Source organism: Periplaneta americana, chromosome 1 (assembly GCF_040183065.1).
Source record: "Periplaneta americana isolate PAMFEO1 chromosome 1, P.americana_PAMFEO1_priV1, whole genome shotgun sequence".
Classification (NCBI taxonomy): Eukaryota; Metazoa; Arthropoda; class Insecta; order Blattodea; family Blattidae; genus Periplaneta; species Periplaneta americana.
The window spans coordinates 9,029,133-9,317,490 of record NC_091117.1 but is presented as its reverse complement, the minus strand read 5'-3'; the positions used below and the strand labels follow the sequence as shown (position 1 = coordinate 9,317,490).

General features: G+C 34.1%; 5 protein-coding genes, 2 long non-coding RNA genes and 1 other non-coding gene across 11 annotated transcripts in view; 3 read left to right on the top strand and 5 right to left on the bottom strand.

The window, feature by feature from the left end:
• Positions 1 to 4,390, bottom strand: part of LOC138704248 (uncharacterized) — a 17,433-nt gene extending 13,043 nt beyond the window's left edge. The window contains exons 1-3 of the mRNA XM_069832150.1: positions 4,158 to 4,390; positions 3,797 to 4,032; positions 2,252 to 2,462 (exon numbers count right to left, since the gene is read on the bottom strand). Of these exons, the coding sequence (XP_069688251.1) occupies positions 2,252 to 2,462; positions 3,797 to 4,032; positions 4,158 to 4,230 (520 nt within the window). The 5' untranslated portion in view covers positions 4,231 to 4,390. The remainder of the gene's footprint in view (positions 1 to 2,251; positions 2,463 to 3,796; positions 4,033 to 4,157) is intronic.
• Positions 4,391 to 6,715: 2,325 nt separating this feature from the next.
• TRNAM-CAU (transfer RNA methionine (anticodon CAU)) lies at positions 6,716 to 6,788 on the bottom strand. The gene has a single exon. It is a non-coding gene; the product is annotated as a tRNA-Met (tRNA).
• Positions 6,789 to 49,492: 42,704 nt separating this feature from the next.
• LOC138703598 (uncharacterized) lies at positions 49,493 to 221,034 on the bottom strand. Its single transcript, XR_011333216.1, has 3 exons — positions 220,552 to 221,034; positions 144,750 to 144,828; positions 49,493 to 52,207 (listed from the first exon to the last, which is right to left on the bottom strand). It is a non-coding gene; the product is annotated as an uncharacterized lncRNA (long non-coding RNA).
• Positions 56,124 to 80,877, top strand: LOC138703410 (23 kDa integral membrane protein-like). The gene is made up of 5 exons (XM_069831283.1): positions 56,124 to 56,282; positions 64,910 to 65,098; positions 65,892 to 66,062; positions 68,233 to 68,433; positions 77,318 to 80,877. The coding sequence occupies exons 1-5, from the start codon at positions 56,223 to 56,225 to the stop codon at positions 77,432 to 77,434; spliced, it is 738 nt and encodes a 245-aa protein (XP_069687384.1). The 5' UTR covers positions 56,124 to 56,222; the 3' UTR covers positions 77,435 to 80,877.
• LOC138708926 (CD151 antigen-like) lies at positions 97,637 to 108,523 on the top strand. Of its 2 annotated transcripts, none has more exons than XM_069839300.1 (5): positions 97,637 to 97,794; positions 100,263 to 100,457; positions 101,825 to 101,980; positions 105,554 to 105,754; positions 108,338 to 108,523. In XM_069839300.1, the coding sequence occupies exons 1-5, from the start codon at positions 97,735 to 97,737 to the stop codon at positions 108,443 to 108,445; spliced, it is 720 nt and encodes a 239-aa protein (XP_069695401.1). In that variant the 5' UTR covers positions 97,637 to 97,734; the 3' UTR covers positions 108,446 to 108,523. The 2 variants fall into 2 exon arrangements, with proteins under 2 accessions (XP_069695401.1, XP_069695391.1); XM_069839290.1 differs by having other exon boundaries at positions 101,825 to 102,001.
• On the top strand, positions 142,816 to 248,527 carry LOC138703474 (CD63 antigen-like). 2 transcript variants are annotated; one of them, XR_011333201.1, is made up of 7 exons: positions 142,816 to 142,976; positions 211,627 to 211,818; positions 215,584 to 215,754; positions 222,138 to 222,347; positions 226,659 to 226,719; positions 241,043 to 241,100; positions 246,783 to 248,527. XR_011333201.1 is itself a non-coding variant. In XM_069831396.1 (5 exons), the coding sequence occupies exons 1-5, from the start codon at positions 142,917 to 142,919 to the stop codon at positions 226,728 to 226,730; spliced, it is 705 nt and encodes a 234-aa protein (XP_069687497.1). In that variant the 5' UTR covers positions 142,816 to 142,916; the 3' UTR covers positions 226,731 to 226,929. The 2 variants fall into 2 exon arrangements, 1 of the variants encoding a protein (XP_069687497.1); XM_069831396.1 differs by lacking the exons at positions 241,043 to 241,100; positions 246,783 to 248,527 and having other exon boundaries at positions 226,659 to 226,929.
• Positions 226,809 to 227,400, bottom strand: LOC138703561 (uncharacterized). Its single transcript, XR_011333206.1, has 2 exons — positions 227,070 to 227,400; positions 226,809 to 226,868 (listed from the first exon to the last, which is right to left on the bottom strand). It is a non-coding gene; the product is annotated as an uncharacterized lncRNA (long non-coding RNA).
• An 11,717-nt stretch (positions 248,528 to 260,244) lies between the features above and the next one.
• LOC138703851 (serine-rich adhesin for platelets-like) overlaps positions 260,245 to 288,358 on the bottom strand; it is a 1,430,840-nt gene continuing 1,402,726 nt past the window's right edge. For both annotated transcript variants that reach the window (XM_069832070.1, XM_069832076.1), the window contains 4 exons: positions 286,904 to 287,441; positions 279,533 to 282,753; positions 266,022 to 266,172; positions 260,245 to 262,611 (listed from right to left, as the gene is read on the bottom strand). In XM_069832070.1, the coding sequence (XP_069688171.1) occupies positions 262,175 to 262,611; positions 266,022 to 266,172; positions 279,533 to 282,753; positions 286,904 to 287,441 (4,347 nt within the window). In that variant the 3' untranslated portion in view covers positions 260,245 to 262,174. The remainder of the gene's footprint in view (positions 262,612 to 266,021; positions 266,173 to 279,532; positions 282,754 to 286,903; positions 287,442 to 288,358) is intronic.

Sequence of the window (288,358 nt, the reverse complement as noted above, 5' to 3'; positions counted from 1 at the left end):
AATAGCTCAATTTGCTTCTGGAGTCAGACCAAACATCGCTTTAAAGTCTTGATGAAAGCAAACTTATTAGGATTGGAGTTACTTCCAATAGATGGTGTAGATTACTAGATAACAGAATATGTAATCTGTTTTTGAGGGAAATTAATGTGGGCAAAAATTGGCCATAATAGCACATCTTCTCATTTTGCATTAAATCAAGGGCTACAGCAATGGGTTTCAGAACTGCACAATATTCTTCAAGGACTGAAACTCAACCCCTTTGAAGGTTGGCAATCCCAGTTTTTCACATATACTGTTTATATCATGTTTAAATTGCAATATTTGAGAGGTTGAGTCATAAAGAGAATTCCATCGAGTTGGGCAAGGAAACTTTAATGAATATTTCAAGACTCCTGATATAATTTCTGAGGATTTGGGTCTCCTAGATGCATTGCATAATGGTGAACATTTAGCAAGTATTGGGAGATGGTGTTGGATGCTGTTGGAGATTTCTTTATGGCATTAAGGAATTCAGTTGTGGCAAGAAAACTAAGTGTATGGCTAGCACAACTGAAATGGATAGGCAAATAAGACAAAAGTTCATTCTTTAAAGCCAAATCCAAAACTTAAAAGACAAGAATAAGAACAAGAAGAAGAAGAAGAACAAGAAATTATTTTGAGTATTTGAAATACAAAATACATCAATTTTATGTATTTAAATACAAAATACAAAATACTTTCGAAAATCCTTACAAATTACAAAATACAAATGTATTTCAAATACTGCTCAGCCCTGTTCATTGTAAACACTCGTGAAAATTGGTGTGTTTTCGCTGAACATTCACTCATGCCATAATTACCAACATTGCACACTAGTTACATAAATAATTTATTATTACTATTTTGTGGTATGAGAAAATAACTTTCACGGTTCACGATGTGTAGAATGCAAAATGAACCCTAAAAAATTATTTTATATTTTGATAATAGTTATGTAATTAAACTGACGGTGTTCAGCATGGCACAGCACAGACTTTAAAGATTGTAGGAGTGTGAAACCTAGTAGATATGCTAATTAACCAATGCGCTCGCGAATTATACCAAAAAAATAATTAGTTCCAAGTCTCGCCACCAGGTGAAAATATGGCGCTGTAAGCAGTCAAAACGTGCAATTGTGTGCATCTGTGACATCAGTATGTTCTTCTGGTTGCATTGCATTGTGTCAGTTTTCTGTTGCTTGGTGACGTGTGCTGATTCTGTTAGTGAAGTGAATGTTCGTTGAAAATTTAGAATGATGAACTTTTCTTTGTGAAACGCAACGGCTATTGAGAAGATAGACCGTGCACTGCTAGTGAAGTTGTTTTAGCAGAATGACAGCAATAGCAACGCTGCATTGCGGAAACATTGTCGCAGCAGTGGTTGAACAACTCTCTTGATGTTCAATACGTCACATAACGTTTCAACAACTAGTCAGTCTGAGATTGAAATATGTAGAAAGGAGTTGTGTTGTGTTGTGCCGCTCATTTAGTTACCACGTGGAGATTGCGTAATGGTGAGATATTCTGTACTTGAACGTACATATGTTGTGAAAACTTATTATACGAAAAAAGATCGTGTGGCAAAACAAGACAAAAATTATGAAGTTGTCTATACTTCAAATTTTTTCCTTTTCGTTTTTGCGAATTTTTTGTGTTTTGAAATTACTTGCGAAAATTGGAAGTTTTTAGATTTTTTATCAACTTATTCGAAATTTTAACGTTTTCCGCTCATTTTTTCTTAGTATTTTCATTTTTGGGGCAAAAATCCAGGGTTTTTGGAATATATTTTTCTCGAAAGGACAGAAGCAGTTGTTCTGGATATTTACCGTAAACATTCTTAGGCGAATATAGGTACCCATATATCGCGATAACACAGCTCAGAGCGTGCTGTCATAATCGCCGAGCCAGTCAGTATTGTTCATAAAAGACATGGCTCTCATATAACAATTCGTAGGACAATAAACGTAAACTTCTGTTGGCTCGTGATGAGAAACATTCACAATTTCCAAGAATCATCCAAACACAAAAATCACACTGCGACAAAATCGCTATTATCTGTCACAGTGATTTTTCTGGAGCTGTCACAGTTCGGAACTGTAATAGCAAAATGCTGTCTCACACACTACCTCTAGGCTCAACACATTCTGAAAGTTGTACCTTACATCTTTATAAAGATTTTACTGTAAATTTCAGGAGGGCTAAACAGAAGTATAATAATATGTAATTATTCTTACCTCTGTAAGATGTATACACAATTTCCAGATCCAGTCTTTCATTGTGATTTAGTTTTCTTTTAGCAACGTATATATAAGTGTCTATTTCTCCTTCAGCATCAACATAAGAAATATTCTCTATTCTTCTACCCGACACATCTCCATTCAATGGCTTAAGAGCACTGATTTGGCCACAAAATGCCATGCTTTCTCTTCCATCTTTCCGTTTAAACTGAAAATATAAAAATGATACATACAATATGCACAAAACTAAAAGAATAGGGCGAAGGTAGAATTTCCACCGGCCACTGAACGAATATTGCACACTTTTACCACAGCCACAACATATTTCAATTCCCATTGTGGTATTATATGGAATTATCACTACATTAACACATTAATAATTTACAAAACATACACTGAACGAACTAAATGTAATTATTATGAAAGTCACAATATTTTCTTCCCTCCGTCACGATCCACTTCCACTAGATGGCACCCGACACGAATAGCAGGGATGGCAATATATGCAAACGAAATTATACTAAACATGAGGAATGTTACTACAGGTGTATAGTATTATGTGACAGGTTAGGTTGGGTTAGGTATTATGTGACAGGTTTGGTTAGGTGTATAGTATTATGTGAGCGGTTAGGTTAGATTAGGTGTATAGTATTATTACTATGTTGGCGACACTGAAACCCACTCCAGTCCCTGATTCAAATTACGTCACATTAACTACATAATTGGCCGTATTCTCATTCACGCACGACGATTTTAATATATAAGGTAGGCCTATGTATTTTGGGCACGTTGGGTGGGCATACAGTTCTCCCAGTGATTACATCAATTTCTACTAATCAATATTATAAATCCAAGGCATTTTCAAGGTATTTTAGCAATTTCCTATATAGTGCTAGGGACATAAGTAATCTTCACCCAAAAATATTCTCAGATATCCATGGAATACTAATTTTTCATTGTAATGCAAATCTTAAAAATAAATACATATCAACGGTTGTGAAAATGAGAGGAATGCGAAATAAAATCGTTGTAAATTATATCGACCTCAAATTCCTGTAACTTTCGCAATTCGTCTGATTTGACAGCTATCATAACTCTGCATGATTTTGAAAATTCTCCTAATGCACCCCACTAATAATAAAAAGCAAACTACGGATATGTTCTGCACGTCAATATGAAATAACTGATAACATCACTAGCTTCAGAAGGTCGTCCCACGTAACTTAAGCAACAAAATTCACAATTACAATTAGCCTACTTGCAATTCCAAACAACTTAATCTGTGTTTGAAATAGATTCATAAACGCAAAACACGAAAAAAAAAAAAAAAAAAAAAATTACGGCTAAACTAGCACTTCGTATTCCGCTTATATACATTGCATATACGAATTTGTGACAGGTCAAGTTTGGTTAGTTTAGGCTTTTATTGTGCCTTGCATATACGATCAACTGCAACTCTACAAAAATAATCCCTTATAAATTCAACGATTTTCACTTCCGAAATTACCAGAACTACCTCAGCGCTAGTTTCACCAAATTTACCTTTACGTAGTCTAAACAACCATGTTCATTAGATCTCAATGACAGATTCTGTATCACAGCTATTACACCATCTCCCGAAGTAGTTTTGACTTGAAATCTGCACTTGTACTCAACAACGCCTTGCCAATCCTCGAAAGATCTGCTTTCCAGAATTAATGCAGGTTCATCGTCGCGTCTTATTTCAAGTTTCCGCTTTTTATAAACGTGGGAGCACACCTTATCACTCGAGATATCACCTGTGAACAAAAGAATGCGCAATTAATTATAACACACGTAACATAATGAAGTTTCAGGTCAAATTTCGCTTTCCTCCACTTTAATTATAAAAATTCCATCGATGTTATCAATAAACAATACTCACAGACTTTGTATGAAAAACACACGTTGAGAAAACATAGTACTACCGCATTTTTGACAATTGTAAAAGGAGACATGTTGATATATCACGCAACCATTGCCTCTTAGATTGTTAATATGCTGGCACGTGCCATTACAGATGTGATAAAAACAGTTATGTGAATGATGAATCAAGGAGCAGTGCTGATGACGGAATTCGGAAAGCACAGATCTTGCAAGCTGCAACCAGCGTGCTCATTGGCAAGATGTTTATGTGCCAGAAGACACAAGGTCGCAGGATTGCCAACAGCGATTAATTGGAAATTAAAACAAGGAAACAAACCGCAGAAGGAAATGATATTGTACAAGAATTTAGTTCGCGATGACTCAAAACTAAGTGCGTGTACATTATTATCTATCTTTAAATAACAGTGAATAAATCCTTAGGTATGAGCAATGTTTGTAGATATTAGAAGCAAACTTGGTAAGAAAGGGTGCTTACCTCAAAGTCACGCCACTGGTAGCACACGGAAAAGTTAAGAATAATTCTTAGAATCCATTATAATTATATTCAGCTATTTCAGATGTAATGCAAAAGGACTACTTCGAGGAAAATGATTAAAAATCGAAGTTTCCATTTTTTTTCTCGCGATCCTTATCAGGTTTGAAAAATAATCATGGAACCTTACAGTCACATTCGTTACATCCTCGTATACATGTAAAATATAATAGAATATCCAGTGGCGTTCGAATCTGTAAATTTCCCTTCCCCCACTCAGTCCCCTCCCCCAAATGATGGTACTTTGCGTCATTTGACCAATCGTTCCCATCTACGGGCGACACGATGAATCTGTAGCTCTTTTTGCCGCCGTAGGCGTTCCTTCGGAACACCATTGAAGGCGAACAACATAGTATTATTATGATTACTATTATCCTCCCATATACGTCTCGGCCTCCCAACCAACACTCTATATGCAGTTCTGGATTTGCCCATACGTATTACATGCCCTTTCCATCTCAAACGTCTGGATTTAATGTTCCTAATTATGTCAGGTGAAGAATACAATGCATGCAGTTCTGTGTTATGTAACTTTCTCCATTCTCCTGTAACTTCAGCCCTCTTAGCCCCAAATATTTTCCTAAGCACCTTATTCTCAAACACCCTTAACCTCTGTTTCTCTCTCAAAGTGAGAGTTCAAGTTTCACAACCATACAGAATAACCGGTAATATAATTGTTTTATAAATTCTAACTTTCAGATATTTGAGAGCAGACTGGATGATAAAAGCTTCTCAACCGAATAATAACAGGCATTTCCCATATTTATTCTGCGTTTAATTTCCTCCCGAGCATCATTTATATTTGTTACTGTTGCTCTAAGATATTTGAATTTTTCCACCTCTTCAAAGCATAAATTTCCAATTTTTATATTTCCATTTCGTACAATATTCTGGTCACGAGACATAATCATATACTTTGTCTTTTCGAGATTTACTTCCAAACCTGTCTCTTCACTTGCTTCAAGTAAAATTCCCGTGTTTTTCCCCTAATCGTTTGTGGATTTTCTCCTAACATATTCACGTCATCCGCATAAACAAGGAGCTGATGTAACCTGTTCTATTCCAAACTCTCTCTGTCATCCTGGATTTTCCTAATGGATATTCTAGAGCGAAGTTAAAAAGTAAAGGTAATAGTGAATCTCCTTGCTTTAGCCCGCAGTGAATTGGAAAAGCATCTGGCGGAAAGTGGCCTCTACGGACTCTGCTGTTTTACCGAGACACATTTTAATTAATCGAACTAGTTTCTTGGGAATACCAAATTCAATAAGAACATTATATAAAACTTCTCTCTTAACCGAGTCATACGCCTTTTTGAAATCTATGAATAACTGATGTACTGTACTCTTATACTCCCATTTTTTCTCCAATATCTGTCGAATACATAAAATCTTATCAATAGTCGATCTACTACGCCTAAAACGACACTGATGATCCCCAATAATTTCACCTATATATATGGAGTTAATCTTCTCAAAAGAATATTGAACAAAATTTTGTACGACGTCAACAAAAGTGATATTCCTCGAAAGTTACTATAGTTAGTCTTGTCCCCCATCTTAAAAATAGGTACTGTACAATTAAGGACTCCTTCCATTGTTCTGGTACAATTTCCTTTTCCCAAATTATAAGTATAAGCTTATAAATTTCGCTAGATAATGCGCTTCCACCCTCTTGTATAAATTCTATTTATCTAATTCTATCTTATGTATCTGTAATGTTTTCCTATTCTGTATTTTAGTGTCTATGTTATGTTTTATAAAGCCTAAAGGAGGTACTGAAGGAGCTTATTTTAGGCACCTAAAACAGATTTTTAGGATTTAAAGGTCCGCGGCCTGGTTAATAGGAAAGAGAACCGGTTACAAGAAAATTAGAATGACACCACTGAAGATAAATAATGACATTCATTTTCTTGAAGACATATTCAGCATGGATGTGTGATTGTTTGAAATATTAGAACATGAATTGTGGTAAAAAATACACAACTAATTGTTGGTAGATATTAAAGTGCAAGGCAATAAAAATTATGCCCCGGGTGAGGATCGAACTCACGACCTTAAGATTATGAGACTTACGCGCTGCCTACTGCGCTACCGAGGCCACGAGATATGTTGAGTAAATGAGACAAGATATAGAACATTATTGAGTTCTTTTTTTTCTTCCTCTGTTGGTAAAAGCTAATCATATGAAAAACAGTTGTGCCTAGCTTTTAATTACATTGATGTGAAGGTTATTATCATTATCACCATATTCTTTACTTTAATTAAAGTCTGTATACCTAAGAAATTTTGAGAGATACCGCCATACAACACTGCAAGCCCAAACTACTGCGAGAGAAAATGGCCGCCTTCGATGGATCAATCGGTAGCATGGATCACTGAGAATACAAAATTAATTTTCTTGATTCGATTTCTTTTACATTAATATAATATCTATTAATGAGACACAATATAACGCTTTGTGTAACGTTTTGGTGGTAACGTGTAAATAATGGCTGTTCCTAAAGAACGCATATTTACTGTCGTAAAAAAAAACTTAAAATTATTATTGAAAAATTCAAGACAAGAACAATTACAATAAAACATTACGTAACCATCTATAGTCTAGTAAAAAGTAAGATATCAGACATTTCCCCAATCTTCATTTATGTTCTTATTTCACAATATATACGTGACTGTTCTCGAATCCGGGGACTTCCCATCCCGTGACTCAACTCTATGTCAATGATCCAAGCGTTGCAGTAGATGAGCAGTTTAAAATAATGGTTGTAAAAAAATGTGTTTCCATATACGTTATTGTGTATTTCAAACTATAGTACATAGGGAATTAACATTGCCATGAAATCCATGTATAAAAATTGAAAGTTGGCCAGGTGTATTAAATTAGTAGGCTTTGTAGGAAAAAAAAAAAAAAAAAAAAAACAATCTACTGATTATTGCCAACTAAAATTCTGTTTGGTGGCATTAATCTTGAAGCAATAGATTATTATACTACAGAAGAAAAGATTTTATTTATTGAACTGTATGGAAACAATTCTTTGAAAAAGGAAAGAAACCTATTTGCTGGACTCTTTCCTGGTAGAATTCCATCCCAAAATACGATCAGACTTGTATAAACTTAATAATATGGCTAACATTGTTGTTTGCGTCTTTGTTAAAAAAGTAACCTAATAACAAAAAAAAAAAAAAAAAAAAATCTTCAAAATTACATACACAACAGAAATTATAATGGCAATACCATGATATATTATTTTGAATAACCTAACCTAAAACTGATAATATGTTGTCAAAGGATCATGTATGATAAGTTGGCAATAAGATAGTCTTCTTTTCTACAAGGCCTACTAATTTATTACACAAGGCCAGCTACATGAAATTCCACTTCCAATTTTTTATACATGGATTTCTTATGGCAATGTTAATTCACTATGTACTGTATTACAGTTTGAAATACATAGGGTATATAAATAAAAAATCACTACATGATTCTATCTTTTTAAGTAATATATATATAACATTCAACACAGGTTTGACAGAATCTTAAAAAATGAATAAGGAATTTTTGGAATAATTTTATAGAAATTAGCAAAAAAAAATGCATTTTGCAATATTTTTTATATTCCAGGACAAACATAATTCAATCCAGGACACACCATTAAAATCCAGAACAATTCTGGAAAATCCAGGACATCTCGCAACCATAAAACAGAGGGAAGTAGAGTTGGTAACATCTAAAATCAACACCAGAAATCTCTAGATTTCCTTTTTCCCTCCAAAATGTAAATTTTCCCTCCCAACACACCCTTAAAACCTCCAGATTTAGCGGGAAACCTAAGATGTTGGAAATCCTGCGAAATCGGAAGGTGACCTAAATTGACTGGCTGAAAGATTCGGAGAATCTGTGAATTATAATCACAGGCCAACTATGAGTCACGACACATGCGTTTAATAGCTCGAACTCCGAGGCAAGAAACAAAGGTTATCTCTTATCTGACGCCCACAGCTATTCCTCAGAGGAAAATGAGGAAAAGCGACTGTCAAACTGCGTCTATAAGAAATAACCGGGGAACAATAGTGACCCACTGATATTAATGAGAGGCGATTCGATTCGGAGAATTATTTTATCGTTGGCTCATATCATATGACATACCTTAAATAAATACTTATAAAACTGAAACCAGGTATATTTTGGCTCCTGACTTATGTACATCTACAAAAAAGGGGGTGGGAGCGGAACAATGGTTTAAAAAGTGACAGAGGATTTGACGAAATTTCCATGATTGCGTGATTGCATGTTACGTCTATACAGGAATCAGGGTAGGTAATGGAATTAGGATAAATAAATACTATCTGCTGAAGATTTATGTGTGTATTATGAACGGAATCAAATAAGCTATGAATAACAGTCAATCCTATAATAATAATAATAATAATAATAATAATAATAATAATAATAATAATAATACAGTGGCGTACGCAGAATTTATCAAGGGTGGTCATCATTACCTTTGTTTACTATTTACATTATTGGTATTTTAAATTTTGTATATTATTATTATTATTATTATTATTATTATTATTATTATTATTATTATTATTAGTATGTTACGATATATTTATTATTATAATACTATGTTCTATCTAATAGAATATATCCAAGAATATGCTTAAAATATCTTGAAACGTATTTTTTTCACAGCCATCCAATATTTAACAAACAAGTTAAATTTCATATTGTGTCGGCTTCATTTTATTACAAGGTCGGTACTAGACGGTAATGAAGATAACATTGTTATAATTCGAACGTGCGGCAGCACCAAGCACGGGAATTAGAGCCTATATTGGAGGAGGGATAGAAGAACTATTCCTTATGTCGATGTAGATTTTGTTACTCTGACAGTGAAAAATTAGAGAGGGGAAAATGATTACGGATGAAAAAAATACTCAAATCTAAATATGTCATTTTTTAAGTAAACGGGGAGGTTCAGATCCTGAAACCCCCCATCCTTGCGTACGCCCCTATAATAATAATAATAATAATAATAATAATAATAATAATAATAATAATAATAATAATAATGTACTGTAAGTACTAATTACTATTAGTAATAACATGAGCTGCTGCCACGAAGTGAAGAGAAGCGACTAGAAGCATTTGAAATGTGGATATGAAGAAGAATGGAGCGTGTGAAGTGGACAGACAGAATAAGAAATGAAGCTGTGTTGGAAAGAGGGATGAAGAAAGAATGACGCTGAATCTGATCAGGAAGAGGAAAAGGAATTGGCTGGGTCACTGGCTGAGAAGAAACTGCCTACTGAAGGATGCACTGGAAGGAATGGTGAACGGGAGAAGAGTTCGGGGCAGAAGAAGATATCAGATGACAGACGACATTAAGATAATATTATATGGATCATATGCGGGGACTAAGAGGAAGGCAAAAAATAGAAAAGGAAACTGGGTTTGCAGTGAAAGACCTGCCCTTGGGCAAAACACTGAATGAATGAATGAATGAAATTAGTTACAGAATGTTGTGCTTAGGTTATTTGTAATGCAATGGACATACTAGCGTTAATATGAACCTTGTAGTAGGTAGTGTTAGCATACAGCTGTAATTTATTCGTTCTCGCAGGAAATCAATTTAAACTTGAATATCCATTGTTTGAGACGGTTCCTCGTATAGGATGAGGAGATTTTCATTAGATTAGCATTTCGTGTTAATATTCTTATATGCATAGGATGCGCGGACGTGTAAGTTAGTTTCAAAATCTGAGACGGAAGTAACAGGTGGACAAGAAGGCCGAAAGGAAGCTAGGCGGACAGGAAACATGTGTCCAGGCGTGGAGTTGACTGATGAGGGAATGTATGGACTTTGCCTGCGGGTGGTCAGTAAGATGACGCCAAGCCAGGTTCCAAAAGAGATGATCTGGTATATGTCAGAGAATTGTCAGGACGCCGGAAGTAGGAGATGTTCTAGTTAACGAACAATTTTTGAAGAACGCATCTTAAGTGACGTAAGTGTAATCGTGGCCAATCAGGATTCTTAATAGAGACACGTGATATATAGATAGGAGGGCGAAATTCTAAGTTTGGTGGTTGAAAGTAGAGGGTAGATTTCGCAGATAGAGAGAAGGCAGATATACAGCGTTCGGAGAGGTCGAACTCCACATATTCTCGGCAAACCTAACTCGGAAGTATAACAATTTACGGACTTAGAATTTTTTAGTGGGTGTAGTAAGAAGTCGTGTGTTGCAATATTATTATAAGTCTGAATTCTTTCCTCTCATCACGTTATCAACTGTCCGTTATATTACTGGTGTTTTATAGTACAAAATATATAATTACGTGAACTCAGAAATTAGTATACCAACTTGTGGGAAGTGAGAGCGAGATATTATACACTTGGACGCGCATTTCTGCTAATCTGAAACGAACACTTAATAATAATAATAATAATAATAAACGTTTTCATAGTTCTTACCAACAACTTCTGGTGTGCGCCTACATCATTTCAACTTACGAGCACGTCTCCCAAACCCCATGTCCCGACCGTTTTGCAGTTGACCTGGGAATCTCATACCTCTACCGGAGTAATCTCGAGGAGGCTGGCGCCCAAATTAATCAGTGTATATAATTAATTATTGACATCGACGTGCCATCCTCGAGATACTTTCCATATATGACGGAGCTGGCAGCCGAGGGCGTCGACAACCGCTTCATGTTGAACTCCTGTTTAACAGCGCACAATAGCTTGACAGATGTTACATTATAATGACGAATTGCCAACCTTGTGGCTTTTTGAGGTAGTGCAAAACCAGTTTAGCAAAAGTTATCGGGTCAAATACAATGACGTAGAAGTAAAGTAGCTATACACACTATACTCTTGTTGTTGGTTAGGTTAGATTACATTACATTGAAGCAGAGGGTCGTTGAATTACAGAAACACAGACTGTTTCAAAATAAATTATTGCAGAATTCCCCTCTTCAAAAAAAAAAATAAATAAATAAAATCAAAGAAAATTGCATAGATAAAAAATGGGTAGCCTACATTAGTAATTTTATTGTTGTTGGTGCATTGTTGTTATGTCGGTGTACCGTTATTGTTTCAGTTGCCGGAGCCCACTCAATAATTTGTCGTGTTATCATTATTATATATTGCATTTATTTATTTTAACTTATAACTCAAATTTTTGAGTCCACCCAATGTTTTCCAAAAGTTGGCGCCACTGATTGTTATTGTTGAGTTCGCTTCACTGGCAGTATTGCCAACTGGACGGAAATTCCGTAAAAAACTGACGGAATTTTAACGTAACGGACGGGAAAAGAATGACTGACGGGTGGCAGATTTTATTACGGAAATTACGATTTGCATCGTCTTTCGACTTTTTCAGCTGCTGTCATTTTTAATTGCTTAATTTTTGGGGGAAAGCAACCGTGCACATCAACTACAGAAACAGAGGCAGATGACGTGGATGAATTATTATTTCAATCAAGATTGGTAAGTAAGTTGTATTAAAATTTGCTTTTTTATTTGTATATAGAAATGAGTGGGTATTTTTTTATTTTGACGGATTTTCGGGTGTTAGACTGACGGGGATACAATTTATTTTGTTGGCAACACTATCACTCGATCGTCATTCTGTGACTTGAAATGACAGACTCAAGTTAGTTTTCTGTTGAAGAGAGATTGATCACAGTGTATGGATACATGAACGTTCTCAATTCTCATACAAGAAACAGAATTATCATCATAATGAGAACACTTTAGGGAACGGACTTGCGTCTGCCATTTCATCTCACAGAATAATGATCGAGTGAGGCGAACTTAACAATAATAATACCGACATAACAACAATGTACCAACAACAATTACTAAAAATGTTGTGAATATTAATGCTAATAAATAATTACAATCTATTACTTACTGGCTTTTAAGGAACCCGGACGTTCATTGCCGCCCTCACATAAGCCTGCCATTGGTCCCTATCCTGAGCAAGATTAATCCAGTCTCTACCATCATATCCGACCTCCCTCAAATCCATTTTAATATTATCTTCCCACCTACGTCTCGGCCTCCCCAAAGGTCTTTTGCCCTCCGGCCTCCCAACTAACACTCTACAATGCGTGAAGCTCTCCGTTGTGTAACTTTCTCCATTCTCCTGTAACTTCATCCCTTTTAGCCCCAAATATTTTCCTAAGAACCTTATTCTCAAACACCCTTAATCTCTGTTCCTCTCTCAAAGTGAGAGTCCAAGTTTCACAACCATACAGAACAGCCGGTAATATAACTGTTCTATAAATTCTAACTTTCAGATTTTTTGACAGAAGACTAGATGACAAAAGCTTCTCAACCGAATAATAACAGGCATTTCCCATATTTATTCTGCGTTTAATTTCTTCCCGAGTGTCATTTATATTTGTTACTGTTGCTCCAAGAGATTTGAATTTTTCCACCTCTTCGAAAGATAAATCTCCAATTTTTATAGTTCCATTTCGTTACAATCCATTACAATCTATACTAATAAAAAATCTGTAATATAATAATATATTATGGTACAGTCATAATTAGGGAAAGTTTCCAACTGAGTACAGAGAACTGAAAATGGCGCACATTTGTTGTCTGTCACAAGGTAAAAGAAATAAGGAAAAACGAAAGAAGTGATTATAAATATGAAAAGAAACGATCCGCTACCTAAGCGAGATTTACATTAATTGTTGTGATATTAATATCATCTTGGTAGCCTATTTCTTTACTCAAAATTTGGGCCCCAAAATGTTTTTCTGAAACTAATCTAGAATGTAAGTTGTTGTAGCAATGATTTTTGTAGGCCTACATAAAACAAATGAAAACTATGTACCAATTAGGAAAAATTGTCAAATTTCACCATCTTCTCCCTTTAAAACCAAGCATTTCTGAATTCAATTCTATTTGCCAGAATGCCGTAATATAACTATAGTCGCGACGCTGTTATTCCCGGCGTGACTCCTCCTCTTTGCTTACGTCTTAGGAAGTGAAGGCTCTATAAAGTCTAGGTAGGTAGTATCGTTCGCAGTTTTTGTTCTTTCGTTGCCGAGCTATCAGACGAGAAATCTATTTGCCACACCGTTAAACATTATGTCGTAGCTCCTATGATAATAAATCAAACGCACTGTAGTTCAGCAAATAATTGAGCGGCAAATAACGTCTTCGTGTGCTTTCTGTGAACGCCAACGAAAGAGCCAAAATGGCGGGCGATTATATTAAGTATTTATCGAGCCTTAAGAAATGCATAACGTCTTCATAAGCGAATCACAAGACGCACAGTTTAAATATAGCCGACCTGCAACGCGATTGGCTGCCGGAAATTAGAGCGACGGGACTATAGTAGTTAAAGATCTGAATTAATTCTTAAGATCAAGATTGTATTTTTTGGCTTGATCGGAAAATGCAAAGTAAGGCCTTAAAAATCCTATTAAATGCGGAAGTCGAAGAGTGGGCACGAGAAATGTAGTTGGAAATGTTTAGATTTATTATCTTTTTTTCTTATTTGCAGCATTGTTGTTTTCATTTATTACCGGTACTTGTAATTTATTAAGTTCACGTTGCTGTAATACCTATAATTGTGATGTGTACGAACTCTTAAATGTATGTTTATGTTGTAATAGTTATTAAAAGAAGTTTGTGCGAGATCGTGCGTATTTGCTTCTTTTCCGCACAGAACCAATACGCGGTAAGTGTGAAATACCACATTCAGTATTCCCAACGTAACACACATAACAATTTCCCTCTTCTTTCCGCTTAAGCGCGACATTCATTTTACTGCTTTAGGCTTTTAACATATTATTTTTAGAGACGTTTAACATAGTAATAATTATAAATTGGAAACTTACCACTGCAATTTCACCTAAATTGCAATGTTAATTATTGTTTTTAAATATTTGCAAAAATTAAGTAAAGTCTACTACTCCACGAAACTTATTGCATTCCTGATACATGTAACATTAAGGAAGCCGTGAAAAAATCAACAAGATTCCAGATGCCGATGTTATTACTGCAATATGTTATATAAATAATATTGTTAAAATATTAAAATGAAAAATAAATCATTACATAACCTTACCGTTTGTTTTAAGTTCGCATTTATAGACTGGGAGGGGGGGAGACAGACGTATATCACGGCCTGCTGGAGTATAGTAAACACAGAAAACATTTTACAGCAACAATGTTGAAGAAAGATATTTTGGTGTTCCGAAGTTGGCGTCATTAAACAGAAACCAACATGGAGATTTCATTGCAACTAATTAGAAATTCGTCTTTCAGGTATGTAATAAACGATCTTCGCACAAAATAATGTACGATACACGAGCGGTATGTTTGTTTTCATGTTCTCGGAAATTAAAAAAGCTCAACTACGTTTCGCTTTTTCAATCTTTTCCTCGAACATGAAAACGTCAACATACCGCTCTTATAACGTATATTACTATTTTGTACATTTGAGAAGAAACTGTCTACTGGAAGGAATGGTGGACGGGGGAAGAGTTCGGGGCAGAAGAAAATATCATGCGATATACGACAGGATCATATGCGGAGACTAAGAGAAAGGCAGAAAATAGGAAGATTGGAGGAAGCTGGGTTTGCAGTGAAAAACCTGTCCTTGGGCAGAACACTGAATGAATGGCGTTGACAGTAATGTTCTAAAATGCATGAAGATCCTTTCGAAGTTTTTGTCCTTCAGATTAAAAAATATGTTTTATTTTAAATATTCCTATCCCAAGCGTGCTGAAAAAGAATAACAATGGCGGCAGATTACTACATTCACGGACTCTAAAAATACAGAGACCTCTTTCGTATGAAGAAATTATTCGTATCGTATTTTTCTTCCTGCGGACAATGTCGTCACCTTCACTGATTGTGTCACCTAGGAAGCGATCGGGTTACACCCGTTTGCTGTATGTATACCTACCATATCATGAGTAGAGCGTCGGAGATTGCTGGCTGATCACGTCATGGCTAGCGATAAGGCAGCCGAAAGCAGAACATTCACCACCCATCATTGGCTTTCCTCTGTATTCTGAATGAGTCATCAATCTAATTATTTTAACTCTTCAGCTTCGTGGGTTGTGTTGTCAACTTCGCCATTACTTGATTGTATCACTATCTAGCTAAATTAAAGCAGACTCTTGTACAGACTTTATTATGACTCATTTCGATTATTGTGACGCTTTATTCAGTGATCTCAGGGTGGATTTATCCCAGAAACTGCAACGTGTTCATAATGTGTGTGTTCGTTTCATTTGTAATGTCCGCTACTACGATCACATTTCGCCTTCTTTCGATAAATTATTGTGGCTCATGTTAAATGAGGGGAGAAAGTTACATTCCCTTTCTCTGTTATACCGAATTTTGCACACTACTCCCTCTTACTAATCTGTCCGATTCCACAGTCTTTCTTGCTAACTCGGTCACAATATGATAACACGCTAGAAATACCACTCCACACATCATCTCTTTATTCTTCATCTTTCACTGTTGCTACTTCACGTCACTGGAATTCTCTGCCGCCTGAAGTCAAGGGCTGACGTAATTTAATTTCCTTAATTTCCTTAAATTAGAAAAATATCTTACGAGTTGCCAGACCTAACGCGTTGCAAATATTTAATGGAATGTATTCCACTATTTATTTTTATTTTTTTGTTTCTTATTTTTATTGTATAATCATGTAAATCGTGTTTATTTATCACTTAACGCCAATATATATTCCACTGTGTTGTTTTTTTATTATTAATCTATTTTTTTGTATACATTTTATTCAATTGTCGGTTTCTGGTTTAATTATGTGAATCCTACTTACTTGTAATGTAATACATGTATACTGATGTGTTTATTTTTATTTTTACTGTGTACATTTTTTTTTTTATTGAATTATCGGCTTCTGTTTTTATGTGATTCGTATTTGATTCCAACAACATTAATATGTATTTAACTATGTTTATTTTTATTTTATGAGGTAAATTTTTATGCAACTACCTCTTTTGATCTCATTATGTATCTAAATTGTATCAGTATGTAATTACTTAATTCCGATCCAGTTTTATGTTCAACTATGTAAGCAAGTTTTAATCCTGGTTGAGTGTAAGAGAAGGCCTTACGGCCTTAACTCTGCCAGGTTAAATAAAGCCATTATTATTATTATTATTATTATTAACTTGGCTAATTGTAGCATAGAAATTCAAGAGACGCTTACAGCCTGAAATATTGCGTATAACTTTGCCTTGCCAGAGTATCTTTAAAAAAAAAAAACATTTTTATTTCTAAATAAATTTACTATCATTTGATAGTCCAAGTTAAAGTCCAAAATTATGTAAATTCTCTGTCTTAATACTGTATTACAGTATACATCGATGATTAAGAAGTGAAACCTCGTACCTACAAAAATGATTTAGTTTATTATTACATTATTATGTTCAGGAATTTTGACATTTTGTCCTCGAGTAGAAGATATTGCAAAACAATCGTGTATAAAACGTCTATTTCAAGAAAAATTAATTTTAAAGCAGTTTTTTTATTTACCTGCAAATTTACAGATGCATAGAGTTCTGCCCAAGGGCAGGCCTTTCCCTGCAAACCTGGCATTCTCCAATCTTGCCTATTTTCTGCCTTCCTCTCAAAACCTGGTTGAGACAAGTTACCTGGTTGACTTTATTCCAGGATTTTCCCTAAATCCATTAAGAGCAAATGTTGGGTAGCTTTCGGAACGCTGGACTCATTTTGCTGGCATTAGCACTTTCATATTCAGACACTAGATAACAATCAGTTGATTAAGCGTCGTAATTAAACCATAATATGGTATATTACATACTCTTACATATTATATAATTCTACCACTAAATTTTAGTTCCAATTAAGAATACTACTAATTATTGTTCACATCCACAATTATATTCAGCATTGAAACAAACCACCAACCATTTTTTCCATCAATGTCATCGCCGTAAAGCGTACACGATGACACTGTTGATGACACTGTTAAAAACAGTGAAAGTTCCTTATGTAAGCCCGCTTACAATAAAGTTAGAAACATTATTTTTTTTTATTCAGTCTTCCTCAACTTGAAGTTGCCAAAGACAAAAAATGTTAAACAGTAACATTTAAGATGACATTAAAAATGTCTTACAAGGAATTTGTTTACAATAAACTAAAATTTACAGTAGATATTTCACATAATGAAAATTTGCAGTAAAATAAAAAATACAGATAAAAAATAGAATGAGAAAATGCAATTTGAATTGAAATACAAGTGTCGCCGTGAAATCTGCAGAAAACCCTTCAAAGCTATCAGAAATTTCCTTAATTGTTGAACTTCGGCTGGAGTGGGGGCAAATATAATCACAGTATCAAATGCTACTATGATAAGAGACTTCCTTTGTCATTCACAAGGAAATTAAACACATTACACTTTTACTACGTCATACTACATTTGACCAATAAAACTGTACGAAAGGACGTCTTTCAACCAATAATGGCTGCTTATCTCACAATTTTATCACTTCCTTAGCATTTGTTTCTTCGTTTGCAAACATTTAGAACTGAAAATTCTTTAAGATACTATAAAACATGCTTTGCGATCGTCACTTCTTTACAGTCAACTAAAAATGGCGGCTCCGTTCAAACGTTTTGGTGAAGCCAAAATTAGTGAAATAGAATTTCAGTAAGTCAGTTAATATTTTATTGTATTTGAGTACTTTATTTCTTCTAATCTTCAATTACTTTCTTCTAATAGTGTAATAGTCAATTAAATCCCACTCGAGTTTTGATTTTCTCTAAATAAATCAAGAGCTCTAGTGAGATTACTGTTGATAAAACTGTACCATATACGTGAAACCTAGAACTCACGATGACAAATGGCTTGCATGGTTTAGCTGTCAATAGCAAAGCGGCAAATTAGTTAAACTTACTTATACGGGAAAAGTTGAGGTAGGGAAATCACAAGTATTAATATATCATCGTCGTTCCTGCAATAACTCCTATGTAAAAGGTAAAGGTATCCCCGTAACATGCCATGAAGGCACTTGGGGGGCATGGAGGTAGAGCCCCATGCTTTCCATGACCTCGGCACTAGAATGAGGTGGTGTGGTCGGCACCACGCTCTGACCGCCTTTTACCCCCGGGAAAGACCCGGTACTCAATTTTATAGGAGGCTGAGTGAACCTCGGAGCCGTTCTGAAAGTTTGGCAACGAGAAAAAATCCTGTCACCACCTGGGATCGAACCCCGGACCTTCCAGTCCGTAGTCAGCTGCTCTACCAACTGAGCTACCCGGCCGCAATAACTCCTATGTACAAGATAAAATTTTGCAGCCGTACATAGGAAACTGAATTCTTACATTTTCGAAACAAAGAAATATAATTACAAATAGATTTTATTATTTTCTGTATCACTAAGTTATTTAACAGAGCAAAAATATGAAAATCGATAAATGTGTCGCATAGTTATTGTAGGAACCACGATATGTGGCTGAAGAGGAAAGATTGGAGAATGCTGGATTTGCAGTGGAGAACCTCCCCAGGGTAGAAAACTATGAATGAAATTAACAGAAAATTACTTCAGAAGTTTAATATTTTATTGGCAAAACTTTCTTAAAATAAACAAAATCACAACAAAAACCTGAATGACTTATTTTCATGATATATCAATGCAACTGCAAGAATATGTTCAGAAGTAATCATGCGTGCGTAACCAACGTTTAGTTCTTACATTGTTAATCCACTAAACTGTTTCACCTTCAAGATTTGGAGGCCTTGACAACATGATCAATTTCAAGTGGCACATCCTTAAAGCATTAGTCTTACGTACCAACATTCTATTTTGTGGAGATCATTTCGTTACTCCAGGATACAGTTGATGCAAGTGACTTTTATATTTTACTGTTATAAATGTCAAATGGCTTTTTTTTTTTTTAACAAAAGTGAACATTTCCCTCATATTTCCAAACAAAACCCGACATTTGCAAAATATGTTTGTCTACAAAATACACAGAAAATAACTAAAATCATGTTTGACACCATTAGAACAATGGACGCAACAAGCACGAATCATCGTTCTCTTTGGGGTAAAGTGAAGGCTCGATACAGTTTTTCCTACTTCCTAAAAAAGTACTATTTTGGAAATAACCGGTTTGGTTCACAATCTCCACAATAGACATTTCATTTCATTAACCTCCGCGATCAAATACAGAAAAAACAGTGAATTCTCAGCAGACTAGTGGGATAAATTCTCCAGTGGGCGGGCAAAAGGGCTCAACTCATTTTTGTGATTCAAGATTTCCTTCATTAAACCAGTTTCCTAAAAGATCCTAAAACCAGTGACGTCAAAAATGAAGAAAATTATGAAACAACCGAAACGTGTCAATTTTCGGATTTCCAGCAGTTTTTTTGTCTTTGAAAATACCTTTTATAAATTTTGAAAATGTAAATTTAAGCCCTTTTGCAAGTCTACCAGAGGATTCATCTCATCTTTTGTGACAAATACATTTTTATTTAAAAAATTCACCTTTTTAGCTGTAGTCTAAGCATGTATGAACTCTAATTCTAAATCACCACCTGCAACATACACAATAACTGAACATTCTTTGTTGGTTTAGACTCTTATTAGTGGAGGAGATCTGAGTTATGCATTTTTTTCAGAACAGGCAATACATTTCAAAATACTGAAAATATTTAATTACAGAATGGAAGTAATATAACTGCGGATTTTAACATTCTTTGAATAGAGTAAAAAATTTCCAACACTATATCATCACAGTCTACTATATATAGTCGCGAAGCTCAATATGTAGTAAAAATGCAAACATGGGTAGTTTCCCACCACTAGGATCGCTACTATCGCCTCATCATCGCAGATCTCTCTCCTAGCAGACGACAAAATATGTTACACTTTCGTTGTCGTGTTCTTTTGGAAAAATTAACACCTTCCTTCCATTATTGAAATATTAAATGCATAAAGTTAATTTACTATTTTAATGAAGTATATTAAATTCCACCATAAACTCGAAGATACCTGCAAGAAATAGGTTAATATAATTTTTGTTTGTTCAAAACTAACTGAAATTTGCTATAATCGCTTCACTCATTCAAACATTATAGCGATAATTAACTATGAAACCAATAAATATTCATTTGCATTTCCCTTTACAACAATAATAATGGAAATATGAATTAATGGAGTAACTTACGTGTACCGGTACTTGTAGTGTAGGCTTACGTAGTTAACAAAGTGGGATGAGGTTAAGCAATAATAATCACACCAGAATTGGAAATAAAACCTGATCAATAAATTTTATTGTAACAGACTTTTTCTACGTCTCTAGTAAAGCAACAAATAAAAATAACAAAATTAACAACTAAAATTAAAAACATATCCTTTGAAGAAAAAAGTAGGCCTGCCCTAAGCAATAATAATCCCACCAGAATTGAAAATAAAACGTGATCAATAAATTTCATTAAAACAAACTTAATTTTTCTACGTCTTTAGTAAAATAACAAAAATAATAACAAAATTAATAGCTGCAATTAAAAATATATCCTCTGAAAAAAAAGTAGACCTAACCTTTATTTCTCTGGAAATTTAGCAGCCTAAGTGACAGAACTTTAACCGGTATCTAATGTCCTTTCGGTTAGACTGAAACATTTCATTGTGAAATTTAAGGATATAATGTATTCTAACAGTCACAAATAATTTCAAATTAACAGTTTTGTTTCTGCACAGCATTCTTGTGGAAACCCAGGAACATTTCTGAATCTTTCGGAAATCGGAAAAAGGATAACTCTGGCCTCTTTCTCTTACTGTTGCTACAATTCATAGCACTACAAACGTCTCCTCCTTGTCCCATATTATTATTCCAATTATTATATTTTAGCCATTAACATTTTCATTATAACCAATAACGAACATTTCACAAGCATCAATGTGAAATACGCAACGAGCTAGCACTCGATAGAAATACGACACACTCCAAAGTCGACCGTGGACAGTCTATTGTTTCTAGTTGCTAACCGCTTGGAGCGCTTTATCACGAGATTTGCAAAAAAATACCTCAAGCTTCGCGACTGTATATAGTAGACTGTGATATTTCGAAATGAATACTTCTCATAAAATATCCCACAAAAGTTAACACCGTTTTACTCTGTAAAGTCGTAAAGAATTAATGACTTATCCCTCTGCAATTTTTAAATTAATATTTTTGCAAATTAAATACCGTACAAATTTCAACATGTAACGTAAATTGGATGCTATTATTTTTTGTAATGTGTTAGTATTCTGGTCTAACTTCTTATTAAATTTCAATGCTTGTATACTTTGTGATCTAGTAGAGCAAGAGAAGGCCCTATGCTTTTAACTTTGCCAGTATAAATTAGAGTAAATGATTATTTCCTGCCAAAAAGTCTGGCAACTCTACTGGAATGAATAAGGGACGGAATGCTATTACTCTGACCTTAGTTCGTGAACCGGTGATGCGCTGTTGCCAAAGTATGCAGAATTGCAACTAATTTTCTAATTCACGATACATTTAAAACTAAATGTATAGTGTGAACCGTAAGTAGTCAATTTCAACGGGCTATTTTTTTTTTAAGATATTTCAAACATTTAGATACAAATTTGCTCGTTTTTGCTTCCTTTTCTAGAAAAGGATATGAAACCTTTCATAGCGCGTTTTTGGGAAGCCACTAATCTAATTCCCAACATGCTCAGTCACTTTAACAGAGGAATGTATTACGATAATGAATTATTAAAAGAAATTTTGTTTTGTCCTTCAAGGGGGTACTATGGTGAAATATGGCCATATTTGTTAAAGAAATGGATTTTTTTACATTGGAATATTCTTCGTGCTTTTTTTTTTTAAAGAAGTATGGTACGTCTGGTGACCTTGCCGCAACTAGAACATAGTTATTACAGCCATTTTTAAATGTTTGCATTTCTCAAGGGTCACACCCTTGTCATTTTAATTTTTTTTTTTAGTACAGGGATTCATTTTATTCTTTATAGCCTTCGACTAGACCCATAAAATTTTGCACTTAAGTTCAATATTTTTTTTTATTGTGTTATTTTACGACGCTGTATCAACATCTAGGTTATTTAGCGTCTGAATGATATGAAGGTGATAATGCCGGTGAAATGAGTCCGGGTCCAGCACCGAAAGTTACCCAGCATTTGCTCATATTGAGTTGAGGGATAACCTCGGAAAAAAACCTCAACCAGGTAACATGCCCTGACCGGGATTCGAACCCGGGCCACCTAGTTTCGCAGCCAGACGCGCTGACAGTTACTCCACAGGTGTGGACTAAGTTCAATATTACATCATGCGAGATCTAGCAGCAGATCAGAGATAAGATTAGGCTATTTTAGTATTGCATGTAATTTTTAATTTTATATTTTTGTTTTAGAAAGAAAGGAAAAAGACCTTTAGGGAGGCCGAGACGTAGATGGGAAGATATTAAAATGGATTTGAGGGAGGTGGGATATGATAGAAAATGAATTAATTTTGCTCAGGATAGGGACCAATGGCGGGCTTATGTGAGAGCGGCAATGAACCTTCGGGTTCCTTAAAAGCCAGTAAGTAATATTTGTATTTCAATTAAAGAACTTTATTTTCTGGCTAAGAAACTGATGTTAACCAACAATATTCAAGGAGTAATAAACCCATGTGTCTATTTTGAGCACAAACATCACAATTTCAAATAAGCTTCCAAAATGATTCGCAATACTTTATACAATTTATATGAAAATATTATTTAACGGCAAAATTCTTAATCACTCTAAAAATTTCAACGCAAGAAAGTATGAGAGTCGTTTGTGATAAAAAATGAAACAGATGCATAGGTTTCTGAGATCAATTGTATCCCTTAAATTTGATCCGAAGAAATGTAACTTTGTCAAATTCCTTTGCAGAACGAAAAATTAAATTTGTTCTGTTCGAAACTACACACAATTGAAAATTATTTCGATTATATTATCTATACACTGATCGCTTAAATTAACTGAGCATATCGGAAACTCAATGACTTTCCCAAAACATGCTATGAAAGGTTTCATACAAAACATTTTATCTTGAAAAGGAAAAAAATAAAATTAGCCTATATTAAAGTACACTTACAGTTAATTCTGTATACTTTATTTTAACGTAATCTATTGCCTGTTGAATCTGTACAATTACACGACTTTCACCCTGTATACTTAAACAAATGCAATCTATAGTACTGTACACAAGACATTAAAAAATATGCAGAATACAGAACTTCTTAGTCATTCGCCGACATTTGTTTTTCTCTTAGCTACCTATATACAGGGTGATCCGTTTGGGTATGGATAAAATAAAAACACCGTAAAACATTTACTACTGAACTTTATTTGTTGAAACTTTGTGCATACAACACTGAAAGATGGGAGATTCCTCAGAGCTCAACATGACCCCCATTGCACACCCTGCACATCTCATAACGGTGATGCAATTCAGCCCATGTCCATTGTAACATAAGAGGGGTGATTTGTTGAAAAGCATGAGTAATTTTTACTCTCAGATCAATGTTCCTGGGTTTCTGTGAATGGACAATGTCTTTAACAAAACCCCACACGAAGAAGTCAGGAGGGGTTAGATCTGGGGAGTTTGGGGACCAAGCCAAGAGATAGCCGCTTCTTGTACTGGGTTTCGCCTGCGACCTCCTGCATGTTTCTTTTTTTTTAAACAGAACCCGTTTCTAAAAATGTTCGATACCACAAATACCACAATATTATGGAATCGTATTTAGGTACATTACGCACACCATACTCACATCGAAATTCCCTTTGAACTGTTTTAACACTCACATTTAGCATATTTGTAGCCATTTTAATCTACGATTTTCATTTGTCCTTTCAGATTATGCATTGTTGATTGTCATATATGGAAACTCCCATCTTTTTATCATAATATAACCAGCAAGAGATTTGTCCTACCATCGTAATAACTTTATAATAAATTAATATCATCCATACTCAAACGAATCAGACTATATAGGAATAGAATAATGTAATTATACGAAATCCTGATTGTTTTGATCAAATTAAGCGAGTGAATGTTAATTCAATTGGACTATTTAACATGAAACAGTAATAAAATATTAATCAATACAAGCCCTAATCTTAAATTTCCATTGTATTCTTTCAGTGAATTTCAGTTAAGAATGACTCCGTTATGAAGTTAATTTGGGATCCGAATACAGATTTTAATGAACTGGTATAATTAACAAACTACATTTGCTTAGGCATATTGATCAACAGAAACTGAAGTAACAATAGTCTGTTTAATAATTAAAATTTTTGTACCGGTGCACCGTTGTGAAAGTAGCTGCATCTGATGTGTGTACCAGCATGCCTTGCGAGTACGCTCTACGTGTACTGGAACGACAGGAATAAAACTGCAACAAAAAACACGACAAATTTAATACTGAAGTCACTGTTTGACAAAAGTAAACAAATGTTTTGAGAAATGGATTTAGCCTGGTGTGCTTTTAAAGATCCTTAGCACACGCCACTTAAACTCAACCAGCTACATTTAAAAATGTCTGAACATAAATAACCCATACACAGAGTCCTACAATTAGTATCGCTCGAGACAAATACTTTTTCATCAACATAGCAGATAATTGGACCGATATTTATTAGACATTTTTCTTGTTTTGATTATTTAAAAATAGCATGTAAGAGGGTCTTAGACTAGAAATGTTTAGCTTAAATGTAGTTCTGTTTATAAGTATGCATAAGGGTGTAATTATTTGACTTATTTGAACTGTTGTATCAGTGAAGCGAGATGAGTCAGTGGAGTTATGGTTTTACAGTGCAGTGAACAGTTCCGATCAGTGATAATTTATAGCGTCAATGAAATGTGTTCTATAGTGTCAGTGAAATGCGTCATAGTGCCAGCACAGTGAGTGAGATGAGAGTAAAGTGAAAGACTATTGAAACTTAGGTAGGGCCTATACATATGTAGGTTGTATTGTAAAATTAGGTATTTTATGTTTTATTATTAATTTTAATTATTGTGTTAAATTGTATTGTATATTATTATTGTATTATGTATTGTATAATTGTATTGCATATTATATATTTGTATTGTATATTGTAATTTTATTGTGTATTGTTTATATTGTGTATACCACTGCCACTGGATGCTTGCCCACTTGCAGTGTAAATAAATACATTACCATCTGAAAATATTGAATGTCATTTCTAACACACTGTATATAGGAGTTCAGAATTTAATTATAAAATTATATTACGAAAATTTTCTTTATACTTTAACGATGCTGTATCAACTACTGGTTTATTTAGCGACAATGCAATTCGTGATGGCCCTGATCACATAACAGATCAACCTAATGGACTTTCAAGGCATCCACTTAATTTCACTACGCTGCCATCTAGCGACTTCAAAATTCACGTTATAACTCTTACGGAGTTGATGCTTTCATCATGCGGACGTTACCAAAATGCCTTTTCGACTGTGGAGAGACTGGTATTGGCCCTCATTTTAAGTTTCCATTCCATCACATTGAAATGACCAATCTGATGTGATTAGGGTTTATAGTCAACTGGTATTTGGCGAAATGAGACCGAAGATTCGCCATTGACTACCTGACATTCACCTTACGGTTTGAGAAATCCTCTGACAGGTAATCAGACCAAACGGGAATCGAACCCACGGTCAAGCACAGCTCCGGATCAGCAGACAAACGCGCTATCGTCTGGACAAAGTCGGTAGCCCGGAAAATCTGAAACATTTTTGGTTAATTTAAACATACGAGTAACAATTTCACATTTTCCACTTCCTACAATTTTCTAATCAAATATAGAAATTTCAACATTGTATTTTATCCTTCGAAGAGGTGGAAAAATTCAAATATCTTGGAGCAACAGCAACAAATATAAATGACACTCGGGAGGAAATTAAACGCAGAATAAATATGGGAAATGCGTGTTATTATTCGGTTGAGAAGCTTTTATCATCCAGTCTGCTGTCAAAAAATCTGAAAGTTAGAATTTATAAAACAGTTATATTACCGGTTGTTCTGTATGGTTGTGAAACTTGGACTCTCACTTTGAGAGAGGAACAGAGATTGAGGGTTTTTGAGAATAAGGTTCTTAGGAAAATATTTGGGGCTAAGAGGGATGAAGTTACAGAAGAATGGAGAAAGTTACACAACGCAGAACTGCACGCATTGTATCCTTCACCCGACATAATTAGGAACATTAAATCCAGACGTTTGAGATGGGCAGGGCATGTAGCACGTATGGGCGAATCCAGAAATGCATATAGAGTGTTAGTTGGGAAGCCAGAGGGGAAAAGACCTTTAGGGAGGCCGAGACGTAGATGGGAAGATAATATAAAAATGGATTTGAAGGAGGTGGGATATGATGATAGAGACTGGATTAATCTTGCTCAGGATAGGGACAGATGGCGGGCTTATATGAGGGCGGGAATGAACCTCCGGGTTCCTTAAAAGCCAGCAAGTATTGGTTTCGCTACAGTCCTATGGAGAATTTACACGATACAAAGCACTGAAATTATTTGTCCCGTTTAGCCAAGGAAGGATGCAATTGCTATCATTTTTCATTTCCGTTAGGACAAGAGCTTTGCACCCTTCCTTGTTACACCCGCCCGCCACGATGAGGCACGGGACAATGGGCGGGACCTGAAACAAAAGAGAGATACATCAACATCAAGGATTAAAATATAAAACCTGTAAAAAATTGACAGTGTTAACATGCCGAAACAAATCTAACTTTTTCTCAAGCTCTTAAGAGTTTCTACTACATCAAGAAAAATTTAACAGATCGAAAAGTCAGTGTCAAAGTTACTTTTGCTGGTAGATATTTAGCATTTCCTCGAGACAATTTTTTGTAACGGAAACTTAAAACAAGCAATTATGAATTCATTTGCCACTTTGATTTAGAAGTTAAGTATAGCTTAAAATATGGCGTGGCATATGCTATGAACAAGAACATTAACAGAGCTTGAAATTATTGTACTCTCTAAGTTTACAATAACACTAGAATTTAAGTCTTAACAAGTTGTGAGAAACATCAAATCTAGCTACTACAAATTTTGAAAAGTTATGGTTAATGAATCTGAAAAATGTTTGCTCACAGAGTTACCCGTTTTGCCTAGCAAGGGCTCAGTTACTTAGCTATGACTCATAACTGGTCTTTGAAATATATTTTTGTTAATTATCAGTTATGTACTTCTGTCATTACTTGATTTAAAAGTATTATAAATGCCATGTTTAAATGGACATTTAGTGAACACTTGCCTAGTTGAAAATCTTCAAGTCTGTCCTCTTCATTTGTTAAAATCGATGAAATCGATGGAAAAAAAGCTTCCTCATAGACGTTACATATTATATTGTCTATTAAAGGCTCAATTACTCTGTGCATTATAAAAAATATTGTATTATTGCACCTTCAAATATTCATTTTAAATTATCAGTTATTTCTGTCATCACTTCAATTACAATCGTTACATATGCCATGTTTAAATACATGCATATTCAGTTTAATTTACATCATTACATTTACTAAGTAAGGTATATGAGGAAACCAATAGAAAATATTCGTCCTCTTGATCTGTACAAAATCGGCGAGATCGATGAAATCGATGAATTTCCTCATAGACGTTACATGCATTGTCTACTAAGGGCTCAATTATTCTGTGCATTATAAAAATATTACTGCCCTTTCAAATAGATATTCAGTTTAAATTATCAATTACTTTGTCATTACTTCATTTGCAATATGTATATTCAGTTTGTAATTATTTACTTAATTACATTTACATTAAGCATATTAAGTTTGCAATTACTTCATTACATTTAACATTTACTGAGTAAGGTATATGAGGAAACCAATATAAAATGTTCAAATTCGTCCTCTTGATTTGCATGAAATCGGCGAGCTCTATGAAATCGATGAAATCGGTGATATCGATGAATTTCCTCATAGACGTTACATTTTTATTGTATACTAAGGGCTCAATTACTCTGCATTATGAAAAATATTACTGCCCTTTCAAATAGATATTCAATACGAGTTATCAATTACTTTATCATTACTTCATTTGCAATATGTATATTCAGTTTGTAATTATTTACTTCATTACATTTACTGAGTAAGGTATACGAGGAAACCAATAGAAAATATTCAGATTCGTCCTCTTGATTTGCGTCAAATCGGCGAAATCGATGAAATCTGCGAGATCGATGAAATCGATGAATTTCCTCATAGACGTTACATTTTTATTGTATACTAAGGGCTCAAATTACTTTGCATTAAGAAAAATATTACTGCCCTTTCAAATAGATATTCAGTTTAAGTTATTAATTACTTTGCCATTACTTCATTTGCAATGTGTATATTCATTTCGTAATTATTTACTTCGTTACATTTACATTATGCATATTCATTTTGTAATTATTTCATTACATTTGTCTTTACTGAGTAAGGTATATGAGGAAACCAAGTTGAAAATGTTCTTCAAATTCGTCTTTTGCATTTCACGAGTATAAAAAAACAAGATCTCTATGTTCCTGAAACCTTAATAAAAAGTTCTCTCTATACAGGGTGTGTGTATCAGTGTTTCAAAACAATCCAAATGTTTTAACAGAATTTCTAAGTATTGATTCTCATTCTATCTGCTAGCTATATTTTTTTTTACGCTGGTACCCCCCGTCCCTAGAACCCTGAGTGGCAGGGCTCGTCCTGCGCCATCACTGGAGTCCTGCGGCAACCCGCCGAAATAGAATTGTGTATGTGTGAGGGCTGTCGCCTAACCAGACTAACGAAAAAAAAGTTACTATGCGTGCAAGCGTCCGATCGCCAAGGTTTCCCCCTGTGATGAAAAAAAAGCATCTTACAGGCTAAACACTCCTGATTGAACGTCCATGTTATGCCAGCAGAAGGCTAAGGACAATCCATATTCTGCCGACAGAGGGCTAATGGATGCAAAGCTAAACCCCAATCAATCAATCAATCATACGACGTACGTAGAATCACCAATTGCAAGACAACGTTGAGTGCCTAACGTGGAGGAAGCGGAGGACTTAGAAACTAAAAGACTTATGAAGTAGCAAAAAAATAACCATCACAGGGTTCCGCCGTGACTCTTAGCCCTAGGCCCTGATAATCAACCGGCGCCCGCATCGACGTCGTGCTACCTGCGGCCACAGTAATCGCTCATCGTATCTAGGGACGGATACGATGCTCACACTTGTAAACCTAGCAATGGCGTGCATACCCCGATACGGCGCCGTGGTACAACCCTCAAACGCTACTCGAGACGCTGCACTTGGAGGTAACTCACTGTTTGTAGAGGCCATCCTGGGGGAGGGGGCTCCAACCTGAAACAAATTCAAATTCCTTTTCAGACATCGGGTAATATCACATGCTTTCTTTCCTAAGCTTTAGTACCAAAGTAATTAAGGGGTATATAGAATGGACCGTTAAGTAATGTGATTAATTTCAGGATATTATTCTTAGAGGCTTAATGACTTTACTAATGAATCGATTATTGTTGAAAGGGACTAAGTCTACTTTTTAAAGTTTTGAGGTAATCGAAAAAAAAAAAAAAAGCTGATTTGTGAATAATCTATCGAAGATTAAACCAAAATATATTGTAGACATGAAATATATGTGTACAATATATTTTGGTTTAATCTTCAATAGATCGTCCACAAAGCAGTTTTTTTCGATTATCTCAAAACTTCAAAAAGTGGACTTAGTTCCTTTCAACAATAACCGATTCTAATAGACGGTAGTATATTATAAACACTACTTAAAGGGTGTAATTGATATCTTATTTGAAGTGTTCTATCAGTGAGGAAGTGTGTAGTGTCAGTGAAGTCTATTGTGTAAGTGAAGTGTGTTGGTGTCAGTGAAGTGGCTGTGCAAAGTACTTGAACAGTGAAATGGTTAGAAGTGTTAGTGAAATCAGGTAGAATCAGTGCAGTGAGTGAGTTGTCAGCGAAATAAGTGTAGTGCAGATATGAACCTGTCACACTCGTCGGTCTTAGTTCGAACTTAGAGTTAAGATACAAATTAGATTTACTTTAAATGTTATTTTAATTGACCACGCTTCATTTAATTTAGGATGCTCATTTTTTATTATCATTATTACTATTATCATTATGATTATGTTTTTATTAGTTGTATTTATTATTGCCATTATTGAGTGTAATTAGTTACCACTGCCACCGGGTATATACCTATTTGCAGTGTGAATAAATACATAGAGATATTTCAAACAAAAGTTTAAATGCAATTTCTGCTCTTTTTTGCTTCCTTCTCTAGATAAAAAAGGTTTATATTAAACATTTCTTAACGTGTTTTTGGAAAATTTAACAACATTGAACATTTAATTTCTACATATCCTGATTTAATTTCGGGCCCAGATTTGCTTTAATCATTAGACAATACATTAATGAACAAATTTTACAATCTTGGGGGGAAAAACAAACTTTTAAGGGTAATTATGTTTTAATTGTGTGCAATTCGTGCAGGGTAAATTTATTTTTCTAATATATTCTATAATAAGTGAATAATTTTAGACGTTTCATTTTATTCATAATGAATTTGTTAATAGAGCCTTATCAGATGAATACATATATTTTGTAATTTTTTTCATAAATTATTTAATTTAATATACAAGTTAATGAAAAATAACTTGAAATAATAATATACTAGTGATCGAAACATATTTTTACTGCCTTATGAAATAATTACGTACGAAAATTTGCATAAATTTATCTAAAAATGTCGAAGTTCTGAGTGAAAATGTTGGAAAAATTCATATTTACATGACCGAGTCAATTGTCAGAATCACATTTTAGGTCATAACAAGGGTATAGTATTAGAGGCATTTACATTTTTTTCCTACATACGCACAACCAGAGAAAATATATACTAATGCTAATGAGGAAAGACCATTCAACAAAAAGATTTTTTCCCCCCTACATCTCGAGGCGCATACGCCCCTTAAGATTACGAGAAAATTAAGTTCTGCTACTCACCGTTTACAGATGGCTCCATCTCTTAGCGGTGGACATCTTTGGGATCCTGGATGAGCTTTTGAGCTTAGACAACTGTATTTCATGGAACATAAAGTCATGTTAGGTTAATTGTCCCTTAGTGCTATTTTATAACGACATCAATAATAATTATTATTTCATAATTATAACAAATTATTCTGGCGGACATAAGCCCTTGAATTTATTCCATTCAGCCAGAAACAAAATCCTTAACAATATAGTATGTTGTGGGTGTCACTAGAAACCCGAATATAATGGTTGCAGCCTTCCATTTCAGAGCTACAATTTAAAACTAAGGTAAATTATTTCATAAATTATTCTGGCGGACATAAGCCTTTGAGTTTATTCCACTCAGCCAGAAACAAAATCCTTAACAATATAGTATGTTGCGGGTGTCACTAGAGACGCAATTATAATGGTTGCAGCCTTCCATTTCAGAGCTACAATTTAAAACTAAGATAAATTATTTCATAAATTATTCTGGCGGACATAAGCCCTCGAGTTTATTCCACTCAGCCAGAAACAAAATCTGTAACAATACAGAATGTTTCGGGTGTCACTAGAGACCCGATTATAATGGTTGCAGCCTTCCATTTCAGAGCTACAATTTAAAACTAAGCTAAATTATTTCATAAATTATTCTGGCGGACATAAGCCCTCGAGTTTATTCCACTCTGCCAGAAACAAAATCCTTAACAATATAGTATGTTGCGGGTGTCACTAGAAACCCGAATATAATGGTTGCAGCCTTCCATTTCAGAGCTACAATTTAAATCTAAGGTAAATTATTTCATAAATTATTCTGGCGGACATAAACCCTCGAGTTTATTCCACTCAGCCAGAAACAAAATCCTTAACAATATAGTATGTTGTGGGTGTCACTAGAGGCCCGATTATAATGGTTGCAGCCTTCCATTTCAGAGCTACAATTTAAAACTAAGCTAAATTATTTCATAAATTATTCTGACGGACATAAGCCCTCGAGTTTATTCCACTCAGCCAGAAACAAAATCCTTAACAATATAGTATGTTGCGAGTGTCACTAGAAACCCGAATATAATGGTTGCAGCCTTCCATTTCAGAGCTACAATTTAAAGGTAAGATAAATTATTTCATAAATTATTCTGGCGGACATAAGCCTTTGAGTTTATTCCACTCAGCCAGAAACAAAATCCTTAACAATATAGTATGTTGCGGGTGTCACTAGAGACCCGAATATAATGGTTGCAGCCTTCCATTTCAGAGCTACAATTTAAAATTAAGCTAAATTATTTCATAAATTATTCTGGCGGACATAAGCCCTCGAGTTTGTTCCACTCAGCCAGAAACAAAATCCTTAACAATATAGTATGTTGCGGGTGTCACTAGAAACCCGAATATAATGGTTGCAGCCTTCCATTTCAGAGCTACAATTTAAAACTAAGCTAAATTATTTCATAAATTATTCTGGCGGACATAAGCCCTCGAGTTTGTTCCACTCAGCCAGAAACAAAATCCTTAACAATATAGTATGTTGCGGGTGTCACTAGTGACCCGATTATAATGGTTGCAGCCTTCCATTTTAGAGCTACAATTTAAAACTAAGGTAAATTATTTCATAAATTATTCTGGCGGACATAAGCCCTCGAGTTTGTTCCACTCAGCCAGAAACAAAATCCTTAACAATATAGTATGTTGCGAGTGTCACTAGAAACCCGAATATAATGGTTGCAGCCTTCCATTTCAGAGCTACAATTTAAAGCTAAGATAAATTATTTCATAAATTATTCTGGCGGACATAAGCCCTCGAGTTTATTCCACTCAGCCAGAAACAAAATCTGTAACAATACAGAATGTTTCGGGTGTCACTAGAGACCCGATTATAATGGTTGCAGCCTTCTATTTCAGAGCTACAATTTAAAACTAAGGTAAATTAATTCACAAATTATTCTGGCGGGCATAAGCCCTCGAGTTTATTCCACTCAGCCAGAAACAAAATCCTTAACAATATAGTATGTTGCGGGTGTCACTAGAGACCCGATTATAATGGTTGCAGCCTTCTATTTCAGAGCTACAATTTAAAACTAAGATAAATTATTTCATAAATTATTCTGGCGGACATAAGCCCTCGAGTTTATTCCACTCAGCCAGAAACAAAATCCTTAAGAATACAATATGTTGCGGCTGTGAAAGACCCAATTATAATTGTTGTGGCCTCCCGCTTAAGAACTACAATTTAAAACTATGAAAATAATTTTGTAATAATTAGTGCTTTAATCATTCTTTGCTAGCCCTATAGATTTTTGTACCAAATTAACCTCACGACCACTCAGCAGTTGAGATGTGATTCCATCCTCTTTTGGATCAAGTAGCGACATCCGCCATCTTTTTCACTTTAACAGGAAAATGTTTCAGTAGCTGAAACAATTACGGAACATTTTAATCCTGTGTTACGTTTAACTTGCTCAGTGCGGCATTTCTTTAGTATTAGAATTACTATGGCAACGGATTTCCAGAGCCATCTAATATATTCTTACTCGCCTAATGTATAGAACTCAGAGGAGACTATTTATTTAGTTCTGTAGATAGGTTATACCAAAAAAGATTTTTAACAGCAGAAATTTTGGACTCAAAATATATAATGCATTAATTAGAGCTTACCCTGAGCCAAGTACACTTAACACACACAGATTTAAGGAAAATCAGATTAATTATTTAATTCTTTAAGTTAACCGAGTTAAAAATTGACACTAATATTTATGTACTTTTGTATTTTCTATTTGTATATAGACCCTATTATTACATGCTGTATGTATTTTACCATTGATTAATGTTATTGTGCTCAATGAACTCTTAATTTTGTGATATATTTTGTATAACTGATCTGAACTGCGCCCGAGCACGAGCTTCTGCTCTTTCGGGCTGCAATGCCTAACGTAGCTCAAGTGTAAAGTATTAAATAAATTAATTAATTTAATTAACTGGAGAGGTTTGGACTCAATTATGAAAGACGGAGATATTTGTATCTACAGGATCTAGGAAAGCAATATTAAGTTGCTAAGTTCGAAGCCAACAATCGCGATTATTGCGATTATTATTATTATTATTATTATTATTAGTATTATTATTATTATTATTATTATTATATCCCCTCTTCTTTTTCCGAGGAACAAATTTATGCATTATTTCGGAAAATGTATCTCATGGCAAGAATTTCGTAGTGAAACAACCTTAATATAAATTATGCAATAATAGGTCATAAGATCCCAAAATTATGAAGTGGTTGCGTCATTCCCAAATGGTCACGTCATTGTTTGATGATAGAAATATTGCGTCACAAACTTCATTCTGTATCCTGTTTTAAGAAATTTAGTATAAAATGGAAGCGAGAACATTTTTAACCGTAACAGTTTTTACTGCTCTTCAATATACTGAAAGTACTTTTATACACTATGAAAGTAAACTATAGCATCCTATCCTATGACGCAAATTAAAACCTAGATTAATTTCCTGCGTAACCAAATCAGTTTTATACAATCTGCAATACAGAATTCAAAATCCGCTATTTTCATTATCTGGTAGTCGATGTATGAATATTTTAGTATAGAATTTGAACGTATTCCGATATACATTGTTTTTTTTTTCTAACTTGTTTCGGAAAATTTGGAGCCTGCAAGATCTATACAGCAGTAACTATCGTAGCATGGCTGTAAATTCGTAGATTGCAACTTTTAATAAATTTCATGATCGCTACGGACGCAGAGAGGAAGTCAATTTGAAGTTTAATACATCGTTTAATTCCGGACATAAATCTCTACAAAAGTCGACCTAGTCATAGAACTTTCTACAATAACAATGGTTAATTGTTCTCTAAGCAGTTGATTTGTAGACAAAAATAAGACTTGGAAGACCACGGCATTCAGGATAAGTCCGTAACTGCTGGACCAGATAATTCCGAGTTTTTCTCTGCGCTAAAAACTAACCAGATGTAGAGGCACTTCAAACATGAAACTGTGGTTCAAAGTTTAGGGTCTTTCATACAAAATGGCTTTTAGATAAGCCGGAGGTTCATTACCGCTCTCACATAAGCCCGCCATCTGTCCCTATCCTGAGCAAGATTAATCCAGTCCCTACCATCAATCCCACCTCAAATCCATTTTAATATTATCCTCCCATTTATGTCTTTGCCTCCCAAAAGGTCTTGCCCCCCCCCTCAGGTCTTCCAACTAACACTATATGCATTTTTGGATTTACCCATACGTTCTACATGCCCTGCCCATCTCAAACGTCTGGATTTAATGTTCCTAATTATGTCAGGATTAAGAATACAATGCGTGCAGTTCTGTGTTGTGCAACTTTCTCCATTCTCCTGTAACTTCAGCCTTCTTAGCCCCAAATATTTTTCTAAGCATATTATTCTCGAACACCCTTAACCTCTGTTCCTCTCTCAAAGTGAGAGTGAAAGTGATATTCCTCGAAATTTACTACAGTTAATCTTTCCCCATTCTGAAATATAGGTACAATTATGAACTCCTTCCATTGTTCTGGTACAAATTCTTTTTTTCTCCCGTTAGCAAGTACAAACTTATGCCACTAAATGAGTTTCCATAGTCTTATTAATTCTGCTGGAATCTGATCGATACCTGGAGACTTTCAGATTTTCTATCTCAATTTCAACTTCGAAAAGTCTTGGTTCGGGTATAAATGGCTCAGCAGTTTGTATTTGAATTTCGTCTCTATTATTTCTACTTGACCTATGCACATTTAGTAGTTGCCCAAAATATTTTTTCCGTCTGTTCAGGATAGAAAGAGTCTTGTACAGAGTGTTCCGCTTATAAGTATAACAAAAGAAATAGCTATAACTTCTGAATTAATACAAGTATATAGTTGAAACCAACTGCTACAAAGAATGAAAACTGGGAATTTTTGTTACCTTATGTTCCATAAACCTCAACATGGCTTCCATTGGTGGCACGGGAAATATCCAACCGGTATTCAACCTCGACCCAAGTGTTATGAAGCATCTGTGGTGTAACATTGTTGACAGCAGCATAAATTCTTTCTTGTAAGTCTGCCAAATCACGTACTGGCGTCCTGTAGACCTGGTCCTTAACAAACCCCCACAGGAAAAAATCAGGTGGTGTTAGATCTGGTGATCTGGCAGGCCATGTGATGTACGGTGATCTTCTTCCGATCCATCTTGCAGGGAATTGTTCGTCTAAGAATGTGCGAACCATGTTGGTAAAGTGTGGTGGAGTCCCATCTTGCTGGAAAATTGCTCCATCTGGGAGTTGTGGCACAGCATACAGTTGCAACATATCCAGGTACGTGTTTGCAGTGACTGTCTTTTCAGCAAAGAAATAGGGACCAATGATTCTGTCACGCATGATCCCACACCAAACATTCCATTTAGGGGAATCCCGTTGGTGTTCAATTACGACACTTGGATTTTCCGACCCCCAGATGCGACAATTGTGTCGGTTTACTTCCTGTTTCTCTGAGCTGCCTATCCCATTTCATTATTGAGACGTACGTCGGTACAGCTTCCCTCGGTCTAAGATTGTACTGACGGCGAAACAAGCGCTGTACACGAATTATGGATCTATGTTCTGCTAATGACAGCACACAAAAGGCTTTCTGCTGTGGCGTCCACATGCTGACTGACTAAAGATACGATACGAATTCTCTTATTTAATGATCTGCGCATGCGTGAGTCTTCTAAAAATAAGTAACAACAATGGATTAAAACTTCCCAATTTCCTCTTTACAATGGTACCAATCTTAACCCATTTGCATGCATTGTTATGAAATTATAACTATTTCTTTTATTATACTTATAAGCGGAACACGGTGTATATAGTCTATCAAATCAATTTATGTATGAAGTATCCATCTTTAAAATATTACGGACAATAATTTTATGTAGAAATAAGGAGTTTTTCGTATGAATTTTGGTTATTCAAATATGTCCATTAGTAAATGCAGTGTTCACAAACAACTGAAAATACACATGCATTACGCCTATATTTTGATAATTTCATTACCAAATTCTACACATTAAAATTATTTTGCCAGTTTTACTTGAATAGAAATTTGCTACTTGCATACGAAGTCTTAATACTGCATTTAAATTACGTAAGAATGTCACGAAAGAACGGGAATTATGTATTTTTGAACACTAAATATCAGAAAATGTGAAGAAAATGCTGCAAGAAAAATTCTTCCACAATGAACATAATGACCTCAACCGTAACGCAAATTCCTGGAAATTCGGGCCACAATATCCCTGAATATCACCAAAATCATTCATAAGAAATCATTCTATAGACGACATCTAGTTCACAACAATAGAACCAGTCTCAACAATACACAGGCCTTCGGATTTCACCCAAAAGATTAACTCGCGATATGACCAGAGATGTTAAAGCGACTATAAATAACAGCAAAAAAAAAAAAAAAAAAATCAGTTTTCAAGCAACTAAAAAACTATATAGGCTATGTAAACAGTGACAATAGAAGCCATGAAAACGCCGTTAAATATAAAAATACAACTTAATGTTGGTTTGAGAGTATTTATTGTTAAATGGCGGACAAGCAATAAAAGTAGGAACGTTTTAGTAAGATTTTATTTTACCAGTTTTGTGGTGGGTGTGATTTGTGCAACGATTGTCAATGGATGATTCTGCTTCTTCTCGGTCTATTTTTCGATGTCCAATTGGTCAATGGGTACCAATTTAGCGCCAGGTTTGTAAATACTCTTATGTAATTAATAAAGAACAATTATTGGAGTTTTCAAAAGGGCCATTGTCGAATATTTCAAGAACTTCATTTTGTGTCAAGACACGGAATTTTGTCCGATAAATGTGTGTGCAAATTGTAAAATTTTGGAATAAGGGAGTTTTTCTTAGATCGAGGATCAGTGACAGGTTATGTTCGTTCAGGTTTTTGGTGTGCCTTGCATATACATTTTTTCGCAGATATATAGATGCAGTAGATAGAAAATTGTTGTAAACTCGAGGATCAGCAACGGTTAAGTTAGGTTTGTTTTTTTCAGATGTTAAGTAAACTGCCTTGTCTGACTTTTTGGTAGACAGGTACACAGACAGGTCTAAACTGTTCTACGTTCGTGAAAATTAATTTTGTTTTTTTCTTAGGAATTTTCCATTTTTAGCGATTTTATAAATTGAATGTTGTAATATTTCATGAGATTTTACAAATTTAAATAGTTTCCATCTTTTTTCAATATTAGTTTCTGAGAAAATATTGAATATGACCTTTAAGAAAAGAAAAAAATAAAAAAGGGGGCAGTTATGATGAGCTACAATTTTACCAAAACTGTATACTTTATGCTATGAAAACGAAATTGAATATTATTATTATTATTATTATTATTATTATTATTATTATTATTGTCTTATTTTTTATACTTTGTATGTCTCATTTATTTTGACCTGCTGTTCACACATTTTATTATGCTTTTTTCTTTCTTTCTGTATGTTATATATTATGTCTGATTTCTACTTGTTTACATTTTATTATTATCTTATTCAGTTTTGTATGTAAAATTGTAGTGTACTTTGTAAATTTGTAGTGTTTTTGTAACGCAGTTTTCACTCCTGGTTGAGTGTTAGAGAAGGCCGTATGGCCTTAACTCTGCCAGGTTAAATAAATCATTATTATTATTATTATTATTATTATTATTATTATTATTCATGAAAGTGTTGAGAAACTAATTTTGTTTTATTATTGTAATAAAAAGTGAATAATTAAGATTACTTTTTATAATTATCAATTAAGGTCGTTTCAAACTTATCTTTAAACAAGTTAACTTAGTAATGGAAAAGCTACGTATGGAATTATACGTTGATATTTACAGAGATTAGACTTTAAAGTAACACTTATCTAATTTTGTTGACATAGCGTTAACAGCAGGAAACCGTAAAAAATATTATGAACAAATGAAGCAAATGTGGCTCATTAGCCCATGCGAACGAAGAATGGATTTTCTGTATTTCGAGTAAAGAATTTTAATACTGAATTACCAAAATCCTTCGTAGTGAATAATATGTTTCACGTAAGATTTCACACATTAACTTCGAACAATTTCCCTCTTTAAAATTGAATCTACTCAATTAACTTTATGCATCAATAGGTTTACTTCCACAAAGAATGTGTTTGCATTCTCTCAAATGAATTGTATGGCATGTGTTAGTAATATTACAAAGCAGTTGCCGGCCATGCAAGAGATACAGAAGGCGCGCATGTGCAAAGAAGTTAGCATCTTAGTATGTTAGTATGAAGCACCATAAATTCACTTGAGAGTTGCAGAATATAGAGATTTCAATCTCTTGAAATAGCCTACAATTTTTTTTTAATTTAAAACCTATTTATTCAAATTCCAAGTAATTTTCCTGCCAATAGGCTGTATTTACACTATTTTTATTATATTTTTATCGTGTACATTTTATTCAATTGTGGGTTTCTGGTTTAAGTGAATCATACTTGCCTGCAATTTAATACAAAAATGTATTTTAACGTATTTTTATTTTTATTGTGCGAGTTACCTATATTTTATTGAATTTTCGGTTTCTGATTTTATGTGATCCGTATTTGATTCTAACTATGTATTGCACTGTTTATTTTTATTTTATTAGGGAATTTTTTTACCCCTTTTCAATCTCATTATGTAAATCTTATCTGTATGTAATAAATCCGATCAACTATGTAAGCAAGTTTTAATCCTGGTTGAGTAAGGAAGCCCTAAGGTCTTAACTGCCAGGTTAAATAAAATCATTTTCATCATGGTACAGCATTGAATTTCGTTCTAGTAAATGGGGGACAAAATTTACTATGCAATATTCGCTACCGCGAGGCATTTATTTCCTATTAACGTACTTTAATGCAATACCAGTCTATTTTGAACTTTTGTTTCAATCTTAACTCTATGAATTTACATTCGACTTGATTCGAACTGCTAGACGGTTGGAAAATTCTCATTTGAAAATTCAGATGCGTAAGGAAATGCCTAACTAACACTTGACAGTGGTTAGGATTGGGGAAAAGGGAAGAGTTTACATTAAATTCTAAATATACCTACTGACGCCATATTCAATGTCTGTTAAGTAGGTAAATAAATGAAGTAATTAAGTAAAAATAAAATAAACTTTCAATAACCTACGAGTTTGTTCTCCGCAGCATATTTTAACAGCCCCGCTAATCACAGGAGTGCCGCCGGTCCCTATTCTGTGCAAGATTAATCCAGTCCATCATATCTCACCTCCCTCAAATCTATTTTAATATTATCCTCCCATCTACGTCTCGGCCTCCCTAAAGGTCTTTTTCCCTCCGGTGTCCCAACTAACATTCTATATTTCCGGATTCGCCCATGCGCGCTACATGCCCTGCCCATCTCAAACATCTGTATTTAATGTTCCTAATTAAAGTCAGGTGAAGAATACAATGCGTACAGTTCTGTGTTGTGTAACTTTCTCCATCGAAGGCACTATCTAGATTTTTTAATTTGAGACTAAATGAAATCACAGATCTCCTCTACAGAAAACCACAGCTTAAAATCGCTATCGAGAGTTTACAACAGATTAAAAATTCTATGTAAAACTGATGGTTTCAGCAAATATTTATAGATAAACCTTTCAGATTCTTGACTAAGTGATTAATTTACGTTATGAATTTTAGCGCACTTTTTGTTCCCTTGTATACACTATAGATATTCATCTGCGATAGCTTAACACGAACTTTATAATTCGGAACACATTTCATAAACGGTGACGTAGGCAGACATCACGACTTAATTGATTGCACAAAAGTTAATTGTACGTAACGTACAGCAATGACTGCCTAAACTACTTATCTCATTTTTATTTGCCACTTCTAATACGGAAACTATTTGAAAAGTTCGTCAATTTTCCCCCCTCAATCATGTTTAGTTTCATCTCTACACTGAATTGTATACTGCAGATAGTCTCTGGTAACAGTCAAATAGGATAAGTGTTGCGTAGCGAGAAATTTTAATATTTGGGAAAACGCTGTACATATGCCTACTAATGTATAATCTAGACTTTCTTATTTGCGAGATCTTAAATAACGTCGCATATAACATCTACAGAAAACAACAGCTTCAGGTTTCTATAGAGAGTTTACAACAGATTAAAAATTCTACGTAAAAAGAATGGTTTCAGTAAATATTTGTGTATAATCTTTTCAGACTTTTGATCAAGTGATTAATTTAAGTTATCAATTTTAACGCACTATATTTTTTCCCTCTTAGATATTCATCTGCGATTGCTTAACACTGACTTTATAATTAATTCGAAGCACATTTCATAAACTAATGTAGGCAGACATTACAACGCAATAAATTTTATTACACAACAGTCAATTGTAGGTAACAGCAATGACAGCCTAAACTTTTCTTAATTTGCCACTTCCAATAAGAAAATCATTTGAAGAGTTCCAGTCAATTTTCCCCTGAATCAAGTTTCGTTTCACTTCTACGCTGGATTCTATACTGCAGATAGTCGCTAGTAAGTCAAATAGGGTTACAGACCCAATTATGTGAAATGTTTAGAGCACGCGAAATGAACGCTAATAGTACATTATGCAACGAGCCTATAATGATAGTAATTAAGAAGCGAGTATGGATGTTTATGAAACGAGCGCAAGCGAGTTTCATAATTTTCATACGAGCTTCTTAATTACCATTATAGGCGAGTTTCATACGACTTTTTATGCTCTACCATATTTCTAACTTTAAATTATTCAGATGTATACATTTTATTTGTATCTGACAAGATCGGAAGTGACCTTGTTCTAGGTCGTGAATTGTGAGATGTGCGCAGACGCGGAAGTATTGATTTTTTCCGAGGAACAATAATGTCATTGACCTTGATGTAATCCCGTTAAACTTTATATAACCTTGATTATTGAATTCGACATTGAAAAACGAGATGACAAATTGAATTTATTTGAATATTATTTACAATTAACGCTAATTATTATAGTAACAGAACATAACCTTCTGCGACAGTATTGGATTTTCAGCCTCCGTGACTTTTCGCTAATTCTCTTTCGATTGCATATCCGAGAATAATCGATACTTGCGGTTTTATAACGGTACAAAGCTGACTTGTCATTGGCTGAACATCTTTAAGCCGAGTTGTGATTGGCTGAACACCTGTACTTTAATGAGTAGGTGTACTTTAATGACGTGCATTAAAGGACTGCTACCAGGTGTATAATTACATTTCGGCATGGTCGAGCATAAACTCATTAAAACTTCAATAAAACTGAATTATCTGCAGCTTTGTGTCTAATGGGATATTGCTTTTCACATTTTTGTAACTAATATTTGAAATTAAGTCTCATTTTATATTTGAGTACGCTAATTTTGATATTTGAACGTAATTTCATTTAAAAACATAGATTTTATAATAAATACGTGCAGAGTCAGTGTAATTAGATAAATACGCAAGTCAGGCATTATAAACTACATCTAGTATTTGCTACTTGCAATGCAAGTAAGATTTGTAAAGTTCCAATCAACTATCACCCAATCAAGTTTGCTTTCATCTCTACTGGGTGTTCAGTTCAAAATGTGTCTTGGCTCGCTGTATGCCGTCATGTGGCTAGCTGATGAGCCTAGAGAATTCAATCTTCCTACACTTCCGCAGCTCATGTGTATAACCTAAGAGGCAGAGAAGTTGCCTAGCAAGTACGGCGTTCATTCTGAAGAGTACGTACAGATACGTACGATAACGCCGGTAGTGGCAGGAATGTGAACTGTTTGGAAATACGTACTGTCGTGATATGGGGAGAGGGTTAAGACGATTACTTACGTATTTGTTGACATTAACTTCGACGGTCAACATGGACACGGAGCATTTGATTTGTGTTGTGGAATGTTACCGTACGCAACCGATAACAAATACCCTGCGTACGACTTGCCGGCGCAAAACACAGTTCGAAAGAGGTTATGGTAGCACACAGACCGTACAGACCGCCATCTGTTGCTACGACGTTCAAGTTATACCGTACACGTTCTCAAGTTCAGATTGAAGAACGCCTTAAATAATAGGCAACTTTAACATATCAGCTGAAACTCGCTTCAAATCGGTGACTCAACAACAGTGACGTCATGACACTTTGAAATGAACACCCAGTATATTCGATCCTACACTACGGAGTCGAAAAGTCAAGAGGGTCGAACGCGGTAATTTGCACGGAGTTTACGTTCTAGTATTGGGCGAAATGTTGTACAGAGATCAACTAATGTAAAGTGAACACTAAGAATGTATTCGAAATGGACAGACTCTAATCGCATTGAAACTATTAAAAACCACGGAATTTATCTGCAGATTTGTATCTAATGGAATATTGCTCTTAATTTTTCTAACCAATATTCGAAACTGGAAGTCTTTCACATTTTGAGTACGCTGATTTATATTCGAACGTAATTCCGTTGGAAAACAAATTTATAGTAAAAGCGTCCAGCTAGAGTTATAGTCCCGTCGCTCTAATTTCCGGCAGCCAATCACGTTGCAGGTCGGCTACATTTAAACATGTGCGACTTGTGATTCGCTGATGAAGATGTAAAGCATTTCCTAAGGCTTGATAAATACTCAATATATAATCGCCCGCCATTTTGGCTCTTTCGTTGGCGTTCACAGAAAGCACACGAGGACGTTATTTGCCGCTCAATTATTTGCTGAATTGCAGTGCGTTTGATTTATCATAGCAGCTACGACATGATAATGTTTAACGGTGTGGCAAATAGATCCCTCGTCTGGTAGATCGGCAACGAAAGAACAAAAATGGCGAACGATACTACCTACCTAGACTTTATAGAGCCTTGACTTCCTAAGACGTAAGCAAAGAGGAGTCACGCCGGGAATAACAGCGTTGCGACTATAGATTGGAGAAAAAATACGCAATAATGTCAAAGTTTATTATAATGGCTATGTTAATATTTGGGAAGTAAAAGTTCAATAATTCGCTCAATCATATTTCATATTACAGTACCTCGATACTGGATTCCACATTGTGGAGTCGGGAAGTGCAGTCGAGTAGGGTAACTTTTAGAGTTTAGTAAAGTGAAGTAAAGTTTTTATGTTCTGGAGAAACGCTCTAAATAGATTAATTTAATCGGGACACGAAGTATACGAAAGTAACACGAATGCATTCAAACTATCTGTGAAAATCTTAAGATTTCGATTTATTAATCTATGAACTTCAAATTTTTATTACATTATGAACATTTAACGTTAATACAATACACCAAATTGTAGCCTATTGCTGTATAATTTACCATTCCCGAAATATTCAACTTTAATTCAACTTTTAATCGCTAAACTTAAATTTAATCGATATGCACGATGGATGAACGGTTTGAAATTCAATCTATAAATTTAATATTTACCTCAAGTTTTTAAGAAACGGTTATTCTATTTAAAAATGTTTAGTGGATTTGATTTTTCTTTTCGTATTTCATATCTGCCAAAGATTTTTTTTTAATTATATGATTATTAGTACAATGAAAAAAGCCCAAATCAGATTTTTAGGTCAGTATTTACACAAAAATTCCTGAAAATTAAAAGACAACTGCTTGAAAAGATTATGAACACAAATTGCTGAAAAAAGAAATATTAGACAAAAATTAAGTTTAAAATATAAATGTGAACTGTACAGGATCCTGTTACCATAGAACTTTCCAGAGGAAAGAGCCGTTAAAATATTTGAGTTTATTCATCATAAAAATTGAAAAACTAAACTTATTTTTCTATTTTTGACCTAAATTTCACAGATGCATCACTTTAAAAATGCATGAAATTTATCTAATAAAAGCTTATAGTTTTTTTTATAACGAAACAAATATTTGAAACTTCTGTAAATGTTACTGTCGCTTGTATCAGAGTAATTAAATTTTGATGCTTCTAAAAAGCTTGACAAGTTAATATACTGTTCGTTTGGAATGAAATCTCAGCCTTACGAATACAACCAGACATCAGGCCGTGCAGATAACGGACTTCTTCCTCTCTCGACGCCAGAGCAACTAGCAATGAGGAGACGTCGTAAGACACAGGTAGTCGAACCCCTACCCTACGCAACGCTGTTCTTCTAGATGACATTCCACCCCCTCTATGCATCTACATGCCACGCTTCAGTAATCACTGATACAATAAAGTTAATAATAATATATTTTATTATAAAGAGAATTTCACTATTCAATTATAAATTAAATCTATCATTGGTGTAATTGATTCAATGATTGTTTTTCAAATCAAGTTAATCTTCATTGCTATTCTTTGTACAATTCCACGAATTGCCCAACCCCCTACGCTGTTCTTGTAGAAGACGTTCCAATTGGCGGTGTTACCCCCTCTATGTATCTACATGACAAAACAGGAATCGCTGATACAATTGTAGTGTATTGTATTTATTAACATTCCACGGTATTCATACATGCTTACAGCTAGAATATGGAACAAGTCAAAAAATTTAATACTATTATAAAGTCTTAATTTATAGTCACAGTCTAGGTGAAATATATATAGACGAGGTTTACAATATAGTCTACTAGTACAACACAAAGTTTTAGTATCAATTTCATGAAGTGTTACTGAATGTCATGAATTTACCTACAGAATATAAGGCGTGAGAAATTGGGTACCGGTACTTCTTTAATTTGGCCCTAAATAATTTTATGTTTTGAGTTTGATTTTTTATATCGATAGGGAAGCTATTAAAAATTTTTACTGCCATATAACGCACTCCTTTTTGATAGCACGATAGACTTGCCGATGGAGTATGAAAGTCATTTTTTTGACGTGTATTTATGCTATGAACTGTTGAATTAGTTACAAAGTTTTCACGATTACATACGAGGAAGATTATTAATGAAAAAATATACTGACAAGCCATGGGCATTATTTGTAGTTTTTTTAAATAGTCCTACACGATTCCCTAGATTTGGCACCTACTATTATTGTAGTTACTCTTTTTGATAATTTTATTATAAAGTTAATAATGATACATTTTGTTATAAAGAGAATTTTATTAGGTGCTTAATTATAAATTAAATTCATTATTAGTGGTAATTGGTTTAATGATTAATTTTGAAATTCAGTAAATCTTCAATGCTATTCTTTGTCTAATACCACGAATCCTCGAACTAAAAGTCCAGAATCGAGTTTTACTGTTTACTAAGTAAATAAGTCACCCAATTGGGAAATGCAAAATAACTTTAATTTATATTAAATAAAATAATAATAGAGAACCATAAGCGCTTGCACAATTTCTTAAGTTATCCTTCTTTAAAGTTTTAGACATTCTCTTCCGCCATTTGTGTAACGGAATATTTAAATATGGCGTCTACACTAATATGCTATAAATTTTGAATCGTATATCGTTGTTCCGGGAAAACAATGACGCAGCTGCAAAATTGGGGTCAATATTAAAAACACCCCTGCCTGGCTGTTACTATTTAAAAGTAACAAGAAATTATAATATTTTGCTTTATTTCGATTGCCATAATTTTTTTATTATTCATTTATACATATTATATATTTAATAGAAATAAGATTGGACTCTCACTTTGATAGAGGAACAGAGATTGAGGGGTTTTTGAGAATAAGGTTCTTAGGAAAATATTTGGGGCTAAAAGGGATGAAGTTACAGGAGAATGGAGAAAGTTACACAACACAGGATTGCACGCTTTGTATTCTTCACCTGACATAATTAGGAACATTAAATCCAGACGTTTGAGATGGGCAGGGCATGTAGCACGTATGGGCGAATCCAGAAATGCATATAGAGTGTTAGTTGGGAGGCCAGAGGGGAAAAGACCTTTAGGGAGGCCGAGACGTAGATGGGAAGATAATATTAAAATGGATTTGAGGTAGGTGGGATGTGATGGTAGAGACTGGATTAATCTTGCTTAGGATAGGGACCAATGGCGGGCTTATGTGAGGGCGGCAATGAACCTCCGGGTTCCTTAAAAGCCAGTAAGTAAGTAAGTAAGTAAGATTGTTTTTTTTTATTGTCCTGAAAAACATTCTATGTTGTTGAGCGATATCTATAGGCCTATTCATTTTTTTCCCTTTCTATTTCGTCAAATTCTGCATTTTTCTTTTACTTCTCTTACAGTCTTCAGTTTTTCATCAGTAGCTGTGATTGTAGCGGAACATTTAAACATGGCGTGTGCACTAATATGCTATCAATCTTGAATCATACATCGCTGTTTCAGAAAAACAATGACGCAACTGAAAAATTGGGGTGAATATTAAAAACACCCAAGTCTGACTAGTACTATTTAAGAGTAACCAAAAGTAATAATATTTTGCTTTATTTTGATTGTCATTTTTTTCAAATATTTATTATTCATTTAATATATTTATATATTCTCCTGAAGAACATTCTATATTGCACTTGCGTCATTGTTCCTCCTGGACAGCGATATCTGTATTCATTTTTTCCCTTTATATATTCGTGAAATTCTACGTTTTTCTTTCTCCTTTCTCTTTTACCTCCTGTTCTTCTCTTCTCTTATATTCTTCAGTTTTCCATCAGTAGCTGTGACTTATTTTGCTGTAAACATATTATAAATACATGAACCGTTCTCATTTCATTATCATAGGAAGAAAAGTAAAGAATGTAAACTTGAGAATTTTTAAACTTGAGGCAGTAGAGCAAGTGGACAGCTTCAGATACTTGGGGTGTACTATAAGTAGTAACATGAGCTGCTGCCAAGAAGTCAAAAGGAGGATAGCAATGGCAAAGGAAGCTTTTAATAGAGAAAGGATCATCTTCTGCGGACCTCTGGAAAAAAGAAGGAAGAGACTAGTGAAGTGCTTTGTGTGGAGTGTAGCACTCTATGGGGCAGAAACATGGACATTACGACTAAGTGAAGAGAAACGACTAGAAGCATTTGAAATGTGGATATGGAGAAGAATGGAGCGTGCGAAGTGGACAGACAGAATAAGAAATGAAGCTGTGTTGGAAAGAGTGGGTGAAGAAAGAATGATGCTTAAACTGATCAGGAAGAGGAAAAGGAATAATTGGTTGAGTCACTGGTTGAGAAGAAACTGCCTACAGAAGGATGCACTGGAAGGAATGGTGAACGGGAGAAGAGTTCGGGGCAGAAGAAGATATCAGATGATAGACGACATTAAGATATATGGATCATATGAGGAGACAAAGAGGAGGGCAGAAAGTAGGAAAGACTAGAGAATACTGGGTTTGCAGTGAAAAACCTGCCCTTGGGCAGAACACTAAGATTTAATACTTTACCGTGTGTTTTTCTGGGTATAGATCATAAGAAATCGATGTACTGTATAGAAACTATAAAGAAATAACTTAATCAGTGGGCTATGTACAGAAATTAGCAGGCTTTGACAATTTGTAGAACAAGAGAACATCAGACGTTGACTTAGCAACTATAAAATGATGTTCTCTTGTTTTACAAAATAGCTCGTACAGCGGCGTTAAAATGGACTGGATAGTTTCGAGTCCCATTCATCCGCTCGCTCAAAGAGCCAATGGGACGGTGAGTTGGTTCTACATCCAGTTACTAAGGTACACAGCAAAGATCACAACACGGTGTTTTGCCATTCAGCGTATCAACTTTTGTGTAGCTTTTTTTGTTATTTCGTGAGATATTATGAATGAAAGTTGTAGGAGTGTAGAAAATAAAATCAGAGAACAAATTTCTTTTTAATATTTCCGTCTTTACTTAGCATTAGATGAATACATCGATGTTATACCTAATTATTATTTATAATTTATTTATTTATTTTGCTAATAACTGTAACATAAAATATAATATAAACAGAAAAATTTTAGCTCGCCCCTGAAAGAGTAGAACTCATGCTCAGGGACGGATTCCTGAATTTAAATTAAGACGTATATAATACAATATGTCTTATGTCTACTACGCAATAAGAATTATATAAATTTAAATTTACAATTCTTCAATTTTTATAAAATCCATACATAACTTTTTAAATTTAATACTGGAACTATTAGAATTGACAAGATTCGGATATTTAAATATAAATTTGTTATATATTCTTGGGCCTAAATTACTGCTATGATTAAATACTGTAACAGTGTTGCATTTTGGTTCAAACAATCTCAAAGAATTCATACCTTTTGTTTCGTAACTATGAGAATACAATTCAAAATTATTTCGACTTTTATGTATGAATTATATTAATACAATATAATAAATCTGTCTTATTTTAAGAACATTAAAGTCTAAAAACAATTTTTGAGATGGAAAATCAATAGGTTTATGAAGACATATTTTAATTATTTTCTTCTGTAATAAATAAAGTGGAATAAAATTGACACATACTTAATAGATTTATTTATTTTATTGGGTTATTTTACGACGCTGTATCAACATCTAGGTTATTTAGCGTCTGAATGAGATGAAGGTGATAATGCCGGTGAAATGAGTGCGGAGTCCAACACCGAAAGTTACCCAGCATTTGCTCGTATTGGTTTGAGGGAAAACCCCGGAAAAAACCTCAACCAAGTAACTTGCCCCGACCGGGATTCGAACCCGGGCCACCTGACTTAATAGATAATGATGTGTTTTGTTACGTATTATATTAAAGGTATGTTTCTGCACTTTTTCGTAGATATTTATACTTGGCCTAACTGCATTTGTCCGAAGCCCTAGTAAGTCCATTCGCAGTAGCGTCAGGGAATTGAACACGTCGCGTTCGACTGTCCACAAAGTCCTTCACAAGAATCTGAGGCTCTACGCGTAGAAAAGCTCTCCAGCCAGATGATCGTCCACACCGCACAGCATTTGCTGTCGACATGCTGGCTAGAATTGACGCCGAGGAAGGATTTCTTCGGGGACAAATGCACTTTGTACACGTTCAATGTCCTCCATGCCCACACCTGTGCAGTAACGGTCAGCGCGTTTGGACGCGAAACCAGGTGGCCCGGGTTCGAATCCCGGTCGGGACAAGTTACCTGGTTGAGGTTTTTTCCGGGGTTTTCCCTCAACCCAATACGAGCAAATGCTGGGTAATTTTCGGTGCTGGACCCCGGACTCATTTCACCGGCATTATCACCTTCATTTCATTCAGACGCTAAATAACCTAGATGTTGATACAGCGTCGTTTATTTTTTTTAATTTTATTGGGTTATTTTACGACGCTGTATCAACATATAGGTTATTTAGCGTCTGAATGAAATGAAGGTGATAATGCCGGTGAAATGAGTCCGGGGTCCAGCACCGAAAGTTGCCCAGCATTTGCTCGTATTGGTTTGAGGGAAAACCCCGGAAAAAACCTCAACCAGGTAACTTGCCCCGACAGGGATTCGAACCCGGGCCACCTGGTTTCGCGGCCAGACGCGCTGACCGTTGCTCCACAGGTGTGGACTGCAGCGTCGTAAAATAACCAAATAAAAAAAAGTCCTCCACACTTGTGTTTTCGTTGCCCACTGCCCTTTTGCAGCAGAACACTCCCATTATCCATAACTTTTTGATAATAATTGATAATTTATTTATTTAATCTGGCACAGCTAAGGCCAGTAGGCCTTCTCTTCCGCCCAGCCAGACTCTAATTCTAATTAAATACATTTGCTTACACAGTTATTACATTAATATCTAGATCATAAAACAACATGAAAGTAAATAGTGAAAACTGGATAACTAATGTTAGTGTGACAATAATAAACATTGGTAAGAAATAGTTATAATAGTAATAATAATAGTAGTAATAATAATAATAGTAATAATAATAATAATGAGATGATTTAGATATTTATCTGTGATATATATAACCATTGAACATTGAGAAACCTGAAACAGCTATTATTAACAAGAATTATTATAAAAATATCTCGTTGGCCTATTCTTAAATTTGTTTGGTGTCTGACAGTCCCTGACATTACTCGGTAGGGAATTCCAAAGTCGAGGAACAGCCACAGTGAAAGAAGATGAATATGAGGATGTTCGGTGGGAGGGAATGGATAATATTGAGGAGTGTTGTGATCGTGTGTCTAGGTTATGATGGGTGGATAAATTTTGAAAACGAGACGCAAGATAGACAGGAGTGGAGAAATGCAATATGTGAAAGAGAAGGGAAAGACAGTGGATTTTCCTACGATCTTCTAGACGGAGCCAGGACAACATTTCGAGGGATGGTGTCACGTGATCAGCCCGGCGAATATTGCAGACGAAACGGACGCACATGTTATGAACACGTTGCAGTCTCTGCGCCGAAGTAACGCTTAGGTCAGTAAGCAGAGTGGAGCCACTCTCGGATTATTGGCCGTGATGGCGGTTCTCTTCCATATTCGATCCCTATGTGACGTTGCACCTGTGTATCTGATCGTGCCTCCATAAACCAGGATACACATTGCGTCATCTCCTGAGGTGTCCATATCTCCTTCAGCGTCAGATTTCACCAAAATTCACACCTGCAATCAAAAAACGCATTTCAACAATCTAACAAAATTCCCATAAAAACTTTGACAGTTTCTGATTAACATGCTGAAACCCGCACCCAGATATCATAATATCTCAATAATTTGTTATTTACATCTGAAGTTGTAAAGGTTTCATGTGGACACCCTGTCTATTAAGCTAGTGTATGCTTAATTCCCCCCCCTTCCCCCGAATGCTATTTTTACTCATAAAGGGGTTAGAATTATATTAAATAGAACATACTTTTATTTAAAAGCCGTTTCTTTAATATTAATCCTTTTATTTTAAGACAGGTTTTCCCCTCATTTCCCTCACCATTCCGAGGCTGTATTTTCAACAGCAGTAGCCATCAACATAAAATAGACCTAGACCTGTGGTAAACATGGAACTCTTCTTAATAGGTTTTAATACGGTACTAGTATGGCGAAGCTCTTCATTTTCACTTTTATTTGTAGGTACAGGGACAGTATTCTTAAAATGTAGCTAAAACAGCGCAAGACACAAAGATTTGGAATCCTCTGCAATAGGTGTAGGCTATTTCATGTACAGCATTCTCTGATAAATTGACTCGTAGATACTGAATATAAACAAAATCCGTCCAATAGTTTAGTAGAAATCGCTGTACACATACAGACTAGTACTAAAATTATTATATTTCATGTACATCATTCCCTGATAAATTGACTCGTAGATACTGAATATGAACAAAATCCGTCCAATAGTTTAGTAGAAATCGCTGTACACAGACAGACTAGTACTAAAATTATTATATTTCATGTACATCATTCCCTGATAAATTGACTCGTAGATACTGAATAGGAACAAAATCCGTCCAATAGTTTAGTAGAAATCGCTGTACACAGACAGACTAGTACTAAAATTATTATATTTCATGTACATCATTCCCTGATAAATTGACTCGTAGATACTGAATATGAACAAAATCCGTCCAATAGTTTAGTAGAAATCGCTGTACACAGACAGACTAGTACTAAAATTATTATATTTCATGTACATTTCCCTGATAAATTGACTCGTAGATACTGAATATGAACAAAATCCGTCCAATAGTTTAGTAGAAATCGCTGTACACATACAGACTAGTACTAAAATTATTATATTTCATGTACATCATTCCCTGATAAATTGACTCGTAGATACTGAATATGAACAAAATCCGTCCAATAGTTTAGTAGAAATCGCTGTACACAGACAGACTAGTACTAAAATTATTATATTTCATGTACATCATTCCCTGATAAATTGACTCGTAGATACTGAATATGAACAAAATCCGTCCAATAGTTTAGTAGAAATCGCTGTACACAGACAGACTAGTACTAAAATTATTATATTTCATGTACATCATTCCCTGATAAATTGACTCGTAGATACTTAATATGAACAAAATCCGTCCAATAGTTTAGTAGAAATCGCTGCACACATACAGACTAGTACTAAAATTATTATATTTCATGTACATTTCCCTGATAAATTGACTCGTAGATACTGAATATGAACAAAATCCGTCCAATAGTAGAAATTAGCTAACATAATTAGGAACATTAAATCCAGACATTTGAGATGGGCGGGGCATATATGGGCCAATACAGAAATGCATATAGAGTGTTATTTGGAAGACCTGAGTGAAAAAGATATTTGAGGAGACCGAGACGTAGATGGGAGGATAATATTAAAATTGATTTGAGGCAGTGGCGGCTCGTGGGTATTGAATTAAGGGGTGCTGCATACAGAAGTAAACCAAGCAACTTACTTTATTTAAAGATTCGTTCCATGCGCCTTGTCTTGTAGGTTGCAAACTTTTGAATTAGCATCTTCTTATTAAAATCCGATATGTCGTTTAACATAATCTTTACAATGGAAAACATAGCTAATGCGGTCACTTCTCTCATCGTACTTCTAAGATAGGATTTTACTCTCTTCAAACACGAAAAGCAACGTTCTGGTTCGTAAGTTGTCATTGGTATGGTGATAGATATGCATAGTAGTTTCACAACTTCTGAAAATGAGGCCTGCAACTTCTCAGATAGAAGAAACTGCAAGAGCTTGACTGCGTCACTGATATTTCTGAATTCTTGTCTCTGATACAACACAGTGAGTTCCGTTTTTAGTTTGTCTTCATCGAACATTGGAAAAAGCTTCACACATACATTTAGGTCATTTTCAGGAAATGAGCTTTTGTAGCATTCAAATTTTTCTTGACACAGAAGAGAAGATAATATCAGATATTAGCTTGTGTGATAATGAGGTTACACACTTCCTTAGCTGCCGCAACCCTTGTCTAAATCCCTTCGACCTTACGACGCTTTTTAGGGTTTTCATTTTCACAGATCTCGCTGCTCAACTGTGCACTGTTCCGTGCTTGCCTCATTTATTGTGATGTTGTTAGATGTTTCAGATTCCATTATGGTTTGAAAACATTCTAACAATGGCTCCTTCTTCTCATGAACAACATTTACTGTTCTTATTTTAAATCCATCTTGTTGCCTCAGCTGATGGAATTGTCTTTCGAACACATTAATCTAATATGGACTGTGTGGAGATCGAGAGAAGAAAGCAGCGATACTGGATAAATCACCAAAAAATATGCGAGCCTTTGTATTTTGTTTAGTGGCTCTTTCCATTATGATATTCAACTGATGGGCACTTAATTTCACATTTCTCCTGAATTGTTAAGGTACTGAACTGAATAGACCGTAAATATTGTCCAGAATTAAACATTGTTGCACTTGTTATACTCACAACATTAAAGAAAATTTATTTAAAACTGCGCGCTACTGACAAACCGCTGCAAATTTTGCAGCGCCTGGAAACACTGGATTCAGGGCCAGGGGCAGCAGGGGGAGGGGTAAAACTAACGCGCAAAGCTTCCGAGACGAGACTGGCAGCTCCAGGGGAGGAAGTGGTTTCACCCTATAGTCCTTGTCTCTGGTTTCGCTCTGGCAGCACCAGGGGAGGAAGTGACTTCACTAACGATTGCGTGCATGTCAATGAGAGCGAAATTTTATAAAAAAAAAATTCGAGCCGCTAAATAGAGACTGTATAAAAATGTATTTCACAACATAAAAACGAGACAAGAGCCACAAATGTCTGGGGTGCTGCAGCTCCGCAGCCCCCCTTCGAAAGCCGCCCCTGATTTGAGGGAAGTGAGATATGATGGTAGAGACTGAATTAATCTTGCTCAGGATAGAGACTGATGGCGGGCTTATGTGAGGGCGGCAATGAACCTGCGGGTTCCTTAAAAGCCATTCGTAAGTAACTAAAAATCACTATACAGTCACTGCTTGCCCGATAGGCCTACTTACCAAATTTTCGTTACCATAAATGCAAAAAACGTCAACATTTGAAAATTCATCTTTGTTACAGCATCAGAAGACTTTCTTTTTATATTCTGTATGACGACAAATATCTAATTTGAGTTTTGTAGACCGTAGAAACCAAGAAATTTCTGACAATGCACAATACTTAACTCTGTAATTTTTGCGTTTATAATGGCTTGTAGTCGTACAATTTCTATACAGAGACATATTACTATTAATACATTAAAAGAGAATGGAACAGTTGTATAAAATTGATGTTACGCATACAATACGTTGTTGACATACTATGACAGACACTCGTTCACTGATGATGAAAGAACGTTGCCAGTAATTTTATTATCGTTCTGAGAGATAACAAAACATTTTATTTCGTGTTATAAGGTGACTAAACGCATAATAAACCATTTTATTTGTAGCTCTCTTTGCAATTTATTGTTGCCACACAAACAATTGAAGAACGGAAAACAACTGACGGTAAAAAAAAAACTGAAAATCTGTAGTAGTAGTAGTATCCAGGAAGCAGTTTTTTTAACACGTCACGCATTCGCTCCGAAGAAAACTCCAGGCAAACGTAACGATACCTGAGTGATGAGTCACCTTGTAGTCTTGAAGCGTTTATCATCATGTACTACTTCTTGTCACTTCGGCGGGAAGTCAGTGGAATAAAATGGCGCATTCCGCACGTTGTTTGAAGTTCGTTGTCCTTGCGTTCAGTGTATTATTTGCGGTAAGTAGTCTTGAAACTTATGTTATGTGAATTTATTTGACGCTGCATTCGTCCAAGTTTGTGAGTGAACGATACCTTAGAATTTTAGTGCTCTTTTTATGACTACGTGCCATTGTGACATCACGCCCCTCAGTCGACATAGACCATTCGTGTAACGTGTTGTGAAGTCGCTGTACAACGTAACTCAAAACCTTTTCCAAGACATATCACCAGGCAACAGTGCTCGATAATTCTTCTATACCGGTACAGTGAGTGTAAAAAGTATTCCAACATAATCTTTTTTATGAAATGGTTTATATAACTAATGTGCTCGTATAACAAAAACATTACTTAACAAAATATGCGTAAAACAGTGTTCCGACCACTATAGGAACTTGTTAAATACCTTGAATTTATAGTACTGATTAGTAGAAATTGATGTGATCACTGGGAGAGCTGTAAGTTCACCCAACTCGCCCTAAATACGTACATTACTTATATACGAAAATCGTCGTGCGTGAATTAATAATTCGGCCATATTTCCTTAATGTGACAGTGAGTTTCAGTGTCGCCAACATAGTAATAATACTACACACCAAATCAAACCTAACCTAACCTTTCACATAATACTACACAAGTAATCAAACCTAGCCTAATCTTTCAAATAATACACACCTAATCTAACCTGTCACATAATACTACACACCTGTAGTAAAATTGCTCACGTTTAGGGCCGAATTCATAGTCAACACTTATCTAAGGAAACACTTAAGCAGTTGCTTATAATAATTTCCAATTCATAAATCCCACTGAAGTGAACACTTATTCAAATAAGGTAGCTTGTCAGCTTACTCAAGGGTTTCCTTATATGCATTGTAATCAGCTGATTCGGTATACAATAGATGATGATTATGTTTCAATGTAATTTATTGAGTTCTGTAATTAAAATGAAAATGAGTTTCGGCAACCAAAAGATATATCAGAGATATGGAAAACCCTTTAGAGATGTATAATGATCAACAATTTAAGAGGAGATACCGTTTCGACAAGAACACCGTTGTGGATATTCTGGTGTCTCTCATTTCAATTCACAATATAACCATGAGGCTTACCGATTTCGCCACTGCTGAAAGTACTGGTTGCTTTGAGATTTTATGATACAGCGGCATTTCAAGTAGATTTAAGTGGCATTTTTTTTCGAAAACTATTCACGTCCCAACAAAGTGTTATTTGCATTTTTGTTTGTATTCTACCCAAGGAATAAGCTGTTAAAATTTGCGTAATAATATCAGTCTAGGGAGCGGATTTTTATGTGCTAAAAAATTTAAATATATTTATTTTTATGTGCTAAAAAGTACGAAAATATTTGCTAAAAACAAAAAAATATTTGTTTTAAATATGACAAAAATACCTTACTTAGCTTGGAAAAAAAAATGTTACTAGGTACTCACCAACCACACTTGAGTGCTAGTAGTTGGCCGAGAATTGCAGTGAACAACAAAGGTCATCTCCAAATTCTCCATCACAAATGCATGCCGATTATCTCTGAACAACGACTTATATTGTGAAAACGATTTTTCCGCATCACAGGACGTCAGACGTGCATATTTAAAGAGAGGAATGTCGCAAACACAAACACCGTCAATTTCACCTACAGGCACACCCTCCAATACTTGAACAACTTTACACATTTTTTATATCCACTGTTTTTTCCAAACACATTCTGGAATTTGTCCCTTAGTACTTGTACTTCTGAACCTGGTAGCGAGTCTAGTTTAATTTCCACGGCACGCACCTCCCTGTTTCAGACAACAGGTTTTTGGATGTTTCGAGTTTTTTATGGTGTCACACAAAAAGCTTAGATTTGCTAATAGGAAAGCCAAATCGTTTTTTAAATAACCATCTTTCACTATATCTTGAAGGATATCGATTGACCAAGCCCGATAACAGGGAATCACAACAAGACACAGGTCTACAGACGTGGACAAATTATTAGCAAAATTGGAGATTTTTATTATATATTTTTACGAAATATGATTCTTCAATGTAGACTACAGTTCACATCTTTGCGTATTACCAAATTATTAGAAAAATTGAAGATTTGTATTGTATATTTTTACAAAATTTGACTCTTCAATTTAGACTACAATTGATATTTTTGCATATTTACAAATTATTAGCAAAAGGGAAGATTTTTTTTGTATATTTTTTACAAAATTCGACTCTTCAATTTGGACTACAGGTGACATTTTGGATATTTCCAAATTATTAGCAAAACTGAATATTTTTATTATATATTTTTACAACATTTGACTCTCCACTTTAAACTGCAGTTGACATTTTTGCATATTTACAAATTATTAGCAAAATTGAAGATTTTATTATATATCGTTTACAAAATTTGACTCTTCAATTTAGAATAGTCTATATTTTTGCATATTTATATCTACTGTAATTATAGAAATATGCAAAATTGTCAGCTGTAGTCTAAATTGAAAAGTCAAATTTTGTAAATGGATTTATCATAAAAATCGTCAATTTTGTTAATAATTTGTCCACGTCTGTACTTACTTCATGGACATGAGCGAGAGGCGAGAGATTGGTTTAAATTAAATAATATTCATACCCGAGCTCTTATCTGTTGTGTTTCACAAACAAAGCGTGGAATGAAATCATCTTCAGCAACAATAAACATTCCTAATTATGTGTTGCAAGATCTCTCCTCCTTGTCCATGTTAATTTATTCTCTAATAATAACACTGATATGCTGCCTAGCAGTTCTCAGAACTTGATGCGATACTATTACGAAAATGGATCACGGATACACCACACAGCGCTTAGAAACACGAAGCAACCAAGAATTCTTAAAAAGATAACGTACTTCTGAGTGATATAATTGATTTAGTTTTAAAATATTTAAAAGTTCTTGTAAAATATTATTTAAGTAAAAAAACTCAAGATTTATGTGTTTATAATAGATTTCCTGAAAATATGTATTTACATAATTTTTTTGTGAAAATATGTGTTTTTATGTGAAATAAAATTCGGGTTTTAAACTTGAAACTTCATGTTCGGAATTTTTAACTTTGTTAATTGTGTTTTATCATACGCAAAAATAATATTTAATTACATAGGAATCCGCTCCTTAAATATCACTTCCACTTTGTTTAGAATAAAAATAACTGAAAAATAAATTAAAATGATTTACTTACTGGAATATTTCCGGAGTTTCCATTAAACTCAACTGCAATTTTATTCCATGTCAACTTCTTCTTTTGGAGAGAACAATAATTATATATATATTTTACTTTCGACGATATCTTCATATTTCATAACTAGTTATCTTAGCTCAATTCTTTCTTTTCTGTAAAATGCTTTCTCGACATCTTGTATAATTTTTAGCTCTATAATATTTACTTCTGTATTTGTGTATGACAATAATGCCGATTTAACAATTAGAAGGCGCTGGAAAACAATTGAATGTAGGAAAGCGCTCACGTCTAGCCATGTTGCCATATTTCTTTCGATGTCAAGGGAATGCTCAGGGCATATGAATGAGTAGTGTCTCTGCAATACGATCTGAAATAAGTGCTAAGGAAATGCTCATTACTTAAGTGTTTCCTCATTTTATAAGTGACGACTATGAATTCGACCCTTAAGGCTGGTTCACAATAAACCGGGAACGGAAACGACAACGAGAACGAGAACGGAAGTATTGTTAAAATGAATGTATTTAAATGTGAGCATTCACAATTAACGAGAAGCTTACCGGAACCCGGGAACGGGAACGTGAAAATTTATTGTGAATGCTCGCATTTTAATACATTTATTTTAACTATATTTCCGTTCTCGTTCTCGTTCTCGTTTCCGTTCCCGGTTTATTGTGAACCAGCCCTTAGTATCATTTCGTTTGCATGGTGTTTCCAACCCTGCTACTCGTGCCGTGGGCCATCTAGTGGAAGTGGATTGTATTTCATCGTAATGGCAGGAAGAAAATATGGCGACTTTCATGATAACTACATTTAAATGTAGTGATAATTCCATATACAGTATACAGTACAATAAGCGTTGTGGCTGTGATAAAAGTGTTTAAAATTGGTTTATAGCGCCACATTGGCAATGATAAAAGTGTGCAGTATTGTGAGACATAACACCTATACAGGGTGAATAATAAGTGTGGAATATTGCTAACAACGTCTTAAATTTTAACTTCACAAAATAAAGTTTTACACAAAAGCTGTTGGATATAAACCATAGAATGTGATACCAGTATTCGAAAAAAGTTAGTTGTTAAGGAATATAGGGTGTGACAGTAAACTTTATTTTTTTATGCTCGACCATGCCGAAATGTAGTAATTATACACCTGGTAGCAGCCCTTTAATGGACCTCATTAAAATACACCTATTCATTAAAGTTCATGTTTTCCACCAATCAGAAAGAAATGTGAAAGTGCAAGTATCGATTATTCTCGCATATGCAATCGAAAGACAACTAGCAAAACGTCACGGAGGCTGGAAATCCAATACTGTCGCAGAAGGTTATGTTCTGTTACTGTAATAATTAGCGTTAATTGTAAATAATATTCAAATAAATTCAATTTGTCATCTCGTTTTTCAATGTCTAAGTCAATTTCCAGGTTATATCAAGATTAATGTTCATTTTACTCTCTACATTATATCAAGGTCAATGACATTTGTTCCTCGGAATAAATCAATACTTTCGCGTCTGCGCACATCTCACAATTTACGAGATATTGCACAAGGTCAGTTGTGGTCCCCAGTCAGATAAGAATAATATGAATTTTTTTTTTTTTTTTAATTTCGTTGGGTTCTTTTACGACGCTGTATCAACATATAGGTTATTTAGCGTCTGAATGAAATGAAGGTGATAATGCCGGTGAAATGAGTCCGGGGTCCAACACCGAAAGTTACCCAGCATTTGCTCATATTGGGTTGAGGGAAAACCCCGGAAAAAACCTCAACCAGGTAACTTGCCCCGACCGGGATTCGAACCCGGGCCACCTGGTTTAGCGGCCAGACGCGTTGACCGTTACTCCACAGGTGTGGACAGAATAATATGAATACTTATGAATAATTTCAAGTTAGAAATATGGTCGAGCATAAAAAGTCGTATGAAACTTGCTTATAATGGTAATTAAGGCGCTCGTAGGAAAATTATGAAACTGGCTTACGCTCGTTTCATAAACATACTCACGTCTTCATTACTACCATTATAGGCTCGTTGCATAATGTACTATTAATGTCACCCTGAATTAAAATTTGCATATTCCGAATTTCCATTAAATTTTATGTATGAATGTGTAGAAATTTTACCCGTTCACCCGATTTATATCTTTTAAATACTTATTAAACTTGTTTCTTGGATTTCAAACTTGGGAGACAAATAAGTAGTATGTAAAATCATGTTGAGTAGGCCATACAACTAAACAAAACACTGTGACCAACAAAATTTTACCACAGGTACTCAAAATGAGAACCATTCACAGCCAATGTCCGAATCTATTACGAAAACGATCTACCGTAGATATGAGATGGAGCAGATCAGTCATGTAACTGTGAAAGACGGACTGTTTTCGTGATAGACTGGGGCATTGTTTGGTTGTGAATGGTTCTCATTTTCAGCATAATATGTTGTAAGTCTTGGTTAGTGATAGTGTTTTGTTTAGTTTTATGGCCAACTCAACATGATTTTACATACTTGTCTCAAGTTTCAAGTCCACGAAGCAAGTTTAATAACTGGTTAAAAGACATGATTTTAAATTTCTACATATTCATACGTATAATTTAATGGAGATTCAGAAAAAAAAATCTATATATATATATATATATATATATATATATATATATATATATATAAAATTTGAACTGGTAATGGAAATTACGGGAAAACGACTGAACGGATTTTAATGAGTGACCCCTCATTTTCATGCCTGGCATCCAAAGTTTTTCGGAAAAGTAGTAGTTTTCAGTGAAATATCAATTTTCCTACATAATTTTCCTATTTTCCAAAATCCATCTGTTGTCAGTTTTGAGAATTATTTTATTCAATCACGGCCGACTTGATTGAATTTCAGAACAAAACACACACTGCAATAAACAATAGGCTATTACACGAAGGCCATGACCTGCAGGATTGCCGACATATTTAAAGCTCAATTCAATTTGTTATTAAAAACTGATTCTGCAGTGTATAATTTTCTGAGTACAGCTGTGTATTGGATATTCAAATCTACGAAACTTGAGGTGGTTTGATGACATTATTACCATTAGAAATTAAAATAGTATTATAGTTAATATCATGATGCGTCTATTTTTTCATTAATTGTACATAATATTGATGCTATATTGATGACATGAAAGTGAAACGTTTTGTGGTTATGTAAGTAAATGTAGAGAATATCTTAATTTAGATCTTCATTTCTATTACTGAGTGGCTGCTATATATAACTACAAAACTTAAATAAGATAATAATATTGTTATTAAAAATCAAGTATGTTTGTACTTATTAACCCAGTGGGGTTGGGTCATTTTCATATACTTAATGGCGGTGTAGTGTAGATATTGATATGTGTCATTGTCTTCAGTATTGGCTCGACAGAGCGCAAAAATTACAGTTCCTAAGGAAAGATCAAAAAGTATTACTTACTGATAAAATAAGAGGCCTAGAAAATTTTGTAGTCTCCAGATAATTTCAGCAGGATCTCTTAGTAGGATAAAATGATTTTACGCTCTACATTTCAAGTTCTACATGCAGCAGCTATACGAAAATGCTATTGTTCGAAAACTTAGCAAACCTGACATTTTTTTAACTTTTGCCTACAATCCACAATGACCTGAAATAGCTACTGCTATCGTCCTGACATTGATACTTGCGTTTTCGCGTTGAAACTCAAAAACTGAAGTTGGATAGGTTCAAGAAAAAGTATGTGGCCTAAAAAAATCCATTCAGAGGGAGTATGTTTCATTATTATGGAAGCAAATAACTATCAAAAAGACAAGTATTCTTCATTGAAAATAAATCTGAAACATTTTTATTTGAACGTCTAACGAACTTAGTTTGCAGCAGTATTTGCTGCACAAGCCCTAGTAATATATAATTTGAACTGGTAATGGAAATTACGGGAAAACAAACTGCTGCACCGATTTTAATAAATGACCCCTCATTTTGAAGCTTGGAACCCAAAGTTTTTCAGAAAAATAGTAGTTTTCAGTGAAATGTCAATTTTCCTACATAATTTTCCTATTTTCCAAAATTCATCTGTCGTCAGTTTTGAGAACTAATGGCTTTTCAGAATAAAACAAAACACACACACTACAATAAACAATATTACACGAAGGCCATGACCTGCAGGATTGCTGACATATTTAGAGCTCAGATTCTCTGACACCATAATTCCAATAGCTATGTCGGTCTTCATTTGTGTAATTTTTTTAGAACATCTCAAGACTTATTAAAGATAATTTACAGGTCTGATTCTCTGGTTCGTAATTTTCTGAATGCACAGCTCTGTGTATTGGATTTTAGAAACTACAAAACTTAAGGAGGTTTGATGACATTATTACATTAAAATTTGAATATTATCACAGTTTATGGCATGATGTATTTGTCACTAATGATATACATTAATGCTGTTGATATGTCGATGATATGAAAGTGAATCCCTTTGGGGTTATATAAGTAGGCGTAGAGAAGGTATTAAATTAGTTCTTAATATCTATAATTTAGAGTAACGGCTATAGTACATATAGAATTAGTGAAAACTACAAAACTTACGTAACATAACAATATTGCTATTAAAAATTAAATATTTTTACAGTTATTACTGAAGTGGTGTGGATCTTTCTGATATATTTAGTGGCTGGGAGGTGTAGATACTTATATGTGTGATTCTCTAATTTTTCTAGGTTGTAGTGCAGTAATATGGAAGAGGCATTAGTAAATTGAGTCATGCTTTCTATTTTAGCTGCTTCTTATCAAAATTAATTTCATGTTCCTTTGGTTTAATCGATTAAATCTGAGATCGCTGCCAAGCATATCATTTTGTTGTAGGGTGAACGCAAAGAACTGAAGACAGACGTGTTCAAGAAAAAGTATTTAGCATAAAGAACATTAAAGAGGAAGCTTTTTAAAAGAGATATTTTTGACAGGATTATTGAGTTATTATATTGCTTTAAATGTTACATCTTCATCATTATGGAAGCAAATACATTTCAAAATGTCTGGTAATCTTTCTGGAAAATAAATATGAAAAATTTTATTTGAACTTATAATTAACTAAGTTTTCAGCATTTGTTGCACAAGCCACTAGTTTAAATTTTAATATAGAGTGCCGTTAAAAAAAAAAAACAAAGTTTACTGTCACACCCTGTATACCTGAATAACTGTTTTTGGAACACTGGTATCATATTGTATGGTTTATCTTCAACAGCTTTTGTATAAAAGCTTTATTTGTAAAACTAAAATTTAAGAAGTTATTAGCAATACCTATTCCATATTTATTGTTCACTTTGTATATAAAACTGACAGTAGTTAACAATATGAGTATAAGAGCTTTAAGCTTAGTTCTATGTATGCATTATTGTATATTCCAACTGTCACGCATCCTAGGGTATGATTAATCCACAGGTGTCAAGCCTGGCTGTGACGGCGGTCGGTATTGCCAACCTCGTACACTTTTACATTTACGGGGACTTCGTGCCTGGTAGCGTGTCGTCCCCCTTGTTGCTGCTGTCCATATCCGGATTATTCGCGGCCCTGGGATCGGCACTGGGATGGAGCGGCGCCATGACGAGCAACACCTGCCGCCTGCATCTGGTGGGTGAACAATGACAACTAGCATCTGCCAGCTGGCAAGTGACAAGCCTCGGCGGTACCGAGTTACTGGTAGTCTGACTTAAAAGAAAACGATGTAACACCACCTGAATACTTTGAATCCTACACTCCGGCGTAATTTGTCTGGTAAAAAAGAGGAAATTTATTCGCAATTGACTCGTAGATACTGAATATGAACAAAATCCGTCGAATAGTTGAGTAGAAATCGCTGTACACAGACAGACTAGTACTAAAATTATTATATTTCATGTACATCATTCCCTGATAAACTGACTCGTAGATACTGAATATGAACAAAATCCATCCAATAGTTTAGTAGAAATCGCTGTACACAGACAGACTAGTACTAAAATTATTATATTTCATGTACATCATTCCCTGATAAATTGACTCGTAGATACTGAATATGAACAAAATCCGTCCAATAGTTTAGTAGAAATCGCTGTACACAGACAGACTAGTACTAAAATTATTATATTTCATGTACATCATTCCCTGATAAATTGACTCGTAGATACTGAATATGAACAAAATCCGTCCAATAGTTTAGTAGAAATCGCTGTACACAGACAGACTAGTACTAAAATTATTATATTTCATGTACATCATTCCCTGATAAATTGACTCGTAGATACTGAATATGAACAAAATCCGTCCAATAGTTTAGTAGAAATCGCTGTACACAGACAGACTAGTACTAAAATTATTATATTTCATGTACATCATTCCCTGATAATTTGACTCGTTTTAGCATAAGCTTTGTTCGTGTCTACAGTTCTCGCTGTTCCTGGTGACGATCGTTGTGACTGAATTCAGTAGCGGTGTTTGGGCCCTTACATCCCGCGCAGCCTTCGAGGATGAAATGATCGTTGCCATGGAAACGTCCTTTTCGACATATTTGGAGAAGGAATCAGTTCGCAACAAATGGAAATCTTTGCAACGTGAGGTAATTCATTATAGTCACCTTTTCATAATAATTTTCTTGATCCATGATCATCATCATAATCGTGGTCACCACTTCGCCTTTCCTCGATTCAAATCACTCAAAGGTTAACGTAGCGCTATACAAGTATAGTGAGGATCAGGTAAGAACAGTTCCTAAACAGCAAATATTGCCGTCTTGCCAGTGTTGCCAACTGATACCAGATATCACACGATCCTACGTACTGAATGACTTATTTACGTACCGTACTTTACCTTAATGTTTTTTATTTTTATTTTATTGGGTTATTTTACGACGCTGTATCAACATCAAGGTTATTTAGCATCTGAATGAAATGAAGGTGATAATGCCGGTGAAGTGAGTCCGGGGTCCAGCACCGAAAGTTACCCAGCATTTGCTCGTATTGGGTTGAGGGAAAACCCCGGAAAAAACCTCAACCAGGTAACTTGCCCCGACCGGGATTCGAACCCGGGCCACCTGGTTTCGCGCCCAGACGCGCTGACCGTTACTTAATGTTGAAAGGTTATTCTAAATAATTCAATAATTTGTAACATATTTCCGTAGGCAAACTATACAAGAAAGGGATCAACATGTGAAATATTTTGTCAGGCAATATGAAATTCATTGATTTGACTAAACAATTGAATTACGAGACTTAACCTAAAAATGTATTTTGTTTGACCACATAAAATTGTTAGTACTAACTCAGAAAACTTACCTGACTATAGTCTTGAATTATAACCACAACGTAACACGTAAAATAACTATTATGTATTAATATTAATTAATTATTTTATTAGTATGTTCAAATTTCACTAGCTTCAAGTAACCGGCTCAGAAATCTAGTACAATTTTAATTTCATGGAACTCCAGTACTGACAACATTTGTCTCATCTGCCAACATAACAGTTACAAAATCACTACCATTAGTAGTATTTATTATTATCGAAATTCTAAACGAAGTTGGTAAAAGAAAATTCAACCTGCAAACTAGAAAATCACCAAAATCCACTAGCATATGTAGTAATGGGGGAAAAAATGGTTAGATTTCACCCTTGGGGTATTAAATAAGCTGACCCGGACTATGAGCGTATTCCGAATCTCACCGGTGAGCAATCCGATGGCATCACGGTGTTCCGAATTCCACCGATGACGTCATTGATGCTCCACCGGTGCCATCAGTTTGCAGAGGTGGTGGCAGTCTCCATCAGCCGCCATCAGTGAATCTGATTGGTTCTTGTATAGGGCGGGAATTAACAGACGAATAACATCGTCAGCGTATTCCGAATCTCACCGGTCCGGTGGCATCAATGACGTCACGTTGCAGCGAAATAAGGAACAAAACTGCTGGAAGGACCGATGGCTGTCATGGCGACTGTACAAGTTGTTGTCTGTGCTACGCTAGCAAAATTTTACGAAATTTCCGTACTGCCATCTCGTTCAAAGAAAAGATAGCATAAACAATTTATTTTTTGAACCGGTAGTAATAACTGGTCCGTTGACATGTTCGCTCATAAGCCAGTAACATATTGTTTTTACGTTGTGCTCATTACAAACAATACAGCAGAACTAAAGCAGAATACATCGCCATGACACAACAGTGCACGATGTTATTCGTCTGCTAATTCCCGCCCTATACAAGAACCAATCAGATTCACTGATGGCGGCTGATGGAGACTGCCACCACCTCTGCAAGCTGATGGCACCGGTGCGACACCGGTGGAGCATCAATGACGTCATCGGTGGAATTCGGAACACCGTGATGCCATCGGATTGCTCACCGGTGAGATTCGGAATACGCATCGTGCACTGTTGTGTCATGGCGGTGTGTTCTGCTGTATTGTTTGTAATGAGCACAACGTAAAAACAATATGTTAATGGCTTATGAGCGAACATGTCAACGGACCAGTTATTACTACCGGTTCAAGAAATAAATTGTTTATGCTCTCTTTTCTTTGAACGAGATGGCATTACGAAAATTTCGCACAATTTTGCTAGCGTAGCACAGAAAACAACTTGTACAGTCGCCATGACAGCCATCGATCCTTCCAGCAGTTTTGTTCCTTATTTCGCTGCAACGTGACGTCATTGATGCCACCGGACCGGCGAGATTCGGAATACGCTGTATACTGCAGTTCCAGGTGGACGTTACTAACACTGAATTACCTTCCAGATGGAATGTTGCGGCGTGGACGGCCCCAACAACTACAACCAGCACAATAGGCTGGACTTGTCGTGTTGCGTGTCGGAGACATCACTGCACGGGAACTGCCAGATGATACGGCAGAGGGGCTGCGCCTTTTCGCTCTCAGAGGACATTCGGCAGAGGCTGTTGTGGGTCAGCCTGGTCGCCATCGGGGTGGCCATCCTACAAGTAAGCCCCACACAGTGAAGTCTATTCAACTTTCTCTAATGCAGTTATCAGAGGTCTGCATCGGACGTTTTTACTCGAGCGCCAAGTAGTTCATAGCATAATCCGATAGGTAGCGCACATGCATGATGGGTAAAATTGTCACGAGCGATAAATCCTCGAACAGTATAAGTCGAGCGTTAGACATTCGTTCTTGTTACAGTGATGAACTGTGTAGTAACATCATAGATGTTTATCATTTCAAAACTTTGCAGTGTTTAACTAACCTCTCCATAGTACAACTACAAAACTTGCTTTAAAATGAAATAAAATGTTGTAGGTAAATGTCCTCCACCCCACACAGGAGTGATTTTGTTTTTGCCACATCTGATAGATGTTATTGGATGTAAATGTAATTATTATAAACGGACAACACAATCACGACAATGCAAGAACTGTATCAAGTTTTCTAATAATAATAATAATAATAATAATAATAATAATAATAATAATAATAATAATAATAATCTCTAATAATTAGTGTATCAATCTTTGCATCTGTAACAGTTGTGCAGCATGGTTATTCGTTTTATTATATTTTCTGTGACGTTATCTCTGTACTAATATTGTTATTAATCTACTGCTATATCAATAATATTTTGTAAAACGTTTCTGCATTGTCGCAGTATATAGGCGGAACACTATGTATGGACCTCTCATATTATATATATGTGGTAAATCAAATATTGAATAATTATTAATGAGCAATAATAACTGTATATCGAAGTTTTTCATACTATTTTATTTATAACTCCATGTTCCTGTTTTGGTACGTTCCATTAAACGTTTGTCATAAACGCAGAAAATAAAGCCTTATTTTTACCGTGTGAGCAAAACATGTCGCCTTCCATACAAGATAAGACATGTCGGTGAGATGACCTTGTACTGTGCTTCTATTTATTACGAGCGTATCACGACCGATCTTATCTCACTCGAGGGTGCGACACTCGACCGAGTTCTCCATCGTTCTGGAGGGTCTTTCAATGTTGCTTCCATCTTTTGGTATACCTTCCCTCCCTCCACTACTGACAGTTGTCCTTCTCCTTCATTTGTTCGATTCCCACGGTGCGTGTTTCTTTGATATTAGATAGCATGCAGGATGTCTGATTGCTAGAAATCCTGCCCATTGCTTTGGTAACTAGCTTGCTGGATTTCCAGGTCAAGTTTCTCGCTATTTTTCGCGTTTGTTTACATGCTAGGTCAGTGGTTACCAAGTTAGCTCTTTCCCAACTAAATCTTTTTTTTTCCTCACCACATAAGAAAAATGAACATTTCGTTTCTGTATATTTAGTATTTCGTATCAGCCACGATAATATCTATGTTGAAAAATCACAAATTTTCAAGGAATAATAATAATTTTCTAAAATCTGTAATACTATGAATGGTGTCATCCCTAAATTTTCGTGGGGAATAATTTTACATTTCGTTCTGCAAAGGAATTTTACAATGTTAATTTTCTAAAATCTGTAATAGTACGAATGATATCATCCCAGAATTTTCGTGGGGAATAATTTAGCATTTCGTTCTGCAAAGGAATTTTACAACGTTAATTTTGTAAAATCTATAATAGTACGAATGTTATCACCCCAGAATTTTCGTGGAAAATAATTTAACATTTCGTCCTGCGAAGGAATTTTACAATGTTAATTTTCTAAAATCTGTAATAGTTCGAATGATATCATCCCAGAATTTTCGTGGGGAATAATTTAACATTTCGTTCTGCAAAGGAGTTTTACAATGTTAATTTTCTAAAATCTATAATAGTACGAATGATATCATCCCAGAATTTTCGTGGGGAATAATTTAACATTTCGTTCTGCAAAGGAATTTTACACTGTTAATTTTCTAAAATCTGTAATAGTACGAATGATATCATCCCAGAATTTTCGTGGGGAATAATTTAGCATTTCGTTCTGCAAAGGAATTTTACAATGTTAATTTTCTAAAATCTGTAATAGTACGAATGATATCATCCCAAAATTGTCGTGGAAAATAATTTAACATTTCGTTCTGCAAAGGAATTTTACAACGTTAATTTTCTAAAATCTGTAATAGTACGAATGATATCATCCCAGAATTTTCGTGGGGAATAATTTAACATTTCGTTCTGCAAAGGAGTTTTACAATGTTAATTTTCTAAAATCTATAATAGTACGAATGATATCATCCCAGAATTTTCGTGGGGAATAATTTAACATTTCGTTCTGCAAAGGAATTTTACACTGTTAATTTTCTAAAATCTGTAATAGTACGAATGATATCATCCCAAAATTGTCGTGGAAAATAATTTAACATTTCGTTCTGCAAAGGAATTTTACAATGTTAATTTTCTAAAATCTGTAATAGTACAATGTTAATTTTCTAAAATCTGTAATAGTACGAATGATATCATCCCAGAATTTTCGTGGAAAATAATTTAACATTTCGTTCTGCAAAGGAATTTTACAACGTTAATTTTGTAAAATCTATAATAGTACGAATGATATCATCCCAGAATTTTCGTGAGGAATAATTTAACATTTCGTTCTGCAAAGGAATTTTACAATGTTAATTTTCTAAAATCTGTAATAGTACGAATGATATCATCCCAGAATTTTCGTGAGGAATAATTTAACATTTCGTTCTGCAAAGGAATTTTACAATGTTAATTTTCTAAAATCTGTAATAGTACGAATGATATCATCCCAGAATTTTCGTGAGGAATAATTTAACATTTCGTTCTGCAAAGGAATTTTACAATGTTAATTTTCTAAAATCTATAATAGTACGAATGATATCATCCCAGAATTTTCGTGAGGAATAATTTAACATTTCGTTCTGCAAAGGAATTTTACAATGTTAATTTTCTAAAATCTGTAATAGTACGAATGATATCATCCCAGAATTTTCGTGGGGAATAATTTAGCATTTCGTTCTGCAAAGGAATTTTACAACGTTAATTTTGTAAAATCTATAATAGTACGAATGATATCATCCCAGAATTTTCGTGGAAAATAATTTAACATTTCGTTCTGCAAAGGAATTTTACAATGTTAATTTTCTAAAATCTATAATAGTACGAATGATATTATCCCAGAATTTTCGTGGAAAATAATTTAACATTTCGTTCTGCAAAGGAATTTTACAATGTTAATTTTCTAAAATCTGTAATAGTACGAATGATATCATCCCAGAATTTTCGTGAGGAATAATTTAACATTTCGTTCTGCAAAGGAATTTTACAATGTTAATTTTCTAAAATCTGTAATAGTACGAATGATATCATCCCAGAATTTTCGTGAGGAATAATTTAACATTTCGTTCTGCAAAGGAATTTTACAATGTTAATTTTCTAAAATCTGTAATAGTACGAATGATATCATCCCAGAATTTTCGTGGGGAATAATTTAGCATTTCGTTCTGCAAAGGAATTTTACAACGTTAATTTTGTAAAATCTATAATAGTACGAATGATATCATCCCAGAATTTTCGTGGAAAATAATTTAACATTTCGTTCTGCAAAGGAATTTTACAACGTTAATTTTGTAAAATCTATAATAGTACGAATGATATCATCCCAGAATTTTCGTGGAAAATAATTTAACATTTCGTTCTGCAAAGGAATTTTACAATGTTAATTTTCTAAAATCTATAATAGTACGAATGATATCATTCCAGAATTTTCGTGAGGAATAATTTAACATTTCGTTCTGCAAAGGAATTTTACAATGTTAATTTTCTAAAATCTGTAACAGTACGAATGATATCATTCCAGAATTTTCGTGAGGAATAATTTAACATTTCGTTCTGCAAAGGAATTTTACAATGTTAATTTTCTAAAATCTATAATAGTACGAATGATATCATTCCAGAATTTTCGTGAGGAATAATTTAACATTTCGTTCTGCAAAGGAATTTTACAATGTTAATTTTCTAAAATCTGTAATAGTACGAATGATATCATTCCAGAATTTTCGTGAGGAATAATTTAACATTTCGTTCTGCAAAGGAATTTTACAATGTTAATTTTCTAAAATCTATAATAGTACGAATGATATCATTCCAGAATTTTCGTGAGGAATAATTTAACATTTCGTTCTGCAAAGGAATTTTACAATGTTAATTTTCTAAAATCTATAATAGTACGAATGATATCATTCCAGAATTTTCGTGAGGAATAATTTAACATTTCGTTCTGCAAAGGAATTTTACAATGTTAATTTTCTAAAATCTGTAATAGTACGAATGATATCATTCCAGAATTTTCGTGAGGAATAATTTAACATTTCGTTCTGCAAAGGAATTTTACAATGTTAATTTTCTAAAATCTGTAATAGTACGAATGATATCATTCCAGAATTTTCGTGAGGAATAATTTAACATTTCGTTCTGCAAAGCAATTTTACAATGTTAATTTTCTAAAATCTGTAATAGTACGAATGATATCATTCCAGAATTTTCGTGAGGAATAATTTAACATTTCGTTCTGCAAAGGAATTTTACAATGTTAATTTTCTAAAATCTGTAATAGTACGAATGATATCATTCCAGAATTTTCGTGAGGAATAATTTAACATTTCGTTCTGCAAAGGAATTTTACAATGTTAATTTTCTAAAATCTGTAATAGTACGAATGATATCATTCCAGAATTTTCGTGAGGAATAATTTAACATTTCGTTCTGCAAAGGAATTTTACAATGTTAATTTTCTAAAATCTGTAATAGTACGAATGATATCATTCCAGAATTTTCGTGAGGAATAATTTAACATTTCGTTCTGCAAAGGAATTTTACAATGTTAATTTTCTAAAATCTATAATAGTACGAATGATATCATTCCAGAATTTTCGTGAGGAATAATTTAACATTTCGTTCTGCAAAGGAATTTTACAATGTTAATTTTCTAAAATCTGTAATAGTACGGATGATATCATTCCAGAATTTTCGTGAGGAATAATTTAACATTTCGTTCTGCAAAGGAATTTTACAATGTTACACTTGTTCAGATGAAATTTCTGTAGATTAAAAGGGCAAAACTAAAATTCTTTCTATCATTTATTACCATAATACATTGCTCTCTTAAATTGACTGAGCATATTGGGAATTAAATGAATGGCTTTCCTGAAACACGCTATGAAATGTTTATATACAAAACAATTTTTATCTCGAAAAGGAAGGAAAAACGAGCAAAGAAATATCTCAGAGAACAGCTCCTTGAAATACATGACATTACTTACGGTTCACAATATATTTAACTAGTGGCTTGCGCAGCAAATGCTGCAAACTAAGTTCATTAGACGTTCAAATAAACATTTTTCAGATTTATTTTCAATGAAGAATACCAGACATTCTGAAAGTTATTTGCTTCCATAATAATGAAAGATACTCTCTCTCGAGCCAATACTGAAGAGAACCACGCATATAAATATCTACACCACACCGCCATTAAATATATGAAAAAGACCCAACCCCACATGATTAATAACTATAAAAATATTTGATTTTTAATAATATTATCTTACGTAAGTTGTATAGCTTTCAGTAACATCTATATATATAATTTGAACTGGTAATGGAAATTACGGGAAAACGGCTGAACGGATTTTAATAAATGGCCCCTCATTTTGAAGCTTGGAACCTAAAGTTTTTCGGAAAAGTAGTAGTTTTCAGTGAAATGTCAATTTTCCTACATAATTTTCCTATTTTCCAAAATCCATCTGTTGTCAGTTTTGAGAACTAATTTTATTCAATAACGGCCGACTTGATTGAATTTCAGAACAAAACACACACTACAATAAACAATAGGCTATTACACGAAGGCCATGACCTGCAGATTGCCGACATATTTAGAGCTCAATTCAATTTGTTATTAAAAACTGATTCTGCAGTATATAATAATTTTCTGAGTACAACTGTGTATTGGATATTCAAATCTACGAAACTTGAGGTGGTTTGATGACATTATTACCATTAGAAATTAAATACTATTATAGTTAATATCATGATGCATCTATTTTTTTCATTAATTGTACATAATATTGATGCTATATTGATGACATGAAAGTGAAACGTTTTGAGGTTATGTAAGTAAATGTAGAGAATATCTTAATTTAGATCTTCATTTCTATAATTTACTGAGTGGCTGCTATATATAACTACAAAACTTAAGTAAGATAATAATATTGTTATTAAAAATCAAATATTTTTATACTTATTAACCCAGTGGGGTTGGGTCTTTTTCATATACTTAATGGTGGTGTAGTGTAGATATTGATATGTGTCATTGTCTTCAGTATTGGCTCGAGAGAGCGCAAAAATTACGGTTCCTAAGGAAAGATCAAAAGGTATTACTTACTGATAAAATAAGAGGCCTAGAAAATTTTGTAGTCTCAGATCATTTCAGTAAGATCTCTTAGTAGGATAAAATGATTTTACGCTCTACATTTCAAGTTCTACACGAAAATGCTATTGTTCGAAAGCTTAGCAAACCTGACATTTTTTTAACTTCTGCCTACAATCCACAATGACCTGAAATAGCTACTGCTATCGTCCTGACATTGATACTTGCGTTTTTGCGTTGAAACTAAAAAACTGAAGTTGGATAGGTTCAAGAAAAAGTATTTGGCCTAAAAAAATCCATTCAGAGGGAGCATGTTTCATTATTATGGAAGCAAATAACTATCAAAAAGACAAGTATTCTTCATTGAAAATAAATATGAAAAATTTTTATTTGAACGTCTAACGAACTTAGTTTGCCATTATTTGCTGCACAAGCCACTAGTATACTATATAGCCGCCACTCAGTAAAATATAGAAATCAAAATCTAATTTAAGTTATTCTCTACATCCACTTATATAACCCCAAAACGTTTCACTTTCATATCATCAATATAGCATTAATATGTATAATTAATGAAAAATAGTCACATCATGGCATTAACTACAATAATATTTCATTTCTAATGGTAATAATGTCATCAAACCACCTCAAGTTTTGTAGTTTTTAATATCCAATACACAGCTGTACCCAGAAAATTACACACCACAGAATCGAACCTGTAAATTATTTTTAGTAAGTTAAGTTTTTAATAACCAATTTAATTTGAGCTCTAAATATGTCAGCATTCTTGCATATCATGGCCTTCGTGTAATATTGTTTACTGTAGTGTGTGTTTTGTTTTATTCTGAAATGCAACACGGCCGACTTGATGCTCGCTTCGCTTCTCCTTTACAAAAAAGCGAAGGTAATATCAAGTCGGCCGTGAATGCAATTAGCTAGTTCTCAAAACTGACGACAGATGGATTTGGGAAAATAGGAAAATTATGTTTAAAATTGATATTTCACTGAAAACTACTATTTTTCCGAAAAACTTTGAATTCCAAGCTTCAAAATGAGGGGTCATTTATTAAAATCCGTCCAGCCGTTTTCCCGTAATTTCCATTACCAGTTCAAATTATATATATACTAGTGGCTTGTGCAGCAAATGCTGCTGCAAACTAAGTTCGTTAGACGTTCAAATAAACATTTTTCAGATTTATTTTCAATGAAGAATACTTGTCTTTTTGATAGTTATTTGCTTCCATAATAATGAAACATACTCCCTCTGAATGGATTTTTTAGGCCAAATACTTTTTCTTGAACCTATCCAACTTCAGTTTTTGAGTTTCAACGCGAAAACGCAAGTATCAATGTCAGGACGATAGCAGTAGCTATTTCAGGTCATTGTGGATTTTGGCAAAAGTTAAAAAAATGTCAGGTTTGCTAAGCTTTCGAACAATAGCATTTTCGTATAGCTGCTGCATGTAGAACTTGAAATGTAGAGCGTAAAATCATTTTATCCTACTAAGAGATCTTGCTGAAGTGATCGGGAGACTAAAAAATTTTCTAGTCCTCTTATTTTATCAGTAAGTAATACCTTTTGATCTTTCCTTAGGAACTGTAATTTTTGCGCTCTCTCTAGCAAATACTGAAGACAGTGACACATATCAATATCTACACTACACCGCCATTAAGTATATGAATAAGACCCAACCCCACTGGGTTAATAAGTATAAAAATATTTGATTTTTAATAACAATATTATTATCTTACTTAAGTTTTGTAGTTATATATAGCAGCCACTCAGTAAATTATAGAAATGAAGATCTAAATTAAGATATTCTCTACATTTACTTACATAACCACAAAAGTTTCACTTTCATGTCATCAATATAGCATCAATATTATGTACAATTAATGAAAAAAATAGATGCATCATGATATTAACTATAATAGTATTTAATTTCTAATGTTAATAATGTCATCAAACCATCTCAAGTTTCGTAGATTTGAATATCCAATACACAGTTGTACTCAGAAAATTATTATACACTGCAGAATCAGTTTTTAATAACAAATTGAATTGAGCTCTAAATATGTCGGCAATCTGCAGGTCATGGCCTTCGTGTAATAGCCTATTGTTTATTGTAGTGTGTGTTTTGTTCTGAAATTCAATCAAGTCGGCCGTGATTAAATGAAATTATTTTTCAAAACTGACAACAGATGGATTTTGGAAAATAGGAAAATTATGTAGAAAAATTGTCATTTCACTGAAAACTACTATTTTTCCGAAAAACTTTGGGTGGCAGGCATGAAAATGAGGGGTCACTCATTATAATCCGTTCATCCGTTTTCCCGTAATTTCCATTACCAGTTCAAATTATATATATATAGATATAGATGTTTATGTTAGAAATTGTGGAACATACTATTCCTTACTCATGAGTTGCCACTACAGAAGATACAGTCTATAACTAATACCAATATCACGGTTTGTTTGCTCTAACACTTATTGTATTTTGTACGAGCTGTTTTTTTTTCTGTTCTAGGCGTCCGGCGTGCTGTGTTCCTTCTGTCTGTCCAACTCACTCAAGAACGAGGCCAGGAAGAACAGACTCCGCAATAGGCATTCAACAGAGTTGAAGAGCTTAAAACCCTCTAATTAGCAAGTTATAGGCATACACGACAGTATTACAGAAGACTAGCGTATCCTGGTGATCTCATGTGAACTCGTTACAGCACCGTGGCACTGTATAAATTTAATGGCAGTCAGGAGTAAGTGTGAACAGTGATTCTTTCATTGGCGGATTCCCGAACAGAACCAGAGCTAGCGTGTGTTGCATCAGCTGGCTTGAAAATGTGCGAATACAAATGAATCTTCCAATATGGAAATTCCCCAAATCCTCAAATGTTTTCGATGTTCATTTTTTGCTGACCATCCGGCCCGGGTTCGTTTCCCGCGTAAAATTTCTACATAACAGAGTGGATCGGGGGAAGATGCCTGACTTTTTATTTGATTGAAAATTTAAGATATTGTTCATTTAGTATCTTTAATACAAAAAAAGGGAAAAATTGTTATAACCACAGCATACCTAAAAATAGAAGTATTTTATTTTTCTTTTATTTTAAAAAGTATTCATTTAATTATAAAGCCCATGCGCTATTTTGTTAACCACAATATATATAACATGCAGTAAATATTTAATGTTCCTAGCATCAAAATTGTAAGAGCCTTTACACTTCGAACCTGACGAAATGTGCTGAAAAAGAATGTGAGAAAACAGCTTGTAAAGTTTGCATGGAATTGAAGTTGCAGCCATTTATACAGGGTGCGGCATTTAACGTTTCCTATTTTCAAACCCCCGTAACTTATTTAGTTTACAAGTAAATTACAAGAAATTAATCAGTTTACAACCATTATAATCTTGGAATTACAGTACATCTTATGTTTGAAAATAATGTCTTTAAGATGTCCTCCATTGGCGTCAATGCATTGTTGCAATCTTCCCTGCACACCGGCCATTACTCGCCGCAATGTTTCAGGTGTAACATCAGCAATTTCTTCACGAATCGCGGTTTTAAGGTTCTCGATGTCATGAAGGATACGACCGTAGATCTTACTCTTAAGATACCCCCACAAAAAGAAGTCTGGTGCAGTGAGATCAGGGGAAGCAGAGGGCCACTGAATGTCACCTAATCTGGAGGTAAGTCGGCCAGGGAAAGCAGCACGAAGTGTGTTCATTGAAACACGTGCTGTATGGGATGTGGCTCCATCCTGTTGAAACCACAGGCGCTGAATGTTCAAGTTATGGCGTCTCAACTCAGGCAGGAAAAAAGTTGTCAACATTATGTTGCAACGCTCAGAGTTTACAGTCACCGCAGCACCATTATCGTCCTCGAAGAAGTAAGGACCAATGATACCCTGTGCTGCAACTGCACACCAGACTACGACCTTAGGACTGTGTAGTGGTCGTTCAAAGATTTCACGTGGATTTTGTGGAGCCCAATAACGAAAGTTCTGCTTGTTCACATAACCATTGAGACAGAAATTTGCTTCGTCACTCATTATCAGGCAGCTGTGAAAATCATTGTGAGTGTTAAACAATTGCAGCATTCTCTGACAACATTGGACGCGCAAGGCTTTGTTTACTACTGTTAATTTTTGTGCGACCTGGAGTTTATATGGATGGAAGAGCAAATCATTGTGTAATATTCTTCGCACACTTCTGTCCGACAAATTCATGATCCGGGAATGACGCCGCACGGGACGATACGGACTTCTCTGCAGAGCCGTTCTCACACGTTCGACGTTATCAGGAGTCCGCGCCGTTTTCTGGCGAACTCGAGCTTTGTTTTGAACCGATCCCGTTTCACGCCACTGACGCACCCACACACTGATTATTTTTCGTGATGGTGCAACTCCACGTTGATTATCACCAAAAATCCGCCTAAACTCGCGCTGGACAGCAACAATTGACTTGGTTGAAACAAACTGTTCAACACAGAAAATGCGCTGTTGCATCGGCCAACGTACCTTGGTTAACTAAAGGCTTTGCTACACCGAATCCCTGTGTTGGGATGTGGCTAACTAAATCCAAGGCTTTGCTACACCGAATTCCTGTGTTTGCAAACATGTTGTACCAACAATGTGAACAGAATCGCCAACTTAAAATGGGAAACGTTAAATGCCACACCCTGTATATTGCGTAATTTTTATGCTTTCGAGTGCCGCATAGCAGTGCAACTTGCTCTACATATACCGGTAAATAAGGGATTGCCGATTCATTTTTCACAAGAAAACGAAAATGGCCAAAATTTCACCCGTCTTCCCCTTTAAGGAGAAGATGGAAATTCTGGAATTTAGTGTAGATATATTAGCCTAATTGCGTCAATGAACGAAGTAACTTGACATTCCATATCATGTGAAATCAACTAAAACTATTTTTTGCAACTGCATGTGAAGTTAATATAAAATAATGATCTTTATGTTAGAACCCCTTACTAACTTAAGGAGGGACGGATGAGAAATAACATATCGAATTCACATTTTTGGACCTAGGACCTTGAAATTTGAAATATTAATTTAAAACAGGGTTTTGTTTACCGTCAATTTTTTTTCAGAATTTTATGAGTAATAAATAGTTTTTATTTTTCAAGTTTTTCATTAAAAAGAATTTATTAAAAAATTATGTACCTTTTTCTAAACATTTGCGAAACCAACAAACCTAAAACTTTGCACATGTGTTACCAATACCTAAAGTAACATTCCCCTGCAACAAAATATCTTACGTAGGCTTTATATTATTTAGAAAAAATATATTAAGTATGAAACACTTTTTTTCTAATTTTTTCTAAGTTTTGTTATGTATAAAACTCACAAATATTAACAAATCAAAATTTTGTTGTAGGAAATTGTAGATAATACAGTTTTAAGTTTGTGTGCAAAATTTCATATTTTTTACTCCTAATAGTTGCAGAGAAAAAGGTACATAAGCATTGAGAAATGTAAGTTATGGAAAAGATGTGTAAAGTAATAGTTCTGTTTACCTACTATCTGACCTCATGCACAGCACTCATGTGTTCCCCAAATCCATAAGGAAGTAATAAGCCACAGCCTTCCTAATACTGGTCTGATAGCTTGCCTGTCTAAATGCCAAGAAAATTTCTATAACACAGAAACTCCAAAATGGCCTGTGGCGTCGCGCTGTGGTATTTACATTTTAAAGACCACTTAGTTCCTTCAGACAAGCTAAATATTTCAGTATTTAATACGGAAAAGTATGTACTATTTATTAAAACAATAAAAAAGTTTCCATTTTTGTCACAATTTCGCGTCTGTTTACCTTAAGTGAGTTATGTTTGCGCATAGAAAAAAATAGCTGATGCATTGTTGTGTTCGTCGATTATTTCGCCATATAAAGAGTTCAGTAACACAAAATGGAAGAGACAAAGAAGTGTCGATCTACTGCAGATAAGCAATGGCACCCAGTACAGAAAAGTATGTTGAAGGTAACATGCTCACAGATGTTTTGTACTTTTATAATCAGTTCCTAATATTTGTATGTTATAGCAGCCATATTTATATGTTAAATAAATAATATCTTATTAATTAACTAATTTTATACATAATAAAGTATTCAGGAAACTAATGTATTTAGATTAATTTATTATAAGGATAAATTTTCCGTTATCTGAACATTCTAAACCAGCGTTTCTCAAACTATGGTCCGCGGACCACCCGTGGTCCTCGAGGTCTGCCTTTGTGGTCCTTCAAAAAAGACAGAAGAAAAAATAAAATTCAAACGAATTGCGTATCACACTATAGCTTAAAATCTCAGAGTTTGGAAATGACACATGGCAATCGAATTTCACTTTTTCTCCCAGTACTGCATTTTATGAAATTTATTACCCTACCCGTCTATAGACTTCCCAATCTACTCTCAGCAACAAAAGAGGGATTTAAAGCACTATATGGTGTTTCTCGACATCTTTTCCCTGCACATCTGGCGCCGCGCCTGTAACGCAGCCACGGACCACCCGAATTCATAACAGAGGACCAAAGTACCGAACCTTAATTCAATTTTAAAATATAAGTATACTGGCATTAAAATATGCTACGAAAATGATAAATTTGCTTTCGAAGGGAACAAGAGTAGAAGGTGGTCCGCGGAACTGTTCTGACTTTAAAAAGTGGTCCCCACTTCAGAAAAGTTTGAGAAACACTGTCCTAAACCATCATTTGTCCCACGCCGCACAGTATGCAATTTTCCCAACCTAGATAGACAAAAATCAAATTTCGACTTATTCAGTTAGGCATAGATGAATATGAATTCATGTTTTTTAGTATTTGTAGAATGTTGTGAGCAACAGCTTTCACTGTTTTATCAGCAGTAAGCTATTTTTTAGAAGGGTATAAACAATCAGTTCTTCCTAACACTTCTCGCTCCTGTTCAGTCGTAGACAGAGAGGCTTACTATGTGGGTGAAAAAGAGGCAATTGTTAGTGATTTATTGTGTTGTGAGACATGGAATCTGTTCAGATAGGTACGTTCTTACTAATGTAACTTCAATTACAAGTTTGTGAAGTATTTTTCTTCTTGCAGTACGGTTTATATATTACAATTAAAAAAAAATTTAAAGTTCACCAAATATAATGAGAGTTTTAATATAGCCGGTCACGCCCGGTTACAACAATTCTTTCACCATTTAATAAAACATCATTTAGAGTGTTGTATCCTTGCTTTAAACTTTGCGCGAAATCCTACTTCCACATCTACAGCTTCATCTTCTAATTCCATGTCCATTCTATCTAAAGAAAATGACACTCCTTCATTCAGATTTGATAACTGCGTTTTCAACAATTGCTCATTTAATTAATGTATTTAATCAGGTTATTTGTAACTAGCCGTACCCGTGCGCTCCGCTGCACCCGTTAGAAATAAATATAAAGTAATTACATAATTAAAATAGGACGTTTGATCCAGGGAACATTCGTGTTTGATAGAAGGATAAATCGTTTAATAAGTTACTTAATTTAAATTGCATCCAAATAATTAAAATGCGATCATTTTGGTCCAGAGACACTCATTTGGTGCAATTACAATTCCTTTAACATGTTTCTTAATTGTTATTACCAATTATTTTTTGGAAAAGCGAAAATTAACAGAAAAATTTTGATTACAGATTTATTATTATGTTTATATTATATTATATTATATTATGTAAAAAGTGTGTTGATAACGGATGTACTCGAATTAGAAAGTTTTTAATTTGTTGTGGGAGCTCTTGAATCTCAGGAGGAACAGCTTTTACAACAGCGCAACACAATCTGCTTGGCTCATTACCCAATTTTTTTGCATTTCATTTATTACATATATATTTTATGTATTTTAACACGATTCAATTGAGCATAGTTAAAATTTGAATTATAAAATAATGGATTGCTAAGCTAACGTACTATTACTGCATACTAAATCAATACACTCTCGTTGTTCGTTAATTCTCTGAGATAAAAATGAATATGTTCATAAACATTATTATAAGAAATACAGGAAATGAATATACAGAATAACCTATCAAGCTTTCTGTGCATAAGAAGCTATTTTAATCTTACCTATCCTCAATTCACTCACAAGTTACTGTAATAACATTATAGCATTATGTCCATCCAGAGAAACTACACTTTCCAATGATGAAATAATAATTATTTATACAAATCGGTTAATTTAGCTTCATACAAACACAGAAACATTATCTGTAGGCTACGTTTCATAGCTTTCGATTGTTGTGTCCAAGGCCCCTTATAGACAAAGTCATTTGTTTTTTAATTCATTACACGGCCTTAGATGGCAGTTATTTTAATTTTAAAGCTCATTTATCTCATTAAATATCAGTCCTATCAAAACTTTTCAGAGAACAAAACTTATGAGAAATCATTTTTAAAGAACCTTTTGTTATGTAACATTTTTCACAAAAATCAATAATAAGCGAGATATTTCGATTTATTTAATTCAGGCTCCCTTATAACCCCCCTTTTAAATAATGTATTTTGAATGCCATATAGCCTAAAATCTAAGTTACAACGAACTTAATTTATATTCCAATTTTCATCGATATCCGTTCAGCCATTATCGCGTGAAGAGGTAACAAACATACAGATAGACAGACAGACAGACATACAAACAAAAATTTCAAAAAAGCGATTTTCGGATTCAGGGTGGTTAATTATATATGTTAGGACCAATTATTTTTGGAAAATCGAAAATTACCAGAAAAATTTCGGCTACAGATTTATTATTAGCAGGGAACGGATTTATATGGACTAAAAATATATGAAATATGTAAATATATATGTAGTTATTTTTACCAAAATATGGAATTAAATATGGATTTTTACCAAAATATGGAATTAAATATGGACTTAAAATTATAAAAAAATGACTATGTACGTTAAATATTGGTACATTTTAATCAAACTAAACAAAAAATATAATGGACGTACCTTATCTTCCAATGTAGTTTCAACAAAACACAATTTTTATTGTCTGTTACCATAACAATAGGTTACAAACATTTCTTTCAAGTGCTGAAAAGTGAATCTTCTTCTATTGTCTCTGAGGATAGATTTATACTGACTAAAAGAGCGTTCGACGTCACAAGAAGTAACTGGTACATAATTCAATTTCACAATGTCTGCTGGGGATAAGTCCAAGTTAATCTTCACTGTTGATTCACCACTCATCACAGCAACAACCTTTTGTAGTTCTTCATATCCAGGGTTTTTTGAAAGTACAGTGTCCACCTTAGCTCTTACTGCATCTGCAACTTTACCTCTACCACGATTCAGTTGTTCCACAGTACTATTTATAATTTCAAAACTTTCAGATAGTGAAAGGTGCCTATTTTGGAGACTTTTGAGCGTTTTTATGATGCATGAAAATGTATGCTGAATGTGAGCTAAGTCATTCTTCACACTTATGTCACAGGTAACTGTTTTCGCAGTATCAATTGAGACTGCATCTTCAGAGTCCAATGCAAGGAGAACATTGTTAATAGAGTCTATATGTTCGGCATAATATTCAACTGCTTCTAGCCATGTACCCCATCTAGTTAAAATTGGCTTTGGTGGCAATGGAATTTCAGGGTACATTTCTTTCAACACGTTAACTCTACTGGGAGCTTTGAGAAATACTTTTTTCACTGATGAAATCAACAAATCTACTTTAGGGAAATTGTCTCTGACCACTTCTGCCACACGATGAAATGCATGCGCCACACAAGTAAAATGAGTCAATTTAGGATATACAACAGATAATGCTTGTCCAGCTTTGACCATATAAGGGGCAGCATCGCTAATAAAGAATAACACATTATCGTACATAATACCCTTTGGCCACAGGATACCCATAGCTTCGTTGAACAGTTTAACTATAGTTTTGTTATTGCACTTTTCTAGAACATCACAATGTAAAAGAATTCGTTCAGAATATTGTTCACTTAACAAACCGATAACTACATTACCAACAAGTCTACCTTCTTTGTCGGGAGTCTCATCAATGGAAACCCAAATTGAACTATCTTTAATTTCATCTCTTATCTTCTGTATTGTCTCATCGTAGATGGATGGAGCATACGTCTTCCTAAGTGTTGACTCATCCGGGATTGTATGTTGAGTATATTTTTCAAGGAATTCCCTGAAGACCTTATTCTTTAGTTTGTAGAGAGGAATATCAGCAGAGATGAGAGAACGGCACAGGTCGATGTTAAACTCAGATCTTACATTCGATGTTGTTGGTTGTGTTAAAAACAATTGTCTCTGCTTGGAATTTAGTTGTTTGTTGGCCTGATGTTTACTAGTTGTAATGTGTTGTTGCACCAGGAACTTTTGTGTAGATGATACTGCACACTGACACAAATTACAAAATAATATTTTATTGTCAGTTGATAAACCATCTTCTTTAAATTCTGAAATGTAACTTGTTAGTTTTGATTTTAAATTGACTGAATGACGTACTTTTGGCATATTTACCGTCTTTATAGTATGATTTACAAAACTGAACCTATGTGTACTCTGACTGGCATTTAACTGTTGAGCTGCACAACTGAAGTCTGTTAAAAATTTTAAATTAAATTAATACAGTTTTGTAACTTACTTTCCCATTGTTGATAGGACTGCTAATTTTCAAATAACTCTGATGTTAAAGGGATTACTGAACATGTGTTTAAATCTCTATTGTTGAAATGTATTTTTAAAAGTTAATGGAATTTTGTTTTGTTTTATTGTTAAACCTAATATAATATGGACTGTTTTATATGAAATATGGAAAATATATGGAAATTAACGAAAATATGTACTAAACTCTAAAATATGGAAAAATATGGAAAATAAAAGTAGGATTTTTCAACCCTACACATTGTGAAACATAAAGATAATGCAAAATATAAATTATATTAGCTTTATAAGTAAATATGTATTTACATATAAATCCTTTCCCTGATTATTAGTATAGATTATGATTTCAGCAGATAATGAAAACGTATTTCTGTTATAATAACAAGAAAAAGTGCACTACATGTAATAAACATTGTTAAACCTGTATTTCGCTTTTCTCAATTGGCATTACTGAGTAGCATCAAATTTCTTCATTGCAGTAATCGATATTCATCTATTTCAATTTCACAATGTCTGAATAGGTAAGTATTCATAAATATATAATTATTAACAATATGTGAGCGAATTTTAGGGATATAATATTTACATTTCTATTTTATAGTCCTAATAAATGTCATACGAATCTGACAAGCAAACATTCTGATGGGGGCAGAAAAAAAAGTTAAATTATTTTTTCCGCCATGTTAATAATGTCAAAAGTGCTTATACAAATTTTGGCCACTCGACCGCAATTAAGAGTCCGTCCAGAAAGTGATTTTCCCTGGGGCCGTTTACAGAAAAAAAACACAATTTCATGGAAAGATTTATTGGAACAGATACAGCAATTCTTGCCCTATTTTTCAAAATATTCTCCGCTGGAATTGAGACATTCGTCATACCGTAGGATCAACAGAGAGGTTCACAACACGACACAAGGATACAAATATTGATCCTATGGTATGACAAATGTCTCAATTCCAGTGGGGAATATGTTGAAAAATAGCACATGAATTTCTGTATGTGTTTCAATAAATCTTACCATGAAATTGTGTTTTTTTTTGTAAACGGCCCCAGGGAAAATCACTTTCTGGACGGCCTCGTAATTGCGGTCGAGTGGCCAAAATTTGTATAAGCACTTGTTTTGACATTATTAACATGATGGAATCATACCCACGTATTTGTATATAATATAACTATGATTTTTATTATGTCATACACATTTAATGTAAGATGTGTATTTTATGTATGAATGTATGTATGTATTTATTTATTCACACTGCAATGGGTATATACCCGGTGGCAGTGGTAACTAATTACACTCAATAAAGACAATAATAAACACAATTAATAAAAAATACAATTAATAATAATACTAATAAGTAATACTAACAATAATTAATAATAATAATAATAATAATAATAATAATAATAATAACAAGGAACATCCTAAATTAAGTGAAGCATGATCGGTTAAAATAATATTTAAAGTAAATCTAATTTGTACCTTAAACCTATGTTCGAACTAAAACCCACGAGTATGATATGTTCATATCTGCACAAGTACCTTTCAACATTACACTCATTCCGCTGTCAACTCACTCACTGCACTAGAACTACGACACATTTCACTGATTCTATCCTGATTTCACTAACACTTCAAAAACATTTCACTGTTCAAATGTTTTGCACTGCCACTATAAACTATAAAGCTTCACTGACAGGAACACGTTTCACTTACACAGCACACTTCACTGACACAACATAATTCTTCACTGATAGAACACTTCAATAACAAAATATCAATTACACCCTTTAAATACTGTGTATAATTATCGTCTATTAGTAAAGTCCTTAAGCCTATTTTTAAATACATTTTTGGTTGTTGGTAAAGCCTTTAGTAAGTCTGCCGGTAAAGCATTCCAGTCCCTGATAGTACGATTGAGAAAAGAAAACTTTCCAGTGTCCGTCCTCTGTCTTCTTTCCCTCAATTTATATGGGTGGTCGTTCCTTGAAGAGTAATTTGGCGGCTGCAACCTATTTTTTATTTCTCTCCAGGCAGGCTCACCTCTGTATGTTTTGAACAGTGCGCATAATCGAATTCACGTTCTCCTGTCCGTGAGTGTGTCCCATTTTAATGGTGAATTATTACGACAACACTTGAGAGCCCGTTTTTGAATCTTTTCCAGTGTCTTAATATGTTCTAGTCTGTAAGGATCCCAACATGCAGCACCATATTCCATTACTGGACGTACTAGTGATTTATATGCAATCTTTTTGGATTTATCAGAGCCTTTAATATGTATATATTTTATGTAAATATTTGTACAGGGATAAGCTATATATGATTTAACTACAGCCCTAATATACCTTCGGGTAAAATAGGGTTCTATAAATTTGGAAATCTATACTAATAATAAATCTGTACCCGAAATTTTTCTGGTAATTTTCGATTTTCAAAAAATAATTGGTCCTAACATATATAATTAACCACCCTGAAACCGAAAATCGTTTTTTTGACATTTTTGTTTGTATGTCTGTCTGTATGTTTGTTACCTTTCCACGCGATAATGGCTGAACCGATTTCGATGAAAATTGGAATATAAATTAAGTTCGTTGTAACTTAGATTATAGGCTATATGGCATTCAAAATACATTATTTAAAAGGGGGGTTATAAGGGGGCCTGAATTAAATAAATCGAAATATCTCGCTTATTATTGATTTTTGTGAAATATGTTACATAACAAAAGTTTCTTTAAAAATCATTTCCGATACGTTTTATTCTCTGAAAAGTTTTGATAGGACTGATATTTAATGAGATAAATGAGCTTTAAAATTAAAATAACTGCCATCTAAGGCGGTGTATTGAAATAAAAAACAAATGACTTCGTCTATAAGGGGCCTTGGACACAACAATCGAAAGCTATGAAACATAGCCTACAGACAATGTTTCTGTGTTTGTATGAAGCTAAATTAACCGATTTGTATAAATAATTATTATTTCATCATTGGAAAGTGTAGTTTCTCTGGATGGACATAATGCGGTTATTTACAAGAAGTCGTCGCTGAACGATTCACATTATTTCCAGGTTAGTTGAATCAACTCATCTAGTGAACGACATAAATCTTTAAAATACTAGATGTCTCTATCCCTTCTCCTCTTGTTACTTGTGAGCCGTCCCAAACCCCGACCTCCACACCTAAGAGCGCCAGTCCTTATATACCCGTCAGTCAAGGCCTTCTGACAAATAAAAGCAATTGACAATAGATACCTCAGTCGTGACAACCTCATAAAATATCCTATCAATTGAATAATCAATCTTGCTACGTACAACATAATTATATTATATTATATTATTACCCATTTCAGCGAGTACCGACGACCACTGCAAAATACGATAATTTGGTCCAGGGAGCATTCTCTTTTAGCACAAGGATGATTTATGTAACATGTTTCTAAATTATTAGTCTTTTAAATACCGATACATTCTTTAATAAATCACTGAAAAACAAATGTGAATATGGGAAGTGGAGTGAGTACGAAATTATTATTATTATTATTTGGCGCATCATTTTTACGTAAATAACGACAAATAAAAAGGGATTGTTAGCAAGTACGTACACTGGGTTTGTCAAATGCGCATCACCATGCTTTCCAAAAGGCCCTTTTAAGTGCCCGACACCCCGCTTTTTACATCATGTGCTACACGTCGGATCATCATCGGGGCTTGCAGCCCCGATACCCCGCTTTTTTCATCATGTGCTACGCGTCGGATCATCATCGGGGCTTGCAGCCCCGATACCCCGCTTTTTTCATCATGTGCTACACGTCGGATCATCATCGGGGCTTGCAGCCCCGATACCCCGCTTTTTACATCATGTGCTACACGTCGGATCATCATCGGGACTTGCAGCCCCGATACCCCGCTTTTTACATCATGTGCTACACGTCGGATCATCATCGGGGCTTGCAGCCCCGATACCCCGCTTTTTTCATCATGTGCTACACGTCGGATCATCATCGGGACTTGCAGCCCCGATACCCCGCTTTTTACATCATGTGCTACACGTCGGATCATCATCGGGGCTTGCAGCCCCGATACCCCGCTTTTTTCATCATGTGCTACACGTCGGATCATCATCGGGGCTTGCAGCCCCGATACCCCGCTTTTTTCATCATGTGCTACACGTCGGATCATCATCGGGGCTTGCAGCCCCGATACCCCGCTTTTTACATCATGTGCTACACGTCGGATCATCATCGGGACTTGCAGCTCCGATACCCCGCTTTTTTCATCATGTGCTACACGTCGGATCATCATCGGGGCTTGCAGCCCCGATACCCCGCTTTTTACATCATGTGCTACACGTCGGATCATGATCGGGGCTTGCAGCCCCGATACCCCGCTTTTTTCATCGTGTGCTACACGTCGGATCATCATCGGGGCTTGCAGCCCCGATACCCCGCTTTCTACGTCATGTGCTACACGTCGGATCATCATCGGGGCTTGTAGCCCCGATACCCCGCTTTTTACATCATGTGCTACACGTAGGATCATCATCAGGGCTTGCAGCCCCAATACCCCGCTTGCTACGTGCAAAACAATTATATTATATTATTACCCATTTCAGCGAGTACTGACGACCACTGCAAAATACGATAATTTGGTCCAGGGAGCATTCTCTTATGGCACAAGGATGATTTATGTAACATGTTTCTAAATGCTACGTACAACATTATTTTATTATATTATTATTACCCATTTCAGCGAGTACTGACGACCATTGCAAAATACGACAGTTTGGTCCAGGGAGCATTCTCTTTTGGCACAAGGATGATTTATGTAACATGTTTCTAAATTAGTCTTTTAAATACCGGTACATTCTTTAATAAATCACTGAAAAACAAATGTGAATACATAGGATGTGGAGTGAGTACGAAATTATTATTATTTTTTATTTTTTGGCGCATCATTTTTACGTAAATAACGACAAATAAAAACTAACATGCCACATAACATTATTTTAAGAAATACAAGAAACAAGCATGAACAATATTCACCATTAATGATAGGGGGATAGAAAAAAAACCGTATGGAATAGAAATTACATACAAATGTGCATGTAATAAACAATAAACAAACCATCTTCGATTAATAATTCCAAAACAACGTGAATATAGCGTGGATTGTGTAGGAAAATAATTTCTTATAAGTTGCTCCCAATGTGCATCATTGTTAACTTATGAAAACAAATGAAAATTAACATGGCATATAAACACTATTTGAAGAAAGATAGGAGATATTAAGTAATATTCATCGTTCTTAATGATCTTCGGATGGAAAATAACAATGAAATATGTATAAAATAGAAATTACATACAGGTGAGCATATAAAAAACAGTAAGTAGAATTATTTATTTGATTAATAAGCTTAAATTACTCCAGGTTTAGTGTATTGGAATCGTTCACAGAAGTGAACTATAAATGATGTGAATCGTTCAGTGCATCCATCTTGTTGTGTAACAATAGAAGTGAACTATAAACGATGTGAATCGTTCAGCGACGACTTCTTACAAATAACCCATAATGCTATAATGTTATTACAGTAACTTGTGAGTGAATTGAGGACAGGTAAGATTAAAATAGCTTCTTATGCACAGAAAACTTGATAGGTTATTCTGTATATTCATTTCCTTTTTTTCTTAAAATAATGTTTATGAACATATTCATTTTTATCTCTGAGAATTAACGAACAACGAGAGTGTATTGATTTAGTATGCAGTAATAGTGCGTTAGCTTAGCAATCCATTATTGTATAATTCAAATTTTAACTATGCTCAATTGAATCGTGTTAAAATACATAAAATACATATGCAATAAATGCAATGCAAAAAAATTGGGTAATGAGCCAAGCAGATTATGTTGCGCTGTTGTAAAAGTTGTTCCTCCTGAGATTCAAGAGCTCCCACAACAAATTAAAAACTTTCTAATTCGAGTACATCCGTTATCAACACACTTTTTCATAATATAATATAATATAAACATGATAATAAATCTGTAGCCAAAATGTTTCTGTTAATTTTCGCTTTTCCAAAATTTATTGGTAATAAGAATTAAGAAACATGTTAAAGGAATTGTCATTGCACCAAGTGAGTGTCTCTGGATCAAAGTGATCGCATTTTAATATTTTAAATACAATTTAAATTAAGTAACATATTAAACGATTTATCCTTCTATCGAACACGAATGTTCCCTGGATCAAACGTCCTATTTTAATTATGTAATTACTTTATATTTATTTCTAACGGGTGCAGCGGAGCGCACGGGTACGGCTAGTTCAATAATAATAACATGGTGGAAGAAAAAAAATAACTTTTTTATCTGCCTCCATGAGAATGTTTGGTTGTGAGATTACTATAGACAATTTTATAAATTCCAACGCAATATGGCAAGAGTAGCAAGGGCATTGTCAATTACTTATTAAGAAAGAAGTGCGCACAAACGTGCATTTAGTTTGGTATGAGTTACTTCTCTTTACTATATTCCACCAGTGACTTCGTTCTATTCACACATTTACTAAAATGATATTTTGGACACACTTCGTTGCACAGTTTGCACACGCATTCGGGGGAAGGTTCGTGGTACTCTGATCTTCTGCACAGTTTGTGGTGAAAACCGTGAACTGCTAGCCTTGTTATGGCGCTTCGTAATTTGTTGTTCGGCCCTGTCCAGTTGCGGTTGATCATCGCGTCCGTTCCATAGAATTCACTTTCTATTTCCGCCTTCTTCTCTTGCATGACCATGCGTAGTCGAAGTTCTGCTGCGGTAGATGGCAGCATGAGTCTGCTTCGTAGTTCCTCTACCAGGAAGGGTTCTCGCGCGAGTTCGTACGCCATTCTGGAGGGTGCATATTTTGAGATTCCCAGTGCTGCTTTTAAGAACCTTGCTTTGACGTTCTCCATGTCAATTACAAAAATGTGTTCTGAGTATACGTGACGAGAGCGTTGCATTTTCATACTAATAGCATACCTCAGTTAGGCCTATGCTAAAAGGTTTATTCGTCCGCATCTTTTCAAAAAGATTGGACAGTGTAAGATGAATAGTTCTGAACAAAAATTCGGTACATCTATAATAGTAATGTCATTGTAATCCCACTCGAGTCACGTGACATTTCCATTTTTAATATTCTATGCGTATTTTAGTCAGAGAAGATTAAAGTTAAGTTTTCAAATTGCATATTTTTAGACTGTATCAATTTCCGCTAAAAAAACTACCTTCAGGCAAAAATGAAACTCATGCACTCTTTTTTTTAAATTGGTTACTCAAGAATGGTGTATCAACTATTACTTATTTAGCGTTGGTGAAATTGGTAATAGAAATATCAGGCCGAGAACTGACATGTGATTACAGACCACTCGTCTTCCAGTCAGGAAAGACCGCGGAAGAAACTTAACCAGGTATTGTATTGTGTTGTATTTATTAACATTCCATAATATTCATACATTGCTTCACTGCTAGAATATGGAACAAGTCAAAAACCTTGATACTATTTTTTTATTATCCAATTTAATAAACCCTATTTCACCCTGAGGTATATTAGGGTTATAGTTGGTATCAAAATACATATTTTATAAGCAATAACCAATAATAAAATTATAATACAAAATTGTGGTCAAGGTTACAATTCACATGAATTATGTAGAAGCATGCACCTTAATTAAAGAATGGATCGTTTCATAAAGCCTCAAGGCATGTCTCTATATTTATATCTAATGGTTATAGGAAGAAAAAAAAATATATACAGTATATACTTCTGTCAAAAAGTCTGAAAGTTAGAATTTATAAAACAGTTATATTACCGGTTGTTCTGTATGGTTGTGAAACTTGGACTCTCACTTTGAGAGAGGAACAGAGATTTGAGAATAAGGTTCTTAGGAAAATATTTGGGGCTAAGAGGGATGAAGTTACAGGAGAATGGAGAAAGTTACACAACGCAGAGCTGCACGCATTGTATTCTTCACCTGACATAATTAGGAACATAAAATCCAGACGTCTGATATGGGCAGGACATGTAGCACGTATGGGCGAATCCAGAAATGCATATAGAGTGTTAGTTGGGAGGCCGGAGGGAAAAAGACCTTTAGGGAGGCCGAGACGTAGATGGGAAGATAATATTAAAATGGATTTGAGGGAGGTGGGATATGATGGTAGAGACTGGATTAATCTTGCTCAGGATAGGGACCAATGGCGGGCTTATGTGAGGGCGGCAATGAACCTACGGGTTCCTTAAAAGCCAGTAAGTATATAATAGCTATTAAACGTGTTATTTTGAAGCAATAAATAGCTATACTAAGAGATGGCTTAAAATTTGCGAATTAAATACATTATTTAGTAACAGCAATTGGCAATAATCAGGTATTACAAGAAATGGCTCAAAATTAGAAATCAAATGCCTAATTAAAATAAAAATTAAAACCAATAGTACAATATTATAGTATGCGAAATTGAAGACTTACAGTTTCATTATAGTTGATTAGAACTAATACGATTTTTTTCCCCGGAATAATTTAACATTTTACATTTTCACGAATATTCTATTCAAGAAGGATATGAAATACTTATATGATTTGGAGTTGGTAAGTATATTGGTTAACGGTTTGGTAAATGTATAATTTAAAGTGTTCAGTAACAACTCAAGCTCGTATCTTTCACGGCAAAAGACTGGACAATCATATAATACATGTTTGACATCTTGAGATTCCTCCCCACAAATGCAAGTTGCATCGTCTTTAATATGGAATCTATTTAAGTATTCCCCGAATTTTCCATGCCCAGCCAAAAACTGCGTCAGTACGAAATTTGGCGTTATTACTTTACATTTATTACGATCATAGACCGTTGGAAAATACAGCTCTTCTGTAAGAATTCCCTTATCCCTATTGACCCATCTTTCGGTCCATTCTTGCATATAATGTTCTTTGGCTACTTTTTTGATATATGATATCGGACATAAATTGTACGACAGTGGCACATCACTATTATAAAGTCTTAATTTATAGTCACAGTCTAGATGAAATATATACAGAAGAGATTTACAATATAGTCTACTAGTACAACACAAAGTTTTAGTATCAATTTCATGAAGCGTTGTTGAATGTCATGAATTCACCTACAGAATAGAAGACGTGAAAAATTAGGTACTTCTTTAATTTGGCCCTAAATCTTATGTTTTGAGTTTCATTTTTTACATCGATAGGGAGGCTTTTAAAAATTTTTACTGCCATATAGCATGATAAACTTGCCGATGGAGTATGAAAGTCATTTTTTACGTGTATTTATGCTATGAACTGTTGAATTAGTTAAAAAGTTTTCACGATTGTATAAGAGGAAGATTATTAATGAAAAGATATACTGACAAGCCATGGGCATTATTTGTAGTTTTTTGAAAATAGTCCTACAAGATTCCCTAGATTTGGCACCTACTATTATTCTAATTACTCTTTTTTTTTGTAATAGGAATATACTGTTACTATCTGTAGAATTTCCCCAGAATATTATTCCAAAACTCATTACCGAGTGGAAGTATGCAAAGTATATTGTTTTTAAGGTATTGATATTTACTATATTTTGCATAGATCTAATAGCAAAACAAGCTGAATTTAGTTTGGGGGTAATTTCTTTAATATGATTTTTCCAATTTAACACATTATCGATTTTTAAGCCAAGAAATTTGGTTGTTGTTGTTTCTAATAGCGATCTATTGTTAATTATTACGCTAGAAATTTGCGAGGTAGTCAGTCTAACCGGGATTCGAAACTACACCCTCGGATCACAATATTCCCAGTTGTTGCCTCGGAGCACCATGAAAGCAGCTCCGATTGTTGCATATTTCTCATTATGAAAAATATCTGCATAACTCATTAAAAATTATAGTACATCGAAGAAGAGAAATCTATTAATCTTAGCAGAAACGCTGCTTCCACTACTTCTCATTTCGTTGTGTGTTGTGTTATTCTATCGTCGTTTCACTAGCCTTGCATATGTATCAAGAAAGCAGTGAACATACAACAATGATAAATGAAAGCAATGCAACTGTCGGGAGCGCGTTCAAGAAGTCATTTGTTCTTTTGTCGTTACCAAGTGAACAATTGAAGAACATTGTGAGAATCGTGAGCGATAGAAACAAATGAGTTCGTTGATAGAAACCAGTCCGTTAAATTACTTCCGGTTGCTGCAATTGATGCATTTCTCTACGTAATAGGAATCGATTGTTATTTGTAAAGAAGTCACCACAAAGAGATGCTGTTCAGGTCATTTTCTTCTCGTTTTAATAAGACAAAAAAGGTATTTAATGTGATAAGTGTAATTTATTGCAATTATATAGATATCAACAGCTGAAAAACCCACGGACAAGGATCTATTTTCAAGTATACTTGCAACACTTCCATAATTACGTGTATTTCAATAGAAATATAGGATATTCAAACATTTTGTAATTAATAAAAGTATTATAGGCCTATGCAGTTGCTAATATCCCGTCTACAAAATGTCTAACGTATGAAGACATGTTATGAAGTGGTATGTAATATTTTTATTTACTACAAGAACATCTATCATAGGCCTATGTGAAGCTTAAAGCCGAAAGTGTGCCATCAGGAACAGAAAAGTATGTATATGTTATTTATCTTAAATTCTTAAACCTCGGAACAAGTAATGTATTTTTTAATTAGTGAGGAAGAATTTAGGTTCCTGTCGTTTTAACAATGTTGTAATAATTATCAGCTATTTCTAAATGAATTTGAGCAATGTGTATCGCTTAGGTCAGATTTTTTTACGTGAAAAATTGATTTTTTGACCTTATTGGTAACTAATTTATCTTCAAACATCTTTTATAATTATTCTTAAAAGTCATAGTTACATTACTATTAGAAATTCAAACGTTTATAACATGTTTTGTCAGCTTCGTTCCCGTATGGTTGTCAATCCGCATAGGTACTGAATTAATGTAATCTTTCGTATCTAGAGACGATTCTATAAGTTCAAAAATGTCCCTAGGTACGGTACTTAAAAAGAGTAATACTTTTATTATCCCTGCTTGGGATTTTATTTTTAAAACGATTTTAACAACATGCCCTTAAAAGATCTAAGTTGTGTTTTGTATGTGCTATAGAGTCACGTAGCATGTAGGTCTATACCATTCCGACTTTCGAAAATTTCTTAGTAATGTGAGAAAGAAAGTTCAATTACTTACTTACTTACTGGCTTTTAAGGAACCCGGAGGTTCATTGCCGCCCTCACATAAGCCCGCCATCGGTCCCTATCCTGAGCAACATTAATTCAGTCTCTACCATCATATCCCACCTCCCTCAAATCCATTTTAATATTATCTTCCCACCTACGTCTCGGCCTCCCTAAAGGTATTTTTCCCTCCGGCATTTCTGGATTCGCCCATACGTGCTACATGCCCTGCCCATCTCAAACGTCTGGATTTAATGTTCCTAATTAGATCAGGTGAAGAATACAATGCGTGCAGTTCTGTGTTGTGTAACTTTCTCCATTCTCCTGTAGCTTCATCCCGCTTAGCCCCAAATATTTTCCTAAGCACCTTATTCTCAAACATCCTTAACCTATGTTCCTCTCTCAAAGTGAGAGTCCAAGTTTCACAACCATACAGAACAACCGGTAATATAACTGTTTTATAAATTCTAACTTTCAGATTTTTTGACAGCAGATTGGATGATAAAAGCTTCTCAACTGAATAATAGCAAGCATTTCCCATATTCATTCTGCGTTTAATTTCCTCCCGAGTATCATTTATATTTGTTACTGTTGCTCCAAGATATTTTAACTTCTCCATCTCTGTGGTCGTGCCAGAGAATCAGTCCCATTCCGAGGCTTATTTGAAGGACTCGTAACAAGCTGTTTTTTACGGTGATGGGTTGTTTGCCCTTCGCCCAACCCCCAAGCTGGAGGACCACCCCTTATCGGCTGTCCGCGACTGCTTATTCAATATATTCACAGCTACCCTCCATATCTGGAGGCCGTCTCCTTGATCCGCAACCTGAGGACGCGCCATGCCGTGGTGATAGGGACCCACAATACATGGAAGAAAGTTCAATTACAAACCGAAAAGTAATAGCCTATAATATGATTATTAAGTTATGCATAATCGCCACTTTGGTGCCTAATAAAGGACCTGTCTTTTATTTACAGCAGCTGTCTAATCGACGAGATAGCTACAGCTTCTTATGCAATTGAAGAGTTATGTTAACTCGAGCCTTCATAGAGAATCTATCAGAGGAAACAGTTGAACAAAATGGCGTGCGGTCTTGCGACGGTTAAGTGTTCTGTAATGCTCCTCAACCTCGCGCTTGTGGTGAGTTAATTAATTATTCTGTAGTAGCGTATTCTATAATGAATCGTACACTGGGCTACAAAAGAAATGCCGACACGAAATTATATCGTCAAATGCTACAATTAGGTAAAGTTGTATTTTCATTATTTCAGTGATGTGATATAAGGTAATTCGGGGGAAGACGCCAGTTGGGGGAAGACGCAACTTTGTTTGCAGTTATTTTATGTGTCAGCAGTGGTCAGCGCGGACCTTCTAGTTTGAAGAGTGTTGACGGGGTGGACATGTAGCGTGTGCATTTGTCTTAGTTTATCCCTTTTCATCGCCGTTATTTTGAATATTGTGAGCATATAGTCCGATGACTACATACTTCATAACATTCCGTTGCTTATATTTAAGCTTCATAGACTGATATTTCATTTTAAATGGAATATCTCCTACATACGTGAGTTGTGCATTTTGTTACGCACACTAGGCATGCAGCTACGGCAACAACCTTACGGCAGTAGGCAAGTAAGTGCGAGTGGCGTCTTCCCCTTGTAACTGGGGGAAGACGCAACATGGTTAAAAATAGCCTACATTATTTAACCCGTAAATTATGTTGTGGAAATATTTTTGATAATATTTTACATTATATTATTTTACAGAATCTCTGATACTTTATAAAAGGTATCAAAGTTTAAAAATGTAATTCACATTTCATTTCTATATAGACGATGACTAGAGACTACAAAAGAAAAACAGATCGGACATCTTGGTCAGGATAAAATTTAATTCGAGCTGCTGAAGATGTAAAGTATGGACGAAAAACGTTATAGGCTGCAGTGAGGATGTATGGTATTCCATACAGAACTCTGAAGAGACGGATGGAATCTTCAAACCTTACTAAAGGTTCACCAGGTCCGTCCACTAGCGGAGCATGTGGCAGTAGACCTACATCAACAGTAGCTCCCATCATAACGGATAATGGAATTTCGACTCTGAAAACAGTCAGCCTATTCAAGTAAGAAAACCTAAACCTTGTGGACGTAACTACCTTGGGGAGGTCATAACTACAGCATAGACAAGGGAAACTATGTGGAAAAAGGCCAGAAATGAAAAGAAACCTTCCCAACCAAGGAAGAAAAAGAGATGTGGAAGTTCATCTTCTTCCTCTGGTGATTAGTCACGATGACAGTGACAATAGTTTTCATGAGGATGATGATGATGATTTTGCATTGTTTGTAATCGACACTTTTAAGTTAAGAAAAATCCCAAGTGTGACTGGATTCAGTGCATCGCATGCAAGAAATGGTTGCACGAAGATTGCAGTGGTGATAATTTGCACTACAGACGTGGACAAATTATTAGCAAAATTGGAGATTTTTATTATATATTTTTAAAAACTATGATTCTTCAATTTAGACTACAGTTGATATATTTGGATATTTCCAAATTATTAGAGAAACCGAAGATTTTTATTTTTTATATTTTTACAAAATTTCACTCTTCAATTTAGACTACAATTGATATTTTCGCATATTTACAAATTATTAGCAAAACAAAATTCGACTATTCAATTTAGACTACAGGTGACATTTTGGATATTACCAAGTTATTAGCAAAAATGAAAATTTTTACTATATATTTTTACAAAATTTTACTCTTCCCTTTAGACTGCAGTTGACATTTTTGCATAATATTTACAAATTACTAGCAAAATTGAAGATTTTATTATATATATTTCTTTTATAAAATTTGACTCTTCAATTTAGAATAGCCTACATTTGAAATTTTTGCATATTTCTATCTACTGTAATGATATAAATATGCAGAATTGTCAACTGTAGTGTAAATTGAAAAGTAAAATTTTGTAAATAGAATTAATCATAAAAATCGTCAATTTTGTTAATAATTTGTCCACGTCTGTATATGAAATGTGGTGCAGGTTCGTACCAACATTCAGAATTGTGTGCTAATTAATGAATTTTTGCAAAATAATCATGAAACAAATTTATAAATTAATTTCATAGATGTTTCTCCATAGTTGTAATAAAATATATATAATATTCCAATGTTTATTTTATGTATGCCATTTTACTGTGTTGTTGCATCTTACCCCACACCAAGTGGCATCTTCCCCGTATATATGGGAGAAGATGCCACCCTGGCACGAATTCTTTTAACATGAAAAATTGTTAATAATATACGTGCTCGGAAAGGAACCAATTATTACACAGAGCCAATTGTAATTGAAAAATACGATAAAATTGTTTTTATTGCCTTGTCGCTTCAGGTTTGAGTTCTATAGCCAAGAAATGCCGTAGGTGTGGCGTCTTCCCTCGAATTACCTTATTTTATATTCTTGTTTGTATGTTCTGTATTGGCCAAGGAAAAATAAGACTCCGTAGATTGTGATCTATAAACAGACAGATAAGCAAAATACGGGTATAGAGGCAATCTTATAGTGAGGTAGAAGAGCATGACATGTGACGTGTGCATCGTGCTTCCAGCTGATGAGCCTGGGCCTGATCCTGGTAGGTGCCACAACCCTGTCCTGCATTCTGTTCTACTACAGCAACCTCAGGAGCAAGAAGCTCCTGGCCTTGTCTGTGATCTCTATTTTGGTGTTTGGTTTGCTGGCGTTCATCCTTGCTTTCTACGGCTGCTACGGCGTCGTCAAGGAGAAGAGGTGCTCGCTGCTCACTGTGAGTAGGCTGTACTTCCATGTGAGAAGACGTCCAATGTGTAAATAACAGACTTAAGAGAGAAGTTTTATATAATATCCTTATTGAATTCGGTATTCCCAAGAAACTAGCTCGATTAATTAAAATGTGTCTTAGTGAAACTTACAGCAGAGTCCGTATAGGTCAGTTTCTATCTGATGCTCTTCCAATTCACTGCGGGCTAAAGCAAGGAGATGCACTATCACCTTTACTTTTTAACTTTGCTCTAGAATATGCCATTAGGAAAGTTCAGGATAACACAGAGGGCTTGGAATTGAACGGGTTACATCAGCTTCTTGTCTATGCGGATGACGTGAATATGTTAGGAGAAAATCCACAAACGATTAGGGAAAACACGGGAATTTTACTGGAAGAAAGTAAAGCGATAGGTTTGGAAGTAAATCCCGAAAAGACAAAGTATATGATTATGTCTCGTGACGAGAATATTGTACGAGATGGAAATATAAAAATTGGAAATTTATCCTTTGAAGAGGTGAAAAAATTCAAATATCTTGGAGCAACAGTAACAAATATAAATGACACTCGGGAGGAAATTAAACGCAGAATAAATATTGGGAAATGCGTGTTATTATTCGGTTGAGAAGCATTTATCATCCAGTCTGCTGTCAAAAAATCTGAAAGTTAGAATTTATAAAACAGTTACATTACCGGTTGTGAAACTTGGACTCTAACTTTGAGAGAGAAACAGAGTTTAAGGGTGTTTGAGAGTAAGGTGCTTAGGAAAATATTTGGGGCTGAGAGGGATGAAGTTACAGGAGAATGAAGAAAGTTACACAACACAGAACTGCACGCATTGTATTCTTCACCTGATGTAATTAGGAACATTAAATCCAGACGTTTGAGATGGGCAGGGCATGTAGCATGTATGGGCGAATCCAGAAATGCATATAGAGTGTTAGTTGGGAAACCTGAGGGAAAAAGACCTTTGGGGAGGCCGAGACGTAGACGGGAGGATAATATTAAAATGGATTTGAGGGAAGTGGGATATGATGATAGAGACTGGATTAATCTTGCACAGGATAGGGACCGATGGCGGGCTTATGTGAGGGCGGCAATGAACCTGCGGGTTCCTTAAAAGCCATCTGTAAGTAATTTATGTTCAATACATGCAGCGGAGCTTGCTCTAGAAGCATATTTATTGTCTATAAAATCTGACACTAGATTCCCTTGACTTCTGAATTCAGTACAACTCCAGTCTTCGACATGAGACAACACGGGACATTACACTGACAGCTCAAGACCATGGTTTTAGCGCAACGCGAAAATAGTCTTTTAACGGCTGATTGGCTAGACAATATATTGCCACTTAAATGTTTGTTTGGCTGCAGTACGTGGTCGTGTTGGTGCTGGTAGCGGTGCTACAGGCGGTGGCAGGTGTACTGGTGTTCGTGAAGGCAGAGTGTTGCTGTGAAAGCGTTGTCATCAAGGGCCTCACGCCAGTCTTCGAGGGATACGCCAAGGGCAACGGACGAGTTGACAAGAAGGTGGACTTTATTCAGAGTATGGTGAGTACATGCTGAGAGACGCCACTTTTATGGGTTAAGTATAATGTTAATCTGTCTCATAATGTTCTTTGCATTGTCTGCTATCTTCAGAATTGGAGTGTACTAGATGAGTTTCATTTAAGTCCTTGATTTATGTTACTTACTTACTGGCTTTTAAGGAACCCGAAGGTTCATTGCCGCTCTGACATAAGCCCGCCATCGGTCCCTATCCTGTGCAAGATTAATTCAGTCTCTATCATCATACCCCACCTCCCTCAAATCCATTTTAATATTATCCTCCCATCTACGTCTCGGCCTCCCTAAAGGTCTTTTTCCCTCCGGTCTCCCAACTAACTATGTTACTAAGTTAGTTGGGGTCGGTATGGGTATAATATTGTACTAAGTTTTACTGCACTACAGCTTGACAAGATAGTCCTGAGATTTCCGAAAGGCATGCACCAATATGACGTGTTTATCGGCCCAGCCAATCACAGCACTGTTCTACGCTTTGTCACACTGTAACTGGATCACTACAAACAAATGTAGAGGTTATGTCCGTTCCCAGATTTTGAGTACAACCCTACATCATATATAACAGATTGCTCAGCCTAATAGGCTTTGACGGCAAGAACTTTTATCAATTTCACCATGCTGCCATCTATAGTCGCGACGCTGTTATTCCCGGCGTGACTCCTCCTCTTTGCTTACGTCTTAGGAAGTGAAGGCTCTATAAAGTCTAGGTAGGTAGTATCGTTCGCCATATTTTGTTCTTTCGTTGCCGAAATACCAGAGGAGGGATCTATTTACCACACCGTTAAACATTATCATGTCGTAGCTGCTATGATAATAAATCAAACGCACTGTAATTCAGCAAATAATTGAGCGGCAAATAACGTCCTCGTGTGCTTTCTGCGAACCCAACGAAAGAGCCAAAATGGCGGGCGATTATATTAAGTATTTTCGAGCCTTAGGAAATGCATCAGCGAAACACAAGACGCAAACGTTTGAATGTAGCCGACCGGCAACGCGATTGGTTGTCGGAAATTAGAGCGACGGGACTATAGCATAAGAAATCTCATTTGAATTGCATGGAGCACAAACATTTTCAAGGACATCAACGTCTTCGAATTTGTGCGAAGAAGTGATTCTGTGAACTAACAATACAAGGAAGAACAACATAATAGTGCAGTTAGGGACCCATGAAGTCCGATATTGCATCAAAATCCAAGAAGAATTAAAAAAAAGAAAAAAATCAATTGTACTTTCATCTAGCGATTGTTCCCAATAGACGGTGGCGATCCTGGTGGTTGTTGTCACATATATTATAACCAACCCCATGTTAAAAACGGCAACATGGATGAATATATAATGGGATGCGAAACTTATTGAGTTTCCCGTAAGACATACTAGAGGCGCTGTTGTAGAAATTGATCTTGCTGCCACCTGTTAGGAGGAGAGGCGTTATTACATCTAGCAGCGCACCAAGTAGCGAAAAGAGTAACTAATTCCTCCATGCATTTAGCAGCGCACCTGGTGAAGAAAATGTTAAACTGTGCAGAAAGTATTCCACCCTCATCGATATTCAAAACTAACTCAATTTAAAATAAAACATTTAAATTTTTATTCCTCACAGAATCTTCTACTGAAAATTCTTACCGGAGCCAACAGGAAGATAAAAGAGACGATCTATTTTACACTACCCGATTAAAATATAACCAGACAGAGACAAAAAATAAAGCAAAAGGTTAGATAATTGGGATTGTATTCTTTGGGTATTTATTGTACAGCGCAATGGAAAAGTCTACAAGAGCTAATTAGATAGTTCAATTTATTATATTACTATTACTTTACAATACATTCAACAACACTATTTTTACAACGTCCATAAACATCACTGTTTAACATACACTGCTTATACACACACGTATCATTTTATGTTCACTTATTAGCAAGTTTCTGTCTGCCATCTTGTCTCTTCGAGCAATATCTCGAACGGATAAATAGAGAACTCTGGGAAATGTACCCAACACGTAGTTCTAATGTTCACCACCTACGACATTGGGCGCTGATCATCTTATTTCAGCCCCCCGCCGCCAGATGATGCTGACCGCAGTTTCGCATCCTATTATATATTTATCCATGACGGCAACATGTGAAAGAGAACCACCAGGATCGCCACCGTTGATTGGAAACGACCGCTAGATGGAAGTACAGTTGCTCCATGCATTTCAAATGAGAATTATAACATGACTTCTTATGCAGTAGCTAGATGGCAGCATAGTGAGATTCATAAAAGTTGTTGCCTGCAAAGCCTATAAGGCTGAACAATGTGTTATATGTGATCTGGGGTAAAAGTAAAAGTAAATCCATGGCGCTTTAGCCCTGAAGGGCCAAATGCGACCAGCCGGGTGCTGGCCTCACGTTCACATGCCGAAGCAGAGGTGGACGATCATCCAACCAGAATGGAGGTATCGTGTGGTTAGCACGATGATCCCCCCCAACCGTTATAGCTGGTTTGCTGAACCGGATTTTCGCTACCTATGGTAACTCCCCAAGTGCATCACGATGCTGGGTGGGCACCGGTCCCATATACTGGCCGAAATTTCATGAGAAAATTTCTTCCCCCATGAGGACTCGAACCAGCGCGCATTCCGTAACGTGAGTCCCAGGCAGGATGCCTTAGACCACGACACCACGGCGCAGGACACTACCATATGTCATTATTATTATTATTATTATTATTATTATTATTATTATTATTATTATTATTATTATTATTATTATTATTATTGGAAATTTATCTTTTGAAGAGGTGGAGAAGTTCAAATATCTGGGAGCAACAGTAACAAATATAAATGATACTCGGGAGGAAATTAAACGCAGAATAAATATGGGAAATGCCTGTTATTATTCGGTTGAGAAGCTTTTGTCATCCAGTCTGCTGTCAAAAAATCTTAAAGTTAGAATTTATAAAACAGTTATATTACCGGTTGTTCTTTATGGTTGTGAAACTTGGACTCTCACTCTGAGAGAGGAACAGAGACTACGGGTGTTTGAGAATAAGATTCGTAGGAAAATATTGGGGCTAAGAGGGATGAAGTTACAGGAGAATGGAGAAAGTTACACAACGCAGAACTGCACGCATTGTATTCTTCACCTGACATAATTAGGAACATTAAATCCAGACGTTTGAGATGGGCAGGGCATGTAGCACGTATGGGCGAATCCAGAAATGCATATAGAGTGTTAGTTGGGAGGCCGGAGGGAAAAAGACCTTTAGAGAGGCCGAGACGTAGATGGGAAGGTAATATTAAAATGGATTTGAGGGAGGTGGGATATGATGATAGAGACTGGATTAATCTTGCTCAGGATAGGGACCAATGGCGGGCTTATGTGAGGGAGGCAATGAACCTCCGGGTTCCTTAAAAGCCAGTAAGTAAGTAAGTAAGTTAGTAAGAAAGTAAGTAAGTAAGTAAGTAAGTAAGCAAGTATTATTATTATTATTATTATTATTATTATTATTATTATTATTATTATTATTATTATTATTATTATTCCAGGCCTTTTTTTCAGTTTGAATGTTGCGGCATAAACGGTTCGACATACTGGAAAGAAGCAATCCCGAAGTCTTGCTGCAGATCTGCTAAAGCCCCGTGTAAGCATGCCAACGACACAGGGGTGTACAAAGAAGGATGCGCGGCGAAAATGGCGGCCGCCATCAACCTAGTCGGACTAGTGATTGGAGGAATCAGCATAGCAATGGGCATCGTTGAAGTACGTACAGGGGCCTAGCAGTGTAGGACTCTTATTACGGTATTATTTAGCAGTGTGGCAACACTGCTGCATCATAAAAGATAAATATTATCGCCCCATTCATTAGGTTAACATTCGGCTTGTCAAACGTGAGTGTGTCTTCGTTATTGCTCACCAACAACAATCAACAAATCAATATCCCGAATTTAAAAGAAAACTTACAAATTAAACCAAACCCTTTAACTCTATTAAATCTATACTAATAATAAATCTGTAGCCGAAATTTTTCTGGTAATTTTCGATTTTCCAAAAATAATTGGTCCTAACATATATAATTAACCACCCTGAAACCGAAAATGGCTTTTTTGAAATTTTTGTTTGTATGTCTGTCTGTATGTTTGTTACCTTTTCACGCGATAATGGCTGAACGGATTTCGATGAAAATTGGAATATAAATTAAGTTTATTGTAACTTAGATTTTAGGCTATATGGTATTCAAAATACATTATTTAAAAGGGGGGTTATAAGGGGGCCTGAATTAAATAAATCGAAATATCTCGCTTATTATTGATTTTTGTGAAAAATATTACATAACAAAAGTTTCTTTAAAACTAATTTGCGATAAGTTTTATTCCATGAAAAATTTTGATAGGACTGATATTTAATGAGATAAATGAGTTTTAAAATTAAAATAACTGCCATCTAAGGCCGTGTAATGAATTAAAAAACAAATGACTTCGTCTATAAGGGGCCTTGGACAGCAACAATCGAAAGCTATGAAAGATAGCCTACAGAGAATGTTTCTGTGTTTGTATGAAGTAATATCGGAAGCTAAATTAACCGATTTGAATAATTAATCATTATTTCACCATTGGAAAGTGTAGTTTCTCTAGATGGACATAATGCTATAATGTTATTACAGTAACTTCTGATATAATATAATATAATATAATATAATATAATATAATATAATATAATATAATATAATATAATATGTCATGTAATATTATATAATATAATTTAAGTTATTTGAAGGGTTCAGAACCATAGTGGGCCAAGCGCCATTTACTGAATACGTAGAAAACATGGGTTAAATTAAGTTATTACCATAATTCAATGGAAACCTATAACAAGTAAAATAAAATATACACATTAAATCTAAATGATGTCAATGTTCATTAAACTATGGATGCATGTAATAAAATTAAGAAACATGTTAAAGGAATTGTCATTGCACCAAATGAGTGTCTCTGGACCAAAATGATCGCATTTTAATTATTTGGATGCAATTTAAATTAAGTAACATATTAAACGATTTATCCTTCTATCAAACATGAATGTTCCCTGGATCAAACGTCCTATTTTAATTATGTAATTACTTTATATTTATTTCTAACGGATGCAGCGGAGCGCACGGGTACGGCTAGTATAGAATATAATCTAAATTTAACAGAAGAAATACTGAAATCAGAAGTAAACACTGAAATGCTGAAACAACTGTCTTTAGAGACAATTAATATTAGGTACCCTCCACAAAACTGGCTTCATTTATACACCGACGGATCCTTGATCTCCAGAGAACAAGGTGCCGGTGCAGGTGTTACGTGCTGTCTCTTCTCACTTTGGAGATCTCATGGATATGGAACAACAAGTTTTGATGGAGAAATCATTGCAATAAGTGAAAGTCTCAGGAATCTTCTATGCCACATCAATAAATTTAGGAATGCAGTTATATTGTCAGACTCCAAAGCAGCTATTCTATCAATCGTCTCTAAACACACACCTTCATCTCAAACAGCAGAAATAACTAAAATGCTCTCTCAATTAATATCACTCAATAAAAGAATTGTATTCCAATGGATACCATCCCATTGTGGAATCCTGGGAAACGAGAATACGGATGCTTTAGCAAAGAAGGGCAGCACTGCTACTTACAGACCTGTTACTAAATCTACGTATTACTCTGTGAAGAGATTTATTTAATCTACATACTTAGACTTCAACAAACAAAATTCGATAACACAATCTCAAGGGAAAAAATGTAACTCTCTGCATCATAATCCACAGTTAATTCCCGATTTACCACGAAAATCGTCTGTAGCTGCATTTAGATTGGCAACAGGCCATGATTGTTTGGCTAAACACTGCATAGAATTGGGATATATCAGTCCCCTAACTGCCCATTGTGCTACTCAAACCAAGCAATGGATTCGGAACACCTCAAAATCTGTGCTTCAGTGGCTGGTCATGATAATATCTTTGAAAAATATTGGAGTGCAAGAGGTCAAATGACTTTATTGTCAAACGCCTGGCATTAGAAAACAACAACAACTTCTATGATGTGTAATATGACTTTCAATAACATACAATCGTATACTTCGCTTAGTGTACAAAACATATCGATGGAATAACGGTCTATGTTGTCCGACCGATAGTAAATTTATGAGCGGAATTACAATGTAACATTTTTGTTCCTTCTGCACTGTTAGCAGATTGTAACAGATCGTTATTCGGTCCAACTCTTCAATTGTTGAAATACGTTATCTGCCTAGTCGAATTAATTTTAGCTTGTAACATTTCTTGCTTATCGTTTGTATATTCCAGGTGGCTTGCGTCATTCTCACGATTTATCTGGCAAGAAAATTGAAAGTTCGGCGACGCCTGTTTTTAGACAACGAAAGGAAACTTACAGCAGAAATTCTTGCTGTGTAGCAGACGCAGTGCGACCCCAAACTTAATAAATGAACTGAGGAATTCTGTTGTTGTCTTTTTAATTTTATTGATGTATTAGCCTAGTTATTCAATTTATTCAAATAAAATTATTTAAACGTTGTATAAATTCATTCTAAAAACGAATCTCTGAAAAGAAATATATATATAACGACGTAAAATATCATCTTTCTCACCATCATCACACGTATATCTCTGACACGGAATATGGTCGATCTCCTGTAACGTGAAATTGTGTAAATGTCGTTCGGGTTAAGGGTATATGTACGTGAACGATCACAAGTATTATCAGAAAATGAAGGCTGTAAATTTCTAAAATTTTATAAGGAAATGAACTCGCAATGTACGTACGTGAACGATCTCAAGTATTATCAGAAAATGAAGGCTGCAAATTTTTAAAATTTTATAATGAAATGAACTCGCAATGTACGTACGTGAACGATCACAAGTATTATCAGAAAATGAAGGCTGTAAATTTCTAAAATTTTATAATGAAATGAACTCGCAATGTACGTACGTGAACGATCACAAGTATTATCAGAAAATGAAGGCTGCAAATTTCTAAAATTTTATAAGGAAATGAACTCGCAATGTACGTACGTGAACGATCACAAGTATTATCAGAAAATGAAGGCTGCAAATTTCTAAAATTTTATAAGGAAATGAACTCGCAATGTACGTACGTGAACGATCACAAGTATTATCAGAAAATGAAGGCTGTAAATTTCTAAAATTTTATAATGAAATGAACTCGCAATGTACGTACGTGAACGATCACAAGTATTATCAGAAAATGAAGGCTGCAAATTTCTAAAATTTTATAATGAAATGAACTCACAATGTACGTACGTGAACGATCACAAGTATTATCAGAAAATGAAGGCTGCAAATTTCTAAAATTTTATAAGGAAATGAACTCACAATTGGACAAAAATTACATGGTAGGCCTACCACAACAAGACTTATTAGAACTTAAATATCTAAAAAAAGTATAAAAAGGTTACTAATAATATTGTTTTAGAATTCACCTTTTACTTTAAATTAAATTTTCGAAAATTTGAACATTTTCACACATATTACTTCATAATTCCACAACCATTAAAGATAGAATTCTGAAATTTTGTACACTGATTTAACGTACATTTATACAAAATGTAGACTACAATAATGCCCATTTATTTGAAAATAGAAAAATTAGATCACAAAACATTATGTCAATTTTAATATATTTTATACAAGACAAATAAAAAATTAATTGTATTAAAATAAACAACTCTACATGTCTGAGAGTAGTTTACTTTTCAGAAATAAGTGTTTATTACATGCAGGAAAAATATTAAAGATGTCAGACAGACCACAACAATGTTATGGTTGCCAAATGATGTAACTGCAGAATTTGTTTGTTTGTTTTTTTTTTTTTTTTCATACTCTGATAAAACTGGTTTGAAAAATATTATTAGTAACCTTTTTCTATACTTTTATCTGATATTTAAGTTCTAGTAAGTCTTGTTGTAGTACCCTGTCATTTTGTCCAATTGCGAGTTCATTTTCTTAAAAAAATTTATAAATTTACAGGCTGCATTTTCTGATAATATTTGTGGTCGTTCACGTACATATACCCTTAAAACGAGATGCACGCGGGAAATATGAAACATCGAGGTTCGAAGATGAAATCAAGTTGTAGCAACGACGTACAGTGGAAGCTCTTAAGTTCGACAGAAATCAAGTTCGACATCCTATAGTTCGACTACTTACGTAGTAGAATTAGACACGTCCCTATACGGGCACTAAGAAATGGGTTTGCCATTTGAATGGGAAATGGTTCTGTGTCTTGTAGTGATACTTTTGTTAAAGGAAAACAGAATATTTTATTGATTAGGACATCCATATTGATCACTGATTTTAAATTAATGAACTCTTCTTTTTCTATTTGAGAATTGTGCCGTTTGTGAGACGGAACTGTCGAAACCCACTGTGGTACTAGAAGCGCATACACAAGTCTCGGGGCGGGCAGGAAATGCAAGTACAGAACAAATTATTCGATTCTTAATATTATTCGAGAACAAATTATTCGATTGTTAATATTATTCGAGAACAAATTATTCGATTATTAATATTATTCGAGAACAAATTATTCGATTCTTAATATAATTCGAGAACAAATTATTCGATTATTAATATTATTCGAGAACAAATTATTCGATTCTTAATATTATTCGAGAACAAATTATTCGATTGTTAATATTATTCGAGAACAAATTATTCGATTATTAATATTATTCGAGAACAAATTATTCGATTCTTAATATAATTCGAGAACAAATTATTCGATTATTAATATTATTCGAGAACAAATTATTCGATTCTTAATATTATTCGAGAACAAATTATTCGATTGTTAATATTATTCGAGAATAAATTATTCGATTATTAATATTATTCGAGAACAAATTATTCGATTCTTAATATAATTCGAGAACAAATTATTCGATTATTAATATTATTCGAGAACAAATTATTCGATTCTTAATATAATTCGAGAACAAATTATTCGATTATTAATATTATTCGAGAACAAATTATTCGATTCTTAATATTATTCGAGAACAAATTATTCGATTGTTAATATTATTCGAGAACAAATTATTCGATTATTAATATTATTCGAGAACAAATTATTCGATTCTTAATATAATTCGAGAACAAATTATTCGATTATTAATATTATTCGAGAACAAATTATTCGATTCTTAATATTATTCGAGAACAAATTATTCGATTGTTAATATTATTCGAGAACAAATTATTCGATTATTAATATTATTCGAGAACAAATTATTCGATTCTTAATATAATTCGAGAACAAATTATTCGATTCTTAATATTATTCGAGAACAAATTATTCGATTGTTAATATTATTCGAGAACAAATTATTCGATTATTAATATTATTCGAGAACAAATTATTCGATTCTTAATATAATTCGAGAACAAATTATTCGATTATTAATATTATTCGAGAACAAATTATTCGATTCTTAATATAATTCGAGAACAAATTATTCGATTATTAATATTATTCGAGAACAAATTATTCGATTCTTAATATAATTCGAGAACAAATTATTCGATTATTAATATTATTCGAGAACAAATTATTCGATTCTTAATATTATTCGAGAACAAATTATTCGATTGTTAATATTATTCGAGAACAAATTATTCGATTATTAATATTATTCGAGAACAAATTATTCGATTCTTAATATAATTCGAGAACAAATTATTCGATTATTAATATTATTCGAGAACAAATTATTCGATTCTTAATATTATTCGAGAACAAATTATTCGATTGTTAATATTATTCGAGAACAAATTATTCGATTATTAATATAATTCGAGAACAAATTATTCGATTATTAATATTATTCGAGAACAAATTATTCGATTATTAATATTATTCGAGAACAAATTATTCGATTCTTAATATAATTCGAGAACAAATTATTCGATTATTAATATTATTCGAGAACAAATTATTCGATTCTTAATATAATTCGAGAACAAATTATTCGATTATTAATATTATTCGAGAACAAATTATTCGATTCTTAATATAATTCGAGAACAAATTATTCGATTATTAATATTATTCGAGAACAAATTATTCGATTCTTAATATTATTCGAGAACAAATTATTCGATTGTTAATATTATTCGAGAACAAATTATTCGATTATTAATATTATTCGAGAACAAATTATTCGATTCTTAATATAATTCGAGAACAAATTATTCGATTATTAATATTATTCGAGAACAAATTATTCGATTCTTAATATTATTCGAGAACAAATTATTCGATTGTTAATATTATTCGAGAACAAATTATTCGATTATTAATATAATTCGAGAACAAATTATTCGATTATTAATATTATTCGAGAACAAATTATTCGATTATTAATATTATTCGAGAACAAATTATTCGATTCTTAATATTATTCGAGAACAAATTATTCGATTATTAATATTATTCGAGAACAAATTATTCGATTCTTAATATTATTCGAGAACAAATTATTCGATTCTGCTCATCACTGGTGAAAATATTGCAGTAGTTCTCGTTTTAATAATTACTCTAGCTCGAGAAGGAATGTTTACTTCGTCAAATAAATAAAAATAGATCTTGAGAATTTGTGCGTCAGTGAATGATTCGTAACTAGCGTAAGTTCGTCTTAATAATAGACAGCTATCAAATCATACTCTTTTTATCAAAACAATTTGTAAATTTCAAGATAGTTATCAGAAATGTACTTGTCTTCAACCATTAATTTTGCAGGGCAGATGAACGATTCGAGAGTGTTTGCAATCAATACCTGCGTGCTTTATTGCATAATGGACAGTTCGTGGAAATGTGCTCCAACTTGAAGAAACTGCGAGATAACGAACTAGCAACGAGTTTATAGATATGTAATCATTTAAACCGTTAGTACGCAAACACTGCGCGTGTGACGTGTTAACTTTAATCTCACGACGTAAGTGTTACCAACGTACCGACTTACAGCACTGTTAGATATTTCGGTTTTTCAAGCTACGGACCTGAGGTCACATCTTTGGGAGGAATCCCGAATTTAAAAGAAAACTTACAAATTAAACCAAACCATTCAACTCTATTAAATATAGAGTATAATCTAAATTTAACAGAAGAAATACTGAAATCAGAAGTAAACACTGAAATTATGAAACAATTGCCTTTAGAGACAATTAATATTAGGTACCCTCCACAAAACTGGCTTCATTTATACACCGACCGATCCTTGATCTCCAGAGAACAAGGTGCCGGTGCAGGTGTTACGTGCTGTCTCTTCTCACTTTGTAGATCTCTTGGGTATGGAACAACAAGTTTTGATGGAGAAATCATTGCAATAAGTGAAAGTCTCAGGAATCTTCTATGCCACATCAATAAATTTAGGAATGCAGTTATATTGTCAGACTCCAAAGCAGCTATTCTATCAATCGTCTCTAAACACACACCTTCATCTCAAACAGCAGAAATAACTAAAATGCTCTATCAATTAATAACACTCAATAAAAGAATTGTATTCCAATGGATACCATCCCATTGTGGAATCCTGGGAAACGAGAATGCGGATACTTTAGCAAAGAAGGGCAGCACTGCTACTTACAGACCTGTTACTAAATCTACGTATTACTCTGTGAAAAGATTTATTAAATCTACATACTTAGACTTCAATAAACAAAATTTAACAATACAATCTCAAGGGAAAAAAATGGAACTCTGCATCATAATCCACAGTTAATTCCCGATTCACCACGAAAATCGTCTGTAGCTGCATTTAGATTGGCAACAGGCCATGATTGTTTGGCCAAACACCTGCATAGAATTGGAATATATCAGTCCCCTAACTGCCCATTGTGCAACTCAAACCAAGAAATGGATTCGGAACACCTCAAAATCTGTGCTTCAGTGGCTGGTCATGATAATATCTTTGAAAAATATTGGAGTGCAAGAGGTCAAATGACTTTTGTGCGAGATCGTGCGTATTTGCTTGGTTTCCGCACAAAACCAATCCGCGGAAAGTCTAAAATTCCACATTCAGTATTCCCAACCTAACACACACAACAATTTCCCTCTTCTTACCGCTTAAGTAACATATTGATTTTACTGCTTTAGGCTTTTAACATATTATTTTTAGAGACGTTCAATATAGTAATAATTATAAATTGGAAACTTACCACTGCAATTTCACCTAAATTGCACTGTTAATTATTGTTTTTAAATATTTTCAAAAATTAAGTAAAGTCTACAACTCCACTAAAGTTACTGCATTCGTGATGCAAGTAACATTAAGGAAGCCGTGAAAAATTCAACAAGATTCCAGACTCGTCATAGACTGGGGGGAAAAAAAAAGACAGACGTATATCACGGCCTGCTGGAGTATAGTAAACACAGGAAACATTTTAAAGCAACAATGTTGAAGATAGATATTTTTGCAAATTTGCCGTCATTAAACAGAAACCAAGATGGAGATTTCATTGCAACTAATTAGAAATTCCTCTTTCAGGTATGTAATAAACGATTTTCGCACAAAATAATGTACGATACACGAGCGGTATGTTTTCTTTCAATTCTCGGAAATTAAAAAAGCTCAACTACGTTTCGCTTTTTCAAACTTTTCCTCGAACATGAAAACTTCAACATACCGCTCTTGTAACGCATATTACTATATTGTCAAACGCCTAGCATTAGAAAACAACAACAACAACATCAATAACAACATCTTTGGGAGAAAGAGCAATAATTTGTGGTGCTAAAGGATGGCTTGGGGCAGGTTTTCCTGAAGTATAACCGTTTCCCCTACCAAACATGTGAGAAATAGCAGGTCTTCTTCCAATACACAAATCTGGTAATATTAACAGAATAGAAAACTAATACTATATATGGAATAATAAAAATTTAAGAAAGAAAACCAAAACTAGAATATACAAATCAGCTGTAAGACCTGTAGGACAAATTACTTCTGGGCGTGAACTGAAAGCTATAACACAAAACACTGGGCGGATAAATGAAAAAAAAATGAAGGTTTCGAGAAGAATTACACCAAAATCACTAAAGAGATAAAATCAGAAGTGACTAATAGAGTTTTTTTCGGACGAGGAAAACTGTAAGAGACAGTTTCCATAGTACTTCATCTCGCCATCAGACAGGTGTCATAAATTGTGTTGCTCAGTGTTACTCTTTTGTTTGTCTTTTTCCGGGATTCATTATCAAGTCCAATTAACACAGCAGCTTTAAATCGTATACTAATATTGCCTGCACGTCGAGTGAAATATTGTGTTGACTTTTACATGCCGGAAGTGATTCGAGGTAGACTAGGTCAGAATATATACTTGGAGGAAAACAAAATAATCTTTGAAGAATAAATTGACTCGTAGAAATGAATATGAACAAAATCCGTCCAATAGTTTAGTAGAAATCGCTGTACACAGACAGACTAGTACTAAAATTATTATATTTCATGTACATCATTCCCTGATAAATTGACTCGTAGATACTGAATATGAACAAAATCCGTCCAATAGTTTAGTAGAAATCGCTGTACACAGACAGACTAGTACTAAAATTATTATATTTCATGTACATCATTCCCTGATAAATGGACTCGTAGATACTGAATATGAACAAAATCCGTCCAATAGTTTAGTAGAAATCGCTGTACACAGACAGACTAGTACTAAAATTATTATATTTCATGTACATCATTCCCTGATAAATTGACTCGTAGATACTGAATATGAACAAAATCCGTCCAATAGTTTAGTAGAAATCGCTGTACACAGACAGACTAGTACTAAAATTATTATATTTCATGTACATCATTCCCTGATAAATTGACTCGTAGATACTGAATATGAACAAAATCCGCCCAATAGTTTAGTAGAAATCGCTGTACACAGACAGACTAATACTAAAATTATTATATTTCATGTACATCATTCCCTGATAAATTGACTCGTAGATACTGAATATGAACAAAATCCGTCCAATAGTTTAGTAGAAATCGCTGTACACAGACAGACTAGTACTAAAATTATTATATTTCATGTACATCATTCCCTGATAAATTGACTCGTAGATACTGAATATGAACAAAATCCGTCCAATAGTTTAGTAGAAATCGCTGTACACAGACAGACTAGTACTAAAATTATTATATTTCATGTACATCATTCCCTGATAAATTGACTCGTAGATACTGAATATGAACAAAATCCGTCCAATAGTTTAGTAGAAATCGCTGTACACACAGACTAGTACCAAAATTATTATATTTCATGTACATCATTCCCTGATAAATTGACTCGTAGATACTGAATATGAACAAAATCCGTCCAATAGTTTAGTAGAAATCGCTGTACACAGACAGACTAGTACTAAAATTATTATATTTCATGTACATCATTCCCTGATAAATTGACTCGTAGATACTGAATATGAACAAAATCCGTCCAATAGTTTAGTAGAAATCGCTGTACACAGACAGACTAGTACTAAAATTATTATATTTCATGTACATCATTCCCTGATAAATTGACTCGTAGATACTGAATATGAACAAAATCCGTCCAATAGTTTAGTAGAAATCGCTGTACACAGACAGACTAGTACTAAAATTATTATATTTCATGTACAGCTGTCAAAAAAAAAGTGGCCGCACTCGTGAACAGCGAATATTTTCAAAGTCCACTTCGGGTCGCGGCGATGTTACACGATGCATGTGCTTGTACAAGCAGTTCCCGAACTATGAAAGTGTTCCATGTCTGCGCCTCGTAGACCAGCAGTAGAGTGCTTGTTTAATGATTCAAATGTTGTGGGTTCGGGCCTTCTTCAAGTTTTCATTTTATTTTTTAATCGTTCTTTAGCGATGTAAATGCTATTCAAATTATAATTTATATCCAGTTTTCGTTCTTTATGGATATCACGTTATTTATATTTTGTTATCGTTCTTTAGAGATATGAATAAAATTCAGGTCATCATTTGTATTCTGTTATCGTATTATAACGATATGAATAATAATTATTATTGTATCTCCAATGGGGGTTAGCCCTATTTTACATATGTATGTTAGGGCTATAGTTTCATACACAAAAAAGATAAGCATAAAGAGAAATAGAAAAGAAAATTAAATTAGCTTACGCGATGTAAACAAAACATAAACAAACCGTAAAATTAGGCATTGCGATTGCAAAATAAATATCAGGTATCAATTTGAAACATACAAAAACATTAACAACACACATACGTAACACTTCTATAACACAAATACGCAGCTTTCCGTACCATACATCATAAATTAATACACAATAGTCACACAAACACAATCAAACTATAATTACGACATTGCGACGACATCAAGCATCCCATAACTGACTCACATACATAACAAATCAAGCATCCGTTACAACACATACACTTCAACAAAGTAACCACACTTTTAAAAGTTACAAATTTGGCTCCAAGAAGAATAAATAGGACACTGTTGCTAATTACTATTCTTCTACAATTTCTTAAATACATCTGTAATAAATCTGTGAAATTCCGATATGAATAATATTCACGTTTTTTATATTGTTATCGTTCTTTAGCGATATATATAATATTCAAGTTATCATTTATATTCTGTTTTCCTTCATTAGCATTATAAAATAATATTCAAGTTATTTATATTCGAAATATAAATAATCTGTATTTTATGTAAGTAATTATTATAACACAAATAACCATCCTTCTTTGTAAAATAGGTTATTTTATTTAGATAATTAAATAAGTATTATATAATATCTTATATTAATTAAACAAACCGATATTTATCATTTATATTCTGTTATCGTTCTTTAGTGATACTGTATAAATAATATTCAAGTTATTTATATTGTAATCGTTCTTTAGCGATATAAATAACATAAATTTAATATTAGGTTTGGAAAAATCCAGTTGCATAATACTGCTATTAGTTTTTCTTTTTGTATTATTACATTATACTATCTTGAACCACAATAAAATGAAAAGGAGTGACGAGGAATTGAACCTGAGACGTTGACATCTAAATTTCGACGTTCGTCCGCTGAGCTACGAGGGCAAAAGTGTGGAAACATTTTCGGAAAAATTGGCCCAATCACACTCTAAGATTTTCTGATGATTCGTAGAAGCTAGTCCAGGATGAGGGGGGCAAAGGCTAATTGAGATTTCCCGGTCTCTGATCGGGTCAAACATCCTGATAGAATTAATATTTAACCCTTGCCGTGACTTTCGGTGAAGTCCGGAGGGCCCAATTAGTCAAATCCACTCTCCTCATCTCCACGCTTGGGTCCCCTGGAATTTAATAAGATGCGAAAGAGACAGTGGTATGCGGAAAGCAACGGGATGTTGCCGCATTTAGGCCTATCCTTCCCAAGAAAACCTGCAAACATGAACAAAGGAAGCTTTTAATAGAAGAAGAAGGATATTTTGCGGACCTCTGGAAAAAGAACTAAGGAAGAGACTAGTGAAGTGCTTTGTGTGGAGTGTGGCATTGTATGGGGAAGGAACATGGACATTACGACGAAATGAAGAGAAACGAATTGAAGCATTTGAATGTGGATGTGGTGAAGAACGGTGCGTGTGAAGTGGACAGACAGAATAAGAAAGAGAAAAAGGAATTGGTTGGGTCTCTGGTTGAAAAGAATAATAGACGACATTAGGATATGTGGATCATATGGGGAGACTAAGAGGAAGGCAGAAAATAGGAAAGATTGGAGTTTGCTGGGTTTGCAATGAAAGACTTGCCCATGGACAGAACACTTATGTATGTATGTTCAGAATGCCTGGAATATCGTGTCTAAGAACAGTCGCTATTTGCAAAGACTAGTCAATTCCATACCCATTCGACTCCAAGACGATCGAGATAAGAGGAAGATAGACTAAATATTGAATTGTGGCTTTTTGTTTTGTTTTTTGAACGCTTAATTGTTTGAATGTTTTAAGGCCGACGCCAGTAAATTAGTTTTGTTTATGCCACGAAAGATATTTTATTGAGAATAAAATCTTTTTTCTTTCCATTTGCAGCCATAATATCATAATGATAAAGTCATGGCATAATATATTAATAAACCTGATGTTAATTACTAAAATAATCGTAAAAGAAAAGGGAGCCATTATGTATAGTTTGTGTCTCTCAAAAACAGAACAAAAAAGAACATAAAAAGCACGAGGTTGTAGTCGAACGCAGGACCTCATGAATAACAGGCCTGAACGCTACCATTACGCTATCGAATCACAGAGGTAATACTTCAATTATAACTGTAGATATCAGGCAACGTGGTCCAACAACATGTAACATCGCCTGTCTCCGAATTATAGCGAAGATACCCGAAGGGAACATTGTTTCAGGAGAGCGGCCACTTTTTCTTTTGACAGCTGTACATCATTCCCTGATAAATTGAGTCGTAGATACTGAATATGAACAAAATCCGTCCAATAGTTTAGTAGAAATCGCTGTACACAGACAGACCAGTACTAAAATTATTATATTTCATGTACATCATTCCCTGATAAATTGACTCGTAGATACTGAATATGAACAAAATCCGTCCAATAGTTTAACAGAAATCGCTGTACACAGACAGACTAGTACTAAAATTATTATATTTCATGTACATCATTCCCTGATAAATTGACTCGTAGATACTGAATATGAACAAAATCCGTCCGATAGTTTTGTAGAAATCGCTGTACACAGACAGACTAGTACTAAAATTATTATATTTCATGTACATCATTCCCTGATAAATTGACTCGTAGATACTGAATATGAACAAAATCCGTCCAATAGTTTAGTAGAAATCGCTGTACACAGACAGACTAGTACTAAAATTATTATATTTCATGTACATCATTCCCTGATAAATTGACTCGTAGATACTGAATATGAACAAAATCCGTCCAATAGTTTAGTAGAAATCGCTGTACACAGACAGACTAGTACTAAAATTATTATATGTCATGTACATCATTCCCTGATAAATTGACTCGTAGATACTGAATATGAGCAAAATCCGTCCTATAGTTTAGTAGAAATCGCTGTACACAGACAGACTAGTACTAAAATTATTATATGTCATGTACATCATTCCCTGATAAATTGACTCGTAGATACTGAATATGAACAAAATCCGTCCAATAGTTTAGTAGAAATCGCTGTACACAGACAGACTAGTACTAAAATTATTATATTTCATGTACATAATTCCCTGATAAATTGACTCGTAGATACTGAATATGAACAAAATCCGTCCAATAGTTTAGTAGAAATCGCTGTACACAGACAGACTAGTACTAAAATTATTATATTTCATGTACGTCATTCCCTGATAAATTGACTCGTAGATACTGAATATGAACAAAATCCGTCCAATAGTTTAGTAGAAATCGCTGTACACAGACAGACTAGTACTAAAATTATTATATTTCATGTACATCATTCCCTGATAAATTGACTCGTAGATACTGAATATGAACAAAATCCGTCCAGTAGTTTAGTAGAAATCGCTGTACACAGACTAGTACTAAAATTATTATATTTCATGTACATCATTCCCTGATAAATTGACTCGTAGATACTGAATATGAACAAAATCCGTCCAATAGTTTAGTAGAAATCGCTGTACACAGACAGACTAGTACTAAAATTATTATATTTCATGTACATCATTCCCTGATAAATTGACTCGTAGATACTGAATATGAACAAAATCCGTCCAATAGTTTAGTAGAAATCGCTGTACACAGACAGACTAGTACTAAAATTATTATATTTCATGTACATCATTCCCTGATAAATTGACTCGTAGATACTGAATATGAACAAAATCCGTCCAATAGTTTAGTAGAAATCGCTGTACACAGAGACAGGTGGAATGATCAAATTATTATTTTCTATAGGAAATGCAGGAATCGTGTAATATCCATGAGAACTCGCAAATTCATCTCTCCTGTCTCTTAATAGTTTGTTTATTCTTCGTGCAACGAGTGAAATAGGCTATGTAATCTTTTGAATCTCGCGGATTTATCTGCCTGCCAACAAGTGAGGTTCACTGTAGAGTCAGTTTTACGTGGCAGGGCGCTCTATTGACGTACATATTATCACTGTACTTAATCTAAAACGTTTGCTCTGTGAAAATATTAGTTTCTGATTACTGATTAATGATGATACTCAGGCCGTGCGTCATCGATTCCGAAAGTCACACCTCGGATCCAGTTATATCATAAGCAAGCATCTGATAAAATCTGAAATGCGTTCGTTAAACGATGGTTTTCTTTGCATCTATTATTGGATATGAGTTTAGGGGTAAGATTAAAATAATATAGTAGATACTGGAAGATGGAATAGACAGAATAAGATATGAAACTGTGTTCATTCGTTGCAAACATCACATGCTTTATTCGTTGCGCACAAGAAGCGGTCAGCGATGTCCTCTTGTTTACAAAGCTGAACACTGCCGAGAGGTGGAATACCTTCTTTAACTAAGAATGTTCAGTAAATTGTAACATGTAACATGCTGAAGTATATTGCATTGCTTGTTACGATGAGCCATGAGTGAAATTAGAACTAAATTAGATAGGGAATTAAACGAAAAGTCAACATTTCAAATAAATTTGTACTAGCTAGGACGATATTTCATTATGAAGTCAGTGGCGGCTTGTAACCAAATATTCGCAATTATTTCCCATGTGCTGACCCATGTTTACTGGAACTTTTTTTGCTTTCACGAGGTTAAAGTGGCCATTTCAATACGTCCGGAAACAGAAATGTCCACTAGCAAAATGTCCACTTACATAAATGTCCATAAAAATTAAATGTCCACAAATATAATGTCCACTTATATAAATGTCCACAAATATAATGTCCACTTATATAAATGTCCACAAATATAATGTCCACTTATATAAATGTCCACAAATATAATGTCCACTTATATAAATGTCCACAAATATAATGTCCACTTACATAAATGTCCATAAAAATTAAATGTCCACAAATATAATGTCCACTTATATAAATGTCCACAAATATAATGTCCACTTATATAAATGTCCACAAATATAATGTCCACTTATATAAATGTCCACAAATATAATGTCCACTTATATAAATGTCCACAAATATAATGTCCACTTACATAAATGTCCATAAAAATTAAATGTCCACAAATATAATGTCCACTTATATAAATGTCCATAAAAATTAAATGTCCACAAATATAATGTCCACTTATATAAATGTCCACAAATATAATGTCCACTTATATAAATGTCCACAAATATAATGTCCACTTATATAAATGTCCACAAATATAATGTCCACTTATATAAATGTCCACAAATATAATGTCCACTTATATAAATGTCCACAAATATAATGTCCACTTATATAAATGTCCACAAATATAATGTCCACTTACATAAATGTCCATAAAAATTAAATGTCCACAAATATAATGTCCACTTATATAAATGTCCACTTATATAAATGTCCACAAATATAATGTCCACTTATATAAATGTCCACAAATATAATGTCCACTTATATAAATGTCCACAAATATAATGTCCACTTATATAAATGTCCATAAAAATTAAATGTCCACAAATATAATGCCTACTTATATAAATGTCCATAAAAATTAAATGTCCACAAATATAATGTCCACTTATATAAATGTCCACAAATATAATGTCCACTTACATAAATGTCCATAAAAATTAAATGTCCACAAATATAATGTCCACTTATATAAATGTCCATAAAAATTAAATGTACACAGATATAATGTCCACTTACATAAATGTCCATGAAAATTAAATGTCCACAAATATAATGTCCACTTATATAAATGTCCACAAATATAATGTCCACTTATATAAATGTCCACAAATATATTGTCCACTTATATAAATGTCCACAAATATAATGTCCACTTACATAAATGTCCATAAAAATTAAATGTCCACAAATATAATGTCCACTTATATAAATGTCCATAAAAATTAAATGTCCACAAATATAATGTCCACTTATATAAATGTCCACAAATATAATGTCCACTTATATAAATGTCCACAAATATAATGTCCACTTATATAAATGTCCACAAATATAATGTCCACTTATATAAATGTCCACAAATATAATGTCCACTTATATAAATGTCCACAAATATAATGTCCACTTATATAAATGTCCACAAATATAATGTCCACTTACATAAATGTCCATAAAAATTAAATGTCCACAAATATAATGTCCACTTATATAAATGTCCACTTATATAAATGTCCACAAATATAATGTCCACTTATATAAATGTCCACAAATATAATGTCCACTTATATAAATGTCCACAAATATAATGTCCACTTATATAAATGTCCATAAAAATTAAATGTCCACAAATATAATGTCTACTTATATAAATGTCCATAAAAATTAAATGTCCACAAATATAATGTCCACTTATATAAATGTCCACAAATATAATGTCCACTTACATAAATGTCCATAAAAATTAAATGTCCACAAATATAATGTCCACTTATATAAATGTCCATAAAAATTAAATGTCCACAGATATAATGTCCACTTACATAAATGTCCATGAAAATTAAATGTCCACAAATATAATGTCCACTTACATAAATGTCCATAAAAATTAAATGTCCACACATATAATGTCCACTTACATAAATGTCCATAAAAATTAAATGTCCACAAATATAATGTCCACTTACATAAATTTCCATAAAAATTAAATGTCCACAAATATAATGTCCACTTACATAAATATCCATAAAAATTAAATGTCCACAAATATAATGTCCACTTACATAAATGTCCACAAATTTAATGTCCACTTATATAAATGTCCACAAATATAATGTCCACTTATATAAATGTCCACAAATATAATGTCCACTTACATAAATGTCCATAAAAATTAAATGTCCACTTACATAATGTCCATAAAAATTAAATGTCCACAAATATAATGTCCACAAATATAATGTCCACTTATATAAATGTCCACAAATATAATGTCCACTTACATAAATGTCCACAAATATAATGTCCACTTATATAAATATCCACAAATATAATGTCCACTTATATAAATGTCCACAAATATAATGTCCACTTACATAAATGTCCATAAAAATTAAATGTCCACTTACATAATGTCCATAAAAATTAAATGTCCACAAATATAATGTCCACTTATATAAATGTCCACAAATATATTGTCCACTTATATAAATGTCCACAAATATAATGTCCACTTATATAAATGTCCATAAAAATTAAATGTCCACAGATATAATGTCCACTTACATAAATGTCCATGAAAATTAAATGTCCACAAATATAATGTCCACTTACATAAATGTCCATAAAAATTAAATGTCCACAAATATAATGTCCACTTACATAAATGTCCATAAAAATTAAATGTCCACAAATATAATGTCCACTTACATAAATGTCCATAAAAATTAAATGTCCACAAATATAATGTCCACTTACATAAATGTCCATAAAAATTAAATGTCCACAAATATAATGTCCACTTACATAAATGTCCATAAAAATTAAATGTCCACAAATATAATGTCCACTTACATAAATGTCCATAAAAATTAAATGTCCACAAATATAATGTCCACTTACATAAATGTCCATAAAAATTAAATGTCCACTTACATAAATGTCCATAAAAATTAAATGTCCACAAATATAATGTCCACTTACATAAATTTCCATAAAAATTAAATGTCCACAAATATAATGTCCACTTACATAAATGTCCATAAAAATTAAATGTCCACAAATATAATGTCCACTTACATAAATGTCCACAAATATAATGTCCACTTACATAAATGTCCACAAATATAATGTCCACTTATATAAATGTCCACAAATATAATGTCCACTTATATAAATGTCCACAAATATAATGTCCACTTACATAAATGTCCATAAAAATTAAATGTCCACTTACATAATGTCCATAAAAATTAAATGTCCACAAATATAATGTCCACTTATATAAATGTCCACAAATATAATGTCCACTTACATAAATGTCCACAAATATAATGTCCACTTATATAAATGTCCACAAATATAATGTCCACTTACATAAATGTCCATAAAAATTAAATGCCCACAAATATAATGTCCACTTATATAAATGTCCACAAATATAATGTCCACTTATATAAATGTCCACAAATATAATGTCCACTTATATAAATGTCCACAAATATAATGTCCACTTATATAAATGTCCACAAATACAATGTCCACTTATATAAATGTCCACAAATATAATGTCCACTTATATAAATGTCCACAAATATAATGTCCACTTATATAAATGTCCACAAATATAATGTCCACTTATATAAATGTCCACAAATATAATGTCCACTTATATAAATGTCCACAAATATAATGTCCACTTACATAAATGTCCATAAAAATTAAATGTCCACAAATATAATGTCCACTTATATAAATGTCCACTTATATAAATGTCCACAAATATAATGTCCACTTATATAAATGTCCACAAATATAATGTCCACTTATATAAATGTCCACAAATATAATGTCCACTTATATAAATGTCCATAAAAATTAAATATCCACAAATATAATGTCTACTTATATAAATGTCCATAAAAATTAAATGTCCACAAATATAATGTCCACTTATATAAATGTCCACAAATATAATGTCCACTTATATAAATGTCCATAAAATGAAATGTCCACTTGATTTGTTTACTCGTAAGTTATCCATATCAGCATTGGTCACACATCTCGCATCACAGGTGCTTCTTTCCACACACCTCCAATATAATTTATTACCATTTTTGCTTCTTGAAAGAAAGTGATACGAAAAGCCATTGTGTAGTAGAATGGCTTTCGTTTTTTGTGAACGTATAATTCCAGCCATTCTGTCACTATAGATTTAAAATTTGGTACGTCGCTTAGCAAACTCAATAAAACATTTACGTTGTAGTCTTTTTCCTGGTTACTGCTTCTATAAAAAATATTATTATGGATTTTTTCCAATTATGGACTTTTTATAGGCATTTTTGAATGCGAACTTTTTTTATACTGGACATTATTTTTTTTTATTTTAGTGGGTTATTTTATGACGCTTTATCAACATCTAAGGTTATTTGGCGTCTGAATGAGATGAAGGTGATAATGCCGGTGAAATGAGTCCGGGGTCCAGCACCGATAGTTACCCAGCATTTGCTGATACAGGGTTGAGGGAAAACCCCAGAAAAAAACCTCAACCCGGTAACTTGCCCCGACCGGCAATCGAACCCGGGCCACCTGGTTTCGCAGCCAGACGCGCTAGCCGTTACTCCACAGGTGTAGACACTGGATATTATGTTGTGGACATTTTTGTATGTGGACTTTTTTTACTGGACTTTTTCCCTTGGACATTTTGTTCTGGACATTTTTGTTTGTGGTGATTTTTCCTCTGGTCATTTTGAAGTGGACAATTTAACCTGGAAGCGTATTATCGTATACTTTCAATCGTTTCAGTTTTCGCTATTAATTTTGATACACCGTGTAGCTAAAAAATACCCCCGAGGAAAAAGGTCTGAATTCAACACTGGTTAAAATAACATAAAAGAAGAAAGAAACGCCAAAGAAGAGAATGATTGGAAGGACGAAGTAGGACAGAAATACTGACTGGAGATTGATGGAGAAGTTATTCAAGAAGTTGTTGTCACCCACAGGTCTCTTCAATGACAAATGTTTTATTGCGACGCAATGTGGTGACCGCAGGATGGCCTTCTGAGACAGACGACTGCTAACATGCGTGGGTGGAAAATTATCTCTCGTAAAACAGAGTTGGCGTGCACAAGCAAGAATGTAGGTTCAATTCTTTAGATCCTTAGAATGAAATAATTGTTGTGTGTGTAGAGAACGCTTCTACAGTAGTTTTCTGTGTTATCGGGCCTGATCCATCGTGGGAATAATGCTCAGAATGTTTCCACTGCAAACCCAGCATTCTCCAGTCTTTCCTAATTTCTGCCTTTCTCTTTGTCTCTTCATATGATACATATCAGAGATCTGCATCGGACGTTTTCGCTCGAGCGCCAAGTAGTTCATAGCATAATCCGATAGGTAGCGCACATGTATGATGGGTAAAATTGTCACGAGCGATAAATCCTCGAACGGTATAAGCCGAGCGTTAGACATTCGTTCTTGTTACAGTGATGAACTGTGTAGTAACATCATAGACGTTTATCATTTCAAAACTTTGCAGTGTTTAACTAACCTCTCCATAGTACAACTACAAAACTTGCTTTAAAATGTAATGTAAATGTTGTAGGTAATTCCCCCCCCCCACACACAGGAGTGATTTTGTTTTGCCGCATCTGATAGATGTTATTGGATGTAAATGTAATTATTATAAACGGAGAACACAATCACGATAATGCAAGAACTGTATTAAGTTTTCTAATAATAATAATAATAATAATAATAATAATAATAATAATAATAATAATAATAATAATAACAATAATAATAATTAGTGTATCAAGCTTTGCGTCTGTAACAGTTGTGCAGCATGGTTATTCGTTTTATTATATTTTCTGTGACGTTATCTCTCTACTAATATTGTTATTAATCTACTGCTATATCAATAATATTTTGTAAAACGTTTCTACATTGTCGCAGTATATAGGCGGAACACTATGCATGGACCTATCATATTATATAGCCTATGTGGTAAATCAAATATTGAATAAAATTATTGATTAGGAATAATAACTGTATGTCGAAGTTTTTCATACTATTTTATTTATAACTTCAGGTTCCTGTTTTGGTACGTTCCATTAAACGTTTGTCATAAACGCAGAAAATAAAGCCTTATTTTTACCGTGTGAGCAAAACATATGTGTATCTTATCTGTCGCCTTCCATACAAGATAAGACATGTCGGTGAGATGACCTTGTAATGTGCTTCTATTTATTACGAGCGTATCACGACCGATCGTATCTCACTCGAGGGTGCGACCCTCGACCGAGTTCAAGCGAGCGATTTAACTCCAATGCAGCACTCTGATCCATATATCTTAATGTCGTCTATCATCTGATATCTTCTTCTGCCCCGAACTCTTCTCCCGTTCACCATTCCTTCCAGTGCATCCTTCAGTAGTCAGTTTCTTCTCAGCCAGTGACCCAGCCAATTTCTTTATCTCTTCTTTATCAATTTCAGCATTATTCTTTCTTCAACCACTCTCTCCAACACAGCTTCATTTCTTATTCTATTTGTCCATTTCACACTCCATTCTTCTCCATATCCACGTTTCAAATGCTTCTAGTCGTTTCTCTTCACTTCGTCGTAATGTTCATTTTTGTGCCCCATACAATACCACACTTCATACAAAGCACTTCACTAGTCTCTTCCTTAGTTCTTTTTCCAGAGGTTCGCAGAAGATGCTCCGTGTTCTATTAGCCATTGCTAATATATTGATAAATTGATAACATATGCAACCTCGTACATATTTATGGAAAATAAGTTTCTCGTCTATGATTATTACCATCACAAAACAAAAGCAGAAATTGAGAAATCTCCATGAACTTGAAAATGATACACTATCATTGTGTGTGTATCGAATACAGAATCCAGGTTTGAGAAGATACTTTCCGAAAAGCATGCACACAAATCACATATATAGGCCTATATATTTTTTTTTACTTTATAACTACTGAAACATTTGTTTTTATTTTTATGTTTAACGTTATGTTTATATTTCTAAGTACAAAAGAAATGTATATTAATAATGCTTTTTGGTTTTGCTTTGTAAATCATCTCTTGATTCATTTCAGTTCCCTACACGATCCCACAGGAGGTTGCGACTCTCACTTTTGGAACCACTGACTTATACCATCACTCTCTATGCCCATGGCATTAAATGCAACAAAATAATAGTCAATATTTTTTAGTTTTTAGGGGATCTCAGTATTTTCTTTCTTCCCGTTTCAGCGATATGTTAGACTTCCACAATATCGACGTTTCTGGGTCATGTGGCATATCTGACTCCGTTCAGCTTTTTAGGCCTATAGAAATTTGTTGCAATAATAATAATAATAATAATAATAATAATAATAATAATAATAATAATAGCCATCATTACATTCATAACCCAAAAAAGACGAGCACGTTTCAACATTCACCATTTTGCAATGTTTTCTCAATTCCAATTATTTTCCAATTCCATTCTTTACTTTCTATGCACAGACTAAAGAATTAAAATACAGGCGGCTGTGATAACGTATTTGAACATAGTAGCACATGTTACTGCTGTCTTCATTTGTTTATAGATTACTGAAGATAAGCGTTTGTCATTTTGTTTTACAATAACCACAGTCTAGTATATACAGTCACGAAGCTTGAGTTTACGAGGATACTAGGAACAATAGACTGTGCAAGTACTATTTCGCATTGTCTGTAATGCGGCGGTAGTAGCGATCCTAGTGGTTAGCAACTATCTATGGATGCATATTTACTACGTATGGGCTATTCCATCTCAAATCGACCGAAATATAGAGAAAATTGACCTTACAATTTCTAAATACAATGAAACTTTTTTGTACGTAGAGAACTGTGATACAATGCTTTGTGCAAAGTTTGAGGCATCAGAACTTCATAGTGTTTAAATTAAAAATATTTAAATTTATCGTATTTTCATAAAATTAGCAACTTTAAACTGTTGTGGCTCAGAAACCCTTTCACCCAATGATCAAAAGCATGGTTTATTTTGATGCTGAGAAATTAAAGTTTATATTGACATATAAACAGATTTTCTTACTTTTTATGGAAATGGAGAAATTTAGATTTTTTCTCATTAAGACGCCTTTGCCTAGGAAAAAATATTTTAAAAATATATAGTTAGATTCCGCATTGAAAGTACAAATAAACACATATTTTTTAATGATGATAAGTTGATAAGAAAGTACTGAAAATATCAAATAAAGAAAATAAATAGTACGCGCGTGAACTAACCAGCTGACTGTGAGGCGGGAGCTAGCCGAGACAAGCAAGGCCAGGAGACAAACATGTGATGTGTCGTCTAGCAGTCATGGCTGTGGAAGCTTTATCACAGGTTTTCATAAACACAGGAGTAAAATGACGCCCAACGCTCGCTTATCTTCAGCTCTCGGCCAGTGCGTGCGGTACTGCGCCGTTCAAGTCTAGGCGTGTGAAAATAATCTATTTAATACCCTCGAAACTTATTGCCGAGCCACTAAGCAAACAATGCCGAATCCCTCTTAATAATGCAAGGTTTTTTCTCAATATTTTTTTTACATTTTTTCAAAAGGGCAAAAAGCCTAAAAGTAAGTAAAATCAGATTATCTGTCTCTCTGTGTACAATAAAAATAAGGATTACTTCTTAACATAACCTACCAAATGTCAGCTTCAAAATGAGCTCCCGTTCAATGTTCTGCAGTAAATGGTTCCAAAGTTCTGAGCGCTGAAAGAGGCTTGTTTTCATAAAATACGCTAAATTTGTTGTTCAATAGTACGAAAACCGTTTGACTTTCGATAGTATATTTTTGAAAATGCACTCTCCTCAGCACCTTGTATAAGTAGGGAAAAAATTAGAGTATAAAAAATGCGAGGTTTTTTACTGATCGATTTCATATGGAATAGCCCAAATTGAGCTTCGTGACTGTGCTATAACCATTACAAAATGGCAAAAGAGTTAGATTTTCATCAGTGAATCGCCAACGTTACGTTATTGAATTCTGTGCTTTGATAAAAAGTTATGAAACTCTTCATTGCATTAATCAGGCATACAACGAGAATTCAATGAAGAGATCTGCTGTTTTCAAGTACTGAAAACAAAATTACGACAGCAAAACGAGTGTGAAGAATGAGTCTTGAATCGCTAGGCCTGTTTTAGTTTTTACAGATGGGAATGTCGAGAGAACACCAATTACTGACTGAAGATAGTCGCTATGGGAGCAATCTTGAGTACTTAGGAGTGTTGGAGAAGAGATCTCAACATATTGTAAACACATTTTCTAAAATATATAGTGTTTTTTTTATGTTTTTAATCATATAATCTCAATTAAAATCAGAAACGACTACAAATCTCGTTTTCTTCATAAAGTAGGCCTACTTTGTGTCTAGTAATATTCACATTTAATTCGTTATTATTCCTTAAAAATTTCTGGGTACTGATTTCTCTCGCTCCGGAGCAAAGTTGCAACGCCTTCGGATGTATTTGGCCTCCACAGGGTCAAGTGTGTTGCTTGAAATGTTTCGTAAAGAATCGAAAGCTTTTTTTTATATCTATCCCATTTCTGCTTTAGCAGAAGACAACATGATACCCTAGATCATATTATATGTAACAGATATGTCGGGGTTATAGGCTTTGAGGTTAACAACTTTTGTCAGGTTTACTACGCTGCCATCTAGTTGTTACATAAGGAGTCACGCCATAATACCCATTTGAATTGTATTAGCGACTGTGCTGCCATCTCGTGTTCGTTTACGGCGGACGGGTGGCGATCCTGGCGGTTGTTCTCTTCAAAGTGCTGCCGATTTTAACACAGCGAGGAGTTATCTGTTACATATATGATCTAGGATGATACTAAGGGATATGCTACTGGAACTAAATGACAGCTGTGAGATGAAGATAAGTGCAATTAAGACGAAGACCATGGTCATAAGAAGAAAAGTAGAGAACGTAAACTTGAGAATTCTAAATGAGGCAGTAGAGCAAGTGGACAGCTTCAAATATTTGGGGTGTACTATAAGCAGTAACATGAGCTGCTGCCAGGAAGTCAAAAGGAGGATAGCAATGGCCAAGGAAGCTTTTAATAGAAAAAGGAGCATCTTCTGCGGACCTCTGGAGAAAGAAATAAGGAAGAAAGTAATGAAGTGCTTTATGTGAAGTGTGCCATTGTGTGGGCCAGAAACATGGACATTACGACGAAGTGCAGAGAAGTGAATAGAAGCATTTGAAATGTGGATATGGAGAAGAATGGAGCGAGTGAAATGGGCAGACAGAATAAGAAATGAAGCTGTGTTGGAAAGAGTGGGTGAAGAAAGAATGATGAGAAAAAGAAATTGTTTGTCACTGGCTGAGAAGAAACTGCCTACTGAAGAATGCACTGGAAGAATTGGTGAAAGGGAGAAGAGTTCGTGGCAGAAGAAGATATCAGATGACAGACGACATAAAGAAATATGGATCATATGCGGAGACAAAGGCAGAAATAAGAAAGATTGGAGAATGCTGGGTTTGCAGTGACAGACCTGCCCTTGGGCAGAACACTGTGAATGAATGAATGAATGAATGAATGAATGAATGAATGAATGAATGAATGAATGAATATTCTGCGTGTTGTGTACGGAACGAAAGCTAATGTTGTGAGAGCACGATATTACTATCGCAGATCTGAATTTTCTTCTTCCATGTATTGTTCTGCTCTACCTAAAGCACTGAAGTTTTCGCCACATAGCGTAGCCATAGCAACCTGTGAGTCTGGTACGTCATTTATTGCTGCCATCTCATAATCTAATCTGTCATAAAACTTTGTGATAAGCTTACATTGAACAATATCATGACTTCATTTATAAGTACCGGAACTTTAAAGAGTTGTATAGTAGCATCGTTCAATTAACACCCTAGCGGCAGGCTAGATACTCGCATATATATTTTGCACGCATCAATACTTGAAACGTGAATTGCACAAATCCCACATGTCCATTTATGTAAAGTTTTCAGGAGGCGCAAAAAACTGATTTCAAAATTATATCATAATTTTGAAGCGAATATTTTTATTAAAGAATAATATAAGTTCTACTGTTTGACATACATAATCTTTAATTTCTTTCTTTAGTATTTCCTGGAAAAAAAAATCGGAATTGCGTTAATTGGAAGAGAAGGCCTCATGGCCTTAACTACACCAGAATAAATAAATAAATTAATTAAAGAATGAATAAATAAGTTAATTAAATAAATTAATAAATTAAATAAATTAATTAATGAAATAAATTAATTAAATAAATTAAATAAATAAATCAATAAAATAATTAAATAAATAAAATAAATAAATTAAATAGATAAATTAAATAAATTAAATAGATAAATAAATAAATTAAATAGATAAATTAATAAATTAAATAGATAAATAAATTAAATAGATAAATAAATAAATTAAATAGATGAATTAATTAATTAAATAGATAAATTAATTTTTTTAATAGATGAATAAATTAATTAAATAAATAAATAAAATAAATAATTAATTAAATAAACAAATAAATAAATAAATAAAATAAATAAATAAATAAAATAAACAAATAAATAAATAAATTAAATAAATAAATTTAAACAAATTAAATAAATAAATTAAATAAATAAAATAAAATAAATTAATTAAATAAATTAAATAAACAAATTAAATAAATAAGTAAATTAAATAAATAAATTAAATAAATATAAATAAAATAAATACATAAATAAAATAAATAAAAAATAAAGAAATAAATAAACATGTGTCTACAATTCACGACTAGTACAATCATTGTACGTATTTCTTCAAAACAATTTTTAAATGAGGAAGACGAAAAATGACAGTTCATGAGATTTAAGCACTTAATCCCTTCCGACAGTTATGTGTAACCCTGCGTATACGAGCAGAACATTCACCCTTCCTTTCGCATCAGCATTGTTTCTCTCTCACCTGTTCTGTATTTGGTATACAAATATCCTTCGTACATTAGTTTTGGAATCCCCTTTACAGAAGTTGTGACGCTTGTACGATGCATTACTTGAAAATGCTGTAGAAATGCTACAGTTTCCACTAATTATTACTAATACTAGTGCTTGTGCAGCAAATGCTGTAAACTAAGTTCATTAGAAGTTCAAATTAAAATTTTTCAAAATTATTTCCATTGAAGAATACCAGACATTTTGGAAGTTATTTGCTTCCATAATAATGAATGGTTTTCTTTGTGCTAAATATTTTTTATTGAACCTATACATCTTCAGTTCTTGAGTTTCATTGAATATATGGAAAAGACCTATACCACTTGATTAATAACTATAAAAATATTTCATTTTTAATAACAATATTATCTTACGTAAGTTTTGTATAGACTACTATATAGCCGTCACTCAGTAAATATTATAGAAATGAAGATCTAACTTCAGATAATCTCTATGCCTACTTATATAACCCCAAAAGCTTTCACTTTCATATCATCAATAAAGCATCAATCTGTATAATAAGGTACAAATACTCACATCATGACATTCACTATAATAATATTTCATTTTTAATGGTAATAATGTCATCAAACATTCTTAAGTTTTGTAGTTTTTAATATCCAATACACAGACAGCTGTACTCAGAAAATTACACACCAGAGAATCTGACCTGTAAATTTTTTTTAGTAAATCTTGAAGTTTTTAATAACCAATATTACAGAAACATTCTGAAAAAGTTACACAAATGAAGATCCACATATTGGTATTATGATGTCAGAGAACCTGAGCCATCTGAACTCTAAATATGTCGTAACCTTCGTGGGATATTGTTTATTGTAGTGTGTTTGTGTTTTGTTTTATTCTCTAAAAGCCATTATTTCTGAAAACTGACGACAGATGGATTTTGGAAAATAGGAAAATGATGTAGGAAAACTGAAATTTCACTGAAAACTACTATTTTTCTGAAAAATTTTGGGTTCCAAACTTCAAAATGACGGGTCATTTATTAAAATCCGTTCAGCCGTTTACCCGTAATTTCCATTACTAGTTCAAATTGTTACTAATATTTTGATTAGAGCAGAAATAAGAAACCGTCTCTTAGTAACAGAAATTTATTATTTAGCATTTTACAAAAATGAGAAACCGTCTCTTAGCAACAGAAATACGTTGCTTTAACATTTTCTAAAAATTGTAGGTCTATTTGTCCAACTTGGACTAATTTGCCGGAACAAATCTGAAGTGTGACTGAACATTACGGGACAAATTTCATCCTGGAATGACCTACAGCAGGTACGATCATGTTATAGTAATCCCAGTGAATTAAGTGACACTGAAACCAGCGTAGTAAACTTGTAATGTTAACACAGAATGCTTGCTCTTTCTCACGGTACATTACATAAAAAAATGTTATGACAATTGGGCTGCAAAAGAAATGCCGAGTCGAAGTCGCTATCGATTTGAAATATTATCGTGTTACGAGAACTTCTCTTAGAAAACAATAGAAATATAGATACACAGAAGGCTTTGCATATAAACTCTATTATAGCTCTGTTATCATTACATTATTCAGCTTGTTCGTGTATGTCTTCAATAAACTATAAATTTTATATTAATTAACTAGCCGTACCCGTGCGCTCCGCTGCACCCGTTAGAAATAAATATAAAGTAATTACATAATTAAAATAGGACGTTTGATCCAGGGAACATTCGTGTTTGATAGAAGGATAAATCGTTTAATATGTTACTTAATTTAAATTGCATCCAAATAATTAAAATGCGATCATTTTGGTCTAGAGACACTCATTTGGTGCAATGACAATTCCTTTAACATGTTTCTTAATTGTTATTACATGCAACCATAGTTTAATGAACATTGACATCATTTAGATTTAATGTGTATATTTTATTTTACTTGTTATAGGTTTCCATTGAATTATGGTAATAACTTAATTTTAACCCTTGTTTTCTACGTATTCAGTAAATAGCGCTTGGCCCACTATGGTTCTGAACCCTTCAAATAACTTAAATTATATAATATAATATAATATTATATTATATTATATTATATTATATCATATCAGAAGTTACTGTAATAAAAGTATAGCATTATGTCCATCTAGAGAAACTATACTTTCCAATGGTGAAATAATAATTAATTATACAAATCGGTTAATTTAGCTTCCGATATTACTTCATACAAACACAGAAACATTCTCTGTAGGCTATCTTTCATAGTTTTCGATTGTTGCTGTCCAAGGTCCATTATAGACGAAGTCATTTGTTTTTTAATTCATTACATGGCCTTAGATGGCAGATATTTTAATTTTAAAACTCATTTATCTCATTAAATATCAGCCAAATAAAAATTTTTCAAGGAATAAAACTTATCGAAAATTATTTTCAAAGAAACTTTTGTTATGTAACATTTTTCACAAAAATCAATAATAAGCGAGATATTTCGATTTAATTAATTCAGGCCCCCTTATAACCCCCCTTTTACATAATGTACTTTGAATGCCATATAGCCTAAAATCTAAGTTACAACAAACTTAATTTATATTCCAATTTTCATCGAAATCCGTTCAGCCATTATCGCGTGAAAAGGTAACAAACATACAGACAGACAGACATACAAACAAAAATTTCAAAAAAGCGATTTTCGGTTTCAGGGTGGCTAATTATATATGGTAGGACCAATTATTTTTGGAAAATCGAAAATTACCAGAAAAATTTCGGCTACAGATTTATTATTAGTATAGATGTAGGCCTATGTATTTATTAACACTACAATTGGGTATACACCCGGTGGCAGTGATATATAATATACAATAATTACAATTACATGAAATAAAAGAAAATAAACGTAAATCTATAAATATTAGATGCAATAAACCTAGGACTATAAATAAAAATTATTCTATAATAACGCCTACGATAAGCAAAAGTAAATCTAACTTATAAGTACTTCTATTTCACCCAACTATTACCAATTATGTAATTACATTATCATCTTAATTAATTACATACCAACTTAATTACATATCACCTTAATTAATTACATATCAACTTAATTACACATCATCTTAATTACATATCACCTTAATTAATTACATACCAACTTAATTACATATCATCTTAATTAATTACATACCAACTTTATTACATATCATCTTAATTAATTAAATACCAACTTAATTACATATCACCTTAATTAATTACATACCAAATTAATTACATATCATCTTAATTAATTACATACCAACTTAATTACATATCACCTTAATTAATTACATACCAACTTAATTACATATCACCTTAATTAATTACATACCAACTTAATTACATATCATCTTAATTAATTACATATCACCTTAATTTATTTACATATCAACTAAATTACATATCATCTTAATTAATTACATATCTTAATTAATTACATATCAACTTAATTACATATCTTAATTAATTACATATCACCTTAATTTATTTACATATCAACTAAATTACATATCAACTAAATTACATATCACCTTAATTAATTACATACCAACTTAATTACATATCATCTTAATTAATTACATATCACCTTAATTTATTTACATATCAACTAAATTACATATCACGTTAATTAATTACATACCAACTTAATTACATATCATCTTAATTAATTACATATCACCTTAATTTATTTACATATCAACTAAATTACATATCACCTTAATTAATTACATATCAACTTAATTAATTATATATCAACTCAATTAGTTACATGACACAACTTAGATAATTACACTGCACCTCCAATTACATTTTCAGTCTAATCTTCTCAACCTTTCCTTAAATGTATTGATTTTAAGAGGACCACCCTGAAAGATTGCCGCAGGTAAGCTGTTCCAGTCTACTATTGTGCGGTTAACAAAGGAAAATTTTGCCACGTCCGTTCTTTGTTTTCTACATTTAAACTTCCTAATATGATCAGCCCTTCCTAAGTATGATGGTGTTGCTAATCTAGCATTGATATCGGTCCGTGCTTTGTGTCCCATTTGTGCCTTAAACAATGCGGTGAGTCTGGTTTTTCGTCGCCTTGATTTGAGAAGTTCCCACCCTAAGTCTTTTACTATCTCTTCACCATATCCCTTCCCCATTTTGACATATTTTGCTGCCTTGCATTGGACCTTTTCTATTGAATCGATTTGGTTTTGTCTGTACGGATCCCAACGTACTGCTCCACATTCCATAATTGGGCGAACAAGGGTTTTGTACGGTAATTATTTTGACTTTCGGTTATAATAAAATTGATACTTTCTTGTTAATACAATATGAAACGTAACTGACCGTATATATCGATTGTAACGACAGCATCCATGGATAATAAGGAAGGCTTTGGAATACCATATAAACCACAATCTAGTATATACAGTCACGAAGCTTGAGTTGTGAGGGTGCTAGGAACAAAAGACTGTGCCGGTACCATTTCGCATTGTCTGTAATGAGGCGATATTAGCGATTCTAGTGGTGAGCAACTATCTATGGATGCATATTTACTACGTATTGAGCTTCGTGACTGTATATACTAGACTGTGATATAAACTGCAATTTCACTATTTTCGTGTAGTATTCTTATTAGGCCTAATGTTGTAAAATAAAATTATATGAAAAATTTAAAATCAATTCATATTAAATAACACCTTGAACATGTTATAAAAGTCATATTTAAATGTTAAAAAAAACTAATCTCAGGAAAATTGCTTTCTACCTCGCCATGTTTGCTAAAGTCCTCGGAAAACGATATAATTTTGTATCGGCATTTCTTTTGCAGCCCAGTGTACTACTAGTTCAGAAAATACGAGTCTTTCGAATTCTGTGCCGTTTATTTTGGCTCACTGTGTATATAGCGTATGTTATTTCGGTAGAAAAATTTCCTGAATGAAATAAATATCTGAATGCATAAAAAATTATTTCACACTCGATTATTTTAACGAAAGCACTAGCAAATGACGATCGCCGTTTTGTTAGGCAACCCATCATACAGAATAGCAATGCAAATCTGTTCTCTGTAACATTTTAGGAATTGTTTGCTTTACATTTCGTGTATTAAATTAAAAAATGCGATATTTATGGTTGGCCGTTTACAGCTGTGACTCTGTGGATAGCGTACGCTATTCCGAAATAAGTGCTTAGACGATTTCGAAAAACAGTTATTGGAGTAAAGATAATATCCATAGTGTGGAGGGTTCTGTGATGACCATAGATATTGTAGTACATTTGAAAAATACATTCCTTCCAGGTAGTTACTTAAATCTGAGATGATTTATCGAAGATCTTAGAGATCAATTAAAAAAAGTCGATTGGTGCATAGCTGTACTATGCGATATGGGGTTTTCACGTACAACTATATGTGGGCTGTGCAAGAAATGAAACCAAGAAAATAAGGGGAATATAAGGAGAACAAGACGAAGAAGGGGAATAGAATGATAACAAGGGGGAGACAAGATGAATAAGGGAAAAACAATGAGAACTAGGAGAAGACAAGGAGAAAAGGGGAAATACAAGGAGAACAAGGGGAATATAAGGAGAACAGGGGATTTACAAGGAGAACAGGGGGGAGACAAGGAGAACAAGGGGAATATACGGAGAATAGGGGATTTACAAGGAGAACAGGGGGGAGACAAGGAGGACAAGGGGAATATACGGAGAATAGGGGATTTACAAGGAGAACAGGGGGGAGACAAGGAGAACAAGTGGAATATACGGAGAATAGGGGATTTACAAGGAGAACAGGGGGAGACAAGGAGAACAAGGGGAATATACGGAGAATAGGGGATTTACAAGGAGAACAGGGGGGAGACAAGGAGAACAAGTGGAATATATGGAGAATAGGGGATTTACAAGGAGAACAGGGGGGAGACAAGGAGAACAAGGGGAATATACGGAGAATAGGGGATTTACAAGGAGAACAGGGGGGAGACAAGGAGAACAAGGGGAATATATGGAGAATAGGGGATTTACAAGGAGAACAGGGGGGAGACAAGGAGAACAAGGGGAATATACGGAGAATAGGGGATTTACAAGGAGAACAGGGGGGAGACAAGGAGAACAAGGGGAATATACGGAGAATAGGGGATTTACAAGGAGAACAGGGGGGAGACAAGGAGAACAAGTGGAATATATGGAGAATAGGGGATTTACAAGGAGAACAGGGGGGAGACAAGGAGAACAAGTGGAATATATGGAGAATAGGGGATTTACAAGGAGAACAGGGGGGAGACAAGGAGAACAAGGGGAATATACGGAGAATAGGGGATTTACAAGGAGAACAGGGGGGAGACAAGGAGAACAAGGGGAATATATGGAGAATAGGGGATTTACAAGGAGAACAGGGGGGAGACAAGGAGAACAAGGGGAATATACGGAGAATAGGGGATTTACAAGGAGAACAGGGGGGAGACAAGGAGAACAAGGGGAATATACGGAGAATAGGGGATTTACAAGGAGAACAGGGGGGAGACAAGGAGAACAAGGGGAATATACGGAGAATAGGGGATTTACAAGGAGAACAGGGGGGAGACAAGGAGAACAAGTGGAATATATGGAGAATAGGGGATTTACAAGGAGAACAGGGGGGAGACAAGGAGAACAAGGGGAATATACGGAGAATAGGGGATTTACAAGGAGAACAGGGGGGAGACAAGGAGAACAAGGGGAATATACGGAGAATAGGGGATTTACAAGGAGAACAGGGGGGAGACAAGGAGAACAAGGGGAATATACGGAGAATAGGGGATTTACAAGGAGAACAGGGGGGAGACAAGGAGAACAAGTGGAATATATGGAGAATAGGGGATTTACAAGGAGAACAGGGGGGAGACAAGGAGAACAAGGGGAATATACGGAGAATAGGGGATTTACAAGGAGAACAGGGGGGAGACAAGGAGAACAAGTGGAATATATGGAGAATAGGGGATTTACAAGGAGAACAGGGGGGAGACAAGGAGAACAAGTGGAATATATGGAGAATAGGGGATTTACAAGGAGAACAGGGGGGAGACAAGGAGAACAAGGGGAATATACGGAGAATAGGGGATTTACAAGGAGAACAGGGGGGAGACAAGGAGAACAAGGGGAATATACGGAGAATAGGGGATTTACAAGGAGAACAGGGGGGAGACAAGGAGAACAAGGGGAATATACGGAGAATAGGGGATTTACAAGGAGAACAGGGGGGAGACAAGGAGAACAAGTGGAATATATGGAGAATAGGGGATTTACAAGGAGAACAGGGGGGAGACAAGGAGAACAAGGGGAATATACGGAGAATAGGGGATTTACAAGGAGAACAGGGGGGAGACAAGGAGAACAAGGGGAATATACGGAGAATAGGGGATTTACAAGGAGAACAGGGGGGAGACAAGGAGAACAAGGGGAATATTAGCAGAAGGGGAAGAGAAGAAGAACGAGGGGAATACAAGGAGAACAAGGGGAAGACGAAGAGAACAAAAGGAAGACAAGGGAAATAGATCTACAAGGAGAACAAGTGGAATATAAGGAGAACAAAGGAAAAGCAAGGAGAAAAGGGGCAAAAAAGAAGACTAGGAAGACAAAGAGATCAAGGGGAATACAAAAGGGAACTACAAAGAGAATAAGGAAAAAACAAGCAGAACAAGGGGACAGAGGATAACAAGGGAAAGACAAAGCGAACAAAGGGATACAAGGAGAACAGGGGAAAACAAGGAGAAAGGAGAACAAGACGAAGACAAGTAAACGAAAGGAAATGCAAGGAGAACAAGGGGAAGAGAAGGAAATAATAACTGGGAGATAAGGACAAGGGGAATATAAATATAAGTGGAAGATAAGAACAATAAGGGTAAGACAAGAACAATGAGGTGACGAGGGGAAAATGAGATGACAAGGAAAACACAAGGACAAGGGGAATACAATAAGAACAAGCGGAAAGACAAGAAGGACAAGGGAAGACAAGGAGAAAGAGAGAAGTCGAGGAATGGGATGAAAGGAAATACAGTACAAGGAGAACAAGGGGAACATAAGAAGAACTAAAAAAGTTGCATTTTTATGTGGCAGCAATTTCTAAATATCCCCCGTAACTGAAGAAATTAAACGCAGAATAAATATGGGAAATGCCTGTTATTATTCGGTTGAGAAGCTTTTATCATCCAGTCTGCTGTCAAAAAATCTGAAAGTTAGAATTTATAAAACAATTATATTACCGGTTGTTTTGTATGGTTGTGAAACTTGGACTCTCACTTTGAGAGAGTAACAGAGATTAAGGGTGTTCGAGAGGGATGAAGTTACAGGAGAATGGAGAAAGTTACACAACACAGAACTGCACGCATTGTATTCTTCACCTGACATAATTAGGAACATTAAATCCAGACGTTTGAGATGGGCAGGGCATGTAGCACGTATGGGCGAATCCAGAAATGCATATAGAGTGTTAGTTGGGAGGCCGGAGGGAAAAAGACCTTTAGGGAGGCCGATACGTAGATGGGAAGATAATATTAAAATGGATTTGAGGGAGGTGGGGTATGACGATAGAGACTGGATTAATCTTGCACAGGATAGGGACCGATGGCAGGCTTATGTGAGGGCGGCAATGAACCTGCGGGTTCTTTAAAAGTCATTTGTAAGTAAGTAAGTAAGTAATGTGAAAAGAAATACGTAGTTCTATGTTACGTCCACTTGTCCACCATAAACTCCTGGGATCAAATCCGGTCTGCCTGGATGGAAGACCAGCGTCTGATGTTCCTGAAAGCACGTTACTAAAATTGAAGTTCCTCTGAAAGTGTGACGCGATTCACAGCTTTCGGAAGGATTGACGTCTTGTCACAATGTGTGAGTCACTCACTATCACGAGTTTTCTAGCTTCCAGGTAACAGATAAGGGGAACCAACGTTGGACCAAGCTGATGATCTAACGGCGTTCCTCCCACCAGAGAGCATAGTCGAATGAGTTGCGCAAGATAGTCTAAACCGGGTCGACATTATAAGCGGAGCAACAGTGTGCGATTAGACCTGTCTGAGTGAGAAAGTGCCAGAACGAAGCAGAGCAATGGGGTGTGGAATTACAACCGTCAAGTACCTTCTGTTTATATTCAACCTAGTGTTTGCGGTGAGTACGTCTGTGTAAACTTATGAACAAGTGTGTCAAGTGTGGATGTCTATATCGTTGTCGTTTGTTATGCAGTTACAACTGCGAAAAATGTTAATGGAACTTCAATAACAGGACAAGAATATGCACTGAAAAAAATGTGAAGTTTAAATTTAATATTCAGTGTTGTGTTTAGTGTGCCTTTGTAATTATTCAAAAGTTACATCAAACCTCCATAAAAGGAAACATTTTATTTATTATTTAACTAGCTAGCTAGTGAGTACAAATTACATTTATAAAACAAAAATGTTTCTATCCACTACCGTAAGAGCCAGGCTCGTGTACGGTGTGGTCTTAGTCAATAATATAACAAAAAATTTACAAGGACAGTTTACTAAATACAGTAAGTAACTTAATTCAAACCGATAAATACAACACAAGAGCAAGAATAAAGAAGAAAGTGAAAAAGAGAGAAAATACACATTTATTATATATAATTTGAACTGGTAATGGAAATTACGGGAAAACGGCTGAACGGATTTTAATAAATAGCCCCTCGTTTTGAAGCTTGGAACTCAAAGTTTTTCAGAAAAATAGTTTTCAGTGAAATGTCAATTTTTCAACATAATTTTCCGATTTTCCAAAATCCATCTGTCGTCAGTTTCGAGAACTAGCTAATTGCATTTCAGAATAAAACAAAACACACACTACAGTAAACAATATTACACGAAGGCCTATATGAGCAAAGATAACATAACATAACCCCAGCTAACACGAATACCGGAAATAATAATTATAATATATATTTTTACGAGCAACAATTATGAGCAAACATAACATAACATAACCATAACATAACATAACATAACATAACATAACATAACATAACATAACATAACATAACATAACATAACATAACATAACATAACATAACATAACATAACATAACATAACATAACCTCAGCTAACGCGAATACCGGAAATATTATATATTTTTACGACGCAACAATGAGCAAAACTGACATAACATAACATAACATAACATAACATAACATAACATAACATAACATAACATAACCCAAGTTTAAAGTTTATGTCGTGTGCTATAAAAAAAAAGCCACACTGTTTGTAAAAATAGTCTTCTTTACCTTCAATATTTTTTGCATTATCTCTGATCATTTTTAATGCCAGAAGGATAGTTAACATCTTCAGAAAAAAATAAACACTTATCAAATATCGTATTTTTTCAAAATATCTTAATTGATGTAGCGATATGTGATATTAAAAGTAGTTGAAACTATCGTAAACATCTAAGAAGGAATTATCTATTGAAAAACATATTTCTTTCATAATATTTCGTGTAGTGATTTTTAAATGTCGAAAAGCAACTTAACATTCTCAAAGAGAAACATCGGTTGAAAAAATGTGTATTTTAAAATTCTTAACTAATGTAACGTTTTGCAATGAAAACAAGGGACGAGTAATGAATTTAAAGATTCAAAATTTAGCGCCATTTCAAAGGTATATGGGGGGTGATTTTAACATTTACGTGTGCTTCTAGGGCTTCGGAAATATTTTTAAGGGTGGAAAAAGCCGAAAGATGGACAGGAAAAAGAAAATTAATTTCTTTACACTGTTGCAGTTGTGGGAGGTCATTTACAGGCGAAGTGAAAGTGACTTTCGCTCTTGTGTACAATCTGGAAAGTTGAAATCATCCTTAACCTCTTTCTGAAGACCTTACAACTGCTTTACATTTCGCCAAGACTTTACGTATAGGTAGTTGTTTGGACTTACCTTAAGTTCATATTTTGTTCTTATCCTGTCACACGATGAAGGCCCGAGGCGTGGGGTCAACACGATGCCGGGGTCCCATCTGAAACAAAATAAAATGTCAAACTGACAACTGAAAAACGCCTAGACTCGGAAGGATAAGATATTTTTATTTATTCTTATTTTATTGGGTTATTTTACGACGCTGTATCAACATCTAGGTTATTTAGCGTCTGAATGATATGAAGGTGATAATGCCGGTGAAATGAGTCCGGGGTCCAGCACCGAAAGTTACCCAGCATTTGCTCGTATTCGGTTGGGGGGAACACCCCGGAAAAAACCTCAACCAGGTAACTTGCCCCGACCGAGATTCGAACCCGGGCCACCTGATTTCGCGGCCAGACGCGCTGACCGTTACTCCACAGGTGTGGACGATAAGATATTTCCATTGGCAATACAAAGAGAGGATTTTGATTTTTGGATAAATTTGCGGTCATCTTTATTAATCTGGGGAAAATTAAAACCTTGAGTGATAGGTACTTGTTACGGACAATTTTTTGCGAATAAAATAATAAAAATATGACATACACTATTAACATAATCTAGTATGATAACAATGAAGAGTATAAAATATAAATAATATAAAAATTATATAGTAATGAAAAGAAGATGACAATTTAATAAGAGTATTCCATTAGCCGTCATGGCCTACTTCGAGTAAGCTTTTATGCCCTCGATCTTTGCAAAAATGTCCCTATACAATAGACTGTTTGTGTTAATTATTGGCCTTGCATTTCTTAAATGTGAAATGTCTATGCTCTAAATGCAAAAGGCAAAAATTGTTGCATTTTGACATGAAAATTTTACTCGGACGTTACGCATGTTACCATGGAAACCAGTGTGGTTTCCTGCGCGGTCCGCCTCCCTCCATTCTGTAGTCTATTATTTTAATGTTTCTCGGCGTTTTCCACACAATAGACATGGAGATATGGGTTATGTGTATACATGATTTATCAAATAAAATACATTGCCATGTTAAAGAAAGTATATTTATTACTTTAGCTCGAGTATAGGCATTTCACGCGGTCATTGGGGTTTCCTTAAATCCTTTGCCACTTTTTTTATTACTTAACATGCCAATTTGCTACTCTGAAACTTCACCGAATTTCTTTGAATCTTTCGCCATTGTGAAAATACTAATGTTACGTACAAGTCATGGCCTAAATCTTCATTCAGGTTTTAGTCCAAGTTTTTACTCCTTTTGTGTCGAAAGCTATTCACATATGATAAATAGCGGTTCTAGTTTTAAACGCTTTTTTCGTTATGCTTGAGTGAACTTCCATAGCAGATACTAGTGAATGACATTACTGAATATAACAAGATTGAATGGACTTTGAAGCCTTGTAGAATTTAATGGAGAATTAAAAAAAAATGTTCGCTGTATCAGGGCTACACCGGCACGCAGTTTCGGGAATGAAACTACAGTTGTGTTGGTTTCAATGTTTTATTTTTATTTCGGTTTACAAAAGCATATGAAGCGACATCCCGAAATTAGCCCCAGCTCACAACAAATTTTTCACTCTGGTTCACTCAAATTGTATCATACGTGTCTATTATCGCTTTAATATCGCAGAACTCGAGATTACAAATCAAACGAGTGGTCGCACAGGTCTGTAGCTGCTCTCGATGCCGAGATATTACTGAGAGAGTTCTCGCGGCACGGCTAATTTTATAAAAAGCAACTCGGCGACCTCATGTCCGTAGCGAGGGGATGTGGCGGCTTTGGGCATGGTCGCAGAAGTTGGCTGATAGTGTTGATAATTCTGGTATTTCATCTTTCTCTATGGATCCCGGAACGGGTCATCATACTTGGTGCGGGGAAACACGTATTCTACGTAAAAAATCACGCCATAGTTTAGGTTTGAACTCATGTTCTTCCAGTTCGTAGTCTGTTACTAACGACATCTAGATCCGCTTTAGGATTGAAAAGAAACGTTACCGGGACTGAAAAACTTCTATTTCTTAATTTTTAAATTACAAGAAAGTTTATTTATTCTTATCTTTGCTTCGGTTGAAAAAAGAATAGAAAATGCCATTTAGAATGATCATTTGAGAAGAGTGGAAAGTAACTTATAACCGACGCTTTGTGTTTCAAAAGTCACCGAAGCGGAAGAAACGCAGAAAATATTTAATAAGAATATCACATTAATCTGGTTTAGTCATCATTCCACGTGAATCAAGAGTGCCATTGCTTCCTGCATGAGACAGGGAGTAACCACAAAAGTCCATTGAAAAAAACTTATTTATATAACTATAACCGGATGGTAGGAAACCAGGGGTAATCAAACGTAGCACATCATGTAAAATCCATCACTCTTGGCAGGGTTCGAAACAGCGAACTTTGGATTTAACCCTCAGACTACGATAGAGAAAAAGAAACACAAATTTTGCACCAACTGCACTGAACAAGTAAATATGGCGAAATTCATATTTAAATGATCAAATTTCAGTGAAATAATTGATGGTAAAACAGTGTAGTGGCTGGTTTCCATGGTTACGCTGTTAACCTGTTCATCATTAGTGAAATCTAGTTTTCTCAAATCATGGATCCGCGAAATACGGGTTTTCAAAAGATAAACACAAAACGTTCTATGTTTCAAATCCTTCCAGGCAAAAGTATCGTAGGTTTAAATTCGCGAAATAACGCGAAATTTTAATTTAAATGGTCTAAAAAGATATATTTATTGGAATTTTTGGTGAAGCTAAGTTCACTGCCCGTTATATTGTCAGCAGACATGGCAGTAATTGGAGTTAGCAGCATTTTGCATGAATTTATGTTTTTTCTGTGAAGTTACACCGAAATTCACCAAATTTTTATACCAGAATGAATCAAAATTTTATACCGAAATTAACCATATTTTATACCGGAATTAACCAAATCTTTATACAGAAATTAACAGAAATTTTATACCGGAATTAACCAAACTTTTATACCAGAATTAACTAAATTTTATACCCGAATTAATAAATTTTTATACCGAAATTAACAAGTTTTTTAGGCCTACCGGAATTAACCAAATTTTTATACGAGAATTAACTTAATTTTATACCCGAATTAATAAATTTTTATACCGAAATTAACAAGTTTTATAGGCCTACCGGAATTAACCAAATTATTATACCAGAATTAACCAAATATTTAAACCAAGATTAACCAAATGTTATACCGAAATTAACAAAATTGTATAACGGAATTACATTTTATACCGAAATTAACCAAATTTTACACCCTGATTAACCAAATTTTTATACCGGGATTAACCAAACTTTATACCGGAATTAACTAAATTTTTATACTAGAGTTAATCAAATTTATATACCGAAATTAACCAATGTTTATAGCAGAATTAACCAAATTTCAAATTTTATACCGAAATTAACCAAATTATTATACCGAAATTAACAAAATTTTTATACCGGAATTAACCAAATTTTTATACCGGAATTAACCAAATTTTGTACCGAAATTAACCAAATTTTATACGTGAATTAACCAAATTTTAATACCGAATTAACCAATTTTATATACAGGAATTAACCAAATTTTATACCTGAATTTAATAATGTTTATATCAAAATTAACAACATTTTTATATCGGAATTAACCACATTTTTATACCGGAATTAACCAAATTTTATACGTGAATTAACCAAATTTTTATACCGAAATTAACCAATTTTATATACAGGAATTAACCAAATTTTATACCTGAATTAATAATGTTTATACCGAAATTAACAACATTTTTATATCGGAATTAACCAAATTTTTATACCTGAATTAGCCAAGTTTTTATACCGAAATTAACCAAATTTTTACATCGGAATTAACCAAATTTTATACCGAAATTAACGAAAATTTTATACCAAAATTAACCAAATTTTTATACCGGAATTAACCTAATTTTTATACTGGAGTTAATCAAATTTTATACCGAAATTATCCAAATTTTACAACGGTATTAACCAAATTTTTATACCAGAATTAGCTAAATTGTTATACTAGAATTAATCAATTTTTATACATAAATTAATCACATTTTATACCGGAATTTAAGATTTTTATTCAGCGTAAAATAGAATACCTAACCATAATTAATTCAGTAGGCCTATTTATCAATAATTCGCATTTATTACTATCGAAAGAATTGTACTGTACAATCTTTGCTGGAAAAAGAATTCAATGGTACAACACTCCACGAACCAAATAATCGTGGAAATTTCTTAAGTTGACATTGAAGTCGTCAGTCTTGGTGCATGACATAACTTAGCAAAGCATGTAATTATAAACAGGGTGTTTCAATAACCACGTTACGAATTTTAAGACTTATAGAGGAATCACAAGCCAGAAAAAATCCAGTTGCAAGTTATTACTGTTGAATTATTTACTCGCAACCACGGCTTTATGGGCTTGAGTTCCTATTCTGAAATCCCTTCTTATAAGCTCCTCTGCCATTCTATATGTAACATGATGAATGAAAACACCCTGTATAATACTTCCCAGTATTTTGAATCAATAATGTAGCCTTCACGAATTCCTTTTGTTATCTTATGTAAGGATTGAGGTTTGTACTACTAATGTATTTATAATGACCTTTGAGCTTTTTCCATTTCATGAAAGGGAATCTTAATATATAATGCAGTTGTGAAAACTCTAAATAAACTGAGCAACTTTAACGCGCAAGTTATATAAGCAGTTTTATTAAATGTTATAAAAGAGCAGTGAATTATTTATCTGTGTGGTACCAGCGGCTTAACACGCAAACAAAATCACTGTTATTCGAAATCAAAATATTTACATTGAAGCCGATTAAATAACATTTAAAAAGATTTTGGTGTAAAGTTCTGCTAAACAGGCCTAAATTATCATATTTATAAGTACTGAAGTCTTTTTGCGATTCGATATTGTTTCAATCTGTTATTTGATTGCTGATTTATGCATGCAGCCATTTTGAAATGCCGATTAAATAATATTTAAAAAGATTTTGGTGTAAAGTTCGGATAAACAGGCCTAAATTATCATATTTATAAGTACTGAAGTCTTTTTGCGATTCGATATTGTTTCAATCTGTTATTTGATTGCTGATTTATGCATGCAGCCATTTTGAAATGCCGATTAAATAATATTTAAAAAGATTTTGGTGTAAAGTTCGGATAAACAGGCCTAAATTATCATATTTATAAGTACTGAAGTCTTTTTGCGATCCGATATTGTTTCAATCTGTTATTTGATTGCTGATTTATGCATGCAGCCATTTTGAAATGCCGATTAAATAATATTTAAAAAGATTTTGGTGTAAAGTTCGGATAAACAGGCCTAAATTATCATATTTATAAGTACTGAAGTCTTTTTGCGATTCGATATTGTTTCAATCTGTTATTTGATTGTTGATTTATACATGCAGCCATTTTGAAATACCGATTAAATAATATTTAAAAAGATTTTGATGTAAAGTTCTGCTAAACAGGCCTAAATTATATCATATTTATAAGCACTGAAGTCTTTTTTGCGATTAGATATTGTTTCAATGTTATTTGATTGTTGATTTATGCATGCAGCCATTTTGAAATGCCGATTAAATAATATTTAAAAAGATTTTGGTGTAAAGTTCTGCTAAACAGGCCTAAATTATCATATTCATAAGTACTGAAGTCTTTTTGCGATTCGATATTGTTTCAATCTGTTATTTGATTGTTGATTTATGCATGCAGCCAATTTCTTATCAGACCATGATGAATGTAACCTAAGCCTACGCAAACTTTTTTACATAGGTTTCGTATCAAAATATTCTCAACTCGAATGTCATTTGTCTTAATTTTTTATTTATCGTTTTATAGGTTTTAGCATACTAGTGAACTGAGCGAAAAGTAACTCTGTATTGACAATTTTTCATAGAAAAAAATTATAATGGAACGAAATTTTACGTCATATTTTTAGACTGATATGAGGACCTAAATTGAAGCTGTTGTTAAATAAAACTGTGTGTTACAGCTTTTATCTTGACATTCTCGAGAGATGGTATCTGGAATAAAGTAAACATTTCCATATTAACACAAAACTTAACGGAATACTGAAAAAAAACTGAAAACAACACGTTGATACATTTTGTAAATGTTGACTTCCGAAAGTATAAATTTAAACGTGATATTATTTGAAGGGCATTAGTGATTATGTAAACAATATGGTATGCCATTTAAAAAAGAAGCTTTCAAGAAGTATTTTATCTTATTCACATTTACTAGAAGATGTAATGAGTCACGAACAGGCCCATAGCAGTCTGCCTCTTACACGAGGTTACGATGACGTCATGTTGGAACTCTATACCTAGAGCAAGGCCGGAAGTGAGTGTCTAAAGCATTTCGTAATTCCTGTATGTATTTTAAGCCCATGAACTTTTGTCTACTGAAGATTTCAATTTCAGGTAATATTAATTTATTCATAGTTTTCTGTCCAAGGGCAGGTCTTTCACTGCAAACCCAGCATTCTCCAATTATTTTCTATTTTCTGCCTTCCTCTTAGTCTCCTAATATGATCCATATATCTTAATGTCGTCTGTCATCTGATATCTTCTTCTACCCCGAACTCTTCTCCCGTTCACCATTCCTTCCAGTGCATCCTTCAGTAGGCAGTTTCTTCTCAGCCAGTGACCCAGAGCCATCGCTTTCATCATCATTCTTTCTTCACCCACTCTTTCCAACACAGCTTCATTTCTTATTCTGTCTGCCCATTTCACACGCTCCATTCTTCTCCATATTCACATTTCAAATGCTTCTATTCGCTTCTCTTCACTTCTTCGTAATGTCTATGTTTCTCCTCCATACAATACCACACTCCACACAAAGCACTTCACTAGTCTCTTCTTCTTCATTGCTATCCTCCTTTTGACTTCCTGGCAGCAGCTCATGTTACTGCTTATAGTACACCCCAAGTATTTGAAGCTGTCCACTTGCTCTACTGCCTCATTTTAAATTTGCGCGTGTAAATTACCTTTGTTTTTCTTCAGATAACCTCATCTTCGTCTTGTTTGCATTTATTTTCATCTTACAGACCTACTGCTCAACTGTCATTTACCTCCAGTAGCATTGATGCAATACGTATGTGCAGCAACAAGACAGGCTGTTGGTTATGAAGTGTGGACTCATAGACAAAAGCACCCACTCCATTTCCTCCTCCATTTCTCTTCCCCTTTCCTCTTTTTTTCTACCTTATCTGCTTTCACTGTTCATTTATTCTTTTTCCTCTTTTTTCCTTATCCTCTGCACTTTCTCTTCTTCTATTCTCTTTGCCTTTTCTTTTCCTCTTTTCCCTTTCTTTTCTTATCCTTTGCTTTTCCTTTTTTTCTCTTCTCTTTCTCTTTTTCATCTTTTCTTTGTCATTACTTTTCCTGTCATTTTCTTTTTTCTCCTGTTTTATTCGCTATCTGCTTTTCTCAATTTTTACTTTTCCTCTCTTCTATTACGGTTGTTTTCCTCTTTTTATTTTCATCTCTCTTTTTCCTGTTTTCTTTCCTATTTGCTTTTACTCTTTTTCTTTTCATCTTCTCTTTCCTTTCCCCCTTTAATCTTTTTATTTTTTCTTTTTCTCTTAATTCCTTCCATTTTTTTCATTTTCCTCATGTCATATTTGTTTCTGCATTTTTCTATTTTTTTTACCTCCTTTTCCTTATCATCCCTCTGCATTTTTCTAACCTCTTCTTTTTTGTTCTTTTCCTCACCGTTGCTTCTTTTCCATCAGTCTTTTTTTCTTCTCCCTACCTCTTCGACCTGCCCCTTCTTTTTCTCTTACTTTTTCACCTTTTTATTTTTTTCTTTTATCTTATTCCATCTACGTCTCTTTCCCCACTACTTTTCATAAACCTTTCTTCTCTCATCTTTTCTTCTTATCTCCTTTTTCTCACGTTCTTCCCTACTCTTTGCTCTTCTCTCACGTGTTTTCCCATTTTCCGTTTATCTCTTCCCTTTTCCTGCTCATCTCTTCTTGCTTTGCTCCTCTTCCTCATCTTCTCTTCCTGCAGCTCATCTCTTACCTAAGAGTGGTCCTCCAGCTTCAGGGTTGGGCGAAGGGCTAATAACCCATCACCGTAAAAAAGAGCTTGTTACGAAACCCAAACATAACCCTCGGATTGGGACTGATTCTTTGGCGCGAACCACACCAAAAAATGGATTTGAGGGATAGGGACCGATGGCGGGCTTATGTGAGGGCGGCAATGAACCTCCGGGTTCTCTAAAAGCCATTTGTAAGCAAGTCCAGACTCTATATGCCCACATTAATTTTCCTACAGTCACTTTGAGCATATTTCATAGCGTGGGAGAAAACGAGCACTTTGTAGGGACTGACTGCGCTCTGCAAGCTGTAAGCTGCGCCTTCCTGCTTTGCAAGCAGAATTCAGTCTTGTCTGCAGCTGTGACACCTTGTACTTTGCCGCGGCCTTGACAGCTTGCGAGTCGATCTAGGGACCTGCAGTAGTTACTCAACCCAGAACGTACTACAATACCGTCACACAAGACGCATTTGGTGGTTCCCAACGTTTTTGTAGTAGTGGTAGTACATTATTTTTTTAAGTTAATGCCAAACCAGGTAATCAGCCCAAGCAGGAATCGAACACACGCCCGAGGGCAACTTCGGATCAGCAGTAGAACGCGCTACCGTCTGAGCTCTTAATGGGTTGAGGGAAAACCCCAGAAAAAACTCGATCAGATAACTTGTCCCAAACAGGATTTGGGCCGCTCGTTTCGCGGTCTGGCATGCAAACGTTACTCCAGAGCGGTGGACCAATGGTTGATGTTACCTTGTTGAATAATAATGGATACTCGTAAGTCGCAAATCTACCTCAAGATTAAGTTTATTTCTATATTTTGTTCTTTGAGAAGATAAAAGCAGAAAATATACTCACACAAGTATTGTCGGACCATCGGATCTGTACACTTTCAGCGTTGTAGTCGTTCTTGAAAAAGTTAACGCCTGTACTCCATTCCACCCGCTTTCCTCCCGCCACGTTAAACAGCAGGCCACGAACCTTACCGAATAGGGATGTTGCCAAACTTCCGTCAAACAATTTCATGTCTCTTGAATATTGTTTATTAATAATGCGAGGTTAATTATTTTTATTAGGTTATTTTACGACGCTTTATCAACAGCGTAGGTTATTTAGCGTCTGAATGAGATGAAGGTGATAATGCCGGTGAAATGAGTCCGGGGTCCAGCACCGAGAGTTACCCAGCATTTGTTCATATTGGGTTGAGGGAAAACCCCGGAAAAACCTCAACCAGGTAACTTGCCCCGACCGGGAATCGAACCCGGGCCACCTGGTTTCGCGGCCAGACGCGCTGACCGTTACTCCACAGGTGTGGACGGTTAATTATTACTTATTCTTAATTTAATTTAAGTAACTAATGGCACTGATTGACTTATACGATTATTTAGAGATAATTATATGATCAGAGTGGCTATTTGTTACTTAAATGGAAATTACGTGAAGGGAATCTACTGTACTTCATTTTTAAAGAGAAATGTTTTCGTCATAAATACTTCTCCTTCACCTCATTATCTTATTTTGTTAGGTTTGGAACGTGATCTTAAATTCTTAATAAAATTATGAAATTGTAGGAATGAATGAACACATACATAGTCATGTACCCTCTTTCTTTCTCATCCGGGCTAGGGACCGGCTATGGCGAAGTTACTATAAGCTACGATCTTATTATTTACATACTATATAACATAACATACTGATAATGTGCAGGAGTTCTGATTTATGCTTATGAAAATAATTTACATATTTAAAAAAGACCAATACTTGTATTATGCATGAAATTACAGAGGGCATATCCCGGACGTATCTGAATCTGAGTCACTACTGTTGCTGCTGCTGCTGCTGTCTTCACCCAAGTTGATAACAAATCTAGCTACTTCCTCGTCTATTAATCCGTAACGTTTCTCTTCCATCTTGGAAATTCATTGATTCTCTCGCAACCTTCAATAATTTCTTCAAAGTCGGAACTTATTTCTGCACGGTATAAAATTCTTGTATCTTAAAATACATCGGTTCATATCATCTACAAGAATTAAAGGTTCCCTTGGTCTGTTCTTCCCTGGTGATTCTGACTTTTCAGCTCCTGCATAGACTCCCTCTCGCCTGATTTTCTTTATTAGGCGCTCTCACAAGCCTCACCTGTGATATCAGTTTCTCTTTTCGTTGCCTGATTTATAGGAAACAGATATTGACCTCTTTGTTTCTCTTCATCGAAAAATGCCATTATTTACTTAATAATATTTCTTTCGCCACTCCGTGCTACAGTGTTCATGTTGAGTTGACAACACTGGACTGCAAGTGCAAATATTGTAAACTGTCCCGCAAGAAGGCTCAAAATTGTGAGTAGTGGGGGACAGAAAGGGAGAAAGATAGAAAAGAGAGAGATAGGAATGCAGGGAGAGAAATGAATTACCGAGGCTGAGAAGGAATTAGGGTTCAGTTCGCATATCTTACGGGGGCACAGATCCGATGGTCCGACTATATGTTGTTGACATTTAAGTGCTGTATTGCAATTGCGAAAACATCGGGATACATGGTCGTGCATGCAATCAAGATTGCAACACGGTCGTTGTAAGAAACGATTTTTAAGCTCAAATCAGAAAATAATTCTAACAGCTTCTCTCCTTTGATGGACAAACTATTTTTTTTTCCAAGGAGGTATTTTCATTCTATTGCTTTTTCTATTATAGGAAAACGGATGGAAAATATTCCCTTAATTTTAATGTTAATTAATCAAGATGTTTTTTATATGTCCAAGAGTTCCATCATTTCTTACTAGAAAATTATTTAAGAATGGGAAATTAATTAGAACTCGCGAATGACAACTGGCAAGGCCACATATTTAATTTCTTTATCGTCCTAAACCAGAGATGGGCATCGAGCCTCACTTGAGAATAAAATTTGTGCCTCACTGACCTTCACAGAGCTTATCGCTCTGACAATGAGTGACAACATCTTCACAGTCCCCGTTCCTCCCTCACGTAGCTCCTAGGCGTGGGCAGGTTCTATATCAGTTTCATAAGCAATATCAGTGGTGGCATAATGGCATTATCAAAGCAGTGTGTACGCGTTAGAAAACGATTATTTCATGAGAAATGGGAGGAAGAGTTTTTTTTGCTGTTTAGAAGGGGAGAACATACGATGTATGTTATGCTCGAAAATCCTATTAGGCATTAATAAATTTAATATACAACGACATTACTTCTTATGTCATAAAGAACATGCTGAATTAGAAGGTAAGACAAATTAAATGTTATTTTTCGTACTATTTCGAAGAAAATTTATGATCTTAACATTTGCATAGTATACTAAATACGACATTATATCTTAAACACGCTGCATTAAAAGTTACGAGGAATTAAATGTTGTTTGTACAAATTATTTCCAAAAGAAATTTAAAAAAAATATATCAAATGTGCGTAGAATACGAAATATGATTTTCTGAAATTATTTTAGGTCGAGAACGTGCAAATCTGTTAAGTAATCTTGAGAAACGCCAGAATATTCAAGAAAATAAACGTAGACAACGTGATGGAATATTATTGGCTAGTTACGCAATTTCTCGCCTGTGATTTAAATCAATTCAATGATGGAGAAATGGTAAAGAGGTTTATGATTAAAGCTGCCGAATTAATTTGTCAAATAGAATAAAAGTTTTCGAGTCTCCCACGTTAACCAAGCGCTTTCCTAATAATTCGCCACTGACCGCCTTAGCGATTACGATAAGGTGACGCAGGTCACAGCAGTTTATATTTCCCATCCTACTCTGCAGTCTCCTCTCCTAGTAAACAAACTATTTCAAATCGAGTGCCTCACGTAACCGAAAATTGTGCCCATGTATGTCCTAAACAAACAAAACACTGCAGATTATTTCAACTAAGTATTTATTTCCAGGTCCTGGCAATTATATTTCACAGTTTACTTCTCATGTTGGTTAAAGTAGCGCAGATTTGTCAGATTTTACAAATACGACGTATTGAGCTAGGTTCGTGCATTAGAGTATAATCAACTCATCAAGTGTTTCTTGGTTTACACGCGACCTATTTCGTCATTGTCATCCGTCACCGCACGAATGCAGGCAACGAGCGATTTCTACGTCGATTACCTACAGCAACAGTGACAGGAGGCTTTGGAAACCCGATCGATTTTGTTTAAAGAAATGACGATCAGCATAAATAAATGAATAGAAAGCAATTTTCGTGTTCATGTTATGGAGTGCAGACAGGCAGCAAATACTGCTGTTCCAAGGCCATATGAAGTCCGTACAAAGCCGCCGTGTGCATTTATGCCTTTCATATGATTGATTGTGAAACTTGAATAAAGAAATACAACGCACGCTTAACATCGTATAATGAATCACGTACGTTTAAAACTCTATCTCGGTAAGTAACTGATTATGACTTGTATTAAATTAGGTCTTGAAAAAAGTATCTACTGATTATTTGTAATTAGAATTGTGTTAGATGGCATTAACTTAAAAAAAAATAATGTATTACCAGTACTACAAAAATATTAACTGTACAACAGGAAATTTTTCTAGAGGAGTAAGGGGGGAAAAAAGCCGTAGAGGTATAAAAGAATGGCACAACATATAAATGATTATCAAAATCGTAAAAAGCACAATATTTTAGTGAGAGTTGTTGAGAACGAAAATATAGACTTTCAAAAATGTATTTTGAATTACCTAACCTAAACCTGATAAAAATATGTTGTCCAAGCATTATGTACTAATGATAAGTTGGCAATAAGCCTAGGCCTACTAATTAAATACACATGGGCTATTCCATCTCAAATCGACCGAAATATAGAGAAAATTGACCTTGCAGTTTTTAAATACAATGAAACTTTTTCTGTCCGTTGAAAAAAAAAAAAAAAAAAAAACTGTGATATAATGCTTCGTGCAAAGTTTGAGGCATCAGAACTTAATAGTGTTTAAATTAATAATATTTAAATTTATCGTATTTTTGTAAAATTAGCAATTTTAAACTGTTGTGGCTCCGAAACACTTTCACCCAATGATCAAAATCACGGTTTATTTTGATGCTGAGAAATTAAAGTTTATATTGACATGTAAACAGATTTTCTTACTTTTTATGGAAATGGAGAAATTTAGATTTTTCCTCATTAAGGCTAGGAAAAAATATTTTAAAAATATATAGTTAGATTCCGCTTTGAAAGTACAAATAAACACATATTTTTTACTGATGGTATGTTGATAAGAAAGTATTGACAATATCAAATAAAGAAAATAAATAGTACGCGCGTGAACTAACCAGCTGACTGTGAGGCGGGAGCTAGCCTAAGTAAGCAAGGCCAGGAGACATAAACACGTGATGTTTCGTCTAGCAGTCATGGCTGTGCTAGCTTTATCACAGGTTTTCATAAACACAGGAGTAAAATGACGCCCAACGCTCGCTTATCTTCAACTCTCGGCCAGTGCGTGCGGTACTGCGCCGTTCAAGTCTAGGCATGTGAAAATCTATTTAATACCCTCGCAACTTATTGCCAAGCCACTAAGCAAACAATGCCGAATCCCTCTTAATAATGCAAGGTTTTTTCTCAATATTTTTTATATTTTTACAAATTGGCAAAAAGCCTAAAAGTAAGTAAAATCAGATTATCTGTCTCTCTGTATACAATAAAAATAAGGATTACTTCTTAACATAACCTATCAAATGTCAGCTTCAAAATAAGTTCTCGTTCAATGTTCTGCAGTAAATGGTTCCAGAGTTCTGAGCGCTGAAAGAGGCTTGTTTTTATAAAATACGCTAAATTTGTAGCTCAATAATACGAAAACCGTTTGACTTTCGATAGTATATGTTTGAAAATGCACTCGCCTCAGCACCTTGTATAAGTAGGGAAAAAATTATAGTATAAAAAAATGCGAGGTTTTTTACTGATCGATTTCATATGGTCAATACACGTAAGATATGAGTTTCAATTGTTTATGCATAACGTTTCTATTCGCCATGTTAAATATATTATGAAAGCCACACGATAATATGAGAATGAAATTGGCAGTGAAAACAGAAACCAATACATTCATGTATATGTACATAGGGCTTTCATTTCAAAACTTCCCAGTCTAAATAACTAATTATTTAAATTGAATTCAGTTTAAACAAGAAACACGTCAGTTTAGATGTTGAGTCGGACGTCTGAAACCAGACTTAATTGCATTTTAGATTTCACCCCCCCATCCCCAACCACCCCCACTTTGAAATTTCAAATGGCACCCCTATATTTTTATACTTAAATATGAAAGAACATTCAATTGTTTATACAACTCATTCGTTTTCGCATCTTTTGTTTTCTATCGTCGCCTGGCAACCTGGATTGTTGTTGTTGTTGATTAGAGGTGAAGAGAATAAAGCTACAAAAACTTATTGAGCATTTCATGTAATAGTTGTGTTTGTGTATTAAATCATTTTAAAATGGTGTATACCCTTCAAGAAAGAACATAAATCATCCTTATTGATTAAATTGCATAAAATAAGCTGTGTTTTCATCCTACAATCAACTGATAATAACAAAAATACAGGTTGCTAGGCGACGATAGAAAACAAAAGATGCGAAAACAAATGAATGAGGTGTATAAACAAGTGAATGCTCTTTCAAAGGTGGAGGATGATATCTAAAATGCAATTAAACCTGGATTCAGACTTCCTTCTCAATATCTAAATTGACGTGTTTTTTTTATTTAAATGTAATTTAATTTAAATAATTAATTATTTAGACTGGGAGGTTTTGAAATGAAAGTCCTGTATATGGCTCACAAACATACGGAAACTTAGTCTTGCGTTGTTGATTTCATTCTTTCATAATAGAAGCTAACACTATGGCAACCGGAAATGTGACGAAATATTGTTTAAAACAAAAAGACTGACGGAAGCGCTCCAGTCTACACGTGGGGGCAGTAAGTGGTCACAATTGCTAGTTATGCATTGCAGAATGAGGCCACTTACTGCAGAATGCCGATTAAGCCATTACAAAAAACAAAAGTAGGCCTACAAGTTCTAGGTTTCGCTCCGCGTACGTATAATAAACTATAGAATATTAAGCATTGTATTGTATTGTATTGTATTGTATTTGTTAACATTCCATGGTATGCATACATGCTTACAGCTAGAATATGGAACAAGTCAAAAAACTTAATACTATTATAAAATCTTAATTTATAGTCACAGTCTAGATGAAATATATACAGAAGAGATTTACAATATAGTCTACTAGTACAACACAAAGTTTTAGCACAGTCTAGTATATACAGTCGCGAAGCTCAATATGTAGTAAATATGCAAACATTAGGTAGTTGCTCACCACTAGGATCGCTAATATCGCCTCATTACAGGCAATGCAAAATAGTACCGTCACAGTCTATTGTTTCTAGCACCCTCAAAACTCAAGCTTCGTGACTGTATATAGTAGACTGTGGTTTTAGTATCAATTTCATGAAGCGTTATTGAATGTCATGAATTCACCTACAGAATAGAAGGCGTGAGAAATTAGGTACTTCTTTAATTTGGCCCTAAATAATCTTATGTTTTGAGTTTCATTTTTTATATCGATAGGGAGGCTATTAAAAAATTTTACTGCCATATAACGCACTCCTTTTTGATAGCACGATAGACTTTCCGATGGAGCATGAAAGTCATTTTTTGACGTGTATTTATGCTATGAACTGTTGAATTAGTTACAAAGTTTTCACGATTACATACGAGGAAGATTATTAATGAAAAGATATACTGACAAGCCATGGGCATTATTTGTAGTTTTTTGAAAATAGTCCTACACGATTCCCTAGATTTGGCACCTACTATTATTCTAATTACTCTTTTTTGTAATAGAAATATATTGTTACTATCTGTGGAATTTCCCCAGAATATTATTCCAAAACTCATTACCGAGTGGAAGAATGCAAAGTATATTGTTTTTAAGGCATTGATATTTACTATCTTTTGCATAGATCTAATAGCAAAACAAGCTGAATTTAGTTTGGGGGTAATTTCTTTAATATGATTTTTCCAATTTCATACATTATCGATTTTTAAGCCAAGAAATTTGGTTGTTGTTGTTTCTAATAGGGATCTATTGTTAATTATTGCGCTAGAAATTGGCGAGGTTGAATTTGGACAGGATTTAAATTGAATTATGTTAGTTTTGTTACAATTTAATACTAATTTATTGACTGAGAACCAGTCACATATTTTGAAGAGAATTTCCTCTGTTGAAGATTGGAATGTGTTGGAGTTATTGGCTGTAATTACTATACTTGTGTCATCTGCAAATAATATGGGATGACCTACATCTTTTATAAGGGGGGCAAGATAATTTATAAAGACTAGAAAAAGTAGGGGACCTAATATTGATCCTTGAGGAATTCCATTATTAATAGTTCCCCATGTCGATGTAGATTTCATAGCTGTATTGATTTCAACTTTCTGTTTCCTATCAACTTGGGACATGTACACCAAATTCTGATCGATTGTATCCACAAATCACAGCCTTCTATATTTTGTTTCCTTGAAATTGCCTAACGAAGAAAAAAAAAAGTATATGTTGTAGGTTTCGCTCCGTGAACGTATAATAAACAATTGAATAGTAAGCATTGGGACATATGTATACCAAATTCTGGTTGATTGTATCCACAAACCACAGCCTTCTATATTTCGTTTTCTTGAAATTGCTTAACGAAGAAAATGTCCTTAGATCAAAGCCAACAAGATAGTCATAGTTCTGATGCAATTTTTCATATGTATATTTTTTATCTTTATTTTGCTTTTCGGCTCTTGAAGTCTTTACAGTTTATGTTTAAATGAACAATTCTGAGAATTAAGGCCAGGGAGAGTCCCCTATCCCGTATCCTACATAAATGGAAATGTAACGTAGGCATCGTACTGAAATATTGCAATATTTTTATGGGAGAAATAGAAATATACATACTGAATTCAACATACGCATATTACAAAAGGTTAACCGTAAGTAATGTAATTAATTTCGGGGGGGGGTTACTCTTTGAGATATTTGAAACAAAAAAGTTTAATACAGTTTTGCTCGTTTTTGCTTCCTTTCCGAGATAAAAATTGTTTTATGTGAAACATTTCATAGCGTATTTTGGGAAAGCCATTGAATTAATTCCCAAAATGCTCAGTCAAGAGAGCACTGTATTATGATAATACCTAATTGAAAAAATTCTAGTTTTTCCCTTTAAATGTGCAGAAATTTGATCCGAACAAATATATAACTTTCGTTCTGCAAAGGAAAAACTAAAATTCTCCTAGTCTTTGCGATATTGTTTCTCATATTTACAGAGTTATCCAATTATTCCATTAATATTATTTTTAGCAGTTGGCACTACCAGGACAGTAGTACCGCAATAAAAATGTACGAAACAAACGAACCGCGTACGATAATAATAACGTATTTTTGCGGTCTTTTAAAATTATGACGTCACAATGTAATTTATTGGTCATAAAATACAGAGATGAGAATTCAAAGCATGTTGCAATACTATCAACAATGAACAGCAATGACATGATTTTAAAAAATGATCTGAAAACCTATGAATAACATCTATATATATAATTTGAACTGGTAATGAAAATTACGGGAAAACGGCTGGACGGATTTTAATAAATGGCCCCTCATTTTGAAGCTTGGAACTGAAAGTTTTCCAGAAAAATAATAGTTTTTAGTGAAATGTCAATTTTTAAACATAATTTTCCTATTTTCCAAAATCCATCTGTCGTCAGTTTTGAGAACTAGCTAACTGCATTTCATAATAAAACAAAACACACACTACAGTAAACAATATTACACGAAGGCCATGATCTGCAAGAATGCTGACATATTTAGAGCTCAAATTAAATTTGTTATTAAAAACTTAACTTACAAAAATAATTTACAGGTTCGATTCTGTGGTGTGTAATTTTCTGGGTACAGCTGTGTATTGGATATTAAAAACTAAAAACTTGAGGTGGTTTGATGACATTATTACCATTAGAAATAAAATATTATTGTAGTTAATGCCATGATGTGACTATTTTTCATTAATTATACATATTAATGTTATTGATGATATGAAAGTGAAACGTTTTGGGGTTATATAAGTAGGTGTAGAGAATAACTTAAATTAGATTTTGATTTCTATATTTTACTGAGTGGCGGCTATATAGTATATATAGTGTATGTTACTGAAAGCTATAAAACTTACGTAAGATAATAATATTATTAAAAATCAAATATTTTTATAGTTATTAATCAAGTGGGGTTGGGTCTTTTTCATATATTTAATGGTGGTGTGGTGTAGATATTTATATGCGTGGTTCTCTTCAGTATTGGCTCGAGAGAGAGTATCTTTCATTATTATGGAAGCAAATAACTTTCAGAATGTCTGGTATTCTTCGTTGAAAATAAACCTGAAAAATGTTTATTTGAACGTCTAATGAACTTAGTTTGCAGCATTTTCTGCACAAGCCACTAGTACTATTATAAAAAGAAACAACATGTAGCCTAATTTCGTCCTTTCGATTTTCGAGGTAGATGAAGGATGAGTCGGCGAATTAACAATTCCATTACTAACCAACTACCCCTCTTATCTAGCCTAAATTGCGATAAATCGCCCAATCTGGCAACCCTACATGTGAACTGTTGCGTAACAACGCAAAAATATGGTGTTGAAACAAAAATAAACGACTTGCTGTTATGAACAAGAGGTTGACAAAACACTCTTTCCGTTAACCTTTAAATTGGTAAAACTTCATTTCTCACACTAGTTTATCAAACCTTGTCGGACCGTAAAGAAAACAACTATCGCAATGTCCATATTCTATATATCGTACAATATTATTGTATTGTGAAATTTTAATTTTCCTACCAGTTTTTTAAATATTTTTATTACTTTTGACCATTTCTTTGTTATCGTTAACACTTAAATTGGCAAAACTTCATTTCCCACACTAGTTTATTAAACCGTGTCGGACCGTAAAGAAAACAATTATCGTAATGTCCATATTTTATATATCGTACGATATTATAGTATTGTGAAATTTTAATTTTCCTACCAGTTTTTTTTATTCTTATTACTTTTGACCATTTCTTTGTTATCGTTAACCCTTCAATTTACAAAGCTTCATTTCTCACACTAGCTTATCAAACGGTGTCGGACCGTAAAGAAAACAACTATCGCAATGGCCATATTTTATATATCGTACAATATTATAGTACTGTGAAATTTTAATTTTCCTACCATTTTTTCTGTATTGTTCTATTAAAACTATAGCATATAGCCTATTAACCTGTTGTATCCAATAGGATACTTCGCGAATTTAAGGGTTAAGTTATCATTCATCAGTTAAAAATCTGCTATCATTCAGTCACATGTCGTATTTTGTCCAGTTTATTCCATTGACAATTTCTTCCTCCGTAAAGTCAACGAAACAAATGAAAACTTCAGATAACAAAATTGTATTTCCGGGAAGCAGATGATGCTTCCTTTGTTTTGAAGAATGTGAACAAAACAAAAGAATAGCGACGAGCGGTAGACAAAGCTATGCGATTGCCCAAGGAGCTAGAAAGAGTCCAAACTATTTCGAACTCGTTGGGATTGCCACGCCACGAGTTGGACAGGGACTCTGTTCCGTCTGACCAGGTGAATGAACACAGGGCCCTCTACAGCTTCCGTCTTCATTCCATTGTCCGTTTAACATAGACTGTTTTACGGCCAACTTGAAGTCTGTAAACGCTTTGTTTTATCTTAATTCTATTAACAAACGAAATCGCTCTTAGTTACAGATCCCTCATTAAAATAGTAATATGCGCTACAAGAGCGGTATGTTGGAAGTTTTCATATTCGAGGAAAAGTTTGAAAAAGCGAAACGTAGTTGAGCTTCTTTAATTTCCGAGAATTGAAAGAAAACATACCGCTCGTGTATCGTACATTATTTTGTGCGAAGATCGTTTATTACATACCTGAAAGAGGAATTTCTAATTAGTTGCAATGAAATCTCCATCTTGGTTTCTGTTCAATGACGGCAATTTTGGAAAACAAAAATATCTATCTTCAACATTGTTGCTTTAAAATGTTTTCTGTGTTTACTATACTGCAGCAGGCCGTGATATACGTCTGTCTTCCCCCCCCCCCCAGTCTATAAATGCGAATTTACTTAATTTTTGCAAATATTTAAAAACAATAATTAACAGTGCAATTTAGGTGAAATTGCAGTGGTAAGTTTCCAATTTATAATTATTACTATATTGAACGTCTCTAAAAATGATATAATATGTTAAAAGCCTAAAGCAGTAAAATCAATATGGCGCTTAAGCGGTAAGAAGAGGGAAATTGTTATGTGTGTTAGGTTGGGAATACTGAATGTGGAATTTTAGACTTTCCGTGGATTGGTTTTGTGCGGAAACCAAGCAAATACGCACGATCTCGCACAAATATCAATACAGTAATTATATGGGTAGCTTCTACACACAGCAAGCTGTAAATTTGTAGTACTCTTCTAAATTTTTGTGCAATGAGAGACGATGAATTAGGATTCAACTTAGCATTCTTCAGAATTTGAGAATGAAAAAAAAATTGATATGAAAACTACTCTGCAAACGTTCAAAATGACGTTGGAAAGAGATTTGCACCATTAGTTGTATCAGTCCACTCTTTTTCGTTTTTGGTTCGGCGATTCATTAGCAATAGCAAAGAAAGCTTTTAACAGAAAAAGGAGCATCTTCTGCGGAAGAGACTAGTGAAGTGCTTTGTGTGGAGTATGGCATTGTATAGGGCAGATAGTCGAAAAACGGCTGGAAGCATTTGAAATGAGGATATGAAGAATAGAGCCTGTGAAATGGACAAATAGAATAAGAAATGAAGCTGTGCTAGAAAGAGTGGATGAAGAAAGAATAATGCCGAAACTGATCAGGAAGAGGAAAAGGAATTGGTTGGGTCACTGGCTGAGATGAAACTGTATTAGTAAAAATAGGCAGGAGTGAAGTAAGTCAGTTCTTACATTTTGGAATGATAAAAGATTAATTCTAAATCCTATCCACAAAACTAAAGTACATAAGTACAACTCTTACTTAAATGCACGGTAAATTATTTATTTGTATACAGTATTTCGAATAACAACTCAAGAATACAGACTGTTAACGTTAAAAAAAAAAAAAAAAACTGAAAACATAAGAATAACTAATTCATTGCAAAATGCTTAACGCGAATTTGTGTCATCTCCATGACAACGGTTTATTTCTGTGTAGTTAGTTTCCGTTAGTAGAGCACACTTAATACGTATTTCGATTGGATATTGAATTTTGAAGTGCTTGCCTTGTACAATAGGCCTATTATTCACTAAATTTCGAAGTACGGCATAACCAGGCTTCTATGAATCATAGGCAACGTTATGTAAAGGTAGCGAGTTATTCCATTAACAAGTCTTGGACAGTTGAAAGTACATCATACGGAATTTGTAGTGTACGGGCGATAGGAAGAGAAGTTTTGAAACCAGCTGCTTCTCTACGCTGCAATGTCATTCAATAAAAACTTGTTCCAGCAGTTCCCTCCAACTTTACACCGGTATATTTATAGCAGGACTGTTTGTTGGCCTTGGAACGAGGAAGAACAGGCAACGTACACTAAGCAAAAATAAAACATACAACAATCACTTGTATGGAATAGGCGTGGCATGAAAAACAACGCAACGACGTTTACATAATAGTTCTCATGATTTCCTTTCGTATACGTCAAATGTAAACATACTTTCATTACTGCAAAAATCACACGTGTTAAGAAAAAATCAACGAATGATCTATTTCGAAGATTTGAATGACTGGGAGAGCAATGGTGGACTGATATTTGGTACTCTGTATCGTGGACTTTTTCCATTGCTGATGATGAAATATAACTATTCACGACGTTTCGAAGATTGGACTCAGCGGTTGCACTATAGGTTGAAAGAAATTCCGCGGTGGGGAAAAGAGTTTCAGAAGTAAAGATGGAAACCTACTCGTTGGGATCTTTACATCCAGACGAATAGGTTTCGTGACGAAGATAGAACCAATCTTAGAAAAATGTTATGTTTTATTTAACGACGCTCGCAACTCCAGAGGTTATATCAGCGTCGCCTGATGTGCCGGAATTTTGTCCCACAGGAGTTCTTTTACATGCCAGTAAATCTACTGACATGAGCCTGTCGCATTTAAGCACACTTAAATGCCATCGACCTGGCCCGGGATCGAACGCGGAATCTTGGGCACAGAAGGCCAGCGCTATACCAACTCGCCAACCAGGTCGGCCCAATCTTAGAAACATCGTGAATAATTATATTTTATATTTCATCACCAGCAATGGAAAAAACGTACACAACACTTCATTATCACATTCGAAAATTCTTTACTTCTTTATACAACAGTGTATCTAAAATTGTTTCCCATCGGGAATCTCTTTCATCCCATAGTGCAACCGCTATACCCTTGTAATCTGATCTTTGTTTAGGTGTTATAATAATAATAATAATAATAATAATAATAATAATAATAATAGCTGTAATAATAATAATGGCAATAATTAATAATAATAGTAATAATAATAACAGTAACAATAATACTTACTTACAAATGGCTTTTAAGGAACCCGAAGGTTCATTGCCGCCCTCACATAAGCCCGCCATCGGTCCCTATCCTGAGCAAGATTAATCCAGTCTCTATCATCATACCCCACCTCCCTCAAATCCATTTTAATATTATCCTCCCATCTACGTCTCGGCCTCCCTAAAGGTCTTTTTCCCTCCGGTCTCCCAACTAACACTCTATATGCATTTCTGGATTCGCCCATACGTGCTACATGCCCTGCCCATCTCAAACGTCTGGATTTAATGTTCCTAATTATGTCAGCTGAAGAATACAATGCGTGCAGTTCTGTGTTGTGTAACTTTCTCCATTCTCCTGTAACTTCATCCCGCTTAGCCCCAAATATTTTCCTTAGCACCTTACAGTAACAATAATAACAACAATAATAATAGCAATAATAATAATTATAATAATAATTTAGTTATGGCTTTTAGAGAACCCGGAGGTTCATTGCCGCCCTCACATAAGCCCGCCATCGGTCCCATCCTGAGCAAGATTAATCCAGTCCCTACTATCATATCCCACCACCCTCAAATCCATTTTAATATTATCCTCCCATCTATTGTGGTCGTGCCAGAGAATCAGTCCCATTCTGAGGCTTATTTTGAGGTTTCGTAACAAGTTGGTTTTTTACGGTGATGGGTTGTTAGCCCTTCGTCCAACCCCCAAGCTGGAGGACCACCCCTTATTGGCTGTCTGCGACTGCTTATTCAATAATATATTCGCAGCTACCCTCCATATCTGGAGGCCGTCCCCTCTATCCACAACCTGAGGACGCGCCATAATAATAATAATAATAATAATAATAATAATAATAATAATAATTATTTATTTATTTATTTATTTATTTAGAATATTAACGTGACAAAAACAACAGCACAAGGCCAATTACAGTTTTTTTGCATAATAATAAATTAGACTTTTACGTGCTGTAGAACTAAAACTTCTTTAGCTGTAAATGTGTATTATTTACATTTACATCGATTTCCGTAGGTAACCGTTAAGTGAAGAATTTGTTCATGCAAAAGCGAGAGAATTTTTAAATCATTATCAAATGACAATAATCACAAACGAAGCACACAAAACTAAATTGATTGTTTGTAAATAAAATTGCTTTTCAAACAGAAATTTATTTTTAATTTCAACGGATAATCGATTTACATAATATTCAATATTGATTTCTTTTTTGATCAGTATCTTAGCCAAGAATTTAAGGGTTGGGGGTAGTTTTGGAGACATAACTGATGAGCACTTCTAAAGTGTTTCAATCTACTCTTTTTCGTTTTTCGCCCAATTTTCGGCGGTTGATTTGCACGCTTTCTTTTACATCTCTCGTTCGTTCAACCCCTGATTTCGATATATTTTCTAGCAAAAAACCTCTCAACAATGTAATTACACTCACTGTTTCGACTATATAACATCACAACACTACACAGAAGAAGCACTGCCCGACAGCACCTCCACTCTCACTAATTTAAGCATAAATTTGTGTAAATTGGTGAAAAACAAAAGACATCATCATCAGCTTTATTTTTACGTAAGATGGCACAGTTGGCAGAGATGCTAAATGGCTACAAGCCAACATGTGGGGCGTTAAAATGAGAAGAACTTACAGAATTCCATGGCAACACGCAAAGCCTCCTTAAAACGTCCGACACAGAATTTTGTTCCACAGCGTTCCAGTCGTACCCTGTCTAAAGAAGTTTCATTACAAAAACCTCTACAATGTTTTCTCCAGCACAAATGCCATCATGACCAAGTCGGGTATCCAACCCGGGTCACCAGGATGGAAGATCATGCTGGCGCTATTGTATTGTCTTCTTCTTGTTTAGTCAACGGTCTGAAGGCAGGTTTGAACCTCGACACCAGTAAAGCATCACTCGAGGCAACTAAGCCAGGAGATAATGGGGTAGGGTGGCCAGTTCCTTTCCCCCTCCAGTACATACATCGCCGATTAGCTACACATTACACTAGTCAGACTTCAGATGCATACAAACAATAATCTTCCTCTGACACATATCGTCAAGTGAGATGTACTGCCTGACAATAATATACAGGGACATCATTTTATTTTTACTTCAATTTTTATTGTACTGAGTTTTTTAATGTACTTCACTCCCACCCCTTCTACTAATGAAGTTCAACCGTCCTCAACACAGAACCAAGGCCGCATATACAGTCATAGTAGCCTTACGGTCACAGTAAACAGTACCGTTCCAAAAATATGTTCGCGTTTTCCAGTGACGAAAGAGCTTTCAATATTGAATCATTTTCGCACAGGTACTGTCGTCCATTTGCCTACGTCGCATCCCGGTTTCCCCCCACCCGCTTCTATTCGCCTCTCTGTAAAGTCTAGTAGCTGGGCTGTCTTAGCTCTTTTCTGAGAACATTAATTTCTGTTACGAATTGGACGTCTGCGTAATATTATATCCGTACAATTGTTTAAAATAACTTAAATAAAGGGCCTCGTTAAGTAATTAACTGTCACGTGATTTCCTCCCTTTCTACGACCCTACGACATAACCATTTGGACGGACAGTAGATAGCATGTCTGAGTAATTTTATCTGTGCGGGTCGGGCAGAAGTGAAGATTGAATTTACAGTACGTAAGGTACTCTTTTATAGAGTAGGTACAGAATTATTTCAACATGAGTTACTAGTACGAAGGACGAAACTGGCAATTTGAATTAGATGCAATAGTCTATAGTGCGATAATATGCACAAAAGAACTGAAGCCTGTATCGAAATGAACGGCCACCATTTTCAAAAATGTGTTTAAATAACCATATTATGATTATTTTTCAATTTAACTTCATTCTCTATATTGTATGCTAATGTGCTGTAACAGTACAATATACACTGCATAATGAATACGTTCGCATGGATAACTCAGTTCGTGAGTAAAAACACTTATTCTTAACTAGCCGTACCCGTGAGCTCCGCTGCACCTGTTACAAATAAATATAAAGTAATTACATAATTAAAATAGGACGTTTGATCCAGGGAACAACTTTTACAACAGCGCAAGATAATCTGCTCCGCTCATTACCCAATTTTTTTGCATTGCATTTATTGCATATATATTTTATGTATTTTAACACGATTCAATTGAGCATAGTTAAAATTTGAATTATAAAATAATGGAATGCTAAGCTAACGTACTATTACTGCATACTAAATCAATACACTCTCGTTGTTCGTTAATTCTCTGAGATTAAAATGAGTGTACATAAATATTATTTTAAGAAATACAGAAAACGAATTTACAAAATAGCCTATCAAATTTTCTGTGCATAAGAAGCTATTTTAATCTTACCTGTCCTCGATTTACTGTAATAACATTATAGCATTATGTCCATCTAGAGAAACTACACTTTCCAATGGTGAAATAATAATTAATTAAACAAATCGGTTAATTTAGCTTCTGATATTACTTCATACAAACACAGAAACATTCTCTGTAGGCTATGTTTAATAGCTTTCGATTGTTGATGTCCAAGGCCCCTGTTTCGATTGTTGTTGTCCAAGGCCCCTTATAGACGAAGTCATTTGTTCTTAATTCATTGCACCGTCTTAGATGGCGTTATTTTGATTTTAAAACTCATTTATCTCATTAAATATCAGTCCTATCAAAATTTTGTAAAGAATAAAACTTATCGGAAATCATTCTTAAAGAAACTTTTATTACGTAACATTTTTCACACAAATCAATAATAAGCGAGATATTTCGATTTATTTAATTCAGGCCCCCTTATAACCCCCCCTTTTAAATGAAGTATTTTGAATGCCATATAGCCTAAAATCTAAGTTACAACGAACTTAATTCATATTCCAATTTTCATATAAATCGGTTCAGCCATTATCGCGTGAAAAGGTAACAAACATACAGACAGACATACAAACAAAAATTTCAAAAATGCGATTTTCGGTTTCAGGGTGGTTAATTATATATGTTAGGACCAATTATTTTTGGAAAATCGAAAATTACCACAAAAATTTCGGCTACAGATTTATTATTAGTATAGATACATTACTGTACTAAGATTAAACAAAAACCTAATGAAAATTATCGAACTCAAAATCGCGATATTTTCTAGTTTACGTAAATGGATGAACTACTTTTCTTCCCTCCTATATCTAGTAGAGTGATTTGATTGTGTTTTACGCCAATATCATCGAACTACAGTCGTGGAAGGGGGTAGCAATCTGTGTTTCCGGTTCTCTAAAGGTATAGCCAGGTTGATATTAAAAATGTTAGTAAAAATAAAATGATGTCTCTGTACTATCGATATTTAGAGCGGCACTCTACCTCACATTGTCGGATGCAATAAAGAATCTCATTTATTCTGTTACCTTTCGTAACGAAGTAATGACGTAACTATGACGTAGTTCTGGAACAGTTGAGTCATTTGTTTGAATGGTGTTAAGTGAGGGAGATCACTATCCCAGACAGACGGAGGTGTGTGTTATGTTTGTTTTGATTCAGCATCTTGCCCTTTACACCCTAAGGTCAGTTGAAGGACACCCTACCCGTGACCCAGATGTAGATCTCAGCGAGGTCACGCAACTGGACGATCAAAGCCCCCTCCATCATGAGTTCTCACGCTAAAGTCAAACGCTTTTGTGAGCACAGCAGTTGGGGCGTCCCTGGTGTGGGTCGTTACGCAACTGTGGGAATTCTCGTGTGATTCATAGGGTCCCATTTCGTCACAAAACATCGGAATTCTTTGTTACAGCGTTTCTAAAATGAAGTTCTGGCACACATCCAGTTAGTCAGTTCCAATGTGTTGCAACACAGACATATCTTATAATTTAATATACAAACACTGTTTACGATACTTAAATACATCTCATAGCGTGTCAGTAACTAAAATTAATGGTTGAAAAAACATCAGAATTGATCTACGCTGCTGAAAACCTTATCTGCTGGCTGCTAATATAACCATGACGACGAGCAGCCAGCTATCTAAACAAATGAAAGCGCCGTTATGCGAAAAAAAAAAAAAAAAAAAACACGGTTGTAGCCTAAGTAACTAAGCAACAGACTTTAATTGAGCAATATTGGCTAAAAAAACGGGAGGAAATTAAACGCAGAATAAATATGGGAAATGCGTGTTATTATTCGGTTGAGAAGCTTTTATCATCTAGTCTGCTGTCAAAAAATCTGAAAGTTAGAATTTATAAAACAGTTATATTACCGGTTGTTCTGTATGGTTGTGAGAGAGGAACATTGGTTAAGGGTGTTTGAGAAGAAGGTGCTTAGGAAAATATTTGGGGCTAAGAGGGATGAAGTTACAGGAGAATGGAGAAAGGCACGTACGGGCGAATCCAGGAATGCATATTGAGTGTTAGTTGGAAGACCGGAGGGAAAAAGACCTTTGGGGAGGCCGAGACGTAGATGGGAGGATAATATTAAAATGGATTTGAGGGAGGTGGGATATGATGATAGGGACTGGATTAATCTTGCACAAGATAGGGACCGATGGCGGGCTTATGTGAGGGCGGCAATGAACCTTCGGGTTCCTTAAAAGCCAGTAAGTAAGTATGTAAGTAATATTGGCTAAAAATGATTTCTACGAAAGATGCTACAAAAAATACCAGAATGTTATGAAATGGTATATTCGGTTACAAGGTTGAGAAGTGCTTTTTACAAAATCGAGAAAAAGTTTGAAAAACGAGAGCAATTTTTTTAATTTCCGAGATTTTATAATGCACTTCACAAACATTTATTGCACAGTTTTTTTTTTTTGCACGATAGCTTATTTTGAAAATAATATTTTTAAACATTTTAATATACAGTACGTACATTACACTATGAACAGCTGACTGAAGGTTAGCAGTCTGGCCAACTTCACCATCAACTTCAATGTGAAGGAGTAAAAATGATTCACGTACTGTACTTGTAATATTTCTTGTTCAATTGGAATAATTTTTATTTATTTTTTGTTAAGTGAAGTTTGAATTGTTTAAATAAAGTTCAGTACATTTCAAATGCAGGTCTCCTACAATTCATTACATTTCTGTTTCTTTTTTGTCAATACTGATAAATTGTAAGCCACATCTCTCTTTGAAGTTTTCATTTTCTTTTATTTCTATTAATGAGTTGCGTATTTTTACTTGATTACTTGCCACTCATGTAAATTATGTAGCAATAATTTATACATTAAATTGTTCATTTATATTTATGTGAAGAAGATGCTTTGATGGGCATCTAGCCTGCATACTTATGGATGAATGAATGAATGATGGATGAATAAAGTAACAAATAAATAAATAATAAATAAATAAAATAAATACACAAATGAATAAGTGAATGAATGAATAAATATGTTGTCTATGTAAATAAAGCAACAAAGACATAAAGAAGTAAATAAATGAATAATAAATAAATAAATTTATAAATTAAAAAGTAAAGAAATTAATGGATAAATAAATAAATAAATAAGTAAATAAATAAATAAACAAATATATAAAGAAATAAATAAAGTAATTGTAAATAAATAAGTAAATGAATAAAAGATAAATAATTAAGTAAATAAATAAACAGATAAGTAAATGAATGAATGATTGGATAAATAAATAAGTAAATCAATAAATAAGTAAATAAATGAATGAATGGATAAATAAATATATTTAAAGAAGTAAATAAATGAATAAATTAAGGAATTGATAAATAAATAAGTATATAAGTAAATAAATAAATAAATAAACGAATATACAAATAAACAAGTAAATAAATTAATGGATGGATAAATAAATAAATAAATAAATAAATAAATAAATAAATAAATAAATAAATAAGTGACTAAATGAATGAATGGATAAGTAAATATGTTGTCTATGTAAATAAAGCAAAAAAGACATAAAGAAGTAAATAAATGAATAATAAATAAATAAATTTATAAATAAAGAAGTAAATAAATGAATGGATAAATAAATAAATATGTAAGTAAATAAGTAAATAAATAAATAAAGAAATAAATAAATGAATTGATAAATAAATAAGTAAATGAATAAATAGATAAATAATTAAGTAAATAAATAAACAGATACGTAAATGATTGAATGAATGATTGGATAAATAAATAAGTAAATCAATAAATAAGTAAACAAATGAATGAATGGACAAATAAATAAATTTAAAGAAGTAAATAAAATAAATAAAAGAAGGAATTGATAAATAACTAAGTAAATAAATAAATAAACAAATATACAAGTAAATAAATTAATAAATGGATAAATAAATAAATAAATAAATAAATAAGTGAATAAATGAATGAATAGATAAGTAAATAAGTAAATAAAAGTATGAATGGATTTTTTATTTTAGTAGGTTATTTTACGACGCTTTATCAACAGCTTAGGTTATTTAGCGTCTGAATGAGATGAAGGTGATAATGCCGGTGAAATGAGTCCGGGGTCCAACACCGTAAGTTACCCAGCATTTGCTCATATTGGGCTGAGGGAAAACCCCGGAAAAAACCTCAACCAGGTAACTTGTCCCGACCGGGAATCGAACCCGGGCCACCTGGTTTCGCGGCTAGACGTGCTAACCGTTACTCCACGGGTGTGGACGAATGAATGGATAAACAAATATGTAAGAAAATAAATAAACAAATATATAAATAAAGAAGTAAATAAGTGAATAAATGAATGAATTGATAAATAAATAAATAAACAAATAGAAAAATATATAAAAACTAGTAAATAAATAAATGGATAAATAAATATATATGTAAGTAAATAAATAAACAAATTAATAAGTAAATAAACAAATAACTAAGTAAAAAGTAAATAAATGAATAAATGAATGAATGGATAAATAAATATGTATGTAAAGATATATAAATAAATAAATGAGTGAATGGATAGATAAATAAATAAATATGTATGTAAATAAATATGTAAGTAAATATATAAATATACAAATAAATAAATACATAAATAGGCCTATCTTTCACTGCAAGATCACATCCGTTCCTAAATGCTTCATAGAGAAACAAATTAAAATACATCATTGCAGTAAAGAAATACTTTGATCGAATCATGTACCGTACCAAGTTGAGAATTACTGAATGTATTTATTTTAAAGATTGAGAAATGCATATGAAGAAGACATTATGTTTTTCTCTAATTATACAAATTTGAGCACTCTACTTTTTAAATCCACGATCTTCAAATTTTTACCCTATAATTTTTCTTTCAATTCTCAACATCCTAATGGCTATAAGCGAGGCATTTTCTGTTGTAATTTTACACTTTCTAGACAAAATAATCGTTTATCACATCATCATCTTCAATACAGTAATAACAAAACTTTTACTGGTCAGTATACAAGCCAGAAATCAAGTAACGTACATAAAAAGTCACTGCGTCAAATTTACTAGCAGCATAACTGAAAAGTCCCCCTTTTATTATCGTTAATATTCAGTCTAAAGCACGGATCTAACAACTTTCTGGCATGCAAATGTTCTGCTGATTGATACTATGCTGTTACCATACACGCACAGCTGTTCTTAAAATATCGCCTTCATAAACTGAAAGTCGCTATTCATTTTTTTATCTACATCGTTGGTTACCAGGCAACCGAATGTGACACAACGGATTGCATCAAGGATTTCGTTGTTCATTTGTCGATTCATACTTCTGACCTATGTAACATCTGTTATGTTGTAATTCTAAAGAAAATATTTGATCTGAAGTTGGCAGAAAATCATCCGAGGAAAGAAATAAGACTTCTTTGTTGTGACTGCCAGCAAATACAGTAACTTTCACAGATCTAACAGGAAACAGATTAAGCAAATAGGAACGTTGTTTGGAAAGGTGTCTGTGCGTATGTAGTCTGTGTGTAGTGTATAAAGAACCCTCGTTTACAGCCAAAAGATGTACCTTTATTAGAACATCGGCGTTTTTATCGACAAGAGAAGGGGAGACATTGCATATGCATAGTATCTCTTTCACAATCGGTGTTGTCGCCAATCTTCTCTGTGACAAGGAGAAAACTGTACTGTCTTGTGAAAGAAATAGCAGCAGGTACAGGAACATCTATGTAAATGTTGCAACATGTATTTGTAGTAGATCCCTAGCATTCTTTGAAGAGGAATAGAAACAGGACGAATCTCCGGCGAAAGTAATAATTGTGCCGCTTACTTACTTACTTACTTACTTACTTACTTACTTACTGGCTTTTAAGGAACCCGGAGGTTCATTGCCGCCCTCACATAAGCCCGCCATCTGTCCCTATCCTGAGCAAGATTAATCCATTCTCTATCATCATATCCCACCTCCCTCAAGTCCATTTTAATATTATCTTCCCATCTACGTCTCGGCCTCCCCAACGGTCTTTTTCCCTCCGGCCTCCCAACTAACACTCTATATGCATTTCTGGATTCGCCCATACGTGCTACATGCCCTGCCCATCTCAAACGTCTGGATTTAATGTTCCTAATTATGTCAGGTGAAAAATACAATGCGTGCAGTTCTGTGTTGTGTAAATTTCTCCATTCTCCTGTAACTTCATCCCTCTTAGCCCCAAATGTTTTTCTAAGCACCTTATTCTCAAACACCCTTAATCTGTGATCCTCTCTCAAAGTGAGAGTCCAAGTTTCACAACCATAAAGAACAACCGGTAATATAACTGTTTTATGAATTCTAACTTTCAGATTTTTTGACAGCAGACTAGAACTAGATGATAAAAGCTTCTCAACCGAATAATAACAGGCATTTCCCATATTTATTCTGTGTTTAATTTCCTCCCGAGTATCATTTATATTTGTTACTGTTGCTCCCAGGTATTTGAATTTTTCCACCTCTTCAAAGGATAAATTTTCAATTTTTATATTTCCATTTCGTACAATATTCTCGTCACAAGACACAATCATATACTTTGTCTTTTCGGGATTTACTTCCAAACCTATTTCTTTACTTTCTTCAAGTAAAATCCCCGTATTTTCCCTAAGCGTTTGTGGATTTTCTCCTAACATGAATTAAAATAATAATAATAATAATAATAATAATAATAATAATAATAATAATAATAATAATAAATGTCAATACAGGAATGAACTTAATTCACTAATTAACACTCTTGTCTTAAATGCTAACCTCTAGAGAGGAAGTTTTCGGCACTTTGAGGACAAAACTGCGTCTTGATCATCAATCTCCGACATATTTCATGTTCAATACTCATAAAACTTAGGGAAGATCCTATAGGTAATATAGGGTATATCGCGTGACGTACACTCTTTCTATTTTCTCTTAAATGAATTATTTTCCATACCGTAAACTGGGGTAAACTTGACCATAAAAAGCATATGAAATATACTGAACAACAATTTTTGAAGTTCATTTTTTTTTTTTTTTTTTTTTTTTTTCCATTTCCTAAGTATTTTTTTATTATTTAAGTCTGAAATAGGACTTTCATGGTTTAAATATTTTATTTTTATGGTCAAGTTTACCCCACTTTGTAGCATATTTCCAGTTTCACACCTGTGGAGTAAAGGCTGATTGACAATTAACCGGAAATGGAAACGACAACGGGAACGAGAAAGGAAAAATTGTTAAAATAAATGTATTTAAATGTGAACATTCACAATTAACTATTATGAATGCTCACATTTAAATACATTTATTTTAACATTATTTCCGTTTTCGTTGTCGTTGTCGTTTCCGTTCCCGGTTTATTGTGAACCAGCCTTAACGGTCAGCGCGTCTGGCCGCGAAACCAGGTGAGGTTTTTACCGGGGTTTTCCCTCAACCCAATACGAGCAAATGCTGGGTAACTTTCGGTGCTGGACCCCGGACTCATTTCAACGGCGTTATCACCTTCATTTCATTCAGACGCTAAATAACCTGCGATGTTGATACAGCGTCGTAAAATAACCCAATAATAATAATAATAATAATAATAATAATAATAATAATAATAATAATAATAATAATAATAATAACACACACAGACCTAGTTTTAACTTCTTACGTTAATTATACGATACATAATTTACTCGTACATGCATTTCCTATTAATAGGACGTAAGTGCAAACGAATACAGTTTTATTGATAAAGAAATGTTAGTTTTAGTTAAAATGTTTTATTGCTCTTTTATTTACAATAGATACTGCCACTAATGTAGCAAACAGCAAAGCCTTAGTTTCGTTTAGGAAAAGTCATTAACTAGTTCGTCTTTCATTTTTTTTTTGTTAAATTTATTTATACACTAGCCGTACCCGTGCGCTCCGCTGCACCCGTTAGAAATAAATATAAAGTAATTATATAATTAAAATAGGACATTTGATCCAGGGAACATTCGTGTTTGATAGAAGGATAAATCGTTTATTATGTTACTTAATTGAAATTGAATTAAACAATTAAAATGCGATCATTTTGATCCAGAGACCACTCATTTGGTCATAAAAATTATTTTAGGAAATACAGGAAACGAATGTACAGAATAACCTATCAAGTTTTCTGTGCATAAAAAGCTATTTTAATCTTACCTCTCCTCAATTCACTCACAAGTTACTGTAATAACATTATAGCATTATGTCCATCTAGAGAAACTACACTTTCCATTGGTGAATTAATAATTAATTATACAAATCGGTTAATTTAGCTTCCGATATTACTTCATACAAACACAGAAACATTCTCTGTAGGCTATCTTTCATAGCTTTAGATTGTTGTGTCCTTATAGACGAAGTCATTTGTTTTTTAATTCATTACACGGCCTTAGATGGCAGTTATTTTAATTTTAAAACTCATTTATCTCATTAAATATCAGTCCTATCAAAATTTTTCAAGGAATAAAACTTATCGGAAATGATTTTTAAAGAAATTTTTGTTATGTAACATTTTTCATAAAAATCAATAATAAGCGAGATATTTCGATTTATTTTATTCAGGCCCCCTTATAACCCCCCTTTTAAATAATGTATTTTGAATGCCATATAGCCTAAAATCTAAGTTTCCACGAACTTAATTTATATTCCAATTTTCATCGAAATCCGTTCAGCCATTATCGCGTGAAAAGGTAACAAACATACATACATACAGACAGACAAGACAGACAGACAGACATACAGACAAGAAATTTCAAAAAAGCGATTTTCGGTTTCAGGGTGGTTAATTATATATATGTTAGGACCAATTATTTTTGGAAAATCGAAAATTACCAGAAAAATTTCGGCTACAGATTTATTATTAGTATAGATGCTTTAACATCTGTGGTCATATCGCGTGTTAAAATTTGTGGGTATACCAGTAGGCCGTGGTTACTATTGTTGAGTTCCTGTTTTTTTTTTATGGTGTTGTAGATGTCTTGTGTTCATATAACTGATTTCAGATTTTCATTTCTTATGCGTTTATAAATGTGATGATCAGAAGTCAGTTTTTAATTGTTTTTCTTTATCAATCAATCAATCAATCAATCAATGAATCAATCAATCTTTAGTAATACTGCATTCATTCATAGTTTAATGACCAAAGACAGGTCTTTCACTGCAAACCCTGCTTTCTCTAGTCTTTCCCATTTTCTGCCTTCCTCTTTGTCTCCTCATATGGTCCATATATCTTAATGTCTTCTATCATTTGATACTTTCTTCTGCCCCGAACTTTTCTCCCGTTCACCATTCTTTGTAGTGCATCCTTCAGTAGGCAGTGACCCAACCAATTCCTTTTCCTCTTCCTGATGAGTTTCAGCATCATTCTTTCTTCACCCACTCTTTCCAACACAGCTTCATTTCTTATTCTGTCTGTCCATTTCACACGCTCCATTCTTCTCCGTGTCTACATTTCAAATGCTTAAAATTGGTAATTTTTAATTTCTGTAATATAATTTTGTATTGAGATATTATTATTATTATTATTATTATTATTATTATTATTATTATTATTATTAAGTGCTCCTGAAAGGTCCTCTGTTAACTTAGAAATCAAACTCATATCTTATTCTCAAGGTTGTATAAATATGACTCATCCAGCCATGTGACTGAAACGCACGCGATAAATCATGCATTTCTAAGACTACACAAACACGATCGAACCGCCCACCGGAACCCATGAGGGCTGAATACCACATCCGGTGCCTAACGCAAACATCGTGAATGAATAATAAGGTGACAACTTATGATATAGGGGGCGTACTATATAACTGTACCAACGAGTTTTATGACGGTGGGAAGCTTGACACAGACGACAATGGGAATGTACTAGTTTGTAGGGAGGGATTGGAATGTCGCCATGGAAACCTCAGCTATTAATAACACTCCCGCAGGATTTTATTGAGTACACAAACCAGAAGCATTACCTAGGAAAGGCGGCGGAGATAAAAAATGAAATGTCCGTTAAGACTTACAGTTTACAGTCTACACTAATCAACATATACTTGGAGAATTAATGTGAAGAACTGTTTTCAGAACCTGGGAGGAGTGATAGTAGGAGGAAGAATAAACTGCATAAGATTTGCTCTAGTATGGCGTTGTTAGCAGAAGAGAAGATGATACTAAGGGATATGCTACTGGAGCTAAATGACAGCTGTGAGCAGTATGGGATGAAGATAAATGCAAACAAGACGAATACAATGGTTATAGGAAGAAAAATAAAGAACGTGAAGATGCGAACTCGAAATTAGACAGTAGAGCAAGTGGACAGCTTCAAATACTTGGGGTGTACTATAAGCAGTAACATGAGCTGCTGCCAGGAAGTCAAAAGGAGGATAGCAATGGCAAAGGAAGCTTTTAATAGAAAAAGGAGTATCTTCTGCGGACCTCTGAAAAAAATAACTAAGGAAGAGACTAGTGAAGTGCTTTGTGTGGAGTGTGGCATTGTATAGGGGCAGAAACATGGGCATTACGACGAAGTGAAGAGAAGCGAATAGAAGCATTTGAAATGTGGATATGGAGAAGAATGGAGTGGGTGAAGAAAGAATGATGCTGAAACTGATCAGGAAGAGAAAAGGGAATTGGTTGGGTCACTGGCTGAAAAGAAACTGCCTACTGAAGGATGAACTGGAAGGAATGGTGAACGGGAGAAGAGTTCGGGGCAAAAGAAGATATCAGATGACAGACGACGTTAAGATATATGGATCATAATGTGAAGCCTAAGAGAAAGGCAGAAAGTAGGAATATTGGAGAATGCTGGGTTTGCAGTGAAAGACATGCCTTTGGGAGGAAACTTTGAATGAATGAATTATACAAGATAGTGCTTATATAATTATAGGTACTGTTACGTCGTACAGAAACTATAAAACTAAAATATAAATAAAATTTTAATATACTTAAGTCTACCATTAATATAACCTTCGAAATGTATTATCCAAATTTATCCACCACTCTAAATTAAACTAACGAAGCTAAATTGTTTAGATAAGATGGTAAATAGATTATTATAAGTATAGGAAGAACAACCATTCAATTAAATCGAAATGCATAAACAAGTATATAATTAAATGAAATAAAAATAAAAGATACATAAATACAGATGTGAACACTGACTTAGCAACCATAAATAATGTTTTCTTGTGAAAAGCATGATGCTCTCTTCTTTTACAAATTGTCAAAGCCTGCTAATTTCTAAACATGGCCCACTTCATTGTTTTCATACATAGATTCCTTATGGCTAGGCTTCGTTTATGGTTGCTAAGTCAAAGCCTGATGTTCTCTTGTTTCACAAATTGTCAAAGCTGCTAACTTCTAAAATGGCCCACTTCATTGTTTTCATACATAGATTCCTTATGGCTAGGCTTCGTTTATGGTTGCTAAGTCAAAGCCTGATGTTCTCTTGTTTCACAAATTGTCAAAGCCTGCTAATTTCTAAACATGGCCCACTTCATTGTTTTCATACATAGATTCCTTATGGCTAGGCTTCGTTTATGGTTACTAGGTCAAAGCCTGATGTTCTCTTGTTTCACAAATTGTCAAAGCCTGATGTTCTCTTGTTTCACAAATTGTCAAAGCCTGCTAATTTCTAAATATCGCCCACTGATTAGGTTATGTTTTCTTTGTTTTAGGTTCCATTTGGCAATGTTAAATCCGTATCTACATTTAGAAGGAATGCATTCCACTTAAAAGTTATAGTATAAGTATATAATAATAATTTATTTATTTAATCTGGCAGAGCTAAGGCCAGTAGGCCTTCTCTTCCGCCCAGCCAGACTCTAATTCTAATTAAATACATTTGCTTACATAGTTATTACATTAATAGCTAGTTCATAAAACAACATGAACGTAAATAATGAAAACTGGATAACTAATGTTAGTGTGACAATAATAAACATTGGTAAGAAATAGTTATAATAATAATAATAATAATAATAATAATAATAATAATAATAATAATAATAATAATAATAATAATAATAATGAGATAATTTAGATATTTATCTGTGATATATATAACCATTAAACATTGAGAAACCTGAAACAGCTATTATTGTTAACAAGAATTGTTAGAAAAATATCTCGTTAGCCTATTCTTAAATTGGTTTGATGTCTGACAGTCCCTGACATTACTGTCAGCCAAAGCCAAAAAATAAGCCAAACAAAGAGAAATAAATGCAAGAACACAAAAACGTTGGCAAGAGTAGTTTTGAATATGAAGACGGAACAAATGGAAGAGTCCAATCCATGATGATGATGGTGATGATGATAATGATGATGATGATGATTATCATTATTATTATTATTATTACTAGCCGTACCCGTGCGCTCCGCTGCACCCGTTAGAAATAAATATAAAGTAATTACATAATTAAAATAGGACGTTTGATCCAGGGAACATTCGTGTTTGATATAAGGAAAAATCATTTATTATGTTACTTAATTTAAATTGTATTTGTATAATTAAAATGCGATCATTTTGATCCAGAGACCACTCATTTGGTCATAAAAATTAGTTTAGGAAATACAGGAAACGAATGTACAGAATAGCCTATCAAGTTTTCTGTGCATAAGAAGCTATTTTAATCTTACCTGTCCTCGATTCACTCAGAAGTTACTGTAATAACATTATAGCATTATGTCCATCTAGAGAAACTACACTTTCCAATGGTGAATTAATAATTAATTATACAAATCGGTTAATTTAGCTTCTGATATTACTTCATACAAACACAGAAACATTATCATAGCTTTCGATTGTTGCTGTCCAAGGCCCCTTATAGACGAAGTCATTTGTTTTTTAATTCATTACACGGCCTTAGATGGCAGTTATTTTAATTTTAAAACTCATTTATCTCATTAAATATCAGTCCTATCAAAATTTTGTAAAGAATAAAACTTATCGGAAATTATTTTTAAAGAAACTTTTGTTATGTAACATTTTTCATGAAAATCAATAATAAGCGAGATATTTCGATTTATTTAATTCAGGCCCCCTTATAACCCCCTTTTTAAATAATGTATTTTGAATGCCATATAGCCTAAAATCTAAGTTACAGCGAACTTAATTTATATTCCAATTTTCATCGAAATCCGTTCAGCCATTATCGCGTGAAAAGGTAACAAACATACAGACAGACAGACAGACAGACATACAAACAAAAATGTCAAAAAAGCGATTTTCGGTTTCAGGGTGGTTAATTGTATATGTTAGGACCAATTATTTTTGGAAAATCGAAAATTACCAGAAAAATTTCGGCTACAGATTTATTATTATTATTATTATTATTATTATTATTATTATTATTATTATTATTATTATTATTATTATTGAAAAACCTGTTTATCCGGCAACGGTAAAGGAGGAAGCTACAAACGATGTAAGAAAAGACAGCAACTTCCAGTTCACAAAGCGATCGTGTCTTTGGTTCATTCATCAGAGTGAACTGGTCGGTTCATTGCACCCGCGCTCGTCCCAAATTGGTGCTGAATGCTCTCTTACATGCAAAGTAGGTGCACGGGTGACCGTATTTCCTCAGTTGGACGTAATCATTTGTGCTTATCTGAGAAATTAACATGTAAAGCTCGTAAATCATACATGTGTCGTAAAGTCTGTTTTTAAACAAAGCTGGATATCTCCACGTCTTCCATCATCACTCCAAGGGTCCCATTTCATAGCATTTACAGTTATTTTAAATAGCCTACAATGTGAAACGTTTTTCTATAGAGAGTTGAAGTTACAGGAGAATTGCACTTGTTATATTCTTCACCTGACATAATTAACTCGCTTACTTATTGGCTTTTAAGGAACCCGGAGGTTCATTGCCGCCCTCACATAAGCCCGCCATTGGTCCCTATCCTGAGGAAGATTAACCCAGTCTCTACCATCATATCCCACCTCCCTCAAATCCATTTTAATATTATCTTCCCATCTACGTCTCGGCCTCCCTAAAGGTTTTTTTCCCTCCGGTCTCCCAACTCACACTCTATATGCATTTCTGGATTCGCCCATACGTGCTACATGCCCTTCCCATCTGAAACGTCTGGATTTAATGTTCCTAATTATGTCAGGTGAAGAATACAATGCGTGCAGTTCTGCGTTGTGTAACTTTCTTCATTCTCCTGTAACTTCATCCCTTTTAGCCCCAAATATTTTCCGAAGCACCTTATTCTCAAACACCCTTAACCTATGTTCCTCTCTCAAAGTGAGAGTCCAAGTTTCACAACCATACAGAACAACCGGTAATATAACTGTTTCATAAATTCTAACTTTAAGATTTTTTGACAGAAGACTGGATGACAAAAGCTTCTAAACCGAATAATAACACGCATTTCCCATATTTATTCTGCGTTTAATTTCCTCCCGAGTGTCATTTATATTTGTTACTGTTGCTCCAAGATATTTGAATTTTTCTACCTCTTCGAAGGATGAATCTCCAATTTTTATATTTCCATTTCGTACAATATTCCCGTCACGAGACATAATCATATACTTAGTCTTTTCGGGATTTACTTCCAACCCTATCGCTTTACTTGCTTCAAGTAGGATTTCCGCGTTTTCCCTAATCGTTTGTGGATTTTCTTCTAACATATTCACGTCATCCGCATAGACAAGAAGCTGATGTAACCCGTTCAATTCCAAATCCTCTCTGTTATACTGGACTTTCCTAATGGCATATTCTAGAGCGAAGTTAAAAAGTAAAGGTGATAGTGCATCTCCCTGCTTTAGCCCGCAGTGAATTGGAAAAGCATCCGATAGAAACTGGCCTATACGGACTCTCCTGTAAGTTTCACTAAGACACATTTTAATTAATCGAACTAGTTTCTTGGGAAAAGCAAATTCAATAAGAATATCATATAAAACTTCTCTCTTAACAGAGTCATACGCCTTTTTGAAATCTATGAATAACTGATGTACTGTACCCTTATACTCCCATTTTTTCTCCATTATCTGTTAGCATTTAAAACCCCATGGTGCGTGTTCCAAGTCACCACACTGTATAGGCCTAATAGACTCTTATTGAAAATAAATAATTATTGCTGAAAAAAGTAAATAACCCTCAAACTATGGAAGACGCATTTTTACATAAAAATACGTACAATCGTAGGAATAAGCCTCAGATAATTTGAGGATTCGTGTTTAATGTTCTATCTCCATCAGGAAATGGGTGTATTCCTGTGAAGATGGTCTAATTCTTCGAAAAGGAACCTTGTCTTTCTCGTTAAGTATTAGTGTCCATTCACCCAATTGATAATCGATAGCCTGCTCAAAATGTCAGGGGTCACTAGCAGTCTTACGAGTAATGTGATCTGAATGACTACTTCTTGGTAACACAGGGATACCCTGACATACAACAATACGGCGATATGTTGTAGTAGGCCTTGGAGGTCTTGTACCAAGTTTGAAGTTGTCCTTCGTGGTGTAGGCCTAATTAGCATGCCAGGAATTGGATTCGATTTGCCTGTTGAAATTTGGCTTAGGGCAATAGAAATATTATTAACATGACTTTCTTAGGGAGGGAAGTAAAGTCGAGAAATCTGCGTAGAAGATATATTTATGATTCATAACATACCGTAAAATGGGATAACTTTGCACAATTTTCTAGTTAAAAATTTGTTTTCAGTCTGTATGTAGTCTTTAGGGGCAGTATTCATAGACATTTTAGCGCGGGTTTCCGGTGGATGATCAGCGTTTTTCGTATTCATAAACCAATGTTAGCGATAGGATATGATTTGAATTCTGTACTAGTAACCAGTGGATAGCCGAGGCTAGCTTAGTACACTCGTAGCGCGTGCTGCGAAATGTCTATGAATAGCACCCTAAATGTCTAATTTTGAGATGGGCATTTACTTTATACATTCTAGTGATATGCGGGAATGTATTTAGCCAGTCGTATCTTAGAAAATAAATGTTTTTTTAAATTTATAATCTGCCAAAAATTGGTGCAAAGTTACCCATAGTTGGGGGTTACTTTGCACCGCCAGAGTTTTAAGAAGGATGGTGCAAAGTTTGCCACTGCTGGTGTTACATTGCACCATACACGTGTTAAACAATGAAAATATAATGTATCAGGAACAGAAAAAATGAAAACACAGATTCAAAAACTCCTTAACAATGAAAATATAATGTATCAGGAACAGAAAAAATGGAAACAGAGATTCAAAAACTGCTAAACAATGAAAATGTAATGTATCAGGAAAAGAAAAAATGGAAACACAGATTCAAAAACTGCTAAACAATGAAAATATAATATATCAGGAACAGAAAAAATGAAAACACAGATTCAAAAACTCCTTAACAATGAAAATATAATGTATCAGGAACAGAAAAAATGAAAACACAGATTCAAAAACTCCTTAACAATGAAAATATAATGTATCAGGAACAGAAAAAATGGAAACAGAGATTCAAAAACTGCTAAACAATGAAAATGTAATGTATCAGGAAAAGAAAAAATGGAAACACAGATTCAAAAACTGCTAAACAATGAAAATATAATATATCAGGAACAGAAAAAATGAAAACACAGATTCAAAAACTCCTTAACAATGAAAATATAATGTATCAGGAACAGAAAAAATGGAAACAGAGATTCAAAAACTGCTAAACAATGAAAATGTAATGTATCAGGAAAAGAAAAAATGGAAACACAGATTCAAAAACTGCTAAACAATGAAAATATAATGTATCAGGAACAGAAAAAATGGAAACACTGATTCAAAAACTGCTAAACAATGAAAATATAATGTATCAGGAACAGAAAAAATGGAAACACAGATTCAAAAACTGCTATAAATAGTAACACGGACAAAACTTTTGAAAAAATCTACACAAAATTTCAATACGTATAAGTAATCACATTCTTCTAAAATGTTGTTTCAAAAATATTTTCAGTTCTTTCAAATGACAAATCGAGATAACAGCACGTGAATTACTGTAAAAAAATGATACGTATTATTTTGTGTCAAGTTCTGGAATGGAATATAAGCAAGCCTTTCTTGATACTTTCTTGGGTGGATTTACTCTCCCAATTACATCCTCCCATTCATATCCCATAATAGCCTCCCTTTGAGTTCATTTGCAGGATTTGAATGATTCTGCCACTGCCTTGATGACAGCACTGTTTGTCTTTATTCCCTGGTACCTGCCCAAGCCGAACCAATTGCTGATATCTTTTGGAGCACTACATTTGGAACTGTGTCCCTCATTGATAAGCCTAGTATCCTCCTCAACATTTTCCTTTGGCATATTTGGAGATTTTTACCAAGTTTGGCAGTGAGAGACCATGCATGACTTTAATCTATACTAATAATCAGGGAACGGATTTATATGGACTAAAAATATATGAAATATGTAAATATATATGTAGTTATTTTTACCAAAATATGGAATTAAATATGGATTTTTACCAAAATATGGAATTAAATATGGACTTAAAATTATAAAAAAATGACTATGTACGTTAAATATTGGTACATTTTAATCAAACTAAACAAAAAATATAATGGACGTACCTTATCTTCCAATGTAGTTTCAACAAAACACAATTTTTATTGTCTGTTACCATAACAATAGGTTACAAACATTTCTTTCAAGTGCTGAAAAGTGAATCTTCTTCTATTGTCTCTGAGGATAGATTTATACTGACTAAAAGAGCGTTCGACGTCACAAGAAGTAACTGGTACATAATTCAATTTCACAATGTCTGCTGGGGATAAGTCCAAGTTAATCTTCACTGTTGATTCACCACTCATCACAGCAACAACCTTTTGTAGTTCTTCATATCCAGGGTTTTTTGAAAGTACAGTGTCCACCTTAGCTCTTACTGCATCTGCAACTTTACCTCTACCACGATTCAGTTGTTCCACAGTACTATTTATAATTTCAAAACTTTCAGATAGTGAAAGGTGCCTATTTTGGAGACTTTTGAGCGTTTTTATGATGCATGAAAATGTATGCTGAATGTGAGCTAAGTCATTCTTCACACTTATGTCACAGGTAACTGTTTTCGCAGTATCAATTGAGACTGCATCTTCAGAGTCCAATGCAAGGAGAACATTGTTAATAGAGTCTATATGTTCGGCATAATATTCAACTGCTTCTAGCCATGTACCCCATCTAGTTAAAATTGGCTTTGGTGGCAATGGAATTTCAGGGTACATTTCTTTCAACACGTTAACTCTACTGGGAGCTTTGAGAAATACTTTTTTCACTGATGAAATCAACAAATCTACTTTAGGGAAATTGTCTCTGACCACTTCTGCCACACGATGAAATGCATGCGCCACACAAGTAAAATGAGTCAATTTAGGATATACAACAGATAATGCTTGTCCAGCTTTGACCATATAAGGGGCAGCATCGCTAATAAAGAATAACACATTATCGTACATAATACCCTTTGGCCACAGGATACCCATAGCTTCGTTGAACAGTTTAACTATAGTTTTGTTATTGCACTTTTCTAGAACATCACAATGTAAAAGAATTCGTTCAGAATATTGTTCACTTAACAAACCGATAACTACATTACCAACAAGTCTACCTTCTTTGTCGGGAGTCTCATCAATGGAAACCCAAATTGAACTATCTTTAATTTCATCTCTTATCTTCTGTATTGTCTCATCGTAGATGGATGGAGCATACGTCTTCCTAAGTGTTGACTCATCCGGGATTGTATGTTGAGTATATTTTTCAAGGAATTCCCTGAAGACCTTATTCTTTAGTTTGTAGAGAGGAATATCAGCAGAGATGAGAGAACGGCACAGGTCGATGTTAAACTGAGATCTTACATTCGATGTTGTTGGTTGTGTTAAAAACAATTGTCTCTGCTTGGAATTTAGTTGTTTGTTGGCCTGATGTTTACTAGTTGTAATGTGTTGTTGCACCAGGAACTTTTGTGTAGATGATACTGCACACTGACACAAATTACAAAATAATATTTTATTGTCAGTTGATAAACCATCTTCTTTAAATTCTGAAATGTAACTTGTTAGTTTTGATTTTAAATTGACTGAATGACGTACTTTTGGCATATTTACCGTCTTTATAGTATGATTTACAAAACTGAACCTATGTGTACTCTGACTGGCATTTAACTGTTGAGCTGCACAACTGAAGTCTGTTAAAAATTTTAAATTAAATTAATACAGTTTTGTAACTTACTTTCCCATTGTTGATAGGACTGCTAATTTTCAAATAACTCTGATGTTAAAGGGATTACTGAACATGTGTTTAAATCTCTATTGTTGAAATGTATTTTTAAAAGTTAATGGAATTTTGTTTTGTTTTATTGTTAAACCTAATATAATATGGACTGTTTTATATGAAATATGGAAAATATATGGAAATTAACGAAAATATGTACTAAACTCTAAAATATGGAAAAATATGGAAAATAAAAGTAGGATTTTTCAACCCTACACATTGTGAAACATAAAGATAATGCAAAATATAAATTATATTAGCTTTATAAGTAAATATGTATTTACATATAAATCCTTTCCCTGCTAATAATAAATCTGTAGCCGAAATTTTTCTGGTAAATTTTTGTTTTCCAAAAATAATTGGTCCTAACATATATAATTAACCGCCCTGAAACCGAAAATAGATTTTTTTAAATTTTTGTTTGTATGTCTGTCTGTCTGGATGTTTGTTACCTTTTCACGCGATAATGGCTGAACCGATTTATATCAAAATTGGAATATAAATTAAGTTAGTTGTAACTTAGAATTTAGGCTATATGGCATTCAAAATATTTTATTTAAAAGGGGGGTTATAAGGGGGCTTGAATTAAATAAATCGAAATATCTCCCTTATTATTAATTTTCATGAAAAATATTACATAACAAAAGTTTATTTAAAAATAATTTCCGATAAGTTTTATTCTATGCAAAATTTTGGTATGACTGATATTTAATGAGATAAATGAGTTTCAAAATTACAATAACAACATAACGCCATCTAAGGCGGTGTAATGAAATAAAAAAACAAATGACTTCATCTATAAGGGGCCTTGGTCAACAACAATCGAAAGCTATTAAACATAGCCTACAGAGAATGTTTCTGTGTTTGTATGAAGTAATATCGGAAGCTAATTAATTGTTTAATTATTATTTCACCATTGGAAAGTGTAGTTTCTCTAGATGGACGTAATTCTACAATGTTATTACAGTAACTTCTGAAACATATAGCAAGTAATATAAACTATACACATTAAAACTAAATGATATGTCAATCTTCATTAAAGTATGGATGCATGTAATAACAATTAAGAAACATGTTAACGGAATTGTCATTGCACCAAATGAGTGGTCTCTGGACCAAAATGACCGCATTTTAATTATTTAAATACAATTTAAATTAAGTAACATATTAAACGATTTATCCTTCTAACAAACACGAATGTTCCCTGGATGAAACGTCCTATTTTAATTATGTAATTACTTTATATTTATTTCTAACGGGTGCAGCGGAGCGCACGGGTACGGCTAGTATGTAATAAAAAAAAACAAATTCAAGTAATTTAACTGTAATATAAAGTGTGAATTATATTAAGCGTTTTTAAACTTCATGGAAGGTCCTCAAAGGAAAACAATGCAATTAAAATTTTAAAAATCTTCGTTTGTGTTACGGTGCAAAGTAAAGTATGGTGCCTCAAATTCGCCTTGATTAGAAAATTATTCTGTAACACTATTTGCGGACAAGACAGCTGCACAAGCGAAACTGCAAGGTCTAAATGGATGAATAAGGAACAGATACACGTATAACTTATCTCGAGATTGTACACACCATCTGTGGTGAAAGGTGATTAATTTGATCAATATTTCAATGAAATTATGCACATGTTCTGTTGTTAAGGTATAGAAATACCATAAACAAATTCTATGACCATGAAGAGTGGAAAAATATTCTACGTGGAAGTGACGAACAGATAAATTTGGTTCACGTAAACACCCCTAGACCTTTATAAAACGTTTTTCATAGATGGTGCAAAGTTACCCCTGCAGGTGCAAAGTTACCCCATTTTACGGTAACCCTATTCCGGAATGACAGGGCTGCGGTCAAAATTTTCAGGCCAGTCATCGTCCATGTCAAGATTCAACAAATGAATGAATGAATAAATGAATAGATGAATGAATGAGGAAAAATAAATGAATAAATAGATGAATGAATAAATAAATATATGAATGAATAAATAAATAAATACATGAATAAATGAATGAATAAATAAATAAATAGATGAATGAATAAATGAATAAATAAATAGATGAATAAATAAATAAATAAATAATTAAATGAATGAATGAAAGAATAAATGAATAAATAAATAAATAAATAAATAAATAAATAAATAGATGGATGAATGAATAAATAAATAAATAAATAGATGAATAAATAAATAAATAAATAAATAAATAAATAATTGAATGAATGAATGAAAGAATAAATGAATAAATAAATAAATAGATGACTGAATAAATAAATAAATAAATAATTAAATGAATAAATAAATAAATAGATGAATGAATGAATAAATGAATAAATAAATAGATGAATGAATGAATAAATGAATAAATAAATAAATAGATGAATGAATGAATGAATAAATAAATGAATAAATGAATGAATAAATAAATAAATAGATGAATGAATGAATAAATGAATAAATAAATAAATGAATAAATTAATGAATAAATATATAGATGAATGAATGAATGAATACATGAATAAATAAATAAATACACAAATAAATGAATAAATGAATGAATAAATAAATAAATAAATAACTAAATAAATAAAGAAATGAATGAATAAATAAATAAATGAATAAATAAATGAATAAACAAATGAATAAATGAATAAATAGATAAATAAATAAATAAACAAATAATCTTAGCAAATATGAATCTTCTCGCTTTGATGAAGAGAAACTGTACCGTGTATTTTTCTGGGTATACTATACAGAGCTCTTGCATGGTCATAAGAAACCAATGCATAAAAACATTGAAGAAATTATTACTTAATCGATGGGTCATGTTTAGAAATTAGCAGGCTTTGACAATTTATTTGTAAAACAAGAGAACATTTATGTTTGCTAAGTCAAAGCCTGATGTTCTCTTGTTTTACATATCAAAGCGTGTTAAATTATAACGTAACTAATTGATCAAGCCATTTCTTCTGTTTGTACATATTATTGTTTCTTATGGCAATATTAAATGTATATGTTCTATACCCAGAAAAACACACGGGATGTAAGATATGTTCTCATAACTGTAACTAAAATGTTATAAAAACGTGGATGCATGTAAAAACAACTGAAGAATATAAAAATGAATTACACAATGATAATAAAGCCGAAGATGAAAAAACGATGGCCATGGCGTGACTTTGATCTTTGGCAAGCATTTAAAATCGAGAAAGAAAACGGGTTTGTTATAACACTAAATATCTATCTAATAAATGAACAAATGAATGAATGAATAAATAAATAAATAAATAAATAAATAAAATAATCTTAGCAAATGGAAAAGTTTTCACAGTGATTAAGAAAACATATATAAGATATGTTGTCCACACCTGTGGAGTAATGGTCAGCGCGTCTGGCCGCGAAACCAGGTGACCCGGGTTCGAATCCCGGTCGGGGCAAGTTACCTGGTTGAGGTTTTTCCGGGATTTTCCCTCAACCCAATATGAGCAAATGCTGGGTACTTTCGGTGCTGGACCCCGAACCCATTTCACCGGCATTATCACCTTCATTCCATTCAGACGCTAAATAACCTGAGATGTTGATACAGCGTCGTAAAATAACCCAATAAAAAAAAAGATACGTTGCCGTTCTGTAACTGAAATGTTATGAAATCTGCATGTGTGTAAAAACTAAATAGAAAAATGAATTACACAGAGCAATAACGCCAAAAATGATGAGAAAACAATGATCATAATATGGGCTTGGTGTTGACAAAAGTCTAGAGGGAAAAAAAATTTGCTGTGGGCCTATTATTAGTGTTAAGGTGGTATTTCTTTCTCAGCTGCATTTTATTCTACAAGTTTCTTTAATGTTATTATAGTAATTAACATATGAATAATTATTTATTATTTTATAAAAACATTTCCTTTAAAATTGCTGCCCTAAGCCTTTGTATGAATTTCTCTTACTGGATGATTTTTTAAAGAATATCATTGTTAACATCTTCACGCACCAATATCTCGAAGTGTTGTGGCCGTGTGTATTTATTGCGGGGGCCGTGGTATTGTGAATGTCGTCTCGGTCGAGAAGTATCGACAGGCGTCGTCATTAACGCCTACTTCACTCGCAATACGTGGTGGTGACACAAAATGGAGACAGTTGTTATTTCATTAACAGCGTCGTGTTACCAAGGCTACGTCACTAATTATCTTCCAGTGACTAATATGGATGACCTGACGTGTTTATACAAACGGTGACGCAACTGGTTGAACAGGCGGTGGTCAATTCTATAGTCTATTTCAATTTATGATTGGGAAGAACTGAAATGAGTTTGGAATTTACAAACATCTTTAAAGGCAAGATATTACAGTTCTCCTTAATAAAGTTGTGAAGTAGCGTATCTCGTTTTCTGAAATAAGTTAATAATAATAATAATAATAATAATAATAATAATAATAATAATAATAATCATCATCATCATCATCGTCATCATCGAAAATGTTTCATAGTTCTATCACAGTCTAATATATGTCACGAAGCTTGAGTTTATGAGGGTACTAGGAACAACAGACTGTACTACTTACTTACTTACAAATGGCTTTTAAGGAACCCGGAGGTTCATTGCCGCCCTCACATAAGCCCGCCATCGGTCCCTATCCTGAGCAAGATTAATCCATTCTCTATCATCATATCCCACCTCCCTCAAATCCATTTTAATATTATCCTCCCACCTACGTCTCGGTCTCCCTAAAGGTCTTTTTCCCTCCGGCCTCCCAACTAACACTCTATATGCATTTCTGGATTCGCCTATACGTGCTACATGCCCTGCCCATCTCAAACGTCTGGATTTAATGTTCCTAATTATGTCAGGTGAAGAATACAATGCGTGGAGTTCTGTGTTGTGTAACTTTCTCCATTCTCCTGTAACTTCATCCCTCTTAGCCCCAAATATTTTCCTAACCACCTTATTCTCAAACACCCTTAACCTATCTTCCTCTCTCAAAGTGAGAGTCCAAGTTTCACAACCATAAAGAACAACCGGTAATATAACTGTTTTATAAATTCTAACTTTAAAATTTTTTGACAACAGACTGGATGATAAAAGTTTCTCAACCGAATAATAACAGGCATTTCCCATATTTATTCTGTGTTTAATTTCTTCCCGAGTATCATTTATATTTGTTACTGTTGCTCCCAGATATTTGAACTTCTCCACCTCTTCAAAAAGATAAATTTCCAATTTTTATATTTCCATTTCGTACAATATTCTGGTCACGAGACATAATCATATACTTTGTCTTTTTGGGATTTACTTCCAAACCTATCTCTTTACTTGCTTCCAGTAAAATTCCCGTGTTTTCCCTAATAGTTTGTGGTGGTACTATTTCGCATTGTCTGTAATGAGGCGATAGTAGCGATCCTAGTGTTTAGCAACTATGTATGGATGCATATTTACTAAGTATTGAGCTTCGTTACTGTATATACTAGACTGTAGTTCTATGCTGATCCATATTAATTAGGTTTGCGGGTTAATTGGTGCTCCTAGGTTTGTTTCACACTTCATTTCCTGTGCGTATCATAACATGATCGTAATTTTAAGAAATGATAAATTTTGTAATAATATATAGGGTGATTAATAAATTTCTGAACAAGAGGAAGGTGTGTTAAGATATCTGGAAACTGTTTGCAATAGAGATTAAAACTCTGTAATTATAGGAATTTGCGTATCTAAAATTGAAACTTTACAGTACTTGTACAAACAACGGTTTCACAATTAAATTTTTTTCTAGAAAAAAACGGTTATTCAGAACATGACTGTTTGCATTGTACTTCAAGTGTTTCTTTTATCTGTCCAAGATAACAGTATTTAAACTACCATATCACTTCACATGATTTAAGATAAATGGTTACCATAGAGATCGAGAAAAAAAGAACTACGAATATGATACTAATCTGCACGCGTTGAATTAACACAAGAGAAAAGGCCCAGAAATTAATGTAAAAAATTTCCGCATGATTTAAGATAAATGGTTACCATAGAGATCGAGAAAAAAAAAAGAACTACGAATATGATACTAATCTGCACGCGTTGAATTAACACAAGAGAAAAGGCCCAGAAATTAATGTAAAAAATTATGATAACACATAGGTAGTGCACTTTCTCATTATGTTTTAAATTTAAAACATTGGTGATGGCTGGAAAAAATCTATTTCAATATTTTCACGGAAATATACGTTTTTAACATTCGCGATATGGGAAAAGACGTTTTTTTGACGATTATGTACAGCGATTTCTACTAAACTTGGATTCAATATCTGCGAGCCACTTTATCAGGGAATGACGTACATGGAATATAATAATTTTAACACTCAAAACATAGCGATTCAGTCGACTCCAACAATTTTATTCTTAATTTCGCTTCTTAAATGATGAAACTGTATAGTTGTAATATCTCCAAAACTGTTCATATCAGAGTAATTATCACTTTCACAATTACTTCCCCAGTTTGAAAGTTCTTCAGGTAAAAAAATTTGAGGCTAAAAATACCTGATCGATTTGCGTAGTAAAATTAACTTCACCATGCCCGCCACAGAAATTGAGAAAAAATATTACTTAATTTGACTTAATTTATGAAGTTATACATGGTCCAAGAGAATGATCTCTCCGATTTGAATTGGCTGCCACCATCATGGCGTGAACACGTGAACATTATTGATTATATTGTTGAGCATTTTGAAAAAAAAAAAGTGACTGTGATTGCAACGCTGTGGAAATTTCGTACCCATGTTAGAGTAGGTCGATACTAAAGAATTCCTGATAAGAAAACCCTACTGATATGGGTGAGAAATCTCAGACAAAACGTTCAACTTTCAAACACAATTCGTCCGGTAGATTTCGCAACGTTCGGGCTCCAAAAATATCGCATGCTGTTACCACATCTCCACGACGTTCTGCCATTATACATGTTCTGGTGTTGGGAACATCTGATCGGAGTGTCAGACGAATCTTATACCTAGACCTCAAGTTCCATCCCTACAAAGTTGTGGTGGTTCAGGAAATTCGGCAACGTGGCTGGCTCAACCGCCAAGATGCTTGCAGACCATATTGGAAAATGTTCCAGGCGACACTGTTGTGCTCAGTGGCGACTAAGCTCATTTTCAATTGTTGGGCTGTGTCAACAAACAAAACATTCGATATTGATCCCCAGAAAACCTTCGAGAAATGCATCATCGACCTTTCTACAGAGAGGGTGTTAACTGTTTGATGTGCTGTTGCAAATTTTGAATAACAGATCCATGCTTTTTTTTTTTAAGAAAAAGGACGCATAATCAGTGTTTGAGGAGTGTATAGCTCGTGAGGGCAAGCATTTGGACGACACACACACATATATATATATATATATATATATATATAAAAGGCGTGCTATTATACCAACAATATACCCCGGCCAATAAGTGGATCCGGAATCACAAGGGTCATTCCTGTAGTGAGTGGAGGGAAGCGATCAAGATGAATGCGAACGTGTCAGCTGTGCGTAGTGTACCTGGCAGGTCTTCGGGCAGTAACCTCTGTCGACATTGCGACAGGGAGGTTGAAACCCTTGCCCATGTCCTGGGGGCCTGTCCACACGGTGAACTTCTACGAAATACGCTGCATCATACAGTAAGATCTATGTATGTATTTATTCACACTGCAATGGGTATATACCCGGTGGCAGTGGTAACTAATTACACTCAATAATGACAATAATAAACTTATTAATTAAAAATACAATTAATGATACTACTAATAATGAAACGATCACTTAAAATAACATTTGAAATATTATAATTTGTATCTTAAAACTAAGATCGAACTAAAACTCACGAGTATATGTTCATATCTGCACAAGTACCTTTCAACATTACACTCATTTCTCTGTCAACTCACTCACTGCACTGGAACTACGACACATTTCACTGATTCTATCCTGATTTCACTAGCACTTCAAAAACATTTCACTGTTCAAATACTTTGCACTGCCACTATAAACTATAAAGCTTCACTGACAGGAACACGTTTCACTTACACAGCACACTTCACTGACACGACATACTTCTTCACTGATACAACACACTTCACTGACACAACATAATTCTTCACTGATACAACACTTCAATAACAACATATCATTTACACCCTTTAAGTACTGTGTATAATTACCGTCTATTAGTAAGGTCCTTAAGCCTATTTTTAAATACATTTTTGGTTGTTGGTAAAGCCTTTAGAAAGTCCGCAGGTAAAGCATTCCAGTCCCTGATAGTACGATTGAGAAAAGAAAACTTTCCAGTGTCCGTCCTCTGCCTTCTTTCCCTCAATTTATATGAGTGGTCGTTCCTTGAAGAGTAATTTGGCGGCTGCAACCTATTTTTTATTTCTTTCCAGGCAGGCTCACCTCTGTATGTTTTGAACAGTGCGCATAATCGAATTCGCGTTCTCCTGTCCGTGAGTGTGTCCCATTTTAATGGTGAATTTTTCCGACAACACTTAAGAGCCCGTTTTTGAATCTATAATAGCAACTGCCTTAAGGAACAAAGGTTATTCAGTATATGAAGAAGTACACGGCATATCCAGTGAGGGTAGTAATCGAAGAATTGACATCATTGCATTTAAACCTCCCTCTCTTGAAGGTTACATCATAGACCCTACTGTGAGATTCGAATCGCACGAACACCAGCCAGAAGAAGTACACGAGGAAAAAAGGAATATATATGAACCTTCCATTAGTTTTTATAAGGACAAATACCATCTGGAATCCATCGTCATTACGGGACTAATGATAGGAGCCCGTGGGACCATACCCCGGTTCCTAGTCGACTTCTGTAAATCTTTTGGCCTGGACCATGACTAATTCGCATCTCCTTGACATTACTTCGTTTAACATCATTTGTTTCAACATAATTCAAATTGTTATTTTTCACTCTAACAACAATGTATCACTAAGCCTTAAGGCTTTTACTCTATTGTATCATGGTACTCTTTGTCGATGGCAACCTGCAGTGGTTACAGGAAGAAATTAAATTAAATTAAAATTATATAATTTGAACTGGTAATGGAAATTACGGGAAAACGGCTGTACGGATTTTAATGAATGACCCCTCATTTTGAAGCTTGGCATTCAAGGATGTTCAGAAAAATAGTAACTTTCAGTGAAGCGTTAGTTTTCTTACATACTTTTCCTATTTTCCAAAATCCATCTTTCGTCACTTTTGAGAACTAATTGAATTTCAGAATAAACAAAAAAAACACACTGCAGTAAACAATAGGCTATTACAGGAAGACCATGACTTGCAGGATTGCCGACATATTTAGAGCTCAAATTCAATTGGTTATTAAAAACTTTATTACTAAAAATAATTTACAACTCTGATTCTGCAGTGTATAATTTTGTGAGTACAGCTGTATATTGGATATTAAAATCTACAAAACTTGAGGTGGTTTGATGACATTATTACCATTAGAAATTAAATATTATTGTAGTTAATGCCATGATGCGTCTATTTTTCATTAATTATACATAATATTAATGCTAAATTGATGATATGAAAGTGAAACGTTTTGGGGTTATATAAGTAGATGTAGAGAATATATTAATTTAGACCTTCATTTCTATAATTTACTGAGTGGCGGCTATATATATATATATATATATATACACAAAACTTACGTAAGATAATAATATTGTTATTAAAAATCAAATATTTTTATACTTATTAATCAGGTGGGGTTGGATCTTTTTCATATACTTAATGGCGGTGTGGTGTAGATATTTATATGCGTCATTCTCTTCAGTATTCGCTCGAGAGAGCGCAAAAATTACAGTTCCTAAGGAAATACCAAATGGTATTACTTAGTGATCAAATAAGAGGCCTAGAAAATTTTGTAATTTCCCGATCATTTCAGCAAGATCTCTTAACAGGATAAAATTATTTTACGCTCTACATGCAGCAGCTGTACCAAGATGCTATGTTTATTGTTCGAAAGCATAGCAAACCTGACATTTTTTTAACTTTCGCCTACAACCCACAATGACCTGAAATAGCTGTTGCTATCGTCCTGACATTGTTACCTGCGTTTTCGCGTTGAAACTGAAAAAATGAAGGTGGATAGGTTCAAGAAAAAGTATTTGGCATAAAAAACAATTCAGAGGGAGTATGTTTCATTATTATGGAAGCAAATAACTTTCAGAATATCTGGTATTCTTCATTGAAAATAAATCTGAAAAATGTTTATTTGAACGTCTAATGAACTTAGTTTGCAGCATTTGCTGCACAAGCCTCTAGTTATCTTTAAAATAAAGTGATGTAAAAATGGCAAACATTCTTCTGTAAGATGGTAAAATAAAATTCTGAATAGGATCTATGTTGCTCTTGTTATTTCTGTTTCTAATCGGGGAGATCATTCTGTCGAACTCTATATATTGATGATTATACGTTCAAATGGGCAGCAATACATAATTCCAAATAGTACTTCTTGTTTTTACCAGTATATTAGTATCTAAAAACGATTAAATTAATCGTTGCTAACCAATATCCACACAAAACAGGACAGTCTTTTGTCTTACGAATCATAACATATTTTGATATGTTGCTGCTAACCAGTATGTACACAAAATAGGATAGTCTTTTGTTTTCGAAGTCACAGCGGTAACTATAGGCGATTCGACATAAGATACAGTGAATCTGAATATTATCAGCTCAGCCTTGACTTCTCTGCAATATTACACGCGGACTGACTGACACAGTAAGCTATATAGGACGACCTTTCCATGTCTTCGTAACTCAGACGCATGGGTGGAAAGTGCCCTTGGAACGTGCTAGAATGCTCAGTGGACTGAACTCAAAACTACAGCTTCCTATTCGCAAACAATTGCTAGTCAAGAGACGAGATCGTCATTTTCTCTGAATTAGGGCGGAGCAGAAAGAATTGAAGAACGTCAGGGGTGTCAAAAGGTCAAGAACTGAGGATTACAGTAACTTTTTAAAGAAAATTCTGTTGCAATATAATATAATATAATATAATATAATATAATATAATATAATAAAACACAAAACCAAATACGAAATTAACATTCAAGGAAAAAAATTTAATATTTTCAGCACTCTAAATATTTTTTATTTCATTTTTAAATATATGAATGTAACTTATATTTTTTTAGGGATTTAACACTACCATAAGAAACCTATGTATAAAAACAATGAACAAATAACTTAATAAGGAGGTCATGTTTAGAAATTAGCGGCTTCAACAATTCGTAGAACAAGAGAACGTCAGGCTTTGACCTAGCAACCATAAATGGTGGTTCGTTTGTTTTACAAATTGTCAAAGCCTGCTAATTCCTAAGATTATATCAGTTGAGATGGTAGCTAACAGAAGAAGGTCTATATTACAAAACTGTGTTTTAAGAAACGTTTGAAGTTTTTGAAGGTTTGAAGTTTTTTTTTCGTTAATTTAATTTGTAATTAGATGCTATTTTAATTTTGCTCGTTTTTTTTCTTTCTTTTAGAGATAAAAATTGTTTTATATTAGTCAATTTAAGAGAGCAGTGTATTATGATAATAAATTATTGAAATAATTTCAGTTTTTTCATTTAAATGTGCAGAAATTTGATCCGAACAAATGTAACATTTTAAAAGTTCTTTTCAGAACGAAAAGTTACATTTTTTTTCAGATCAAATTTCTGCACATTTAAATGACAAAACTAACATTCTTCCAATCACTTATCATAATACACTGCTCTCTTAAATTGACTGAGCATATTGGTAATTATTAATATTCAGTAGCTTTCCCAAAACACGCTATGAATGTGTAATATAAAAAGAAAATTATCTCGAAAAGGAAGCAAAAAACAAACAAAATTGTATTAAACTTTTTTGTTTGAAATATTTCAAAGAATAACTCCTTGAAATTAATAACATTATTTTCGGACCACCCTGTATACCTTTTTAACATATATTTTTAATAAAGTCGGCCACGGTAGCGTAGTCGGTATAGCGCTGGCCTTCTGTGCCCGAGGTTGCGGGTTCAATCCTGGCCCAGGTCGATGGCATTTAAATGTGTTTAAATGCGACAGGCTCATGTCAGTAGATTTACTGGCATGTAAAAGAACTCCTGCGGGACAAAATTCCGGCACACTGGCGACGCTGATATAACCTCTGCAGTTGCGAGCGTCGTTAAATAAACCATAATTTAAAAATGTTATATTTTAATAAATTTTTACAACTCTTATATTTCTGAAATTTCATGTAAATGAGAAATGTGTTATAGGCCCTTCTTTTAGAGAACATTTTGAATGCCTGTTTAAATCGTCTCCAAAAGCAATTCATCAAAGTTTTAATATACTTTTATTTATTATTTACTCAAAACTCTTTATAAAACTCACAATTTAGTCTAAAATCTACTGTTATTCTTTAAAATTTGTCTTCTTATCCGTCAAGCGTAACCTCACTTCCATGTTCCGCTGCAGACTCCATCAATCTCACAGATCACAAGATAATGGAATGAAAATTAGTAAAGATAGCTACTGATTCAAGTATGAAAAATTCAACGGCCTCAATTACGAATGCCAGCTTTTCAACATTATTATTATTATTATTATTATTATTATTATTATTATTATTATTATTATTATTATTATTATTATTATTATTATTATTATTATAATTGGCCAATTTTAGTAACCCGTGCGCGTAAATACAATTTTCAAAATTTAAGTTGTAATGAAAATGTATTCTATGCGAGAGAATACATTCAGGAGAAAGCATTTTTCATTTAACTAAACTTGTAATAACATTATTCTCTTTTATAATAAATTATAGCGATACAGAATCTTTCTCGATGCCCTAATATAATTATTACCACGTATATTATAATTCGGGAAACATCTTCAGAGCCCACTCATAGCGTTTCAAAGATATGGCGTTATCACGGCGAAGTCCCAGGAGCCTTTGCGTCATTGTTGCCGACGTTGGCACAGGAACGCCCTGCGTTTGTTTTCATATCTCTGGAATGTGTCTCGATTGAATTGTGTTAATTCTTTCAGAGATTTCCACGCCTACGTTCGTTGGGTGGAATGTGGGCATGTGCTAAACATATCTACCGCTCTGATGAAACACAGTACGTTTAAAAATTAGCAAAACATGTCATTTTAAATACTCTGAGAAAATTACGAAGAAATTAGACTTCGTAGAAAATAACGAATGCACTATATTCAAATTAAAAGGAAATATTGTAATTTTATAACAAAGAAATTTCCGCATTGCCGTAGCTAACGAGAAAGACAGCCTTCGGCGCGAATTGGTGTCGCACGATTATCTCGGTCTAGTCATGGCCATCGTAACAATCGCCTGGTATAAATAGATGTTCAAAGTTCTAAAAACCAAAGGAATTGCTATATTAAACTCATGTTAAACGTGCATTTACGTATAAATTTGCCGATAAGATGATAATTGTAATTCTTACTCTTTATTTAACGTTCCTTTTAAACTACAGATGCTATTCATAGACGATATGATGATAATTGTAATTGTAATTCTTTATTTAACGTTCCTTTTAAACTACAGAGGCTATTCATACATGATAAGATGATAATTGTAATTGTAATTCTTTATTTAACGTTCCTTTTAAACTACAGAGGCTATTCATAGACGATAAGATGATAATTGTAATTGTAATTCTTTATTTAACGTTCCTTTTAAACTACAGTGGCTATTCATAGACGAAAAGATGATAATTGTAATTCTTTATTTAACGTTCCTTTTAAACTACAGAGGCTATTCATAGACGATAAGATGATAATTGTAATTGTAGTTCTTTATTTAACGATCCTTTTAAACTACAGAGGCTATCGTAGGCGATAAGATGATAATTGTAATTTTAATTCTTTATTTAACGTTCCTTTTAAACTACAGAGGCTATTCGTAGGCGATAAGATGATAATTGTAATTGTAATTCTTTATTTAACGTTCCTTTTAAACTACAGAGGCTATTCATAGACGATAAGATGATAATTGTAATTGTAATTCTTTATTTAACGTTCCTTTTAAACTACAGTGGCTATTCATAGACGATATGATGATAATTGTAATTCTTTATTTAACGTTCCTTTTAAACTACAGAGGCTATTCATAGACGATAAGATGATAATTGTAATTGTAGTTCTTTATTTAACGATCCTTTTAAACTACAGAGGCTATCGTAGGCGATAAGATGATAATTGTAATTGTAATTCTTTATTTAACGTTCCTTTTAAACTACAGAGGCTATTCGTAGGCGATAAGATGATAATTGTAATTGTAATTCTTTATTTAACGTTCCTTTTAAACTACAGAGGCTATTCATAGACGATAAGATGATAATTGTAATTGTAATTCTTTATTTAACGTTCCTTTTAAACTACAGAGGCTATTCATAGACGATAAGATGATGATTGTAATTGTAATTCTTTATTTAACGTTCTTTTTAAACTACAGAGGCTATTCATAGACGATAAGATGATAATTGTAATTGTAATTCTCTATTTAACGTTCCTTTTAAACTACAGAGGCTATTCATAGACGATAAGATGATAATCGTAATTGTAATTCTTTATTTAAGGTTCCTTTTAAACTACAGAGGCTATTCACAGACGATAAGATGATAATTGTAATTGTAATTCTTTATTTAACGTTCCTTTTAAACTACAGAGGCTATTCACAGACGATAAGATGATAATCGCAATTGTAATTCTTTATTTAACGTTCCTTTTAAACTACAGAGGCTATTCATAGACGATAAGATGATAATCGTAATTGTAATTCTTTATTTAACGTTCCTTTTAAACTACAGAGGCTATTCATAGACGATAAGATGATAATTGTAATTGTAATTCTTTATTTAACGTTCCTTTTAAACTACAGAGTCTATTCTTAGGCGATAAGATGAAAATCGTAATTGTAATCCTTTATTTAACGTTCCTTTTAAACTACAGAGGCTATTCATAGACGATTAGATAATTGTAATTGTAATTCTTTATTACCGTTTCTTTTAAATTACAGAGGCTATTCATACACGATAAGATGATAATTGTGATTGTAATTCTTTATTTAACATTCCTTTTAAACTACAGAGGCTATTCATACACGATAAGATGATAATTGTGATTGTAATTCTTTATTTAACATTCCTTTTAAACTACAGAGGCTATTCATAGACGATAAGATGATAATCGTAATTGTAATTCTTTATTTAACGTTCCTTTTAAACTACAGAGGCTGTTCACAGACGATAAGATGATAATTGTAATTGTAATTCTTTATTTAACGTTCCTTTTAAACTACAGAGGCTATTCACAGACGATAAGATGATAATCGCAATTGTAATTCTTTATTTAACGTTCCTTTTAAACTACAGAGGCTATTCACAGACGATAAGATGATAATCGCAATTGTAATTCTTTATTTAACGTTCCTTTTAAACTACAGAGGCTATTCACAGACGATAAGATGATAATCGCAATTGTAATTCTTTATTTAACGTTCCTTTTAAACTACAGAGGCTATTCACAGACGATAAGATCATAATCGCAATTGTAATTCTTTATTTAACGTTCCTTTTAAACTACAGAGGCTATTCACAGACGATAAGATCATAATTGTAATTGTAATTCTTTATTTAACGTTCATTTTAAACTACAGAGGCTATTCATAGACGATAAGATGATAATCGTAATTGTAATTCTTTATTTAACATTCCTTTTAAACTACAGAGGCTATTCATAGACGATAAGATGATAATCGTAATTGTAATTCTTTATTTAACGTTCCTTTTAAACTACAGAGGCTGTTCACAGACGATAAGATGATAATTGTAATTGTAATTCTTTATTTAACGTTCCTTTTAAACTACAGAGGCTATTCACAGACGATAAGATGATAATCGCAATTGTAATTCTTTATTTAACGTTCCTTTTAAACTACAGAGGCTATTCACAGACGATAAGATGATAATCGCAATTGTAATTCTTTATTTAACGTTCCTTTTAAACTACAGAGGCTATTCACAGACGATAAGATCATAATTGTAATTGTAATTCTTTATTTAACGTTCATTTTAAACTACAGAGGCTATTCATAGACGATAAGATGATAATTGTAATTGTAATTCTTTATTTAACGTTCCTTTTAAACTACAGAGGCTATTCATAGACGATAAGATGATAATTTTAATTATAATTCTTTATTTAACGTTCCTTTTAAACTACAGAGTCTATTCTTAGGAGATAAGATGATAATTGTAATTATTTTAATTACTGTATATTTAACATTTATTTTAAGCTACAGAAGTTATTCATAGATGATAAGATAACATTATTGCTATTCATTAATTATGTTTTAAACAATGAAAGCTACTCATAGACGATTAATTATTATCAAAATTGGTTTTGAGCATTATAAATGTCATATGACCGTCAGAGAATCAAACTTCACTGTCTTTAGCGGAGAATCGTTGACTTCTGTAGCCGCTTTTACCAGTCCTTCAAGAGAGAGTTGCGTTGTACAATATACAACGGCCTCCACATCAGCCTACGATCATAATTTGTGTCTCGTATTCAAGTCACTGCAGAGTTTTATGTCAGCTGCATTCGTAAGCCCATGACGTCAAGCTATGACGTAATTTTGTCTCCAGCTGCGATTTATTGCGTATTGTATCATTGCTAACTGTTTATTGAGTATATAGTAAAATCCACACCTTGCTACTGAAGGTTATTTGGTGGGACCATGTACAAGACGAAGACCATGGTTATCGGAAGAAAACTAAAGAAGGTAAACATGCGAATTCTAAATGAGGCAGTAGAGCAAGTGGATAGCTTCAAATACTTGGGGTGTACTATAAGCAGTAACATGAGCTGCTGCCAGGAAGTCAAAAGGAGGATAGCAATGGCAAAGGAAGCTTTTAATAGAAAAAGGAGCATCTTCTGCAGACCTCTGGAAAAAAAAACTAAGGATGAGACTAGTGAAGTGCTTTGTATGGAGCGTGCCATTGTATGGGGCAGAAACATGGACATCACGACGAAGTGAAGAAAAGTGAATAGAAGCATTTGAAATTTGGACATGGAGAAGAATGGAGCGTGTGAAATGGACAGACAGAATAAGAAACGAAGCTGTGTTGGAAAGAGTGGGTGAAGAAAGAATGATGCTGAAACTGATCAGAAAGAGGAAAAGGAATTGGCTGAGAAGAAACTGCCTACTGAAGGATGTACTGGAAGGAATGGTGAACGGGAGAAGAGTTTGGGCCAAAAGGAGATATCACATGATAGACGACATTAAGATATATGAACCAGTTCGATTCCCGGTCGGGGCAAGTTACCTGGTTGAGGTTTTCTCCGGAGTTCTCCCTCAACCCAATGTGAGCAAATGCTGGGTAACTTTCGGTGCTGGACCCCGGACTCATTTCGCCGGCATTATCACCTTCATCTCATCCAGACGCGAAATAACCTAAGCTGTTGATAAACCGTCGTAAAATAACCTACTAAAATAAAAAAAAATATATGGACCATATGCAGAGACAAAGAGGAAAGCCGAAAATAGAGAATACTGGAAATGCTGGGTTTGCGATGAAAGACCTGCCAGAGAATACTGGATAATACTAGGTTTCCAATGAAAAATCTACCATTGAACAGAAAACAATGAATCAATAATATATAGTAGTACTGAGTAATAATAATAATAATAATAATAATAATAATAATAATAATAATAATAATATGTGTGATGTAAGGTATACTATGCTCTAACGAAACGAAATGACCGTGAAATTACCGTATCTCTACCACTGAAGATTGTCCTCTGACAATTCATTGATGTCTGCTGTTTAATCGATACATTTTATCGATTGTTGTCTACGTTGCCATAACAACACTATGTGGAACATTTGAATAACTACCCAATTCAGGTCTCTCATTTATCACTCGAACTGGGACAAAGGACAAAGGAAGAAAGCGAAAGTAAAGACCCCCTAGCAACAATTGGTCGAGGAGAATAACAACAAAATGACAAGAGAGTAGCGCCTTGCGCATTTCCTCCCATTTAATGAACGCTATTTGTAACCGGTAGGCGAAAAGCAAGCTGGAAAAATAGGTCGCATTCAATTGAAGTTTATTGGTGGGAATTAGCTGTCTTTTGTGCAATCAAGCCGAGCGCAGAGAATTGAAATCGTGAGTAGCAACCGTTTTTGGTGGTTAAAGGAGGGAATTATCGACTCAAATTTCTCGAGATTTATTTTGAAAATTAAAACAATTCCAATACAGAGTATTTAATGAAACGGTAATAATAATAATAATAATAATAATAATAATAATAATAATAATAATAATAGTTATCCAGTTATTCCTTCTGCGTTATTCCTTGTAAATTAACTCGTAGATACTGAATATGAAAAAACAAAATCCGTCCAATAGTTTAGTAGAAATCGCTGTACACAGACAGACTAGTACTAAAATTATTGTATTTCATGTACATCATTCCCTGATAAATTGACTCATAGATACTGAATTCAGTTTAAGAATTTTCGCTTCTGGCACGCGTAGAGGATCTACATCCATTTTAAAAGCGAATTTAAATAACTGTACACAACTATGGATGCAGTATACTGTAGGTAGGCTAAACATAGATTACAGCACGGTATTGAATTATTCAAGAGATCTGACAGAACCTGTGGTAGTGGACACAAATTATGAAGTTATTTCAGTACATGAATCCTTATAATACAGCTCTTAGAAGGAGTAATTGGGGCTATAATATTGTGTCATGTTGTTTCCAGGATGTTGGCTAACTAACGCTACTGGAAATCCTTCATGTGAAATTGGGTTAATCTTAACAGTGGCATAAAAGTGAAACTTTCGTTGTGTGGTATGTAATAGCTAGGGACAGTCTCTCTAAATGTATGACATACTTGTGAAATTTAGGTTTGTAGAATGAAGGGCTGTTGAAATGGACGTCTTCATCCGGAAAAAGGATATCCTGCAGGAGGTTTGTGGTACCACAGTGATGACGACGAAATATGATAAGAGAGCATTTTTCCATGCATAAAATTAAGTTTTTAACACATTATGCTTATATCGTTAATACCAAAAAAATCACACCCCCCTGTGTATAGGCCTATCATATAACCATCTCTAAATCCCTGCCACGGTGTAGAATACCTCACTGACGTATGCTAGCTATTCCGTCTCAAATCGACCGAAATATAGAGAAAATTGACCTTATAATTTCTAAATACAATGAATTTTTTTTTGTACGTAGAGAACTGTGATACAAAGCTTTGTGCAAAGTTTGAGGCATCAGAACTTCATAGTGTTTAAATTAAAAATATTTAAATTTATCGTATTTTCATAAAATTAGCAACTTTAAACTGTTGTAGCTCCGAAACCCTTTCACCCAATGATCAAAATCATTGTTTATTTTGATGCTGAGAAATTAAAGTTTATATTGACATATAAACAGATTTTTCTTAACTTTTTATGGAAATGGAAATATTTAGATTTTTCCTCATTAAGACGCCTTTGGCTAGGAAAAAATATTTTAAAAATAATAGTTACATTCCGCATTGAAAGTACAAATGAACACACATTTTTTTACTGATGGTATGTTGATAAGAAAGTATTGAAAATATCAAATAAAGAAAATAAATAGTACGCGCGTGAACTAACCAGCTGACTTGAGACGGGAGCTAGCCGAGACAAGCAAGGCCAAGAGACAAACACGTGATGTTTCGTCTAGTAGCGCATAGCTGGGCTAGCTTTATCACAAGTTTTCATAAACACAGGAGTAAAATGACTCCCAACGCTCGCTTATCATCATTTCTCAGCCAATGCGTGCGGTACTGCGCCCTTCAAGCCCAGGCGTGTGAAAATAATCTATTTAATACCCTCGAAACTTATTGCCGAGCCACTAAGCAAAGAATGCCGAACCCCTCTTAATAATGCAAGGTTTTTTCTCAATATATTTTTTTACATTTTTACAAATAAGCAAAAAAGCCTAAAAGCAAGTAAAATCAGATTATCTGTCTCTCGGTGTACAATAAAAATAAGGATTACTTCTTAACATAACCTACCAAATGTCAGCTTCAAAATAAGTTCTCGTTCAATGTTCTGCAGTAAATGGTTCCAGAGTTCTGAGCGCTGAAAGAGGCTTGTTTTTATAAAATACGCTAAATTTGTCGCTCAATAATACGAAAACCGTTCGACTTTCGATAGTATATTTTTGAAAATGCACTCTCCTCAGCACCTTGTATAAATAGGGAAAAAATTAGAGTATAAAAAATGCGAGGTTTTTTTACTGATCGATTTCATATGGAATGGCCCATATACAGGATAATTTACGTTTTTGTTCGAAAACGAAAGAATTCTTATTTCGAATCAGAGATTTGTTACAAAGATGACGATGATGATGAATTCTACATTTTGTCGTCACATTGCGAAGGGTCTTGTAACCGAAAGGGCGCACCCTCCTTTCATCCGCTTTATCAATAGGCAGTGTCACTGTCCCGATGTTTGTAGCGGATGTTGTTGCGACATTGACTTCGTGTTGACAAGAGTGACGTCTGTTTTCAAAGCCTTTGTCAGGCAAAGAAATCCCCGTACTGTACTACTACTTACTTACTGGCTTTTAAGGAACCCGGAGGTTCATTGCCGCCCTCACATAAGCCCGCCATCGGTCCCTATCCTGAGCAAGATTAATCCATTCTCTATCATCATATCCCACCTCCCTCAAATCCTTTTTTAATATTATCCTCCCATCTACGTCTCGGCCTCCCCAAAGGTCTTTTTCCCTCCGGCCTCCCAACTAACACTCTACATGCATTTCTGGATTCGCCCATACGTGCTACATGCCCTGCCCATCTCAAACGTCTGGATTTAATGTTCCTAATTATGTCTGGTGAACAATACAATGCGTGCAGTTCTGCGTTGTGTAACTTTCTCCATTCTCCTGTAACTGCATCCCTCATAGCCCCAAATATTTTCCTAAGCACCTTATTCTCAAACACCCTTAACCTATGTTCCTCTCTCAAAGTGAGAGTCCAAGTTTCACAGCCATACAGAACAACCGGTAATATAACTGTTTTATAAATTCTAACTGAGATTTTTTGACAGCAGACTGGATGACAAAAGCTTCTCAACCGAATAATAACAGGCATTTCCCATATTTATTGTGTTAATCCATGTTGAATCTTTCGTACACTACTTTTAACACTTGAATATAAATAATTGATTAAATGGCGATCTTACTCGTGTTAATTATGTAAGCATGTGCTGCTTACAGCTGTTTCGGTGCTACTTGACACCATCCTCAGAGCCATGGAAACATGCAATACAATACGTCTTGTCATAATAGTAAGTTAGTTTGGCAACTCGTCATAAGTTAATTTTCTAACTTGGATTTGAAAGATTTCAATGTTCGGCAGCCCTTGACTTCAGGCGGCAGAGAGTTCCAGTGACGAGAGGTAGCAACAGTGAAAGATGAGGAATACAGAGATGATGGGCATGGTGACATAAAGACTATATTGGCAGTAACAATAATGTATGTCTTTTTCTCTGTTTGCAGCTATGCGGGTTAGCAATCCTGATCGCTGGCGCCCTCACATACGCCAACATCGACAAAGTTGACGACAAGCTCAAGGAGGTGTATGTGTCGGGCTCGCCCATAGCCTTGATCGTGGTTGGCTCCATCGTCTTCATCATCGCTTTCTACGGATGCTGCGGCGCCATCCGGGAGAGCCACTGCATGGTGGTTACGGTACGTAGCAAGCGCCAACGGCATTCATTAACAAGGAGCGGATTCCTATGTAATTAAATATTCTTTTTGCGTGTGATAAAACACAATTAACAAAGTTAAAAATTCCGGACATGAAGTCAAGTTTAAAACCCGAATTTTATTTCACATAAAAACACATATTTTCACCAAAAAAAAAAAATGTAAATACATATTTTCAGGAAATTTATTATAAACTCATAAATCTTGGAGATTGTTTACTTAAATAATTTTTACAAGACCTTTTAAATATTTTAAAACTAAATCAATTATATCCCTCAGAAGCAGTGGCGTAGCGTCAATGTAAGCTAAAAAGCTCAGCTTCCCCAGTTAATAATAATTTCATGATAAACCTGCAGTTTATGAACAAAATTATTTATTAATTTTAATAGAATTTATATTTACGCGTTAAATATTGCGATGCGGCAGCTCAGGATGATTTGTGATGCAGCAGTAAACAAGAAGCCTGCACACACCATCTTCCAAAGCAGACTGGTTTCTTCTGTGTAATCCACCCCGCAGATTTTCCATCCCTTTCTAACTAAACTACCCTGGTCGCAAGGCTCGCAAGAAGCTAGCTTTAACAATTAAAATAAGTAGTTTCCGAGTTATCCCTTTTCGTCAGTTGTGTTCAGTTGAAGTGTTAGAGTGCATTGTGGCTGATATAATAAATAATGAGTGAAATAACGGTTCCTGACCCAATTTACTTGAAGTTTTTAGGACAATTGTAGTATCAAGACTGACTTACGAACAAAAGTGTGATCTAAAAAACAAATGACCGACTCCCTTGCTGTCAATGAAGGGGACAACCAAAACACAGACGCATACTTATGTAATGATACTAATACTGTATCTATTGACCGTTAATATTGTGATTTCTCTAAGTATGACAGAGAGTGAGCTAATAATAATAATAATAATAATAATAATAATAATAATAATAATAATAATAATAATAATGTTTTATTTTCGCTGGCAGAGTTAAGGCCATAAGGCCTTCTCTTCCACTCAACCAGCCTTAATCAATACAATACATAAATTTAAATTACAAATATTTTCACTACACTTAAAAGGTTCTCCAGCAATAATCTTCACTACACATTTATTTAAATTTAGATAAATCTATAAGGTAAAGTAGTAACTTAATTTATGAGCTAATTTAATTCAATGAATTATAATTAATTTAATATTTGAGATAGCTAGTAAAATGATGAAAATTAATTTAATATAAGCTTACTAGGACTATGTTACAGGGAGAATATATATATTTCTATTTCTATAATGAGAATATTAATGTAATTGTCATTAGAGGTTTTGTAAATCTATTTAGAGAAATTAATGATAATAATAATAAGAATGGACAGATGTTAGTTTCATTATAAGTAACAAATATTAATAAGCAATTCATCTGTTAAGTAAGAATTTATGTAACGTTATACGTATGCGTGTCTATTCGTTAGAGATATGTGTAAACCGTCAAATCATATTTTACTACGTACCATTTGAGGTCATGCCTTATTGGTGTTACGAGATTCCAACCAATCTTCGACTGCTGACTTGACATTGACTACTATTTATTTTAAGACTGTATTTTTGTAATAAGTTTTCTCATATTGCATGAAAGACAACTTGAGTTAGCTTCCCCTGCTCAAAATTTCATGCTACGCCACTGCTCAGAAGTACGTTATCTTTTTAAGAATTCTTGGTTGCTTCGTGTTTCTAAGCGCTGTGTGGTGTATCCGTGATCCATTTTCGTAATAGTATCGCATCAAGTTCTGAGAATTGCTAGGCAGCACATCAGTGTTATTATTAGAGAATAAATTAACATGGACAAGGAGGAGAGATCTTGTAACACATAATTAGGAATGTTTATTGTTGCTGAAGATGATTTCATTCCACGCTTTGTTTGTGAAACACAACGGATAAGAGCTCGGGTATGAACATTATTTAATTTAAACAAATCTCTCGCCTCTCTCTCTCATGTCTATCAAGTAAGGCAATACATCTTGTTGTGATTCCCTGTTATCGGGCTTGGTCAATCGATATCCTTCAAGATATACTGAAAGATGGTTGTTTAAAAAACGATTTGGCTTTCCTATTAGCAAATCTAAGCTTTTTGTGTGACACCATAAAAAACTCGAAACATCCAAAAACCTGTTGTCTGAAACAGGGAGGTGCGTGCCGTGGAAATTAAACTAGACTCGCTACCAGGTTCAGAAGTACAAGTACTAAGGGACAAATTCCAGAATGTGTTTGGGAAAAACAGTGGATATAAAAAAATGTGTAAAGTTGCTCAAGTATTGGAGGGTGTGCCTGTAGGTGAAATTGACGGTGTTTGTGTTTGTACATTCCTCTCTTTAAATATGCTGTCTGACGTCCTGTGACGTGGAAAGATCGTTTTCACAGTATAAGTCGTTGTTCAGAGATAATCGGCATGCCTTTGTGATGGAGAGTTTGGAGATGACCTTTGTTGTTCACTGCAGTTGTCGGCCAATTACAAGCACTCAACTGTGGTTGGTGACTAGCTACCTACTAACACCTTTTTTAAAAGCTAAGTACGGTATTTTTGTCGTATTAAAAAAATATATATTTTTTATTTTTAGCAAATATTTTCGTACTTTTTAGAACATAAAAAATAAATATATTTAAATTTTTTAGCACATAAAAATCCGCTCCCTAATGGTAAGAGTTATTTCATTGTTTTTATACATTGTTGGTTTGTTATGGTAATGTTCAGAAACCGGAACTTTGGGAGAATGCCTTTTTAAATGTGTTAAATCTATCTTTATTTTGAAAGTAAATCTGTACGAATTATAGGCCTACCTTTGTGATTGAAACGTCACAGTTTTATGTTGCCATTTCCTGCCTTTCTTAATATAAATTCCTAATTTACAAAAGAAATACTTTTTTGTGCCTTTATTTTATTATTTATCTATTATTTATTAATTTATTATTAAAAATTGCCTACAGGTACATTTTAATTTATTTCTATAACCGCTACAATGAAAGGGACTTCACCGAATGTATATTATTGTCTTTCAGTCAGTTCATATTCTCTTTGCAACAATGAGTGCTGCTGTGCAAAATTGTATAGCAGTAAGCGTTTTAATTATCGCTCGTGTTTATTTGACAAGGCAACAATGAGTGCGGGTCTAACGTTATTTTTAACGGTTATTTTTCTTTCAGTTTTCATTACGACCTTGTTGTAGCTAGCTAAATATTTCATATCGCAACATATCAGTACAACCAAACACAATACTGGGAAGAAGATTTCTTTGCTTCCAACAGTAATTGCAACATCGAGTCGAAAATCTCAATTTGCATTCGATTTATGTAAACCTTTTCTTGCTGCCGAAATCCCTTTGTGGAAAGTGCAAGAGGTCTAATGCAAGGTTTTTGTAATTGCCTTTTATTGCGTATTTTAGCTATTTATAATGCCTTTTTGCCTGCCTATTTTAGCTATTTATGATACCTTTTTGCCTGCCCATTTTAATTATTCATAATGCCTAAACTTCCGGCCTCTGGTAATGTTAAATCCCTATATACTCTGAAAACTCATGGAATATTTCAAGTCCTGTAACTGTCACGACCACAATGAAGATACCAACCATATCTACGTGTTAAGTTCCATTACGATTTACAGTTGCCTTGGTGATTAATTTGCCAGACGAGTTTTAGAAATCTTTCTTTTGTTTTAATAAAAACAGAGGCGGGTTGTCAGTTGTTTTAACGCCTTTCTTTTGTCTTCAGTTCGCAGTTTTCTTGCTGGTGATTCTGATAGCCGAGATCGCTATTGGAATAGTAGCTTTTGTCAACAAAGACGGCTGGGACCAGCCAATCAGCGACAGTCTCGAGAAAATGTTCAACGAATACAACGTCAACGCCACCATTACGGATGATATCAACAAGTTCCAACATGATGTAAGTTACAATTTTCTAAACAAATAAGAATTTTACTTTTAGGATTCTTCAGATATCCAGCTCTACCGACGCAAGTTATTGATAACACACGAAATATTTCGTAACAATAGAGAGTTTTCGCGCCCTCGTCATACGCTAAACGTTAACGCTATGTTGACTTCAGTAAAAATGACGTATTTAGTGACGTTTTTAACGTTCGTAAAACTTCAGAAAGAAGCATTATTCGATATTTCCCGATGAGAAGAATGTGGAGAATGAATGATGATGAAAATGATCAAGAAGTAGAAAGGGAATCGGTTGTGTCACTGGCTGAATAGAACTGCCTACTGAAAGATGGATGCACTCACTGGAAGGAATGGTAAACGTGAGATAAATTCGGAAAGAATTGCCAAAGACAACAGACAAAAAACAATTTGTCAGCTGAGTGTATGATTAAAATTACATATTATGGAAGTTTCTCTAGCACTTGATAGGAAAAATAACTGATGTTCAGGACTAAAGTCGTTTTACGCCTTAACCAAATATTCTGCTGCTAATAAAACTATACAAAAGTCGTGGATTAAGGGGAGAGGATGGTATTTTTTTGGTGAAAAATGAGTAAATTTTCCAAAAAAAAAAATCTTTAAAATACTCCGTGATATGTGTGGTAAATCTCAATGCATAATATTTTGTGAGTATTTGTGCCCTTATCAGATGTTGAGACGCCATTTTTAAACTTCCTGCGTTATGGATTTTTAAATCACTCGCCCACTTTTATTGTTGTTTCCGGTAAATTGAATTAAAAAAAAATTCTTTAAAATACTCTTTGATATGTTTGGAATGCATTGCATAACATTTCGTGTGTATTTGAGCCCTTATCAGATGTTGAGACGCCATTTTTAAACTTCCTGCGCTGTGGATTTTTAAATCACACACCCCCTTTTATCGCTTTACGGTAACTTCATTTTTTTGCTACATTGCCAGACAAAAATGGATATAATTTCTGAACTATTAAAGATACATGCATGAAATTTAGAACACACATTTTTTAGACTATTAGGAAACTTTTCTCTGTAACAGAATTTTGTTAATTGATTTCATTTTAAAACTACGTCAGTTTGTTTGCGAGAAAGGAATTCAGAAAAGTGTTATTAAATTTAATTGTTTATTTTACAAACGTAGGGACTAATATCAAACTTCTGTTACAGACAGTTTTTAGAGCATGCTTTTGCAAGTACATTGCAAAAAACTGGATGGATCTACCTTTAAAAATGGTTTAGATATATCGGTTTTAGTAAAATCCTGCATTGGGTATATTTTTTTTTCAAATCTGGGCCCCCAAATATTTTTTTTTTCAAAATATTTATTTTTGGTTGAGTTGCTACAGCTATGAGCTCTCTACATTCAAAAAAATTAATATTTTACACCGAATAGGAAAAAAAGTTAAAAAAAAATACCTCCTCTCCCCTTAAAGTCATTCTCCTACTAAACGATGTCCCTTGCACACAGTAACATAATCATGCTCTCAACTCAAAACCCCCAAAATGTGGACTTAAGTCGTTTTGCAAATTCACCATTCATTTATCATGTTGTAGCTCCTATGATAGTCAATCAATCGCGCTGTAATTTTTTTTAATTAATACCTCAATCTCTAAGGAAGGCACAGAAAATTAATTCGAAATGAAAATCTTTTTTGAAAAGTAAGAAAAAGAATACTAACTTCTGTGTGATCGGTTCAGAATAGACATTTACACTTTCAGAATTTGATACCGGTACGCGGTAAATTTGTTTTTCATGTTAGATGAGGGATCACAGCAAGAGAAATGTTAAGCATGAATGGAAATTATTTTTATAAGTGGTCGCTGCTCAAAATCTTTACTGGTTTCCGAGTTACGGCGAGTTAAAGAGCGTTTTCGCTTGGCGGAGTACTCACGGCTCAACTCTGTTCGGATCTCAACGCGAATTTCTTTCCTGAGCCTTCTTGTACTTCGGCCTGAATAATTTATCCATTTCGAGCTGTTCTAAGTAGATGAATATCGTCCACAATGGTAAATCTCAAGAGATGTCATGTTTCAACACCGAATTAGGCCTAGGGTAAACTTCATTCCCGTCCACGTCATCCGCTTAGAGATAGCGGGTTCCGCTATTGAAATAACATGCAGTGAATGACTGACTTGATTTCAACATAGCGTTAACGTTTAGCGTACGACGAGGCTGTGAAAACGCTCTAATAGCTTAGCAGAGGGATACACGTTTTGTAGAGCGGCACACGAAATTTTATACAAATTTTTTATATCTAACTCATTTATTCACGAAAATATTGGTGCAGAATTTGTGTGAGATGAATCGCTGATGTGTGTAAAATTGTTTCTAATCTATACTAATAATAAATCCGTAGCCGAAATTTTTCTGGTAATTTTCGATTTTCCAAAAATAATTGGTCCTAACATATATAATTAACCACCCTGAAACCGAAAATCGCTTTTTTGAAATTTTTATTTGTATGTCTGTCTGTCTGTATGTTTGTTACCTTTTCACGCGATAATGGCTGAACGGATTTCGATGAAAATTGGAATATAAATTAAGTTCGTTGTAACTTAGATTTTAGGCTATATGGCATTCAAAATACATTATTTAAAAGAGGGGGCCTGAATTAAATAAATCGAAATATCTCGCTTATTATTGATTTTTGTGAAAAATGTTACATAACAAAAGTTTCTTTAAAAGTAATTTGCGATAATTTTTATTCCTTGAAAAATTTTGATAGACTGATATTTAATGAGATAAATGAGTTTTAAAATTAAAATAACTGCCATCTAAGGCCGTGTAATGAATTAAAAAAGAAATGACTTCGTCTATAAGGGGCCTTGGACAGCAACAATCGAAAGCTATGAAAGATAGCCTACAGACAATGTTTCTGTGTTTGTATGAAGTAATATCGGAAGCTAAATTAACCGATTTGTATAATTAATTATTAATTCACCATTGGAAAGTGTAGTTTCTCTAGATGGACATAATGCTATAATGTTATCACAGTAACTTCTGAGTGAATCGAGGACAGGTAAGATTAAAATAGATTCTTATGCACAGAAAACTTGATAGGCTATTCAGTATATTCGTTTCCTGTATTGCCTAAACTAATTTTTATGACCAAATGAGTGGTCTCTGGATCAAAATGATCGCATTTTAATTTTTTAATTAAATTTAAATTAAGTAACATAATAAACGATTTATCCTTCTATCAAACACGAATGTTCCCTGGATGAAATGTCCTATTTTAATTATATAATTACTTTATATTTATTTCTAACGGGTGCAGAGGAGCGCACGGGTACGGCTAGTTAATAAATAATATCGTGTCCGCGATCACAGTTCACGTGACGCTGTTTTACATAAAGGTACGGTCACATGTCGCTACTTTTGCAGCGCTGCAGTACAAAAACTGCGCAACTCTTGTACTGCAACGTGTGAACAACGGTGCAACCCGAAATACTTAATATATAATCGCCCGCCATTTTGGCTCTTTCATTGGCGTTCGCAGAAAGCACACGAAGACGTTATTTGCCGCTCAATTATTTGCTGAATTACAGTGCGTTTGATTTATTATCGTAGGAGCTACGACATGATAATGTTTAACGGTGTGGCAAACAGATCCCTCGTCTGGTAGCTCGGCAACGAAAGAACAAAAATGGCGAACGATACTACCTACCTAGACTTTATAGAGCCTTGATTTCCTAAGACGTAAGCAAAGAGCAGGAGTCACACCGGGAATAACAGCGTCGCGACTATAGGCGATTGTTAAGATGGCCATGACTAGGGATGGGCAAAAATAACCGGTTATTTTTTTCTCGTTAGCCACGATGTCGCTACGTATGTCGTCACTTCCGCCAAAATTGAGACTTTCTTGCGTCCAAGCCTATTTCCATACGAAGTACCATGCTGGCACATTTTAAATGCCAATGCCTTACTACCTAGATCATCTATGATCTAGTCTTACTAGTATAGTCGTAATGTGAGAATTAATATTACATTCTGTTTAATGAATTACCGATATTAGTAATTATTTTTAACGGAACTAAAAGCAGCTAGAAGTTTAAATATAATATATTTACTTTATTATAATTTTCAAGGCATTGTTGCCGATAAAAAAAATGCGATATGACTTTTCTACAACACTATTTCCGTACAAAAAGTAAGGAAAAAGAATAAAAAAACAAATAAAATAAACATTGGCAGTCTATAATACAATGTTCGTAAATACGGAATTTTTGGTGTCTTAGGCGTATGTGGAATTCGAACGGGACGAGTTTTTCAGACTTCAAATACGGGACATATGGCAACCCTGTTGACCACAGAAAACCCTTAACAAATTTCATGAGCATTATGCTAAATAAAGATGCAATAATGTTTTGTGTATAAAGAAGCTCAAAGCGGAAAGATCATCGTCTGTTTATTGTAACCTTCATCTCTCATTCGAAATGGTCTCGGATATGATTTTATCTTTGTTTGTATTCATGAAATAATCTAAGCGGACTTAATGTTATATTCTATAAAATAGTTAAAATATATAGTTTGATTATTTAGAATGTTATTAAGACACTGGTGTTCTAATGTATTAATTTGCTTTATATAATTTCTACATTATTTTGAGGTTATATTTACGATAAAGCCTTCAAGATATTACACATAACCATTACTTCTACACAATACCCAACTGAATATTTTCATATTGGACCCTAATCATATTACGTAAACAAAGTTATATACATCAAAAGTAATTCAAGCAATAATAACTATTCAGTTAATATTTAGGCTTACCATTAATATGTAGTTACTGAAATCCATAGTAGAACATCTGTTCACTCTCTCCAACGAGTTAAATTCGTCCCTGCACAGCTGGAAAACAGACCAAGAAACACCATCACCGTGGTCTTGTTTGAAGCACACCGAACTGATCACTGAATTAAAACAATGTGGCGGTGAGGCGTATCGGAGAAATCTTTATAAATTGATTCATTTTTAAGTTTGTAGAGAATCAAAGTAACTCGTAAATTGTCTATGTTAGATGTTTAATACAATCTAAACATTAATTTCTTATTATTAATTTAATCAATTGAAAAATCCGTAATAATGAAGATAATACAATTAAATAATAATTACGCGTTACTTACTCGAACTATAGCGTCATGGTCAAAGGCATCATGCCTGGATTCGGGGTAGGGAATAAGTGCGAGTTGTTTTTTTTCGTTTCAATTTTTCTGTTCTCCGCTTTTTTAACCTAGTACGTACGTACGCTAATCCCTTATTCATCTGTCGCAAAAAATCTTGGCTTCTTTTATGATAATAATCTAAGTTGGAATTTTCAAGTTAAAGAAACGATAAAAAAAATCTGTTCCTCCATTCACTGTTTGAGTCGCTTAAGAAACTTCTTGCCCCAGCAACTAAAACTTACCCTAGTACAAACCCTAGTAATGCGGCACTTCGATTATTGTGACGTTTTGTTAAGTGACCTAAGTTCTGAACTGTCAGTCAAGTTACAGCGAGCTCAGAATATGTGCGTCAGATACGTGTGCAACATCCGACGATACGATCACATATCACCGTCCTTCGCAAGTCTCTCGTGGCTCCGACTTAAAGAACGCAGAACTTTACACTCTTTGTCTTTACTCTTTCGAATTCTGCACACCTTAACACCAAATTACCCTTCTTCTCGTTTCTCTTATCTATACTCTAACCACGACGTAAATACCAGATCACTTATCTGTGGCACGCTAAGTATACCTCTTCATAGAACATCTTGTTATTCATCATCTTTTACAATATCCACCTCGCGTCAATGGAATTCCTTGTCACAAAGTATTAGGGGCTGCAAGACAACAAACACCTTTAAGAACAGCTTAAAAGATAACCTTATTAGCATTTCACTCCAATCTTACTGATTTAAACTATCACTGACTACACTGTTACTTTTTTCTTTAGACATCATCCTGATAGCGCAGTATTTTCAAAATTGTCTCATAATAATCTCTTTCTATTATCTAATATTATTTGAAATATATTAACATTCTATGTATTTTAGCTTAATTCTGCTACACAGTTTATTTCAGTGTTTAATTAATAGTTCATAGTATTTTGTTGTTTAATTCGTAAATAACTCTTGTATACATGTAACTCTCATCTAAATCAAATTGTTGAATTCTTTGTAAGTTCATGCATATGTATATACACTTTTTGCTAGTTGAGTGGAAGAGAAGGCCTTACGGCCTTAACTCTTCCAGCTAAAATAAATCGTTATTATTATTATTATTATTATTATTATTATTATTATTATTATTATTATTGTTATTATTATTATTATTACCTAACCCTTTAATGATTTTTAACTTATATTTGTTTGTTTACAGTTTGAATGCTGTGGACTTGACGGACCTCAGTATTGGATTAAGAAGGGTATTGCTCTTCCCAAAGGATGTTGTGTGACTGATGGACACTGCAGTGTGGTCACTGACCCCAAACAAGTTTTCCAGACTGGCTGTGTGGAGAAGATGAAGGAGATTATTGAAGCTATCGGTCTTCTGCTGGGAATACTGGCCATTGTAATTGGATTGGTGGAGGTATGAGACTATTTTGGCTTTAATTCCAATGCTGAAAATACGAGGGGGATCCAGGAAATAACGACCGTTTTGTTGTAATAATTAAAAAATAGTTATTTATGGTACTTGTGAGGTAAGTGCATCTTTATTGCACGAGTGGAAAGATTTAAGCACGAGGCGTCAGCCGAGCACAATGAAGATCACGCTCACAAATACCACACGTAATTTTATCCATGACCATAACGAAAAATTATGTTTTATAAAAGGAAATATGTGGAAAATAGGTCCTCATGTAATCACATAGCATGTCATGGATTTTAGAATCGATACGTGTACTAGGTAGGTCATGATGTAGGAGGCCATGATTAGTGAAGAATGGTATCTAAGGCGTTGGATAAATAACAAATTATAATTAATTATATAATTTTAATATATATTTTTTCATTTTAAACGTGTATTTTCTTCTTTTTGAAGTTTCAGGGATTATTTAGAAGCGTTCACGGGACTAATGTGATTAAAATAATTTCACATTTCACTTCTGTAAACTTAAGAGGAATATTAAAACGTAATTAATCATCGTGTCTGTTTAGCTCAGTTGGCTAATGCGTGTTGTTTTAAAATCCTATAAACCCAACTTCGCAGGTTGAAATCTCCTCGCATCCCAAAAGGTAAATTATTACAAAATTTAAAAAAAAATACACATTAGATATGGATGTAATGCACAAATTACGACGTAGTAGATAGAGAAAAGGGAAGGAGATTGAGTGTATGTATATTTAAGAAATGGTAATAAAGAAGTAGAGGTAGTGACATCTAGTAACTAATATATTAACTTCTTGAGTAATAGTTGAATGGAAAAGTATACGTGTGTACCCGGGTACTAGGAAAATACTAATGAACTGTGAGATAAAGTTCAAACTGTGAGGTAAAGTCTTTATCTCACTAGTGGAATAAAATAATGTTGAATAAAAGCCTACTTTACAAACGCAAAAGTATTTAGTAAAGGCATGTTTTTCGTTATGGTCATGGATAAAATATATTTATTTGAAAAAACAAAGTCTGTTACATAACTGAAGCTTCCTTTACTTCTCTACATAATCACCACCTACATTTAAACATTTGTCGTATCTGTTCACTAGCTTTAGAATTCCCGTGTTATACTCCTCTGCCGCCAGTTCATTAAGCCAGGTGTTCACTGTCTTCTTCAACTCTTCATCACTTCCAAAACGCGTACCACCCAGAAAGTCTTTCAGCTTGGTGAAAATCGCTAGGGGCAAGGTCTGGACTATAGGGCGGATGATCAAAGATTTCCCAACCGAATTGATCCAGCAATTCTCGAGTTGAAGCAGCAGTGTGCGGGCGGGCGTTGTCGTGAAGAAGCACAACTCCTCTCGAAAGCATTCCTCGTCTCTTGTTTTGGATGGCTCGCCGTAGTTTTTGTAAAGTCTCACAATAACGATCTGCATTGATTGTAGTGCCTTTTGGCATGAAATCCAGCAAAAGAACACCTTTGCGATCCCAAAAGACAGTAGCCATGACTTTTTGTGTTGAGAGAGTCTGTTTGAATTTTCTCGGTTTCTTGGGTGGTGAGGGATGATGCCACTGACGTGATTGGCGCTTGGTCTCTGGGGTGTTGTGAGACACCCAGGTCTCATCACCAGTCACAATTTGATCAAGAAAGGCGTCTCCATCTGTGTGATATCGCATCAAGAATGTCAATGCTGAGGCGATTCTCTGAGTTTTGTGTTGGTCACTCAGTTGCCGTGGAATCCATCGTGCACAGATGTTGTGGTAGCCAAGATGTTGCGACACAATTTCACCAAGCAAAGAACGAGAAATGTCAGGAAAGGCAATATGCAATTCGTCGAGTGACGTGCGCCTGTCTTGCAAGATTCTGTCGATCACTTTAGTCTTCAGGTCTTCTGTGATGAGTGATGGGCGTCCGGGTCGAGTTTCATCGTGGACATTTGTTCGCCCATTGTTGAACATTTCGCACCATTTTCTCACATTTCTTTCATTCATTACAGTATCACCATACACTTCTTTCAATTGCCGGTACATTTCTGCAGGTTTCAAATGTCGGGCATTCAAAAATCGAATCACACTCCTCACCTCACAGTCGGCGGGATTATCAATCGAGTCGTTCATTTTGAAGTAACACAAAATGCACAATGGCGACTTGTTGCAACCAGTACTCACAACATTATGAGAACACATGTTAAGGAAGCCAGTTGACCTTCAAACAAGGAAGGGGAGTCAGCTGCGCGGTGGGTATGCGCGAACGGTCGTTATTTCCTGGATCCCCCTCGTATCATGACAATCTTTCTATAGGTTAACAACTGACAAAACTCCGTTATGGGAGGTTACTAAACCTTACCGCTGTGCTGGAGACGGAGTATCTGTCCATTAATCGTTTCTCAAACTTTTTTGAAGTGGGGACCACTTTTTTAAGTCAGAACAGTTCTGCAGACCACCTTACTCTTGTTCCCTTCGAAAGCAAATTTATCATTTTTGTAGTATATTTAATTGCATATTAATAGAAAAATTTTAGAAATTCTTTTGGTGTTAGTTCATAATACAGTTTGGATGTAACAGTTGAATTATTTTCAAGCTCGGTTTCTTTCATTATCGGTGGAAAAAATTTGGCAGCTGTTGTGAACTGCCTTCAACGTTGTCTTCTGTTCTTCTTGGACTTTATTAACATACCAGCCACTGGTGTAGCTCAGTTGGCTAAGGCGCTTTCTTTCTGATCCGGAGTTGTGCCTGGACGCAGGTTTGATTCCCACTTGGGCTGATTACCTGCTTGGGTTTTTCGAGTTTTCCCCAACCATAAGGAAAATGTCAGGTAATCGATGGCGAATTCTAGGCCTCATCTCGCCAAAAACCTTTGTAAAATTTCGAATTTAAATATCATAAATTTTAGTGTATAATATATATAGTCGACCTCGCCTTCTATGCCCAATGTTGCGGGTTCGATCCCGGGCCAGGTCGATGGCATTTAAGTGTGCTTAAATGCGACAGGCTCTTGTCAGTAGATTTACTGGCTTACTTACTTACTTACAAATGGCTTTTAAGGAACCTGAAGGTTCATTGCTGCCCTCACATAAGCCCACCATCGGTCCCTATCCTGTGCAAGATTAATCCAGTCTCTATCATCATGTCCCACCTCCCTCAAATCCATTTTAATATTATCCTCCCATCTACGTCTCGGCCTCCCTAAAGGTCTCTTTCCTTCCGGTCTCCCAACTAACACTCTATATGCATTTCTGGATTCGCCCATACGTGCTACATGCCCTGCCCATCTCAAACGTCTGGATTTAATGTTCCTAATTATGTGAGGTGAAGAATACAATGCGTGCAGTTCTGCGTTGTGTAACTTTCTGCATTCTCCTGTAACTCCATCCCTCTTAGCCCCAAATATTTTCCTAAGCACCTTATTTTCAAACACCCTTAACCTATGTTCCTGTCTCAGAGTGAGAGTCCAAGTTTCACAACCATGAACTCCTGTGGGACAAAATTCCGGCACATCCAGCGATGCTGATATAACCTCTGCAGTTGCGAGCGTCGTTAAATAAAACATAACATTTTATATATATATATATATATATATATATATATATAGTCCACACCTGTGGAGTAACGGTTAGCGCGTCTGGCCGCGAAACCAGGTGGCCCGGATTCGATTCCCGGTCGGGACAAGTTACCTGGTTGAGGTTTTTTGCGGGGTTTTCCCTCAATCCAATAATAGCAGATGCTGGGTAACTATCGGTGCTGGACCCCGGACTCATTTCACCGGCATTATCACCTTCATCTCATTCAGACGCTAAATAACCTAAGCTGTTGATAAAGCGTCGTAAAATAACCTACTAAAATAAAATTTAAAAAATAATATATGCATATAAAACTTTATGCAAAATTTTCCCCTATATTTTGCTAATCCGTGAGTAAACAAATGTTGAAAAATCGTTGACCTAGTGGATTGTTCTGGTCTGTTGTCATGACGAGAAAATATTTAAAATAATTTTAATAAAATTAGTAAACATATAAACATTTAAAAAATAAAATAAAAAGAAATACAAATCAACAACCATTATTTCGGAATAATCCTGGTCATAATAACAGTCTAAATAATGTAGCTGGTGTCACAATGGCTATCAGTCATTAGTTCTCTTTCCTGCACCGAGAAATATTTTTGAATATCATATATTATAAGCTGTTGAAATTGCAAATTAGGAAACCCAAAATTTGAAATAAATTTTATTAAAACTTAAAGTTGATCACGGCTGGTTTTAAGCACAAAAAGTGAAATAATTGTCTTGTTTCTTTTTTCAGATCACTGGTGTAGTGTTTGCCCTCTGTCTGGCGAGTTCCATCAAGAACAGAGAACGGAGAGGTAGGGTCTAGCACTCACTGCCTTCTTGTGTGAGAATGTATTACACCGCAATGATTGTTTACAATAATCGCTGTCGCTTTTTATTTGTGTAATATTTGGTTTGTGAATTAATTAAACCTTTTTTATACTTTATGTTGTCACAAGATAACCTGTGTTTCCATTATAATTAATTTTTTTTAAATAAAACAAACTTATATACCAAAGATAAAAGTGACTTTTCTTTTTTTTAAACAGTTGACGTATGAATTCATATTCTCTTTAAATGTTTTTGTTATCATTTTGTTTTTAATTCTTTTGTTTTTTTTTTTTGTCTAATTTGAAGGCTTTTAAATAATTGCTCACAAGATAACCTGTGTTTCCATTATAATTAATTTTTTTAAATAAAACAAACTTATATACGGTACCAAAGATAAAAGTGACTCTTTTTTTTCTAAACAGTTGACGTAAGAATTGTAATTCACATTCTCTTTAAATGTTTTTGTTATCATTTTGTTTTTAATTCTTTTGTTTTTTTGTCTAATTTGAAGGCTTTTAAATAATTGCTCACAAGATAACCTGTGTTTCCATTATAATTAATTTTTTTTAAATAAAACAAACTTATATACAGTACCAAAGATAAAAGTGACTCTTTTTTTTCTAAACAGTTGACGTAAGAATTGTAATTCACATTCTCTTTAAATGTTTTTGTTATCATTTTGTTTTTAATTCTTATGTTTTTTTGTCTAATTTGAAGACTTTTAAATAATTGCTCACAAGATAACCTGTGTTTCCATTATAATTAATTTTTTTTAAATAAAACAAACATATACGGTACCAAAGATAAAAGTGACTCTTTTTTTTCTAAATAGTTGACGTAAGAATTGTAATTCACATTCTCTTTAAATGTTTTTGTTATCATTTTGTTTTTAATTCTTTTGTTTTTTTGTCTAATTTGAAGGCTTTTTAAATAATTACTGAACATTTTTCTATTAATATTCACAATAATTTTAATCTACATTCATGAAATATGCATTCTGATGTTATCATTTATCAATGGATGTGAACAGTTTTGTACTGTTGAGAAAATAATGTACATAACCTTGTAATGTACATACTGCAACTTCATGTAAAAGTGGAAGAAGCATCTTTCGGAGCATAAAATGAAATAATATAGTGCTTTGGTATCATTCCATAAGCGGTGTCATGAGATAGATAAACTGTGGGTGTCTGAGTAACTGAGATAAGTTAAGCAGAAAACAAATAAGATACGATATGGTACCACGTTTCCAAGGACAGTTTATTGACAGGTGACTGTGTCTGAGTCATCCTACATTAAAAGAGTGGCTTGTTGAGTTTCTGGTATACTGAAATATGTAATACTTACAAAACATCTTTCTCGGAAGTCTAATTTAGGAGTTCAGTTTCGTAAATAGAATCATAGAGGTCTGAAAAAGCATAAAAATTACAATTTTATGAGATCTAATTTATAATAATCTTAATAGATCTAAATTACAGCCTTAATTTCGTCTGTGGAAATATCAATTTAAGGTCTAAATTGTAATTTTTGAGAAGTCAGAATTAGAATCTTAAATGTCTAATTTTGGAACTTAAAGAGGCCTACATTAGTATCTTAAGACATATTGAAATTATATTTTAGAGCTGTATAAAATACAATCTAACACATTTTTTATTGGAATTATTATTCGAAGAGGTCTAAATTAGAATTGTTCTAAGTTAGGATCTTGAGATGTCTAAATTAGAACCTTAAAATGTCTAATTAAAGATTTTAAAATTAGGAACCTAAAAATGACTAATGTAGTTAGAATCGAAAGAAAATTACCTTATTAGAACCCAAAGAAGTTTAAATTATAATATTAAAAGGTATGGGCCACATTCATAGACATTCTTAGCGTGGGCTTCCGGTGGATGATCAGCGAACTAACGTTTTTCGTATTCATAAACCAGTGTTAGCGATATATGATATGAATCCTGTACAAGTAACCAGTCGTTAGCCGGGGCTATATTAGCATGCTCGTAGCGTGGGCTAGCAAAATGTCTATGCATAGCACCCTATAAGTTTAAGATTAGAAATAGATCTAAATTAGAATCCTAGGAGATTTAAATTACAAATTTTTGTAGGTCTGAATTACAATCCTAGAAAAGTCTAAGTTCGATTCTTGGAGCTGTAAAAATATTAAAATCTTAGAGATTTCTAAATTAGGATCTGAAAAATGTCTAATTACAAAATCCGAAAAGGTTTAAATTAAAATCTTAAGACGTCAAAGTTAGGGTTGTCCAAATTAAATTTTTAGAGATGTGTAAGTTAAAATATTAAAGGTTTTAAAATTATAATATTAAAAAGATCTCATTGGGATCTGATGATGTCTAAAATTGGAATCTTAAAAACGTGAAATTGTAACCATGGAATGCTGTAATAATAATCTTAAAAGGTCTATATTAGAGTCTTAAAGGAGATCTAATATTATATTCTTAGAGATGTCCAAAAATAATCTTAAAGAAATCTAATTAGAATTTGAATCTTTAAGATCTTGATTAGAATCTTAGAAATGTCCAAAACATTCGTAAGTCTTATTTAGAATCTAAAGAAGTCTAATTAGGATATTAGAAGGTCTAAATTGGAATCTCAAGGCTCAAAGTAGAATCTGAAAGATATGAATGGATAAAAACTTATGTTGGTGATGTTAATATTGCTCATAAACAGTCTTTTTATTTTAAGTGACGAATGCAGGACAATCCTGATGTTTCACAGAAGAAACATAGAAACATTCTCTCTTTTACACGTTTATACAAAATGTCGGAGTGTCAACTTTCTGGGGTTCAAATTTATTCCGGTTTAAGTGAAAATTGCAGTTGAGAAAAACGCCAATGGGTTAGATTACTACCATTTTCCAACACCATTCTGCCTTATGATCCTATCACCTTATGAAGAAGTGCCTGGTCTTATAATAATCAAGGATTCATATCTGTCCAGCCACTTGAACTGAAAACAGATTAATAGAGAAACATAAAGGAATGTGTTTTCTTTATGAGAGATTCATTGGGTCATTGTATACTTGGAACACGCACAATAGAGATTTCAATCCTAAAATTTGTAATTTGTTATATGAGCTCTCCTAATTATTATAGAAGAAAATGTCATTAAATTTTTTTGTAGAGAAAAAAATTCTGCATCCATTTGTTTTATTGAATTAATATATTGATTATGAGTGTGTTTGGAATTAATTAAAATTAAACATTACCTTAATTATAACCATCTTTACTTAATAGTAGATCATAGATAACTGATATTTGTGTTTAAAACAAAATAGTTTAGGATCCAAACAGTTATGACAAAATTTAAAGAGGAAACAATTGAATGTGACATCAGTGTGAATTCATTTTTTTATAGATTAACAATGAAGATACTAATGTTTACATTATTTCATGGTAAATTAGTAAATCATAATAAATGTTCAAATAGACCTTCAAGTCTATTATAAAACTCCCGTCTGACATTTGCTAGCTGTGTATTTGATATCTCGTTGCATTCTCTACGTGCACTATTTACAGTATAATAACCATTTAATAATTTGAACTTTTTCTTTCATGAAATACATTTTCTGAGATTAACAAATGAACCATAAACAACAATATATTTGCATTCAATTGTTTTTACTAATTCATGGCCAACTATGATTAGCGTGCATTAAAAATTAGTGCAAGTTCTATGGCAGGAGTATTTTTTTTTAGATTTTTCTACCAGGCCCCGGAACAATTTTTCCCTTGAAATTATTCAAATCTGCTTTACAGGAAGCTTTACCCGAAAGACTATATTTTCATGATATATATACGTCACTGTGTACGTTAACAGAAAACCACAATTCCAAGTCACACAGAGTTTGTGTGCACTCAATGTGGGTCTCTGGCGTTTCATCAGCCCACGCGAGTTGTGTGGATATAAAGGGAAAAGTTTACTCGGTGTCGGGTGGAGTTCCCGGGTAGCTCAGTTGGCAGAGCACTGGTACGTTCAACCAGAGGTCCCGGGATCGATATCCGGCCCCGGAACAATTTTTCCCTTGAAATTATTCAAATCTGCTTTACAGGAAGCTTTACCTGAAAGACTAGATTTTCAAAAAAATTGTTTTTAATGGTATGATTGAAAGCAGAATTTTTTTTCTCTACAAAAACACTTGAATGACATTTTCTTCTATAACAATTAGGGAAGCTAATATAACAAAATATAAATTTTAGCATTGACATCCCTATGGTGTGTGTTCCAAGTTACAACACTGTATATTTTCTCCTGTTTTTGTACATGCTAATTGGTGAAAAATGTGGGAAGGATTTCAGTTGGGATTACAGCTTAATCCTGAATGTAGGGAAGAATAAAACAACTTTTAGGAACAATATATATGCATTTATAACCTACACTTTGTACATTTAAGTACCTATCATAGTGCTATATAAAAATATGACTTCACGAACAACACATTGAATATGTCGAGACAAAAAGATAGTGAAGTTTCTTAGCAGAGAAAACGTTTGAACTTCAACAAGAAATAGTAACAGACACAGAAGGTAATGAATACAGTCAAGAGTTGTAATATGCCATTATGACACACGTAGTTGAGAATAAGACTTGTTAGAGCTTAAAAGAATGCAGGATAGTTCAGAAATATAAATTATCTACTCAAATAATTTCATAACTTAAAATCACACCACTAATCTTATACTATTTCAGTAACAGTTGAGAATTATTTTTGCTGGTAATTGGTCTTGTTTATAGTTGCTAAGCAACAGTCATAGCCTACTCTATTTCCAGTTTGAACCAGCGTTTTTCTCTTTTTTTTTTTAATCAACATTCTTGGATCTCCTATTATTTACATATCCAAAACTACAAATTATTTTATACTAATTAAATAAATGTAATCCAGGACTGTCAAATAGTATATAAAATTTGATGGTAAACTTAGCCATAATTGTAAATTTTCCAGTAATGTAACACACAGATATCATCTTAAGAAGTTCATTATATTTTTAGGAATTAATTTTACCATTATTCTTTAAGATAGGAGACATTTTATTATATATTTTATGGAAGTTAATATTTTGGCCATATCACGTTCATAGCTTTTTTATTTATTTATTTAAGTGAGGTTAATTAATTATATATACTTACAAAAGGCAGCTCCAACGATAAATATTGTTTTCATTATTTTGTTTTAAAATTAAAATTTTTAAGATATTTAAAAGTTTTATGACATTTTAGAGTCAGTTTTTATGCCTTGTTGTTAGAACCTACTATGACAGCTTAAAAGACTTGCCTGAAGATTTGACTCCAGGAACATATCCACCATATCAGTGGATCTGAGCTATCCTGGCTTAAAATTTCTTCGAATCTGAGTAGAAATTATAGTCAAAAACAGTCTTCTAATATAATTTCTGTGACTATAACACAACAAAATCAGCTAAATTTTTGCAACAAATTAATTTCAATAATTTTGAATAATTTGAAACGAAATCTATTGACATATTGTCCTCCATTTTGCTGTGCCATTCTGTAAATAATTAGGGGAATGCTGATTTAAGTTATAGAAGAAAATTTAAGTGTAAAGATACGTGAATTATGAAGAAAGACTAAAAATTAATCATGAAACATTGTCCAAGCTAAGAGTGCAATCAGTGACAGTTTAAGTAATATTGTATATAGACAATTTTATGATTTTATATATACTGTATAAACCGTGAGTATTGTCATTTCAATTATTAAAGGAAACTGTAGTGTTATTAGAATGTCTTTCCATCTTTTCTTAAAATTTGATTCTGTGTCTTAAAAATGGCGCGGATACAAAAATAATAATATTTTTATAGCATTAGCAGTTACATCACGAAAATCCTAATGGGAAAATTAAGTACTAAATTAAGAACGTCATAGAATATCAACATAATCAAAGCATAAATTAATACCAGTCTATGTACTTGTGGCCACAAGTCTTGTAGCACATTAATGCTGTTTAATTGATATCAGGAGCCAAGGTTTTTCATGTGCTATGAAGAAAAGTTATACCAAACGCCCCTGAAACTAGTTAGAGATTAGAATTGTAAGTAATATGCTTTCTATTATGTAAATAATTAAATTGTGGATCCATGACAGAAAAAAAAATATAATTAATTATTTTAACAAATCTACCAACTGTACTGTAGCAGTTGAGTGTGAAATAGGAAGTAGTCACCAGTGCATATATTTTGAATTATTAAATCCAGCTTTGTAGGACAGGAAAATCTGTCTATGATGGAAAATTTATAAGGAGGAAACCTGTCGATTCTTACTTACTTATGAATGGCTCATTTCAAATGGAAGTTCATTGCCGCCCTCACATAAGCCCGCCATCGGTCCCTATCCTGAGCAAGATTAATCCACCTCATATCCCACCTCCCTCAAATCCATTGTAATATTATCCTCACATCTATGTCTCCGCCTCCCCAAAGGTCTTTTCCCCCTCAGGTCTTTCATCTAACACTCTATATGCATTTCTGGATTCGCCCATACGTGCTACATGCCCTGCCCATCTCAAACGTCTCGATTTAATGTTCCTAATTATGTCAGGTGAAGAATACAATGCGTGCAGTTCTGCGTTGTGTAACTTTCTCCATTCTCCTGTAATTTCATCTCTCTTAGCCCCAAGTATTTTCCTAAGAACCTTATTCTCAAACACCCTTAGCCTCTCTCAAAGTGAGAGTCCAAGTTTCACAACCATACAGAACAACCGGTAACTTTGTTTTTTTGAAAGCAGGTTACATGACAAAAGCTTCTCAACCGAATAATAACACGCATTTCCTATATTTATTCTGCATTTAATTTCCCCTAGAGTGTCATTTATATTTCTTACTGTTGCTCCAAGATATTTGAATTTTTCCACCTTTTCAAATCATAAATTTACAATTTTTATATTTCTATTTTGTACCGGTATTATGTTCTGGTCACAAGACATAATATTCTTACTTCCTTCAAGTAAAATTCCCGTTTTCCCTAATCGTTTGTGGATTTTCTCCTAACATATTCACGTCATCCGCATCCGCATCCGCAGCTGATGTAACCCGTTCAATTCCAAACCCTCTCTGTTATCCTGAACTTTCCTAATGGCATACTCTAGAGCAAAGTTAAAAAGTGAAGGTGATAGTGCATCTCCTTGCTTTAGCCCGCAGTGAATTGGAAAAGCATCAGATAGAAACTGGCCTATACGAACTCTGCTGTACGTTTCACTAAGACACATTTTAATTAATTGAACTACTGTAAAGCGGGGTGACTTTGAATGCCGAGGTGACTTTGAACAGTAATTTAGCGCCTTTCTAAATTAAATGCTGTACCCAATTGCGATAAAACTGTTTAAGTTGTCAATAAACTAGTTCAGTTTTTTCGCAATAGGGTACAGCATTTAATTTAGAAAGGCGCTAAATTACTGTTCAAAGTCACCTCGGCGTTCAAAGTCACCCCACTTTACGGCAGCTTCTTGGGAACACCAAATTCAATGAACCTGTCAATATGGAAAGAAAATTCTGGAATGGAACAATTTTATACATGAAAACGACTTCTATAAGCCACAAACTTTCGTATCGCGGAAACGGAATGGTTTTAAAGAACCATTGGTTGGTTATTGCCTGAATAAGACGAAAATTTATTTTTAGGTTAATGGCAGAACTACTGAGAAGGCATTGCGAAAATACATATTTGCACCATGTACTCAGTACAATTTTATTTAAATGGTGTAGTGAAGTGTAGCTCAGTGATGATTTTAAGTGTGCAGACTGTTTTAGTTTTATTTTAAATAAAATTTACAAAGAAATCGATCCATTCACAAATTCATGAAAATAAGATATGTTAAGCATCAGGATCAGATATTAGCCGTAAAAATTCATATTTAAGTGTGGCTTAAATTATCTTTGCATATTTCTTAAATTACATGAAGATTTAAGCAACCCTTTATAAGAAGGAAACCTGCCAAGATAGAAAATCTATATTTATAATTTGAACTGGTAATGGAAATTACGAGAAAATGGCTGAACGGATTTTAATAAATGACCCCTCATTTTGAAGCTTGGAACTCAAAGTTTTTCAGAAAAATAGTAGTTTTCAGTGAAATGTCAATTTTTCAACATAATTTTCCTATTTTCTAAAATCCATCTGTCGTCAGTTTTGAGAACTAGCTAATTGCATTTCAGAATAAAACAAAACACACACTACAGTAAACAATATTACACGAAGGCCATGATCTGCAAGAATGCTGACATATTTAGAGCTCAAATTAAATTGGTTATCAAAAACTTAACTTACTAAAAATAATTTACAGGTTCGATTCTGTGGTGTGTAATTTTCTGGGTATTGGATATTAAAAACTACAAAACTTGAGGTGGTTTGATGACATTATTACCATTAGAAATGAAATCTTACTGTAGTTAATGCCATGTCAGTATTCTTCATTAATTATACATATTAATGCTATATTGATGATATGAAAGTGAAACGTTTTGGGGTTATGTAAGAAGATGTAGAGAATAACTTAAATTAGATTTTGATTTCTATATTTTACTGAGTGGCGGCTATATAGTATATATAGTATATGTTACTGAAAGCTATAAAACTTACGTAAGATAATAATATTATTAAAAATCAAATATTTTTATAGTTATTAATCAAGTGGGGTTGGGTCTTTTTCATATATTTAATGGCGGTGTGGTGTAGATATTTATATGCGTGGTTCTCTTCAGTATTGGCTCGAGAGAGAGTATCTTTCATTATTATGGAAGCAAATAACTTTCAGAATGTCTGGTATTCTTCATTGAAAATAAATCTGAAAAATGTTTATTTGAACGTCTAATGAACTTAGTTTGCAGCATTTGCTGCACATGCCACTAGTGTTCTATAATTTGAATTAGTGAGAAAGTACACTATGTTATAAAACTTTTATAGCATTCTTATTTAAGAGAAAAGTGTGATTACACCATTTAGGTATTACTGAAGTCATACTGGCTGAAAAAGTAAAACTTTAGTCGAATTTAAAATAAATCAAACACAGAAATATTTTCAAATGGATTTTTCCATAAGAATTAGTTTTATTTCTGCAACCTTGTATCAAATTTACATCAGTCATCCACTTGGAAACAAAATAAAAAAATTGAAGTCCTAAACCATAATATCTGCAGGTACAAATGAAACAGGCGGAGAACTCAAGTTGTGTCTATATTTCAGATCTCTGGTCACAACCAATAATATCTGTCATAGTTTTTTTATACATCCATAAAATTAACTTCACTTTTATAAGTAGCCTAATACTTTGGCATAGCGTGAAACATTAATTTACTACTTTCTTGCACATGTTTTTTTATGTGTTATCAATTTCATAGCATTTAAAATGATATAATGTTGGAAATGTAAAACAAACACAGGAAGAGTGGAGTAAATAAGACAGTTTTACATTGACAGAAGTAAAAATATAGGTAGGCCTAACACCTATTTTCACAGTCTTTTCTAATTTTTCATTCCGTACGTGAATATTTAAGCAACAAAATTCATAGAACATAAATAATTTAAAAAATAAAATAAATATTTATGGTTTTTAGTTGTTATAAATTTTGGTAAAATATTTTCTTCAAAATGTTATATTTTCTGCAAATGTGTGTTGTTGTAAGTAGGAAGTAAGTTTGTTTTCTACAAAAATAGTTTACCTAAATGTTTTTCAGCTTGTTTTCTTTAATTTTACTTCATTTTATCTGATTTTTACTCGTTAATGCTTAAAAATCGCTGTTAGATCTCGCCAAATGCAAGTAGAGGACATGAATATCATGAAATTGAGTAAGAAAGAATACTGTTAATTTTCAAATCCTCATTACAGAAAACAAATACAGAGGTTTGAATGTAGGCCTATATGATAATAAAATATTGCACATATCTCTGGCCATTTATCTAATGAAATAACTGTACAATAACACTTACAATAAATATGTTATCTTCTGTTGGTGGTTAATAAAGCTTTAGATAAGATTTCAGAATGTTAATTTTATCGCAGTTCGCAATATAAACATTTTTCAAATATAAAACATCAAAATAATCTAATTTACTTACTTACTCACCTCTCAAACTAATAATTTACCTTAACTGAAGCAAATCAGTATGATTTTCATGTCAGATGTTTGCGGTTATGATTTCGAGTTCACTTTAAAGACAGTTTTTGAGTACATACAAAGAAAAATTAATTTCTGGATGAAATTATAGACAATGAGATCTGAAATATCGAAACTTCAATGTATATTATTATTTCAGAAGAACTAGGTTATGTTTACACCTTAATTCATTCTCTAGTAAACACAAAGCCATTTTCAAATCATTTATAATGTTGAATAATATTTTTCCCATAAGTCAAGACAAATAAAGAAAAGAAATTTATAATACCTGGTTTATGTGAAAGACTTTTACATCATTTGAAGAGTTTAACAATGTCAGATAGCTACATTTGGATAAAATGTAGTCGATATACGGAATAAAACTGTAATTTGATGATTAGATCTTTGTGTCACAACAATATTATTCTCACCACAAAATAAACAGTTGCCTGTCACCATTGCGTTTTCATGTCATTTTTTTTTAACTATTATCTTTTGTCAATTGTTTTTCCATGTCACCATATAGGTTAATTACAATGTGTAAGTTCTGTTATTGCATGTAATAAGTTGTTTACATATTTCTTAACAACAAGTCAATTGTTGGACTCATTTTCATAGCGAGTTGTTTATGTTTTTAATTCTGTGGCCGGAAGGAAAAAGGTCTTAAGTTAATTTTTTATAAAATGAGATTTTTATATATTCTGAAAGCGGAAACAATTCTCTACAATCTGGTAAAACGGTTAAAGTCAAATAAGACTCCTGACTGGATTTATAGAGCGTTACCAAATGTCCTAAGTACTTTTAAAACTTTAAGCATTAGGGTAAACAGTCCTATAATTGTTTAAGACCCATTTTGCATTCCTAATAATTTACGTTTCTCATTTATTTTGACATGAAAAAGGTCTTATGTTTAACAGTCCCTTCTACTCAGCTTCGGTTCTAGACTTAAAAGGGCTTAAGTGCGGCTATTTCTGGAAATAATCAAGAAAAATTTTAAATGAGTAATATTACCTATTTTAGAAGAAATATAAACAAATAATATCCAGGCAAAACCTCTTAATTAAGAAAAACTCTATAATTGACACCAATTTCAATCTTTCTACTGCTGTCCTGAAAAGTATAAAATTTTTACTTAAGACCTTTTTCCTCCCGACCACAGAATTACAGAACTAACTCTTTCATATTTCTTGCACTTACAACAGGAACGTTTTATAATCTGTTTCGTACAAATAATTCTATTTTAACATAGAAATTGCTTTCTAAATTTGTTGTTTTCAATTGTCTGGTATAAATGACAGAATTTCTTTGTATCTTTTACCAATTCTTATGGAAAGCATAATAATTGCTCTGCTAAGCTTTTATATTATTTTATAATATCTAAGAAAATATGAAAATACTAAATTACCAATAAAGTATTTTCTTTATGGGAATTTTCGTTAAAATCTTGACTCATGGATAAAATTATAATACATTGTTGCAAATTTACGTTATTTTACAAACGTTGAAAATGGCTAGAGTTTATCACCTTCTCATCTTTCTTAAAAATAAAATTCAGTGTTGTCCACACATCTTATCACAAAGAATAAGAACTCTTCATTGCTGTCGCCATTTCCAGTTGCTTAGCAGCTACAAACAAAACCAAGTAAGTGCACAAAACATCACTAGATGAAGGTACTTTCTGAATGAGTTACACCAGTTGACTAAACAGAATTACATCGATTCTCTTCTAATATATAAACTATTTACAATACAAAATACACACGTGGCTTGTCCGTCCCTCTGGAGACGGTTTTTTGTGATTCACACATAAAATAGAAGATGATTAAAAATTGCACTTAGGCCTAGGCTACAAACATCATGTAGTCATAGCCCTCATATAGACTATAACGAGCATTATTGTTACAATATATCCCTACACTTAATGTCGATAATTTAAATATTTATTAAATACATTATAGTAAATAATACACGTCGGCTAAATTCAGTTACCACCTCTTTCTTTAATTTAAATATATATATACAGTATATAATTGCTTGGACAAATTTAAGCTCCACTATTAGACCCATTGTAAAAAGGTTTATAGCTCTTATGGGTTTGAGTGGAAACTGCATTTGAATCGCACTTTTTAGAAAGGAACGAAGTCAGAATGTTCTATTTTTCAGGAGAGCAAAAGAACTTACTTTCAGAAATAAATACCAGTGTACCAGTGTCGTAATATAAACATCAACTCGATGTTAGAGATACAGAGAATAGTAATATGCGTTACAAGAGCGGTATGTTGAAGTTTTCATGTTCGAGGGAAAGTTTGAAAAAGCGAAACGTAGTTGAGCTTTTTTAATTTCCGAGAATTGAAAGAAAACATACCGCTCTTGTATCGTACATTATTTTGTGCGCAGATCATTTATTACATACCTGAAAGAGGAATTTCTAATTAGTTGCAATGAAATCTCCATCTTGGTTTCTGTTCAATGATGGCAAATTTGCAAAACAAAAATATCTATCTTCAACATTGTTGCTTTAAAATGTTTTCTGTGTTTACTATACTCCAGCAGGCCGTGATATACGTCTGTCTTTTTTTCCCCCCAGTCTATGATGAGTCTGGAATCTTGTTGATTTTTTCACGGCTTCCTTAATGTTACTTGCATCACGAATGCAGTTACTTTAGTGGAGTTGTAGAGTTTACTTAATTTTTGCAAATATTTAAAAAACAATAATTAACAGTGGAATTTAGGTGAAATTGCAGTGGTAAGTTTCCAATTTATAATTATTACTATATTGAACATCTCAAAAAATAATATGTTAAAAGCCTAAAGCAGTAAAATCAATATGTCACTTAAGCGGTAAGAAGAGGGAAATTGTTATGTGTGTTGGGTTGGGAATACTGAATGTGGAATTTTAGACTTTCCGCGGATTGGTTTCGTGCGGAAACCAAGAAAATATGCACGATCTCGCACAAAGGTTTGTTTAAGTTCCTTCCTTTGTTTATCTTTGGGTCTTGGAAGTATTGATCATTTCATCAGAAGAAATAAAAATGATAAATTTTGACTTAGTTCCTTTCTAAAAAGTGCGATTCAATTTATAGGCAGACTTAGCACAGCGGTAGATCTCCTGCGTGCTGTAAGCACTGTTGATATTAGGCAATGTCTGAACTAGCTTTTGGAGCAAAGGTAAGCTAAGTAAATGTGACGATGTACATCTGCAAAGCTGTCTACAATAATATGAACTTCTTGCAAAACCCAATGTTGCATACATTCAAGTAGATAACTGTACTGAAAGAATTTTAAGGATATGTGTTATTAATGATGGAGCTAGTATCAAAATTAATAGCACATGTGTAATTTAAAATGTGTGGCATTGTTATATAATTAAACGTTGCTTCATTGTTTACCACAAATGGAGGCGTAACACATTCCAAAGGGCCTAAAATTTAATATTGATTATTATTATTTCCTATTATGAAATTAGTATTGTTTAACTATTTATAATATTCAAGAGGTCTCTGGTAAAAATTTTGGTGTTAATCATTTTATTAATTCGAAGAAATCCTATCTATAAAGAAAAGAAATGAAACATTTAGATTTTAAACATCACTTATCCACAGCCTTTTAACAGTTCTCTCCAAGGTGACATGTTATATAATTAAACGTTGCTTCATTGTTTATCACAAATGGTGGCATAACACATCCCAAACGGCCTAAAATGTACCGTAATATCGATTATTATTATTTCCTATTGTGAAATTAGTATTGTTTAACTATTTATAATATTCAAGAGATCTCTGGAAAAAATTTTGGTGTTAATCACTTTATTAATTCGAAGAAATCCTGTCTATAAAGAAAAGAATTGAAACATTTAGATTTTAAACATCACATATCCACAGCCTTCTCAACAGTTCTCTCCAAGGTGACATAAAAAAAAATCTTGAAAAGGGTATCAAATAAGCCTAGACGGACTTATTTGTGCTTAGATACTAGCATTGGAAACCATCTTAATTGAGTCAAAACACAATATTATTCATAAAATGTTTCTAATAAGTGTTCGAACATTTATTGTCTTCCATAAAAGTATAGAATAGTAATGAATAATGAATCCTATGATCCTGCATTTTCAGTTTTTTTAAATAAAGAATGTTACATTATAATATTGCGATGAGAAATTTTCAATTGTTGTTTTCATCTGCTATAGGCTGATAATCTACTAGATCAAGATGGCGGAGGGTAACGAGTGGAGATATCATAATTAAGTAAGCAGTTGAAACTATTTTGATGTGGCATGCTATAAAACTTTTTGTTGTTGCAATGTATGTGTGTGTGTGTGTTTTTTTTTTTTCGTGTATCTTTTCAACTAACAACTTTTCCACTATCTCTTTCCAGTGTCCATAATATTTCCAAGTTCCTAGATAATGAAATATCCTAATTAAACTTCCTAGTAGATATGAAATAACACCTCAAAAAAGGAATTTTTTTTTACTTTGTCAGACTAGCAGAGTTCAGGAAGGTCTTCATCAGCTGTATATATAGAGATATTAGCAGTTAATCAATTTATCAATTCAATAACTTTGTTACAGTAGACCTACTGGCAAAAAAAAAAAAAAAAACTGTAGTGCATCAATAATCCATCGGAATCCTTCGAGTTTTTCCCCTTTCCTTTTAAATCTAATACCTCCACAGTACTTACAAACAAATATCACTCCAGAGGAGTTCTCAATTCCAATAATCAACCGTCAACATACATATTATCCTCAAATCAGGTAAGTACTAAGTACATTACAAGACTTAAATTTATTGAAACATCATTTTATTAATAAAAAAATATTATTAGCAATTCTTGAAATGCCCGCATTTAAAGTTTCTGAACTAATTTTCCAACAGCACGTGTGTTTATGAGTAAGTTTTCTTTTGTTTTTAATTACGCCTACTAACTTTATTTTTACGCTTTGCTACAGTGTGTTCTAATACACCTCTTTGTGTGCAACTTACCACATATTTAGTAAGTATGTTCTGCTTTTCTTTTTTACATTTTTACTAAATGTCTGAATTCAGGCATTGGCGCCAATTACGGACTTTCCATTGGTTAACTATCGCTTGTAACATTATAATACCATATGAAGATGGCGAGAATTTCAATGCATCGCTTTTAAATTTGAAAATCTTAATTACATATTCAGGTTTAAAGTTTCGGTTTTCTGTACTGAAGACTAGAGTTAAAATTCCAATACAATTTAAGCGATGACGCTGTATAAAATACTGTACCAGATTATTAAATTTAGCACCGATAAAAATTGGTTACATAGAGATGAAGCAAAGGATTCACCATTATATTACCTGGCATTCGCTTTACAGTTGGGAAAAATGCCAGGAAAAGCCCCCAACTAAGAAGGCCTAAATCAGTCCATGCTGAAACACATTCCAGCAAATGCAAGTGAAATTCGTACAGTACAGAGATACTGATGAGCAATTTTTTTTTTCTGGTATCAGTACTTTTATTTCCCTACCATTATTTCATAATTTTCAGACATTTCATAAGTATATCTTTATGATCAGGGCAGTATTTTCCGGTCTTAGATTTGGAAATAATAATAACTAACCTTTGAATTGTAAGAAGAAAACAGTGTTGGGAAAGCAGATTTTTCGTGGTTGGGTATCCAGTTTTCTCTGGCCAATGTCACCAATTCTGATAACTGGTAGGAATATGGATTTACTGCATCATATTATCTTAGAAAAAGAAACTAATTTCACAAAGCTATTGTTCCAAGGAGCAAATAACCATGGAAATACCTGAAATTGGTGCAGAAGCCATATTACTCCATTTTGACAAGCAAATAATCGTCTTAACAGACCATTGATGTTACAAAAACGAAGATAAATTTAAACACAATTAAAACAGCAATGATACGCCATAAATCCTAACCACCTAATTGCAAAAATATACATAAGCCACAATAATTATTGATTCAGATTAACAATAAAACATTTTAAGTGTATTATTATTCATTCTAAGTATTCCCCATTTCATTCTGCAGCAAATTGTCGTGTTTTAGTAATCTCTTTCTTATGTAACATGAAGTTTTCAGGTCAGAGATAACAATAATGTCTTTTCAAGATGTAGACATTTCATTTTAATATTTACATAAGCTAGTTATTCTCAAAATAGATCAAATAAAATCGTCTGTTGAAATTTTCATTCATCTAAAGATGTTCTGGCATTTTTACATTAATTATTTTGTTCCTTTATTGCGTAATAAACTAGCATTAAAAATATTACAACATACAAGAGAATGCGAAACAGTTGAAGAGCTATAAATTATTATATACAATCGTTGGATATTGGACGCTGATAATGCAAAAACAAAATAGATAAGATTACGGATGATTGATACGGATGGTTATGAAAGACAAGTGAATAACGGATACCAGTACCCTTAACTACTATTTAAACAGTGTAGGAAGCAGTGTGTTATGGAAGGATAAGATAGTCATAACCTATTTTCTATATCATTTTTTGATAATGCCTATAGCTGTTGAAGAAATTAACATTAATAAATTGGAATACTGCATAAGTTTCAACAATTTTGATGATTAGGACAAACAGAAATTAATAATTTTCAAATATTATGTGGTACAATAAAAGTAAAACTTAAAATCACAAAGAAAAATATTACTACACTTTCGAAATTTCATAAAATTGAAGCTATATCAATCTTATATTACTTAGAATATTTAATTTTGATAAAAGAGTAGCTTGTAACTAGTACCGGTACATTACAATCTCAAGAAAAAAGATTAAAAAACTTTCTTTAATGTGGCACACTTGTTTGCAATATTATCGGTAGGCTATTTCAAATAATTTTGGTGATATTTCTCTTGTTGATAAAATGATAGTACCACTGCAAGTTTTTGCATTAATGTTTTGATGTTATTATTAGTTTATAACGCATTTCAAGAATAATAAATTCAACTTAAAATAGCCTAACATTAATCTTCTCGATTCCAAATGCCCTGATCTTCACATGAACTTTCATATTAGCTACAAAAGAAGAAATCTTATCTAATAAATTTATTAACTACGAAGATGCACAACATCTAATGCCATACTTCATACAGAAAAGTGAATTTAGCTAACAGATATTTCTATCACTACAAAATTCTGCATTGCATAACATATTTAAGATATAATAATTTTAGGTCTTAAATGTTACGTTACAATCCACTAAATATTGTGGTCTACTTCAAGACATTTAACCAAAAAGTAATGAGTTGTATAATATTTATTTATTTTATATTCTTTTAAAACGTTTATCAGAAAGAAAATGAAGTAAACTTTATTACTAATTTATCGTATAATTAATTACCAGATACTGTTAATGCAAATATGTAATGTGCATAATATATCCATCAAAAGTCTGTTAAGTCGATGTATATTTATTACTTGCTACTAACTGTATAAAAAACTGTAAATAAATTAAAATATTAAATATATTTAATGTAGTTTACTCAGATTTTCAGCTTTTTGCATGAGGTGATGTGCTTTTTTACTCTTAAATGACATAGTTTTCAAAAACACTGCATGTACTATTCTGTAAATGTGTGATTTTTATATAGAAATTTTTTAGAGTATTTTTCTCATGTACCAATTCACCAATGGAGGCTAAGAAACCATTGAATTTCAACCAATTAGAGCCATCTATCACTACACTATTGTTGGTTTCATATCGTCACTTTTGTCTTGTTGCTGATGATTCGTAATTGTTTCTACATATTAATGAGGAACGCCATAATCTAATTATTATCCATAAATTAAAAAATAATAAACATTATTTTCTCATCATCATGTACACTTTCATAACTGTACATTTAATTAAATTTCTATCTTTTTTTAATTTGGCTGTTTTTATAATAACAATGAATATTTCCATCATTTCATTGTAGTTAGGCTATTTAAGCTCTAACAGTATTTGTAAATAAATATCATCTTTTTTTTCTTTACGAAATCGAATGACATGATTTAATGTAAGTAAAAGACACGAGCTTTAAATTTACTGACGAAATGAAAGCCTCTTATGTTGTTATCTATGACAAGATTAGATTGCAAAGAGCTTACAGTTTTAATAAATCTAAATTACTACGACTATATTCAGGAGAGAAGTAAAGGGAGGGGAAGGTCCCGTATCTGTAGATAAAATTCCATGGTCAATTTTTTTTTTCGTTCAGTAAGTTCCCTGCTATGCGTACAGATGTCTCTATAGTATCTCTTGTAATAGCATCTCTGTATATAATAAAATTCACATAATTATGAAGCTAGAAATCTTGCCTGCAGTATTTTTCTGAAACAAAGGTTTTCGTTTCCTTGGTAACCATAGCTTCCTATGATAACAACACTATGATTTGAGTCAGAACCTGTCCAATAAGACAAGAATTTCACTGTATATCATTATTGAAAGTGACAGCATTGTACGGTATGTATTTAAGGTAGGTAATGGTTTCTGCTTCCAGCCAATCAGAATGTATCTCACTTATGTTTCGGTTCTTGCTAATGATATACATACAGGAATTCCATCTTGTGATACTGCAAAAATGGGCAGTGTATTCAGGACTGGAAAACATTTATGTTACTGCCAAATCCGCCTGGTGGGTAATGTTATCATTGTTGGCAGAATATTTAATGAACTCGGGTACCAGTATAGTATGTTTAGTTTATCTTTTAATATATATAATGTTTACATTGTGAATAGAAGCTAGGAACCATGTCATTTAGTGCGACAATTCATGCAGTTGTAGAAAAAATTACGAATAAAAAGTTAGAAGGTTGGTATGATAGTTCCAAACTTTTTTAAGTTTAAATTTGCACCAAAGCAAATAATAAAGACAATGACAAGACAGGAGTGATACGGTAAGTAGAAGTAGAGATCAAGAATCAGTAAGTAACATTTGATAAAACTACGAGTATTATCGCATTTTCTGAGTGTTCAGCGTCCTTAAAGTGCCCTCAAGGACCAAGTAAAACTCCAAAAATCTGCTTAAAATATGAGAGAATTAATGCCTACCTTTCCGACACAAAATTTACCGATAAACAAAACTTGTCTCAGCAATAATACACAATCGATATTACCCATAATCGATTCCAACAATCGATAATATCATTTGAAAGCCAAAAATTTATTGTTATTGTTTATGTATACCTCTATCATTCTGAATAATCAAATGCTCTTTATTGTATTACTGTTATATGAGACTACTGAGTTTACGTTTAAATTTAATTTGTAAGTGTAGCATTACAGTTGGATTATTTGAATCCATGCAAAGGATCACATATCGTGAGTGCCTTCTGTTCAGCAGTTGATACATGTGCCCACCAGATGGATCTGATAATGGGAGAATACTGTAGTCCACGGAGCATATATTTTGATGCAAGGATAATTCCTATAACTCATTTAACATATTTCTAAATTAGTACTGAATATATTATTTGACAAATCACTCCGAATCAATGTGAATATAGCGTGGATTGTGTACGAAGATAATTTTTTGTGTTGGTCTCATTGTGCAGCATTGTTTACATAAATTAAAACAAATGAAAGTTATCATGGCACATAAATATTATTTTAAAAAATACAGGAAACAAATGTAAGTAATAAAAATATGTACCTCATGGAATAATTAATATTTAATATGTGCCACGTGTACATTTGTGAAGTTATTCCACCTCTCACTTTATATTTGATCATGAAATAACACAACGAAAGTCAGACATCTGTCATTTCTGTAGTGGCGGTGTGGGAAGATATCGAAGTTTCAATGACAGTTTCATATTTGTATCATAGCATGTAAGCTTTTTTAAAATTGTTGTTTATGCCCTCTACAAGATGCACTATGTTCTCTGTATTGGGAAATTCAATCTTAACTACAATGTGATATTTTTGTTTCAGGTTATGATAATCGCGAGCATAGTTCAAGATACACACGAATATAATAATTAACATAAGATTATGTAATTTAATCTGTTATCATTGACTATGTATACTTCTTGTTGTAAATAGCATATAGTACTTTAATAATTTTGTATAACATCATGAATATAATATCCAAATTCCTTTTTGAATAATGTGAGGCCTTATGGTACACCAATAAATTGCATAATATTTTTATTACTTCATATTAAACTATAAATTTGATTTTAACGACATTTAGTCGATAGTAATCAAAACCTTAAATGTATCTATTACTATGTTCAGAAAAAATTGAAAATCTCTAAGTTATTTCTAAAATATTACAGACTTGCTTGTTTAAGTTTGTTTAGCTGTGTTTTACATAACAGAATATCTATTTTTTATACTCACTGTACTAAATAAATATTTCACGATTAATGTTACAGATGATGTTTTAAATTTAAGCATAAAAGTAACTATTATATTGTTTGTAAAATGTAATGCTTGTATCTTTGAGCTTCAATTGTTCAGTGAGACAGATTTATTTTCTTAATCTCGTAAGTAATGTTTAAGCTCATTTTCTCGAGTTGCTTCATCAAATATTATGAATCATATCATATCATTCTATACAGAATTTTAGATTGAATTCATTATAAATAATTTGTGGTACGAAATCTAATAAAATTTATAATAAAATTCTTGCTAGTGTACATACGAATTTCGTAAATATCTCTCTCTAACACAGTACAAAGTTTTGCAATTTATTATATTGGAAATTATAACTCGAATAAACAGACCAAAGATCCAATAAATCCTTCTAAATTATCTAAACAATATCTGAGTATCCCCATCTTTTGTTACGGAAAACAAACGAAAGAATGTCGAAAAAGAGAGATAGTTTTAGTGTTGTGGAAAAAGATTTTTCTGTGATTGATTTTGTAATATAAATTATGCTTAAATACAAAAAAGCAGTTTTCAAACTATCATAAATTAAGAATTATATTAAGAAGCTTTAATAGTGATGTTAATTTGAAATTTATTTACTATGTAAATGCATTCAAGAATTTGTTAAAACAAATAATCCATTAATGCTGAATCATCTTACCATTTTTAACATTTATTAATTATGCTGTCATGGAAACATACGAGTAAAACATCATAAAATGTTATAAATAATATTGTTTTTGGACACAGAAAATTTGTAAAAGGTTATTCCGTAATTCGTTCGGTACCGAAAGCATTTATTGTTCCAAAACAATATTAGAAAATGATTTCTAGACCTTAATTGTGATGTTCATTTGAAAATAAATTTATTTAATGTGTATGTAGATTCAAGAACTTGAAAAAACTCTTTTCAGAAGACCTTTTTATTTTCTAATAGTTTCTAGTATTAGTTAAATGATGTAAAATCAATATATCGATGGTATGGTATTCACCTTGATATGGTATCATGTCTTATTGTTCTTGGCTATTGAGAATCTACTTGAATAGATAGAATTGAGGATATAGTGGCCAAGATTGTCCATTTGTCCTATATTTTAACACGCAAGGTCTATTATTGTAAGCTATGAAAATCTCAACTAGTATTGAACATGCTGTTTATTTTGAAACGTATGTTTTGAAGCATTTAATTTTGTACGGATTTGAGATAATATACATTTTTTTTTATAAGTTATAACTGTATGAAATGTATTTGAACAGTATTATATGGAAATATAATAAAAACCTGGTTTTGAAAAAGAAAAGTGTATCTAATTCATTTAATTCAGACATATACAGGGTGATTCAAAAGTCCGGCAACATAGACAAACAGCATACAGCAAAAAATGTGAAGAGGGGAAAGTTGTTGGAAATATGTAGTTTTCAATCTAATGTGCTTGAATTTTCAATGTAGAATACACGATTGAGGCTGTACTCTAGTATGGCACACCCGACAATCCTAATGCTGATAAATTAATGTCTTTTCTGCTAGTTTTACCGGATTTTACATACATAGTGTATTGGATAAATTACGAAATGATGACGATGATTAGCAGTGTTGCCAATATAAGTTCAGGGAAAACCACCAGGTAAGAGTGAAATTCCCCTGAATTCTTATACTGTCAATGTTTCTTTGCATTGTGACAAGTTAAATAACTGTGAAGGCTCATTCACAATGAAAATTAAACATAACGTAAGCGTTAACTTAACGTTACAGTAAAATCAAGAAGTCATACCATCATTCACGATGGGAACATAAACATAACAGCAAACATACTTGGTAACCATAGAAACATAACAACGACGCCATTTCCTCATATTCTGTCGTATACTTCAGCGCTCCACGATTGTGTTCTGTTTGCAAATCACGTAAGCATAAGCATGAAAGTTTGGAGTTTGCAAACTTTCATGTTAACGTCTTATGGTAATGTTTATGTCAATGCTTATGTGAATCATTGTGGATGATCGCATTTGATAGCCTGGGCGCAAACTTCTGTGTTTATGTTAATGTTATGTTTTATTTAACGACGCTCGCAACTGCAGAGGTTATATCAGCGTCGCCGGATGTGCCGGAATTTTGTCCCGCAGGAGTTCTTTTACATGCCAGTAAATCTACTGACATGAGCCTGTCGCATTTAAGCACACTTAAATGCCATCGACCTGGCCCGGGATCGAACCCGCAACCTTGGGCATAGAAGGCCAGTGCTATACCAACTTGCCAACCAGGGCGACGTGTTTATGTTACGGTTATGTTTAATTTTCATTGTGAATGAGCTTTTAAACCTTGCATATCGGCTATTTTTCTCCGTGAAATAATATGTATCTAAAATCTGGTAGAACTAGTGGAAAAGCCACTAATTTGGCAGCACTGGGACTGGTGGTTGGTGTATTTTACGTTGGAAATTCAAACACATTATATTTAAAACTACATATTTCCAACAACTTTTCCTTCTTTCCATTTTTCGTTATCTGCACTGATAACAGAGTTTGTCTTTGTCGCCGGGTTTTTTAATCACCCTGTATATCGACAAGTGTCAGTACAGTTATCCACCCATTTGTATCCATATCACATGATTTTTGTGCCACTATTTTCACAAGCAGGAGACCTATTGTGTGATCTTGTTGCCTTTTTTCACAACACAGCCGCTACCGGTACTACTTCACCACCATTTTCACTCACGCTTGCATTCGCTCCTGATGCTTATCATTTCATACAGTCTTAAGCTCAGTAATCTTTCAAAATTAGGCCAATATAAGAATTATATCATGGAAGCCTCTTCTGTAGAATCAAAATTCGGTGGAGAGTTGAGTATACATGTTTACATCCAGTTTTAAAATGAGGTCCTCTTGGTTTTTTTTTTGTAAAGCAATGCAAATAACATCTGCGTACTATATAAAAAACACATTATATAAAAATGGAGCCCAAAATAATAACTGCATTCAGATTTACAACTTATTTCAATAGTGCAAGACTGCATTTTGCATGTATTATTTCACAACGCTAAACTGTTTACAACTTATTATAATGTATATTCACTTTCAGATTATCTTGATAGTTTGGGTATTAATAGTACATTATGCAACGAGCCTATAATGGTAGTAATTAAGACGCGAGTATGTTTGTTTATGAAACGAGCGCAAGCGAGTTTAATAATTTTCTTCATCTTACGATGTTTGGGTGACGTATATACGTCCGTAGATGTGACATATTAATGAATTTAAATACTATTATAGTCACAATCATGCCATGGTATGAAAGAAAAATTTCACAACCTCGAGCGGGATTCGAACCTGCGACTTCCTGTACTCCGGTCAGGCGCTCTACAACTGAGCTATCGAGTTCGTCTCACGCCAAAGGCTTGGAATTTTCATACGAGCGTCTTAATTAGCATTATTGGCAAGTTTCATACGACTTTTTATGCTCGACCATATTTCTAACTTGAAATTATTGATAAGTATTTATGTTATGGTTATGTAAGTGAAGAGCGGAACTGACCTGAATTGTGAGATGTGCGCAGACGCGAAAGTATTGATTTTTTTTCCGAAACACGAATGTCATTGGCCTTGATATAACCTAGAGAATAAGATGAACATTAGTTTTGATATAACCTGGAAATTGATTTAGAATTAAAAAACGAGTTGACAAATTGAATTTATTTGAATATTATTTACAATTAATGCTAATTATTATAGTAACAGAACACAACCTTCTGCGACAGTATTGGATTTCCAGCCTCCGTGACTTTTCGCTAATTGTCTTTCGATTGCATATCCGGGAATAATCGATACTTGCGGTTTTATAATGGTACAATGGTGATTTCTCATTGGCTGAACAACTGAATTATAATGAATAGGTGTACTTTAATGAGGTCTATTAAAGGGCTGCTATCAGGTGTATAAATACTACATTTCGGCATGGTCGAGCATAAAAAATATTACAATAAATTGAATAATGTATAATAATAAAATAATACCTTCACATGAAAAGGTAGACAGATATCCCTGATGATATCAAAATTGGCCATTCCCATGTTATGAAATGACAACAATGACAAAATGAGAACAACCACTGTTGAAAAGACATTTTATGGTAATGACGCTAGATGGAAGTACAGTTGCTTCATGCAAATCCATAAGGGTTATAATGTGAGTTCTTTTGCAGTCGCTAGATGGCAGCATAGTGAAATTGATAAAAGTGGTTGCCTAGAAAGTTCATTAGGCTGATAAATTCGTTATAATATGATCAGGACAGATATGTGGAGGTCTCTGGTAGAAAAGCTTGGGAACAAGATTCAAAATCTCACTGGTTCAGACCAAGTTTTACCAATAATAAAGAAAAATTAGTAAATATAATTCCCATTTTCAGATAACGGAACCAGTGTCGCCAATTCTTCTGTTTTGCCACTAGATCTGATGTTTTTCCGTGTTAGTTTAGCAGTCAAAATTTATTAAATTTGTATTGCTGATATAACAAGATTCAAAATCTCACTGGCTCACACCAAGATTTACCAATAACAAAGCATAGTTGCTAGATACAATTCCAATCCTCTGATCATGGAACCACTATTACCAATTCAGCGATTTTCTCGCTAGATCTGGTGTTTTTCCATGTTAGTCCAGTTGGTAAAATTTATAACATTTGTATTTTTTATATGGATTTAGCAGTTTTTTTTAATATAGCGACAAAATAATCTCATTTTATATTAATAATATAACAATTTAGCTACTTCTGTGCTGTTTTCTAGCAGTTTTTTTAAGAATAGAGCTGGCAACATTGCACGGAACAAATTTTGACTTTTGAAATGAAAATGGAACCAGATGGGACATACTCTATTACTTCCAGCTGTTATGAAAAGAACTTCACTATTCATGTATTACAATCTTCAGTGTACTACTTGATTATCTTGAAGCTTTGGAAGGCTTAAGAGAAGTTTAGGACAAAATTAACAAAATTTCTCCTTCATTTGCCATATTCATACTTTTTACTCAACTGATAAACTGTTTATGCTATGGTTGTAAATTGAATTAATCTGCTATATTATATATTTTTCTACAAATTTTTAATTGTTCCACATCTCAAAGCTACAGTGCTAATATAACATCTATGGAACAGAATAAATGAAATGGAAAGGTCGTCTCAACAGAAAAAGAAGCACTGGACTGGAATCCACAAAGAAGAAGAATTAGCTGACATAGGTAAAACCAGGAAAGAGGTGAAATGCATGAACGAAAACAAAGTTCTGTGGTGATGTTTTGTTAATGCCCTATGTTCCTGAAGGACTTAAAGGACTTCACAGCTGATACTAATTTCTACTATTAAATAAAATACTTCAATGCGAAAAAATCTGAACACCCACTAATACACAATAACAAGGTACTACACAAATTAAAAATAATATGTAACATTATTAAATCATTAAATCCAGACGTTTGAGATAGGCAGGGCATGTAGCACGTATGGGCGAATCCAGAACTGCATATAGAGTGTTAGTTGGGAGGCCAGAGGGGAAAAGATCTTTGGGGAGGCCGAGATGTAGATGGGAAGATAATATTAAAATGGATTTGAGGGAGGTGGGATATGATGATAGTGACTGGATTAATCTTGCTCAGGATAGGGACCAATGGTGGCAATGAACCTCCGGGTTCCTTAAAAGCCAGTAAGTAAGTATGTAACATTATTAAATGCTATCCTGTAAGAATCACTAATGATGTAAAGTTACTTTAGCCTCTAGTTGATACAGGATTCGTTTTAATTTGAAGTTTTTTTTATATAGTCAGGGTTTTCTATGTATGCCATCTATCCATCAAACTTGTAATCTGAAAGTGAATAACAAATTAACTATTGTAAGTGAATTTTGTAACCGTGTGTTGAGGTAAAATTGATCTTATGTTTCGGAATTAAACTCCAAGAAATCTACCTCAACACAGATTGAAATTATTATTTTTAAACGGATATCACACTTATAGGCCTCGAGGACTATCACACCTTATTACTCTGAATTTTGGACTCCTTTTTTGTTCTTTTACAAATATAATATTTTCATATTATCAAATTTTTTTCCCAATTGTATAAATCCACCCTTCCATATAAGCACAAACAGGCTTAACAAATCAAGTGCTGAAAAAAAAAACGGGTTCATTGTCAGATAAGTATTTTGCATTTTTTAAATTATGTAATTTATTTTCTGTGATGCAGCTTTGTATTTCTATAAATACTTCAGTTATAAAATTGTATTTCTTCAATCTAAAAATGTGTAAGTGGACTTTTATGTACCGTAACCATGGCAACCACTAAACACAATCCTTTCCAAACCATTTTACAGTATGTACTACCAGACATTAACCAGTGTCAATAAATCACAACAAGATCAGTGCATTTGTTTGACGGTGGGGACGTTGGGCAGGATGGGTAGAACAGATGACGACGTTTCATCATTACACAGATTAATTTTTGGATGCCCTGATCTTGGCTATAGTAAACTGGTAACATAATAATGAGGTATTTCTAAACAAATGCGTTACAATTAAAATGTTGTGTAACTTGGGATTTCTCTCGGAATTTGAGTAAACTGAATTTTTTTTTTTTTTTTCATATTTAAAGTATAAAAATATTCCAAAGTGATGACGGTTCGCTATTTGTGGGTTCAATTAAACAAAGATTCACAAAGTTTCACGCTTTTACACAACTTACTTCTGGAGTCACTCTGACTTGATGAACGAGAAATGCGATGGTACAGATTTATTCAAAAGTTCTTTACCTTTGTTAAGAAGTATAAGCTTAAAGAAAAGTGTGTGTGTGTGTATCTAATGCTCTGGATTTAACAATGAAGTCATCGCCCTTCTTGCTTCCCAATATTTTGATGGAAGGTCCACAAATGTCCTAAGAGTTTCACAATTAGCCAGGTGCTCCATCTCCACGTCCTCTTCTCTTTTTTTTTTTTTTTAATTTTAGTTGGTTATTTAACGATGCTGTATCAACTACTAGGTTATTTAGCGTCGATGAGATGGGTGATAGCGAGATGATATTTGGCGAGATGAGGCCGAGGATTCGCCATAGATCACCTTGTATTCACATTACGGTTGGGGAAAACCTCGGAAAAAACCCAACCAGGTAATCAGCCCAAGCGGGGATCGAACCCGCGCCCGAACGCAACTTCAGACCGGCAGGCAAGCGCCTTAACCGACTGAGCCACGCCAGTGGCTGTCCTCTTCTCTGGTGCACAGTAAGCATTTAGGTGAATTCTGTACTCCAATACGATGGAGGTGTTTACTGAGGCAATCATGACCAGTAATCAATCTAAACATGGCCACGGCAGATTTTCGAGGTAGATCAGGAATTAGTTTTGGATCTTTGAATGATTCTTTCCATTTTGAATTTTGATGTTTTGCCCGTTCGCTGTAACTTATTCTTTTTATGACTCGCTTTATTGATTCATAAGGGAACTTGAAGAAAAAGTAGTAAGAAAGAAAAGTAATGACAGAAATATATTCATAAAAGAATGGGGTTCATTCAAGAATTTATATAATTAAGGGTATACATTCAGGAATAAACCAATTTCTAAACACTGATATATGGTAGGGTAGACCAGGGTAATTGTAAGCACTTTTCACTGATTTCAAATATATTTCAACATTACACAACCCTCAGTAACGGTAACCCCGACAAAGAAACATTGTGTTATTTTTAGATCTTTCTTTTCCCTGAAAATGGGTTTAAAATAATATGGTTGATTTTTTTCATCTTTTAATTGCTAGTTTACATTTACCCCACCTGTTTACATTTACCCCTTTGAGAGAGGGGGTAATTGTAGACACCAATTTTCGCACGGACTATCAGACACTGAACATTTTTGTTCTGTTTCAGAAGAAAGAATTGTGCTCTTTCCAACTGCAATTTTGGTCACTGGTACATTTCGTCCCTTTAACCGACGATACATGACGATATAGGAACTCAGTACCTCTCCTGAGCTTCACGATAACTGTAGTTACTATTTTTCACATCTGTGACAACCCTCTCTAAATCCTCTACAGTGTAGTTGGGTGGGGTCTCTTTGATTACTGAAAAGTACGAACTGTAATCATAGTAAAACATGTTTACAATTACCCCCAAGCAATTAAAACTATGGGGAAAATGCAAACACGTCATAATTTAATGAAGTGAGGTTATGGTCGATCTCAAAACCATTGTAATAAATGTTAACTACTATACATTACTCATAAAAACAACATATTCTTCAAAAATAGCGCTGTACGTTTACTTACAATGCCAAAAATGAAGGTGAAGCAAAATTCTTTCTGAACTTTTTTCGTAGACTCTTACAAAACATTCGTTCACAACTAAGCAGTTACTCATATTTGGCGCCATACTGCCTTGTAGGTTAGCCAACATGTTAATTTAAATATTCCCCCGAATTAAAATTTTTATATTGACAGTTTTGTATTTCTCACAACATTTGTTTACAATTACCCTCGTCTACCCTATCCATTTCTTTTCTCTATCATTAGCCTATCTTTTGGGGAATGAACAGCATCCAGAAGAAAAAACTTGCGGAATACCTTCAAATTATTTTTAAAATCTAAATCCTCAATTCATTTAGAATTTTGAATCTTCTCAGTGTACTGAACAGTCTCTATTACATTCATAGTAACAGTGAATAAGGCCAAATAGCTCAATCAAGAATAACTGAATTGCTGTTTTCTACCATAGCAACAACAGTAAAACAATTGAAGCAGGAGCTTCTGTTTACATAAAATTATTTTTCCTGGCTTTTGAATAACGTATTGAAACCCAACCAAATTGCACAGTCTGAAGAGGAGATTGCAACATATCGATGGTCCAGAACCAGACTGTTCCAAGTCCATTTTACTATTTTTTTTTTCAGGAGAGTTATTTTAAGCTCCTGACATTCAAAGCTTCATGAAACAATTTGGAATAGCTTCATAGCAACCTTATGTAGAGGAATATTTACAATTTTGTTCAATTCATATATGCAGGCAAGAACTGCAACACAACGAAACACAGATTTCTTTCTTATAAAAAACTGGACTTAGAACAGTTTGGTTCTCAGCCATAGAAGTATCTGTTATGGGCATGGATAACAGTGGGCAACACATTTTTTTCTCATTTTCTGTTGCATGAGATTTTATTTATTCATAGAAGAGTCGATATAATTGCCATCAATAGAAGAACCCAGAAAGCGATGGTCTTAGACCCTACGATTTGCTTTGAACGAGACACAAATCAAGCACTGCAGATAAATGATGACAAGCGAGCTAAATATGTACCTTGTCTTCCATACCTCAGTGAAAAATATGGCATTTCCCTTTACAACTGGGATGTTACAGGCTTACTATTTGGAGCGAGGGGTTGTTTACCAAAATTTACAATACATGTAATATTCTTAAATCGTTTAAAATTCCCTTTTATGAGGTTCAGAAGATTGTAATGGAAATTCTGAAGGCCTCTCTTCAAATTTTACACTGTCATCTATATGTTAACACGTAAATTTTTGTTTTGATGTACAAATCGAATCAGTATTTTGCTCGTTTCATTTCCCTTTATCTTTTAAATATTTTGTTAATTCCGGATCCCAGTGGTCAACCTCACTTGAGGACGGATGATTTGAAATCTTAGTTTATTCATCATCATTATTATTATTATTATTACAAAAATTGTTACAAAGCATCTTTGTAAATAATTTTGCTCTGTATAACTGTTTATAGATCTAAGAAAAATATTTCGTTTCTACACAATATAGAGACAAAAATACAATGTATTCTGACCAACGTAATATTTTTACATTTGTCTCTCAGACGAACATTTAATTTTTTCCTTGCTCAGTCTATATTGCTTCATCCAACTGACATGATATGTTTATGAGGAAAGGGAATACCTTGCCAGCTGCTTTCTAAACACTGTATTATTCTGTGTGCACTTAACTTCAGAGTAGCCTAAATGTGCCTCAACTTCGAAGTCTGGTTCTTACCAACTTAATCTTGTAAGAATAGAAATATACTGGTAACATAATAATTAGTAAAAAATTAAAAAGTAAACGAAAAAAAGTTGGAAGTATTTTTTAATTAATTTTACTGACTTTTTATTTACGTTTTAATAAATATGTTCTAGTGGGACTCGATCTTAGGACTTCATGTAGAATAGCCATATATTAGCCACTCAAATGGCCCACTGAGAAGAACAGAAACTGCAATGGATGTGCAATAAGATAACTAATATCAACGCCATTTTAAACGATAACACAAAAAAACAGCTGAACATCTACATCTATAATATAATTATGTTTGAATGTTCTCCTCAGATCAACAATTGGGAATGGATTTCATTAAAATATTATGTTTTCATTCACGACTTCCTCTTTTGAATAAAGAAACATGATATGAAGCTATGAATATACCGGTAACACTTCGAATCATATGAAAAGTATTGCTAATAGCAATTGTGTTCACAATAAAAAAGGAACACAAAATATCGAAACAAATGCTTGCAGAAATACTGTTTTCATTCATTAAAACTACGTGTTTAGAATACAGAATATTGAACTCACATTACGTTTAGTTTGTATTAGTCTGGAAATAGGTAATTTTTTGTCATTTAATTTAACAGAACACGGAAGGATAATAAGTGTTTTATGAATTGCATATTTTCATATATTATACTCTTTCCTACGTGCACAAAAAAGATGTAGACAGATTTAGAAAATAACTTTCATATGTCACTTCAATTTACCTGGCCGCATGTGTGAATTGCATTGGACATTAAAGAAACTGAAGGCCAATCATCTGATGCCCTCATTCTACATTACATACGTCATTTCCGGCTAATATTCATAACAATGCATGGGTGCAGCTGAACTGAAATGCCTGATTCACAGTGAGAGTTTTAAAAATAAGATATACGAAGACTGGAGTAAATAAAATATTATCTTAAAGTGCTAAAAGTACATTGAAAATATTTCAAAATTAATTCACAACTTTTCATTTAGTATGTAAACACTTCCCAACAAAGATTAATATAAAGAAAAAAATATGGGAAATTTTAAAGAAGAAATTTTGATAGAAATAAATTCTAAACCTTCCCTCCAAATTTTCACAGTTCCTTCAAACGTGTGTAACTGGATGCTGTGTTACGTTTTTAACAAAAGTTGTTTACCTTCAGTGTTTTTTCAGGCATTTTGGGTAAATTCTGCTTAACATTTACACAATAATGCCCAAAATTGTTAGAATTCTATTTCTTGAAAAATAAAGCTACTTCTTAGTAGAAATTAAAACTATGTTTAATGGAGTATATGCAAAAAGTGACTTTCATCCTATATATTTAATTTTCCTAATTATGAAGAGACAAAACGAAAGACGGCGAGTTCTGTTTTGTATTTAGAACACAATATTTTCTTTTTATTCCATTTAAATGGTAAGGGATCAAGTTCTATTTTCTTAAATGAAAATGCATTGACAATGGAGAAAATCTTCTTAAATCATTCAGTTTTAAGTTTATCATCATTTTAATTTATCTAAGTTAACTACTATTAAAAAAAATGAAATAACTACATAATTATTCAGAACTGCACCAATGTACATAAGAGCTTTTTCACTCAGAGTGACTTCCAGAAATAATCTGTGTATGACTTTGTGAATCATCATATATACAGGAAATATAAATTAAAGCCAAACTGGAAAAAATGAATCAGTTATGAGTATATATTCAAATGTAGACATTTTTATATATATCTCTAAATACTTTTCTCTTGCAGTGTGATAGTGATGAACTTATTTTTTATCAAGTTATTCTAGATGTTACAAAGGATGCTTGTTTACTATTTTCGAATTCAAGTACTGTAGTACTATAGCTATTAACTTAAGTACAAATAAAGTGACTCGAAAGTGACAGTAAATTTAAAATGAGATCAAAGCAATCGTTTGTTCCCGAGTATATTTCGAAATGCAGAAGCTAGTGTGACTTCATATGCTTTGCTTGCTTTCTTGCAATGTGAGCAAATTGAATTCACTGTTCTTTGTATTCTAGACATAAAGATGTGGTATTAAAGAAACATTTTTCACTAACTGTTATCCCTACCGAAATACTGTAGGCTATGTCTAAATATGGCAAATACATATCTTAACTTTGTGTACTTGGATTTACTCTTGCAACATAAACAAATTGGACTCATGTTTTTTTTCGTATTGTAAGTATAATGATGTAATAGAAAGATATTTCTTCACTTTCTTTGGATCCAACCAAAATTATGGCTAAATATGATAAGCATTTTGCAGAAATTTAAAATTAAATGTCTTAAGTTCAAGTACTTAGGTTTCTACTGCAATGTAAGCAAACTGGACTCATATTTTGTTGTATTCTAAGTATAGAGATTTAACAAAAAAGACATTTCTCACTATCTTTGGATCCAATAAAAATTATGACTATCTATGATAAATATTTTACAGAAATTTAAACTTAAATGCCTTAAACTTTTTATACCGGAGATTTCCACTGTAGTGAAAGCAAAATGGACTCGGAGTTTGTTGTATCCCAAGCACAGATAAGTGACAAAAAGCTATTTCTTTGTTATCCTTAGATTCAACCAAAATTATGACCAAATATGATTAACATTTTGCAGAAATTTAAAGTTAAGTGTCTTAATTTTGTGTACTTTGAATTTCTATTGTAACATAAGCAAACTGGACTCATAGTTTGTTGTACTGTCAGTACAGAGAAGTAACAAAAGAACATTTCTTCATATCAATGGATCAAACCAAAATTATGACTGAATATGATGGACATTTTGCAGAAATTTAAAATTAAAAGTGTTTTAGCTTTTGTGTTCTTGAGCTTTGGTATTGCAATGTAAGCAAAATGGACTCAAAATCTGTTGTTACTAAAGAACATTTCACTATCTTTGGATCCAACCAAAATTATCACTAAATATAAAACACATTTTCCAGAAATTTAGAATTAAGTCTTAACTTCATGTACCTGAGTTTTTTATTGTAATGTAAGCAAATTGGACTCATATTTTGTTGTATTCTAAGTACAGAGGTTTAACAAAAAGAACATATTTCTTCACTATCTTTGGAACCAACTAAAATTACGACTAACCATGGTAAACATTTTAAAGAAATGCCTTAACTTTTTGTATTGGGAATTTCTATTGCAATTTAAGCAAATTTGACTCATGTTTTGCTGTATTCTGAATATAAGGAGGTAAGAAAAATATTATTCTTTGATGTCTGTAAATACAACCACAATTATCACTGAATATGATGAACATTTCGGAGAAATTTAAGGTTGTGTCTTAGCTTTATGTACTTGCATTTTCTATTGCAATGTAAGCAAATTGGACTCAAATTTTGTTGTATCCTACGTATAGACGTTTAACAAAAAGAATATTTCTTCACTACCTTTGGAACCAACCAAAATTACGACTAACCATGGTAAACATTTTACAGAAATTTAAACTTAAATGCCTTAACTTTTTGTATTGGGTATTTATATTGCAATATAAGCAAATTGAACTCATATTTTGCTGTATTCTGAATATAAGGAGGCAAGAAAAAGATTATTCTTTGATGTTTGTAAACCCAACCACAATTATCACTAAAAATGATAAACATTTTGGAGAAATTTAAAGTTAAGTGTCTTAAATTTGTGTATTTGCATTTTCTATTGCAACGTAAGCAAACTGGACTCAATTTTTTTTGTATCCTAAGTACAGAGATTTAACAAAAAGAACATTTCTTCGCTATCTTTGGAACCAACGAAAATTACAACTAACCATGTTAAACATTTTACAGAAATTTAAATTTAAATGCCTTAACTTTTTGTATTGGGGATTTCTATTGCAATGTAAGCAAATTGGACTCATATTTTGCTGTATTCTGAATATAAGGAGGTAACGAAAAGATTATTCTTTGATGTTTGTGAACCCAACCACAATTATCACTGAATATGATGAACATTTTGCAGAAATTTAAAATTGTGTGTCTTAACTTCATGTACTTGAGTTCTTTTATTGTAATGTAAGCAAATTGGACTCAAATTTTGTTGTATCCTACATACAGACGGTTAACAAAAAGAACATTTCTTCACTATCTTTGGAACCAACCAAAATTACGACTAACCATGGTAAACATTTTACAGAAATTTAAACTTAAATGCCTTAACTTTTTGTATTGAGGATTTCTATTGCAGTGTAAGCAAATTGGACTCATATTTTGTTGTATTCTGAATATAAGGAGGCAAGAAAAATATTATTCTTTGATGTCTGTAAATACAACCACAATTATCACTGAATATGATGAACATTTCGGAGAAATTTAAAGTTAAGTGTCTTAAATTTGTGTATTTGCATTTTCTATTGCAATGTAAGCAAACTGGACTCATATTTTGCTGTACTGTGAATAAGAACAGGTAATAAAAAATTATTCATTAATATCTGTAAATCCAACTAAAATTATCACTAACTGAAAAACATTTTAGAGAAATTATATTTTACTGTATTCTGAATATGAGGCGGTAACAAAAAGTTATTCTTTTACGTCTTTGAATCCAACCAAAATTATCACTAGATATGATAAACATTTTAGAGAAATTTAAAATTGTATCTTTACTTTGTGCACTTGGGATTCATATTGAAATATAAGCAAACTGAACTGACATTTTGCTATATTCTGGATACGAGGACGTAACAAAAGGATTATTTTTTTATGTCTGTGGACTCAAATAACAGTAATATGACCAAATATGATATTCACATTACAGAAAATTTAGACTAATTTAATAATATTAACAAATTCCTGGAAGCAGCCAATTAAAAGCCAAGATCTGGGCTTCATGTTGAACAGCATTAGGACTGAATAAACGTATAGGACTAGTGAGCGAGTGTCTGCATATCTGTGATAGGCTACTCTTCCTGATTTTCGAGACTAACAGAGGAACCAGAAAAGCTTGCAGCACAAGAGTCACTCAACGAGAGCTGTCCTCCGGTACGGTCGTCGCTGTCTTCGCTGCTGGGGGTCGTCATTTCCGGTTCTGACTGAGCTGGCTCTTTCTTCGGGGGCTGCTGCGGTGGCTGCTGCTGTTGCCTGGGGGCCAGTAGTTGCTGGGGAGCCGCTGACGCTAGCGGTGCCGGTGTCTGCTTCTGTGAGGAGCCCAGCGTATCGCACGACGAGGCACCGCTTACCGACGTGGTCGAGATGTCCTCTAGGAAGTCAAAACTTGCGACGGCTTCCCGTTCCTTGTCACCATAACGCACAAAGAAATCGTCTCGCCCAATGATGGATGGGCGCGGGGTGGAGGCTGGATATCGCAGCACCCCCAGTTGCTCTCTGGTTGCCGACGCTAGAAAGTAAAAGCTAACATGGATCCCAGTTTATTATCACAATAAAAATAACAAGTTTTTTTATATTGTTACGTCAGGAAAGTTGTTGTGATTGCGTTTTTTATGTCTAAAACACAACATATCCTCAACAATCAACTGAATTTCAGAAAACACACCCTTTTCGATACAACATTACCAATTATGAACACACTCCATCCACCATAACAGGAAGCCAGAAAATAGAGCGGGAACTCGCTAGAAATCAGAAGATGATGGAAACGACATCGAAACTAGACAATAAGCTAAATTAACACCAAAAATTAAATATAAACACAAAGACGTTATTTATTATGAAAAGGTTAATATTACATCACAATATATGTGATTATATTGAGAAAGTAAATATGAAATTGGTTTTGGTATTGAGTTTTATTAATATGTTGTTAAGGGGAGGCAGAGGTGAAATTTTCGAACAAAACTGAAGAAAAAAATGAAAATTTGTTTTTTTTTCCATTTTTATTATCTTTATTTTGATATTCCGATGTTAGTTTTTGATTTTGTGCGCTTAAAAGTATGAAATTAAAACCAAGATAACTGTATTACTATATTTTTGCCATAATAAACTAATACTTATCATTATTTATATAACTTCTCTGAACATATAAATAAAAAGAAATATTGAAAATTTCTTACAATATGGTACATGGAGCATTTTATATCAAATGATATAAAGTTTTATAAAATTATTAATATTTACAGAACTATTGTACTTAGAAAGTTGAAACTTGGTATGTCCATTACTAATAACATACTTAGTATCCATTATCAATTTCAAACAAATCGGATAAATTTTGTGGATTTTGAAATATTCACCTCTGCCTCCCCTTAATGTGTATAAGCTCACAGCAGATATTTATATTGTAAATATCGTGGGCTTACTGGAAAAAGTCCGAAATACATGGAAAGCAATGAAGGTTACAGAACCAATTTTTCCCAGTAAGATTACGATATGTAAATCATGGATTAATTAGTAAAAAATAGTGTTTGAATAACATTTTTATTAAGATATTTTAAGTAATTCATTAACTAGCTGTACTGCTTAGTGCAGATCATTGTCTCCTTAGACGGCCATCTTATTTTAATAATCAGTCCTATCTATATTATAGATAGTATTGGTACAATCAATTTACAAGATATGTCAACAAGAACGGTAAGTACGAAATAAAACACCATCGATTATAAATACACTAAATTTGTAGAATTGGCTGCTACAGCATCGAAAACTTCCTATAACAACTATAAAAAATACAAGGTGGGTCAAAAGTCGCTTTCCCAATATTCGTTCTTAGGTTTCAACTTGTACACATATATAGACATCATAACTTAAATAAACGAATAGTTGGTGTAGTAAGTGGTGGATTGGCAACCATGTTCGTGCATCAACTGTTTTTCCGATGTCATGTCTTGTTATTGTTGTTGTTTTGTTTTATTGTGTTGGATTGCGTCTCTATGCAATAAATGCTAGTTTTTTTTATGAATCGCAAATTAACCATAGAACAATGTGACCTGAGTGATTTTTTTGCTGTGGGGTATCCTGAAAAATGATGTTTTTGCCCAGAAACGTCAGGATCTGCATCAGTTGTGATAGATGGTCGACAATCTATAAATCAATGTCTAAACGTTGTGAATTGTGTATCGAGAAATAGGGCCACCTTTTTGAGCAAAATCTGTAAAGGAATTTGTAGTCAAATGTAAATTGAATGTAATTAAATGTAAGGAAGTGTGTGGGAAATGCGATTTTCAATCCACTCTGTATTGTTCATGTCATATAGCCTAATTTCTTAACAATGAAGGAAGGGGGAAAATATGATTTGTCAGTGTTGTATCACTGCCCGTCATTGTAGGCCATTCTGTCCAAATTCAACCACGCAAATTTCTAGCGCAATAATTAACAATAGATCCCTATTAGAAACAACAACAACCAAATTTCTTGGCTTAAAAATCGATAATGTGTTAAATTGGAAAAATCATATTAAAGAAATTACCCCTAAACTAAATTCAGCTTGTTTTGCTATTAGATCTATGCAAAAGATAGTAAATATCAATACCTTAAAACAATATACTTTGCATACTTCCACTCATAATGGGTTTTGGAATAATATTCTGGGGAAATTCCACAGATAGTAACAATATATTTCTATTAAAAAAAAAGAGTAATTAAAATAATAGTAGGTGCCAAATCTAGGGAATCGTGTAGGACTATTTAAAAAAAAAACTACAAATAATGCCCATGGCTTGTCAGTATATCTTTTCATTAATAATCTTCCTCGTATGTAATCGTGAAAACTTTGTAATTAATTCAACAGTTCATAGCATAAAAATGACTTTCACACTCCATCGGCAAGTCTATCGTGCTATCAAAAAGGAGTGCGTTATATGGCAGTAAGAATTTTTAATAGCCTCCCTATCGATATAAAAAATGAAACTCAAAACATAAGATTATTTAGGGCCAAATTAAAGAAGTACCTAATTTCTCACGCCTTCTATTCTGTAGGTGAATTCATGACAATTAATAACACTTCATGAAATTGATACTAAAACTTTGTGTTGTACTAGTAGACTATATTGTAAACCTCTTCTGTATATATTTCAACTAGACTGTGACTATAAATTAAGACTTCATAATAGTATTAAATTTTTTGACTTGTTCCATATTCTAGCTGTAAGCAATGTATGAATACCATGGAATGTTAATAAATACAATACAATACAATCCAGTTCTATGTTCAATTTACAGACGTAATCAACAAATTTAAGACTCTTGATTAACACATCTGCATTATTATTATTATTATTATTATTATTATTATTATTATTATTATAAATGTGTAATTAATATTTCTTCCATTTTATAACGTATTTTTTCGACATCTTCTAGGCCCTTTTGAGGCAATGTCCAATTGCACAAGTACCTTTCAACTGAAAACATTTTTTAAGAACTATAAATTCGCAAACTGATACTGTAGATATAAAAACCTCTATTATTCTATTACTAAATGCAGTGCACTTAAAACTGATGAAGTTTGGGACATTTTAGGGAAGTGAGTATCAGGAAAAAGGTAAGATACGGACAGCATTCCTTTCATGGAAATAAGTTTATTTCATACATGACAAAAACACAAACACCCGAATTAAATAAAATGTAACGTAATAATGAGAATTAATGTAACATAACACCGTTTAAAAAAAAACAGGTTCGATTAAAGAACACAAAACCACAGAAAAAAAATTAAATAAAAAATCAATCAATACAAAAAAGCAATCACCGAACAGATAACGTCCATTTTCATGAATATCAATGTTCGACGAATTTACCACCACATAGCGGACAGCGCCCCGAAGCTTTGGGAACGGGGTAATTCTGTCATACCTTTCTTCTGACGGCGAAATCTGTGGAGTCTGTGGAGGTGCTGGTAGTCCGCAGGTTCGTCGCCGCTGTCGCTGCTGCTGCTGCTGCTGTTGCTGCTCGCCCCCGAACTGCCGCTAGATGCCAGCATCACATCCAGCAGATTCGCTCGTGCCTGAACACACCCCATGAATAAATTACTGGTATTATCTTGAAATATGCGAAATCAATGTACCAGATCGTTTGCCGAATGGCAAACATAACAGATTTTCATGCTGGTACACTGGCGTTCATTAAAAATTCAAGGGGAAATTTTATTTTTCGAGAATTCTCGAAAACATGGTAGCAATAGAAGGCTGCTGAAAGATGTTTCGTTTCAATAAATAATGGATTACCAACTAGAACTGGTTTCTTTTTCAGATTTTCAATTTCAGTCTCCATTACGACGCTATCGTTGAGATTAGGGTTGGTTTTAAAAATATGTTTTATTACAAAATAATATAAATTTTTGGCATGATATAAATTTTATAGGCTATAAAATCTCTTTTCAAAATAATATAAACAGTAATGGTATAAATTGTATCAGTTTACATTGTAAAGCATATAACAATTTTAACAAATAAATTCCCATATCAAGCTGCAAGAAACAACAAAAAAAAAAGGGGGGGGGGGAACAATGAACAAACATCAAAAGAAAGTATGAACTTTAGGTCACAGTCTACTATATACAGTCGCGAAGCTCAATATATAGTAAAAATGCAAACATGGGTAGTTGCCCACCACTAGGATCGCTACTATTGCCTCATCATCGCAGATCTCTCTCCTAGCAGCCGACAAAATATGTTACACTTTCGTTGTCGTGTTCTTTTGGAAAAATTAACACCTTCCTTCCATTATTGAAATATTCAATGCATAAAGTTAATTTATTATTTTAATGAAATATATTAAATTCCACCATAAACTCGAATATACCTGCAAGAAATAAGTTAATATAATTTTTGTTTGTGCAAAACGAACTTAAATTTACTATAATAGCTTCACTCATTCAAGATTATAGCGATAATTAACTATGAAACCAATAAATATTAATTTGCATTTCTCTTTACAACAATAATAATGGAAATATGAATTAATGGAGTAACTTACGTGTACCCGTACTTGTAGTGTAGGCTTACGTAGTTAACAAAGTGGGATGAGGTTAAGCAATAATAATCCCACCAGAATTGAAAATAAAACGTGATCAATAAATTTCATTAAAACAAAATTTTTCTACGTCTTTAGTAAAATAACATAAAAATAATAACAAAATTAATAGCTACAATTAAAAATATATCCTCTGAAAAAAAAAGTAGACCTAACCTTTATTTCTCTGGAAATTTATCAGAACTTTAACCGGTATCTAATGTCCTTTCGGTTAGACAAACATTTCATTGTGAAATTTAAGGATATAATGTATTCTAACAGTCACAAAGAACTTCAAAATTAAGAGTTTTGTTTCTGCACGGCATTCTTGTGGAAACCCAGGAACCTTTCTGAATCTTTCGGAAATCGGAAAAAGGATAACTCTGGCCTCTTTCTCTTACTGTTGCTACAGTTTGTAGCACTACAAACGTCTCCTCCTTGTCCCATATTATTATTCCAATTATTATATTTTAGCCATTAACATTTTCATTACAACCAATAACGAACATTTCACAAGCATCAATGTGAAATACGCAACGAGCTAGCACTCGATAGAAATACGACACAGTCCAAAGTCGACCATGGACAGTCTATTGTTTCTAGTTGCTAACCGCTTGGAGCGCTTTACCACGAGATTTGCAAAAAAACACCTCAAGCTTCGCGACTGTATGTAGTAGACTGTGACCTAGTGTGTCACCACATTTTCGGTAATCGCGATCGGGCCTGATCGCGATAAGTGCTAATCGTGATTGTGACTGTAGTCTGTCACCAGTATAAGAGGATTTCTTCTAAGAGTAAGGCCCGTAACACACTTGCAGAGTTTTCGCCAGCGAGAAATGTGTTGCGAGAAAATTAAAAAATTTGATAAAATGGATTCAAATGGACGTCCACACACTGGAAGAGATTCTCGCTCGAGGCAAAAACCTCGCGCGAGTTTCTCGCTGGAATCGGTAGCTCAGCGAATTTTCTTGACACATTTATCAATGATGTTAGACATTTATACTCTTTATGACGATTGAATGTAGAAAAAAATATCACAGGTGGCGATGAATTGTATTGTTTTTATTTGAAAATGAGGAAGATGGCTGATAATTGTAGTCAGAAACTTATCAAACTTGTACGATGTCACCCGTAGGCCTATTTATATGATACACGGGATGAAAACTATAAAAACACGAAACTTAAAGAAGAAATCTGGAGACAAATATCAGATTATCTGAAAATAAATAGGGCTATATTTTATTTTGATGAGATTTAATAATATTGATTAAACATTTGAAATAATGTATCTATATGTCTGTTTACGTAATTTTAATCAGAATATAGCAAAGAATCCTCTATTATATCATGAATGGCAAAAAACTGTGGTCCATTCAACCTGAAATAACGCCTAAACGTATCATCATTCAAATCGAAACCAGTGTCCAAAACTCGCCCTTATTTTCGTAAGATACAATGTGATTTTCAGATATTTCTGGCTTTAATTTTAGGCCTACTTTTTCTTTTCATTAACAAAATATGTTTATGTAACTCCATTTCCTCATCATCTGAATACTCAGATTCAACAAAGCGTTCGTACGTAATTTGTAAAATACGACAATATACTTACAGGTTATATATTTAAGTACGACAATATACGTAAATACATAACCTATAATATTTCCCCCAACGAGTGATTACTATAATCAGAAAAATGCTTTCTGCATGAAGGCAGTGCATAGATGATCATAGCGAGGTGTGATCTGTGATAGTGAGAACTCGCCAAGTGTGTGGAGGAAGGCTCTTCGCCTCTTTCTCGCAACACATTTCTCGCTAGCGAAAACTCTTCAAGTGTGTTACGGACCTAATTCTGAATAAATAGCGTAGGTAAATGAAATTGGCATAACATTTTAACATCATTTGAAGTATTTAACTTATCTTGGTTTCTGTATTTTCATTTTATAATGTATTTGCAAGAACTTATTTGTAATTATTCAGGCAACACCGATATATTAAAAGATTTATATGCACGACGAAACTGCATATGCGCTAAAGATAACACAACAATAAGAATAACAAATTAAACATGATTTTAAACTGTTTAATTAGTTATTTAAATATGCCTATTATAACAAATTACCATCACGCGAAATGAATGAAATATGTTATAACTGATTTACTGAAATAGAAGAGATTTATAAAAGTTAGCACCACACCACTGTATAAGAATCACTATCACCTAGAAATTTTGCGTTATATCCAGTACATGTCCACTGCTTTACCGAAAATATGCCATGGATCATCAAATTGCATAACACTGTATTAACACATAAACTGAATTCGTAGCAACATGATATTCAATTGTTGCGTTCTCATTCCATAGCCTACTGAAATCACACGTAGCCAATGGCCAACCTATGTAATGCAGACCATTATTTTAAAACAAGTTATTTCCAAAAACTAAATACGATAGCTAAATTGCACATGATAAAGTTTGTTTTAATCATATTCGTATTTTACCTTGTATGCAATGCTATGATCTTACACAAATATACTATCCGTATCCAGTGGCAAATCATGTACATTTATATCGACGACATTTTTTTGACTATATGATATACAAAGAAATGATAAACCCTATAATTACGTGAAACGTTTATGCTGTTCGTGATTGTTATTGTGAGTATGGTTGGGATTGAAAGGATGTTTGGGATTTGAAATAAAAGTTTGATATTTCTTTTCATTTCTGTCTTCATACTCCCCGTATTTAAATTTAACAAGGCGGAGACTTCTCGTTAACTACTTCATAATCGCTTCCTCATTCCATGAGGCCTAGTCTGCAGACAACAATGCAATTGATAGTCGAAACGATTCACACATCGATATGACGACAGTCAGTTGTTTGAAATTGTATTGAAAGGCCTAATAATACGATAGGCCTATATAATTACGGAACGGGATTCATTTGGAAATTAATATCACAGTTAAATACTTGAAATTAACTATTTCTGTCTTTATGCTTTCCGCATTTATGAATTGCCCCTATTTGTGTACAAATACTAATTTTTGGTTAAATTAGAGTTAAGTTTTAATATTTCTTTAAATCTTTACACGTTAAAAAATGTTTCACGTGAATCTTTTCCAAGTCCTTCTGATAGCGAAATCATACACATACAGAAACTGATTCTAACACAGCCCCTTGTATAAAGATATAAATCACTGAAATAAAGAAGCATCAAAATACGTTATTCATTAATTAATTAATACGTCATCGTTATTTTTGGAAATGCCTATATAAAGAGACGACAATTCGGATGGCTGGGTGGTTTCTTTCAGGAAATGCCGTGATGCACATAACCTCTTAAAATATATATATATATAAATTGAGGGTGAATCCGCTAACAGATATATAGGTTCCGCATTCCATTTGATCAATGTTGTAGCATAACCTGGACAATGAATGAACGAAAACAGCCTCTTAACTGGCGAGTACATTACGGAGGCATCGATGTAGGCTAATTTCCATAATGGACAATGCCATTTTTATTACAATTTTTCCTGAGTGGTAGGACGAGAAACGTTGCAAGTTAAAAGTGTCCCTGTATGAATTATTTATTTATTATTTATTCTAATGTAGTTAAGACCATCAGACCTCTTCTTCCAAACCGCAATAAATAAATAAATAAATGAATGGAATGAATGAATGAATAGAATGAATGAATGAATAAATAAATAAATAAATGGAATGAATGAATAAATACATAAATAAATAAATAAATAAATAAATGAATGGAATGAATGAATAAATAAATAAATAAATGGAATGAATGAATAAATAAATAAATAAATAAATAAATAAATAAATAAATAAATAAATAAATAAATAAATACGTACGTACGTAAGTAGGTAGGTAAGTAAGTTAAATAAATAAATACATAAATAAATAAGTAAATAAATAAATAAATAAAATAAGTAAATAAGTAAATAAATAAATAAATACATAAATAAATAAGGAAAAAAAATAAATAAATAAGTAAACAAACAAATAAATAAATAAATAAATAAATAAATAAACAACTACACAAACAAATAAATAAATAAACAAATAAATAAACAAACAAATAAATAAACAAATACATAAATAAACAAATAAAAAATAAGTAAATAAATAAATAAACAAATAAATAAATAAACAAATAAATAAATAAACAAATAAATAAACAAATAAATAAATAAACAAACAAATAAATAAATAAACAAATAAATAAATAGACAAATAAGCAAATAAATAAATAAACAACTAAACAAACAAATAAATAAAAAAAAATAAATAAATAAACAAATAAACAAACAAACAAACAAATAAATAAATAAACAAATAAATAACTTATACACGCAGCATCACACAAACTTTAGACCCTAAATGAGTGAGGCTAAATTTAAGATTAAAATCATAATAATAATAATAATAATTATAATAATAATAATAATAATAATAATAATAATCCGTGGCGCTACAGCCCATGAAGGGCCTAGACCGACCAGCCGGCTGCTGGTCTCACGCCCACATGCCGAAGCAGAGGTGGACGATCATCCAACCAGAATGGAGGTATCGTGTGGTTAGCACGATGATCCCCCCAGCCGTCATAGCTGGCATTCGCAACCGGATTTCGCTACCTATCGTAGCTCCCCAAGTGCATCACGATGCTGGGTGGGCACCGGTCCCATACACTGGCCGAAATTTCATGAGAAAATTTCTTCCCCCATGAGGACTCGAACCGGCGCGCATTCCGTAACGCGAGTCCTAGGCAGGATTCCTTAGACCGCGACGCCACGGCGCGGGACCATAACAAATTATATCCCAGTTAATTAACAAAGCTAAGAGTTAATTAACAAGTTTAATATTTTGGAAGCTATCACCAAATGAAGGATGGTATATCATATGCAGACTCTTGACACATTCACATTGGCACAGTCTCCTCGTTGAAAACCGTTCTATAGTATAAAACACAAATTGTAACTATAAACCGCCATTTTAAAATGTTTTATATTCACAACCGTCATCCGAGATTTATTTAAACTGCTGTTATAAAGTTGAATGGCAGATAGCCTGAGTAGAAAAGTTTATGTCGGCAGAGGACGTTGTAAAAAAGCCCTGGGGGTGGGGGAACAGCCACGAGAGCGCTCCAACAGGAAGGTGGGGGAACTGTGATCTGCATTTTTAACCGCAAACTAACTCTGAAACAGACAGATGAACGAGTGTCGCATGTACGGGCACCTGTTGGAGTCATGTTCCCGCCCAACAGAGTCCGCTGTAGTCTACAGACACAAGTTTCTTTCTTAATCTGTTTTTAAAGGTGCTGTACCAACCGCAAACATTTTAAAAAACAAAATTATTGAAGAAGAACAAAAAATATCTTGTACAGATGGATTTTTTGCAATTAAATTATTACTAGAAAAACACTCCATGTATTGTGGGTCCCTATCACCACGGCATGGAGTGTCCTCAGGTTGCGGATAGAGGAGACGGCCTCCAGATATGGAGGGTAGCTGCGAATATATTGAATAAGCAGTCGTGGACAGCCGATAAGGAGTGGTCCTCCAGCTTGGAGGTTGGGCGAAGGGCTAAATGGAAATATAAAAATTGGAGATTTATCCTTCGAAGGGGTGGAAAAATTCAAATATCTTGGAGCAACAGTAACAAATATAAATGACACTCGGGAGGAAATTAAACGCAGAATAAATATGGGAAACGCCTGTTATTATTCGGTTGAGAAGCTTTTATCATCTAGTCTGCTGTCAAAAAATCTGAAAGTTAGAATTTATAAAACAGTTATATTACCGGTTGTTCTTTATGGTTGTGAAACTTGGACTCTCACTTTGAGAGAGGAACATAGGTTAAGGGTGTTCGAGAATAAGGTGCTTAGGAAAATATTTGGGGCTAAAAGGGATGAAGTTACAGGAGAATGGAGAAAGTTACACAACGTAGAACTGCACGCGTTGTATTCTTCACCTGACATAATTAGGAACATTAAATCCAGACGTTTGAGATGGGCAGGGCATGTAGCACGTATGGGCGAATCCAGAAATGCATATAGAGTGTTAATTGGGAGACCGGAGGGAAAACGACCTTTTGGGGAGGCCGAGACGTAAATGGGAGGATAATATTAAAATGGATTTGAGGGAGGTGGGATATGATGATAGAGACTGGATTAATCTTGCACAGGATAGGGACCGATGGCGGGCTTATGTGAGGGCGGCAATGAACCTTCGGGTTCCTTAAAAGCCATTTGTAAGTAAGTACTAGAAAAACACTCACGTCGAAATTCTCTTTGAACTCTTTTAACACTCTCAAATTTAGCATACCAAAGAACACATTGTGCCCGCTGTAAATTTGCAGTAGCCATTTTAATCATCTACGATTTTCATTTGTCCTTTCGTATTATGCATTGTTGATTGTCATATATGGAAACTCCCATCTTTTAATCATAATATAACCAGCAAGAAATTTTTCCTACTATCATAATAGCTTTATAATAATAAATTAATGTTATCCATACCCAAACGGATCAGACTTGTTTCACTAGATTATTGATCAAATATACAAACTTACAAGACACTATTCGAAAGCAAAAGTCCAGCATTGAAATATTATGCTAGAACGTACGTTATACTTCTCCAGTTACGTGTAAGCTATGGTTACCTAGCAACGCTTACGACAATGCACGTAATGGCGGCCGTTCTATATGTGCTAATAAATTGTTAGAGCACAATAATATACAGGGTGTAAAGAAAAATGTGAGCAAAATTTTAGTTATGGATCCCTTATATGTACAGAATAAAAAATGGTTATATCAACATGTTCCGGAAATGTAGAAGAGCTTGAAAATATGATCACATTGCAGGCCAGTACATTTGTTTACTGGGATTAGTTTGATGCATTCTGTTTGAATTTCCTTTCTTTTGAGAAGCTGTTGAAATCAGGAACTTGAGAGCGCTAACCCACATTTTATTTACGACATATTTATTTCTTTACTTCCATGTAAAATTCGTTCTATTGTATCGCGCGAAGAAAAACCAGGGGAGGGGGTGCAATAAGTAAGCTACCGAAGCACTGGTTGTTGTTACACAACTAGACATGCGGCTAAGGAAGCAGATTAAGTCGCTTAAACGTCAGACTTACGATCTACGTTTATTTTCACTAATAACATTTGTCAGTTTTCTTAGATTATTATTATTATTATTATTATTATTATTACTATTATTATTATTATTATTATTATTATTATTATTATTAGGGGTGTTATTATTATTAGTGTTATTATTATTAGCATTATTATTAGTGTTATTATGTTATTATTATTAGTATTATTATTAGTGTTATTATTATTAGTATTATTATTATTAGTGTTATTATTAGTGTTATTATTATTAGTATTATTATTAGTGTTATTATTAGTGTTATTTTTATTATTATTATTATTAGTGTTATTGTTATTATTATTATTAGTGTTATTATTGTTATTAGTATTATTATTAGTAAAGGTAAAGGTAAAAGGTAAAGGTATCCCCGTGCCCTTGCCATGAAGGCACTTGGGGGGCATGGAGGTACAGCCCCATGCTTTCCATGACCTCGGCACTAGAATGAGGTGGTGTGGTCGGCACCACGCTCTGACCGCCTTTTACCCCCGGGAAAGACCCGGTACTCAATTTTATAGGAGGCTGAGTGAACCTCGGGGCCGTTCTGAAAGTTTGGCAACGAGAAAAAATCCTGTCACCACCTGGAATCGAACCCCGGACCTTTCAGTCCGTAGCCAGCTGCTCTACCAACTGAGCTACCCGGCCACCATTATTATTAGTGTTGTTATTAGTATTAGTGTTATTATTAGTATTATTATTATTATTAGTGTTATTATTATTAGTGTTATTATTATTAGTGTTATTATTATTATTATTATTATTATTATTATTATTACTATTATTAACCCGACAGTGAACGGGTCATGAAAAGTTACGTTACTGCACGGGTTGGGTCTTTCAGACCTATTTTTAAATATGAAAAAAGTATATTTATTTGAGTCGTATAATAGCTAATATTTTTCTTCTTTTATACAGTTAACATCCTAATAAATTTTGTGAACAAATGAGTCATATAATACATTTTTTTTGCCAATATATCAATTCGCAATCTGTTCTTGCACTGCATTTAAAAATATGTCCAATGTCGGGGTTATGTGGTTGTTGTAACATTCATAAATGGTGCGTCGTATTATATCACGTCCGAAATCATCAAATTTCTTAAATTTCGTAACTGTTTGTAATACAATCTGACTTTCCTTTTTAGGAGTATTATACGCGGTTATATTGATACAAATTATTTTCTTCACTAATGACTTTGAAACAGTTTTAGCAACTGGTGAATCACATTGGTATTCTTCTTCACTCAAAAATAGGTATACATGTTTTATAATATGTGCAGCTTGTCTCTGTAATGAATGATCTCTTCCAACAGGAGAAGTACGAACATTACAATTATTGTCATCACTATGTTGTGCACTCTCTTCAACAGACTCCAATGGTCGCTACATATTTCACTAATTTTAATCGGTATGGCATAGTTGCGCCCCGAAGAAACCAGGTAGCAGAATGGACATGGCATAGTTGCGCCCCGAAGAAATCAGGTAGCAGAATGGACATGGCATAGTTGCGCCCCGAAGAAATCAGGTAGCAGAAGGGACATGGCATAGTTGCGCCCCGAAGAAATCAGGTAGCAGAAGGGACATGGCATAGTTGCGCCCCGAAGAAATCAGGTAGCAGAATGGACATGGCATAGTTGCGCCCCGAAGAAATCAGGTAGCAGAAGGGACATGGCATAGTTGCACCCCGAAGAAATCAGGTAGCAGAAGGGACATGGCATAGTTGCGCCCCGAAGAAATCAGGTAGCAGAATGGACATGGCATAGTTGCGCCCCGAAGAAATCAGGTAGCAGAATGGACATGGCATAGTTGCGCCCCGAAGAAATCAGGTAGCAGAAGGGACATGGCATAGTTGCGCCCCGAAGAAATCAGGTAGCAGAAGGGACATGGCATAGTTGCGCCCCGAAGAAATCAGGTAGCAGAATGGACATGGCATAGTTGCGCCCCGAACAAATCAGGTAGCAGAAGGGACATGGCATAGTTGCGCCCCGAAGAAATCAGGTAGCAGAAGGGACATGGCATAGTTGCGCCCCGAAGAAATCAGGTAGCAGAAGGGACATGGCATAGTTGCACCCCGAAGAAATCAGGTAGCAGAAGGGACATGGCATAGTTGCGCCCCGAAGAAATCAGGTAGCAGAAGGGACATGGCATAGTTGCGCCCCGAAGAAATCAGGTAGCAGAAGGGACATGGCATAGTTGCGCCCCGAAGAAATCAGGTAGCAGAATGGACATGGCATAGTTGCGCCCCGAACAAATCAGGTAGCAGAAGGGACATGGCATAGTTGCGCCCCGAAGAAATCAGGTAGCAGAAGGGACATGGCATAGTTGCGCCCCGAAGAAATCAGGTAGCAGAAGTGACATGGCATAGTTGCGCCCCGAAGAAATCAGGTAGCAGAATGGACATGGCATAGTTGCGCCCCGAAGAAATCAGGTAGCAGAAGGGACATAGCATAATTGCGCCCCGAAGAAATCAGGTAGCAGAAGTGACATGGCATAGTTGCGCCCCGAAGAAATCAGGTAGCAGAAGGGACATGGCATAGTTGCGCCCCGAAGAAATCAGGTAGCAGAATGGACATAGCATAATTGCGCCCCGAAGAAATCAGGTAGCAGAAGGGACATGGCATAGTTGCGCCCCGAAGAAATCAGGTAGCAGAAGGGACATGGCATAGTTGCGCCCCGAAGAAATCAGGTAGCAGAAGGGACATGGCATAGTTGCGCCCCGAAGAAATCAGGTAGCAGAATGGACATAGCATAATTGCGCCCCGAAGAAATCAGGTAGCAGAATGGACATGGCATAGTTGCGCCCCGAAGAAATCAGGTAGCAGAATGGACATAGCATAATTGCGCCCCGAAGAAATCAGGTAGCAGAATGGACATAGCATAATTGCGCCCCGAAGAAATCAGGTAGCAGAATGGACATAGCATAATTGCGCCCCGAAGAAATCAGGTAGCAGAATGGACATGGCATAGTTGCGCCCCGAAGAAATCAGGTAGCAGAATGGACATAGCATAGTTGCGCCCCGAAGAAATCAGGTAGCAGAAGGGACATGGCATAGTTGCGCCCCGAAGAAATCAGGTAGCAGAATGGACATGGCATAGTTGCGCCCCGAAGAAACCAGGTAGCAGAATGGACATGGCATAGTTGCGCCCCGAAGAAATCAGGTAGCAGAATGGACATGGCATAGTTGCGCCCCGAAGAAATCAGGTAGCAGAAGGGACATGGCATAGTTGCGCCCCGAAGAAATCAGGTAGCAGAAGGGACATGGCATAGTTGCGCCCCGAAGAAATCAGGTAGCAGAATGGACATGGCATAGTTGCGCCCCGAAGAAATCAGGTAGCAGAAGGGACATGGCATAGTTGCACCCCGAAGAAATCAGGTAGCAGAAGGGACATGGCATAGTTGCGCCCCGAAGAAATCAGGTAGCAGAATGGACATGGCATAGTTGCGCCCCGAAGAAATCAGGTAGCAGAATGGACATGGCATAGTTGCGCCCCGAAGAAATCAGGTAGCAGAAGGGACATGGCATAGTTGCGCCCCGAAGAAATCAGGTAGCAGAAGGGACATGGCATAGTTGCGCCCCGAAGAAATCAGGTAGCAGAATGGACATGGCATAGTTGCGCCCCGAACAAATCAGGTAGCAGAAGGGACATGGCATAGTTGCGCCCCGAAGAAATCAGGTAGCAGAAGGGACATGGCATAGTTGCGCCCCGAAGAAATCAGGTAGCAGAATGGACATGGCATAGTTGCGCCCCGAAGAAATCAGGTAGCAGAAGGGACATGGCATAGTTGCGCCCCGAAGAAATCAGGTAGCAGAAGGGACATGGCATAGTTGCGCCCCGAAGAAATCAGGTAGCAGAATGGACATGGCATAGTTGCGCCCCGAAGAAATCAGGTAGCAGAAGGGACATGGCATAGTTGCGCCCCGAAGAAATCAGGTAGCAGAATGGACATGGTATAGTTGCGCCCCGAAGAAATCAGGTAGCAGAAGGGGCATGGCATAGTTGCGCCCCGAAGAAATCAGGTAGCAGAAGGGACATGGCATAATTGCGCCCCGAAGAAATCAGGTAGCAGAAGGGACATGGCATAGTTGCGCCCCGAAGAAATCAGGTAGCAGAATGGACATAGCATAATTGCGCCCCGAAGAAATCAGGTAGCAGAATGGACATGGCATAATTGCGCCCCGAAGAAATCAGGTAGCAGAATGGACATGGCATAGTTGCGCCACGAAGAAATCAGGTAGCAGAATGGACATGGCATAGTTGCGCCCCGATGGGCATAGTACACACGAAAGTGATTGTCATAAAATAAATAAAATACTTTAAAATATTACAGTGATAGCTACATTCAAATCAGGTAGGCCTAGCATATGATCAATTTTGCTATTTAAAATAACACTTTTTTTATCGATCACACACAATAAATGAACTGCAATTTTTGTTTGTACATCGATATCTTAACCCTACAGTACAGGGTTTCGAAAATTGAAACTTAGAACCATTGTGAATTATTAACTCTTCACCCTTTTCACTAAACTTAACATTCATTTTAAATTAACCTCACTATACGCCACAGACGGTGTGAAAATCACTAATAAAATGTCAAGACTGCTAAGGCCCCATATTCCAACGGCTCACTCATTTGAATATGTCAGTTATAAAGTACTGCCAACTTCATGGTGTTCATTTTAACGGTATCGATAATGAATATTAAATCGAATAAGAAATCAATAAGGTTGGTTGATTACGAGGCTCGAGTTTCCGAAGTGTCAATTTCTCTACCTATTTCATCGGGGCGCAACTATGCCATGCACCTTGTCTCTACCTGATGGGAACGGGGCGCAACTATGCCTACAAAACAGGGACCCTTTTTCATCTGCTGCATCATATCTGACCGTGGGGCGTAACTATGCCCTGCCCATTTTAATGTACACTAAGAAAACTAAACCGACAATGCAAACTACGTGCACTCCAAGTCGTTACAGAACTGGCAACTATGTGGTGTTTACCTCTGCTCGGAACGAAGGAAACAGCAGTAACTAGTGTGGCCTTCTACATTCAGCCCCCACCCCCTGGTTTTTCTCCGAGCGAACGCACAATAGGTTGGTGGTCTACAAAAATTATTGACTCTTCCACGTAGGAATGATATGATACAAAGCAAGAAGGTGAAACAAGCTTACCTTAGGATCATTGAAGTCTATATCGCGCTCCACGTGGACCCAACCAGTAGGACAACAACAGGCGAGGTCCAGCTTGGAGGTTCCTGCGTCGCCCTCAGCACCTGTTGCGTTCCCTGCACTACCCGCACTGGCTACCGTCACCGTGCCATCCTCCCCTTTTCGTATCATCCTGTTGAGCTCGTCGATAACGTCTTTGGAGGTCGCACGTTCGTGAAAACTCACGGCTCTGGCGTGAGGAGGTCCGTCTGTCACAATCACACTACCACTAGCACTCGTCTGGGACACAGATAAGTCCAGCGACTGCTGCTGCTGGGTTCTGCGCGTGGCCGGACTCACCACAGTATCCGGGGTCGAGACTGTGGAAGTCATGGATTCCGTCATCTCCCGGCAGCTGCTTGTCTCCATCGACGACGACGCGTGTTCGTCCTCCTCTTCTATCACAGTCACTAGCACTTCTCCGACCCTGCAACACCCCACACCAACACCACCACACTGAGGACTGTGCACCAGACCTTTCGAAGACGACGATGGACACTGCCCTAACATCAGCTGAGAGCCACCGGCTCGATAAAGAGCTTTGACGTGATCATCAACATCTTCTGCTTCTTCCACGTCGTCTTTGCTAGTCTGTTCACAAGCCAGGTCACTATCGCTCTCTATCTTGCCGTTTTTCACTGCGTGGACTTCTCCGTTAACAGTCTTGTCTGAAGAAATATCGCTAAGACTTAGTTTACTTAACTGGAAATCACTTTCAGCTTGTTTATGTTCAACATTCAGTTTGTGCTCTTCAGAAAGTACCTCCGAGTCTTTCAAGAGACACGAAGCCTGTTCCTCTGCGTGCATAGTCAGGCAGATCCCTTCTGCAGTCTCTTCACCTTCGTACACGGGCTTCAACATCTCTTTCAAATCAATGCACTGGTCTTCTTTAAGTTCGTGAATCACCATGTTGTTATTGTGCTGCATTTTCTTTGTTGATGATGAATTCTGTTCGTTTAGTACCACTTCTGAACATCTACCCTTCTTGTTTGATGAGTTTTGTATTTCATTTTCTTCCAAAGAAGGAGTGTATACTTGGCTACCTGTATCCAATTGGATTATAGTATGGATCTGCTCTTCAAATTCAGTAGGCCTTACTTCTTCTTCAACAGGGACAGTCTTTTTATGCTCTTCCATACCTGAGCAAGTATCTGTTGTGTGAGTTTGTGTCTTTGGAAAGTCTTCTTCTCGTACATTACTTTCAGCAGAATTTTGATCTCTCATATTATTGTCTGGAACTGCGTTTTCTGCGTGAGCGTGTCGTTGAAGCGTTACTCCTGATGCATCTTTGGTTTCTGATTCTCTTGGCACCGAGCAAGATTCTTGAACAAGCTCATCTTCATCGCTTTTTCGAGAACGGTCACAATCATGTCCTCCCAGCCTATTCAAAGAATTTGTATTGTCCTTTTCCTTGACAGAGTCTTGTTCCTCTCTAGATGTACAATACTGTTGTTGTTCGGCTATGAAATTGAGGACGCTTTGAAGGGCTTGTTCACGATCCTGAGACAAAGGTATGCCAGACATGTGGCTCAAATCTGGACCCTGCCGCCTCGTAAGCGAACCACCAGCGTCTGAAACACATGCGCCACCTGCTAGACTCCTTGACGAAGTTGAAGCCAAGGATTTTGTACTTTCAAATTTGACGAGTCGATAGAAATCACGGGTGAAATCGGTGCCAACAACAGCTGGAGACTCTGTACTTGCAGCATCGTCACTGCAACCACTCATGGCTGCTGAAGAACGCTTTGATGAGTTCTCGTGATACCCGCCAGGACCACTTCCGCCGCAACCATTGTAAGAACAGTCGTAGGAATGGCAGCACTCCTCTGAGTTTGTTCCAGTGCTTGACCAACTTCCACCTGGCGATGCTAGACTATAGTTTCCGCCTCCAATTCCTCCGTTGGTGCCATTGCCATACGGCCAACTGTTCTTCTGACCAGTATCGCTTCCTCCATTCTGATCACTGTCATCCATCAACAATGCCATAAGCTCACTTCCACCATTTCTGTGATCTATCAGATAACTCGCATTGTTCCACAAGCATTCGCTTGAATCTTCCTCAAGCTCAAGCGCATTGTTTTCCTGAATGCTTGGTAGCATCATACCATACTGCTGTTGCTGTTGTCCTCCTGGTGTCAGATTTTCATTGGCTGCTGTTGATCTTCTCCAAGTTGAAGACTCATTTGACGACTGCACACCAGATGCTGCAGATGCTGCTGAAGAAGCGATGTCCTCACACGATAGAGACATGCTCCAGTCTTCCAGTTCTGCCTGGTCGTATTCCAGTTCCATGAGGTCACGATGTTGTTGCTGGAGAGCGCTACGAGTGTCGTCTAGCCTTAACCAGTGTTGTACGTAGTCCGCATCCCACCAGCAACCTTCGACAACTACGTCTCCACCGCTACACCAACTACCGCTGTTGCTATGAGTTTCATCTTCTTCAAGTGACTCTTGATGATCACTCAGAGCTGTTGCCAGCAAACTGGTGGCTTTGGTTCTTCTCAGAGGGTGGGTTTGTTTCTGAGCTGCATCTCCTACGCTTGCTGATGTCAAGACATCGAGAACAAGAACTGAAGGTGATGAGGACGCTGTTGAGGATAGGGAAAACGAAGAGTGTTGCTGATTGGCAACTGGGGAAGGTGAAGGTGCTGCAGCCGTGATTTTAAGACAAAGATGAGAATCGGAAAAGCTCCTCATGATGTGTTGGTAAGGAAGGAGGTCTCTTGAAGGAGGATAGCTGTGTCTAGGATTCCCAGCGCTGAGTCCGAGCGCCAATCCCAGTGGTATGTAGAGAACATCTGGATCGCAGGCATCTTCAACGACAAGTAATCTTCCACCACCCGCCGGAGACGCCACAGGGCTGCTAGGACTGCAGTCTACAACAAGAGCTGGTGGCGATGCAGAGGGGTTGACGGGCACCACTGCTGAAACTTCAGCTTCGTCCGTGGCTTCTTTCAGATCTTCCAATCCTCTGCGTGGGTGGATGTCTCCGAGTGTGGAGGATGGTGCAATGGTAGCAGGCTGCTCCCCTGACCGGAGGGCTTCGCCCTGTACGTCGCTAGACATTGTTGAATATCCCTCGTCACGGTTGCCACTTTCGGGACTCTCACTTCCCTCGTCTTCAATCACCACGGCGTTATTGTTGTTGTTTAGAACGGGCGCCATCTTGTTACCAGTTACGTGGGCTGAAAAGTATAAGACCAAATAGGTATTACAATGTGATTTCTGTATGAAGTGGAATGCATACTGTTATAAATATCTAAATCAGAGCGAAGTTTCACTAGCCTGGATTTTTTATTCTTGAAAATTTTGTCATTAGGCTAATTCTTTTATATTTGAAAGATTTTAAGTTTAAAACATAAATTTACAGATATTAATAAGTGTTTACAGAAAAATAATTGCTTTATTTTTGTAACAAAAACATCTATTTTAATTTTGTGCACATTTTAAAATTCTGTTTTCATTTCCAGGTCTCTTTATACCAGCGTTAACTGCGAGGTCGTATTTCGACTGTTTCTTGGAAATTTATTTATTTATATTTATTTATTTTATTTAACCTGGTAGAGATAAGGCCATCAGGCCTTCTCTTCCCCTCTACCAGGGGATTACAACTACAATATTAAGAATACAATTACAATTATAATTACAATTAATATTAAAATAATAATAAAAAATAGGTTGCAGCCGCCAAATTACTCTTCAAGGAACGACCACTCATATAAATTGAGGGAAAGAAAACAGAGGACGGACACTGGAAAGTTTTCTTTTCTCAATCGTACTATCAGGGACTGGAATGCTTTACCTGCAGACTTACTAAAGGCTTTACCAATAACCAAAAATGTATTTAAAAATAGGCTTAAGGACTTTACTAATAGACGGTAATTATACACAGTATTTAAAGGGTGTAAATGATATGTTGTTATTGAAGTGTTGTATCAGTGAAGAATTATATTGTGTCAGTGAAGTGTGTTGTGTCAGTGAAACTTGTTCCTGTCAGTGAAGCTTTATAGTTTATAGTGGCAGTGCAAAGTATTTGAACAGTGAAATGTTTTTGAAGTGTTAGTGAAATCAGGATAGAATCAGTGAAATGTGTCGTAGTTCCAGTGCAGTGTGTGAGTTGACAGCGAAATGAGTGTAATGTTGGAAGGTACTTGTGCAGATATGAACATATCATACTCGTGGGTTTTAGTTCGAACACAGGTTTAAGGTACAAATTAGATTTACTTTAAATGTTATTATAAGTGATCGTGCTTCATTTAATTTAGGATGTTCCCTATTGTTGTTGTTGTTATTATTATTATTAATTATTGTTAGTATTAATTATTAGTATTATTATTAATTGTATTTTTTATTAATTGTGTTTATCATTGTCTTTATTGAGTGTAATTAGTTACCACTGCCACCGGGTATATACCCATTGCAGTGTGAATAAATACATACATACAATAAAAATAAAGGTACTAAAAGATTAACTGATTAATAAAAGCTAGACAGTTTATTGTAAAAGTTAAGAAGAGAGAAACATTTTTTTTATTAATTAAGTAAAAATTAAACCTACTCTACGCAGTAAGAAAATGCTTAATAAGCTTGCTTTTGAACGCTACTAAATTCCGACAGTCTCTGATGTCACTGGGTAGGGTATTCCACAAGCGCGAGAGCGAGATTGTGTATGATGATGAATACGATGATGTCTTATGTGTTGGTATGGCTAGTATGCGGCTATTTTGCGTGCATTACTGATATTTTAGATTTCTATTTTTCCTGTCATCTACTGCCCAGTCGACAATCAGTTGAAAGGGCCTGCTGTCTTATGGAATGTTACAGGGCTCAAGCATTTAGACATTCTGCAAAACGAGTTTCCAGTATTATTTTTTTTACTTTGTTATTTAACGACGCTGTACCAACTTCGAGGTTATTTAGCGTCGAGGGATTGGTGATTGCGAGATGGTATTTGGCGAGATGAGGCTGAAAATTCGCCATAGATTATCTGACATTCGCCTTACATAGGAAAAACCTAGGAAAAAATCCAACTAGGTAATCAGTTCAAGCGGGAATCGAACCCACGCCCGAGCGCAAATCCGGATCAGCAGGCAAGCGCCTCAGCTGACTGAGCTACGCCGGTGGCCCTTCAGTATTTTTGGAAAAGGTTTCTTGGTCTTCAAGGATGGGCATAGTCTTCCAGCATGACGAAGCTCCTTCCTGCACATTATAGTCGTCAGGTGAAACACTATCTAAATGTAACATTTTCCGAACGATGGATCGGCCGTGGTGGTCATGTTCATTGGCCACCGAAGTTCCCAGATCCTAGTCCTTTAGATTATTGTCTCTGGGAATGGATGAAGAACAAAGTCTACGAAGAAAATGTAAGAACAAGAGACGAAATGGTTGCTCGCATTATAGATAGCGCTGTCTTCATAAAATAACACAAAACGACTTCAGAATGGTTACAGTTACTATTGTCAATAATTTTGAAAAGCGCATTGAAGTCGGTGAACAATTACTTTGAACTGATACAAATTGTTGATATTATTTAAATTATAAATAAATGCATTCAATAAGTTATCTCTTTCATAACATCTGTAAGACTTTCAATCAACCAATAAATATAATCAATAAGTCATTTGTCCCTTCTTCATACCTTTGTAAGATGTCCAGTCAATAAATGTAATCAATAAATCAATAAGTAATTTGACCCTCCTTCATACCTTGTAACACTTTCAATCAACAAAATTAATCAATAAGTCATTTATAATTTGTTTCTCCTTCGTTCCTTCGTAAAGCTTTCAGTCAATAAGTCACTTGTCTCTCCTTCATACCTTTGTAAGATTTTCAGTTAATAAATTGAATCATTAAATAATTTATTTTTCATTTCTTCGTAAAGCTTTAAATCAACTAATAAATGCAATCAATAAGTTATATATCCTTTCTTCATTCCTTTGTAAAACTTTCAGCCAATAAATTCAATCAGTAAGTCATCTTGTCTTTCCATTATAACTTTGTAAGACTTTTAGTAAATAAATTCAAACAATAAGTCAATTGTCTCTTTCATTCTTTGTAAGGCTTTCAATCAATCAATAAGTCATTTATCTCGTCTTCATACATTTTGTAAAGCTTTCAATCAATCAATCAATCAATCAATCAATCAATCAATCAATCAATCAATCAATCAATCAATAAGTTATCCTTCATGCAAATCTAGTCTTTCAGGTAAAGCTTCCTGTAAAGCAGACTTGAATAATTTCAAGGGAAAAATTGTTCCGGGCCGGGTATCGATCCCGGGACCTCTGGCTGAACGTACCAGCGCTCTGCCAACTGAGCAGCCCCGGAACAATTTTTCCCTCGAAATTATTCAAGTCTGCTTTACAGAAGCTTTACCTGAAAGACTAGATTTGCATAATATATACGTCACTGTGTACGTTAAGAGAAAACCACAATTCCAAGTCACACAGAGATTGTGTGCACTCGATGTGGGTCTCTGGCGTTTCGTCAGCCCACGCGAGTTGTGTGGATATAAAGGGAAAAGTTGAGACGGTGTCGGGTGGAGTTCCCGGGTAGCTCAGTTGGCAGAGCGCTGGTACGTTCAACCAGAGGTCCCGGGATCGATACCCGGCCCCGGAACAATTTTTCCCTTGAAATTATTCGTCATCCTTCCATACTTTTCATAAGGCTTTCAAACAATCAATAAATAAGTCATTCCTACATACCTTTTGTAAAGCAATCAATCAATCAATCAATCAATCAATAAGTCATCCTTTCACACCTTTCGTAAGGTTTCAATCAATAAATAAGTCATTCCTACATACATTTTGTAAAGCTTTCAATCAATCAATCAATCATCAATCAATCAAACCTTTTGTAAGACAATCAATCAATCAATCAATCATACCTTTTGTAAGACAATCAATCAATCAATAAATAAGTCATTCCTACATACATTTTGTACAGCTTTCAATCAATCAATCAATCAATGAATTAATCTATTCAATAAATAAGTCATGCTTCCATACCTTTCATAAGGCTTTCAATCAATAAATAAGTCATTCCTACATACATTTTGTAAAGCAATCAATCAATCAATCAATCAATCAATCAATCAATCAATCAATCAATCAATCAATCAATTCAATGAATAAGACATCCTTTCATACCTTTCTTAAGGCTTTCAAACAATCAATAAATAAGTCATTCCTACATACATTTTGTACCTAATACCCAAACAGCTGTATCTACACACCCATTAAGAATTGGAGACATACTTTCTCTATTCATCATAATCCTTCACTTCCTAAAATATTTACTATTCCTCAAAAACTAATCCTGACAAATATATCTTACCAATCAACGGTCTGTTTCGGCGATGTTGGCAGCACTTGCTGGCAGTAACAGCCGCCAGGGCCGCCACCTGTTGACCTGGGCTTGTGCCGTGGAGCTGGAGGTTCAGGGATCGAGGCCTCTGCAGCGGCAGCCACAGCACGCTGGGGTCCACGAGTGCCGCGGTCTTCAGGCTCGTGAAGAGGGCCCCCGCGGAGGGCACGGGCTCCCTGGCGGAGTCCTCCCAGGACAGCTTGCCCAGCACGTGCTTCCTGCCCTTGCCGACCTTCACCACCTCCTCCTCGGGGGTCGCCAGATCGCTACTGGTCGGCGTCACCTGCTGCCTCCTCAGACGCGACTTGGGCATCTCGTCCTCAGGGGTGGCCAGGTCGCTGCTGGTAGGTGTGACCAGCTGCTGCTGGTGGGTGTGGCGTCTCTTCAGCAAGTCGTCGTCGGGAGTCACGAGATCACTACTGCTCGGGGTCGACACCGACGTGGCTGACGTCATAGGCGTCTCCGGTGCACACGTACTGGGGGCGTAGACCCCCGACAACGGCAAGTTCTGGAAAAGAAAGTTAAGTAAGAGCTGCCCAGGTAACGTATTTCTTTGCTGCCACCAATACCGGATGTTTTTAATATAGGGCTATTCCATATGAAATCGATCAGTAAAAAACCTCGCATTTTTATACCCTAATTTTTTCCCTATTTATACAAGGTGCTGAGGACAATGCATTTTCAAAAATATACTATCGAAAGTCAAACGGTTTTCGTACTATTGAGCGACAAATTTAGCGTATTTTATAAAAACAAGCCTCTTTCAGCGCTCAGAACTCTGGAACCATTTATTGCAGAACATTAAACGGGAGCTCATTTTGAAGCTGACATTTGGTAGGTTATGATAAGAAGTAATCCTTATTTTTATTGTATACAGAGAGACAGATAATCTGATTTTACTTACTTTTAGGCTTTTTGCCCATTTGTAAAAATGTAAAAAAATATTGAGAAAAAACCTTGCATTCTTAAGAGGGATTGGGCATTGTTTGCTTAGTGGTATGACAGTAAGTTTCGAGGGTATTAAATACATTATTTTCACACGCCTGGGCTTGAACGGCGCAGTACCGCACGCACTGACCGAGAGCTGAAGATAAGCGAGCGTTGGGCGTCATTTTACTCCTGTGTTTATGAAAACTTGTGATAAAGCTAGCCCAGCTATGCGCTGCTAGACGACACATAACGTGTTTGTCTCCTGGCCTTGCTTGTCTCGGCTAGCTCCCGCCTCACAGTCAGCTGGTTAGTTCACGCGCGTACTATTTAATTTCTTTATTTAATATTTTCAATACTTTCTTATCAACGTGCCATCAGTAAAAAATGTGTTTATTTGCACTTTCAAAGCGGAATCTAACCATATATTTTAAAAATATTTTTTCCTAGGCAAAGGAGTCTTAATGAGGAAAAAATCTAAATTTCTCCATTTCCATA

Excerpts from the sequence above, each read along its gene's own strand:
- LOC138708926 (XM_069839290.1), top strand. The coding sequence starts at position 97,735 with ATGGCGTGCGGTCTTGCGACGGTTAAGTGTTCTGTAATGCTCCTCAAC. Across the intron at positions 97,795-100,262 it reads TCCTCAACCTCGCGCTTGTG|CTGATGAGCCTGGGCCTGAT; the intron begins GTGAGTTAATTA and ends TCGTGCTTCCAG. Across the intron at positions 100,458-101,824 it reads AGAGGTGCTCGCTGCTCACT|TACGTGGTCGTGTTGGTGCT; the intron begins GTGAGTAGGCTG and ends GTTTGGCTGCAG.
- LOC138703410 (XM_069831283.1), top strand. The coding sequence starts at position 56,223 with ATGGCGCATTCCGCACGTTGTTTGAAGTTCGTTGTCCTTGCGTTCAGT. Across the intron at positions 56,283-64,909 it reads CGTTCAGTGTATTATTTGCG|GTGTCAAGCCTGGCTGTGAC; the intron begins GTAAGTAGTCTT and ends ATTAATCCACAG. Across the intron at positions 68,434-77,317 it reads TCGGGGTGGCCATCCTACAA|GCGTCCGGCGTGCTGTGTTC; the intron begins GTAAGCCCCACA and ends TTTCTGTTCTAG.
- LOC138703474 (XM_069831396.1), top strand. The coding sequence starts at position 142,917 with ATGGGGTGTGGAATTACAACCGTCAAGTACCTTCTGTTTATATTCAAC. Across the intron at positions 142,977-211,626 it reads TATTCAACCTAGTGTTTGCG|CTATGCGGGTTAGCAATCCT; the intron begins GTGAGTACGTCT and ends CTCTGTTTGCAG. Across the intron at positions 215,755-222,137 it reads TCAACAAGTTCCAACATGAT|TTTGAATGCTGTGGACTTGA; the intron begins GTAAGTTACAAT and ends GTTTGTTTACAG.